The following is a 288358-nucleotide window of genomic DNA, read 5'->3' on the forward strand; positions in this document are numbered from 1 at the left end:
GTGGTTCTAGGTCAGGTACAGCACGCAACACAGCTCCCTCAAAAGCACCCCGACGATGACTCAGCTCCAAATCTCAGATGCTTGCTCAAATATGACCACTTCTAGCTCAATTCTCTTGTGCGAAAGCCTATTTAGTGGCCAATTCATCCAAAATGAGAGGCAAATTATGAGAAATAGGCCCATGCTTGGTAGGAATTGAGTTGAGACATCAATTTTATGAAGGGTGGTTGGTAAATAAAACTTTCAATCCATCACCAGGTGTAAAGCTGATCCTTCGTCATTGTATAAATAAAAGCTCAACATAAAATATCACTAATTTCAGCATCTTCCTGAATAAAAAGTAACAGATTCTGGTCAAGACAAAATAAAGCAAATCCACCTTTTTTTTTAAAACAAACTATGATTATCTATGTTTATAGTAAGACTGATATTTATGTAATTTACCTTTCCTGATACAATATGTTGGTACATTACAATAATGCATCTTCCCTAAAATAGTATAAAGCAGCCCTCCTGGAATTGTTTTTGGTCATAAAGAGTCCTTATATGAAATACAAAGTCTATAATGAATGGCTTTGTCAAAGCAATAGCTGGAGTGAGAGGCCTCTAAAATTTGCACTGTGTATTTCAGTTCCCACTATCAACAGCAGTGCTCCTTTACAGATTTGCCCTCTGCAGCACCACACCCTTGCTCTAACAGATTGAAGCTAGCTAAGATATTCTCAACAGCAACAGCTGAGGAACTCTTCTCAAGATTGAAATCAAATACTGAGGTGCTAAGGGTTAACAGCAGCCTGCTGTCAGCTCATTTGATTGTACGTTTCTTTCTTATTGTCCCTTTTCACTTCATGGTTCTAATTTTGCACCTTTGATGAAGGGAAGTCGTGTTGGAATCTGTTTCTTATACAGTTCATAGTCTTCACCAAAAAACTGGATCAGAGTCATCTCCTCTTCTTCAATACGTTCGCGAAAAAAGCGCCATGAAGCCAATGTGTATCCCACGATGCAGATGGGATTACACAAGATTACCTGAAAAATAAATGACAGTAGCAAGAATTACATCCCTTTACAGTCAGAGAAAATACGAATTATACCATACTTATTCCATTTCAATTGATATCCTTTCTACTGGAATGGAAATGTGTAGAAAGCATAACCTCACCTATATTTTATTATGCCAATCAGTCAAGGAGAAACTGATTATCATTAATCTGGATGATTGTAGTTACAGCTTCCTTTGAATGGGATATGAGAAAACCTCAATATTTACCATTCTTGCTTAGCTTTAATTGTTTATATTTCAGAATCATGTGGGCACCCCACTTGCAATGCATAGCATGTCATCAGCAGGGTTATAGATTTATGCTCCCAACCCTTTACCAAGAAAAAACAATGGTGAACTTACCTGAGTGCCAATGCTCCAGTAAAACCAGCCCACGTAGGATGGATGTCTGGACCAAGAGTAAACTCCAGAGGTGACGAGCCTGTGGGACTCCGCCTTCTCGTTTTGTACAATATGATTAAAATTTGATCCAGCTGTCAACATGGCTGCTTTGCGTAGCGATTCCCCAAACAGGGCCATCAGCAAACCAAGGAAGCTGAGCCACGTGACTTGCTTCATGTCTGCCGGCGAGATGCAAAGAGATTTACTTTTCTCAATTACTGAGAAAATGCTGAGAAAATACTCATATCAGGTTTGCAACCTCTGAAATTAACATTTAATGACAATTAATTTTCATTAGAGCTGTAGATTCCGATTTGAATAAGCACAGAACCATGGAATGTGGTTGGGTAGGGGGAGAAATGATAGATAAAACAGAAACAAAAGTGACAGAGGTGCCTAAGAGAGTAAATGCAAATAAGAGTTAACAGCTTCATTATAAAATACAATTCCCAGTTGTGACCCAAGATCAGGCTCAGATGGTTAAGCTTCCTCTTTACAGACCTAACCTCCCGAATACTTATAGCACTTTTACTTTAATTTTTAAACTCTTCATTATCTTCAGTTTGCCAATTTTATTTGGTAATAACTGGAAAATATCTGCTTTCAGTATGAGGGCATATGAAAAGACAATTCAGTACTGCCATTCCTGACCAATACACAGTAAACCCTACAGAAAATTACGCACAGATTTTATGGGCAAGACATAGCAGTGATCCTCAGCTCTCTCCGTCTTTATCCCTACTGACGGAAAATCCTAGACTACACAAGCAAGATCTCAAAGCATTGTAAAACTCCATTCTCAGAAAAAAAATTAACCATGTCTCTAGAGCAGCAAAATAAGAATTTTGGAAAAAACAACAGGAAATCACACAATTCCAATTGCTACACAAGACTATGTTCTACACAAATTTTCAAAGCAAAGTTACTGTTGAATGCTCTAATCAAGAGAGCATCTCCACGGCCATTTGTTACTTTACATAGAATATTACAGAGATGAGCAAATTGTGTTCAACAGTCTTATTTGAATTTTTAACCTTTTACTCTCCTTCCATCCGATAGGTGCTACAGGAGCCTCCGCTCCCACACCAGCAGGCACAGGAAGAGATTCTTCCCTGAAGCTGAGACCCTACTGAACCTCACATCACAGTGCTAAGCAGTATTGTACTGTCTCAGTACTTTTATATTTGTGTGCTGTAGCACCTACTTTTTATTGCAATTATTTTGTAAATAACACTATTCTTTGCATTTCTGGTTAGATGCTAACTGCATTTCATTGGCTTTGTATCTGTACTCGGCACAATGACAATAAAATTGAATCTAATCTTAATTCAGCCCAAATTCAGAGCAGCCTCGCTCTTTTGAAATGACATTTATTCAACAAAATAATTTCATTACATATGCGAGTGATGATAAACCTGATCCTGATATGGGTCCCTATTGTGGACTGAGAGTGGGAAGGGGGCAGGGAGAGGGGAATCATGGTTGGGAAAAGGGGAAGGGAGTGGGGAACATGTGGGAAGCAGTTTTCCGTAATGATCAATAAACCAATTGCACGGAATTAAATTACCTTGCCTGGTGTCTCAGTTCAGGGTGTATCTGGAGCTCCATCCTGGCACTCCTCTGCCACCTGTCCCACACCCCTTCTGTGGTGCTCCACCCTTGCCATTTGAGCAACGTTCTTTGCTCGTGCCAGCTTTGCAAACTCGTTTTCTGCTCCACATTGACAAATACAGTACTGTGCAAAAGTCTTAGGCACCCTAGTTATATATTTGTGCCTAAGACTTTTGCACAGTACTGTAGTTCCTAAGAAGAGAGTGCAATTGATGGGCTGTATAAACTCCATATTCCTAATCAATTCTCCTCAGTGGAATACACTGCAAGATTCCCATTCTTCAGTATTCAATATTCCTTCGTGAATCTTCTCGGCTAACTAATGGAGAATGAATCCTGAACAGTTTGTATCTCAAACTGACTGAATTTCTTCCTTTGTTGGGACATGAGGACCTGAATAATAGGGAAAGGCTGAATGGGTCCAGACTTTATTTGCTGGAACAGGAGAATGAGGGAGATCTTATAGAGATATACAGACTTGTTCCCCTCAGTCTTAGGCACCCCAGCTATATACATGTTCCTGAGACTTTTGCACAGTACAGTATTCCTTCTCTTTGACATGGGCTTTGCAGTCCCCATTTGTCATTTACTAGAAACAATTGAATCAGCTGCAAAAATATTTTCACCAAAATTGTAGCTTAGAGATCAGACTCATCTGACTCTCCAAATTATTCCTACCATCTACACTGCACGAGTAAGGAATAAAAATTACTGGTGTCTAGTGCCAAACAGGGATGGAACTACTCTGCTCTGTAAGGAAATACAACTGAACTCAGCCACACCTTAAAGGTTTCAGAATAAAACAATATTGTCTCATTTCTTCAAATAAATCTGGAAGCACATTACAAGCCACAACATACATAATGAGGGGCAGGGAAAATTCTTTGTTCTATTTAACAAGTACATCACACATGTCAATTTGGAAGAAGTAGCTACAACTCACCTGGAAAGAGAAGTTTCTCAATGGTAAACTCCACCCAGGAAGACATGGCAGCTAGTTTGTATTCTGCACTATGATTTAACAAGAAAGAGTCCAGAGAGAGGGACTTGGGATTAATAACTGCTGTCACAAAGTATTCTGAATAGTGGAAAAAACTCAGAGAGCACAAATACCTGCGAAAGAACAGATATTTAAAATGTTACTGATATCCATGAATTCTATACCCTACTGTACCATGCAGACTTCACATGAGGCTAGGTCATTATCTGAAGCTATCAGAAGAGAAAAATACAACAGTTACTAGTCATATTTCTAATTTATTATTAATATTCATATTACTAATATATTTCAAAGAACTTGATTTACAGGGTATTAGGAAAGCTCTTGTGATGTCTTAGTACATTGGTACCATTTTTTCAGCATACAAATAGTTCAGTAAAAAAATCTTTGTACGAAGCAGCTATCCTTTCATCACTAATTAATAGAAATATAACTTCAATGATGTTGTTCACCTTTAATACTGATTAATTGCTTTATGTCTAGCGGAAACATTAACGTGCAGGCACATGAGCAGTGACCTTGAAACTGTGAACCAGTGCTTGCATATGAAGCTGTGCTGAGCAAGACTTCTTTTTAATTAATTAAGTCTCTCCCAAGCAGGCCATAAACAATCTAGCAAATTAACATACCATCCAAAGTGTTGCCATGATGATCCTCCAAAGCTCAGTATTAAACCACAACCACAAACAAAACCAAGGAAACAGGCCCGAACAGCAATCTGGAGGCAAAGTTACAAACCAAAAATATTGTTTGAGAAATAATCTGAAGTGATTCAATCAATAGGATAGCAATTTTATGTGGCTGGAATAAAAATATATTTTTAAAAAGGATCTTATCTAATATTTGTCACTCTCCCCTGCCCTCCATTTCATTGCAGACTTGCCCTTTTATTCTCTGCAACAAAGGTTATGTTGTTGCCCCTTCCTGATGAAATGTAAACTGTTTCGTTAGCTGATCCGCTGCTGTTTTTGCTTTATGCAGGTTTCCAAACGTGCATCAGTTTGCTTTTGGACCCCGACGTTCCAACAATCGCAGAGAACAGATGAATCGGCTGCACGCTTCTGAGACCACTTGGCCGTTCAATAAGATCCGGGCTGATCATTTAGTAATTGTGTGGGAAAGTGGACCGCCACTGTCCCACACAATTACCACATCTCAACTGAGGGACTGAGTATCCATTGCCTTCTTCTGTTCAAAATGCCCTGGGTTGGCGGGGGGGGGGAAGGAAAAAAATCTTTTCATGCTTCCTTCAACATAAAAAAACAATTTATCCAAGCTATAATCAGCTTGGACAGCAATCCCTTTATTTTCTTTCACTCACGTTATTTCCCTGTGACATTTTCTCTCTCATATGCCCAGAAACTCTAAAACAGATTCTCCTACACCCACCTACAGAAAGGGGCATTTACAGGAGGCAATTGACCACCATCTCTGGGATGTGGGAATAAAACCGAGTACACCGAGGAAACCCAGTTATAGCATTGTAAACTGCACACAGGAAGCAACAGAGATCAGGATCAAACCTGAGTCACTGGGGCTGTGAAGCAACGACACGCCTGTTGCACGCCAGTACAAACCTCTACTCCTCTCCACTGAGATCAGGCCTGATAAACACTTGCGAACAGCATCAACACAACGTGTCACTATAACATTCATTGGAATTCTTTGAAAAACTTGTGCCTGCTCACTTTTATAGTTTGCATTAAGACAGAAACAGATTGAAACTCACTCCCTATATTCTGTGTCTTTGCAGACTTTCAGCGTCTTCGCGTTAAGTTTTCAACTTTTAATCCAATGGATACTCTGATAGTTAACGCCACCCTCTCTAAACTTGGCGTTAAGAGGGTGGCGCAGGGGAGGAAAGGCGGCAAGACTGAAGGGGCAGTATTTTGAGTAGTGGACAGACATCGGGATAGTGTTGGTAGCCGGGGAGGAATCCCCTGCATCAGGAGACACACAACTATAGGGGAACCCTCACCAGGAGGCGCTCCCTCGTAGCCGGGGTGAAAGCACCGAGCAATTTCACCTCCTCCCCGTCCCCGGGCGCAGAGCGGGAATACCCACCGTCCTCCCCCCTCCGCACCGCGGGTGTTACCTGGTAATGAAGCTCCCGGTACAGCAGCAGCAACAGGACGTTGATGACAGCCAGGTAGGTGGCCAGCAGCGCACAGCTGGTGAAGGCGCACTGGGTGCGGACGAGGGCCGGCACCAGGACCACGGAGACTCCGAGCGCGAAACAACCGGCACTCAGACGGCCCTCGGCGACCAGCCGGCCACCTGCCATCGCCACTGCGGCTCTCGCGAGATCCACGCCAGTCACGGCGGGGCCCGGCCGATCTCGCGGAAGTCCGCGGCAGCCTCGCGCCCGGTCCCCACTGCGCAGCCGCGGGGAGAGGCGGTCGGGTCACGTGACCGCAATGGGTGGACACTGGCCGGGCGGTGAGGGGCCAGTGGACGGGGTGTTGTGTGAAGGCTTCGTTCCCCTCTTTAGGTGGACCCCAACGACAATAGGGCAGCATAGGAGAGGACTAGTAAAGTTGTTCCCAGTATTCTGGCCACTGTTGACCCTAAACCAACGTCACGGGACGGAGATGAAGTGTGTAAATTCCTTGCTGGCATACTTGGTAAACTGTTGAAAAGTGTTCTAGTGCTTTCCCGACCTTCGATTAGAATCCATACCTTTAATGGAGAAGAGTTTATTGGTAAATTGTTGACGCATGTAGCGAGGTGCAGTGAGAAACTTTGCACGCCATCCATACAATATTGCTTCATCACATCAGTTCATCGGGGTGGTGTAAGGGAAAAACAGTAACAATGCAGAATAAAATGTTAGAGAAGTTCAGTGCATGTAGACCATGACAAGGTTAAGAGTCCACTTATTGTGCAAGAAGTCCGTTTAATAACAGGAGCTGTGCTCAAGCCTGGGGGTTTGTGTTTTCAGGCTTCTTCCCCTTAGGATCCTGGCTGTTATGGTGGATTGAGTAAAGGGGGGGGGGGGTGGAATATGAAAATAGGAATGTTTGTTGCTGCTTTACAGGGTTCAGGTAGAAGCCCTACCTGGAATACTACGTACAATTGGTTTCCGTATTTCAGAATCAGGTTTAATATCACCGGCATATGTCGTGAAATTTGTTTCACCTACACTACCTCTGATAACTTCATTTGAAGAATGATTTACTTGTATTAGAGGTAACGTTCACTAGTAGAAATGATTCACTAGTTTGATTCCTGAGTTGAATGGGCTGGTGTAAGAATGGTTGAGCAGTTTGGGCCTATATTCAAAGGATTTGAGGAAAAAAAGAGATGATCTTACTTGAAACATAAAATTATAATGGGGGTTTACAGAATGGATGCTGAGAATATTTCCCCTTCTGGTATTATCTCAAACAAGAAGGTATTTAAAAGGCAGATGACAAAGTATTTCTTCTATCAGAGAATCTTGGCTCTTTCGAATTTTTTTTTGTAGCTCAAAGAGCTATGGAGGTGGAGTAATTGTGGAGTCCAGGCAGAGCTTGACAGATATTTAAACAATGAAGGAGCTGATGGACATGGAGGGAGAGAGGGAAAGTGGTCCAGATATTAACCACGTTCTGTGTAAAGGAAAACCTTGCCCCTCAGATCCTTTTTAAAACTTCTTCCTCTTACCTTAAACCCATGCCCTTTTGTTTTTGATACCATAACCGAGGGGAACAGATTCTGACCATCTATCTTGTCAATGGCTTTTATATACACCTATCAAGTTACCCCTCACTCAGCATCCCTCACTTCATGGAAAACAGGCCCATTCTATCCAATATCTCCCCTTATTAAAACACTCCAATCAAGGAAATATCCTGATGCATCTCCCCAGCACAAGCACATCCTTCTTATAGTGTGGTGACCAGAACTGACAATGTTCAAAATGCATTTCAACCAGTGTCCTGTGATACCCCAACTTTTATTTTCTATGTTCTGAGTTAAAAGCAAGCACACCATATTCCTTCTTGACTGCTTTATCTTCCTTTGTGGCCACTTTTAGGGAAGTGAGAATCTGTACTCCAAGGTCCCTCTGTTCACACTATTCCTTGGTGTTAGTGTGTAGTGGTTAGCACAACACTTTACTGGTGACCTGGGTTCAATTCCTGACACTGCCCTTAAGGAGTCTGTACGTTCCTCTGTGTGGTTTACCTCCGGGTACCCTGGTTCAAAGACCTACCGGTTGGTAGGTTAATTTGTCAATTATAAATTGTCCATGATTACAATTATAAATTGTCCACAATTGTCAACCCATGATTAGGCTGGGATTAAATCAGGGAATTGCTGGGCTGTGTTGTGTGGTTGAGGGGCTGGAAATGCCTATTTAATGCTGTACCTAAAGAAATTTATTGTATAATTATCCTTAATTTTCTGCCTTACTTCCTCAGATAGTAAAGGGAAATATTATTTTTCCTTTGCTATCCCTGTATCACTCGATTCCCTTAATATTCTGAAATCTGTCAATCTGTTTTACAATGAACTCAATGATTCAACCCTCTAGAATAAAGAATTCTGTAGACTGGATGAAGAAATTTCTCTGCATTTTTATCCTAACATTATCTACACCTTCAGTGAAACTGTCCCCTGCTATGGATTCGTCAGGGTAAACTCCCTGAATCCAACATGCTGAGTGAGTCCTGTAATAATTGTAAGAGGTTTGTCATTTTCAATTAGATAAGTTTGCTTTATTAAATTATTTAACCAGCTCATCATCTCCTCAAATGGCAAATTCACCATTCCAATAAAGAGTAAAATATGTCAGCTTAAAACTGTACATAATACTCAGGTAGCCTGTTCAATACCTAATATCCTTAAGTTTTTAATATTGAATTAAATATAGCTGGAATACAAGCTTGTAATCACAATTTCTGGTTTCATAGTATTGAAAAGCTTTATCCTTACAGATATTGCCAGGTTTAATGGGACCGGTGATACAGAGGCAATACTGTATCATGGATAGACCTTAGCAGCTGCACCATGAGAGTGAAGCAGACCTCCTGTGAAAGCTGTCAAATACTCACCCCTAAAATATATAATCCCAATCTAGATTCGATCAGTAGATACAGAAATAAACAGCAGTCCACATAGTAAACCTTCACCCAAGATGGAGGTTTGCTGGCGATTTCCAAAATTTCTCTGCATGAAGATTCCAAGTCATAGCCAAAATATAGACGTCCAACTTTAATCTAAACTCTAGAGAGTCTGGAAATCCTAAAAGAAAAGGAAGTGCTGGAAATATACAACAAATCAACTTGCAGAGTTAACATACGTAACTTAAACATGTTAATATTTCTAGTCAAAAAGTTCTCAACAGATCTTTTCTATTTCTCGCTCAACTGATCCTGCCCGAACGGCTGGAAGTCACAAAAAAAAACCTTGCTTTTCTTGATGGATCCTACTTCAGTGTTATTGATCCGCCAGTGGTGGTTCGAAGAGGACAAGGGTAAGGGTGATTATATTGAAATGTGCTCCAGATTCCAGCATGTGCAGCGTCCTGTGTCTCTAGCGGCAGCCGGAACGAACGCGTGTTTTAGCAAAAACAGAATACTGTAGATTATTATTCTCAGGGCCACGGACCAGATGCGTTCCGGTCGCCGTCTCCATGGTTACCAGATTAATAATTTCAATATGGCGTCGAAGCCGTAGACGCAACGGATGACGAACCGGAACTCCCTCGGTCGCCATTTTGTGATGCCACTAACGCCGAGCGGCGGCTGTGAACCCCCGTTTGTGGCTGGACAGAGCCAAATAACCCACATCTGTCCGCATACGAGAAGCCTCCAAAATGACCGAGGAAAATGATGTGGGGAGGGAAGAAAGAGGATCCCGGCCATAAATTCCTGAGGACTGCATCCCCCAGCATACCCTGCGGCCTGGCACGTGTTTCGGAGGTCAACCGTCCGCGCCTGCCCAGTCTCGATGAAGTTTCTCTTGACAGTTGCTTCAAAATGGTTTAAAAGCGTTTTCTTGCTGCATACAATAATATTGTTCACGTCACATTCATCTTCAGAGGTACAGAAACCACCCCCTTTCAGGTAAAGTGAGTTGCGTAAAAGGCAAAGTGCAGTCTTATTGCTATCGATAAACAGTACTTTGGGATGTATAGGTCATGGAAAAATGTCTTCACACGCTTTCTAAATGTTTTGATACTGATTGCATGTTTGTGTGCTTCTGAAGATTTGCATCTGCAGGATTTCTTGTGTTTATAACCGTACAGATTTTTGTTTTAAGAGGCCCTCTTAAAAAATAAATTAAAACTCCCTAAGTTGCTGAAAACCCAAGTACCAATTAGTTAAAATGTTTATACCTGAAGAACAAGTGACTTATTTACAGTCAATCTGCAACTTTATTTACTTAAAACATCCTTCTTTCCCATGTACATGGCTCAGTTGAGAAAATAGGGTTGTTTCTTCTGGGAAGAGGAAGGCTACAGGTTCTCTGTAATAATGAAACTCTTCCTTTAAAGTAACTATAGTAATTGTTATTTTTATTCAGTTCTTGTTCCTTGCCTTCCTAAACTTGCGCCCCTACATCCATCTGTTATTGTAAACAACTGTCATGTCAGTCCTCATTTAAGACTTTCAGAGTCTTTCTATTCCTGCAGTCTGGAGACTTAATTATTTGCGATTCCCTCCCTGAATTCTTGTTTTCTCCTTTAATACTTTCCCCACAACAAGCTTCTATTGTTGAGCTCCGGAGCTGCATCATCATCGATAACTGCTGAAACATCTTTTAATTTGCCCTACTTAGCTGGTCCTTTTTCTACTTTCTTTTTCCTTTAGAGTTAAAAATAATGAGATTTGCATCTCTAGAATTTTTAAAAAAATTGAAGCAGTTTGGGGGAGAATAGGAGTTCTGTAGTTTCTACAGTTTACCACTCTGAACACATTCAGATAGTGTGTTGTATTCCACTGAACTTAAGAGGTTTGTTGAGACACGAGATGCTGGAGTGTGGAGCTACAAAGAATTTACTGGAGGGTTGAATAGCATCGACAGGAGGAAAGGAGTTGTCGACAAACCCCTGCATCAGGACTGAGAATGGAGAGATGAGGTGCCAAGTATAAACAAAAGGTGATTCATGGAATGAGGAGAGGTGCAGGATGATAGGTAGGTTGTGGCAGATAGGGGAGGGGAGTCGGGATGGAGATGGGAGGCAGACAGAGACAGGGAGAGACAATGTATTGAGAGACAAATGAAGCAAAGTGGAAAGAGGAGTATGAAGATGAGCAGGAAAACAAAGGGCAAGCAGTTCCAGACTCTGATAAATAAAGGGGGTGAGAATGGGAACCATTAGGGGAGAGGTGACTGGCAGTTGAAATCGGACTCACATGGAGTGGTAGGGAAACCTGTGTATATAGTGGGCGGATGGAACTGGCAAGGTATGGGGGATAGTGATGGGGTCTGGGGTGGAGTTGAGGGAAATGGGGCAATAATGGGAAGATTGGAGAGCATTGGAAGGAATTTGGGGGTGTGATAGAGTTCTAAAATATAAAAATAAAATATTAACCCTCTAGCATATTAATCATGTTATTAATGTGTGAATCAAATGAATTTGAAAGAATGATTATCATTTTATATAGGTTCTTTTATGACTTTGTATGTTTTGGTATTCTACACCTAGTATAGAGATTGTTACAAATTTAGATTCATTTAGTTATCACATGTACATTGAAACATACAGTGAAATGTGTCATTTGCATTAAACAATTAACTGTTCCACAGTTGTGGAAGCTATATCACCAAATTTGTTGATTAGTAAAACTAAACTTTATAAAATACCATCCATTCAAACTATCAAGTAATATCTGAGGAGAGCAAAATATATCTAAAGTTTCATGACAGTGGTTTGTTCAGTGGAATATATCTGATGAGGGGTTATTCTCTTAGTACTTCCCATCCAAGGTTGACATAGCCGGAGGTGGTAATGAGGATAAGCTCTCACTACCTATAAAGTGCTTCCACATGGCTTGTGTCTCAAATAGCCTCTGTCAACCAAGTCCAGCTCCCAGCCTTCACGTGGCAGAACTGCTCCTACCAACAGGAGAAGGGGCAAAGGCGGGTCTCTGGCGCCTCAAAACCAGATGCTTCGGGCAGGTGGGACTCGTTAGTCCTGTCGACTGCCCACCTAGGAGAAGGAAAACTCTGATTTTAAAATCTCCGCTGCCTTGCGGCCACACCCAATCATGGGAAAGGCTATGGGAGTAAACCCTAAGAAGAAATCCGGAGCCGGAGTCCCATAGGCGGTCAATAGGGAAGACTTCATCAATCTATTGTCCGGCAACTCCTGCAGCCGAAGAGGCCACCATGTGTAACGATCTTCGTGCCAGTGGGTCCTGACCTCCGAGGCCGAGAGAGTGGGACTGTCTCCGTGCTAAGGCTTTTTCACTATAATATCTTCCACGCACAGGTCCTTGTGTTGTGCATCTTCGTCTTCTTTCTCTCTTCAAAAGTCCTACAGCGATGGGAGAGCAGCGAACCAACAGGTGGAGGTGACCACTGAGTTGCAGTTGCAAACCTGCACGTAGGCGGCCCTTGGACAGATGGTCGTTCTCCTCTGAACCCAGGGCAGTAGGGGAGTCCGGCAGAATCCAGGGTGACTGGGCAGCTCTTTTTAGGACAGCGCTGCCTACCCTGTAATCAGGGAGGGGCCTAGAAAAGGTGGCCTAAACATCGCCTGCCCTAGATCATCTGGCCAGTTAACCATGACTGACGGATCACCCAATCATTGCGGTCGAAATCAAAATCAAAAGAAAAAGATTCTCCGTCTAGGAGCATGGAATGTTTGCACCTTAATGGATAAGGAAAACACTGCAAGACCTGAAAGGAGAACAGCTCTCATTGGTAAAGAACTTGCTCGCTACAACATTGACATCGCAGCACTGAGCGAAACCAGGGTTGCAGATGAGGGATCCATCACTGAGCTTGCCAGCGGCTACAACTTCTTCTGGAGAAGATGGGCACAGAATGAAGACAGGATCCACGGAGTGGGCTTCGCCATAAGGAGTACCCTGATGAAACAGCTCCCCGACCTGCCTGTTGGCATCAGCAAAAGATTGATGAAACTATGTCTGCTCCTCAGCCAACATCAACATGCAACTATTATTAGTGCCTATGCCCCCCACCCTGACCAGCCCTACTGAAACCATAGAGCAGTTTTACACCGACCTTGACTCCATCCTGTGCTCAGTGCCAGCCAATGATAAGCTGATCTTGCTGGGAGATTTTAATGCCCGAGTCGGCCAAGACCATGATCAGTGGAGTGGAGTGCTTGACAGACACGGAGTCGGGAAGATGAACAGCAGTGGCCTTCTGCTTCTCAGCAAATGTGAAGAGTATGACCTCACTATCACGAACACAGTGTTCAGAATGGCCAACAAATTCAAGACAACATGGATGCACCCTAGATCCAAATAATGGCATCTGATCGATTATGTCATTGTCTGTCAACATGACATCCGAGACGTAGTCATCACACGAGCCATGCGAGGAGCAGAGTGTTGGACGGACCACAGGCTCCTCCACACCACCCTCAAGCTACACATCGTTCAATCTCACAAAAAGCGTCTAAAGGCAGTACGGCCATCCTTTAATACCTCCAAACTTCAGCACCCTCTGTGTCTACACGAATTTCAAAATACTCTTAAACAGAAACTATCAACAAACCAGCCACTCATGGGTAACCCAATCCAGAAATGGAGCCACTTCAAAAATGCTATAACTGAAACAGCAAAATCAACCCTAGGCCGCAGAAAGTGCACCCACCAAGATTGGTTCAATGAGAATAGCACCATCATCGATGACCTCCTCACCAAGAAGAACAAGGCATTCAAAGAGTGACAGGATGACTCAAACTCCACCTGCAAAAAGGACAGATTCAAGTCCTATCAGGCACTCGCTCAAAAGGAAATCCATATAATGCGTGACACAGTTCTTCAACGCCATCGTCTGTCTTTGGTCTCTCAAAGTCAAGCATAGCTCCTCTGCTTTCTGCAGATGGATCCTCGCTTATCAAAGACAAAAAGGGCATCAACACCAGGTGGAAGGAACACTTCAGTCAGCTCCTGAACCGCCCCTCCACTGTCGACCAGTCAGTACTCGACCAGATTCCCCAGAGCCCAGTCCAGGAGCACCTCAACAAACCCCCCCTCCCTGACCGAGGTCAGCACAGCCATCAAACAGATGAGCTGTGGCAAAGCACCAGGCAAGGATGGCATTCCCGCAGAACTGTTCAAAGCCCTCAACCAGGAGTCACTCGGAGCATTCCACGGCATCCTGGTCAGTATCTGGGAAGAGGACGTAATGCCACCCGACCTTCGGGATGCTGCAATAGTCGCCCTATACAAAAACAAAGGCCCGCACACAGACTGTGGGAACTACCGGGGCATCTCCCTACTTTCCATCGCCGGCAAAATCCTGGCTCGCATCATCCTCAATAGACTTATTTCAACAGTATCCGAAGGAAACCTCCCAGAATCGCAATGCGGCTTTCGGCCTAAACGCAGTACTGTGGATATGATCTTCACTGTTAGACAAATGCAGGAGAAATGCCTGGAGCAGAGCATGAATTTATACTTTGTCTTCATTGATCTGACTAAAGCGTTTGATACTGTCAACAGAGAAGCCTTGTGGATCATCCTCGGGAAACTTGGCTGCCCTCCAAAGTTCATCAACCTCATACGCCTCTTCCATGACAACATGACTGGAGAGATTCTTTCAGCTGACGAACCCAGCGAGAAATTTGACATCTCCAACGGCGTTAAACAGGGCTGTGTGCTTGCACCAGTACTTTTCAACCTTTTCTTCACTCAAGTACTAATACATGCCGTCAAAGACCTAAACCTGGGCATTTATATCAAATACCACCTGGACGGGTCACTCTTTGACCTACGTCGCCTTGCAGCACACACAAAGACCCTCCGAAAGCTGTTCATTGAGGCGCTCTTTGCAGATAACTGCGCACTCATGGCGCACCAAGAGGACCACCTACAAACAATGGTCAGCAGATTCTCCGCCACATCTAAATTGTTCGGCTTGACAATCAGCCTCGGTAAAACAGAGGTCCTCCTGCAGCCTGCACCTAACAGCACCCCGCCACAGCCATGCATCACCATCGATGACACACAACTACGGAACGTTGACAACTTCAAATACCTGGGGAGTACCATCTCCAGCGATGGTGCCCTTGATAAAGAAATCACGTCAAGGATCCAGAAAACAAGCCAGGCACTCGGAAGGCTCCAGGTCAAAGTTCTGCAGCACAAAGACATTCGCCTCTCCACTGAACTGAAGGTTTACAATGCTGTTGTGGTCTCATCACTTCTATATGGCTGTGAAACCTGGACACTGTGAAACCTGACACAATTCCACAATCGCGCTCTGCAATCAATCATGCAAATCCACTGGCAAGACCGTATCTCCAACCTGACAGTCCTGGACTGAGCCAATTCCACAAGCATTGAAGCCAAGGTTTTGAAGGCTCAGCTCAGATGGATCGGCCATGTGATCCACATGGATCCAACCAGAAGCCATGGATGACCGCAGAGGTGCGCGCGCCGCTGAGGTCCCGCGACTCCGCCTTCAGAGCAGGCGACAAGGCAGCTTTAACAACAGCAAGGGCCAAACTGTCCCGAGCCACCAGAGGGGCAAAGCGTGCACATGCCCAGCTAATCCACAGTTACTTCCAGGACAGCGGCGACACGCGGCGCATGTGGAAGGGTATCCAGGACATCACCAATTACAAGACACCTGACTGTGCAGGTAATGCCTCCCTCCCAAATGCGCTGAATAACTTCTACGCCTGGTTTGAGGCGGAAAATGACGTGATGGCGAGGAAGTCCACCCCTCCTGCGAATGACCAGGTGCTGTGTCTCTCCGTGGCCGATGTGAGAAGAACCTTGTGCAGGGTCAACCCACGGAAGGCTGCTGGACCAGAGAACATCCGTGGTAGAGTGCTCAGAGGATGTTCAGACCAGCTAGCAGATGTTCTCACTGACATCTTCAACATCTCCCTGAGCAGCACCACCATTCCAACGTGCTTCAAGGCTGCCACCATCGTCCCCGTGCTGAAGAAGTCTTCAGTGTCCTGCCTAAATGACTACCGTCCTGTAGCACTTACATCCATCATCATGAAGTGTTTCGAGAGGCTTGTCATGAGGCATATCAAGACCCTGCTTCCCCCCCTCACTGGACCCCCTGCAGTTTGCGTACCATCCCAACCGCTCAACAGATGATGCCATTGCCACCACCCTCCACCTGGCCCTAACCCACCTGGACAAAAAAGACACATACATTAGGATGCTGTTCATAGACTTTAGTTCAGCATTCAACACAATCATCCCTCAGAAACTGATTGGAAAGCTGAGCCTATTGGGCCTGAACACCTCCCTCTGCAGCTGGATCCTAGACTTCCTGACTGGGAGACCTCAGTCAGTCTGGATCGGGAGCAGCATCTCCAACACCATCACACTGAGCACGGGGGCTCCCCAGGGTTGCGTGCTCAGTCCACTGCTGTTCACTCTGCTGACCCACGACTGTGCTGCAATACACAGCTCGAACCATATCATCAAGTTCGCCAATGACACCACCGTGGTGGGTCAGCAAGTACGACGAGTCAGCTTACAGAGAGAAAGTGCAGCGGCTAATGGACTGGTGCAGAGCCAACAACCTGTCTCTTAATGTGAACAAAACAAAAGAGATGGTTGTTGACTTCAGGAGGGCACGGAGCAGCCACTCCCCGCTGAACATCGACGGCTACTCAGTAGAGATCGTAAAGAGCACCAAATTTCTTGGTGTTCACCTGATGGAGAATCTCACCTGGTCCCTCAACACCAGCTCCATAGCAAAGAAAGCCCAGCAGCGTCTCTTTGTGAAGGCTGAGGAAAGTCCATCTCCCACCCCCCCCCCCCCATCCTCATCACATTCTACAGGGGGTGTATTGAAAGCGTCCTGAGCAACTGCATCTCTGCCTGGTTCGGAAATTGCACCATCTCGGATCGCAAGACCCTGCAGCGGATAATGAGGTCAGCTGAGAAGATCATCGGGGTCTCTCTTCCCGCCATCACGGACATTTACACTACATGCTGCATCTGCAAAGGAAACAGCATTATGAAGGACCCCATGCACCCCTCATACAATCTCTTTGCCCTCTTGCCGTCTGGGAAAAGGCTCCGAAGCATTCGGGCTCTTACGACCAGAATATATAACAGTTTCTTCCCCCAAGCTATCAGACTCCTCAATACCTGAAGCCTGGACTGACACCTTGCCCTACTGTCCTGTTTATTGTTTATTGTAATGCCGCACTGTTTTTGTGCACTTTATGCAGTCCAATGTAGATCTGTAGTCTAGTATAGCTTTCTCTGTTTTTTTTAATTACGTAGTTCAGTCTAGTTTTTTGTACTGTGTCATGTAAACCATGGTCCTGAAAAATGTCGACTATGCACTGTACCAGCAGTTATGGTCGAAATGACAATAAAAGTTGACTTGACTTGACTTGGATGAGTCCAGAATGCCGCGTCAGTTGTTCTACGGAGAACAGGAGCAGGGCAACGGTGCCCAAGGTCGCCCAAGGAAGAGGTACAAGGACAACCTCAAGTCAAACCTTAAGTGGGTCAAACTCCAGCCCTGCGATCTCGAACACACTGCTGCTGATCGGTCCAAGTGGCGCAATCTATGCTCCAAGGCAGCAAACAACTTCCAAGCCAACTGGCTTTTTTTGTTTTATTTGTTTTATTTTTTTTTGTTTGGTTTGAGGATGCATGACTGACCGAGACAACAGGGCAAAAATAGTACCATTTGGATTGATTGCAAACAGCACTTCAGTTACACCACATCACACTGTAAATCCAACCTTTTTGCCCACTGGAAATGTCTGGTTTTGTGATTAGGGTCTTGGATTGGAACTTGGTTTTCATGATCTAGGGGTCAAAACATTTATCACTGAATAATAGTTATTGTAGGTATTTTCAAAGAAAGTGATACTTGAAATTGTGAGTTCTATTTAACAGAATTCCATTGGATCAGACTTTTTCCCAGTCCCAGTTGACTAAACACTTTAATGTCCAGTTTCAGTTTCAGTTACAAACGGTCCCAGTGGACCAAACAATAAATATCAAAATCTTCCACTTCATTGCAACCATTGTCCAATTACTGCATGCTAATGTCCGTTACCTTGCCTGGACTTATTACTGAATTGTTACATATACAGACCCCATTTCCAGAAAAGTTGGGATATTTTCCAAAATGCAATAAAAACAAAAATCTATGATGTTAATTCACGTGAACCTTTATTTAACTGACAAAAGTACAAAGAAAAGATTTTCAATAGTTTTGCTGACCAACTTAATTGTATTTTGTAAATATACACAAATTTAGAATTTGATGGCTGCAACACACTCAACATAAGTTGGGACAGAGGCATGTTTACCATTGTGTTATATCACCTTTCCTTTTAATAACACTTTTTAATCGTTTTGGAACTGAGGATACTAATTGTAGTAGATTTGCAATTGGGAATTTTGTCCATTCTTGCTTGATATAAGACTTCAGCTGCTCAACCCTCCGTGGTCTCCGTTGTCTTATTCTCCTCTTCATGATGCGCCATACATTTTCAATAGGAGGTAGATCTGGACTGCCAGCAGGCCAGTCAAGCACACACACTCTGTGTCTACAAAGCCACGCTGTTGTAGCCGGTGAAGAATGTGTTCTGGCATTGTCCTGCTGAAATAAGCATGGACACCCCGGGAAGAGACGTCGCCTTGATGGCAACATGTCTCTAAAATCCTAATATACGCCTCAGAGTCAATGGTACCTTCACATACATGCAACTCACCCATGCCGTGGGCACTGATGCACCCCCATACCATCACAGATGCTGGCTTTTGCACCTTTCGCTGATAACAATCAGGATGGTCGTTTTTATCTTTGGCACGGAGAACTCGACGTCTGTTTTTTCCGAAAACTAGCTGAAATGTGGACTCATCTGACCACAGCACACGGTTCCACAGTCTTTCAGTCCATCTGAGATGAGCTCAGGCCCAGAGAACTTGCCAGCGTTTCTGCATAGAGTTGATGTATGGCTTCCTCCTTGCGCAATACAGTTTCAAGTTGCATTTCTGGATGCAGTGACAGACCGTGTTAAGTGACAATGGTTTTCCGAAGTACTCCGGAGTCCAGGTGGCTATAATTGTCACAGTAGCATGACGGTTTCTTAGGCAGTGCCGCCTGAGGGCTCGAAGATCACGCACATTCAACAGTGGTTTCCGACCTTGCCCTTTACGCACTGAGATGTCTCTGAATTCTCTGAATCTTTTCACAATATTATGTACTCTAGATGTTGAAAGACCTAAATTCTCTGCAATTTTGCATTGGGAATTGTTCCTTTTGAACTGACTAACAATTCTCTCATGAATTTTGGCACAAAGGGGTGAGCCACGACCCATCCTTGCTTGCAAAGACTGAGCCTTTGATGGACGCTACTTTTATACCCAGTCATGATACCTCACCTGCTACCAATTAGCCTGCTTAATGTGGAGTCTTTCAAACCGGTGTTACTTGAATATTCTGTGCACTCTTCAATCTTATTTTAACTCTGTCCCAACTTTTGTTGAGTGTGTTGTAGCCATCAAATTCTAAATTTGTGTATATTTACAAAATACAATTAAGTTGGTCAGTAAAACTATTGAAAATCTTTTCTTTGTACTTTTGTCAGTTAAATAAAGGTTCACGTGAATTAACATATCACAGATTTTTGCTTTTATTGCATTTTGGAAAATATCCCAACTTTTCTGGAAATGGGATTTGTACTTAGTTTTGCTATATTACCCCAAGTTGTACAGTGTGGATGTAAACATTTGCACAATGTGACATTGATATACACTGTCCTTGTTTATAGTCTGTCATAGTTTAGGGTGAATCAATGATTGTGGGGCGCAGAAGTATGTTTACCTGCTATTGTTAGAAATCCTTGCTTTTACATTATATATTCTAATGTTTAAAAATATCTTTTTGTGAAACTGAGGGCTGGTTTTGTAACATTATAAGTAACTATTAAGAAATACAACACTATGAAATCACCTGACTGGCTGTTGGATGGGAGGGGTTGGAAATACTGTAAAAAAGGCTCATTGGCACTTTATGGATATATGTAATCAGGCCATGATAAACTATGTGGAGAACTTTACTCTTTGCTGTACCTGCTTGGGAGTATTTTATCGAACTGAACAGAGTAAGAACAATCTATTTAGTCATTCTCAAATCATAGATGATTGTCTCTCTTTTCCTGTCAGATTCCTCCTTCTTCAGCCCTTTACATTTCCGCCTATCACCTCTCAGCTTCTCACTTCTCCCCTTCCCCATCTGCCTACCTTCCCCCTCACATGGCTTCACCTATCACCACCTAGCTTGTACAGTCGGCCCTCCTTATCTGCGAGGGATTGGTTCCGGGACCCCTGGCGGATACCAAAATTTGCGGATGCTCAAGTTCCTTATTCAACCTGTCTCAATATGGTGAACCTTAGGACCCAGTGGAACCCCAGACCTTATTTAACCTGTCTCAGTGCGGTGTACATTAGGACCCGGCGGTAGAAATCTGAATCTGCAGTGTTTCTGTTCGCAAAAATAATCATGAACACGATTGAAAATAAAGTGGAAGTAATAAAGCGATCGGAAAGAGGTGAAATGCCATCGGTCATTGGAAAAGCGTTAGGCTACGTTGGTCAACGATCGGAACAATTTTAAAGGATAAAGTGAGAAAGGCTGTGCCCTGATGAAAGCTACAATTATTACTAAGCAATGCAGTGGTTTAATTATTGGGTTTTGGGTTTTTGATCCTCCATATCAACCTGGCACGGTGGAGAGTGCACTTGGGAGCGGTCTGTCCCAAGTCCCGAGAACTTCCGTTCCTGAGCCTGGTGCTGAAACATGTTCTTAAGTGGTTTATATGCATAGAAAGGTGAAATATATACTATATACTAAGAAAAACGTTTGACTAACTGACGCTAAATAATACCAGATAGATAGATAGATACTTTATTCATCCCCATGGGGAAATTCAACTTTTTTTCCAATGTCCCATACACTTGTTGTAGCAAAACTAATTACATACAATACTTAACTCAGTAAAAAAAAATATGATATGCATCTAAATCACTATCTCAAAAAGCATTAATAATAGCTTTTAAAAAGTTCTTAAGTCCTGGCGGTAGAATTGTAAAGCCTAATGGCATTGGGGAGTATTGACCTCTTCATCCTGTCTGAGGAGCATTGCATCGATAGTAACCTGTCGCTGAAACTGCTTCTCTGTCTCTGGATGGAACAGATGTACCTGTTCCGACTTACTTAGTAAGTCGCATTAAAAAATTAAAAGTTAAAAGTTGCATAGCATTAAAAAAAAAAGGAAGTATGACAGAGCTAAGGTGAGTGGGAGGACAGATGATTGGGAAGTTTTTAAGGAACAACAGAACTTAACTAAAAAGGCAATACGGGGAGAAAAAATGAGGTATGAACACAAGCTAGCCAGGAATATAAAGGAAGATAGCAAAAGCTTTTTTAGGTATGTGAAGAGAAAGAAGATAGTTAAGAACAATGTTGGGCCCTTGAAGAATGAATTGGGTGAAATTGTTATGGGAAACAGAGAAATGGCAGAAGAATTTAATGAGTACTTTAGATCTGTTTTCACTAAGGAAGACACAAGCAATCTCCCAGATGTATGGATGGGCCAAGGACATAGGGTAACAGAGGAAATGAAACAGATTGACATTAGGAAGGAAACGCTGATGAGTAGACTGATGGGACTGAAGGCTGACAAATCCCCAGGTCCAGATGGTCTGCATCCTAGGGTACTAAAGGAGGTGGCCCTGGAGATTGCGGATGCATTGGTAATCATTTTCCAATGTTCCTTAGATTCAGGATCAGTTCCTGAGGATTGGAGAATGGCTAATGTTATCCCACTTTTTAAGGAAGGAGGGAGGGAGAAAACAGAGAACTATCGACCTGTCAGCCTGACATCGGTGGTGGGGAAGATGCTAGAGTCCATTATTAAGGATGAAATAGTGGCTTATCTAGATAGCAGTGATAGGATTGAGCCGAGCCAGCATGGATTTACCAAGGGTAAATCATGCTTGACTAATCTGTTGGAGTTTTTCGAGGAGGTAACCAGGAAGTTAGATGGGGGAGATCCAGTGGATGTAGTGTACCTCAATTTTCAGAAGGCATTTGATAAGGTCTCACATAGGAGATTGGTTGGTAAAATCAAAGCTCAGGGCATCGGGGAGAAGACATTGACATGGATAGAAAACCGGTTGGCAGATAGAAAGCAAAGGGTAGCGGTGAATAGGTGTTTCTCGGAATGGCAGGTGGTGACTAGTGGGGTGCCACAGGGCTCGGAATTGGGACCACAGCTGTTTACAATTTACGTCAACGATTTAGATGAAGGCATTGAGAATAACATCAGCAAATTTGCTGATGATACTAAGCTGGGTGGCAGTGTGACATGTGATGAGGATGTTAGGAGAATTCAGGGTGACTTGGATAGGCTGGGTGAGTGGGCAGATACTTGGCAGATGACGTTTAATGTGAATAAGTGTGAGGTTATCCACTTTGGGAGTAAGAACAGGAAGGCAAATTATTATCTGAATGGTGTAGAGTTAGGTAAGGGAGAAATACAAAGAGGTCTAGGAGTCCTTGTTCATCAGTCACTGAAGATGAATGAGCAAGTGCAGCAGGCAGTGAAAAGGCTAATGGAATGTTGGCCTTTATTACAAAGGGAATTGAGTACAAGAGCAAGGAAATCCTCTTGCATTTGTACAGAGCCCTGGTGAGACCACACCTGGAGTATTGTGTACAGTTTTGGTCTCCAGGGTTAAGGAAGGACATCCTGGCTGTAGAGGAAGTGCAGCGTAGATTCACGAGGTTAATTCCTGGGATGACTGGACTGTCTTACGCAGAGAAGTTAGAGAGACTGGGCTTGTACATGCTGGAATTAAGGAGATTGAGAGGTGATCTGATTGAAACATATAAGATTATTAAGGGATTGGACAAGATAGAGGCAGGAAATATGTTCCAGATGCTGGGAGAGTCCAATACCAGAGGGCATGGTTTGAGAATAAGGGGTAGGTCATTTAGGACAGAGTTAAGGAAAAACTTCTTCTTCCAGAGAGTTGTGGATGTCTGGAATGCACTGCCTCGGAAGGCAGTGGAGGCCAATTCTCTGGATGCTTTCAAGAAGGAGCTAGATAGGTATCTTATGGATAGGGGAATCAAGGGATATGGGGACAAGGCAGGAATCGGGTATTGATAGTAGATGATCAGCCAGGATCTCAAAATGGCTGAAGGGCCGAATGGTCTACTTCTGCACCTATTGTCTATTGTCTAAGAGAACTTCCGATTTTTTTCGATCCTGATCCACGACAGCCCATGCACATCCTCCTGTCTACTTTAAACCATCTCTAGATTACTTATAATACCTAATACAATGTAAATACTATGTAAAATGGTTGTTTTACTGCATTGTTTAGGGAATAATGACAAGAAAAAAAGTCTGCACATGCTCGAACAACAAGTGCTGGAAGAGCACTTCCGGGTTTTCGCGATTTGCGGTTGGTTGAATTCGCGCATGCGGAATTCGCGGATAAGGAGGGCCGACTGTATTTCTTTCCTCTCCCCCCCCACCCCCATATTCTGGCTTCTTCCTTCTTTTATTCTAGGCCCGACGCCTGAAACATCAACTCTATTCCTTTCTATAGGTGGTGCCTGAGTTCCTCCAGCATTTTGTGTGTAATCATCCGTGAATACACTTTTCCCCAATGCCTTGTAATTATTTTGTGAATTTATACAATTTTTCTCTCTCTTTGTAAGTTCACCATTGAATGCATTAAATTTGTGATCTTTTGATTCTGTCCAATCTGTGCTGTATCTATCCTGGGAATGTGTAATGAAACTGTGTTAAACATGCTTGTAAGAAGGAGGAATAATTCCTTCACTTTTGTTTTCTTTTTAAAGATATGCAAGACCATTTTTCTGAACACAGCAAGAAAATTCTTCATGCTTTGAACAAGCAACGTGAAGATGGTAAATTTTGTGATGTGACTCTGGACCTGGGAGGTTACTGTTTAAATGCACATCGCAGTATCCTGGCATGTTGTAGTAAGTTCTTTCATAATGTCTATGGAGCTGGCACATCTGCTGAAATCAACCTTCCTGAGAGTTGCTCTGGTGTTTTGGGCCTTCTCTTTGACTTTATATACACGGGTGAGCTTCGCTTGACAAAAGCAAATGTCTCCAAGGTGCTAAACGCAGCAGAAGAACTTTCAATCCCCGATGCTATTCAAGCTTGTCGACATTATCAGCAGAAATGCATCGATGATGAGAGGAGTGACGTAACTCTATACAGCCAGCAAACAGATGAATGTGAACCTGTAAAGGCAGCAGTGGACACTACAACACAAACGAGAGAAACTGAAGTTCTGGAGGAACAAAACTCAAATACTAATTTCGGACAATTTGGCAAAAGGAGCACCAGAAGTAATAAGAAACAAGCGCTTGAGCTGCTGACCGAGAAAGAGAATGACAAAGTGCGATCCCTTGCTATTCAGAAAAGATCTAAAACTTCCTTGACATCCCACAGAAGCCCAAATTCTAAACAGCTGAAGGAAGCCAAAGAAGGTGACTTGGGAGACAGCAGTGAGGAGAACGGTCATGAGAGCACCAGTGGCAATAGTGACCCCAGCTTGGACATGGACATAATTAAAATGGAGGATGGTGAGGAAGATACAAACAACAAGGGAGAACTGGACCATGATTACATTCCATCTAGGCACAATTGTAGAAAACGGAGAAAAACTGGTATACTAGATGGCACCATGTTAGTTCTGGGCACGTCTAAGCGGAAAGCCTCAGACGCAGCAAATAGAAAGAATGAGCCCATTGAGTGTCCAACTTGTCATAAGAAGTTCCTCAGCAAATATTACCTCAAGGTCCACAACAGGTAAATTCACAGTTGTCTTGATCCATTTTTGTTTGTTGTGAAGTCAGTGGAGATGTTGTAACACTGTGGAGAATGATATTAATTGTGGGTGTCGAGAGCGATTTAAAGATCAAGAATGAGTTTGTTGACCTGAAATTATTCCCATGTTCTTATTCTGTTTTGTCTCTTGTGGTAGGGGGATCTTTTTATAACATAACCAGAGGCACAGTGGGATAAGAGCAGGGAGCTGGTGTTGGGAGATGTACTGCTGGTGACTGTAAGGAGCTTGTCCGTTCTCCTTGTGACTCTGTGGGTGCGCTCCAGTTCCCTCCCACATTCCAGTGATGTATGGTTAGGGTTAGTGAGGTGTGGGCATGCTATAAGTGTTGTTACACTTAGGGCTGACCAGTACAACCCTCATTGGTTTGATTTGAATTAAAACGATGCATTTCACTGCATTTCTGATGAAACCCAAGCAAACTGTTGGTGAACACAGAACATCACAAATACATTAGCTGAGGGAAGATGGTTGGTAGTAATTAGGTTTCCTTGCCCATATTTGACCTGATGCCATGGATTCTGGAGTCAATGTTGTGGACTCTCAGAGTTACTTCTTCTTGACTGCATTTGATTTTGTCCACCTCTTCCCCCATCTTGATCTGTCTTGCTCAGTGGACAGGTTGTTCCTATGGATTTTCGTGAAGAATGAATCGGAATATTATGTTAGGCTGTTATTAGTTTGTCTGTGGGGACAGCACATGAATTTAAACACCAATCCCCAGATCTTTGTGTGGACAGTTGCTATGCGTAATTTTGGGGCCTAAGTCGGTGCCAGATGTTCAGTTTTATTTTTCTGCTTTGATTGTTTTCTGTGAATGGTTCGGAGGGCTTTTTACAACAATACTACTGTGGGTCTGGAGTCATAAGAATGGATGGCATTCTTCCTTTCCTGAAAAACTTTTAATAGGCCAAATGGGTTTGTATAACAGTTTAAAGTCTCAACAGAAGACTTCATAGTCCTGTACGGACATGAATCGAGTAATAAAACTAGTTTCAAGGCACACTGACTGCACCACAGGTGAATAAGAGTAGTTACTTTCTTTGACTTTTAGATTATTAATTGAATTCCCATGCTGACCATTGAAGGATTTGGAACTCAGCTGGATTGTTAATCCGGGTTTCTTTCCAGTCCCGATGAAGGGTCTCTGTCTGAAACATTGACTGTTTACTCTTTCCCATAGATGCTGCCTGGCCTGCTGAGTTCCTCCAGCATTTTGTGTGTGTTGCTTTGGATTTCCAGCATCTGCAGATTTTCTCTTGTTTGTAAATACGTAATGGGTTCATTGGAAATTGAAGATGAAAAGATATTCAATTAGTGTATGAACTTTTAAAGAAAACCACTTGTCCATGTTTAGATTGCTGACTTGGTATATTCCCTGCTTGTATTCCTAATACTGAGATGGCCTGAATTTAAATTGCGGTAATTGTACAAACTAACAAATTCCTAATGTGTTTTGCCTTTAGAAAACACACAGGAGAGAAACCCTTTAAGTGCATCAAGTGTGGAAAATGCTATTTCAGGAAAGAAAATCTACTTAAACACGAGGCTAGGAACTGCATGACCAGGACGGGTGTGGTATGGAAACTAGGTCTCTATGTAGATTTTTCAATTACCAGGATTAAAAAATTTTTTTTTGGCTGAATTTGTAAATCAAATTAAAATTTTCGCTGACATCATGTTTTAACATTGATGCATTTGTGGCACCAAATAGACCTTGACCAGATTTTGACTATTTTGTCCAGTCTGTTTGCGTTACATGAGTTTGTAAGTTGCTGCATTTAATAGTGAATACTACTGTCTTGTGGGGGGATGAATCCTATATTAGAATGATCTGTTACAATCAGCACTATGAAAATGAAACAAATTGATATGAACGGGCATTAAAGAGAAAGTTGTACTACCCTAATTACAGGTTCTGGACATTCCTGATCACTTCACAGCCAAGAAAGTATTCTTTTAAAATTTAGTCATATGGCTAAGAAATAAATAGCAGCTAGCACAATAGTGTGAGGATTTTTTATAAAGGTGTTTTACATTTGTGGAATAAACATTGATTAGGGCAATAAGAGAAACTACCTGCTATTCTTGAAATTAGTGCAGCTGAATCTTGGAATCTGAGAAAGCAGACGAAACTTACATTTAATGTTTTCTTTTTGGGGTGGGATGTGCAGGGAAGATTTACCAGTCTGGTGTCTGGTGCAAGATCTGTACCAGCCCCCAATCCTCTGGAATCTCCACTTTGAGATGGCCTCTTGAGTAGTACTTGCGTAATAACATTGCTATATCATGATTATCATGACTATATCAAAAATAAATCCCTTTCTTTGGTGCTTTGTAGTCTGGCCCCATTCCCCCAAGCACTGATTTCTTAATCCTGTCCTTTATTTCTGTATTATAATAGTGACAGATTTGGAAGAATTACCTTTTTAGCTCTGAAGTGTTTGGAATGTTCAGATTGTGGATGGGGCTTTATAATGTAAGTTCTGTTTATCGAGAAATCAGTACATGGCCTCAGCCACGTTTCCTAGTTTGTCTAGTCTTCGGCCTGTGGATTCTGTCTTTGTGCATATATTGGTCAGAGAATCTCTACTGTGTTGGTGTTTCTCCTAGATCTATATCCATGCTCCTCACCCCCAAGTTTGATTTACTCTTGTACTTTCCCCATGTTGTTTTAAACCCTCTAAAATGCTTTTTAAAGTGCACATGGGCAAAGTTTTGTTAATAAGTACAAATGCAGCAGGGCAGTGTGTAAACTGGCCTCTTGATTCTTTCTATAATTTTGATGGTAATTTTAAATGTTTCATTCTTCTGCAGATTTATACTTGTCCTGAATGTAACCAAACATTTAAAGGAAGAATTGAGCTAAGGAACCACTTGGTATCTCACACAGGTGAGATGCCCTTCAAGGTAGGTCTGGTGGCCCTCAATATTTGCAGGCTCTCTGATCTGATTTGAGTTAATTGATCTTGGACGAGTTAATATTTGGAGGTAGAATTACATCTGAAATGTCAGGGTTATTAGACAAAGAGGAAGGATGTGTGGAAGTAAGTTTAATTCGAAAGCATTGATGTATGCTACAAAAGGTAAGACGTAGGAGTGAGTTCCTTGAAAGCAAACTGCAGATGATCTTCTGGCCCACGAAATCTAGGTCAACCGTTGCGTTTGTTTATGTGACTGGAGCAAAGGGTAATAGAGCTCGTTACTTTCCCTTGGTTCTTAAAAGCTTTTTTTATCACAGATCAGTGTGCCACATGAAAAATACAAAAAAAACCTGCCAATGCTGGAAAGTGGAAGTAAAAGCAGAACAAGTTAGAAATGCTCAACGGGATGGGTAACATCTCTGAAAAGAGAAAAACGGTTGTCGAAGGTCGAGCGAACTGTGAAAGAGGGAAAACAAATTAAAGTTGCAGGAAAAAGTGTGGGAGGCACCTGTGGGAGAAAATGAATATATCTGTGGTTGTAAGGGCAGACTTCTGCTTTATTTCATGGGATGCGATTAGCAGGCCTGTGGGATGTGCTCAACATGTTAGGTTGTACTAATGGAGAGAGTTTAAAATACTGAGATGGATGACTGGCAGAAAGGATTAACTTTTGATGCAGAAAGAAAGGGCGAGTTGCCTATAGCTGGAAAATTTAAAATTGAGTTTGGAATGTACCCAGTCAATTGCTGAGCCATTCAGCAAGTTTGCATCAATTCTCCTTGTAGTTGTACAGGAAACCAAATTGATCAGAGTAGAAAAGAGTAGTTACTGGAATCTGCTTTGTTGCAGTCTGAAACCAGGTGCTCTGCAAAGCAGTCACCCAATCTGTATTTAGTTTCTCCGCTGTAGAAGGGACAATATTGTGAGCATTTCTGCCTGGATTCCCTTGTATTGAATTGTATACTGTTAAACACTGGCAAAATCTATTATCTTCTTCCAACCATCTATCTTTTCCTCTGCTTTCCAAACATAGTTACTACAACTTTGCTTTTCATTTGCACCTTTAATTCTCTTCTCTTCTGAATCTATGTTAAGGTTCAGTCCCAGTCCCCATTTCAAACAAATTACCCAGTTTCTGGTCTGAAGAGAAAGCCATGTGCAGAAGCCAACTTCAAAATTCATTATCCCTGTTAATTTTAAGTAAACTGACCTGACACTCCTTTCAAAGCTTTGGCATCTTTAAAGTAACCAGAGTCAACCACAATACCACAACAGAAGCCTAACCAGTTTAAAAAATACTGCCATTATTTACTGAAGGGTAGTAAACTCCAAAACAACATACTGAATAATTATAAGTCAATGAATACTTGTTTATGCTTACTGAAGGAACATCACATTCTTGAAGTTCAGATGTGGTAAAAGGATTACTTTACAAATGGCAATTTCTGTGTTGTAAAACAGCAACGTGCACGGTGACCACAATCCCACACTGCCAAACGTGCTTTCGTTACTGGTAATACACCCCTTTGCAATCCTGATGTTCTGTGTATTTTAACCCTTTCAGTGCTCCTCATGTCCTCAGCAGTTCATGCATAAGAAAGATATGCAGAGTCATATGATCAAATCCCATGGAGCACCAAAACCGTTCCCGGTGAGTAATAAATGTAAATTTAATATTATATTCTCTCATTGGTGGGACACCAGAGGGCTCCACATTCTAGTGATAGTAATGCAGGCAGACCTGGAATAGCTTCTTCATTAGATACCCATTTGATGATTGGCCAGCTGAAGGGGTTAGAAGGGACATTCTGTTTAAAGGATGGATAAGATGGTAAGAAAGATGTAAATACTGTAGGGTAGAAATGAGTGGTATTATAACAAAGTTTGCTCTCTCGTTTCCACCTTCAGTCAGGGGTGATTTGGTTCTACTCCAAAGTAGTTGTCTAGTGTATGACGTGTTTGATCTGCCTCCTGCATTTTATTTTCTGCTGCTTGTCCATGTGTACCTTACAAGATTTGCAGTGTTGTCTTAGATGCTCCTTTCCCATAGAGTTAAACAGATTGGAAACGTGCTCTTCTGCCCACTGAGTCCAGGCTGACCATCAATGACCTATACCATTTTATTCTCCTCACTTTTTAAGAAAGGAGGGAGGGAGAAAACAGAGAACTATCGACCTGTCAGCCTGACATCGGTGGTGGGGAAGATGCTAGAGTCCATTATTAAGGATGAAATAGTGGCTTATCTAGATAGCAGTGATAGGATTGAGCCGAGCCAGCATGGATTTACCAAGGGTAAATCATGCTTGACTAATCTGTTGGAGTTTTTCGAGGATGTAACCAGGAAGTTAGACGGGGGAGATCCAGTGGATGTAGTGTACCTCGATTTTCAGAAGGCATTTGATAAGGTCCCACATAGGAGATTGGTGGGTAAAATCAAAGCTCAGGGCATCGGGGGGAAGACATTGACATGGATAGAAAACCGGTTGGCAGATAGAAAGCAAAGGGTAGCGGTGAATGGGTGTTTCTCGGAATGGCAGGTGGTGACTAGTGGGGTGCCACAGGGCTCGGTATTGGGACCACAGCTGTTTACAATTTACGTCAACGATTTAGATAAAGGCATTGAGAATAACATCAGCAAATTTGCTGATGATACTAAGCTGGGTGGCAGTGTGACATGTGATGAGGATGTTTGGAGAATTCAGGGTGACTTGGATAGGCTGGGTGAGTGGGCAGATACTTGGCAGATGACGTTTAATGTGAATAAGTGTGAGGTTATCCACTTTGGGAGTAAGAACAGGAAGGCAGATTATTATCTGAACGGTGTAGAGTTAGGTAAGGGAGAAATACAAAGAGATCTAGGAGTCCTTGTTCATCAGTCACTGAAGGTGAATGAGCAAGTGCAGCAGGCAGTGAAAAGGCTAATGGAATGTTGGCCTTTATTACAAAGGGAATTGAGTACAAGAGCAAGGAAATCCTCTTGCATTTGTACAGAGCTCTGGTGAGACCACACCTGGAGTATTGTGTACAGTTTTGGTCTCCAGGGTTAAGGAAGGACATCCTGGCTGTAGAGGAAGTGCAGCGTAGATTCACGAGGTTAATTCCTGGGATGACCGGACTGTCTTACGCAGAGAAGTTAGAGAGACTGGGCTTGTACATGCTGGAATTAAGGAGATTGAGAGGTGATCTGATTGCAACATATAAGATTATTAAGGGATTGGACAAGATAGAGGCAGGAAATATGTTCCAGATGCTGGGAGAGTCCAGTACCAGAGGGCATGGTTTGAGAATAAGGGGTAGGTCATTTAGGACAGAGTTAAGGAAAAACTTCTTCTCCCAGAGAGTTGTGGGGGTCTGGAATGCACTGCCTCGGAAGGTAGTGGAGGCCAATTCTCTGGATGCTTTCAAGAAGGAGCTAGATAGGTATCTTATGGATAGGGGAATCAAGGGATATGGGGACAAGGCAGGAACCGGGTATTGATAGTAGATGATCAGCCATGATCTCAAAATGGCGGTGCAGGCTTGAAGGGTCGAATGGTCTACTTCTGCACCTATTGTCTATTATCTGTCCCCCAACTCTCCCCAAATTCTGACCCTCAGCTACACACAAGGGGAAGCTTACGATGGCCAATTAATCTACCAAACTGAATGACTGTGGGAGGAAATCAGACCTCTTGGATAAAACCCTACTGCCACGTAGTAAGCACTGGAGCTCCAGACTGAGCATCAGGCAGCAGCTGTAGTAGCTGCCCCACATTGCTTCCCTATTGTGAGCAGTCATGGACTTGGGATTGTCACAGACTGGCAAAAATGACACTTTTTCCCCAAGAACATTTTGGGAACATTTCAGGATTATTTCCTCTTCTGCTACTCTCATCTGTAACATAGATTTGGCTTGAGAGAGGACGCAATTATCTTGTCAGTGAATCTGGATGATTTTTGTGTTGGTGTAATTCTTTGATTTTGGATACCTTCAGTAAGTTATCCATGTCTCTGAAGTGTAGGGAAAGGCAAGGATCATTACCACTTGGTAGTCTAGGAACTTTGTGCCTAGTTTGACCTTTAGCTGCCAGAGAAGAGAGGTTTTGTCTGTCCATTATGGTTGGGTGTCAGTGTTGTGCATTGAAGGCTGATTGATAGACCTTTTTTTTGTTTTTACTTATGTTTAACATGAGGTCCATTTCCCTCTGCTTCATTGAATGAGTCAGTGGCTTGGACCATTGCCTCAGACCATTGCACAAACATTGTTTGTGAACAGCAGCTCAGTAACTGTAATGGGGTGACTTACACAGCTTGAGAACAGATGAGAGTTTACTCAGGACAAAGAGATCGTTGCCTGCTGTTGAAAGCAGCACTTTAAAGTCTTCAACTGAATCTCTGTCTTTTGAGTGTCCTTGGCTCAGTCCCTCAGCATACTATCTAGTTCAGAATTGGTACTACCCCAGACTAACAGAAGTCCATATAATCCTTTGAGAAATACACAAGGACTTGGGAGCAAATGGTATACTGCTGAAATTCCACAATTACTGGAGATAAAATCACAGCCCTTTCCCCCCCAACAATGGTATGTCAGGAACGTTGTAATTATAAACAAGAAAAGTGACAAATCTGTGAGACTACAGAAAAGTCTACCACCGGAGAAATAATTGCAAGATCCTATTCAACTCTTATCTGCTGTTGGTAAATTCTGTCCATGTGGTGGAACATCATCTTAACCATTTGACAGCTCCAAGGAAAAGACAGGGAGCAGATTCAGACACTATACACAGTTTGCTGTTTTGACCTTGCAAAAGCCTTTGGCTGTCAAGTAAAAGGGATTTGCGGAAGTCTTGAGCAATGCACACACAATGCTAGAGGAACTTGGCAAGTCACGTAGCATCAGTGGAGGGGAATAAACAGCTGACGTCTGATGAAGGATCTCAGCCTGAAATGTTGACTGTTTTTTTGCCTTCTCAAATTCATCCTGCTACATATTGGGATTACAGCCATATGTTCTAAAGCAGATCCAGTCTTGGGACAGACTCTGGTCATTACTCTTAGACCTTTATTTATAAATCTCTCTAGATCTTGTATTTTAGCAAAGCTGTTGGAGGACAGCAGTGACTGAAGGCCACATCTTTATTGTCACGATTCATTAAAAAAAATTATGGAGCTGCGAACATTGCTGGGAAAACTAACATTTATTGTTTACTAGGGTGATGAGGGGCTGCCTTGAAGCACTCTCCTCTATGTGCTAAAGATGTTTCTGCACTTGGGTAGGGGCTTCCAGAACTTTGTCCCAATGACCTCAAATGACCAATTCCAAACAGGGTTAACTTGCAGAGAAACCTGGATCCTTTTCACTTGCTGTCCTTGACTTTTAAATCATGGTGGTGGTGTAGAATTTGGGAGGTGCTGATTTGTAAAGTTCTTGTTGCACACTGGAGTTATGGGGAACAGTAGTGGGTTTGGTTTTGGGTTGTGAAATGAAATGGTTTTAAATAGAGGGATCCCCAAAGAGTAAAGACATAAAATAGCTTATAAAGCAGTAGCAGAGAATGTCAAAGGCACAGTTTTAGGCATCACCAGCTAGATTCAATCTTTGGTTTATGTTCATATAGCAAATAGAAACCAAGAGGAATGAGAGAGGCGTTAAAGTTGGTGTTAATACCCCAACTCTTCTGCAAGTGAACATACAGGTTCAGCAGTGAGCAGATTGGGAGAGTTGAAGATGTTTCCATCTGTTTGAAATACATCCTCCCTTGCGTTTGTCAGTTTCTTGGTGGATACGGATCTCTGATCCTGGGTATTCCTTCAGCTTGTACTCGCTGTCTGCGAAACGGTGAGTCACTTCCTGCTTAGTGGAGCACAGCTGGATCGGTAAATAATTAATGTGTAATGTATCTTCAATTTTAGTGTCCTGCTTGTCCCAAGTGTTTCCTCTCCCGCAACGATTTGCATCAGCATGAATTGTCCAAACACCAGGGAGAGAAGCTGTTTGTGTGCGAGGAGTGCGGTCACAGGGCTTCTACGCGCCATGGCTTGCAGATGCATATAAAATCCAAGCACAGGTACAGTGCATAGCTGCCACAATAAAATGAGAGATATACATGCACAAATCTAGAACACCTTTTCATTTGGTAACATCAAATTTTGTGTGTGTGCACCAATGCCATCTAGTTTGTTTTTCCAGTCATGCACTAAAGCCCCACACTTGCTCTTCATCTGTCCACTAACTCTCATGAGTTAGCTGTGAAACTACCAAAGGGAGGAGGTGTGGTCTGCTCCATTACAGCCACATTACCAGCACCTCTGCTGGATGTTTTTGAGAGAATAATGGATAAGGCATCGGAAAAATCATACTAGCATGCTGATTCAAGTGCTCCAAATAAGGTGGAGGGAGGGGAAGGAGCATGAACTGGCAGGTGAGGGGGAAGGTAGGTGGGTGGGGGAGGGAGACAACAGGTGAAAGAGGCAAAGGACTGGAGGAGGAGTCCATTTTCACATGTTTAACAGTATGGAGGAACATTTTTACATGTTTAACGGTAAAATATGCTCTTTTGAAATAATTGGCAAATGCAAGTATTTCTGGTTCCTGTTTGGACAATTGTGGTTATGGTGAAAAAGAATCATAATCAGAAGCTCTGACACAATTAATTCTGAAATTATTAGAATTTCATTGCAATTTCAAAACTTTTTTAATGCATTTTGAATTAAAGGTAAATTTCCAAAGAACCAGAAGGGATACATGCAGTCTTTTAATACAGTGGCTCTGGGATGTACAACCTGAAAGTGATGGAAGCAGTGCCTTTCAAAGGGGATTTGGATGTATGCCTGTTGAGATGAAATTTGCAGAATTGTGAAGAAAGTTGGGGAGTGGCACTAACTGGATAGCTCTTTCAGAGGGAGCAGGTACAGGCACAATGATTCTGAACTGTCACTGGCAGAAATGACGACTGTTGCTCCATTTTTTTTCTAACATTTGTTTCCCACTTTTCCTGTTGTACATCTGTGTCTCATTTGTTGAGGTTAAAAGAGGTAACTGGCTGCTGTTTACAACCTCAAATTGCACAGAGCAATTATTTAAATACCTCTCACCTATGAAAATATAAAAACCAATCTATTCTTAAATCTGGAATATTCTGATGTTTTACAGCCAATGACTGTTCTAAAGTGTGGTCATTGTTATGAGGGACGAGAATGGCAGTCAGAGCGATCTGGTGATAGCCAAGCAATGTTAATATGTTGGTTCCATTTGGAGAGGTATAACATTCACTTTATTTTTTTTTTACCCCTTATAGGAATGAGAGGCCATATATCTGTGAATTCTGTGACCGTGGATTCACCCAGAAGGGCAATTTGAATGTCCATTTGCGGACACACACGGGCGAGAAACCATTCCAATGTCATTTGTGTGGAAAAACTTTCCGGATTCAGGGTGAGTACCACCTGTGGGTCATGTGGAGCCTTACTTAGATGCTGTATGACGGAACCCACACAATTCACTTCCCCTGGTTTGACACACCCAGCGCTCTTGCAGCACTAAGGTACTGCATTGAGAAGGAGTGAGGTGAGCTGGTGCTTCTGCATTCTCAGTTCCCCAGTGATCACTGTTGGAGAATAGACTGATATGCCTGTCGTAGTTGAATAATGGCCAATACCATTTTGAAAATTATCGTAAAGAATGTTGTCCAGCTGGTTACATAACACCCTTTTTGGAGGGAGACCTCCTCCCCTTGTTTCTGTGGCTGGGTTACACAACTCCTGGTCCTGGATCAATGTCTTTAATTATTTTGCTCCCTCATGCTGATTTCAGTAACTCAAGATAAATGTCCACTTTCATCCTGGGGCAGTTGGGGGCAGATAATGCATTTCTTTACCAGTACCATCCTTGTCCCAAACAGGAATAAGAAAATGGTTTTACCACACTTCAGGGTGGATTTACTGTTTTTGTTTTCCACAGAGAAGGGTTTGACCAAGTTTGATAAATTTAATTTTTGAATATTGAAGGAAGACAAGAAGTGGTGTGTGATGTTGAAGAGGCAGCAACTGATTGTAGTTTCTAAATTTCAATCTTCACCCTATTACAGACACATTTTGTAACTTACTAAGATATGGACTTTCTAACAATCTCATTTGCACCAGCGAGCCTGGACAAACACAACAGGACTCACACAGGTGAAAGACCATTTGGTTGTGAGATCTGCAGCCAAAGGTTTACGGAGAGAGGACCTCTCCATCGTCACATGGCCAGCAAGCACCAGGAAGGTCGGCCACATGATTGCAGCATCTGTGGGAAGACTTTTAAAGGTAAAACTGATTGCGCAGTAATGAAGCCTTTACTTTTTGCTCTGAAGGAACACTTGCCTTGTTCTGAGCTTCCACCCTTCTCCTATCCCCATCTACAGGAACAGCTTAAATATAGTGGCTGACATGAACTCCAAACAGGGGAGATACTTTTTCAGGTTTTCCTTTTCCATCCCAACCTAACCATCCTCTACTGTTGCCCATTGGATTCCCATCTGCTATCAGTTCTGAAATTTGTCACAGAGTGGCAGCTTTTTAAACACTGCTCTCTGTTCAGAAAGTAAAGGTCCAGGATAAAAAAGGAAAAGATACATAAAGAATAAGAACTCTTAATCCAGGAATGTTGGAAGAAAAAAGTTACAAAGCCCTTCAATACTTACCCATGAGTGAATAACCTCTTGCATCCAAGCATGACTGGGTACGGAGCATATATAGCATCTATAGAGCACTAACCACCATATCCAGGCACTTCCAAAAAGAAAAAGGAAAAGCATTTTGGGGAATTTTGCTGATGGGAAATTTGGTCTTCCGAAGCAGAGGCAGTAGGTTAGTGTTGACGCTGTTTAATTGATGCCCTGTTCCTTTGTTCCAGCCATTGATCAGTTGCGCGTTCATATTGGAAGACACAAGGGGGTGAGGAAATTCGAGTGCAGTGAATGTGGATATAAATTCACCCGACAGGTGAGCCCTCCACTGCGTTTTACAGCAGTAGAGTTGTTCAAGTAATCCTATTTTGTTGACTCCAGCGGTGTGATCTCATGGTTATGTAGGGAAGAACCAAGCACTGTGAAACTCAATAGGCACATTTAGCAGCCTGAATGGAAGAGAGGTATTCGTTTAATGGGAAGCTAGCTAGTCATGAGGGAGAAAGCAGAAGCTGATAAACAGAAGGATTGGAGAGACTTATGTGGAGCATAAGCCATAGATTGTTTCCTGTCTATTTGATATAGTTAACATATTTACCTCAGAAACTACTTGGATGCTCATCAGGAATTGAGCTCAGCATCAGTAAACAGAGTGCTTGTGTCCCAGAACATCTGAAAGATGTCTGGTCAGAAATCAAAAGCAAAAAATACTCCCATAAAATGGGATGACTTGCAGTCTCAGAAAGGAAGAACTTTTCTCAAAATTCTTGCCGTTTTCCCGTTAGGCTGCTGTACAGGTAGTCATCTTTGGTCCTGGCCCCACATCTCATTCAAAACCAACCAGTTCCTTTCTTTGGTAAATAAAGGAAAGCTGCTGCTGATGGAATTCCAAAATTAAAAAATGCTTAAAATACAGCGGGTCAGACAGCTAACATTTCCATATCGAACTTTTATTGCTCTGTTGAGTGATTCCAACATTTTCTGTTTTTATATCTGATCTTTTTCCTCTCTCTGTCTTGGCTGGCTTTACTTCCGGACTTCCAGTCTTATCTTGGATTTTCTCTGCCCTCGCCTTTCACTACATTTTAAACTGCCACCTAGTTTTTTTTGCACCTACCAACTTAGCTTTTAGTAGTTTGTCCTAATATCTTATGATTTAATTTTGATCTCTGCTTGTAAAGTATCTCAAGACATCTTGCCATAAAGGCACTGTAAATGAGTACCGGTAATTTTTTAAAATTTTGGTTTGCTGCTGAGTGCTGATTTTGCCTGAATGTAGGCTCACTTGAGGAGACACATGGACATACATGGGAGAGTGGAAAACTACAGTCCCCGTCAGCGAAGGCTCCGGAATCTCATCATTCCCAATGAGAGGGAGGGAGATGTCGAGGTAAACATGACTCCACAGGTGACTGGCCTGCTTGAGGTTCCTCCTCCCACAGCTGCAAAAGAGACAACCAGTGAGAACACAGATACCAGAGACCTCTCTGTTCAGCGATTCTTGGACAATGTGATGCCAACGGTCAGCGGAACAGACCCTTGTGTAGAAGAGATTACCATAGTTGAGATATAAGGAACTGTTATTGTAGTAGAAATGATCTAAAAATTGACTTTTTATATAAAGAATGTAAATAAAAGTTGAGTTTTTAAGCATTCGTTGACAACCTTCTTTGCACTTTCATATACTTAATAACACTCTCTTCAGTGAGAAATCTCATTTCAACCAATAATCCAAAACTTGGGCACCACTCCAGTCAAAAGTCAGGGAATTGTTCACTATTGAAGATATATTATTGTTAAAGTGTGAGGTCTCGGTTCATGACATACAATCGTTTCTGAGCACATTATTCAACTTAATAAGGAATATCACAAAAAAATGTAAATTTTAAAATTATTTTTATATTGGTTGTAAAACACTTTAGCATATTTTTTGCTATTTTAAATTGAGAAGTACAATAGTAATTTGGCCAGAATCCCAGACCTGGTTTAGGGATAAATATCACCTAAGCCAAATACCAAAAGTGGATGTGATTATTAAATCAGCACTGAGAAAGATGCTTTAAATCTAATGTACTACTCTTGTAACTTATTATGCCTATGCAGAATAATAGCTGACCAGTCAACTATAATAGCACCGCCCAATCCATTAACACTAGCACCTTGTAGACAGTCTTTGGAATCCCTTCGGAAATTAGGGCTATCTGGCCACCTTTCATCTTGTGACCCTGTCAAAGTGTGTAATGATGAATGTTAAAGGCAAGTTATTGCAGCTACTGCACCTGATGCTTTTTAACTTGACCGAAGTCCTAAATGAATGTTGCTGCCATCTACTTGTCTTGTCTTTGAACTACAAACACCAGGACAGGAAGCAAGCCCGATAAAACAGAAATAATTACCGGTAATCTTTAACTATTAGGAAATAATTAAAGATGGGTTGTAGTTATCTTGTATAAATCTGATGCCAATTACTTAACCAAATTTGGAATTAGCTGTCAGAAGAACCGAACTTTAAGGTAAACATACTGCAAGTGGCAGCAAGTTAAGTGACAAACAACAAAATACTTAAGGTTCACAAAAAGTTGATGACAAATTCTGGATATTTGTCACAGGTGCATTAGATTCATTCACTTAAAGGTTTATTCAAGATAAATTTGAGATTGAAAGGAATAATCAAGACAATTAAGTCTGAAATGTGTAGCAAAATGAATACTGGTAGCATATTCAAGTTTGTATGAATTATTAAATGCAGCTGGGGTTCGTCAGCTGTGGTTGGCAGCTCAACTAGGAGATATGATCTCGAATCTCCATTGCCTTGTGGCTATACCCATGCATGGGGAAGCTTCAGGAGTAAATCCTAAGGAAAAATCCAGAGCTGGAATCCCTAGGACAGTCTTACATTGAGTTCAACACTGACTGGCAACTCCTGTGACACACTAGTGCCAAACTGCAGCAGTCTCTGCTGTTCCTTTGGGTTCAGCAGCTGCATAGAGAGGGGGAATCTGCTGTATGGAAAAAGCTTGACAGCTAAGATACAATATCAATGCAACAGGAGACCTCAGCATTCATTTACTTATCATTTGAACTGAAGAGTATTATTTAATTGGCAATGGTCTTTGGGACTGCTCCATATGTTTCACAATCTTCACCCACCACCATTATAACTCACACTGAGAAGGACAAAGACTCAAAATTTAATGATAACTAAATGCCAAAGTGTAAAACACTGTCAAGTTTGAAGCATAAACATTTTATTTAGTGGAATTTGTATAGTGTAACTTCAATATAAACTGCATGTATATACAACAATTCACTGCACTTCAACAATACACACTGAAAACTCAAGATAAAACCAGGAAATAGTGCTCAAAACTCACAGCAAAGGCCAGAGATTTTGAAAGGCAACTGTATTAAGTTCCTCAAGTGTTCATTTCTCTTCAATATATAAAATAATAATATTGTAATTCAAAGTTTAAAAAAAAATCTTCAAGAAAGTTTCTCCACCTGAGCTGAACTCTGAACCAGCAAAGGCACAGGTTCCACTATCTCACCTCAGCCACCAGGCTGTGGGACTACTCTTGGCTTCAGTACACCAAGCTAAGGAGGAAGGATAAAACAAAACTCTTGATTACAGTTCATAAGGGAGGATATCTCAGTTCCAACTGTGATCAAATGACTTGCTCTATTTTCATGTAAGTATTGGTAAGTTAAGTTGACTGAGAGAAATAATGGATGATTGGAAATTAGGGCCTCAAATCGTAACCCAGAAAGAGGCAGTGCCTTTAGGAATGAGAGACAGATGAGCAAAACTCTTACACATTGACATCCTTCCAAACAAATGGACAGAATACTGCTTCCAGCAAATTTGTTTCACATTGTGTTCATATCACTAAATTATCCACAACATTACTTTTTGCAAACAGCTAGACAAAATGTTTCATTTTGTGATGTATTCCAAACTGAAATATTTAATTGCACTCTCGTTATTTTCACTACTTTATAAATATTAATACAAGTACCCCATCCATTCCACTCAAGAGGAGATAATCTGGAACAAGCCTTTACCAAAAGCAGATTCTGTCCTCAATTTGGGTGGTAAACTGTTGAGGGGATTGAGGACTGTGGGGAAACTGAGGCAAATTAAAAGATACCATATCACCATTTGAGTGAGGGTACAGAATTTAGAATTGGGGAATACAATCTCAAGATTCACTCAGAACTTCATCTAATCAGATTCAACCTTAAAATACAAAAAGACAGTACTTTAAAAGGACTGTTGGTGAAGTCTGCCTGGAGTCCTTTAATTCCTGTTCAATAGCTCGTAGTATCAACGGTTCCCATTTCTGACTGGGTGAGCAATAGTTCATGCTCTTATTGTTGCCATATTAAAAATACCATCACTACTAAAATTCTTCTGATGTTTAGAAAAACATATGTAGCTCAAATCACTTCCCATTTTCACACCTGCATCTGGTGTCACACATTCATCAACAAACTGCAAATGATTAATTGGGTAATTTGTGAAATCTTGTCTGCACAAATCAGTTGCCCAAGTTATTGCCCTGCTTAACAATTCAAAATGTACTAGGTTACTATAAAGTGCTTTTCGTATTTCCTAGGTTATGAAAGGTCTGATACGAATCCAGGTCTTTCAACAGTCAATCACAGAAAGCTGGTGGATCATGAGGGGCATCAGACAGAAGATGGAACTGACACCTTCACAGTTTCCACTGCTCAGGGTCACACAGTGTTGTACTGAATTTAACAAGATCTTTTCAAAAGCCAACAAAACTGACAACACTTTCAAGTAAATATCACTAATCTGTTCACAGTTGCAGTATAAGGCCAAAGCCAAAACCGAATGTACCCAATATTAAGCTGTGTTCTGCCTCTATTCGCCCATCCCCACACAATGTTTGGTTTTAAACTTACAGTAGGACCTCACTGGAACATGCAGCTTCATTGAAGAGTCCAGCACCTGATAGTGTTTTACACCAAGTGACGTTTTTAAATAGCATCTGCAATGCCATGTGACAGATCATCTGTTGTCTTTTGCATTCACAGAATCAAAGTACATTAAGAGGCCAATCATCTCATAATTCTTGTGCCAGAATTAGAGTTCTGTTAAACCAGCATACTAGGGACTTAAGTGGTGCTGAACTGGCAGATTTTTTTGAACTACTGATTAGTATTTCAATTTATATTCCAAGACACTTTTAATTCTCCTTTTACACTTTAGTTATAAAATTTCCAGCAAACACTAAATTTAAAGAGAGCATGGAAATCAGGATTCATGCGTATTTGTAGGAAGCATAGGAATGAGCATCCAGCAACCCAGTTGTTAAACACTGGGATTTCCAAACTATTTAAGTTTTACGGTAGTTGCACTTTCTAATTTATCCTCACAGCCAGCCCAGCAACAGCAGCCCTGGAATTTGATGACAACATTAGCCATTTTAGAAGCTTGGTCTAGAGATCATTGCAAAAGCAAGCCCTCAGTTTTTGACCTACTCAAACTCTGGTATTATGAATGTTGTCTGATTTGTATGACTTAGAATCGATTTCATATTAGAAAAAAAAAGTTATTATGTTCCTTTTCTCAGAGCATTACACAATGATTTCATCTCCCTGATTACTGGTGTTTTCTTCAATGTCCTATCACCCCAATATCTCTCCTTCAAGCATTATCATTAAAATAAATAATTATCCACATTCCTGTTCATGGTTTCTGCTATGCACAGCATGGTTCCTTCATTTTTCAACATTGCTGAACTTCAAAAGTAAATTGATTGCAAGTGAAGCTTTAACTGGATATCATCTGGAGCTATATAAAGCAAATTTTCTTTCTTAACCAATGCTTTATAACAAGTGATAATTGATAAGAAGTCCAGGAAGACAAAACTTGTATCTTCCCATTTTTAGTGAAACCCAAATGACAAATCAAGCCAGCAGTCAATGCTAGAGAACCCAGGGAATATTAGCAAACTAAATTCGGTCAGACCAGTGACTGCTGATGGTGACAACAAGGACAATTTTTAAATGAAATAAGGAAAGACAATCACTAAATTGACACTAAACAGTTCACTATTTGTTGGCAATCTTTTGGAAGTTGGAGGCAGCCAGCTGATTTGAGGATGCCAGAGCAGCTTTCACTGTACATGTCTGAGCCTTCATTCCAATGTGATCAGTGCAAAAGGCGGAGGTTCTCATTGTGAAGATTCCTCCGATACCGGGCCAGATTTAGACTGTTTATTTCATTGTTCTGGTTGTCATTGGCAGTTCCTTCGAAGGAGACCCTGGCAGTGGGCATGAACTGTCGGAAAATGCTGACAGACCCGTGCCAGAAGGTAGGTTGAGGAAGGTGACCCAAAATCGTCCAGGAGCCAGTCTGAAAATCGTAGGCCTCAACTACGTCAGATAATTCAAAGGTGTTATCATAGCCTCCAGAGACAATCAGCTTTCCTCCCAGGGCAGCTACACTTCCCCCAACGTGGACCTGGGGTAAAAGAAAAACCAAGACTCAGCATACTCAATAGTGTAGGGAAATGGAACAGATTTCTCAAAATTGGATGTTCAGAGGATCACTGTAACTAAGCCACTCCATGTCTTGCAAATTCATCCTCATTTTCTAATTTCCTCTATTGTCCTGCCCTGTCTAAGGAGCTCATTCCAGTTGAATCAGTAGCTCCTCTCATTCCCACCCTCTTGGCCTCTCCTATATTTCCATTTTTCCCACTATATTCCCAGACCTCAGATCCAAACTTGACAGATTCTACAGACACCAACCATCACTGCAAACCAGATGAACAAAGATTATTGCTGAACATTCTCCCCTATTCCACTTGTACCTGATTCATGGGTGGGATCTTGTCCCATTCATTCTTGGTTGGGTTATACACATCAACCTCTGCAGAGTCATCCCTGAGGAGAAAGAGGAATAGTTGGTCTTTAATAAAATCAATGAACCATCAGCCGATCCACCACTCAACAAAAGTACAATTTCAAACAGAATATGCATCCTCAAACAGATACCCCAAATTTTTTTTTTTTTAAAAATGGCTCTCAAATATTTCTTTTCCCTCCAGCACTTGGAATTATTTGGCATCTTCCACAACCTCAAGAATACCATTTAATAGAGCTTAATTACTGTCTGTATTTTGCAACAATCAAAGTGGCAGTCAATTGCTCACAGGAAGTTTCCATGAACAAAAATGAGGTAATTAAAGCAGAATTAGTGATACTCGCTGCGGGGTTAATATTAGCAGCTCAGGATCTCAGTCAGACACAGTTCCCTCACGTGATACTCTTGGCTTCCATTATTGTTCACAAACCCAATATCCATTTACTCTATAATAATAAATACTGGTATTAAAGTTGTCAATCAAACTTGCTAATGTTGAACCATTAAGAATATCTTTATATACTTCTATCTATTAGTTTAAGAGGCACCACTTAGGGGGGTTTTACCCTCACGTAGATAATAGATGCAGGATCTGCTCACTTCCAGGCTGTTTAAAACATCTACCGAAGTAGCAACAAATGGTCTCAGTACTGTCATTGAAGCAAGGACAAACACTGGTGTCCTCCTTCAGGCGAGTGTGGATATCAAGCACAGACTTGGAAGTAATCCCACCTCCTTGTTAGCCACCCCTTTTGCGATTTAAAAACCCATCCATACTTCCGTATACTTTAATAGTCAGTAGCCATGCTGAAGCCAAACTGGAGAGTTGGGTGGGGAAGGTGAACTACCAAAAATGTTGATCTAAATCAGAACTCACGCAGTAAGCAACGTTATCATATTCCAGACAGTTGCTGCTTCTGTCTCTCAGACCCACTTGTTTACAGAGTAGTTGTGTGTCAGAAAGAGCTGTGCGTTACTTCAGGGAAACATACTTCTTATTTAATGACAAATAATAATGATCTGGAAGCCACTGACAGTGTGGCAGAAGCAGCGTTTTTTAAAATTTAATCATTTACGGGATGTGGGCGTTGCCAGCTAAGCCAGCATTTATTGCCCATCCCTAGATGCCCTTGTGAAGGTGATGATGAGCTGCCTTCTTGAACCGCTGCAGTCCCTCAGGTGCAGGCACACCCACAGTGCTGTAAGGGAGGGAATTCCAGGATTTCCAATATGTTTCCAAGTCAGGCTGATGACTTGGAGGAGGATTTCCAAGTGGTGGTGTTCCCAGATTTCTGCTGTCCCTTCTACATGGTAGTGGTCATGGGTCTGGAAAGTGCTGCCTTAAGAACTTTGTCATGTTGCTGCAGTGCATCTTGTAGATAGTACACACTGCTGCAACTGTTCGTCGATGGTGGAGGGATTGGATGCTTGTGGAAGAGGTATCAATCAAGTGTGTTGCCTTGTACTGGTGGTGTCAAACTTCTTGAGTGTTGATGGAACTGCACTCATCCAGGTGAGTGGCGAGTATTCCGTTACACTCCTGACCTGAGCCTTGTAGATGGTGGGCAGGCTTTGGGGAGTCAAGAGGTGAGTTACACGCCATAGGATTCCTAGCCTTTGACCTATTCCGGTAGCCATGGTGTTTATATGGCTAGACCAGTTCAGTTTCCTGTCAATGGTAACCCCCAGGATGTTGATAGTAGGGGATTCAGTGATGGTGATGCCACCGAATGTCAAGGGAGGATGGTTAGAGCCTCTCTTGTTGGAGATGGTCATTGCCTGACACGTGGCTGAAATGTTACTTGTCACTTGGATATTGTCCAGGTCCTGTTTCACTATCTGAGGAATCACGAATGGTGCAGAACATTGTGCAGTCATTTGCGAACATCCCCACTTTTGACCTTGTGATGGAAGGAAGGTCATTGATGAAGCAACTAAAGATGGTTGGTCCTAGGACACTTCCCTGAGGAAGTCCTGCAGTGATGTCCTGAGGATGAGATGATTGACCTCCAACCACCACAACCATCTTTCTTTGTGTCAGGTATGATTCCAGTCAGCGGAGGGGCTCCCCCCCAGTTCTCATTGGGCACTTTAGCTTGGGCACTTTGATGCCATACTCGGTCAAATGAAGGCAGCTTCAAGGAGAATTGAATAAACACACTGCAGGACTGAAGTTCAGGGTGAAAATATTTGAATAGCCCTTTCTAAACAAAATCAGCCCATGTGCAATGGCTCTTACTGTGTTGGAAGTTCTCTGAAGCTTGTGATATTAAAAAGAAACCGATAACAGTAATCAAGAGTTGTTTAGTTGTGGATAAAAATTTCATCAGTTGTTGGGGCAAATTACTTGCAGATCCAATGCAGACTGGTCAATGTTATCTTAGTAAACAGTCATTAAGTCACAGGATCCACCTTAGACACTTAAATAGAACAAAACTATTTTCCATCCCCAAGCCATAAGCCTCACAGCTCACCCTTCAATACCCAATTACCAATTATCCTCATGAAAGACAATAAAAATGCAAGTTCTTTCTCCTCACAAAGAAGAACTAATCCCCAGGACAACCCTTCCCCAGCCTCCGGGCTAATTCAACTGAAGTAAATAGAAGGGAATACATAAGCAAATTTCTTGGCTTTGACCGTGGTTGCAGGAAAGGGTCACAGGCTGTAGCTGGGAAACTCTGGGCTCCATTGATGTGGGAAATGGGCTGGTGGTGCTGGTGAAGGGAAAGGAAATCATGGAAGAACTCACAGGAACAATATAAATGATGCAACCCCAGGTGAAACTTCATCACCCACTTCCATGGAGGGATACTGGGAAAGTTGTGTTTACAGTCATGTCACAGTCTGAAAAGTGATTAACCACAATGCTGGTCTTCAAACCCACAAGAAACTTCTCAGACATAGTCATTGGGGCCAAATCACATCATCGCTACCACCCTCAGAACACTGGAGAAGGTGACATCAATTTAGTCCATCATGCCTGTACCTCTTGCTAAAATAAGTAATCTTGAATTTATTTAAGTATATGTATCAATCTGGTCCTTCCCTCCCAATTAGCCCTCCATAATTCCTTCATTCACTAATTTACTAACAATCTCCTTACTCCATACAACACAAGTCATTTCAAACTTACTGGACAAAGTATATTAATCCATTGAGAGTCACCGTCTTTGGCACAAGTAGCCACGGAGGCAATGAGCCACACGTCACCATACTCCACAAGTCAATCTCAGGGTCGTAGCACTGAATTGCCATCGATTCCTCGCCAGTAAGGGTTCCAATGGTGTATAGTTTGCCTCGGCAGGCTGTGCTTGAGCAGTTGTCCATAGGGAATGGCATTGGCTGCAGGGCCTCCCAACTGTCCACAGAGTGATCGTAGCGTTCTAGGCTGTCGTGGGCAAGAATGTATATGTGTCCCTTGAGCACAATGGAACTGTGGTATTCACGGGCTTGCAACATAGGTGAAACTTCGGTCCACTCATTAACACTGGAATTGTATCGCCACACACAATCATATAATGACGTCCCATCAGAACCACCTATTACACAAAAATAAACACAATGAAGTTGTAACAGTCGAAAACTGTCCCTTCCCACCACAGAACCATGAATCATTTCTGCCTCAAGAGAATGCACTCAATGGGAGTCAGATCCTGTTTGCCAAGAAGGCCTAATGCTGATTTTTAAAATTTTCCAGTACAGTACAATATCAAGCTCTTCTGGCCCAACAAGCCTGCGCTGCCCAATTACACACGTCTCCAATTAACCTACTAACCCGTACGTCTTTGGAATGTGGGAGGGGACCACAATGCCAAAGAGGAAACCCAGGCAGTCACAATGAGAATGTACAAGCCCCTACAAACAGTGGCGGAATTGAGTGTACACTAACCGCTATGCTACAGTGTTGCCATTGTGTGGTGCTGATATAATGCTCCAAAGCCACAGGTGCTGGCTTTTGGGTAAGACGTTAAAGCAAAGGTCAATTAATATCTTGGGTAGATATTAAAAATTAAGTCATTATTCTTTGTATCCTAGCAATCACCCAACATGTCTAAGCCTATCACCTCCCTCATGGTTCCGCCTCCTTCTACTAACCATAGTGCTTTCCCCTTACATTCCTTCTTCACCTTTCCTGCCTATCCACCTCCCCCACCCCTTGATCTTTCCCCTTACTGGTTTTTCACCTGACACCCACCAACCTTCTCCTTCCCACCCTCCCCCCACCTTCTTTATAGGGCCCCTGCCCCCTCCCTCTTCAGTCCTGACGAAGGGTCTCAGCCCGAAACGTTGACTGTTTCCACGGATGCTGCCTGACCTGCTGAGTTCCTCCAGCATGTTGTATGTGTTGCTTTGACCCCAGCATCTGCAGAGTATTTTGTGTCCAAGCCCAATATTCTTTTTAGAAAAAAAATCACATTTTTCTGCTTGGGAGTTTGGTGAAAAATTTGCTGCAGAACTCCTGTATAAAGGTGGAAAAAAACCCTCAATTATATGCAAAGCATTTTGAAGAATTACTTTTTCTGCCTTCTTCCACCCACAACAATTTTCTGTGGGCATCACCATGGAAACATCACAGCCAAACTTGATGAATTAATGATGATCTGCAGCACAAAGAGGCCACTCTGTGGAATGGCTTAAAAAAATCTACAGCTTATCTCACTGTTCTATCAAGTTGTGTACTTTTCTCCATTTTAAATGTTTAATCCATTTCCCCTTAAACTTTAAAGATCACTACTTCATGAACAACTCTCCATGTAAAAGGAGGTTCCTCTAAGAGTCTATTTTATAACCTCACCAACCAGGGCAACTGATCCTCACAATTTTAAAACAATCTCAACAGTTGCTCAACATTCTTCTCACAGTGAACAGGACTCCTTCCCTTCCACTCCTTGCTCTCGTTCACTGGGGTCCCTGAACCTCCCTTTGTTCTTCACACCCCCACCCCCGATCATTTCCAAAAACACAAAGGGTAGTTAGTGCCAAGTTCGAATAACCATTAGCAACAGGAAGCTTGGTTGAAATCAGATGTGGCAAGGCACTACAGATCTTCAGTATGGTCAGTCTCAGAGCCCAAGCCCAGAGTCATGAGTTTGGGGTGTAAGTTTAGGTCTGTGCTGCTTTGGCAGACTGTAACTCCAGCACCGCAGTGGTCTCCTACAGTTAACACACAGAAGACGCTGGAGGAACTCAACAGGTCAGGCAGCATCTATGGAGGGGAGTAATCTTTCAATGTTTCAGACTGAGACCCTTCATCAGGGCTGGAAAGGGAGGAAGCGCCCAGAATAAGAAAGTCGGGGAGGGGAAGAAGTGTGTTAAATGATAGATGAAGCCAGGTGGATGGGGGACAGGGGTGAAGTTAGGAGGTGGAAGATGATAGGTGGAAAAGGTAAAGGACTAAAGGAGGAGGAATCTGATAGGAGAGGAGAGTGAACCATGGGAGAAAGGGAAGGAGGAAGGGCACCAGGGGTAGGTGATAGGTAGTTGAGGAGCAGAGAAGTAGTAAGCAGAAAGCCAGAGTGGGAAATAGAAAAAGAGGAAAGGGGGAGGGGAAAAATTACCAGAAGTTAGTGTCCAGCAGGTTGGTGGTTACCCAGATGGAATACAAGGTGTTGCTCCACCAGCCCGAGAGTGGCCTCATCATTGCAGAAGAGAAGGTCATGGTGCAGTATGTGTTTTATCGTTGATTTGATTTCCTTCAAGCACGGTTTGACTCTTAACCCAGACTCATCCCCCCCCCACCAAACCCAGGTGGTCCAAGTTCAAACACCACATACTACACAATGGACCCTCAGCAGATGAGGAGGTGGGAGCAAAAAATTACCCCCACACACTCAGCCAACTATTTCCCAGCACAGCCATGTGAGTATGTGGGGAAAGTAATACATATCTGGGCCGTGAAAAGATAATTTACCATGTCTCATTGCTGGCTACTGATTAAAAATATCCCTGAGTAAAGATAGTCACATGCCCTGACCACAATGGCATGATCTGTATGTGGAGTGAGCACTGAAGCAATGAGGACAGAAATAGCCAGACAGCATTTTCGAACTACCACTCACTTTTTACCCACTGACTGTGACCTTTCCTCCACCTCTTGAGCGTAGGAGAATGAGGGGATATTTGATCAAGTTATAGAAAATTCTGAGGGGGTATAGATGGGGTAAAAGCAAGCAGGCTCTTTCCACTGAAGTTGAGTGAGCCTAAAACTGGGGGTTATGGGTTAGGGATGAAAGGTAAAATACTTAAGGGGAACACGAGGGGAAACATCTTCACTTAGAGGACGGTGCAAGTGCAGAATGAGCTGTCAGCACAAGTGGTAAATGTGGCTATGATTTCAACTTTTAAGATATATTTTAATAAGTACATGGACGGGAGAGGAATGGAGGGCTATGGTCTATGTTCAGGTCAATGGAACTCAACAGAATAATAATTTGACATGGGCTATTTCTATGACTCTATGATTCCTCTTCTTCAAGAAATTACCTAAATTTTGGTTTGAAAGTTACTACTAAATTTGCTTTCATTGCCCTGATACCCTAATCCCAATTTGAAAGCAACACGTTCTGAAGCAGAATATTTAATTACATAATGGAGAAATTCTCATCTTGGTTTCTGGTTCTCCTGTCAATTTTATTAAGTCCATGTCCTTTGGTTTCCTCCCAAGCAGCAGAACAGTTTCTCCTTTCTTACTCTATCAAGCTGGCCGGTGGTGTAGTGGCATCAGCACCGAACTTTGAGGCAAATGGCCCCGAGTTTGAATCTAGCTGGCTACTTGCATGCTTTCCATCTGTGTCACATTGAGCTAGCAACTTGGCCTTGTAATAAACAGTCGAATGCTACAAAAAGGGCAAAAATGCTGCTCAATGTGCCACAAGGTGCAAAAAGGAAAACACAGCTATCAAAACCTTTCCTAAAAAATCTTCAACTTAAATCTCTTTAACTGCTTCTGCTCATAGAACCTTTTCTATTCCCTCCATAAACAAATTTTGCTTACGTGTCAATTAAAGCTCGGCCACTACACCACCGGCCAGCTTGATAGAGTAAGAAAGGAGAAACTGCTCTGCTGCTTGGGAGGAAACCAAAGGACATGGACTTAATAAAATTCAGGGTGAAATAAAGGTAGGGCTTTTCATTCAGCTGATCATGGAAATTTCATTCCTCCGAAATGTTATGAACCCTGGAAACCAACACAATCTGGGATATAGAAGCAAAATTAGGCCATTTGGCCCATTGAGACTTCATTGTTCGATCATGGCCGATTTATTTTCTCTCTCAACCCCATTTTCCTATCTTCTCACTGTAACCTTTGGCATCCGTCTATTGAGACTGTGCCCTCTGGTTCTAGACTCCCCCACTACAGGAAACATCCTCTCTTGTCCTCTCTAGCTAGGCCTTTTAATATTCGATCAGAACATGTCTACAGTTCTCTGAATGGTATGGCACAGGGACAATAATCACCTTCTATGCTCCTAGGTAGTCTGAGATAAGATTTTTATTAGTTGGAGACAAGGGCTACGAGTCAAATGCTGGGATTGCAATGTTAATCAGCTACTAAACATCAGGCTGATACAATCTACAGCCTGAAGCGTGACGTATTGACAAGGAGGTCTGGATATTCTGCTCTGTATGAGCAGTTGAAGGAAGCGGGTCTCTTCTCTTTATTAAAGTGGGAGAAGATCGCTGGGGTGTGTAATCCTCAGACTCTCTGACTGTGGGCAAAGTTAGGGCAGGACCTTTAGCAAGCGGAAGCAGGTCTCTAAACAAACAGCGGGATGGTAGTGTAGTGGATAGCATAACGCTTTATAGTGTCAGCGATCAAAGTTCAATTCCTGCCGCAATCTGTAAGGATTTTGTACGTTCTGTGACTGCATGGGTTTTCTCTGGGAGCTCCGGTTCCCTCCCACATTCCAAAGACATACAAGTTAGGGTTAGTAAGTTCTGGGATGCAATGGTGGCACTGGCAGCATGCCAACAGTTGCAGGCTGCTCTCGGCACATCTAGGACTGTGCTGGATGTTGACACCAACAAGACATTTCACTCACAAGAAAGAGAAAATCTGCAGATGCTGAAAATCCAAGCAACACACGCAACATGCTGGAGGAACTCAACTGGCAGGGCAGCATCTATGGAAAAGAGTACAGTCGATGTTTCGGGCTGAGACCCTTCAGCAGGACTGAAGAACAAAAGTTGAGGAGTAGATTTAAAAGGTGGGGGGAGGGGAGGGAGAAACACAAGGTGATGGGTGAAACTGGGAGGAGGAGGGGTGAAGTAAAGAGCAGGGAAGTTGATTGGTGAAATACAGGGCTGGAGAAGAGGGGATCTAATAGGAGAGGATAGATTCTTTATGCTTTGATGACAAATAAAACTAATCTTTAATCTATAAAGTAGAAGAGGATCTCTGTGGCGGGTAATCCTCAGACTCTCTGATTGTGGTGTTAGCGAGGTGAAGAAGGTCTCTGTACAAACCTGCTTCAGTGCTCGCGTGGATCTTGTACACAGTAGGATTGTGTGCTGTCAGATTAGCACTGGATGCCATCTGAAATTGCCCATGCCCAGTGATCTCAGAACAGGCTACAACTGGGTCAATGGTCACCTGCTCAGAATTAGAAAATACATGGTCCTCCAAGCCCACAAGGTGGGATCCTGACCTAAATGAATAGGCAGCGGGGTTGGGGGGGGGGGGGGGGGAATCAAATGAGCCTACAGGTGTTGCTATGGAGACAGAAATAATGTTCTTTGCTAGCCTTGAGGCCCTCTGGGACAGTGCTGGGCCAAACGTGAATACTTGCCTGTTACATAGATGTCATTGCCAAAGGCAGTGATGCTGTAGCCACCAGCCAGGTGGTCAGGGAACTCAGCGAGGTATCGCCACTGGCCAGTCTGTGGGTTGAAGCAATCCACTGTTACCAGCTCGTCACAGTCCTTGTTGCAGCCGCCCACCACCACCAGTATCTCGGCCAGGCCAGTGGAGGGGCGGGCCCTCATCCTCTCACACGGGTAGTCATGCCGGTCGTACTCGGACGACTGAAAGGCCCGGGCCTGGTGGATGAGCTTGAGACAGAATGGGGAGTAGTAGACGAGCGGGTCGCTCTCTACGTAGGCCAGCAGGTAGAAGCGGCGGATGAAGGGCAGGCGCACATGCTCAAAGAGCTCGGGCCAGAAGCGCAGCCGGCGCTTGGGATCGGCCTTGACCCACCGCAGCGCCAGCTGGTAGGCCACCTCCTCTTTGTCGACATGCAGCCTGTCGTCAGACAGGTACTCGAGCAGCCGACGCTGGGGCAGCGCCTCGAACTCCTTCTCCTCCGACAGCTCGATGATGTGGCGCAGGATGAAGCTCTTGGCACTCTCGGCCAGGCTCCGGCAGGCGTAGGCCTCAGCGAACTCCTGGATCTCCAGGCAGTTGGTCACGTCCAGCTGGCGCTCCAGGTAGGCGCAGCAGGCCTCCTTCACTGAGTGGAACTGAAAGAGGTCGGCGGCCCGGGCCAGAGGCTCCACGTTACTCTGGGTGACGGTCACCTGGCCGGTGTAGGAGAAGTCCAGCAGTAGGCCTAGGATCTCGGCCTTCACCCCATGCAGCTCCACCCGCTCGGCATAGCTCTCCTTCAGCCGGCCGGCAAACATGGCCTTGAAGTAGTGGCTGGCTGCTGCCAGCACAGTGCGGTGACAGGGGAAGTCCTGGCCATCCACCCACAGGGTCATGTCAAAAAACTTGCGTTCTATCCGCAGCTCGTTGATGCCCTGCAGGATGTTAAGGGCGTGGCTGGGGTCGAAGAAGGGCAACACAGAGGCCTGGGTTACTATGCTCGGCCGTTCCATCCTGATGGCTGGGGATCAAATCATCTGTAAAAATCAGAGAGAGCGAGAGGCGATTACAGAGCGCATGGGACCTCAGCAGCTTTATAGCCAACCTCCTCATGTGGTGCTTTATATTTACCAGCAACCACACCAGGTGGGACTCATAAATCACACTGACACTACTTGCGTTCAATGGATTAAAAATTGGCTGACTTAAACTTGTCAGGAACCCAATACTCCCAGCTCAGTCACACAACACAGTCACGGAACAACTTTGTGGCCTTCCAGGCCCCACCTCCTCCTCTGCAATAGCACAAAGTTTGCATGGAACACAAATACAACTGAGGATCCATTGGGGTCAGAGCTGTGAGTTCAATGCAATACCTTCTCTTTATGGCTTAGCTCTATTAACCCAAGCTCCACTTCCTCCCCAAGCAGATGTATTTATCTATTTAGAGATACAGCGCAGACTTGGTCCCTCCAGCCCCTTGAGCCAAGCCACCCCAGCAAGCCTGACAAACCCTAACCTAATCACGAGGCAATTTACAATGACCAATTAACCTACCAGTACGTCTTTGGACTGTGGGAGGAAACCGGAGCACCCGGAGAATACCAACATGGTTCACGGGGAGAACGTACAAACTCCTAGCAGATCTCATTAGAAATGAACTCTGAAACACCCAGAGCAGTAATAGAATCATGCCAGCACCTACACTACTGTGGTCACAGTTATGAATGGGAAATATTACATCTATTCGAGAGGCATGGGTTTAAAGAACAGCAGAACTCCCTGGTTACCTAATATTCAAACCTCAATCAACCTCTCCAAACACAAATTTTATCTGGACTTTAATTAGGTTTGGATCTTTGGGTGAGCAAATTGATGGTTATGTCTCCTAAATCATAACTATATCATAACATTTCAAAAGTTCTCCACTGACTTGAAGCATTTCAGGACGTCCATGGCTCTCTTCCCTCAAAAGTTTATAACTTGGTTTGATGAAGCCTGAACAAAACCAATAATCCCATGCTACGTTTGGGCTCAGTCACACAGGTGTAACCATCCCTCACCTTCATGGAGTTGTTCCCTGACACTGGGATAACTCCAACAGATTTCAAGTTATTCAATCAGTCATGGCAAACACAAGGAAATCTGCAGATGCTGGAAATTCAAGCAACACACACAAAATGCTGGAGGAACGCAGTAGGTCAGGCAGCATCTATAGGGAGAAGCGCTGTCAACGTTTCAGGCCGAGACCCTTACTATCTCTTAGTATCTTTTCTTTCAGTTAGTCCTGACCAAGGATCTCGGCCCAAAACGTCGACAGCACTTCTCCCTATAGATGCTGCCTGACCTGCTGCGTTCCACCAGCATTTTGTGTGTGTTGCAATCTGTCATGGCCTCCATTTAAAAAGCTCTCCCAGAATGCTGGCATTTCCAACAATGGTAACAGTCTGCTGGAGGGACAGTGGGTTGAGCAGCATTTGTGGCAAGATGGGGGGAAAGAGGGGAAGGAATTGTCAACATTTTGGGATGAAACCCCGAATCAGAACTGTCAAAATGTCAGCAATCCATAACCCCCACAGATGCTGCTCGACCTGCCAAGTTTCTCCAGCACATTTGTTTATTGCTCCAGACTCCAGCATCTGCAGTCTCTTGAGAGACCCAGGGTAATATTGGTCAGGAACCTAGTCTGAAGCCTTGAGTATGCCATCTGTGTGCTTCTTGTGCAGAGTAGAGCTTTAATGAGGACCGCTATGTAACTTTAATGGCATTGAACCTTACCACAGAGGAAAATCCATTCAGTCCATCACTCTCCCAGACCCCTTCCACCAAACTCATCTCATTCTCCCTTATACAATGGTTTTTACTGTGTGCAAAACAATATCTTGTCAATTTCTTTCCTCATTCTCTTAAAGCACCAAATTTCATTTATTCCACACTCCTTATTGACTCTAGTCCTTGCAAAAAATTCTGAGCAAACCACCACAGCAAAACTTCAGCAATTAAAATAACAATCTTAATGGTATCTCAATATCACTGGAACTTGCACAAGAACACTACAGGCAAAGGAATGATGAGATTTTGTAAATGGAAGACAGAATATAGTTCTGATAAATTGAAACTGCACTTTGGGAGGACAGGTGAGAGGCGACCATACAAATGAAAGTTGGGATGCAAGGAACTATCAAGGAATAGAAGAACCTTGCCGCACAAGTTCAAGGATTGCTGAAGGTGGCAGCACCTGTAGATGAGGTGGTGAAGGCAGAAAATGGGAAACTTGCTCTTGTTAGCTGGGCAGAGAACATGGGTGCAGGGAGATTGAGTTAGATCACAGCTAGATTTACTGTGTATGGTTCGAGTATTGTGCATTGATCTCATTGGTATTTTACAGGAAGTTGCAGAGGATTCACCAGAATGTCACATGCAGTGTTCAGTTATGATGAGAAATTGATTAGGTTGAACATGTTTTTCTTGAAGTGAAGAAGGCTGAGGGCAACCTGATAGAGATATACAAAACTAGGAGGAGTACTGATGGTAAAGATAATTGGAAGTATTTCCCTCAATCAGAAGCACCTAAAATTAAAGGACATGGATCTCAGGTAAGCAGTAATTGGTTTAGAGAGGAGTGTAAATTTGGACAAGACAGCCTGAGTGGGTGGTAGAGGTAAGAACTCTCAGAATACTTAAAAGTACCGAGATAAATATTTCATTCACCAAAACACTCAGGGCAAGGGATCACATGTAGATAAATGGGATTAGTATGGATAAATACTTATAGTTGGTGTTAGTCACTCTCCACGAATCTCCCTCCTGGCACTTAACCCTGTAATTGGCAGAAGAGCTACACCTTCCCATTAGCCTCCATTCAAGGCACCAAACAGTCCTTCGAGGTGAGACAACACTTCACCTGTGAAACTGTTGGGGCCATTTTCTGTATCTGGTGCTCCCCGTGTGGCCTCCTCTACGTTGGTGAGACCCAACAAAGATTTGGGGGGGGGGGGGGGGGGGGAACTGCTTTGTTGAGCTCCTTCACTCCATCTGCAAAAAGCAGGATTTCCCAGTGGCCAACCATTTAAATCACAATCCCCATTCCATTCTGACATGTCAGTCCATGGATTGCTCTTCTGCCGTGATGAGGCTACTCTCAGGTTGGAGGAACGACACCTTATACTCTGCCTAGGTAACAGAAAACATAGAAAACCTACAGCACGTAACAGGCCCTTCGGCCCACAATGTTGTGCCAACCATGTAACCTACTTTAGAAGCTGCTTAGAATTTCCCTACTGCATAGCCCTCTATTTTTCTAAGAACCTCCATCCTCCATCCTGATGGCATGAACATCAATTCCAGTAATTACCCCATCCCTCTCTTCATTTCCCCTCTTAGCCCCCCCCCCTTACCTCTTCTCCTACCCTGCTTATCACCTCCTCCTCCCCGGTCCACTCTCCTTCTTCTCTAGCCTTTGACCTTTTCCATCTATCACCTCCCATCTTCTTACTTCATCCTCCCCCCGACACACCTGGCCTCACCTATCACCTTCTAGCTTGTACTCCTTCCCCTCCCACCCCCCTCCCCCCAGCTTCTTATTCTGGCATCCTTCCCCTTCCTTTCTAGTTTTGATGTGGGTCTTGGCCCGAAATGTTGGCTGTTTATTCATTTCCATAGGTGCTGCCTGAGCTGCTGAGTTCCTCCTATATTTTGTGTGTTGCAGTGGTTGACAAGGACATGGTGTGCTGGAGGGCCCGAGCCTGTCCTCTGTGACTCATCCCATGACTCCGGAAGCAGTGCCCTTGAATATTTCAGGGCTGAGGTAGATGGATTATTCATAACAGGGTGAAAGGGTACCACAGATGGATCAGAATGCAGAGTTAAGTTTACAATCAGATCAGCTGTCAATTTATAAAGATTGCCCCATGTATATCGAAATATACAACAATGTCATTTACGTCAAGGACCAACACAGTCCGAGGATTGTGCCGTGGTAGCCCGCAAATATCACAATGCTTCCAACGCTAATATAGCTACCCACAACTCATTAACACACTTATTAAGTGACAAAGCATCTTGAAAGGCTGTGTGACCTACTTCTGCACCAAATTCACATTATCGCAGGGAACATCACTTATTGTGCTATGGAGATCTCAGATCTACGGTCCTCTAACTAAGGACATTGTGTAAACTTAACTAATTAAAAAAAGGGGTGAAGATTGACCCTTAAAGTAGGAAAAAAAATCACTATTTTAATGGACACATTTAAAGGTAGCTCCCATTTTACCAGCTCTTCAATCTCAGCTGAGTTGCAGTTCACCACTCAGGAGCTGCAGTGTTGATGGTAATGACATCAGAGGAAACGATGAACCAGAAAATAGGTTGGTTTGTAAAGTGAGCGGTATATTCCTGCCACTGTCTGTAAAAAAGTTTGTACATTCTCCCTGTGACTGCGGGGGTTTCCTCCGGGTGCTCCGGTTTCCTCCTACAGTCCAAAGATGTACCGGTTGGTCGGTTAGTTGGTCATTATAAATTGTCCCGTGATTAGGCTACGGTTAAGTCATTGGTTGCTGGGTGGCGTGGTTCGAAGGGGCAGAAAGGCCTGTTCCGTGCTGTATCTCAATAGACAAATAAATAATACGAATGACCTTGTGATATTTTTAAATCAAAGGGAAATTCCTAAACCAATGAGAAACAATTTTGTTCATTTATTCTATTATCATGAACAAAAGCTCCATTGTACTGTGACTCTGGCATCTCATATGATCCAAGCTTCTCTTGATGGTCTAACTCAAAGAGCTGGCCTAGGTCAAGAAAACAGCAGGCAGAAAGGAAGGCCTTGGTACTCTAGTGTCACAGAGAGTTCATTTAAATTAAAATCAGCTGGGATTGTTGCAGCTGACACACTGAACGGCCATCGTGGTGACAATGGACAAGGGTGAGACTAAACTCACAAGCCACCTAGTCAAATAGTCAATGCCTGTAAATGATAACTGGTAGGTTAGGAACAGCTAAATGTTAGCTAGGTTTATAAATCAGCAGCAGGTAAAGATTTGATACCTACAGAAAGTGGGGGGGGGGGGGGAAAGATATTGTACTTCGAATCTTTCACTAAATTGTTCCCAAATGAATTCACTTAAGAGCTGAATTCACTTGTCCCTTGAAGCTTAGTAAACTTCACACACAGGACTGTGTCAGTCTCACACACAGATGGGCAATATCCAGTCACAGTACACAGACGTCAGCCATGAGTAACTCTAGTTGTCAGCAAGAACACGGGCTAATTAAATGAGCGGAGGTTGTTTTAAAAAACATGTATGCTCAAGGCAAAACAAATTTAACAACTCATCATGGACCCCACTTATTGGGCAACAGCTTTTTATTAATAGCATGCTTTACTGTAAATGTAAATAGGCAAAATTAAACACAGAGCCACATAGTAGATATTAGGCTCTGATGAATAAACCAGACCCTGAAGCAACCCAATATATTAACTCTCTATGGAGGCTGCCTGACTAGATGAATACTCATAGCATTTTTATTTTTTATTATAGTGAAAATAAGTAAGATAGTTTAGTCAAAGAGGAAAGGTTTAAGCAGCATCTTAAAGAAGAACTAGAGTACTTGAGGCAGGAAATTACTTACTTTAAAGTCTGAGCAAACAGGAATGCACAGGAGAACAGGAGCTATGCAGCTTTCAACGTACGGCAGGGAGATTATGGAGAGCGGGGGGGGGGTGCAAAACTGGATCTTTGTTTGTTTACTGGTTTGAAGATTCAAAATATTTGTTTTAGTCACCTGTTTTAAGATTTTCCTTTAACTCCATTTTAACTCTAAATATATTAAAACATGTTGATAACACACACTGGTTTTTGCCTTCATACACATTTTACTCCATATCTGTTCTTTAATCTCCAACTTTATATAAGTCTTTACACTCTATAATCATTGAAGTAACAACCAGGATAGACAAAGGAAAGTCAGTGGATGTTGTGTACTTGGGCTTTCAGAAGGCCTTTGACAAGGTGCCACACATGAAGCTGTTTAACAAGCTAAGGGCCAATGGTATTACAGGAAAGATACTAGCCTGAGTGTAAGATTAGCTTACTGACAGGAGGCAAATAAAGTGAATAAAGGAGATTTGCTGGTTGGCTGACTAGTGGTGTTCCACAGGGTCAGTGTTTGTCTGTTTCGTTCACATTATAGGCTAATAATTTGGATTAAGGAATTAATAGCCTTGTGGCCAAGTTTGTGGAACATAGGTAGAGAGGCAAGCAGTGGCAGGTGGAATACAGTGTAGGGAAGTGACTAGTCATGCACCTCGGTAGAAGGAATAAAGGTGCAGATAATTTTTTAAATGGAGAGATAGTTCAAAAATCCGAGGTGTAAAAGGACTTAAAGAGTCCTTGTGCAGGATTCCCTAAAGGTTAACTTCTGGGTTGAGACAGTAGTAAGGAGGGCAAATGCAATGTTAGCATTCATTTCAAGAGGACTAGAATATAAAAGCAAGGATTTAATGCTGAGGCTTTATAAGGCATTGATCAAACTGCTCTTGGAGTACTGAGAGCATTTTTGGGCCCCTTACCCAAGAAAAGATAGGCTGGTACTGGAGATTGTCCAGAGGAGGCTCATGAGAATTATTCTGAGAATAAAAGGGTTAACATATGAAGAGTGTTTGATGGCTCTGGACTTGTACTCGCTAGAGTTTAGAAGAACGGGGGGTACTCGCTAGAGTTTAGAAGAACGGGGGGGGGGGGCGGATCTCATTGAAACCCACTGAATATTGAGAGGCCTAGATACAGTAGATGGGAAAAGGATGTTTCCTATAGTGATGGAGTTTAGGTCCACAGGGCTCAACCTCAGAATAGAGGGACATCTATTTAGAATAGAGATCTGGAGGAATTTCTTGAGCCAAAGAGCAGAGAATCTGTGATTCTCAGACAGCTGTAGAGACCAAGTCATTGGTTATATTTAAAGCAGAGGTTCTTGATTAGTCAGGGTGTCTAAGGTTAGAGGGAAAAGGCAGGAGAATGGAATTGAGAGGGATTAATAAATAAACCATGATGGAATTGTGGAGTAGACTCTATGGGCTGAATAGCCTAATTCTGCTCCCATGTCTTATATGTATTGCACTAAACTGCCACCATAAAACAAATTTCATGATATATATCGATGACATTAAACCTGATTCAACATTCTCTGGGGTTTAGAGAGAATGGTACGAAAAATAAAGAACATCCAGTGAGTGGCAGTTCTGTGGATGAAAACACTTCGTTAATGAGAGGTCAGAGGAAAATGGGTAGACTGGTTCAAATTGACAGGAAGGCAACAGTAGCACAAAAAATACACATATTACAACAGTGGTGTGTGGCAGAGCATCCCTGATCGCATGACGTGTCGATCTTCAAAATGGTTGGGCTTCAGCAGTAAAAAAACCCCACTCCTATACTTAATAAAGTGGCCATTGAGTTTATCTGCACAAATTGAATTCCTAAGTTGTTTTATGCCATGGGTCAGCAGAACATGTCCTGGGCTGCACCAAACCAAAGCCCCCAGGTAGTAGCCCAATACAGTACGGCATACCAACTGCTCAGGGCCGCCACGAGGGCGAGTGCAGCCCCACCTATTGGCAAAGGACCAGCATTACATCCAAACCAGCATTGCAGCGCCACCTAACAGCAAGTTCATGTCCTGCAGCAATCACAACAGCATCTAATAAGGCAGTGGCGTATGTATGCCAAGTGGCCTCTGGAACCAATCGGCCAATCAATAAATCCACAGCTGACTTGAATATAACTTTAACTTCACACTCCTGTTCATCCCAGTAAACTTTCTTTATAAATTAAAATGATATATTAGTACAGAGAAAATGTTTTTCATGCCCTCGATCAGATCATTCCATCTCATCAGTACATTGAGGTAGTACAAGGGGAATGCAATAACAGGGTACTGAATTCAATAGAACAGAATACATGCGAGATGGTACTGCAGCATGGCAATTCCTTGCAAGCCGCTCTCTGGCAATCTACTCATTACCTTTTGCCCCCTTGTTTATCAAGAATCTTCTACCTCTCCCTTGAAAATATTCAAAGAATTACAAGAACTCCCCCCTCCCAAGAAAGTTCCAAAGATCCATGGTTCACAGAGAAAAAAATGCCTCAGTCTTAAATGGATAACCCCTTGTTTTTGAAACTTCTAGATTATCAAGAGGAAGCACCCTCTCAAGAACCTCTAGGATTAAATACTTAAATCAGGTTAAATAGTCTGTCACCTTCTAAATTCCAGCTGAAACAAGCCTAGCCTTTCTAAGATTTCATGAGGCAACACAAAAATTGGTTAAGATGTGAATTTTTGTTGGGTTTATAAATCAGTTACAAAATAACAACACATTATTTAATCCATTCTGTGCACCCATCCCTCAGTCTCACAACTGGATTTTTGAATTTTGTGAAAACTGACTACTTACAACGTTGAGCTTACTGCCTTAGAGCACTAGATGTGGTGGGCACATTGATGAATGGTTATAGAAATAAATACAAGTACTTATCAATAATCACAATGCTTTCAATGTGTGTGCGCGCTATACCCCAATTTCATTCAAATGTTTTATCATAGAATGTCATCACCTTGCCTTTCAACAGTTTGTCCTATTGTCATATTGAAAGCTCAAATTTATTATCAAAGTACATATATCCTATACAACCTTGAGATTCATCTTCTTGCAGGCACTCACAAAGAAACACAACAGAATTCACTATAGAACACACACAAGACCACCTCATGTCCAATTTGCAAAAGGGGACAAATTGCACAAATAGTAAAAATAAGTAAACAAAAGCATGGAATATGAACTGCAGAGTCCCTGAAAGTGAGCCCATAGCTGCAGAGCCCGTTCAGTGCTAAGGCGAGTGAAACCCATCCAGGAGCCTGATGGCTGCAGACCAATATCTGCCTATTTCACCTCTGCTGCACCATTTTTCAGTTTGGTGAGGTGAACTTCCCTTTTAAATCAAGTCCTTTTCCTGTCTGTAGAAGAAGCACCAAGATCCTACAAAGACTGCAGAGAACTCCCCTTTGAGAGCAACACCCAGCAGTGACAGATCTTTCAGAAAGAGAAACAGAATTAAAAAGAACAAAGAAACTGCCTAAATTGTATACAAGGTACAGTAATTCTGTGAGCTGTTTCATGGATTCCAGCTTTCCAAGTTCCAAACCAATACTCAGGAGGGTAAAATGAGTAACATTATAGGTTATTCTCAAGTAGGCTCAATGCAAGTTATAACCTTTAAGTTTGACAGGCTTCAGATAACAGCAAGATCTCCAAAGACTGAACACAGCCTGACAATTCTGAAACAGACAGTTCTCCTTTTTCCATTGTGATCTCCACCCACCTACAACACCCACAAACATTCCACGATTTTTAAAAAAGACACAATTCACTCTCAGTGTGCAAGTTTTGAGTGAGCTATTTATTGCCTGGCCCGATTTTGTCTGAAAGACTTGAAAAAGTTTGGAATTGCCATTTCAGATTCATCCATGTTTTTTTTTTTTGCCTTAGCAAGGAAGACACTCGCCAGGTGAGATTTTGCATCAATCTGACACCTTCACGGAATTTCTACCAATACCATAGTTTTATTTGGAGTTGGTATTGGTTTATTATTGTTACATCTACTGAGATACAGTGCAAATCTTGCCCTGCATATTGTTCATACAGATCCGCTCATTACACAGTGCATTGAGGTAGTACAAAGTAAGACAATAACAGAATAAAAAACGAAGTGTAACAGCCACAGAGAAAGCACAGTACAGGTAGACAATGAGGTGCAAGATCATTCTGAGGTAGATTGTGAGGTCAAGTCTATCTTATCATACCAGCGAACCATTCAATTGTCTTATAATAGTAGGTAAGAGGCTGTCCTTGAGACTAGTGGTATGTGCTTCCAAACTTCTGTATCTTCTGCTCAATGGGAAGGAGGAAAGAGAAAATGTCCACGGTAGATGGGGTCCTTGGTTATAATTGTTGCTTTTCTGAGGCAGCAAGAAGACAGAGTCCATGGAGAGGTAGATAGTTTCCGTGATGTGCTGAGCTGTCTCCACAAATCAGTGCAGTTACGTGTAGAGCAGTTGCCATACCAAGATATTATACATCCAGATTGGATGTTTCTATGGAGCATCAACTAAAGTTGGTGAGGGTCAAATGGAATATGCCAGATTTCTCTCGCCTCCTGAGGAAATAGAGGCACAGGTGAGCATTCTTGGCTGTGGCATCTTCATGGTTGGACAGGACCAGATATTGGTGATGTTCATTCCTAGGAATTTGAAGCTCTCCACCTCAACACTATTGATGTAGACAGCAGCATGTGCATTGCCTGCTTTCTAAAGTCAATGAAGAGCTTGTTAAGCTGATATTTAGGGTGGGATTGTTGTCATGTTACTAAGCTCCTTCCTACATTTTGAGTCCTTGTAAATTTGAGCCCACTGTGGTGGTATTATCTGCAAACTCACAGAAGGAGTTTTAAGCAGAATCTGGCCACGTAGTCATGAGTGTAGAGACAGTAGAGTAGGGATCTGACAACATAACCTTGTGGAACACCAATGTTCAGAATAATCATGGTGCAAATGTTACTGCCTATCCTTACTGAATGTGGTCTGTTGGTCAGGTTTCTAAGTCTTAGTTTTTTTTATACGCTTTTGAAAGGTTTTGAAATTTTTCTACAGCCTGGATCAATGTGAATGACCAGTTCAAGACTCTTTATCACTAATCCAATAAAAATATTTTACCATCACACTGTTCCAAGTCCTCTGTTAAGCACTGTACATACAACAGAAAGCACGCAAATTAAAACCACATTCCCATTCCATCTATTTTCAAACAATTAGTTATAATACAATGGTACAATGAAGTTGTAAAGAGCAAAGAGCAAATATAACAGGAAGGGTTCCAAAGCTGAAATACTCTGATTATGTGCAGTTCAATCAGACTAAAGGGATGTTTGTTTTGCAACAAGGCCACTTTACAAGGGGCGGAAAGGACTACAGGCAGGACTCCAAATATACAACCAGTCTTTCATCAATGCAGAGCCTACAGCCTTTCAGCTCTCTGTAGTTTGATGTTTAATGTCCTCAGTGCTGAACGCGCTTCTTTATTTGTGCAATTTGATCGATGCACTCAGCACGGAACTGAATCTCCGGCTGTGGCCTGAAGCCATCAACACAGTGTTGAATTGAGTGATTTGATGGCTGTGACTGTGGCCATCAGCTCCTGGACAGGCCTCCCTTGCCTCAGGGACTCGTGGCTGTGGACTCACTTTTGGGGACTCGGTGGTTTGAGTTTAATGTTCTGTGTTATTTGTTCGCTTTTTACTGTTAGCGCAATTTGCTCTTTTTTCCCCCTTGCAAGTTTGATGGTCTTGTTGTGTGGGGGCTTTCTTTAAACAGGTTCTATGGTGGTTCTTCATTTTTGTTGCTGCCTGCAGGAAGACAAATCTCGAGGTTGTACACATATTTTGATAACAGGTACTTTGAACTTTAATAAACACTGTGGATGTACTTTTACTAGAATGAGTGCAGTAGCTCAAAGTGATGGCTCACTACCATTTTGCCAGGATAATCAGGGACGAGTAATAGATGCTAGCCTTACTAGATGCATCCAGATCCCCCCAAAAAATTAAGAAATGTACAATGCACAGAATACACATCAGTGTGAAACTACATTCAAGATTCTGCACAGATTTGTCCATTTAAGGTCAAATTAAACTCTGATTCAGGCCAATCTGCAACAGAAGTGGACCTGGATCTGGCTTCAATTCACTGCAAATAAAGGCACTTTAACAGGAGAATGGGTGTCCATACTCTTTAAGAATCTGGGCAGAGGTATGAACACCACCCAAGCTTACCATTTTAATCAGAGTTTGTGGACTGGGTATTGCTTTGGAAATAGTCTACTTTCATAACCTTCCTCTTGACTACGGTTTTTTTTTCTTTCTTTTTTTTTCTTCTTTTCGGTCCCTTGCTTTCAGCTCCCTTTTTCTTTTTTTTCTGGTAGTAGGCATTATTATCCTCTGTTACTAAGTGTATTCACAGTCTGGGAGTTTGACTGTCCTGACTTATACTCTCTATATTGTGTGGTGGTTGGTCTGGAGTTGTTGTTGTTTTTTTCTTGTGTTGTGGGGATTGGGGAGGACACTAAGCTCACTTGTCTTTAATTTAGGTGCTTTTTTGTTAAATTCTCTTCGTTTGTAGCATTTTGTTATTGTATGCTTAATCTTGCACTGTATTAATGCTCCCCACTGGGATTTGGGGCTTTTAATTTTGTAAAATGTTTTGAAAAACTAATTAAAAAATTTATTTATTAAAAAAAAAGAAGAAATAGTCTAAAGGTCCTGTGTCCTGGATACTCTGCTGTAAATTGTTTTATGTTGTAACAAGTGCGCAAAATTCTGCAGTCTTTTGCAAGAATTTCATTCCGCTCAGATCCTGTTATCTTGATAGTAAAACCATGCAAAACCTTTAATCCGGAAGTACTGTTGCTAGAGTTGCAGTGGGCTGTAACTTGACAGCAGGAAGATGGCAGTCTTTGATAAGCATACTGTGACTGAGATTATACAAATGTCATTTCAACTCAGAGTAAAAGGTGCTGAAAACAATTATTCATGCTAACCCTTCAAATCATAAAATAGCAAAGATCATCTCCCCATGTTATTCTGATAACTATTAACTACAAACTTCCAGAAGTTTTAAATTGGAGCACTAAACCCAGACCTCTGAGAGGAAATAGCCCATATTAGGAGTTGACCTACAATCCAGACAGAGAATACACAAAGTTCAAATTCGTTATCCAAGTACGTATGAGATTCATTTTCTTGCAGGCATATGCAGTAGAACAGAAAAATAGAATAGAATCAATGAAAAACTACACACAAAACAAAGATTAACAATTAACAAATCTGCAAATAAAGGCAAACTGTGGAAGGAATAATTAAATCAACTAACTAAATAAGTAAAGCGTACATTAAAAGCATGCATACTGATAACGTGTGTTGTAGAGTCCTTGAAAGTGAGTCCATATTGTGGAATCAGTTCAGAGAGGAGGTGAGTGAAGTTATCCACACAGTTTCAGTAGCCTGATGGCTGAGGGGTAATAAATGTTCCTGAACCATTGACACACGTAAGTAAACCTTGACTTTTCCTCACATCTTGCAACTGTGCCTATCTTACACATACTTCCTTCCTCCTTCCCCACATCCTTGCTGTTTTGAAATCAGATCACCTCAGAGCCTCTTCCACCCCGTTTTGGAGTCTTTGTAAATACTGAGATCTCTAATTCCCTGAACTACCCATGGGCCAGAGAAATGAAACTTGCCCTGACCCATGACCAATAATAAAATAGGTTTAATAGCAACATAGCTTTTGATTTGCCATGCAAGTTACTCCAGGTATCCACAACATAGATTTCAGATATCTCCAGTATTACAAACAGGGAACAACTTGGAATCAGAATGTGTGGAGCAACACACAAAGTGTTGGAAGAACTCAGCAAGGAAAGTTTCTCCTGTTGAACACCTGAAAGCAGTTGTAAAGATAAACAATACAAAAGAAAAAGAAAACACACCAATCTGCAAAAGTAATCCAAGCATATATATTTTCCCATGCAGGCAAAGTGCAACAATCCTTGACATCCAGCATTGGTAACCAAATCCCATTTTACCATTACCCTGCTGAAAGCCGATTTTGTAAAATGCACACTAAAAATATAGATAGCTGCAAATCAGACAAACAGCAAGCACAAATTCCTCATTCCTTCAGCTTGCATGCAAGAGTTTGTCAGAGACACAGCTGTTTCAGGGAGTAACTTAGACTCATTAGGAATGCCTTCGTCTGCACTGAGCTGGCTGAACAGTGCAAGAGACAAGGCTGTAAGCCCTCCAGTCAGGGAGGAGTAAGCCAGACAAGTTTCCTGCACAGGACACAGAAACCCTTGCGGGGGCGGGGGGGGGGGTGTATATATATATACACACCCTCTCAAGGCTACAACCTTTCCACATCTTACAGTACTGGGGAAAAGTCTTGGCCAGATATATACAGCTCGGGTGCCTAAAACTTCTGCACAATACTGTAGTAATTTTATTTATTGCACTGTACAGCTGCTGCAAAGAAAAACCAAATTTCATGACATATGTGAATAATGATAAACCTGTTATGGGTCTCTATTGTGGACTAAGAGTGAGAAGGGGACAGGAAAAGGGGAATCATCGTTGGGAAAAGTGGAAGGGAGAGGGGAGGGAGCAAGAAGCACTGCAGAGACATTCAGTAATGATCAATAAATCAATTATATCAATTATATGGAATTAAGTTACCTTGCCTGGTGTTTCAGGGCAGGGTGTGTCTGTACGCATGCCATCCCTCCCGCCCTGGCACCCCTTCTCTGCCACCTGTCCCACACCCCTCCCAGTGCTCCACCCTCACCATTCCCAACATCCTTTGTTCCCATCAGATTTACAAACTCGCTCACTGCTCCACAGTTGACAAATACTGCAGTGTGCTGAAGTCTTATATATGTGCCTAAGACTTTTGCACAATACTGTATATGGATAGGGTGATCGAGTGAGGTCTTTTCTCTTTGGAACAGAGAAGGATGACAGGTGACTTAGTAAGGGTGTATATGATTATAAAAGGTGTAGATAGAGTGAACACCTTTTTCCCAGTGCAGCAAGTGCAGAGGACATTCTTTTAAGGTGAGTGAGGAGAGTAGTCAAGTATAGATTTGATGTCAGAGACAGTTTTTTTTAAAAACAGAGTGTTGGGTGCCTGCTGTACGCTGCTGGGGGTGGTGGTTGAGACAGATGCATTAGGGTAATTTAGACAACTTTTAGATAGGTACATAGATGAAAGATAAATGTACAGTATTTGGCTGTGTAGGAGGGAGGATTTAGGTTGATCATGGGGTTGGTTTACATAGGTCTGCTAACAGACTGTGACATAAAAGTGAATCCCAAAACACTTAATACAGCAGCACTCTCAACTCCTGATTGAGCATCATATCTCATTCAATGTTACACATCAGGTCAAGACTGCTGTTCAAAGTTCAAAATAAACTTATCAAAGTACACATACAATCACCATATACAACCCTGAGATTCATTTTCTTGTGAAAACAAGAAACACAGTAGAATCAATGTAAGACCGCACACAATAGGACAATCAAACAGTGTGCAAACGACAAGAAACTGTGCAAATACAGAAAGTTAAAAAAGGGAAAAGAATAAATAAATAAATAAGCAAGCAATAGATATTGAGAACGTGAGATAAAGAGTCCTTAAAAGTGAGCCCATTGGTTGAGGGAACATTTCAGAGTTGGGGTGGGTGAAGTTATCCCCTCTAGTTCAAGAAAGTGATGGCTGAGGGGTAATAACTGTTCCTGTACCTGGTGGTATGGGTCCTGAGGCTCATGTGACTACTTCCTGATGGCAGTAGCGAGAAGACAGCATGGCCTGGATGGTGGAGGTCCTTGATGATGGATGTTTTCCTGACAGCGCTCTGTGTAGATGTGCTCAATGGTGGCGAGAGCTTTGTCTGTGATGGACTGGGCTGTATCCACTACTTTTTATAGGCTTTTCCATTGAAAAGCATTGGTGTTCCATACAAGGCCATGATGCAACCAGTCAATACACTCTCCACCACACATCTATAGAAGTTTGTCAAGGTTTGGGAAGACATGCCGAATCTTCACAAACTTCTAAGAAAGTAGAGGCGCTCCTGTGCTTTCTTCATAATGACACTTGTGTTCTGGACCCAGGACAGATCCTCTGAAATAATAACACGAAGGAATTGAAAATTGCTGACCCTCTGCACCTCCGATCCCCCAATGAGGGCTGGCTCCTGGATCTCTGGTTTCCTCCTCTTGAAGTCAATAATCAGTTCCTTGGTCTTGCTGACAGAGAGCGAGAGGTTTTGTTGTGGCACTACTCAGCCAGATTTTTAATCTCCCTCCTATATGCTGATTCAGCACCTCCTTTGATTCAGCCAACAACAGTGGTGTCATCAGCAAACTTAAATATGGCATTGGAGCTGTCCTTAGCCTCACAGTCACAAGTGGAAAACGAGTCTAGCAGGGGGCTGAGCACACAGCCTTGTAGTGCACCTGCACTGATGGAGATTGTGAAGGAGATATTACTAATCTGAACTGACTGGGGTCTACAAGTGAGGAAATCAAGGGTCTGGTTGCACAAAGAGGTATTGAGGCCAAGGTCTTGAAGCTTATTGATTTGTTTAGAGGGCACGATAGTATTGATAAGAGCATCCAAATGTTTGCATCTTCATTGTCCAGATGTTTCAGGGATGAATGAAGAATCAATGAAATGGCATGTGCTGTGGACCTGTTGTGACAGTAGGCAAACTGGAAAAGGACCCAAGTAGCTTCTCAGACAGGAGTTGACTTGTTTCATCACCAACTTCTCAAAGCACATCATCACATTGGATCTGTTACTGGACGATCGTCATTGAGGCAGGTTATCACGTTCTTCTTGGGCACCAGTATAATTGAAGTGGCTTCCTCATTCTGCCGAAGTGACAGGTTAAAGATATTGGTGATGCAATATGCAGGTATTTTTTGCCTCACACTCAAGTTTCCAAGGGACTTCGATACTTCCAGTGCCATGAGTGGTTATTCTGAACAACAGGGTCTGGACAACAAGATTTTAATCTCTTCACCATTGAAGTCTTTACCGTCAGTTGATATAGGCTTCTTTGCAATTTCTCCCACTTTATAAACCCACGCCATGTTGACTGAACTTTGTTACTAAATTTTGTTTGTTCACTACTCCATGAACATTCACGAGATGTTTAGTTATTTTAAAGGTGTCTGACAGCATTAAGCTTTACACTCATACCTCAATCCTATCGGCAACCAATGCCCACTAGTGCAGTGCATCTTGGAAAATCATTCAGCACCTACTTCAAGCAAGGGTACAGCTAATTATCACTTCTACTCTTAGAATGAAGACAATGAGCCCCAATCTAGACAACCTAATGCAGCACAGACTGCCAAACCTGAAATTTCCAGCTCATTTAAAAAATTAACTTTGCAGACATGGATACTGCAGACAAGGCCAGTTGTATCTGTTTGTGGTTGTTCACAGAAGTGGTAATGGGGTTTCATGAGCTGCTAATGTCTCCACTCCAAGTGCCCAATGTACATTTACCCGTCCTGCCACCAATAAAATTACAAGCTTATACATTTCATTAAGCCATCAACGGTGAAACCCAGCAACCCGAGGAAAAGTCATCAAAAAAATTAATTGGCTGGACAGAGAGCTGGACAGACTGGACAGAGAGCTTATTTATAAAACAGCATTCTTTTCATAGATTTCCACAAAAAACACCATCTGTGCTGTTCCACCTCTGGAGAGAGAGAACAATGAAAACTAATGTTTACACGCCTCATCCTTAACAAGAATAAGCTTCTTTACTTGGAGTTTGTATAATTCTTTTAAATAAAGTTTCTTCTCCTCCACCCCCCAACTTGTGCCAATAGATGGACTGCACTCAGAAACCACACTACAATGTGGGGAGATCCGTTAGTGGTTTATAAGATCACTTGTTGATTCAAGTTGAAAGGTTCCTTTATTTATTATAATTTGTACTTCTTTGAACTGGAGGATCTTAAGGAATCACCCATAGGTAGAGAACATCTGCAAATTTTAGCTTCTTAATAAATAATTAACAATCCAAAGTGCCAGAGAAAGAAAGAAAGAAAATTGTTTGAGGGAAATACTGTCTAACTGTAAATCAGCAGTATTTTAAGTTTAACAATTTATAAACATGTTAAATGTAAGTACAAATATTTTGGCTGTTGTTGGTGTCTCACATTCCAGAAATCTGTTTATAATTGCTTTTAATGTTGACTATGCTGAAATTTGACTTACGCATAAAAAGGCTATCTTAAGTGCATACATGCAATGTTTTAAATTAAATAATTAATTATTAATTATAAATAATTATTAATTAAATTATACTACACAAAGTTTGCCTACTTAAAACAAAGTGTGAAGTACTGCTCATCTTCACAATGAATCTCCCATGCCATGAATAAACCCATCAAAAGCACAAATTACAGAAAGTTACTGACTAAATAAATAAATATTTAAAGCAGAACCGAGAGATACAATCACAGAGAGCAGGCGTTCCCAACCTTTTTTACCATTGGCTGAGAGGCCTGTGGACCCCAGGTTGGGAACGCTGGCCGAGAGGGAAAACAGCAAGTCCAGTAGATTCAACAAGTGAGAAATCAAGGATGAAATTAAAGCTTTAATTAACACAAGTGTCTATGAAATTAATGTAATTAATGAGATACGATTGTACGATGAGCAGGATCGGCAACTTTATATCCCAGAGTATCAGTGAGATGGTGGGGGGGTGGGGGGAAGAGAAAAAGGAAAGATGGTAGTGCACTGTTCATCAAATATTGCATTACTTCAGTAGTGTTCTAGAAAGCTCTTCAAATGAGGCCATACATAAGTGGTAAGTTAGAAACAAAAAAACAATGTCACTTTGCTGGGTCTGTATTACAAAGCTCCCAACAGTTCACAGGAGGGAGAGGAACAAAGACGTTGGACGTTATAATCATACTGGGCGATTTCACTGGGATTGCCTTTTTGTTAAAGGTTCTGAAGGGGAAAAATCTTTTGAGCACAGTAAGGGGGTAAACTCTGAATGAAGCTTTATCTTGCAGAATCTATCTAGTCAAGTGGAAGGAGGGTTATTGGGGAACATAACTCCAATGAGGTGCAGGTACTCAGATTTATTTGTCTTTTTAAATGGTTATGGTAAAGCATAGGGTTGGACCAATAACAAGGATTGTAAAATTGGAAGACTAATTTCGTTAACATAAGGGAGGACTTGGCAAGGGTACATTGGGAGCATCTACTTGCAGGTCTACATCTACACAGCGGGTATCATTCCAAGGGGAAAGAGCACGATTTCAAGGCAAACATGTTTCTGTAGGGGTCATGAGTGGTCACCAGGTAAATCTGAAGACTTTCTACAGTACAGTAAGAGCAAAAGAGTAACCAGAGAAGTGGTTCCATTAAGGGCAATGGAAGCCATCTGTGCATAGAGCCAGAAGGTAGAGGGAAGGTCCTAAATAGTTTTTTTTTTAAAAAAAGTATTCATATAAATTACAGCCTTTGTAGTTGAAAAAGGAAAATGGCAAAAGTCTAGTACAGATCTCCATAAAGATTGGTTACTCAAAGCATTGGAGGTGGATGAGTCTCCAAGTCCAGGTGGGATTTACTGCAGGATACTACAGGGAGCAAGGAAGACACTGCTGGGATTTTTAAATCTTTGCTGGACACAAGTGACTGGAGGATAGCAAATGTGGCAGGAAAAAGACTGGTAAAGATAAACCTCTGAGCTTAACATTGGTGGTACAGAAGATACTGGAAAACATTTTGTAGGAAAGGATTAACACTGGAAAGGCAGGGAAAGCCAACATGGCTTGGCAATAGGAATCAGAAGGTGAGAGTTGTTATTATGATCGAATATCATGGATATCCCCAACAAAGCAACAAAACCCATGCAGTTTGTCATGTATTAGAATTACTTGGATGTGGGAGGAAAAATTCACAGATGACAGATTGGCAGAATTGTTGACAGTGTGGAAGGCAAAGGCTGAAGAGATACTGATGGGTGGAATGGGTTGAAAAACAAACGGCAGATGGAGTTTAATCCAGACATATCTGCAGTGATGCATTTTGGGGCACTAAAGAAACTAGGTTAGGCACAATAAATGGAAGGGCTTTAGGGACTACAGAGAAACAGAGGCACAAGCCCATGGATCCTTTCAAGTGTCAATGATGTGATAGTGTTGAGAGAGGGCACAGAGGAAATTCACCAGGATGTTGCCTGGGATGGAGTAACTTAGTCACGAGAAAAAGCTGTAGGAAGTAGATTTATTCTCCTTGGACTGGAGGAGGTTAAGACGGGGAATGACTGAGGTACAGTGGATTCTGGTTAATTGGGGCACATGGCACCAGTACATTTTGGTCCAATTAAGCATCTGTCTCAATTATCCGAAGTTTAATGGAAACAAGTTAAAAAGTTATAAAAAAGGCAAACTACTGTTTAACTGAGTTAAAAAAATGTATTTAAATGAAATACAAAAGAAATTAGAATACTACCAATATTACTACAGCACTATAAAACTGTGTATTAGTTTTTAATGGTTACTAACAGAGGAATTCATTGAGCATATGCTGGTGTGTTCTTTTGATTGACTATACACAAACACCTAGTGCAACTAATGGACTGCCTTCAATGCTTTAGTGCATGAAGTGATGTCATAATTCAACAATACATTTCCTGGCATCTTGTGCAGTCACTAGCTCAGGTTCAACTCTGCGACACTCATCACTTTCCTCATCTTCATATTCCCCACCTTGGTGTTTTGATACAATGCTTTCGACGATTGCATCCCCCCCCCCCCCAATCTTCATTTCAACGGTTTCAAAAGGTACATTTAATATCAGAGAAATGTATACAATATACATCCTGAAATTCTTTTTCTTCGTAATTCTTTTTTTCATAGTAAAATTCAAGATGATTATTAATACCTTCAAATTCTGCAAAGTTCCTAACTCATTGTAGTAGTGAAATCATTTTGTTTTCACTCCTGGCCATTTTGGGCATCTCCAAGCTTTAATGCTTGAAACCACAGTGAGCAAAACACTAATGAATTGTCTTGTTGTTTATTTCTCATCATCCACAAACTGTAAAAGTTGAACCCTTATACTCATTTCCTCGGCTGGTGAAGTAGATGTCAGTCCTTCATTTGCTTTGAGAATGTGGTTCACCAACTTTCTGTGATACAACGCCTTTAGATTTTTTGATTGCCATATCCATTGGTTGTACCAAGGATGTTGTATTGGCAGGCAGAAATTCCAGCTGGATGTTTCTCCAACATTCTACATTAGGGTATGCTGTACAATTGTCCACAAGCAGAAGAATTTTGCTTAATTTCCACTGTAGCTCCATATCCCAAATTATCAGCCATTTCTTAAAAAATTCAAAAGTCATTCACACATTTTATAAACTTGATTGATAAACTATTCTTCTTAGCCTTAAAACATCAAGGTTTAACACTTTTCCAACTAACCAACTATTTGTTTTTAGCAGTTCTTTACATATTTGCACAACACAACAGTTCCATAATCCATGGGTTTCTTTGAACTTGATAATACTGCATGTTTGCAGCACAGAGAACCATTCAGTGTGGCATGATTAAAAAAAAGGCCTGCTTCATCGACATTGTAGGTATCATCTGCACAAAATTTTTGAAGAAAGTCGGGGAGTTTTGTAGATTTCCATGTTTCTGCACCACCTTTCTTGCCGTGAATTTTCTTGATTTTAATGTGTACCTATATTTCCATTTAGACAACCAACCATCTGTTGCTTTAAAGTCTTTGTGACCCAGCTTCTTAGTTAGCTCCTCTGACCTGCTTTTTAACACTGGTCCACTGTCAAGCACACCTTGTCCAGTTTCAATGGCGTCTTCAACATCTGGATCCTTAACTTCACACTTTCATTTTTATTGAGAGACACACAGCATGGAGTAGGCTCTTCTGCCCCAGCAACCCCTGATTCAACACTAACCTAATCACGGGACAATTTACAATGACTAATTACCTTACCAACTGGTCCGCCTCTGGACTGTGGAAGGAAATCGGAGCGCACAGAGAAAACCCATGCATTCCACGGGGAGGATGTACATTCTCCTTGCAGGTGACATCAGAATTGAACTCTGAACTCCAACACTGAGTCATAATAGCTTTGTGCTAACCACTGCGCTACTGTGGTGCCATACTGTTTTTGGGATGTTTCCTGTTGTCCCTTGGGTAATGCCCATTTTTCTCACAGTTTATTCTTGCTGATGCATCAAGCATGAAATTGTAGATTTCTGCACTCCAGTTACCTCTGCCAGCTGATGAAGAGCGGTGTTAGGCTTTTAATTTGGTCCAGTAAGGTAATTTTTTCAGCTAAGGTAAAAGGCTTTCATGGCATCTTCGCAAGGATCAAAATAAAAAATATTATCAAAAATCATTGCTTTTTGAATTCGCTTCCATCGACCCAAATGGGTAACATAACGTAAGCACACCGCAGCTAACACAACTGTTTGCTCTCACAGTCTAACGGCCACACGAGTACATGTGACTGACCTTCTCCTGACCAGTTAAGCGGCATAATGTCTCAAGTAAATGCAGGGAATCTTGGCTATCTTCCTGATTTGTTTCTTTTTCTTTAAGAGTTGTCCTAAATAAGTAACTGCCCAATTAACCGGAATCCACTGTATATGAGGTATATGTAGATTGAAGAAAGCATTTACCCCATAGCAGAAGTAGATAAAACGAGAGGATATTACCTTAGAGTGAGGGGGAAGAGAGGTGGAGGGGATATCAGGGAGACCTTCACCCAGAGAGTGGCAAGACCTGGAATGCACTGCCTGAGAGAGTGGTTAAACTGATTCACTGTTGGCATTTAGAAGTGTTTACACAGCACTTGAATCACTTAATCATAGAAGACAGCAGACCATGTGTGCTGTGCAATGGGATTCATTCAGAAGGCTGCCTACTGATCAGCGTTGATGATTTGGGCTGAATGAACTGTTTCCATGCAAAACAAAAGATCACAGTACCATTCCTGGCTCAGCTGCATAGGGACAGAAGAGGAGTGTCAACTGAACAATACATATTGGAGCTTTATAACCTTCAAGGGAAATACACTGATGTGCGTAAATCATGGAGTAATGATAATGTGTGATTTCAATTCAAATTTATATTGGGATAGCAATAACCATATGTAAAGAGGGTTGTAGTTTCTGGAATGTGTTCAGGAGTATGTTCTTGATTGGTATAGTTCTGTCCCAAGGAGGAAGATAATGGAGGAACATCTAGGATGAGTGACCATGATTTTCTAAAGCTTCAAATATATACAATTACGAGTTAAAATGATCAGTCGGAGAAAGGACAACTTCAATGATTTGGGAACCAATATAGCATAAGTAAATGGAATCAAGCTTGCAAAGAAAATTATAACTGAAAATCAAAATATTACAGATACTGAAATGTTTAAATACAAGACTTATAGACTTTGCTTTCACACTTTCCAAAAAAAAATCACAAAACCTAATCAACAGTTTCACATTATATTGCAGTGCAAGATCTTTGTGAACTTTCTTAACCTATCTGTGGCATCCTGACAACTTACTTGCTAACCTATAAGCAAATTCAACAACCAAACCTCTGATGCCTTCACTCAAGTCGTTCATAGAAATGAGAAAAGTCCACACTCCAGCACCGATACATTTTGCAAACCAGAAAAGGAATGTATCCTTTCTTGTCGATCGTAAGTAACCTCTACACAATGAATTTTTTTTTCAGTAATAATCTTTGAATTTGAATTGAATTTATTTAAATCTTACATCCATCCCACAACGTGAGGGAGTAAAAATCTTTGCTTTATGACTCCATCACAATGTACCAACATGAGAATTTATAAGTCTAATGGCTTGTAAATTGATGTGATTCAGAGAGTGACAGATCAAAAACAGGCTCTTTGGCCCACTGAGTCTGTGCTAGCCATCAAGCACCTATTTACACTAATCCAAGATTACTCCTAGTTTCCCCCCAGATTCCTCTCAACTCCCCCATATTCTACCACTTACCTACACTTCAGGGCAATTTACAGGGGCCAATTAACCTACCAACCCGCACATCTTTGGAAGAATCGGGAGCACCTAGAAGAAACCTATGCAGTCACAGTGAGAGCATGCAAACTCCAAACATCAAAGATCAGGACTGAACCCCAGTTGTGGAACCATAAGCAGCTCTTTATAACTCCGCCACTGTACCTGGAGGGTGCCCACAATTTCCCTTTCACAGGCCTATTTTGACTTTGCATAATTACATTGAATTTTTCAAACTGCCCTGTTACACCTTTAACAATAGCTTCCAATATTTTCCCGACGACAGAATCAAAGTTCAAAGTAAATTTATTATCAAGGTATGTATATGTCACCACATACAACCCTGAGATTTATTTTATTATCTCTGCACAACTACATACACAGTACATATAAAGAAACACAATAAAGTCAATGAAAAACAAAGAAAGACAATGCACACAAAAAATAAACTGTGAAAATACAAAAAGAAAAACAAATAATAATAATAAATAAATCTGAGAACATGAGCTGTACAGTCCTTGAAAGTAAGTCCACAGGTTGTAGAATCAGTTCAGTGCTGAAGGGAGTGAAGTTATCCACGCTGGTTCAGGAGCCTAATGGTTGAAGGGTAATAACAGTTCCTGAACCCGGTGGTGTGGCTCCTGTACCTCCACTCCAATGCAAGCAGTGAGAAGACAGCATGGCCTAGATGGTGTGGGGCCTTGATGATGGATGCTGTTGACTTGTGTCAAGCTAACAGGCTGTAGTTTACCGCGTTTCATCTCCCTCCTCTTTTGAGTTAAAGATATTACAATGGGTTCCAAGGAAACAGGTTGGTAGACTGTTGATAGGTGATAGATTAAATTTAATGCTGTCAATGTTACAAGTTACAGGAAGAATGAGAGGCAATGTAAACAAGGTGGCACAGTTCTAAAAACGGTACTGTTCAAGAACCAAAATCTGTGGATACATATACATAGTTTGTTGAGACAACTCCGGATCAAGAAAATGATTTTAAAAAATGGCCTTTATAAATGGTGGCGAGAGGGCGTACAGGAGTGAGATATGCCAACTAGTGGAATGGTGTTGCAGCAACAACCTGGCACTCAACGTCCGTAAGACGAAAGAGCTGACTGTGGACTTCAGGAAGGGTAAGACGAAGGAACACATACCAATCCTCAAAGAGATTAGAAGTGGAGAGAGTGAGCAGTTTCAAGTTCCTGGGTGTAAAAGATCCCAGAGGACCTAACCTGGTCCCAGCATATCGATGCAGTTATAAAAAAGGCAAGACAGCGGCTATACTTTATTACGAGTTTGAAGAGATTTAGTATGTCAACAAATACACTCAAAAACTTCTATAGATGTACAGTACCGTGGAGAACATTCTGAAAGGCTGCATCACTGACTGGTATTGGGGGGAGGGGGGTGGTGCTACTGCACAAGACCAAAAGAAATTGCAGAGGGTTATATATTTAGTTAGCTCCATCTTGGGTACTAGCCTATAAAGTACCCAGGACATCTTCAAGGAGCAGAAAGGCAGCTTCCTTTATTAAAGACCTCCAGCACTCAGGGCATGCCTTTTTCTCTCTGTTACCATCAGGTAGGAGGTACAGAAGCCTAAAGGCACACACTCAACGATTCAGAAACAGCTTCTTCCCCTCTGCCATCAGATTCCTAAATGGATATTGAACCCTTGAACACTACCTCACTTTAATATATATTATTTATGTTTTTGCACTATTTTTAACCTATTCAATATACATATAAGGTAACTGATTTACTTATTTATTACTATTTTTTTCTTCTATATTATGTATTGCAATGAACAGCTGCTGCTAAGTTAACAAATTTCAGGACACATGCCAGTGATAATAAACCTGATTCTGATGACGGATGCAGTGAGCAAGTCCATACAGCTACATTGTCTTAACAGAAGTTTGTGAACAGTACCGTATTCATTTCCAGCCACACTTCAATAAAGATTAAAGTGCATTGGAAAGGGTGCATAAGAGATCTGGTAAAAGTATTTCAGGGATGAGGGACCTTGGTGATGTACAAGGACTGATGCTGGGACTTGCTTCTCGGAACACTAACTCTGACCGGAAATCGGATAGAGGTATTTAAAATCTTGAAGCATACCGTTGCAGAAGGGTTCCAGACTGCGGAGGGAGGGAGAGTGGGGCAAAGAATGAAGATGATTGTGACAAAGGAAACAATGTAGCAAGCGAATAAAATCTGGATGCATCTCAAGTCAAATTCAGAATCAATTGCAGTCATCAAAAAGGAGTCGGAAAAGTATCTAAAAATATTTGCAGTGCTAAGACTGTATTTGCAGAGAGCAGCTGGATCGAGCCTCTGCAGCTTCGACGGGCCGATGGCCTTCATCAGCGCTTAACTGTCTTGTGGTAGGTTTGAAGTGAAAATATTCCACACTCGGAAACCAGCCACGCAAAGACCCGCCACTCATTCCTTCCCTTACTCCAGAATCATCTGACTCCCATCCCCCATGAAATCTCAGGCCTTTAAGTCATTCTCCGGTATTCTATATTTAACCCCCCAACATCTCAACTGAATTGGAATAACAGGCAGCTTAATGATGAAAAACGAAATCACTACGATATTAATTTGTAAACAAATTCCCGAATTAATAAATAAACCTGGCGGAACTATAACAATCAGCTATTTTTATAAGAATCTGGGTAAATTAAAGCCAAAAATAGCCCACACGTACGAACAAGGGAGAGTGAATGAGAGACTCGGAATCTCAGAAGGGCACACGTCACCAGAAATACCCTGTCGCTGTCTCCCCAACACGTGGATATCCCAAATCCACAAGATACTGGAATCTCGATACAACCTCATCATTAAGAGCAATGATTAGCAATACAAAGCAAAAAAAAAATCCCTATTCTTTAGAAAAAAAGAAATACACAATTTAAAACTATTCCTGCGTATTGAACGACAGCAAAATAAAAATAACAGTAAGGTATAAATTTTCCCGGTTAACCCTCGACTACCTGGAGGTGCAGGCTATATTGCTGGAGGGAGGACATGGGAGACTGAAGAGACGACGAAACTGACGGGCTCTGTTCCTGGCGCGTCTGGGATTTCTCTGCTCTGCCCCATTCCCCGCCCCTGCAACAAGAGCGGGGAGGCAGTCCCGAGAAACGACGTAGAAAACGGAGAGTAAAATCAATTGCACTTACCGGAAATCTTAACTCGATAGCCTCACGACCAACTAACCTCGTCAACCCCCTTTCTATACTTTAGAAATAAATTTGGAGATAAGGGTGGGGGAAAAAAAACTTATTGCAAATTCCAGTTTGCAACTATTTCTGGGGGTTGGTCGGGTCACAAACATAAACCAAAGAAAGGAGGGGGTAAAGGTGAAGGAGAGACCCCTTGTTTAACCTGAAACTATGAGTTCACAGTAAACAAAATAACATAGATAAGTCTAATTCGAAACATAGTTAATAGATATGTATGAATCCAATTGTTTTAGTTAATGTTTTAAGAAGATGAATGGACGCTTCCTACACCCCTCCCCCCCGGACTGGGAATAGAATGGTTGGGGCTTCATTTGCATGGAGATTAAGGGTTGACATCAGGATTTTGTTACATTGTATCATTCGGACCGGAGAAAGGTATCTATTTATTTTTAATTATAATTTTCTTCCTTCGATAGCGATTAAATTTTGCAAGGATACCGTTAGAGCCTCGAATGTGGGAAATCTTTTTATTCAGAAATGACAAACCGCACCGCCAGGGGATCTTTCCAAGCTGGGCTCCAGATCCTGGAATTTTCCCCCCTTTCTAAATGCTATGGTCAAAGGATTCAAAACTAACTTTATCCCTTATATAGAAGCTTTCTTTTGGGAGATCGCCGGCAAAAAAAATAAACCACCGTCGTCAATATTATGTGGGGATTTTCTTTAATTGGAGGCGGTATCAACGTTTATCTCGTATTCATTTATCGGAGAAAGAGAGGGAAATGGCAGCATCGATTCGAAGTATCAGTAGCGACTTTTTAAAAATATATTTTAGTTGTGTGCAGACACTTTCCTGTGTTTAAATCGGGAGGCTTCTAGTATAGGATCCTCCCCAGCACTCCACACCAATCTGGGCTCGTTGCTTTAACTGTAAACCGGCTTTCGAAAAGCTTCCAACGCGATTAAATTCCAGTTTAATATCAGACTTAATATGTGCAGGAATAAAATGAAAGAAAAGGGTTAGGGAAATTCGGGTAACTTTTAAATTTGACCTGCCGCCGCCGCCTCCTCTTCCTCCTCCATGGCGATTCTCTCTCTCCCCCCCCCCCCCCCCCCCAACCCTGAACTCGTTTGGTTCGTGGCAGGATTATGCTTCTCTCGCTCAAATCTCTTCAGTAGAGGAAAAATCTATGATTATTGTATCTTCTTATAATTATAGAGATGGATTCTGAATCGCCTTCAACTTTCGACTCGGAGGTAAGATCTGATTTAAACAGCATTGAGGTTGGGGGTGGGGCGGTTGAAGATTATGGGATCTCCTTGTGTTTGATTTTTGTGTATATATAAAATCAAGAAATTCCACTTCTAAGATGAAAATTTCCGTCGATTTCTGTCGGCAGGCGATTCGATTTCAGACCCTAAGGTTTCGGAGTATAGTACAGCGCCTTGCGCCATCTTGTTGATTTGCATATATATTTAAACCCCTTATTAATCGGAGAGATAGGTTGGCGATAACGTGTCGCCCACCGCCCTTCATTGCTGCCTGTCTGAAGTTGGGGATTTGTTGAGGGGGGGAATGTTTCCATTTTAGACCGGTTTTTAATGTCCTCCCTTCATATGTCTGCTGCCTGTCTGTCCCTCGGAGATCGCCAATCCCTGTGTGTTTTTTTAAAAATAATGAATATTCGCCATCTTGCCTCTGACCCTTCCCTTTTTCTGTCTTCCCCCTTTTTGAAAATAATAATCTCATTTTCCTAGTTCGTGGATCTACTGTCCTCCGCTCTTCTCCCCCTCAGCCCCGAACTCCTACAACACCCCACCCGTCACTATCTTGAGTAATTTCACCAATGCTTGAATGTCCCTACTTCCATGTATTTTTCAAAAAATCCTTTCGGCGGTACTCTGGGTGGCAACCTAATTCAGTCAAATATAAAGATTTACTACTAATAAATTGTATTAAAATATACAAGACTAAATCGGCCCCTTTGTTTGTATAGTCACTCGGAGCTGTTGTATAAGATGGACCCCCTTGGATTTGTTAATTCCCACCGTATAAAATGTGCACGTTTGTGTGCAACCGAGCAGATCAGCCCCGGGGAAGTATTAAAAGTGAGATTTGATGGAAACGGATGCTTGCCAGGGTAGCTCAGCTTTAAATCTGTAGTGCCGTATATACAATGTTTAGACCGAGAAGTTACGATGTAGGTGGCATTTTACAACTGGGGAAATGAGCGTTTATCTCCAGTTGAAGTCGGCACTCTCTGCGCTAAGCTAAATTACGCACAGGCTGATAAAACACAGTGCTGTTAAAGTCTTGAGTGCCAGGATTGTGGACACTGGCTTGATGTTCAATGGTTTCTGATGTCATCAGTTCCCCTTCTCCACATTTCACTGACAAAATCAGAGTTCAGTTTACAGTTTTTCTCCACACAGTTGGGAGTTGCACAGATTTCCAGTGGTAGCTTAGTTTACTTGATGCATTTAATATCATTTTACAAACGCCTAATCGTATTTTTGGGACAAACTCGTTGAGCTAGCAATGTTAAGCAACACACAGGATGCTAGAGGAGTTCAGCGGGTGAGGTAGTATCTTTGGACAGTTGCCCAGATTTCTGCAAAATTTAGAGCATCAAAAAAAAAAGTGCGGGAGGAACTCAGCTGGTCAGGCAGCACTTGTCGGGGGACTGACATAATCGTCTGCAAAATTTCGGCCAGACAGAAGAAAAGTCCTGCAATGAATTCAGCTGACAATTGACAGAAATCAGTTTGAAAACTTCATTCACTGTGGCACAATAATGGCTGACACAAAGCAATAATCTGCTTCGCCCACACCATCCCTGTAAAACACTATAGTTTAAAATGGTTAATAGCAGAAACTGTACCTCATTGATTAGAGAAAGTAATGTTTGGAATATTAATGAGGTAGGGAAAAAGGCAGTGAAGAGGACTCAAAATACATTTTAAGACTCCTGACTACCAATACACATCCAGGGTGCCACTGATCTAGTGTTGAATAAATACATTGCTAACCTTCTTTGTCTCTCTGAATCTTCCCAGGATTACTCCCCATCTGATAAGAGGAGCAGAACAGTGGAAGACTTTAACAAATTCTGCACTTTTGTGTTGGTTTATGCTGGGTATATCCCTTGTCCTCAGGAAGTGAGTTTTGGTTATTCTTACTACAACTTATGTACAGCTTGATGAGACCACATTTCTAATAGTGTACAAATTTTGGTAATGCTGCCTGTTAAGAAATATACACTCAGTGGCCACTTTATTAGATGCAGGAGGGGAACCTGGAGTGGTCTTCTGCTGCTGTAGCCCATCCACTTCAAGGTTCGAAGTAATGTATGTTCAGATTTGCTCTTCTGCACACCACTGTTGTAACATGTAGTTACTTGAGTTACTGTCATGTTGCTGTCAACTTGAACCAATCTGGCGATTCTCCTCTGACCTCTCTCATTAACAAGGCGTTTTATTCATCCACAGAACTGCCACTGGCTCGATGTTTGTTTATTGAACCATTCTCTATAAGCTCTAGAGACGGTTTGCATGAAAGTCCCCTGAGATATTCATTCCACAGTCAAAGTCACTGAGGTCACACTTCTTCCCCATTCTGATGTCTGGTCCGAACAACAACTGAACCTTTTGACCATGTCTGCATGCTTTTATACATTAAGTTGCTGTCACATGATTGACTGATTAGATATCTGCATGAATGAGCCGGTGTATCTAATAAAGTGAGTGCCACTGAGTGTAAACACCTGCTATGAAGATTTGTCAGGCTGGTTCCTGGGACAGTGAGTCACATCTGAGAAACTTGAGCCTTCCAGGTCTCTGGAGTTTAAAAGAATAAGAGATAACTTAATTGAATCAAAATTCCTTAAGGCAGTTGATATGGCAGCAAAATTAAGCCATTTAGCTCATCGAGTGTGGCTACTGTTCATTCATGGCTGATTTTTTTTAAAAAACTCCATTCTCCTGTTTTCTCCCCAAATCTTGGAGATTGTGTACCCTTGAGAGCTATAAAAATTCAAATGCTGATTTCATACAGAATCCGCGATTTATAGATTTCTGACTATGAGAGAAATTGATGGAGATGAGGAAGGAAAATGTTGAGGTGAATCAGCCTTGACCTCGCTCATTTATGCCCACCTCTTCAGTCCCTCTGACAACCAACTACCCATCCTCACTTAACTCCATTCTCAACTCCTCATCCTCTCCCTTCTTTCTCTTCAATACCTCTCACCCTTTCCCTGCCCCCTCCTGCTCCCCCCCTCCTCATTTAGTCTTCCCTTTATCTCTTGGCCAGCTCATTTCACTTCCCACTCACTGACTATATCTTTCTTTCTCCATGCTGCCCCCCCCCCCCCCAAACCATGGTCAAAACAAATTTTAACCAGATTCTGCAAAAATCATGCAAGTAACAGGCTGTACCAAAATGATCCATTTTCATTGATAGAAATGTTACTGTCTCAGGTCATGGATTCAAAAGTAATTGTGTAAGGGCTAAAGAAAATTGATGCATACCCCAAGTAGCCCGCTCCCATTCTCCACTCAGCTCAAGACTGTCAGCCCAGATTGTGTGCTCACGATTTTTAAGTTGGACTTGATCTCACATCTTTCTGAGTGTTAGATGAGAGTTCTTTCTATTGAACAATGCTGGACTCCTGTTTATTCTTTGACCTGATAAGATGTGTTGCCTTTTTATCTTTTCAGGATTTGCCTCTACGGACCAGCTCCAGTCCTCCTAACAGCACAGGCAGTACAGCGGATAGTGAGCCCTGGGATCTTCGCTACAATGATCTTCCGTTGTCTGTTCCTTCCAAGTCTAAACGCAGGAAAACTCTAACAAGCTTCAAGCGAGCCAAACCTTATTCATTTCTTAAGCATCACAAATCTGGAGGCTTCCTGCTGCCTGCCTTCAATCGTAGGAAGTCTGACAAGATGAAGAGGAAGCACAAGGTGAGGACAAAAGAGGAAAGCCCGAGGATAGAAGAACAGCACATCGAGGAACCTGTCAAGCAGGAATCACCCAACCTGGATCCAGTGATCAAACAAGAACTCACTGACCATGCTGCAGTGGACACAGCACCAGTTCCTATTAACACAGTATCTCTTGCCCCTGAGCCCCTCACAGACTTCCCAAGCGAAGGCCAGGACAGTTCTTTTGTGCCAGTTACTGCAACAGAAACAATAAATGAGACGGTAAAAAGTGAAAAAGTGGAACGACACAGAACTGTTTTCCGTCAGGGAAAGCAGGTTGTGTTCAGGGATGTGGATACAACAGGCAATGACGAGGATATCATGGTGGATTCTGGTGAGTGCCATATACTGATGGCTGTTACTGATGGTCATACTTGGGTGTATGTATCTGTGTCACAGACTCAATGTGTGTCTTCTGCTTTGGCTGGTACATCTGTTCAAACCTGAGATTGGGTTGTGTGGACAAGTAATGTCCCCTGGCATGACCGGGTTAACTGAGGTGATACATGTCTGTCCATAGTGATGTGTAATCATCAATGGAGTAACATACCGTGACAAATATACAAATAGGTGGTTTATTTTCAAACTATTAACACCAAAACTAACAGCAGATTATATGATTTACAAATTCATAACAATTAAGCATTCACCCTTAAGGATCGTGACAAAGTCCAGCTTCTGATTGCCAGACCCATGTAATGAATGGTACCTCAATTCTTGGGATATATTTGTAATCTCTAGGACTGGCAAGGATCAGGACATGATTTTTGTGTTTGGATTAAATATGTCATAAACATGCAAATAACTAGTGACAGCCCTCGTTTTATTGCATGGAGCCTGGTCATTATTATCTTTGGTTCGTGTGTTTGGCAACTACTTATGCATCACAAATGCAAATAGACTGAAAGGTTCACTTATTAAGCCCTGTCATTTAGTGTACATCATGTAGTAAATTCTGGAGTTAAATTTACAAAAACTAAATGGCATGCTCTCTTCATGAGCAATCATGTCCAAAACTCTATCTCTAGAACGTTGATTGGGTTTGATTCTATTGCTGTTTGGAGCATACCAGCTCCTCCTTCCCTTTAGTACCTTTTTCTTTAGTATATAAATTAAGCCACTTGGAATTTAAACTTGTGGGGAAATCACATCCAATCTTTTTTAGATGGCAATTACAATTGTACAGGCATCTTCCAGCAGAGGGCACATGAGCGATCTCTTTGTACCTCAATTAATAACAAGACTACGGTAGTTTTAACTTGCTTTGAGCCATTCTTCAGATCAACAAACTCTGTGACAACTTGAGATCTTCTTCGTTAGTAAGACTTTATGTATTTACACACTAAGCCAATTCTTCACTTGATGGTTATTGGGCAGAGTTGATTCCCTTTTTGCTCTGATGTTAAAAGTAATTATAATCATTCAGATTATGTATGATCTATTCAGAGTATGTAAGATAATAAAATGTTTGATCTGATAGAAAGAATTTAAATAGAAATTGTTTATTTTAGTGATGAGCAGGAGTTCTCAATTTGGGATCCATGGACCCTTTGGTTAATGGTAAGGGTCCATGGCTTAAAAATGTTTGGGAACCCCTGGTCTGGAGCAAAAGGGAACAACTTTGACATTAGAATTTGGCTGTTAAGGATAATCTGGAAGCAAATCACAAGGGTATAGAAAGTCTATAGAAAACTGTAATGAATTATTTCAATTAATCTTTAAGATCAGGATATTGAAAGTTACATTTCAAAGCATATCAATAGGTCAGCCATGATCTATCTAAACTGTGGAACTCTTAGTCATTCTCATTCGCTCTCACACCTTTTTTTTGATATGACAGCTGTTACCCCAACCTATTTCCACAGATGTAGTAATTATCAGAAAAGCTGAAGTTTGGTCAAACAGTCAAAGTAGAGGTGGTTCTGCTCAACTTAGGACTGAGAAATATTGTTGTCCATGGCCATTGATTAATGTAAATAAAGTAAGTCTTCTGCCTGCCCTTTCATGCTTCACTTCAGTGACTATACCAGACCCAATACAGTGCAAGGATAACATTTGCCTCAAGGTCAAGGCACACTCCATGCACTTGAACTAAAGATCTAGGCTTACACTTGCAGTGACAATACTGGGAAAGTGCAACATTGTTGTGAGTGTGGCATTTAAATTGAGATGGCAGACTGAGGCTTCATTTGCCTTCTAAGTTGGGTGTAAAAATAAAAAATTCCTAACCACTATACTCGTCAATATTTATCTCTTAACTGTCACTGGTTAACCTGTTTATTGTCACTTTGTTATATATGAAAACAGTTATGCACAAAGGAATATGTAGTTTTCTCATTCATAATAACAAATACAATCCAAATCAACTGTCAAGGAGTTCCTCACCTTGTGAAAACTGATGTGGATATTTGCAAGATGTTATTACCTGATGTGAGATAATTAACTTTTGAAAGTTCTCCCCTGAACAGATGATGATTCTTGGGATCTGGTGACGTGTTACTGCATGAAGCCATTTGCTGGACGTCCAATGATAGAGTGTAATGAGTGTGGTACCTGGATCCACCTGTCCTGTGCCAAAATCCGCAAGTCCAATGTCCCGGAGGTGTATGTCTGTCAAAGGTGCCGAGACTCCAAATGTGATATTCGACGATCAAACCGGTCCCGGACCGGCTGCAGAAAGCACTTCCTTGACTGAGGTGTCAGAAGCTTTTTCTTGATTTGTTTTATACCTGGGAAAGAGAAAAGAGAATCTTGAAATGATAATGAGGCAAAAAACAAGCCTGTTTTTAAGACAAAAGATCCTGATGGACTTGCTTGGAGACTTCCACCCATTCATGCAAGAATTGCCTGCTTTTTTGACTTTCTTTCTGCACACCCTCATGGTTCCCATTTCAGAACCTACAAGACTACTATATCAATGATAGTCTTGGCTAGTCCATCATGGAATGGAATTTGGGCATTGGGGGTGGGGTGGTGTGGGAGGTGGGGGCAAACATGCCAACTACAAACAACATTTCCTTTACCCTTCTGAGCCTTCTGTTGGTTATCACCCTGACTCCACCACCCTCTGAGTACAAAATAAGAAAATCCACAAGAGAAAGTAAGGATGGCAATAATCTTAGTTCATCGTTCTCATCTTCCTTCCTCTGCACTCATTTGTTATAAGAGTCTCAAGCAAACAAAAGGGGCCCAGTGCAATAGACAAAGCCTTAAAACACTCTAATTTGAGAAAGGGGGAAAAAGAATAAGTAATACATTTAACTAGTAGCCTGGCATTTAACAGTGCAATAAAACCTAATAATGCTGTAAGTACACTGCAACTCTTTCATATTCAGTCAGTAAAGGTGGGTTAAAGTATCCTAATTTCCAGCCAGGATACACATTTGATACTATAGCATCTCTCTTCACAAGTGATGTTTGCCTTTTTATTTCATATTTCCTGGATTTTACTGTTGTATCAAGAGAAAACAATGCCCTTTTTGGTACCGACAATATAATTTGCCCACCTGCATTAAAAAAAAAATCAATTACAATTGATCCAGAACTAAATATTCTTTCTGGAAAGGTAGATAATTGTGTTAGAACATTTGGTGGGTGGGTTCTTTTTTTTTGTAGTGTGACACATTACTAGAAGGGTTTGGAATGGGGAAAACAACTTGGAATTCTTTTTTTAAGGTTATTTCTTTTTATTTTTCAGAAGACTTTACACAGTTTCTGATGCCTAACATTTGGTACTAAAAAACAAACTCCTACAGTGAGAAGGAGAAAATAAGATCTTTAGGAGCTAGTTTTTAAATGGTCATTGAATTAATTTCCATCTTTATGTTGTTTACAGACTGCTGGTTGAAAGTTAGCTGTTTAAAAAGTCTGTTTACAATTAAGTTCAGATGTGCTGTATTTTTTAAATCGTATCTGTTGATGGTACATTAGATCTGTTATGGCAACATACTGGAAATAATTCAGAATAGCAAGTCAAGTTAAAAGTTTATGTGAGTAGGAGATCACCATCTATTGAAGTGTCCCCATAACATTCATCTGTTTTTTTTTTAATGTGGTCTTCTAGCTACGTGAAGGGGATTGTCTTTCTTGTGCAATGTTCCTTCTCTATACACTGCAAAATGTATATTGCCATAAAATATTGTACCTGCATTTTTATTTTCTGTTTTATCCTACGGATATTTGCCAATTTGGATCTTCTCAATCCTGACATTAGTAAACTCACTTACGCGAAACAGCTCCCAAACTTTTGCCTATGGATAAAGTAAATGAAATGAGAATCCTCCCCTTAATCTACATCTCACCTGCTTGCCCATCTTTGTTTTCTGTGTCTTACCACTATAACCAATGATCTAGGCTAGCTAGATGTAACTATGGGGATAAAAGATATAGTGGGTACTAAAAGATGTCTGACAATCAATCCCCTTTGCACTAATGCACACAAGATTAATTTGCCTCCTCAGTCACTCATTCAAATAATAAAAAATTTCATCTGCCAGAATATTCTCTTTTCTCCCACTCCACCCCATATTTTGCCACTACAAGAAAAGTGTGAACTGGTCATCTCCCTTGTCAATAAAACTACCTCCTCAAACTTACTGGGATGTGAGGAAACAATCATTTTATGAGGGGAAAAGCCTATGTTCATTTCCCATTGAAAATCAGATAAGATTCTGAACCTTTAGTACCACACACAAAATGCTGGAGGAACTCAGCAGGTTAGGCAGCATCTATGGAGAGGAATAAAGAATCAACATTTCAGGCTGAGATGCTTCATCAGGACTGGTCCATAGATTCTGCCTGACCTGCTGAGTTCCTTCAGCATTTTGTATGTATTACTCTGGATTTCCAACATCTGTGGAATCTCTTGTCCCTTTAGTCCTTCCTAGTTGTGACTGCTGGTGTTTGCATTGTTGGACAATGAGCAAGGACAGAGATGAGGTCAGGTGTGTTAATCAGAGAGAATTAATTCACACACACACACATGCACTCACTAAAGGCTTGAGATGTAAATAATAGCTGGAATGGCCAGCAGATGGAAGGTGACTGATCCCTGTAAAACTGTTGAAAGAAAGTCAACTTTATCAGGAGATAAAACCCATATCTGACACATATACAATTTAATTCATAAGGATCCCAGAAATCTATCGTAGTAAATCATAGTTGTAAAATGTTCCTTGGTATGTGATCAAAACTCATTTTATCACACTCTTCCAGAGGAAAACTTATCCTAGCCGCAACCCCATTTTAGTTACTTTAATGAGGGTGACTTTTATAAAGCAGCTTTGCAACTTTACAAGGACTGGTGGGTGCTTTTGCTCCCAATGGGAATATCTGCAGTACTTTGTCATGCAAGACTAACAAGTCTCTGATTTAGGGACACTTTGCAGTGATGTTGCAAGGAATGTTGAAATGTCTCCATGGAAGGTTTATCAAAGCGGAACAAAGAAAACCTTGTTTCTGTGAAACTTTGTACGTGTATATCGGAAGTTATTTTGTAAATAAAGATTTAACTATTGGTATTTTAATTGATGAACCTGTTATGACTCTTTTTCCCTTTCTCACACCATATTAAAGGAAATCAAACCCAAAGGAACAAGTGCACAAGGGACTGATCCTGAGTAAAATTCTCACTATATTTCTCAAGACCCTAGATCAGGTAGGGAACTATTAGATGTAGAATGATACACTTTGCACCTAACCTCAATGGTTCCCCTTAATAAGTATTCTTACATTTTCACTCTTGACATATATTCAGATTAACACGTGAGCATTGGTGAGGGAAAAAGTATTGGTTGAAAATACCTTTATTCATGTTGGTCGATGCATATATGCAAATAGTGTAGAATAATTGCTCGTGGTGGAAAGTCTTACCACAGTGTTATTTGTCACCCAGCAAGTACAGGGTCATTTATAGAATTACCATAGAGTTCTACAGAAAAAGAAAAATTAAATATCTAGTAGATGCAGCAATTAGTGGATGCATCTGATGGCTCAAGGTGTTATTTTGACTTGACACAATGGTAGGGGGTACAGCAAAATAAGGAGGTGAGATGCAGAACAAATAAGGTTGCTCCCCTGAAAGTGAAAGTTTGCATACATCCAATGAGAAGTAACACAATGCAGATTGGAGTTGGATTATTATTGTCATGTGTACCAAGGTACTGTGAAAAGCTTGTCTTGCATACTGTTCATACAGATCAAATAATTGCACATTATGCTGAGGTAGAACAAAATAAAACCTTAATGGAATGCTGGTAACAAATAAGGTAAGGATAGATTGTGAGGTCAAGAGTCCATCTGATCATATTAAGGAACCATTTTATAGATTTATAACAGTAGAATAGAAGCTGTCCTCAAGCCTGTTTGTACTTGCTTTCAGACTTGTATCTTCTGCCCAGTGGAAGAAGGGAGAAGAGTTAATATCCAGGGTGGGTGGGGTCTTGGCTGCTTTACAGAGGCAGTGAAACATGTATACTGAGTCCACAGAGGTGAGGTTGGTTGTCGTGATGTGCCGAGCTGTGATCAAAACTCTCTGCAGTTTCTTTTGGCCACGTGCAGAGCAGTTGTCATACCAAGCCATTATAAATCCAGATCGGATACTTTCTCTGGTACATCAATAGAAATAGTTAAGAGTCAGTGGAAACATGCTAAATTTATTTGGCCTCCTGAGGAAGTTTAGGCTCTGGTGATCTTTCTTGGTTGTGGCATTGACGTAGTTCAACAGGGACAGGCTATTGGTGATGTTCACTCCTAGGAACTTACAACTCTCAACCTCAACACTGTTGATATATAGACAGTGACAGGACTTGGTAATATAGCAATGGTTGAAAATAATATTAGAAGTTGTTAGTTTGGCTTTATTTGACTTGATTAAAAAAGGTAAAGAAGCAAATTTTGCAACATGATCATGGCAGGCACTGGAGGTATGATTTGTAGGAAATTCTGTCTTTTTGAGTGAGAGATTAAATTAAGGATATATCTATTGTTACGAGTTCCCATGGCAAATTACAAAGACAAATAAGTGGTCAGAATCACAATCAAGTTTATCATCACTGAAATATGCTGTGAAATCTGTTATTTTGCGGCAGCTGTCTGTGCAAGACTTATGAATTATCATAAGCTATGAAATCTAACTATCCTATATGGAACCATTTGGTTAACCAATTGGCCAACAATATTCCCTGCATATCAAAAAAATCACTACTGAGAGATCTTCCTTTAACACCGTCAGCTTTGTATTCCCCATTCTGGCTCAGCCACTTTTACCTTCTCCATAAGCAGGACTGTTCAGGCAGACACATTGTTTTCTGTATGCTGTTGCTCTATTAAACTTATTTCTTCCTAATTTGATCTTGCTTTTTCTCTGTCTATGACATCTCGGATGCCCTCAATTACTTTGACAATTTCCTTTTTCCTAACAGGCTCATCTTCATCATGCACATACAGTTCCTCTGCACATCCACCCCAGATGTGGTGGTCTGAGGACCTTTCACTTCTTCCTTGAACAGAAGCCAAATATTTATTCACCCAGATGAAATCAGTGGCACATTGAATGACATCTTCATCCCCATTCACTTTTTTCCAGATTAAAAATGGAGCTATAGGAACTTGTGTAATCTGAAGCTTTGCCCAAACCTTTGTGGAATAGGTTGGATCAGTTTGTTTCATCTGGCACAGGTTCCATCTCTCAATTCATTTTGTGTTTCAGTACTGAGGCAGCTTCCTGCATTCATCCAGAACTTGGAAATGTCATTACACTTGCTGCTGATTTCTACCTTGTTCTCACAAGTACTTGATTTACATACTCTCCGTCTCCATCTTAGTGGGGTAGCTAAGCTAATATCTAATACAGGTACAGTTAACTATATTTCCTCCCACACTGCTTTCTATAAGAACTCCATTCTATTTTTCTCAAACCTTCCACCTCTGCAGTAACTGCTTTGATAGATACTTTATTCATCCCCATGGGGAAATTCAACATTTTTTCCAATGTCCCATACACTTATTGTAGCAAAACTAATTACATACAATACTTAACTCAGTATAAATATGATATGCATCTAAACTCACCCTCTCAAAAAGCATTAATAAATAGCTTTTAAAAAGTTCTTAAATAGTTTACTAAAATACATTGAATGGTAACTTAAGCTCAGTCCTAACCCCGGCACTTTAACATATCTTACCCCTGGCGGTTGAATTGTAAAGCCGAATGGCATTGGGGAGTAATGATCTCTTCATCCTGTCTGAGGAGCATTGCATCGATAGCAACCTGCCGCTGAAGCTGCTTCTCTGTCTCTGGATGGTGCTATGCAGAGGATGTTCAGGGTTTTCCATGATTGACCGTAGCCTACTCAGCGCCCTTCGCTCTGCTACCGATGTCATACTCTCCAGTTCTGTGCCAACGACAGAGCCCGCCTTCCTTACCAGCTTATTAAGACGTGAGGCATCCCTCTTCTTAATGCTGCCTCCCCAACACGCCACCACAAAGAAGAGGGCGCTCTCCACAACTGACTGATAGAACATCTTCAGCATCTCACTACAAACATTGAATGACGCCAACCTTCTAAGGGAAGTACATTTTCCACACAGATGCCTTTGCCTTATTTTTCCTCATTTACCAGTTACATTTCACCTATTTCCTACAACTTTCTCCAGGCATGGTTAGGATCCCACCAGTGTCTTTTCTCCATAAAACCATAAGACATAGCAGAATTGGGCCACTCAGTCCCTCAGGTCTCCTCCATCATTTGATCGTGGCTGATCTATTTTCCCTCTCTACGCCATTTCCTCAATGACCACCTTTCATAAGTTCCACCACCTTCAAAACCAAATCCACTGGCAGACACATCTCCTTTTTGGCTTTCTGAAGGGATTGTTCCTTTTGTGACTCCCTGGTACACCTCAGTCATGGCACTTTTCCACACAACCATAGGAGATACAACATCTGTTCTTTTACTTTCACTGTTCCCACCATCCAGGAACCTAACATACCTTCCAGGTGAAGCAGTAATACATCTGTATTTTTTTTTTTACACAATCTAATGTGCTCATGACATTGGACAAGCCATAAACATAACAGATGGCCAATTTACAAAGCACTTCCATTCCATCTGGTCAGAGATGTCTAGGATGGAGTGTGAGCGGGATAAAAGAAATTAAACTGTCAGGCCTGAGCTTCTAGCTTTTCCTTAGCCCACTCACATACCATCCTAAACATCTCTGACCTCCTGCACTGTGTTCAACCAGATCTACATAAGCACTCTTCATTCTAGCAACATACAACTTATGAATATTAAGATCAAACTTAGCCATTTCAGGTAACACAACACTTCTGTTTGTGTCAGAACTGGCCAGTCCTGTTGTAAGATGATCCATTTTATATTAACTTGGCTATTTCTCTTTCCATGGACATTGCTGTGCATTTTCAGCATTCCTGGTTTCCTATTACTCACCAATGATGGCCTGCATTTCATGATTTTACATATTCTTTTGTTTGTTTCTTCTCTCTCTGTCCTCTGTTCTCTTAATCAGCCAATTCTATAACTATTGGAATCAGCTTGGCAATCATTCAATCAGATGTACAGTGGATTTGGTTAATTGGGATACACCAGGACTCACCAGGAGTGGCTGCTCCAATTAGCCGAAGTCAAGGAAATAATTAAAAAGGTACAAAAAAGGACAAACTACTGTTGGAGTGACAAATTAGAATACTCTTAATACTACTACAGTACTATAAAATTGTGTATTAGTTCCTCAGTTCAGTGTACGCTGCCATGTTTTTGTTTGACTGTAACTGAACAAAATCAGCAAAGACATCTAGTGTAGCTAATGGACTGCCTTCATACAATGCTTTCGACGATTGCATCCTCCAAATCTTCATCTTCATTGTAACATCCAAGATGATAGTTGATAACTTCAAATTCTTTGTACTTCCTAACTTGTTGAAGTAGTGAAATAGTTTTATTTTCACTCCTGGCAATGTGCTTGAAACTGCAGTAAGCAGAGCAGCTTCCTTTTGAACACTCACAGAGCTGAAGATATTTAAAAACTGGTCGATTTAAGCACAGCCAAATGAGTGCACACAACTGATGTTAGTTGGAAACTGTTCAGCAACAGTCTCCTGATCCAATTAAGCAGAATAGTGTCCCAAATAAAAGAAGAGAATCCGGCTATTTTCTTGATGAGCTTTTCTTCTTTAAGAGTTGTCCCAAATAAGCAGCTGCCCCAATTAACCTATGGCCCAACTAACTGGAATCCACTGTATTCCCCTCATCGTAGCCATAGTTTCCTCACCCTCTCTGCAACAGAAAACTGACTCATTTTCTCACTTTCCCAGTTTTGATGAAGAGTCTGCACTTGAAAAGTTGCCTTTATTTCTCTTTACAAAGATGCTGCCCAATCTTTTATTACTTTCACTTATAACCATATAACAATTACAGCACGGAAACAGGCCATTCTAGTCCGTGCCGAACGCTTACTCTCACCTAGTCCCACCGACCTGCACTCAGCCCATAACCCTCCATTCCTTTTCCTGTCCATATACTTATCCAATCCCATATACTTGAACGTTTCAGCATTTTTTGGTTTTATTTCATCGGGACTAATGTGATAAAGTGTGAAAGGTGTATTTTTAAATACACTTTTTAGGAGCCATGGTACTACAGTTCGGGTTGTCGGAGTTTGGAGTTCAATTCCAGTGCCGTCTGTAAGGAATTTGTATGCTCTCCCTGTGAGTTTCCTCCAGGTGCTCTAGTTTCCTTCCACTGTCCAAAAATGTACCAATTGGACGGCTAATTGTCCTGTGATTAGGCTAGTGTTAAATAGGTGGGTTGGTGGTGTTGCAGCTCATTGGACGGGAAGGGCTTGTTCTGTGCTGCATCACTAAATCAAATAAATAAAAATTCAGATCCAAAATGTAAAGAATTGAAATGGCAAAGGAAAGCTTTTAAACTAGTTGAAGGAAGGAAGGAAGGATGTGTTAAATTCGGGGAGACATTTAAAGAAGAAACTTTTAAAATGCATTGAAAGCAGTTCAGGGATTAGTCTATTAACTGACACAGGCAGGTTGTCTTGTGAGGAAAATTTGGAGAGGGTACAATTGTATCTAATGGAGTTTAGAAGAGTGGGAAGAGACTTGACTGAAATGTACAAGCTACTGAGCGCTCTTGATAGAACAGATTTGGGAAGGTTTTACTTTCCCTTTGGAGAATCTGGAATGAAGGATTACTTTTTAAAAATAAATCAACCACAAAGAGTTTTGAGTCAATTTTTTTTCCAGAGTTTGCACTCTTCCTCAAAGTATGATAAAATAAAAGTCTTAATAAGGCAAAGGTGGATAGATGTTTGACGAACAGGAGTGAAAGATTATGCGGGTTGGTGGTTGAGATTAGTTAGCTGAACTGTGATCTTACTAAATGACAGACCAGTTTTGAGGGTCTTAATGGGGTACTTGTTGCTCCTTAATCAGGTGTTCATAAATTTAAAGAGCAAAAAGAAGCCTGTGGAGGCCTGGGCAAATCGAAGTACCTGAAAGCAGTCAGCACTGTCAGTTAAAATGAATCGAAATTTGTGGAATTTCAAAATATTTACAGCCAGGTGAGAAACAATTTAAAAAACTGTAGAAAACAGGCGTGATTACATCTAAAATTATTAAATTCAACGTTTACTATTGTACAGCACAGCTGTAAGATGTTATACATTGAGCTCTCACTTCATTAGAATAAGTTGAAGTGTGGCAGTGGCAATGAAGTGCACATTTCAAAAAGGAAGAGTTCAGAAGCCATTTGGTTCAGTAAATCTGCCTCTGTTCTCCCTAGTGTGAGGATACCACACTGAGGAGGAAAGGCAGCAAACAGAACCCAGCCGTGGTAATTGCCTGAGGGAAACTGGGCACATGAACCGTGCTGTCACTGATAGACGCAACACACACTTGAGGCCCTTCGGTCTACTTCCACATTACTGTAGCCCCTGGACACGTCTGATAATTCAGAGACTTTTAAGCTGCATAAATCAAAACTTCACAACAGAATTTGCGCCAAAATCCAAATCACTTCTACCTGAAGGCCGTCCTCAACGTCATCACGCATGACGTAAAATGCGTCATTGAGCGGATTCCACCCCCACCGAAAAAAAATCCGAGCTGATTTTGAGGCAAAGGGATTCGGACCTTTTCGATATGCAGTTGTATCCTCCACAGTAAATTAAGTTCGGAGAGGCTCGACTTGACATTTATCGTTCTTGTCAGTTTTCCTGCGGGTTGATGGGCGGTGAGCGGCCGAGCGGTGGCGCCATTTTGTGGTGAGGGGTGCGGCGAGGCGGGTGTTGCCGGCAGGCCGCCATTATTGTGGGGGGCAAGAGCGGGGCCGCGGCTGGGACATGCCCAAGTCGTGCGCTGCCTTCAACTGTACCAACAGGTACAGCAGCAAGAACAAGGAGCTCACCTTCCACAGGTAAAACAAGCGGAGGCTTATCAAAGTCGCAGCATTTTAATCAGCCTACAGTGTTAGATGATTGAAATAATGTTGCAATGTGCTGTTATAACTACCTACAGCTCATCATAGAGCTTATCTGCTACAGGTAAATCTGTCAGAGATCCAACGTATTCATAATCGGTGTGGATGTGTACAGAGAAATCACTTTTAATGAACGAATATGCAGAAATACTGTACGATTGTCACAGCATTTCGGGTACCAGTAGTTCACCCAACAGAGATAAGTAAATCTGTCAGGGATTCATAAAATTAATATTCTTTATGTCAATGACGAGTGATAATTTAAAAATGTAAAAATGTTAAAATTGCTGTACAATTATAATAGCACACCAGAGACAAGTAGATTCACTGTCACAGGTAACCTGTAGAAAGTAGCATCCTTCATAGGGGTAAGGAGAGTTGGCATAAACAATTCAGGTAGCTGCCTGTAAGGCAGCGTTTTCCCCATGACCGCGTGGATTTCCTCTGGGTGCTCTGGTTTCCTCCCACAGTCCAAAGACGGACATGTTGGTAGGTTAATTGGTCATAGTGAATTGTCCTGTGATTAGGCTAGGTTTAAATCCAGGGTTGCTAAGCGGCATGGCTCAAAGGGCCTACTCTGCATTGTATCTCAATAAGAAAAAAGTATTTAATTTAATAAAGTAATCATTATTACGTGCCGAGTCGTATGACAAAGGCGATCCTGGTCTCCACAACTGTGGTTATTCTTGGCAAATTTTTCTACAGAAGTGGTTTGCCATTGCCTTCTTCTGGACAGTGTCTTTACAAGAGGGATGACCCCAGCCACTACTAATCCTCTGCAGAGACTGTTTGCCTGGCATCAGTGGTTGCATAACCAGGACTTGAGATATGCACCAGCTGCTCGTACGACCACTCACCATCTATTCCCATGGCTTCACATGACCCCGATTCAGGGGATGAGCATGTGCCACACCCTGCCCAAGGGTGACCTGCAGGCTAGCCGAGGGAAGGGGCACCTTACACCTCCTTTGTAGAGACTTATCTCCACCTCGCCGCCCAAAATAAAATAAGGCAGTTGTATTAGCTAGTGTCCTGGAATAGGGAGGAAGGTGGTAACAGGATTAGGCAGGGCTTATGGTGGGAAGAGAGGGGATAACAATGGTCCAAGTTTCGGAAGGTAGAGGGTGTTATTTCTGTGTCCTGTAAAGACTGAGATGGATGTAGATGGTGTAAGGGGGAGGGTAAGATGTACCACTGAAAGGGCAAACTGTTTCATTTGTAGGTGCTCTTCCCCAATTATTCAGGTTTCCATTCAGCAAGCCAGACCTACTGATAGAGTGGATGAACAATGTCGGAAGAGCTGAATTCAAACCCAACCAGCACACAGTTATTTGCTCAGACCACTTCAAACCAGAATGTTTCAACACTTGGGGGAACCGAAAAAATCTGAAGCATAATGCCGTGCCCACGGTCTTCCACTACCCAGATAACATGAAGGTACAGTGCTCGTCCTATCCTCTCTACTTGGGCATCCTGAATTTTAACTGCTTCAAAATTTGCAGCCATGCCTTGTTGTGCATCACCTAACCTACGGAATTTCTCCCTTAACCCTTTCCTCCTTCAAGATACTATTTAAGATCTGACTTGCAACTTGCCCCTCGTATCTCTGGCTTGTTCCAAAATTTTATTTACAATTATGAATCAGTTTGAGAACCTTTATCCTTCCTGCCCCCATTCTAAAGTGATGGTCCATTGTTTGACCTTGCTTGTTTCCCAGCAGAGACATCGTGCAAGGAAAAAGCTGAAAGTTATCAGTGAAGTAACAAAGACTGACGTAGCTGAAGAGAAGCCTGAAATGGTGGGTATTTGGACAAGTCGGAACTCATGAAATCTTGAGTATTTCAGAATTTGGGTGGGGGTGTGGGAATTAGAATGTTCGCTTCACTGGGGAACATTAGAATTTACCCACAGTGCATATCTCTCCCATTTGAATCGAAGGACATTGCTGTTCAGGCTGACTTGCTAATGCAGTACTGCAGGGATACTGTTCTGTTGGCAGTGCCATTTTCTTTTTGGGTGAAACGCTACACCCTTGCGTATGAAGATATGCATTTGCTGGTTTATATTTGTTGTTGTATTCAAATTCTTTTGAACCAAGTGCAGACTGGTGAGCAAGAACAACAAGGTTTGGGCTCCAAAACACTAACAATTTCTTTCCTCTCACTGATGCTCCTCGATCTGTTGAGTTCTTACAGCAGGGTGTGTGTTGCTCAAGAGCAACAGTTCTAGCTGAATTCAATAGGCCTATTAAGCCAGCAGTCTGGAAAACTTCGAAATTGGTGCTGATACAAATACTAAATGGTTAATCAACACACCCTGTTGGTTGTAAGCAATTGCTAATCTCCCTAGCATAGGGAAATAAGGGAAGATTTGATAGACGTACAAAATTATGAGGGGTATGGAAAGGGTTAATACAGGCTTTTTCCACTGAGATTGGGCGAATCTAGAAATGGAAGTCATAGGTTAAGGGTGAAAGGTGAAATATTTAAGGGAACCTGAGGGGGGAGCTTCTTCACTCAGAGGGTGATGTGAGTGTGGAATGAGCTGCTGAGGGAGTGGCGGATGTGGGTTTGATTTCAACATTTGAAAGTAGTTTGAATAAGTACATGAATGGGATGGCTATGGCCCAAGTTGGGTTGAAGGGACGAGGCACAGTAACATTTCAGCATTGACTAGATGGGCAGAAGGTCTTGTTGCTCTATGACTCTATTTTAAATGTACTTACTCAAAGTGATAGAGATGGTATGTTGAAACAGTAGGCATAATTATAAAGTTGATGAGTGTTAAGCTTCTAAGGAAAACAGAGAGTTAGGTATGTTCATAAAATCTGAATCCTGGAGAGACAGAGAGTCCTGTTTGGTGGAGGGGGTATCTCATGATATATGAAGTATTTGCACATGTACATTTCATCTGTCTGCAGGTGAGTAGGTGATCATGGATGTGTTTGTCTTGGTCATTTGTGTTTGCAGAAGAGTTTAGTTACACAAGTCTCCCTTTGACCTGTGCTTGCCCTGTTGACTGCATCACTGTCGAGTCACTATGGCTTTCTATTTTCAGGTGCCTGAGCTGGTTCTGGGTGGAGAAGAGGAGAAACTGCCTCTGGCGCCTGCCGCTGAAGATGGTTCCACTAAAGGCAGTGCCGATCATACTTACGCTGCCACCAATCTCAGCATGATGAAGAGGAGACTGTTCGCTGCCCTGGAAAAGAATGAGAAGTTGCGGAAGCGGCTGAAGGTGAAGCAGGAGGAGATGAGGAGGATGGTGAAAAAGTGGCAAGCAGTCAAGGATGAACTGGAGACCCTGAGAGCGAAGAGCCTGTCGACCCCCAGCGAGGTGACCCTCACAGACATAGCTCACCTGCAGGACTGTATAAATTAAACCACATGTGCGTGGAGAGCAAAGACTGGAGTGAATAGGGACTTCCCACAGTCTCTGCGAGGTGAAGCTTGCTGGTGCAAACAAATCACATTGTAATGCTGGAACAATTTAAAAGAAGGATAGACTTATCGTAATCTGGAAATTATATTTGTGCGGGAGATTGAGCTGGTCACAATTCAGCATGGTTAAAACATGTCACGCTGTCTTACAAGTCCACATAAACATCTCTGAAGCTGAGTCATAAAGAATTCTGGCAATTGGGTTGTCAGAGACTGAACTTGTCAGAATTGTGCTCTGTTGGTAGCCAGTTTAGGATTACAAGCCTGACTTGCAACCTGTCCTGTCCTTTCATGCCTGAGTTAGTTTTACTGTCTTAGTTATAAGATGCCTTGATTGCAAACTGTGAACTCCTTTGTTATTTTCAGTATGTGCTCAAGGCCTTCTCTGAGCTCTTAGACTATTTATTTATCACAGCAATCCCTCAGATAATCAAATGTAAGCAGTGGGGAAGCATAGACTTGTTGTCAGATCATGGATTCTGGGCAGTACTGTTGACCCAATTGTATCATTGGTGGTTATCTGCTGTGTTGCAACATAATTTTGATGCAGTTCGGGTCAAGCCTTACACATCACGCAGCTAACCCAACAGCAGGTCCCTCAGCCTGCAGACTGTAAAATTCTTGCTGCCCCTCTCAAGGAGGAATTTACAAAACTGCTCCTAACAACCTGAGCTGACACTTTTACTGAACAGGATACAAAGCAGTCCATAGTGTAAAACATCATACCAGCACGTTTGGGGCAGTGCATGGAGAATTTTAATCTTCACTGAATTTATGATGTACTAAAACCCTGGAGCATTTGATGCCGACAATGGATGTACAAAATGAAAAGCCTTTTCATAAAGTATCTCTCATTTGAACATCAAAAATCAACCCCTTTTTTAAAAAAAAAATTTGCTTCAGGGAATATATGCAGGTTGACCCCGAGTTATAAATGCCCAATTTATGGACACACCAACATATGAAAGAGCTCCTTTGATATTAAATTCAAAAGTTTGACATACTTGTATCCATTCATTCCATAAAAAGTAAAACTAATTTACTTTGCGCTTATAGTAATTGTTCTTTCTTATCAGTTTTATATGATTTTGATGCCATTCATTGCAGTGTGTGGTGGTATGGTTACCATATCAAGTGATTTTTGTGAATCTTTCAACTTGCGGACAGATACACTTTACAGACATTGAGAAAAGGGAACTCATTTGTTCCCCAAGGACAGCCTTTATAAAGTTTATGTGGCGTCCGTCTTGGTAGACTCTCATTTCCCAATCTACGCTTCTTTAATCTCAGCCTTAGACAGCAGTTGGAGCTACATGTGGTCACAGTAAACCATCATGATTAAGGAGAAGTGAAATTCCTGCTCTATTAATTTCTAGAAACTCTTATGAACAATGAGTCTGTGCTTGCTGTGAATGAGCAGATGTAAGCGTTTCATTGCTGGGGCTGGTCATTCCCAACTCAAATTGTCGTCATTGGGAGCAGTAGGGAGAGAACATTAGTCAAGGAGATAAACTGATCAATTAGAACGTGAATTTGAGATTCATGCCATAATTGAATTATTTGGTTGTGGTTTCAGCTTGCAGTTGTATCTGTCTTCCATAGGAATGTACATTGGGGGGAAATGAGAATAGGCTGTTGTTACTGCCTATAGATCTAGAAGTTTCATCATAATGCACCCACCTTTGTCAGTACCCCATTTCCACCACATCTATCCACCTGCCCCCAGGGGACCCTTCTGCACCTTGATACCTGCCAGTGGTTTGCCTAACATGTCTGGGACACTGAAAACAGCTGTAACAGTGATAGTCCGGAGGTTGGATTTTCTGTTTGAAAATTACTAATGAATCTACATCCTTTAAAGTAACACATTTTGGACATCTTCCTAATTATTTTAAATCTGTCCCCAGTGGTTTGACCCTCTGACCATTGGAAACTGTTTCTTGTTATTTATTCAATTGAACTGTTTTTAATTTTAAACATAATTAAATCATCCCTCAATCACCTTTGTATGAAGAAGAATACTCCCAATTTTTCTATTACCTCAGCAAATCTGAAGTCCCTCATTTCTCATTGCATTTTAGTAAATCTCCTCTGCACTCTCTCCAAATATGTATGCAGCATAGTACAGTGTGTAGTTATAACTGTAATCTGTGCCCAGTTTGTTGATCTTGGTTGTGGCTCCAGTTGGGTTTGCAAAAAGATGATCTTCACTGAACTTGCAAAAAAAAATCAACTGGCAATACCACTTCTTCACCGGATGATCATTAAAACGGCATGGGTGGCGATCAGGAAAGAGAAAAGCCAAGTTATGCTACGATTTACTCAATGTGCGGACAGACTGGATAACCACAGAGCATATTCAACTTTGTGGGTATCCACTTTCCAACAGCTGGAATATTTGGAGGGGAACAATTGTCATTGAGGGTTGGCATGGAATTATTGCCTTTTTGGTGGTGCACAGATCTGTGATTTATTTACTGATGTCATTAAAGCTTTAGTCCCTGCTGTTTCTATCCAGTGAACGTGGAACATGTACGTCCAAATGTAAGTGTATCTTTTTCTGTTAAAACGTTCTACTTAAACACAGATCAAAGACTTGTGAACATTTGAGGATTAAACTTGGCTTGGGCTTTACTGTACTGGAGATTGATCTTGTTGCAAATGTAAACTATATATTAAATGGTGCCAGATTCCTGTTTAATATCATTTTCTTGTAGGGAGCCCATTGCTTATCACTGGATCTAATATTTTGGTCTAAATCAGAGCAGGGAATTTGAGTGTTACTCAAACTGACACTACTCCAAATGTACAATAGAGCACAAATATGAAGTGAAAGTACAAAATGTCCAGCAGATGTGCTGGCACCAGAAAGATAGCAAAGAATAGTAGACACCTGCTTTAAATATATAGGATGGATTGAAAGTAGAACGTTTCAAACAGCTTGTTCAAAAAAGGAAGGAATGCTGCAGTTGTTTAATTATTCTGAAGTGAAGACAATTTAGGAATAAATTCAAGCATCACAAATAATGTTCATACTAAGATCCCACAAAAAAAGACTGAGGCCAATGTGCTTTTTTAATTGTTGACTGAAATAGGATGTTGGGTTGAAGAATTTCCTTTTCCTTTAAGCACTGCTCTGAGATAATTTTAGAGCTAACAGCAACAGAAGTATTTTACCAATTGTTAAGTGCTTTGGAAGGTCATGTAAGGTTTTATGAAAATGCAAGTCTTTCTTGCACTGTAACTGGACAGAAAGACAGGTTTAGATCATGAAAAATGGTTAAAAATACATTTTAAATTTCTTCTCATTCTGAGAGTTAGAAGCACGAATCATGCTGATTATTGTTTAATGTCCCTATTCCACTGAAACTAGGATTAGCTCATGCAGTACAGTAAAGCTGATGTTAAAGCTTCTGAATTTATGAGCTATATGGTGGAGAAGTGTTCAGAATTGTAACTTTTGAGATTGTGCATGAAGATCGTAACCTTACAGATCCTGAACTTCTTTTTGTGGTGTAAAAGTTGTCTGTGTACTTTTTTAACCAGCTTTCATGAGGACTTCATAAAGCAAGATCTTGATTCGGAAAGAATAAGGTCTGAGTTGAGGGACAAACCTGTAAAATAAGCACCACGTTCATGAGATGGGCTTTGCCATCAAGAATGAACCCGGCCGCCATTTCAGCAACTCACTTTGCAGAATTATTGAGAGTCTCAGGACCTTTGGGCTCAATCCCATCAAAGGACCAACCCTTGAAACTTCAAATGAATTGGGGATTAACGTTTCCACTCTCAAAAAGAAAAACGTCTGATCTGCATCCCAAAGGGAAACAGATCAATCCTCCTGAGTGACTTCAGTGGCAGCATGGAAAAGGATGTACCCCATTGGCAAGGTATGTTAAGCAAGGAATAGGGAAGACTAATTCCGGTAGGGTGCTTGGAGTGCAGCTTTGTCATAATTAACTTCATGTTTCATCAGAGGGACAAGCAGAATATCTGGTACAACTGGAACCTGTGGAATTAAATCATTGCCTAAGTGTGTGAAACAGCAAAGATAATTGGATCTGCACACCATAGATACCAATGACTTGATTGACCATCATCTAATCTGAAGCAACACATACAAAATGCTGGAGGAATTGAGCAAGTCAGGCAGCATCTATGGAAATGAATAAGCAGTTGACGTTTTGGGCATAGATCCTTCTTCAGAACTGAAAAGGAGAAAGTCACCAGTATAAAAAGGTTGGAGGAGAGGAAGGAGGCCGGCTAGAAGGTGATGTGTGAAGCCAGGTTGGAAAGATAGAGCTGGAGAAGAAAGGATCTGGTCGGAGAGGAGAGTGGATCAAAGGAGGAAGGGACCCAGGGGTAGGTGCTAGGCAGGTGAGAGAGGTAGGCCAGAGTGGGGATAGAAGAAGAGGGGAGGGGAAAGGGATTTTTTTTTACCAGAAGGAGAAATCGATATTCATGCCATCAGGCTGAAGGCTACCCAGATGGAATATAAGGTGTTGCTCCTCCACCATCTTTCCCCTTCCTTTTCAGTCCTGAAGAAAGGTCTTGGCTTGAAACACGGACTGTTTATTCATTTCTGTAGATGCTGAGCTGCTGAGTTCCTCCAGCATTTTGTGTGTGTTGCTCTGGAATTCCAGTATCTGCAGAAGTTCTTGTGTTTGTCATCTAATCTGCACTCTTTCTCCAAAACTTTGCCCCAAAATATTAGTGTCAATAGGAGTATTGCCACAAGAAGTTCATTTTCAATGCTCTCAAGTTTCCTCCAGAACTGGCTCTTCTTGCACAGCTCCTCAACAATCTATCAACTCCCAGATCTCTGGACCCACTAAGTGACTAGAGCTTATGGACTGCCCTGTGCACCATAATTGACAATTGTGAAGAAATTCTTGGCTTCGCTAACAGAAAGAACCAGGACTGGTTTGATAAGAATCAAGGACCTAATTCACAGGAAATGTAAGGCATTCTGGATAAGACACTTAACTTTTGTTTTGGGGGATCAAACAGGCACCTGAAGGTGGAGTCAGAGGAAAGACAGAAGATGCAGCAATTCCCCCACAGCCATGAGATGTTCCAGTTCTTCAGCTATCATCTGTGGCCTAACACCTAAGTCAGGAATGGGCTAAAAGAGTCGGTGCCTCTAAATCCATTATATCAGTGACCTAAATGATGTACGGTAATCTTGAGTATAGTAAAACTGATGTTCAGTATAATATAACTTTGATTTTAAATTATATGCCAGTAGTGATAACCTTTAGTGTCTGCCTTTTTGTTAATCTTTAATGCAAAATTTAGTGATGGGTATAGTCTCCTTGTTCCTCATAGCTTGTGCTTTAAATGAAATAAGTGACCTTGCTATCCTTCAAGCCAATATTGCCCTATTTCACATTTACGTTGAACCTTCATTTGCCAATTCCTCATTCTGAAAGTGTTTTTGATGCACTCCTGTAGGTTAACGAGAAACGTATTAGGACAAGCTGAATAATAATATGACGACAAGGGCTTGTTATCCTGGGGGAATTGATTCACCTTGTTAATCCTCAAAACCTTTACCCCATCATCAAAGCATGGCAGAGGTGTGATGGATTGTCTCCTCTTTCCCAAATAAAAAGCACCAACAACAGCCTAATGGCATCTAGGCCACTTGCCTGGCAGCCTATCCATTACCTTGTGTATAATTTCCTTTCATCATCTGTAGTGCGCACCACCTATATGATGTGTTGTACCAGTTCAGTAAAAATTAATTGGCAGCGTCCCTCAAACCCAAAACTACTGTAATTTGGAATGGCAAGGGGCTGTTTGAATATCACCAGTACTTTCTTTCTCATTAAGGAGTTTGAGACTCTGCTTTCAATATTTCATCAACCAACAAGTGGAGAAAGTGAATGGTCACATGACAACTAATACAATGTTAGAATGTTTAACATTGGGGGAAAATACTCCCAATTACACAAGTGACTCCAACACACAGAAGTCAATGGATAATTATTGGTCATGGTTCTTAGGGGGTTCTGGATTTGTCCTACTGTATGCTATTTCCTTTGGTGAATCTTCTGTCTATAGACCTCAAACTAGATCTCAATTCCAATAATTTTAAGCAAGTCTCAGGTTTTCTCCAAAGCCATGATTCTCTATATGTGGACCTAGGCACTGTTAATATCGTTAGATATCATAACCCAGCTTGACCAGTCATAAAGGACTTTTTTTTTTACCTGCTGCCTAATTTTAATGTTTTAATATCACTCAAATTTGGCATAAGTTGCTTTGAATGATGATGCAGATTCGTAACAGATGAGACCTGTTGAAATGCTAACATTATAAAGTGAGGAGCAAAATGATTACCGTCACTAAATTTCTTTTTCTTTAGTTTTGGCTCTTCAAGTAATCCTTGATATTACACATTCACTAGTTGTCATAATATTTTAATACACATAAAATGCTGGAGGAACTCATCAGACTAGGCAGCATCTTCGGAAGAGAGAAAACAATTGACATTTTGGGCCAAAACGCTTCATCAGGATCTTGGCCCGAAACGTTGACTGTACTCTTTTCCATAGATGTTGCCTGGCCTGCTGAGTTCCTGCAGCATTTTGTGATTTCCAGCATCTGCAGATTATCTCTTGTTTGTCATATTTTGTTTGTTTTATTCAAAAGAGGGTGGCTCGTTATTGTCATAGAACACTACAGTAAAGAAAGAAGCCCTTCAGCCCATCTATACTGCCAAACATTAACCTGCCTGGCCAGATAGGCCTGCACCCAGACCATAAACCTCTATCCATTTACCTATCCAAATTTTTCTTAAATGTTGAAATCGAACCCAAATTCACCAATTGTGCTGGCTGCTCGCTCTAAACACTCACCATCCTCTGAGTGAAGAAGTTCCCCCTCATGTTCCTCATAAACATTTCATCTTTTGTCATTAACCCATGACATCTAGTTACAGTCTCATCTGATCTCAGTAGAAAAAGCCTGCTTGCATTTACCCGATCTATACCCCTCATAATTTTGTATATCTCTATCAAATCTCCCTTCAGTCTTCTAAATTCTAGGGAATAAATTCTTAACCTATTCAACCTTTCCCAATAATTAAGCTCAGGTGCTCAAGTCCCAGAAACATCCTTGTAAATTTTCTCTGCACTCTTTCTTTCCAATATTTTTATTAGTTTCTACATAGAAGAGTACAGAGTACAAGAAAGTGTATATAAAAGGTCAGAAAAGATAAAAAAAACGACCAATTACTTTATATCTGTCCATAATAACAATCTCATTACCTAAAGGCCAAAATATGTAAATCAAATGCCTTCAGCTTAATATCTTGTCCTGCAACAATACCTAATAGGGCCGTCAGAGGGTTAGGCTTAAAATTGACTTTAAAAAGTAAGGAAAAAATTTGAAAAACTTCCAATATCTTTCAAGATTTGGACAAGTCAAAAACATGAATTAATGAAGTTTCTCCATTATTACATCTGTCACAGTAGGGAGATATATTCAAATAAAAACAAGGTAGCTTATCTTTAATCATATGAGCTCTATGTACCACCTTAAATTGTATGAGGGAATGACGAGCACATAGCGATGAAGTATTAACCAGTTTAAGAATTTCATTACAAGTTTTCTCAGATATTGATGTCTGTAAATCTTATTCCCTGAGATTCTTAAATTTTGTCTAAAGGAACATTCCTCATCTCCAGTAATATACCATAAATATTAGATATTGAACCATTATGAAAAGGTGTCAAACTAAAAATTACATCTAAAAATTGCACTCTTTTAATCTTATTTACATTTACCTTTTAGATAGATGAACCAAAAATGCACACAATTCTTCAGATTAGGTCTCACCAACATCTTATTCAATTTCAACATAACATCCCAACTGTAATCAGTACATTGATCTGTGAAGGTCAGTGTGCCAAAAACTTTCTTTACAACCCTTTCTGCTTGCAACACCACTTTCAAGGAATTATGGATTTCCAGATTCCTCTGTTCTACCACACTGTTCAGTGCCCTACCACTCACCGTGTAAAATCTACCCTGGTTGGTAATACCGCACAATTGCCTGTATTAAATTCCACCTGCCATTTTTCCAGCTGATCCCGATCCTGCTGCAAGTTTTGATGGTCTTCCTTGCTGTCCACTACACTCCCAATCTTGGTGTCAACCACAAATTTTACTAATCCAGTTAACTACATTATCATCCAGATCATTGATACAGATGACAAACAACATCTGACCCAGTTCCAATCCCTGCAGCCCACCACTACGTCATAGATCTCCAATCAGAGAAGCAATCATCTACAACTACACTGGCTTCTTCTGCAAAGCCGATGTCCAAACCAGTTTACTGCCTCATCTTGAATGCCAAGTGACTGAATTGCTTGACCAGCCTCCCATGCAGGGCCTTGTCAAATACCTTGCTGAAGTCCACATAGACAACATCCACTGCCTGGCCTCCATGAACTTCCCCGGTAACTTTGTCAAAAAGCTCTATAAGATTAGTTAGACTCTGCCTACCATGCACAAAGCCATGTGACTATCCCTAATTAGCACCTTTCCTTTCATTCCAAACACTTACACCAATAACTTTTCCATCACTGAAGTCAAACTCACTTGACACATAATTTCCTGGTTTATTCTTGGAGCCTTTCTAAAACGTCAGAACAACATTAGCTATCCTCCAATCTCCTGGCACCTCACCAGTGGCTGTTTTAAAAATGTTTTAAATATCTCTGCTGGAGCCCTTGCAATTTCCGCACGAGCTCCCACAGGGTTTGAGGGAGCACATTGTCAGGCCCTGGGGATTTATCCACACTAATTTGCCTCAAGACAACAAAACTTTCTTCTCTATATATGGTCCATGACTTTGCTGCTAAATTGCTTCATATCTATAGACTGTTTGTAAATACAAATGCAAAAAAGTCCATTTAAGATCTTCCCCATCTCTTTAGGCTCCACGCATAGATTACCTCTCCTTTTGCTCTTAATATATCCGTAGAATCCCCTAGGATTCCTTTACCTTGTCTGCTAGAGTAACCTCATGTCTTCTTTTAGCCCTCCTGATTTTCTTCTTGAGTTCTCTTACATTTCTTTCACTCCTTGAGTACCCCATTTATTCCTGCCTGCCTACACCTGCTATGCACCTCTTCTTAACCAGAGTCTCAATATTTCTCGAAAACCAAGGTTCCATTAATCTATTTCTGACAGGAACATACAAATAATGTATTCTCAAAATTTTACTTTCGAAGGTATTATGGTCACCAGATGCAAAGAGTTCCCTACACAAACTTCTGTTAATTGCCCTGTCTCATTCCTTAATAGGAGAGTGAGTATCACACTCCCTCTAGTTTGGACTTCTATGTACTGATTAAGGAAACTTACCTGAACAAATCTGATAAACACTTTCCCATCCAGCTCTTGTACAGAATGGGAGTTCTAGTCAATATGTGGAAAGTTAGCATCACTTACTATCACAACCTTGTATTTGCCAGTCTGCAACCTCTCCACAAATTTGCTCCTTTAATTCCCAAGGAGTTTTGGGTACTGTATAATATAATCCCATTAATATGGTCATACCTTTCTTATTTCTCAGTTACAGTGCTTATAAAAAGTATTCACCTCCCCTTGGAAGTTTTCATGTTTTATTGTTTTACAACATTGAATCACAGTGGATTTAATTTGGCTTTTTTAACACTGATCAACAGAAAAAAAACTATTTCATGTCAAAGTGAAAACAGCTCTCTACAAAGTGATCTAAATTAATTACAAATAAAAAAATACAAAATAATTGATTGCATGAGTATTCACCACCTTTAATACAAGTCCAAATCATCACTGGTGCAGCCAGTTGGTTTTAGAAGTCACATAATTAGTTAATGGAGATCACCTGTGTGCAGTCAAGGTGTTTCAATTAATTGTAGTAAAAATGCACCTGTATCTGGAAGGTCCAACATCTGATGAGTCAATATCCTGGCAAAAACTACACCATGAAGACAAAAGAACACACCAAACAACTCCACGAAAAGGTTATTGAAAAGCACAAGTCAGGAGATGAAAACAAGAAAATTTCCAAATCACTGAATATCCCTTGGAGTACAGTCATCAATCATCAAGAAATGTAAAGAATATGACACAGCTGTAAATCTGCCTAGAGCGGGCTGTCCTCAAAAACTGAGTGACTGTGCAAGGAGACCAGTGAGAGATGCTTCATTGCAGCAGACCCTGGAAGGTTTGAGGGTTAAATGAATGCAGGAAAATACAGAGAAATCCTGGAGGAACATCTGATGAAGTCTCCAAGAGAACTGACTTGGGAGAAGATTGTTTTCCAGCAAGACAAAGACCCCAAGCATAAACCCAAAGCTATCAAGGAATGGCTTATAAACAACAAAGTTAATGCTATGGGGTGGCCAAGTCAGAGTACAGATTTTGATCCAATTGAGAATTTGAGGCTGGACTTGAAAAAGATTGTTCACTCAGAATTCCTGACAGAGCTTGAGCAGTTTTGTAAAGAAGAATGGGGAAACTTGTAGTGTGCAGATGTGCAAAGCTGATAAGACTCAAGGCTTTAATTGCTGCCAAAGGTGCATCTGCTAAATACTGACTTGAAGGGGTGAGGCAATCAACTATTTTGTGCTTAATAATTGTAATAAATTGAGACCAATTTGTTGAAATTTGCTTTCACTTTGACACAAAAGTCTTTTCTATTGATCAGTGTCAAAAAAGCCAAAGTAAATCTACTGTGATTCAATGTTGTAAAACAATAAAAAATGAAAACTTTGGGGGGGGGGGGGGGGTTGAACACTTTTTATAGGCACTGTCTATCCAGAAAGCCACACTAGGTGAACTCTTCAGTCTGTCCTGAGTGAGCACTGCTGTGACATTTTCCCCGATTAGTAATACCACCCCTAACCCTTTAATCCCTCCTGCTCTGTCACATCTAGAACAGAACACCAGAACATTGAGCTAACAGACCTGCCCCGTCTTGCAATTCAGTTTCACTGACGGTTACACTGTAATAATTCCATGTGCTGATCCATACCCTAATCTCATCCACCTTTCCTACAATACTAATAGCATTGAAATACACACAACTCAGAAAATTTGTCCCACTATGCTCAACTTTTTGATTCCTAACCTTGTATGTAGACTTAACAATATCTTTCTCCACTATCTGTTCTGGCACTTTGGTTCCCATCCCCCTGTAAATCTAGTTTTAACCCCCCCACCCCCATGCAGCACGAGCAAACCTTCCCACAAGGATATTAGTCTTCCTCCGGTTCAGAATCAAACTGTCCCTTCTGTACAGGTCCTACTTTCCCTGGAAGAGAGCTCAATGATCCAAAAATCTGAAGACCCCCCCACCGCACCAACTCTTTAGCCACAAGTTAAATTGTATCATTTTCCTATTTGTGGTCTCACTCGCACATGGCACAGGTAGCAATCCTGAGATCACAGCTCTGGAGTTCCTGTCATTTAACTTGGCACCTAAACCCCCCGCCCCCCGAACTCATTTTGCAGCATCTCGTCACCCTGCCTACCTATGTCAGTGGTACTGCCGTGGACCACAATCTCTATAGATGCTCACCCTCCCATTTAAGAATCCAAGATGTTACAGATCCTGGCGCCTGGGAGGCAGCAGATCATCGGGAATCTTACTCTCGCCCACAGAATCTCCTTTCTGTTTCTTCACCAACAAATCCCCCTATCACTACAGCTCAGCCCTTCCCTTCTGAGCCATAGAGCTAGACTCAGTGCCAGAGACCTGACTGCTATGGCTATCCTCTACTAAGTCAACCCCCCCCCCGCCCCCCACACAGTATCCAATGTTCCCATCCCACTGCAATTCTAGTTTAACACTCCTCCCCACTGTTGTGCAGCACTAGCAAACCTTCCCACTGGGATATTAGTCACCCTCTAGTTTAGGTGCAAACAGTCTCTTCTGTACAGCTCTACCACCCCCCACAGTATCCAACCTTTTGTTGAGGGGAACGGCCGCTAAGCAGGTACTCAACACTGGCTGCCTATCCCCTTTTTCCCTTCTTGACAGTCACCCACTTACCCGTGTCCTGTACCTTGGGTATAACTATCTCCCTGTATGTCCTGTCCATTAGCCTCCTGAAGGGAGATTGATTGAGAAAATTGATTCCTGGGATGGCAGGACTTTCATATGAAGAAAGACTGGATCGACTAGGCTTATTCTCACTGGAATTTAGAAGATTGAGGGGGGATCTTATTGAAACATATAAAATTCTAAAGGGATTGGACAGGATAGATGCAGGAAGATTGTTTCTGATGTTGGGAAAGTCCAGAACGACGGGTCACAGTTTAAGGATAAAGGGGAAGCCTTTTAGGAACGAGATGAGGAAAAACTTCTTCACACAGAGAGTGGTGAATCTGGAATTCTCTGCCACAGGAAACAGTTGAGGCCGGTTCATTGGCTATATTTAAGAGGAAGTTATATATGGCCCTAGTGGCTAAAGGGATCGGGGGTATGGAGAGAAAGCAGGTACAGGGTTCTGAGCTGGATGATCAGCCATGATCATACTTAATGGCAGGGCAGGCTTGAAGGGCCGAATGGCCTACTCCTGCACCTATTTTCTATGTTTCTAAGATTTGGCATTCATCCAGTTCCAGCTCCATGATGAACTACTGAACATGGTCTGTTAGATGCTGCAGCTACTGTGTGGGATTTCCTCTTTCAATCTATATTCTATTGATCTTGCAAATAGTATGATCAACATTCCTACATTGAGAACAGATACATTTGCTCCATCATTTGAAACTATTGAAGGGATACATTGTGCTTTGGTTCCACTGTGCAAAATAATTATTTGTCTTGCATCTCACACTATGTAAAGACCAGGTGTAATGTTTTGGTCTATAAAAAAATTTATAATACCTCATTTGTGAAAAGTGATACTTCAATCTCATTGTAGAGTACAAGTATAACCTTTTTTTTTGTGTTCGAGAATGATGATTTATGAACTTGGTGTACAAAATATTTGGAGATTAAAGGTGGTTATCTTCTCCCAGAAAATTTGGAGGCACAAAATAAAAAGATACAATGCTTATTAAATTATCTATATGGCTCGTCTTAGGTCGAACTTGATTGATTGCAATATCAGCATTTTTGGTGACCTTCTGACTTGACAAACACTAATTCACAAAGACAAGCAACTTTCACTTTCATGATATCTTCATTCTGTCGCTACCTGAGCCCGAAACGTGCCTTCATTTCCTATAGACTCAGTTTCAATGTTCTCCTGACTGACAATATCTTCCAGTTATCACTAACTCAGACTCCTTCCATTCTGCTGCCTTTGTCCTAACTCACAATTAACAATCGTCCTGGTTCCTTGCTAAATTACTTGGGCCTGGCAATGTGTCAGGTTTCAAATACTCCTTTAAAAAAACCCTATTGTCTCAGCTGACTTTACACATTCCTGAGAACTTTACAAAAACTTGTAACTCAAACTTTTCACAGATCTGAATTTCCATTTCCTCATAAGCAGCAGCTATGCTATTAGGCTTTAAGATTTTACATGCCGTCTTAAAACCTCTCCAAATCTCACTGCTCTTTTAAAACCCTGCCAAAGGTATACTGGAAACAAACTTCAGACACCCAACCCAATGTCACCTTCTCTTGTGTAAAGATGAATTGTTATCTGATTTCAGAATCTGATTACCATTGTTCTTTGTATGTGGATTTCAGCAAGGCATTTGACAAGGTACCCCATGCAAGGCTTATTGAGAAAGTAAGGAGGCATGGGATCCAAGAGGAAATTGCTTTGTGGATCCAGAAGCAAAAGGCAAAGAGTGGTTGTAGATGGGTCATATTCTGCATGGTGGTCGGTCACCAGTGAAGTGCCTCAGGGATCTGTTCTGGGACCCTTACTCTTCGTGATTTTTATAAATGACCTGAATGAAGAAGTGGAGGGATGAGTTAGTAAATTGGCTGATGAGACAAAGGTTGGGGTGTTGTGGATAGAGTGGAGGGCTGTCAGAGATTACAGCAGGACATTGATAGGATGCAAAAATGGGCTGAGAAGTGGCAGATGGAGTTCAACCTGGATAAGCAGGAGTTGTTTCATTTTGGTAGGTCAAATATGATGACAGAATATAGTATTAATGGTAATGGTTGGCAGTGTGGAGGATCAGAGGGATCTTGGGGTCCGAGTCAATCAAGGCTGCTGCGCTGGTTGACTCTCTGGTTAAGAAAGCATTTGGTGCATTGGCCTTCATCAATCATGAGATTGAGTTTAGGAGCCGAGAGGTAATGTTGTAGCTGTATAGGACCCTGGTCAGACCCCACTTGGAGTACTGTGCTCAGTTCTGGTCGCCTCACTATAGGAAGGATGTGGAAATCATAGAAAGGGTGCAGAGGAGATTTACAACGATGTTGTTTGGATAGGGGAGCATGCCTTATGAGAATAGGTTGAGAGAACTCAGTCTTTTTTCCTTGGAGCGACGGAGGATGACCTGATAGAGGTGTATAAGAGGTATTGATTGTGTGGATTGTCCGAGGCTTTTTCCCAGGGCTGAAATGGCTAGCATGAGAGGGCAGAGTTTTAAGGTGCTTGGAAGTAGGTACAGAGGAGTTATCAGGGGTAATGCAGAGAGTGGCGAGTGTGTGGAATGAGCTGCCAGCGATGGTGGTAGAGCCGGATATGATACGGTCTTTTAAGAGACTCCTGGACAGGTATATGGAACTCAGAAAAATAGAGGGCTATGGGTAACCCTAGGTAATTTCTCAGGTAAGGACATGTTCGACACAGCTTTGTGGGCCTAACGGCCTGTATTGTGCTGCAGATTTTCTGTTTCTATGATTATGCCCGTACATATCTCTCTTTTAAAGACGGTTTAGAAATGCAAGCAATTTTTGTTCATGCTTAACACCTTGTTAGCCATTTTTTGACATTGGTCTTTGCCAGATTTCCAGATCCCAGAGCAGCTGAAGCAAGTAATATCCAGCAAAACTCTTGACTACCCAAGAAGAGAATCCAACTGGATCATAATTTAATGAGTCTTGTTATAGTTAGCCATTGATCATAACAATGTAAAATTTGTCTCCCAGGAAATCATTTTAAAATTAGGTTTTCTGAAAAATTACTGCACATCCTTTTAAAAGGATATTAAAGATGCATACTTTTAGAACAAGGCTCTTTCTCGTCTGATATTGAAGACATGATGATCTTCCTTCACATAACGCTGAAATAACCTGCCTAGATTTGCAGATGGAGAATGGAAACTAAATAAAAGTAAGTTTTATTATGGCAATAGTATCTGGGTTTATTTTTTAATTTCTTTGTACATCAAATAGACTTAAAACAATCTTTATTTTCCAGAGCACAGGAATCGCTACACAAGGTCTGAAATACTTCAGACTGTTACAGCATCCAGTGACAAAAATGACATGGAAAATCCATGACCAAATGTTTTAGTGATCTGTAAAAGCATTTTTAAATCTTCTATACACAGAAAAAGAACAAAAAAAACTCTACATACATAAAAATAATCATATGTGCATTCTCTCTTTAATTTATGGTATATGGAGATGTATAGCAGCTGATCTCTGTTCAGGTCCAACCCCATATCGTAGCACATCTCCTCCTCAGCGATCCGTGTCGACCCTGTGCGCTGTAAAGGGAATCAGAGGAAGCAGTTACAAACCACACAATTACTTGCAGAGATTATTTTAAAAATATTGATGAGAAAATAATATCCTTTATTAAGTAGTGTGCCAGATTGAAATACAAATCAGATACAAATTTAGAAATCTCAAGCTACAAATATCCACCATTCCCTTTGCTTCCCTATAAAGGATAACTGCCAAAGCAAACAGTGGCAATGCTCGGGGGGGGGGGGGGGGGGGGGGAGACTTGAGCTGCTGAACAGGACTGCAGAAATTCAGAGAAACATGCACAAAATGCTGGAGGAACTCAGCAGGTCAGGCAGCGTCCACGGAAATGAACAGTCAATATCTCAGGCTGAGGTCGTTCATCAGGACTGGAAGGGAAGTGGGGCAATGCAGAATAAGAAGGTGAGAGAGGGGAAGGAGTAGGTGGTGATAGGTGAAACCAGTTGGGTGCAGGAGGCAGAATGAAGTAAAAAGTAGAGATATAATAGGTGGAAAAAGTAAAATGACAGAGAAGGAATCTGATAGGAGAGGAGAGTGGACCATGTGAGAAAGGAAAGGAGGGGCACCAGGGGGAGCTGATAGGCAGGTGAAGAGAAGAGCTCGGAGGGGAACCAGAGTGGGGAATGAAAGAAGAGGGAAAGGGGAGGAGAAAATTACCATTAGAGAAATTGATCTTCATGCTATCAGTTGGAGGCCTTCCATATGGAATATAAAGTGTGTTCATCCAACCTCACATTGTGGAAGTAAAGGAGGCCATGGACCGACATGTTGGGATGGGGATTGGAATTGAAATGGTTGGTCAGTGGGAAATCCTTTTTTGTGGATGGAGCAAAGCTGCTCAACGAAGTGGTCTCTTAATCTACGTTGGGTCTCACCAATGTAGAAGAGGCCTCACTGGGAGCAGTGGGTACAATGGAGGACCCCCAGCAGATCTGCAAGTAAAGTGTTGTCTCAGCTGGAAGAACTGTTTGGGACCCTGAATGGAATCATGTCCCACACAGTTCGTCCAGGTGAGAGGACGTGGTGAATGGGCACTGTAGCACTTCTTCTGCTTGCAGGGATAAGTACCGAGAGGGAGATTGAAGGGGGGTGGCAGAGACAAATAGACAAGGGGATTACAGCGGGAGCGATCCCTGCAGCAAGCGGGGAGGAGGGAAGTAAAGAAGTATTTAGTGGTAAGATCCTGTTGAAGATGGCGGAAGTTGCGGAGCATCATGTGCTGGATGGGGAGGCTCATGGGGTGCTGAGACAGGACAAGAGGAACTCTGGTTAACAGGGAAATTATTTTCCCTGTGGAGCTAAGACACAAAAAGTGGTGGATAACACTCAACAATCTTCCATTTCCCATTTTAAACCCACTGGAAATAACTTTGTTATTTTATCTTAGTTAAGACCATACGATATAATTAAATTAGACCATTCAGCCCATCAGGTCTTCTCCTTCATTCAATCATGGCTGATTATTTTTCTTAACCGCCATTTTTCCATCTTCTCCCTGTAACCCTTAACCTTGAATGCTAACATTTATTTTCTAATGCCTAGTCCCACAAGCTTTTTCTTACAATGCACCAATAAACCATCTTAGTTGCAGCTGTTCAAGATGGCTCATCACATCCTTCTCAACGGTTGAAGCAATAAATTCTGGCCTCTCCAGGAGCATCAGAATACCAGAATCATCAGTGATCCTCTGTTTATAATAATGTCACAGTTGGAACTGCTTAAGTGTGTAGCTGTGTGCTGTTTCTTAGGTAATAATTTGCTCTATATTTGCATGCAGTAAGATCAGGACAGCAGTGCGACAAAGGTTTAACATACAGGTACCAAGCATTTATCCCCAAAGAGCCAAACCATTTTCCATTACCACTTTACCAACTGCCTCCGCCGTCTTTGCTTCATTGGCAACTCATCCACCAAGATTTCATGCATCAAGCCTGATCTCCGCAATGTACTGTAATACTCATCACACAGTGCTGAAAAAGGCAGCTGCTGAAGTAAAAGTGTGTCTTCATTTAAAATAACCACAAAATACTGGGAATTTGTACCTCGTGTTGTACTTAAAATTCTGAATTTGGTACTTTGCACATTATTACGGGTATATATTAACTCAGCATTTTTGCAATGGTTGAAATAGAGTTCACTTTGAACATACATTGCTTTGGTATCCTGAGGGATTCGCTGTCCGCTGCCATGACCTGATGCAGAACTCCTCGGAACAGGTAAATCACCTTTAGGCTCTTTTCCTCCCCGACGCACGGGTCATAGAATCCTGGCACGCCAACCTGTAAAAGAAGTCAGATGTGCAAATCACTGCAAACGGAATGCGAGCAGGAAGAAAGTTGGCAAGGACACAGTGGGGTCCCTGTGGCCCCGTGTGCTACAACAAAGAGGGAGGTGGGGTAGCAAAAGGTCATGCAGATTAGAACATCCTCAGCTTTATTCACTTTTCAGCAGCAATTGAGAAGCTGCTTCGGTGACAAGCTTGGGTGGAAAGGGGAATGAAGATAAATCTTCCCAAGTTTTACTTTTGATCATGGCAGAGGGAACTCTTTTGATGAGCACACACTTATTGATGCAATAAGAAAAATTATGCTTAGCTGTGATACTGTTCATGGTCCAATATCACAGCAATAATCCTACTTCAATTCACAGAAAGTGGGATCTATGGAATATCATTTTATGAAGATATTAATAAAATTTAGACAACAAATCATTTTAGTTACAAACATGTTGCTAGAACATGACTCTTGCTCTCTAGCTATTGGGCTTAGTTGATAGCACTCTGCTCTCTGACATAAATCACAAGTTTGAGTCCTCCACAACACTGTATGAGCACTTACTGTAGACATGATAATGCTGATGGTGGGTTCAAGTGGTGAATTAAAGCTCCAGTTACGAGGTGGGAAATTACCTCAAAACGAGAGTCACGATGAAACCCATCAAATCAGATTAACTGTGCTTTCATTTCACTGTTGCAGCATTTCCCTGTATAACAATTGTACTTTGGCAGTGAAATGTTCCAGGACATCCTGCAGCAGTGAAAGGCACTGTATATCTGCAAGGTCTTTTCTTTTATAATGACAGCACACTGTACATCACTTCACTGTACATTATTAAAACTAACAAAATTATACAATGGGATCCTAAGCCAGAGGCAATGATGAAGCTTGCAGTAGATCATACGATGATCAGGATTTCCTTCAACCAGAGAGTGAATTATTTTTATTTATTTATTGAGATACAGCACAGAATAGGCCATTCCAGCCCCACTATTCAGAATCCCCAATTTAACCCTAACCTAATCACAGGACAATTTACAATGATCAATTAACCTACCAACCAGCACGTCTTTGAATTGTGGGAGGAAACCAGAACACCTGGAGAAAACCTACGTGGTCTCGGGGAGAAAGTACAAATTCCTACAGATAAGCCAGGAGCAGATAACAGATAACCCGGGTCACTGGTACTGTAAAGCGCTTTCCTAACCATTATGCCACAGACAGCTGTGGAGACCAAATGATTGGGCATATTTAAAGTAGAGGTTGCTAGGTTCTTGATTAGTCAGGGTATCAAAGGTTGCAAGGTAAAGGCAGGATAATGGGGTTGAGAGAGATAATAAATCAGCCATGGTAGAATGGAGGAGCATACTCGATGGGCTGAATGGCTTAATTCTGCTCCTATGTCTTTTGGTCTTATATGGAGGTTTTAAAAGCTGTATATTGCATTCTAGTCTCTTGTATCATCTGAAAGATCAAATCACCCACATCATAATCAGGGGTAATCTCACTAAAACCTACCAAATGTTGAAAGGTCTTGATAGAGTGAATGCGGAAAGGATGTTTCCTATGGTAAAGGAGTCGAAGACCAGAGGACACAACCTCCAAATAGAGGGGTGTTCTTTTAGAACAGTGATGAGGAGGAATTTCTTCAGCCAGAGAGTGGTTATCTTTGCCACAGGTGGATGTGGTGGCCAAGGGAGAGGTTGATAGACTCTTGATTAGTCAGGGCATGAAGGGATATGGGGAGAAGGCAGGAGATTGGGGCTGAGAGGGAAAATGGATCAGCCATGATGAAATGATGGCGCAGACTAGATGGGCCAAATGGCCTAATTCTGCTCCTATATCTTATGGTCTTATAACGCCAGTGTTAACGACATCATCAGTGAATAGCAAACAAGCCAAAGTTTAAACATCACTGTAGATGTGAAGGCAAAATATCTCAAGTTCTGTACTGGGGGTAAGTTGCTCATGGACTGCCTAAAGGCAGGTTGGGAAAGTCAACATTGTAGATATAAAAATTAGCCTTACCTTGCATGCCTCAGTGAGGATGAGTTTTGACTCTTTCACCAGACATTGAAGAGGAATAGTCACATCAATAACCTTTGCCTTCTCATTCTTACCACTGCTGTCAGTCACAAACTTCCCATACCAGGCATTGGTGATGATTAAACCTGGGAGAAGACAGGTAGACACATGTGCCTTTCTGCAACACTGCTTACAGTCCCAATAAATTGCACAAGCTAATGAGAACACAGAACAGAAGATCTGAAAACAAGGTACTAGGGATGAAGGAAAGGAGCAGAGGTAGAAACAGGAAGGATCTACAATAAATTCAAATAGATCAAATATAAAAACATAGAGGCATAGGAAAGAATAAATTAGGGCAGTCAAAGGAATTTTAAAAAAGATGTGTAAAAAGGCAGCTAACCATCTTACAAGTTAAACTGTCAAGACAGCAATACACAATACCTAAAATAAAATGGCAACTAGAGACAATCATGTTTTGGAAAGAAGACATTGCAGGGTTGACTGGAAAATGACTTCAATAAAGAAAAAAAAGATCAAATGGGATTTAAAGTCTGCAAAGTATGATATTTATTAAGAAAAGTGATAAAAAGTAGAATATTTTATATTATCGCAAAAGGAATAAAATAACACACATGTAGTGAAAAGAAAAACAAAATACCGTGGAACAAGATTAGAACCAGCAAAGGATCAATCACGCCATCTGCAGGATGATATATTACAGAGTGGATTGCTAACTGGGTTCAGGATAGAAAGCCTTTACTGGGAGTAAAAGGTAGCCATTTGCAGTAGGCGGCCGTTTCACAAAGATTAATGGCGGGACCATTGCTGTGCACATCCGACACTAATGATCTAGACTTTGGAATAAAAACACAACTTCCAAATATGCTGACGCAATGGGCAAGATTCACTTCTGAGGAGAGCAGCAATAAATTATATTGTTAATATACGTGTAGAATGGGGGGCAATAATTGACAAAGTTCAAGACAGATAAAAGGAGGTTATTTTGGGAGGAAGACTAGAGAGGTCATTTATTGTTTGGAAATTAAAGCTTATGGACACAGGCCATACAAAAATAAATCAGGTTTATGTTTCCAGGGAGGAAACTGAACTCATGGAAAGTTACGTATCGAGTGCTGGTCAGACCATTAAAAGCATCACACACAGATTGAGAAGCCCATATTAGCTCCTTCAATGGCCTTGCTTTCATCATAAGGTTAAGTGTGAGGATATTCGCTGTGAATAGCACAATACTCAATTTCAATCGCAACGTCTCTACAAAAGAAGCAGTCTATTCCTGTCAGCAGTATGACCAGGAAACATTTACGCATGGGCTGATATGTAGCAAATAAAATCCACACTACAAATGATTATCTTCAAGTAGAATCTAACCACTTACCCTTGCCAGTCAATTCCCTTAGCATTGCAGAGTCCCTCACTATCAATTAACTTTAGGGTCAAGATGAATCAGTAACCCAACTGGATGAACTCCATAAATACTGCGGCTAGAAGAGAAATTCAGAGGCTGGGAATCCTCCTGACACCCCAAGCTCTTTTCACAATGCAGAAGACATAAATCAGGAGCATGTTGGAGTACTTTCAAATTGCTTGGGTAAGTGCAATGCCAATATATCTCAACAAACTCAATACTTGATGCCACCCAATCAATTACCATATGTAACACGAGTGAATCTGCAGATGCTGAAAATAAATAAAAACACAAAATGCTGGCAGAACTCAGCAGGCCAGACAGCACCTATGGGAGGAGGCAGAGACGATGTTTCAGGCCCTGTGTTTTCAATTACGATATGTGTTCATTCTCTTCAACATCAGCACACTGTGGCTTCAGTGTGTGTTTTCCAGGAACACCCAGACGACTTTAGAAACATTTCCTAAAGATGTGAGCTCTATCATCAAAAAGGACAAGGGAAGCATGCACATAGGAATATGACTACCTGTGGGTTTCCCCTCCAAGTTCACATCATTCTGACTTGGAAACATCACTGCTGGGTCTAAATCTTGGAAATTACTGCCCATCACCACTGTAGGAGCACTTTTAACAGAGTGGCTAATAACAAACCACCACCTGCTCAAGGACATTTAAGGATGGCCAATTAACGGGAACATAGCAATGGCAAGATCCCAAAAAAGAGATGCAAAAAGAAATTACAAATAGATTATAGAAGCATGAGAAAGTGCAGAACAAATTTATTTCTGTTCCATGCAAAATAGGTGCTGGGGACAATTATGACCTGCAGTCCTCCGCTTTGGACTAAAGATAGTCACTCAGCACAAAAGTTTAATCACTAGTGTATAATTTATTCCCTCTGCTACAAAGCACTCTCCTTTTATGGAGTTAAAACATTTAAGTAATCAATTTTTCCATGCACTGAAGTTCATTTTTAAAAAAAATACTTTCCAACATCAGTCACTGTGCTTAGATTGTTCAGGTCAAAAGCAATTCACAAATTGTATCTGGGCTAATGGGATAGAAATAAAATGAGTAACACACACTACACAATCAGCAACAACACACTCTTACCCATTTTAGACTCCTCTGTTTCTATTATTCTCTTCACAGACTCTTGCATCAACCGAACCTAAAACAAGAATTGTTAAAGGATTATCAGTCCACACGTACTCCAAGGTGCAGATTATATCAAAATGCTGGAATTGTTGACCATCAACTCAATAGGAAGTTCAGGATAAATTTGTGATTAGCAAGGAATTTCTTTAATTATATGCATTTAGAGAAAAATAATAAACCAGTATAAATGTTATAAAACTGTTTTGTTCTAAGCATTCTCTTCTATAGAAATTGAAATGGTATGCACCCCAAGTTGAAATCTAAACACTTGGCAGGATTGTGGAAAAACTAAAAGGCAGGGTAGTTTGGTTGTCTTCATAACTCATTAAGGCCACCAGTCTCCATCTAGTCTCTCCATTCCGAACCTTTAAACTGGAGCACATCCAATATCTAGCTATCATGAAATCCCATTCACCCAGCAATAACTTTTTCTGGTTCAACAATGCCTTACTTTTCAAAAATATCCTGCTGATCAGCCTCCTACACAAAAACTGGTCAGTGCGGGAACAAAGCTCTCTGGTGCCACACAATGGAAGAAATCTTGTACTACAACACAAGACTGGAAAGGGACAACTGGAACTGTGTTTGATTTTGTTTTAGAATTTAGTTGTTCACAGAACATGGATGTTGATCACAATGCCAGCATTTACTGGCTATCCTTATTTGCCCTGAAAACTAAGGAGGCAGCTGGAAATCAACCATATTGACAAGACACAAGCCTTATACAAGCCAAAATGGACAAGGAGGGCAAAATTTCTTTGTTGAAAGACAACTAAACATTTCAGCAGCTTCATGTTAACAGAATTAAAAATTCTACTTTATTAGAGGATGACTCCACAACTGCATAGCTTTCTAAGGCATCAAGCAATACCCAGCTAAGCTACTGCATAGGGACTTAAAATAACAGACTTCTCACTGGAATTACAAACCTCCTTAAAAGGTGCTCAATCCTTGTGAAAGTACTGTCTCACAGTTTCTCTTAGTTTCTTTCTTTGTTTAAACAGTCATTCTAAATGTGAGGGGTGAGCGAGTCTCAGTTAGATCCCTGACCACAGCCAAGCTTCGTTTAATTGAGGCAAAGCAAGTCTGGTCCATTTACAACACACACAAAATGCTGGTGGAACGCAGCAGGTCAGGCAGCATCTATAGGGAGAAGAGCTGTCAATGTTTTGGGCCAAGACCTTTGTCAGGACTAACTGAAAGGAAAGATAGTAAGAGATTTGAAAGTAGGAGGGGGAGGGGAAAATGTGAAATGATAGGGGAAGACCAGAGGGGGTGAGATGAAGCTGAGAGCTGGAAAGGTGATTGGCGAAAGTGATACAGAGCTAGAGAAGGGAAAGGATCATGGGACAGGAGGCCAAGGGAGAAAGAAAGGGGGTAGGGAGCACCAGAGGGAGATGGAGCATAGGCAACCTGAGTGTGGCTTCATCTTGACAGTAGAGGAGGCCATGGATAGACATATCAGAATGGGAATGGGACGTGGAATTAATATGTGTGGCCACTGGGAGATCCTGCTATCTCTGGCGGACAGAGCATAGGTGTTCAGTGAAATGGTCTCCCAGTCTGCGTCAGGTCTCACCAATATATAAAAGGCTACACTGGGAGCACCGGACGCAGTATACCACACCAGCCAACTCACAGGTGAAGTGTCGACTCACCTGGAAGGACTGTCTAGGGCCCTGAACGGTGGTCTATCCATGGCCTCTTCTACTGTCAAGATGAAGCCACACTCAGGTTGGAGGAACAACAGCTTATATACCGGCTGGGTAGCCTCCAACCTGATGGCATGAACATTGACTTCTCTAACTTCTGTTAATGTCCCTCCTCCCCTTCTTACCCCATCCCTGATATATTTAGCTTTTCCCCCCCTCCTTTTTTTTTCTCTTTCTGCCCATCACTCTGCCTGTTCTCCATCTCCCTCTGGTGCTCCCCTCCCCCCTTCTTTCTCCCTAGGCCTCCCGTCCCATGATCCTTTCCCTTCTCCAGCTCTGTATCCCTTTTGCCAATCACCTTTCCAGCTCTCAGCTTCACCCCACCCCCTTTGGTCTTCTCCTATCATTTCACATTTTCCCCTCCCCCTCCTACTTTCAAATCTCTTACTATCTTTCCTTTCAGTTAGTCCTGACGAAGGGTCTCGGCCCGAAACGTCAACAGTGCTTCTCCCTATAGATGCTGCCTGACCTGCTGCGTTCCACCAGCATTTTGTGTGTGTTGCTTGAATCTCCAGCATCTGCAGATTTCCTCATGTTTGCCTGGTCCATTTACACCTGTGCAGTTCATTATTTAGAAAGTTTACATTGGCCTTGGAAGGAATATTCTCAGATATGCCAGTATGTATCCAGAGTTTCAATGGTTAGATAACAAACCAAGCTATATTTTTGGAATACAGAAGGTTAAGGGTGATTTGGTTGTGCTTGTTAGGGTTTTCAAAGGAATTGATCAATTATTTCTGTTGATCAATGAATACAGCACAATAAGACTGCTACTCTTTTTTCCTTAGTTAAGAATTTAAAAGGGGATGGAGGCACATCTGGATGAAATTATTATATTGTGGTTAACACACGTCAATGAATTGTGGAACACAACTGAGCTTAAATGGTTTTCTTTTGTTCCTAGCTTCCAACACACTAGTGCTGCTTTTAGTGGGGTATCAGAACACAATAACTAATTTACTGGGCTAAAAACACACAACTTTGTATCACAAAATGGCAGAAAAATTTATATTTAAATCTGCAATTAAAAATCATCTTAGTAACAGCAACTGTGAAGCTACCATGAAGATGAAGTTGTGGTAACTGCTTTTCAGGAGAGAAATTATGCTATATAAGAACTTTGACCAGAACCCAATCTGTATATTGAAAGACTTCAATCTGGTCCACTACTCGAGTACAAAAGGCAGCAGAGGGTTGCTACAACAAAAAGCAGCTTTGACCAGCAGCCAATTGGCATTTGAGATTGATTAGCAAAAGCAAATTAAAGGAAGGCAGTGGTAGGCACAGCAGCCGTCGTCTGAGTGGTGAGCTTGAGGCTACAGCTCTTCGAGGCTTCAGTCAGAGAAAGCAAAGGAAAGAAAAGCTCTAGGATGATTTTTTCCCCCTTCCCTTGTTTCTATCAACTCAGCTAGGACAGTAGATATGCCAGGCAGGATGGTTGAATGCTCCTCTTGTGGGATGTGGAAGGCAGGAAGACCTTCAATGTCCCTGACGACTACATCTGTGAGAAGTGCATCCAGCCGCAGCTTCTAACAACCTGTGTAAAGGACTCCAGATCATTCAGGAGGCTGAGGGGGTGGTAGATGAGACATATACAGAGGTAGTTACACCCAAGATGCAGGACACAGGAAATTGAGTGACAGTCAGGAAGGGGAGAGGGTTAAGGAGCCAGTGCAGAGTACCCCTGTGGCACAGAGCCTGCTTCTGTGACTCAGTATGGAATGGAGAAGAGCCTCACTGTGGTGATAGGGAATTCAATACTTAGGGGAATGGACAGGAGGTTTTGGGGGCAAGAACAAAATTCCCAGATGGTATATTGCCTCCTGGGTGCCGGGGTCTGGGATATCTCAGGTCAAGCCCTCAGTACTCTTAAGTGGGAAGGTGAACAGCCAGAGGCTGTGGTCCATGTAGGTACCAATGACATGGGTAGGACGAGCGATGAGGTTCTACATGGGAGTTCATGGAGATAGGTGCTAAAGGGCAGGACCTCTAAGGTTATGATCTCAGGACTGCTACCCGTGCCACGTGCTATTGAGGCCAGAACTAGGAAGATTGTACAGTTCAATTTAGGGCTAAGGAGTTGGTGTAGGGAGGGCAGGCATAAGATTTTTGGATCACTGGGCTCTCTTCCAAGAAGGTGGGACCTGTACAAAAGGGATGGTTTGCACCTGAACTGGAGGGGGACTAATATCCTAGCGGGAAGGTTTGTTGATGCTGCACAGTGGAGTTTAAAAGAGTTGGAGGATGGGAACCAGAGCACCAGGACAGTAAGTGGAGAAGTTGTGGAGGCAGATGTTGGTAAGACCTCATTCAAAGTTATTAATCAAAAGGTTATTAGGCACAGTGTGACTAGTGCCCTGAGCTGCATATACTTCAATGCAAGAAGTACTGTAAGAAAGGCGGATAATGTGAAAGATGAGGTAGCTGGTTAACAGAGGAAATGTGTACTGAGGCGGCGCTGTTGATGGGGCAAAATTGCAATCAACAGGATGAGTTGCAACGTAAAAGGTGAACAAATCAAAATGGGTGAATACAGGACTGAAAGGTGTGGTATTTGAATGTGTGTATATAGAATCAGGTAGATGAACTTGCAGACTGGCAGGTATCATGTTGTAGGCATCACTGAGCCATGGCTGAAAGAAGATTATAGCTGGGAGCTTAATGTCCAAGGATACACATTGTATTGAAAGGACAGGCAAGAAGGCAGAGGGAACGGTGTGGCTCAGTTGGCAAAAATGTAATGAAATGATTAGAAGGAGGTGACATAGGGTCAGAGGGTGTTGAATCATTGTGGACAGAGCAAGGAACTGCAAGGGTAAAAAGACCCTGATGAGAGTTGTCTACAAAGCCCCAAACAGTAGCAAGGATGTGGCCTACAAATTACAATGGTAAATAGAAAATGCTTGTCAAAAGGGTAATATTACAATAGTCATGGGGACTTCAATATGCATATAGACTGGGAAAATCAGGTTGCTGCTGGATTCCAAGAAGGGGAATCTCTAGAGAGAGAGTTTTTTTAGAGCAGCTCATGGTTGAGCCCCTGAGAGGATCAGTTATTCTGGACTGGGTGTTGTGCAATGTACCAGAACTGATTAGAGAGCTTAAGGTAAAAGAACTCTTTAGGGTAGGTGATAATGGTGTGATCAAACTCATCCTGAAATTAGAGATGGAAAAGCTAAAGTCAAATGTATTAGTATTACAGTGGGGTAATGGGAATTACAGAGGCATGAGAGAGGAGTTGGCCAGAACTGATTGGGAAAGAACACTGGCAAGGATGATGGCAGAGCAGCAATGGCTGGAATTTCTGGAAACAATTTGGAAGACACAGGATATGTACATCCCAAAGAGGAAGAGGTATCCTAAAGGAAATATGACATAACCGTGGCTAACAAGAGAAGTCAAAGCCAACATAAAAGCCAAAGAGAGGACAGATAATAAAGCAAAAATTAGGAGCAAGTTACAGGATTGGAAACTTTAAAAAACCAGCCGAAGGCAACTAAAGAAGTCATTAAGATAGAGATGGAATATGAAGGCAAGCTAGCCAATAATGTTAAAGAGAACACCAAAAGTTTCTTCCGGTACATAAAGTGTAAAAGGGAGGTGAGAGAGGATATCAGATCACTGGAAAATGATGCTGGAGAGGTAGTAATAGGGGATAATGAAATGGCAGATGAACTAAATAAGTATTTTGCTTTCGTCTTCACTGTGGAAGACACTAGCAGTGTGGTGGAAGTTCCAGGTGTTGCGGGCATGAAGTATGTGAAGTTACCATAACTAGAGAGAAGGTTTTTGGGAGGTCTGACAGTAGATAAGTCACCTGGATCAGATGGTGCACACCCCAGAGTTTTGAAATAAGTGAATGAAGAGATTGTGGAGGTATTAGTAATGATCTTTCAAGAATCACTAGATTCTGGAATGGTTCCCAAAGACTGGAAAATTGCAAGTGTCACCCCACTCTTCAAGAAGGGAGAGAGGCAGAAGAAAGGAAACTATAGGCCAGTTAGTCTGACCTCTGGTTGGGAAGATGTTGGAGTTGCTCATTAAGGATGAGGTCTCAGGGTTCTTGAAGGATAAAATAGGCTGTAGTCAGCATGGTTTCTTCAAGGGAAGATCTTGCCTGACAAACCTGTTGGAATTCTTTGAAGAAATAACAAGCAGGAACTTTTTATAATGGCACAATTGAGAGCATCCTGACTGGCTTCACCACTGCCTGGTATGGGAACTGTACTTCCCTCAGTTGCAGGACTCAGCATAAAAGTCAGGACCAACAGGCTCTGGGAGAACTTCTTCCACCAGGCCACAGACTGCTTAATTCATGTTGACACATCTGTATTTCTATGTTACATTGCCTATCCTGCAGTACATACTATTTATTATAAATGACTATAAATTGCACATTTAGACAGAGACGTAACAAAGATTTTTACTCCTCATGTATATGAAGGATGTAAGTAATTAAGTCAATTCAATTCAAAGGAGAATTGGTTGATATTGTGTACTTGGATTTTCAGAAGGCCTTTGACAAGGTGCCACACGAGGCTGCTTAACAAGCTATGTGCCCATGGTATTACAGGAAAAACTTTAACGTGGATAAAGCAGTGGCTGATTCGCAGGAGGTAAAGAGCGGGAATAAAGGGAGCCTTTTCTGGGTGGCTGCCAGTGACTCACAGTGTTCCACAGGGATCCAATTCTTTTTATGTTATATGTCAATGATTTAGATTAGTGGTCACCAACCAAGTGCTCTCGGCACTTAGCTTCTGTCTCGCGCTGCTCACAAAACTCAATGCGTTTGCTTTTAAGTGCGGGGTGCATGGACTCAAGGTACCGAACCACTTTTGAAGGCTTCATTGCCTCGGACAGCCTCCCGCCCTGCCCACCGCCAGACGCCCTGGCCAGGTGCGGTTGGTCGTGGGTTGGGTGAGAGGACAAGGTCAGGGCTGGAGGTCCCCGTACCGGGGGGTGGCGGTTGCAGTCCGAAGAGAGCGATCGAGGAGTGTAACAGGGAGCAGGCCCGCCCACCCCCCCTCCCTTCGTAGGATCTATCAGCCGACAAAAGTTTGTTTCAGTAGATTGCAGCACGGTAGTTGCTCTGATACTTATGAAACGCTGAGCCCGAATGAGGCCATTTGCGAATATTTTAGCACCAGTTTCCCCACGAACATTCGGTGTGCTAAACAGGCAGCGCTCCAGGCCAGTAGTGACGGCACTTCCTGCCTGCCACCCAAGGCCAACCAGTGATCCCCGGCGTGAGGGTATCACTGCATTTAGGCGACTGATGGCGTTCAAGTTCAACAGTGGGCTGACAGGGAATGAGGAAAGGTGCAACTGACTCATATTGTTTCCTCCTGGCCCGGTGGTTGGGGACCACTGAATTACACAGTGTAGTGCGGGGGGGGGGGGGGGGGGGGAGAGAGCTACACGCATGCGCACTGGGCAGAAAGAACGGAACTAAACCCCCACAACTCGGAAACAATCTCTCAACAGTATTTGTGTATTTATTTTTCATTTTTTTCGGGATCTACTGGGGAAGTCTCAAAGATCAACTAGTCGATTGTGATCGACGGGTTGGCGACCACTAATTTAGATGATGGAATTGGTGGTTTTGTTGCAAAGTTTGCAGACAATAGTGGAGGGGCAGGTAATTTTGAGGAAGTAGAGGCTACAGGAGAACTTAGATTAAGAGAATGGTCGAATAAAGGGCAGGTGGAATACAGTGTCAGGAAGTGTATGGTCATGCACTTTGGCAGTAGAAATGAAAGGGTTAACTATTTTCTAAATGGAGAGAATGTACACAAATCTGAGATGCAAAGGGACCTGGGAGTCCTTGTGCAGGATTCCCTAGCGGTTAATTTGCAGGTTGAGTCTGTGGTGAGCAAGGCAAGTGCAATGTTAACGTTCATTTCAAGAGGACTGGAATATAAAAGCAAGGATGTAATGTTGAGACTTAATAAAGCACTGGTGAGGCCTCATTTGGAGTACTGTGAGCAGTTTTGGGTCCCTTATCTTAGAAAGGATGTGCTAAAACTGGAGCAGGTTCAAAGGAGGTTCACAAAAATTATTCCAGGATTGAATGGCATGTCATATGAAGAGCATTTGATTGCTCTGGGCCTGTATTCACTGGAATTCAGAAGAATGAAGGGTGATCTCATTGAAACCTATAAATGGTGGAAGGCTTGATTGAGTGGAGAGGATGTTTCCTATGGCGGGAGACTCTAAGACCACAGGGCACAGACTCAGAATAGAGGGCCGTCCTTTTAGAACGGAGATGAGGAGGAACTTCTTTAGCCAGAGAGTGGTGAATCTGTAAAATTCTTTTCTGCCACTTGCTGCTGTGGAAGCCAAGTCTTTATGTATATATAAAGCAGAGGTTGACAGATTCCTGATTGGTCAGGGCCAGAAGGGATACAGGGAAAAGGCAGGAGATTGGGGCTGAAAGGAAAGTTAGATTCAGCCATGATGAAAGGACAGAGCAGACTCGATAGGCCAAATGGCCTAATTCTGCTCCTATATCTTATGGTCTTATACAAAGCTGGACTGTGAAATTCTAGACCGTCAGTGTGGTTGACTTTTAACCTCCACAGTTTTGGGCATTTTTCGATGGACTGCTCTGAACGACTGAATTATACTCTTGGTTGTATGCGCTTCTAGATGAACAATGAAATCAAGAATGGTCAATAAATGAGGGCATTGGAAATGACTCAATATACTATGAGCAAATAAAACCTCCCCACTGTCACTCCTGGAAGACAGTGGGAAACGTCACATCACTTCATGTTTCAGCTGCAGCATGCATTTTTCTTGTAACTGATAAATGATTTTACATTACATCTCTTACCGCTGCCTCAGCTTCTTGCTTTTTCAATGCTACTGTACTTGATGAATTCGCTCTGTGTTTCTCCAGTTCCCTAGCGGATAACACACACAAAGCAAAATGTTATCTCACTATGTGAACAAACTATTTTTAAATAAGAGGCTTCGCAGCCTTAATAAGATAAAATAGGTTCTAGACAGAGAATGAACCAGTAGGTAATTTATGGCTTGAATTCAATTGTGACGTCAATACGATATTTATAAATTCTCAGTGATGTTGCTGATAAGCATTTGATGAATATGGGTTTCCCTTCATCAGTAAGATTGCAGCGAAATTTGGAAAGATATCAGAAAAGTTGCTCCACGGAGCCATTACATGGCCAGAGCCTGTAATTACACTGTATCTGTCAACATTAAACAGGAAATGTAGCAAAGAAATTTACAATGGAAATGACTGACAAAATATTTGCTCTAATATGGAAAATTGGAAACAAGGTTTGTGTCCAAGAGTACTTCATTTTATCTTAAAATAATGCGTGGAAAATGGAGGAATTTATAAGGTGCAATTTATTTGGTTGTTAGGAATGCTGAAGCAGGTAAATGACAGTAATTTGAAGGGTTATTATTAGACTGGAGTCCAGTAGGAGGGTTTGGAAGCGTGTTCCAGACTGATTTCAAACTAAGAGCACTGGATATATTTTTGGAAATAGACAGCCTAAGACCAATGTGACTGAGAAAAGCTCTTGAAAAATTTGTGTGTCATATGGACGACTTGCAAAACTTACATGATTTTTGGGACTGTTTTCATACTTAGCAACCACAGTAATATCAAGTGCAGAAAGATTTCAGTACAATTACTCGCAGAATACTTTTTATCTACATTTTTTCTTTTGTGTATTTTCTCTTCTGAAGGCAGTACTCTTTGGAATACAGTAATGAAGAGACTGGTCATTAGCCAGAAATGTGTCTGGAGTGGGCGGGTGTACAGGATTCTGATCTTAATGGCTTGGCTCTATACTCAGTTGCATACACACCTAAATGTATAATTAGATTAACTACAATTGTAGGATTAAAAGCAGGGAAAACTAAGACTAAAGAACAAGATAGACTGGCACCTGCCAAAGAAACACTCACTTCTCTTTTTGTGCCAAGAGGTAGGGTTTGATAATGAGTCGATGCATGGCAAAATAGATGACCAGAGGTCCAACCGTAGCATAGAAAATGGCACTGGGAAGGAGTTGGTCTGTCAGATGAATAGGGAAGAAATAAGTCTGGCTGGCTCGATTTAATCTGGAACAAATGGAAATTAAAATCAAAACTCAGAAAGAAAAAAATGGTACTCACAAATGCTTAACCTGCAGTATGAGCTTGAGACAGGATGAATATCAGCATTTCTTCAAAGTAACTGCTCAACAGTCAGAAAGCTAGGGCACCTAATCTATATGCATGACATCGAGCAGAATATTACATCAAGTTCTGATAGCACCAATCTTCCATTGGAATGATTCTAATTCTGTAAAAATCTGGGAATTGAGTCTGGACCTTTTGACCTGCACAGCTCTCCAGTACCCTGAGCAGCAGATTTGCTATTAAATTGAGGGATGGAGAAAAGCCAACTGTTTGTCCTCAATAAGGAGAACACAACCTGCTGCACACCAAAGTATGCTGTCATGCCAGTCACAAGCAGAGTATCATTTTACTCCATGACGTCGGCTACCGCATTTGGAGAAACACTGAGGAGACGCCACGTGAAGAACTATTTCCCAAGATTAAACATTAAATGCTTCTGTAGAGAAATCCACTGTATTGTAATGAGGCAACTCAAGTCACACAGTGACTCAGTTAGATCATGGCTACTCCATCTATCTGAAATGATCTTTAAATACCTTTACATGGTGTAACATTGGGCAAAATGAGTCTACAATAGGACCTGTCATATACCAGGTCTGGAAATAGCACATACTTTTTTTTCTCCTTGGTATTTATTCTTTCTAGGAACCTACCTTTATCTTTTCTGTACAATTAAGCTGTAAAGGCAATTAAAAGAATCTATCCTTAAAACTCTACTAAACATTTCTTAAAGCACGAGGATAAGTATTGGTGAAGTCATCATATCTCATTATGGAATGGAAAGGAATTGAACCCACATCTTTTTGCTCAATAGCTCAGCAACTGCACAATTCCAGGGAACAAATATCCTGAAATGGAAAACTTCCAACAACACCTTCAAATCAACACATTATTTGGTTTCTTAAAACAAAATACGGTCATCTAAAGAATTTTTAAAAACATGTAACAACGCATTCTTTCTCAGTACATACTTAATTTTGAGAGACACTCCCTGAGGTATTCCAATGCTAACAGTTGCACCTAAGACGCTGTGTCTGGATATCTTCCTTTCAGCGCCGTATTCGACCAAAGTGCCAAAGAATCCTGTCCTGCAGAGAGAACCACACAAGGTTCTGTGAAATAGAGTAATTTCAGTGTAGATTTCTTTCCTGGCTATGCATCTTTGAATTCTGTCACATTAAAACATTCTAGATCTATTAGCTGATATTTTACCATCAAAAGTTTTGATTAGATTCTTGCCTGTAGCCATAACTCTCCATTGGTCAATACACAAGTTACACTAATCCTTGTCTTAAATTGTTTTAAATTTGGTGAACTATTTCTGTTCCAGAAATAGTTGGCCAAAGGCATATTCTTTTTTAAAATTTAATAACCATTCCCATTTACTGATGTCAGGTATCTGCATTTTATGTTATTGCAGTTGTGTGCTAGTATGCTTTACTTTTTATATAGTGAATGTTGCAACCTTTATAGTGGGGCGGCATAGAAGTATAGTGGCTTGTGTAATGCTTTACAACACCAGTAACTGGGGTTCAACTCCGCTATCTCTAAGGAGTTTGTACTTTTTTTTCCTGTGAATGCATAGGATTCCTCTGGATGGTCTGGTTTCTTTCCACATTCCAAACACGTACAGGTAAGCAAGGGTAAGCTGTGGGCCTGCTACGTTGGTGTCGAAAGCCTAGTGACATTTGTATGCTGCTCCCAGAAAGCACATCCTTGGACTGTGTTGATCGTTGACGCAAACAACGCACTTCACTGTATGTTTTGATGCACATGTAACAAATAAAGCTAATCTTTTAAGATCTTAATCTCCTATGTAAATAAAAACCACAAAAAATAACTTACTTGATTGTCCCCTTTACCCTAGTTTGATCTTCATCCTGGAACTTGTATTGATAACTCAGTAACATAAAAGAATGAGGAATTCCAAGCTGTAAGATAAATATACGTATTTTGTTTACTCAAAATACTTTTAATAATGAGGTAGAAACTGGTGGCAAAGTGGGTCAGGCACTCATTTCACTTCATGGATATTGGTTCAATCTTAAGCCATATTGATAGAATAATAGTCCTTTTAACCACAGGCTTAAATATCCAAAGTAAAATGGATTTGAAATCAACCCACAAAAAAAATCACCTCTTCTTGGACAAGTTGACAATTCCAGTCTGTCAAAACTGAGTATTTCTGAAATTAGAAAAATGCGATAGACATTATAGTTAAGTGTTCTGACGTTGGGATGGTCCAGGGGAACTTTACATCTCAGGTGCAACTGCCTTGGGAATGTTGACACCAGATAACTGAGAGGGGAAACAGTTTGAAACCTCAGTATCAATTCATAAGATGGTCACAAGCAGTAAGGAGCGACAGGTGAGTGGGAAAAGGAATGAATCAAAGTGAACAATAGAAAATGTTTTTGGTATGTTACCAAGATCATAAAAAATCTGTACATATATTTTAAAACATATAAATTTAATCTTACCTGTAGTGCTATTGTTATATGGCTGGTTTTGGTGTCCCGCACTATACTGGTATTCATTGCGGACTGTGTGCCCCAGCGCCACTGCAGGTAACCCATCGTATTCTTATCTAGGTTTCGTGCAAGAACTGTCGTCAGCCCAGGGCGGATTCCACGAGATGAAAACTGTAATGCGCAGTGAGTGGTAATAAAACTGTGTGGGACCAGGAAAATGAAGAGAATATTTGTAGCCAAAGACAGTTGTGTGTTAAAATAAAAATCTCATATCTTGCTTGACTTTTCTATTCCTTTAAATTACTAACCATTCATCAGGAGTAATCAACGACAATTCACACCGGTCAGCCTAACCCAAATGGAAAATCTGCCAGTCCGACATCACCAAAATCCTGATCATCCAGATTACCAGAGTTTTACTGTAATGATTTCATTCACTGATTTAAGTTTCTTTCAGGTTAATTTTCAATTTAATTCCTCTTCTCTTCTGCAGCTTTAGTTTTGGACAAATGTAAAGATAGCGGGTCATAGAGTATATTTTCTAGTCTCTTCAGAATCCTAAAGGCAGTGATCATTTGCCTGTCAACCCTCAAGAAGGACAGAATAATTTTGGAAGAGGTGAATCATCAATTCTCCATTGAGGCTTAAAAAAAAACAATTTATGAAAGAATAAGTTAGATAAGCCCAGTTTAAATTTAGGAAATTGAAGGCTGGTTGGGATATTTAAAGCAATTAAGTGATTTAATGGAGTAGATACTGTCAAAATGGGTTTCTCAGACGGAAACAAATGGAGCAACACAAACATGAACAGGCACTTTGGCCCACAATGTCTGTGTTAAACCTGAGGCCAATGCAAACCACACACACTCCTTCATATTCTTCCAATCCTCCATTCCTTGTTCACACCTCTTAAACATTGCTATAATACCTGCTTCCACCACTTCCCCTGACAGAGCATGCCAGGTGTCAGCCACATAAAAAAAAAATGCTTCACACATCATCTTTAACCATTCTCCCCATACCTTAAACCTATGTCCTTTAGTACTGGACACTTCTCAGATGTCTGGATTAAACTCAGTCTGTCATTTCTAATTGGTTTACATCTTGCTGAATCCTTCAACAAACTTCCCCACTATACACAACTCCCATGATTTTTATATCATCTGCAAGCTTTATCATATCCAAAACAACAAGGCAAAAATCTTAACCAGAAAGCATCTTTTCACGAAAAGAACAATGGAAATCTAAATCTTTCCATTGTCAAAAAACATCTGCCCATTCTTCCAACACAGAATAAAATAGCAGTGACAACATGGCTGTTATGAAATATAACCATGTGACCTGTTTACATCATTTACCTTTGTGAAGTGAGGTTTCGAAATATTTTCATCCCAAGTAAAGGTCCTTGAACATCTCCAGCTCCAAATTCCAGCTATTGAACACAAAATGCAGGCATCTGAGCTACAATAAAACATTATAGACCCTGCAATAATTTATGTGCCCACTTCAACAAGAGTTCAATCAGTCTCATTTTGAACACCCATTGTGAGTTAGAGGCACTCACCTTTAAGTTAGCAATGATGGGCTTGCATTCAACTCCAGGACTTAAATACACACACTTATTAGGTATGCTTGTTCAGTAATACAAATATCTAACCAGCTATACACGTAGCAGCAACTCAATGTGTAAAAGCATGCAGACATGGTCAAGAGGTTCAGTTGTTGGTCAAACCAAACATTAGAATGGGAAGAAATGTAATCAAAGTGACTTCCACCATGGAATGATTTCTGATGCCAAACGGTGTGGTTTGAGTATGTCAGGAACTGTTGATCTGCTGGGATTTTCATGCACAGGCACAGCAGTCTCTAGAATTTACAGAGAATGGTGTGAAAAACAAAAAGAAAATCCAGTAACCAGCAGTTCTGTGGGCAAAAATGCCTTGTTAATGAGAGAGGTCGGAAAAGAATGGCCAGAATGGTGCAAGTTGGCAAGAAGGCAACAATAACTCAAATAACCATGCATTACAACAGTGGTGTGCAGAAGAACATCTCTGAATGCACAAGTCAAACCCTGAAATGGATGGGCTACAGCAGAAGATCACCTTGGGTTACACTCCTGTGACCACTTTATTAGGTACACTCCTGTACTTAATTAGTGGCCACTGAGTGTATAGGCTCAGGCTGAAAGGTGTCTGAGAGGTTCTGCTGAATTAGACAAACATAAACGATCCTAGGATGTTATGTGAAATGCACCAGGGAGTCCTCCTGGACAACAATAGACATTCAGTGTGAGAAGTTTCCCTGTGAATTCATGTCATTTTTCATTGTACGCACGACTGGCACGATGAGTTGCACCTCCCCCTCCCCACCCAAAAACTTCATTGCGATTTCACCTACACAGCTATCAGTTGAGTGTCAGAAAGTACATATCTCCAACCCTAAATGTTTTACTTCTAAAATCCATTCCAGTTATTAAAAAGCAGGGCAACTTTCCGTGAGTTAGTGGGCATGATAGCATGTAACCTTTAAAAACAAGACATTGCTCTTGTTCAAAAAATTGACCTTGTACCACAACCAATGTGACACTACCAGATGAAGTACACAATAAGGTAGCTAACAGCTATAGGATATTTGGAGAATATTGCACAACAGTCAAAAGGAAGCAAAATATTGTGTTGGTTGGATAAATACGAATGGTTCCACAAAAAAAAATCAATTGATATCAGTACACTGTAGTGGAATTAGTTATAATCTCTAGTGACCTGAAACTTGCATAACCAAATTACTAATCAAGGGTCACAGAAAAGCTTGAGCAAGGCAAGTATTTTCACTTATGTAAACAGAATTTTGAAAGCCTGTCATTTGTATGTCAACTGCCAAATTCCCTTGGAATCACCCAAGCATTCTTCCACAACTTCTAGGCATTTACTGCCTTTCAGTAAAAGTTAGAACACAATGTGCCAATCAAATAAATTGTCTTCCAATAGAACAAGGACTTCTGCATAGCATGATACATGGATTAAATGTTTCTAATTGAATAACACTTCTGTAATTTTCCACTTGTGTGATGGAATGAACTAAAGAGCATCATTTACTGCTGGCCAGCTAACACATATTTTCTACATCTAAGCATAATGCAAATTCAAAGTCAACACTTTTTTGAGAACAGTAATTGTAAAGAAATTCCAATAAACTGCACAATATTGCAGTTTATTGCAAAATATCAAGATTCAGTCCTTACCTCGCCCCACCCTTTTGCAGAGGTTACCCGCCTTAAGGCAACATTGATTGAGCCACCACCATTGCCATTCTGCGTTGAGAGGCTCCCAGCCAAAACAGCTGTATCCGTTGTAGTTAGTGGAGCCTTGGTGGAAAAACATGAGGTCAAGTTAGAATATCTTTAACTTCCCTTTCTTTCCTAATTGTTCCTTCTGAAGATGCAAACCCATTGCAGATCCAAGCTTCCAAGCTCTCATGCACCATTTTCAAGTGGGAATTTATTGACTGTGAATGGCAATGCATCCAAACACAAAATTTCCCATAAATGTAAAACCTACACACACAATCCTTCCCCTACAGGTAGCGATAAATAGGACAATAAAACCAGCAACCTTTGCCTTCCCAAAGGCAAATTCAATTATGGTCCATTCCCAAAACCCACTCCAAATAAAAGATTAATTGAGCAGAGACCAGAGTACAATCCTAGTGTGTACTTCAGTGCCAAAACGGTTCCTGCATCTACTAACCTGTGTAGAATCCAATCCCTGTAACTTCATAACAGAATTTGATGTATGCAAACATTGATAATTACAAACGCAAAAAATTCAATTTCACCAAAAGCATTGTAGAAAGCAAACAGATTTCTAATGCACAAAATAGATAGCATGTCCTAAAGGAGCAGACAGATGAAGTGCCCAAGAAAGGATATTTGAATCTCTTGGCTACCAATGATTCACTGTACAAAGGCTACAGCTTAACCATCTTCCTAGCCAAGATAGATGTATTTGGCACATACTAGAGCTGGACCTTGACTTTTCATGGTCTGTGAAGCTTATTACTGCATTATGCATTTAATTACTGAACTATCATGGCTTGGTTCTTCAAAACCAGTCAGGATATGGCAGTTTGCACACATCTCAAATATTTCCTGGAGAATTTTGGATGGTGAAAGGAGAACCTGCAATAAGGAGAGTTCACTGCTGGCCACAGCTCTCATATTCATATTGGCACAATAGACTATGAGGACAGTGTTACCAGTAAGTTCCAAAACAATTTTTATCACAAATTTTCATAAGAAATCTAAAACAAAATTCTCAAACATATAGTAATACAAGGAGGACCCATGGTGTGAGGGACACCTGTGCTTTCTGTGGCTTCGTACCTCGATGGATTGCGAAATGTGCATTTTATTTATCTCTATCTGAGGAAATCCACTGCCTGATTGTTCAAATTCTTCATCATAGCGGTCAAACAGATCTGTGGCATCAACACCAACACTTATCGTACCCTGCAAGAAAATAAAGAACAGGAACTTTCAAGTGAATATTACTTGATATTTCAAACCACCGATGATGAATGCAGTCCTTCAAATCAAAAATATTATGGGCTTAAATTTATATGTGTACTAGTCCTTCTCCTGTGATATACAATAAGGAGTCAAGACAGAGTCTGAAAGAAAAGGCAGGGTTCAAGGAAAAATGATCATTAGCCTGGAGAGCATATTAGTAATTCAGTCCTGTTTCCAAGCCTCACATCATGTTCTAATTTAAAATGCTATTATTATAAATTTCTTTATGCATACTTATGCAGAACACTAAGTGAACCTGGCATACTGGCACATAGAAAATCACATGGAAAGCAATGCACTTTAAAAGCCAAAGGCTTGTTTGGTCATTAAATGGCGATACTGTCACTGGGATTGTGATTGATAACATGTTATGAATAAGAGTGAGTTTTCATAAATATCCAAAGCTACAGACAAGGCTCAAATAATTACACTCTAACAAAATCAGGGAAAATTCAATCACAAATCTTGGTCAGGGACTACAATCAAATGCTTTGTGTCTCGAGCAATTAGGACACAATTCCATTCATGTTCACGGATTTGTTTTGTGTTCCCCTCCTGCAGAGTTCATCCTTTTGGAATTTACTACTTCAAAAAGTCAGAGGGTGCCCTGTCTTTAATACTCCAGGCTAAGCATGTTGGACACTCAACACCAAACAAATTAAAGATTTAAGAATCGGATGTCTGTTTGGGCATAAAGTTTAAACATGCCCTGCATCCAACCTGACAATAGCCAAACAAAATCAAGGCAGAGAACTTATTCTTTTATCCACATCCAACAGCTCTCATATTTGCCAGGAGGAGGGCACATCCAGGGACAGTGAAAGAATGAATAGATGGAGCATGCAGAAATAGAGACCTCTCATTTCTCTACCATCCTGTCTTTACTCACCTTGGGGTTTGTCCTTTGTTGTAGTCGCCTCTCTTCCCTTTCTCGTTGCAGTCTCTCAAACTCCTCTCGAATTTCAGCTGCTGCTTTCTTCCTTTCCACTATCTGTAATAATAACATAAAACATATAACCAGTTACTTGCATTCAACAAGTCTTAATTTTCAGTTTTCTTCATTTCTCAGTGAAATGATTTCTAATTAACTCCCACACTGAATCTGCGAACAGCATTCCCTGGTTGATGCAGTGAGAAAATATCTCAGCCAGCCAAGGAAGTTCTCAAAATCCTGCACTCTTGTGGCTGATCTCAGCTGGGTTGGGTTGGATTTACAAAAGGACAAAGGCAAAAATGCTTCGATAATACCATCCTAAGTTAGGATAAATATCATATTCCTTCAGTATTCCTCATTCACTCTCCTGAAATACCCAAACCAATACCATTATGCAGCAGCAACAGCACAAAGGCAACAGCACTTGAATGAGGTGGCCCACCACAAGGGCACTTAAAGGTTACTCATAGTCATAATAATATTTTTAAAAGGGCAGCATCCTGTTTCAGATCAGTTTCCAGTTACAGAGTTACAAATAGACTGAGGTAGTAAACAGGTGAAAGGAAGGGGTGAAAAATCAAGGAATTAGATATGAAGTCAATAAATGAGACCCTATGTTGTTCAATTCACCTGCACAAGAATCACAGAGATCAAGGGACATCCCTTCTGCAAATTCAGTCAGATATCTTCCAAAGCAGGAAAAAACATTTGAAGATCTTTATTTATTTCCCTAGCTTTGATTCCTTGAATGCCAGGGTGCTTGATGACTTACAGGACAGAATATACAAATGAATATAATCCTGAGCATTATCTTATACACAAATTTCAATTAATCAGCTCACAATCAAACTTCAAACACTTGCACCATGCATTTGAAAATAAATGATACTGTCACCAACGAAACAGAATAATTAAATAAATGCTGATTTACAAGTCTCACACTGACTTGGAACTAGATTACTATGACTCAAACCACTTTCACGCATCCTTAAAACCAGTACAGAAAGGTAATGTAACTTTCTGATAATGTTCTGATGAAAGGTCTCAGCATTGAATTTCGACCGCTTATTCCTTTCCACAGATGCTGCCTGAGCTGCTGAGTTCCTGCAGCATTCTGCATGTGTTAGTGTCACTTTAGTCGATTTGAGGGAGAAGCTCTGGCATTGGAAATGGTGCCTTACCTCCCATCCTTCCATTTCCAGGCCCTTTTTACCATAGATGTCATAGATGGCTCGGCTCTGAGGATCACTAAGTACTGCCAAGAGAAATAGAGGGAGAAAGTAAACATTCAGAAAAGGAAGTGTTTAAGAACTAGTAAAGACATAATGTAAGAAACACAGGATGCTATAATTTGCACATGGAGTTGCTATCTAAATTGTGGCATGACTTTAGTGGAGAGAGCGTGAGAAAGTCAGTCGGAAAGATAGGAATAGGCCAGAGAGAAAGAGTAAATATGAAAAAATGGAATCTGAAATGTTATCACAACTTAGTAAACAGAAGACTAAGAACAAAAAGGCACCAATTTAAAAAAAAGGGACTTTCAAACTGAGTCTCTGCCTTCAGAGCAGATAATCTGTGATTTGGCCATCTAATGATAAAGGGTAGTGTGTGCTTTACTAGCCAACGAACTGGTTCACAACACTCTGCTCTTAGGAAAAACTATATGAATAATGTGATTATTACATGTTATACGCTGAGCAAGCCGAACTGAGAAAAAGGGCAAAGGAAAAAGGAGCTAATGTAAAGTGCCTCAGTATGTTCCTCTAATGCCAAAAGGTACTTGCCTTCATATGCCTGATGCACAAGGTTAAAGAGAGTCTCTGCTTGTTGTTTCAGTTCAGGGTCTCGATGTTTGTCTGGATGATAGAACATACATAGCCTGCGATAAGCAGCCTTCAATTCTTCTTGTGTGGCCTGCAATCAAAAGATTAATCACGCATCATTAAAAATAAAAGAGTAAAGTTAATTCCTATTGACCTGGGATATTATCAACACATCACTCAATTGTCTGATCCAATTTACTGTGGCCCGAACAAACAATTTTGGAATGGGTCATTGATTCTGATTGTATCAGAGAGCAGGAGCAGCCATTCAGCCTTTCGATCCTGCTCTATCACTCAATACCACCACAGCTGATCACCTATTTCAATACAGCATTCCTACTCTTTCCCCAAATCCCTCGATATCAAACACGGAAATAAATTGATCTAGCAACTTTAACTTTACTTGGTGTCTTGTCTTCTACATCCCTCCATGGTAGCGAATTCCATGGGCTCGCCAGCTGAGGAAAAAAATTTCTCCTTCAACTCAGTTCTAAATCTCTTGAGACTGAGACTTGTAATCTCTTGTAACCTGAGACTGAGCAAGGATCAACGGATTGGGAAGGTGACAGGTGAAAACAGAACTGGAACTACTTATACCAATGGAAACATTGGATTCAATCTTCTAGCTTTCAGATGCCCGCCAAAAAGATTTTGCAACCTAGTACTGCAACAGCCTCATTGGAAAAGAAATTAAAGAGGACTTTCAGCTGATGGAAGTAGAGCTCTGTGGTGGAAGCACTGGAAGCAGCAAAGCAAAGAAAGCCCTCTCGGGTTGGAAGTTCAAAGTTGATTACCTGCACAGATACACAGAGATCACACAGATTCTACGTGAACCAACACCACATTCTTAACGTCAAAAGCTGCTGGAATTATCAGCAATCCTTAGATCCTGGCAAACAATGCCACGGTTCCCTGGGTCAATGCAACTAAGTATATGGCATTATGACACAGACCAGGGCTACACTAGGTACCATCTAGGGAAACACTCTTGAATGGCACAAGGATAGTAATTTTCATGTTTCAAAGAGAATTTTCACTGGGATTTAGGAGGAAGCTTAGGGGAAAATTAAAATTAATATCAGATGCTACCTTCTCATACCTTTCTGCCTGCCAATTTTATCTCCATTCTTTTTCCATTCTTAACATTTGTAGGATGACAGGTCCAAAGGGAGAAAAATATTCTTTTTTTAATCTTAATTTTAGTTCAGTCCTTACAATTGGGCACAGAGCTTTAGCAGGTCTTCTTCTTTCATAAGACTTAGGTGCAGAAACTGGCACAGTTTTAATTTCAAGACTCTTAATTCGTTCCGAGTCCTGCTCAATATTAAATGCAGCTCCGAGATGTTGCCCAGGGACTTGCGTTGGGCAGGATGTGAGAATGTATTTCATGATTTGATGAGGTTATTTCATGATTTGATGAGGTTTTCTCAAGTTACCTGTCACTGAGGCATCAGATGGTTACACTGGCCATGATTCAAGATTGTTTATTGTCATTCTTCAGTACACAAGTGTAAAGGAGAACGAAATGGATCCAATGCGGCATAAAGAAAACACAATAAGCATAAAGAACACAAAAACAAAACACAAGAAATATAAAAGCAATCCAATAAAACACAATGTCCTGATGAAGAGCCTCAACCTGAAACATCAGAAGAGAATGGCCAAACTGGTTCAAGCTAACAGGAACTAAAGTAACCACAAATTACAACAGTGCTGTGCAGAAGAGCATCTCTGAATGCATCGAACACATTGAACTTCGAAGTGGAATGAGCTACAGCAGTAGATCACAATGGTTCCACTCCCGTAATCTAAGGAAGTAGCCGCTGAGTATAAACGTCCTTGATGGTGGTGCATTGGGCAGTTTTAATTACAGTACCCCCCCCATCCGCTGCAGTGCAGTTTCTGCATCACACAGTAATGCAACAAGTTAGGATGTTCTCAACTGCCTATCTGTAGATCAGTCTTTGTCCTCTTTACAGTTTTCAAATGCAGTTTGAAGCTGAGTTGCTATGTTGGATACCAGGTGTCTGTTTTCAACCCAAGCTTTCCCATAGATTGCTTAGAACTATGGAGTAGGAGACATGTAGGGAGTTATTTATTCTGATGACCCGAGGCTCTGACACGAACACTATATTGCTGGATGAATACACCATTCTGTGGCCTAGCTTGTTAAACCAGTTCCTGAATTCACGACGAATGTCTTCAAAATGATGACTGCAGATCTATCACTGGCCTCCTGGTTAAAGGAAGGAAACTCAAGATCAATGGGATCATGATTCAAAAACTCATCTGCTACAACTTCGACTATGCTGATATCTACGCAAGTTGTTGTTGATTAATCACTGCAATCACTTGATATCAACTGACCGATACCAGAATCAGGCAAAGACCTGCAGAATGGAGGAGCTTTGGGAACCATCGTGCCAATGTCATCCATTGCAGCAGAGCATGGTCGTGCATCAGTAAACATACCACTTCACAGAGCCTGCTGTAAGATCGGGATTCAATCTCCACTGCTGTATGCAAGGAATTTGCATTTTTTCTCCACGATCATGTGGGTTTCCTCACACATTCCAAAAACATGCGAGCCAGGGCCAGTACGTTGCTATGTTGGTGCTGGAAGCATGGCAACACTTGCAGGCTGCCCCCAGCACATCTTGGACTGCGCTGGTCATTAACACAAACAATACGTTTTACTATGTTTCAATGTAGATGTGACAAATGAAGCTAATATATCTATTCTTTCCCAACAAGCTACAATTATGTTGACCCAAACTAGTTCAAACATATCACCAGAAAACCTCTCTGAGAAACAACTGATATGCATTTCTATGAACCAATAGGAATTGCTTCCACTGACCACATATTCCATTGATATAACTCATGTTTAATTAAAAATACCACAACTCCGTATATACTCCATCCTGTCTAATAGAAGAGACAATATTTGAAAGGATTGGTAATTACCAAATTGGAGTCAATTCAAAACCCCATAGATGAATGGTCCAAGACCCTAAACATGAACTAACTCTCTCTTCACAGATAAAAGACTCTCTCTTTCATGGGCTGAGTATTTCCAGCATTTTCTGTTTTCATTTTAGCACAGTGATAAAACTTGGAATTTGGCTGGCTTCGACACAATTAAACACCCACAGAAAACATGTTGTCTCAAAAGGAATCAATAAGTTTAAAAGCAATTCTGATTTAAAAAAACTTGCTACATTCTGTAATTAACTTTTTTTTGTAGTCATTGATATATTTGACTTAGCGATTTGTTTGCCACAATTTCCCCTCTCCCCCAACATTTTGGAAGTTTACTGTTGGTAGATGTAGTACTTCAAAACTCAGAAACTCAAGAGGTTAACTTGTCTTCTACCATTTTATCTAGGAGGAGTGTATCAGTAAAGTCACAGTAACTAGCCAGACAATACTTTCTTAATCCTCCACAGCAGTTAGTATAAAAGTGTAAGTATGATTTTTGTCTAGAATTCCAACCCCACATCTCCCTCTACCACCACTTCATCCTTTCCCTGAAGATTTTATTGGGTCACAGATCCAAGAGGCATCATTAATTTCATCCAGGGATAGTTCTTCACAGGTGGGCCTTAGTGAAAACAGAACATTTTAGAAAATTTGTAAAAGTGCAGATTAGGCAATATCTGTAGACAGACAGAGTTAATATTTCAAGCTGATAATTATTCATCTAGAAAAATTAGAGTGAAACAAGGAGAGAAATGAGAGATGGAAAGAGCAAGAATTAAACTGAAATAAGAGTAGAAATGAAGAGCAACTGAATGAGACAAGTGATGGTGATGTCAACTGGTCGACAGGAGTGAAGTCGAGTAAGTAATTAATGGTATGCCAAGGGCAATGTAAAAAGATTAATGATATTTGAAATTACTCAAAGTGGAGAGGGGAATAAAGACTGAATGATGGATCTGTGGAAATACAAATCTGGAATGGCAGATTATCTGAAATCATTAATTCAAACGTGGACTCAAATATAATGTGCTGAGTCAAAAATGGGACTTAATTCCTCAAACTTATTTTGAACTTTGTTGGAAGAGTACTCTGGCAGAGACAGAGGTCAGAGTTGAAGGAAATAGTGCAAGTAATACTAAATTCAAAAGGATCAGATAATAAGCTACAGCACATCCAATTTAAAATATTCAATTCTTAAAACATCTCAGAATCAGGTTTTTTATCACCGGCATGCGTCATGAAATTAGTTTAATGCAGCAGCAGCAGCAGCACAATGCAATACATAATAAGGAAGGAAAAAATAAGTACACCAATTACTGTAAATATATATATATATATATGTATATTGTTAGATCACAAATAGTGCAGAACAGAAATAATGTAAAAAAAAGTGAGCTAATGTTCATGGGATTGATGTCCATTTAAGAATCGAATGGCAGAGGGGAAGAAAGTGTACCTCAATTGCTGAATGTGTGCCCTCAGGTTTCTGTACCTTCTCCCTGATCCTAACAATAAGAAGAGGGAATGCTCTGGGTGATGGGGGTCCTTATTAATGGACACCACCTTTCTAAGGCACTGCTCCTTAAAGATGTCTTGGATACTGCAGAGGTCAGTACCCAAGATGGATCTGACTAATTTTACAACTTTCTGTAGCTTCTTTTGGTCCTGTGCAGTAGCCTCCCCCCGACCCCATAAATTCAGATTTCATTTACTTCCTCTCTTCTTTCCTCCCTCTAGACAACTTTAGTGACCAGTCTTTACCACCCTCTTTCAGCTAACACTACCAGTTGTGTCATTTAATATGTCCTCATTCAGAGCCAAGCTCCTCCTCTTCCTCTGCAAGTTAAAATGTGTTTACATTCTAATTTCTCTACATCTTGATGAACGATCCTCAAGCTGAAGTGTTTGCCGATAGTCTCCATATAGAAGCTGCCTAAACTGCTCAGCACATTGAGCACTTGGTTTTCAATTCAGATTTCCTGTGCAGTATCATACTTTTTGAGTCTGAGAGAACCTCAGTCGTAACCAATTGTCTCTTCATCATTATGGGTTCAGTGAGCAAGCACACTGGGTTATCAAGAAAAACTGACCCAAGAGTTTATTCAAGAATCACTTAGAAGCCAAAGATTAATCTGTGACCTCTACTGGCTTCTATCTGCAACATGTAAGTCCCTGCAGCTCTACACTCCATCCATTTGTTGTGAAGATTCAGTGTTTGTTTTAAATTTTGTTTTTTGAGAAAACACCTGTGAAGTCGGTAGACTCTGGATCCAAGCCTTGGTTAAGATATTCGGAGTAAATGGAGACTAATGTCAGAGTTATTCCGTGCCACTGGGTGCAGAAGGAGGAATGGTGAGTAAATGGGTAGCCCTCCCCCCCCATTCAGAAACAAGAGAAAAATCTGCAAATGCTGGAAATCAGAAGACTTTTGAAATCAAAGTCCTCTGTCAGGTCACTTTAGTCTTGGGAAATGAAGATATGATGATGCGATAAGGGTGGCATGGTAGCGTAGTGGTTAGCACAATGCTTTACAGTACCAACGACCAGGTTCAATTCCCGCCAGTGCCCGTAAGGAGTTTGTAGGTTTTCCCTGTGATTGTGTAAGTTTCTTCCGGATGCTCTGGTTTTCTCCCACAGTCCAAAAATGTATCAGTACGTAGGTTAATTGGTTATTGTAATTTGTGCCATGATTAGCCTTTGATTAAAAACAAAAATCGGGGGAATGCTGGGCAGCATGGCTCGAAGAGCTTGTTTCACACCATATCTAAATAAATAATTAAATAACCCACAAGTCTTGAGCAAAACAAATTGACATTATTTTAGCTTTTAAAAAAAGCACATACATACATACTCCATAAGGAGAACAAAAATCTCTGATTATTTTTAAATGATCTGGAGCTGGAATTCAACAGTGAGTATTTTAGTAAACAATTCTCCAACTGTATTCTGTACAAAATGATTTTGGGCAAGCTGTTAACACTGCCAATTTCCCAGTTTGGAAAATGGCAACTTTTTGCACAAAACAATAAAATTTAACATTGGTCAGAGTGCTGTTGTAAATTTTCAGTTTGCTGCTTTGAGCATAGGCTTTTTCAGTTAGCATGAAGTGCACACTTCCAAAATATTAACCCACTTAACTGACACTGAGTAACCTACAGTTATTTTTTTGGAAAGGTAATACATTACTTGAGAGGATATTTCTTCTCTTTATCATTCACAACCTCCCTTGAATCCAAGCAGCAGTCCCAGACAATGATGCATGATTAGCAGTTGAAGCTGCGCAATCAATCACATCACAGCCTGGACCTGGGTGAAAACCTTCAATTAACTCTTCGACGTCACATCCAACCTCTTCACCTACTTTGTCAAACAGGCTGACTCAGAGACTCAGCACTTGCCTTTAAAGCCACGTCACAGAATATGGTAACACCATGGGCAAACCTTAACAAAGGCCATTGAGATTGAAGTTAAGATTAAATCCCATAATGAAAACAACTCTGAACAGCACAGAAATGCTTTTCATTTCATTTGCACTCCTCAGAAGTATGAGAGGACTAATCCCACAAAGAATGCAGAAGTTTTTGTTCAGGAGAACAAAAGACAAAACATATTACTTGAACCTTTAATGCAGACAACGTTATTGCACATTTATTAAGATAAAACTGAATTAGAAGTGAAGCTCTCTTAATAGTCCCTTCACAAATGACCTTCTGTCTCCAGTTATCTGACAAATTGTTTAATAATAGATCGATTATGTGGTATAAGTGAACAGTTTCATTTTTTGTGAATATTGAATTCATTGAGGCAACTGATGGAATCGTCCATCACTGTTGATTCCTTAAGGTCAGGTATTCAATATTTGATGAATGATGTCTGAAGTGGTTACAAAATGCAACGTACTACAACCATCTAACTCAGCAGACAGATGTATCAGTCAATTCACTACTGTCAGTAAGATTCTGAGAAAATATCACAGTGGGTACATGATATTTTCTTCAGTCCCCTTCCTCCTCTTTCAGTCAAGTTGCATTCCGCTGGCAATATTGATCCATAGAGGACAATGCAGTCAAGTCCTGCATTCTTCATAATGCGGAGGTGGGGTAAGTCACAAACAGTGACTGGGAACAGAAATCTCGTCGATTTGCTCCTCACAATCCTGCAGGAACTTAGCACATCAACAAAGACCAAGAACTTGCCTGACCCCACGGGTTACTACAAAGTCAAGTCTATTGTTTTTTAACTATATACATGTGTATAATGTATATAGAAATGAGACATTTCTCCGAACCATAGTGTAAAAGCACGGTAGTATACATAACACACAATACCTTATGAAAGTAAGGATAAAATCTACAGATGAATCTCGCATAAATAACAAACTAAAAACTATAAGATATGGAGCAGATTAACCAGTGACACTTTGAATATGATGCAACAAGGAGTTCAGAAGCCTGATGGCCTGAGGGGAAGAAACTGTTTCCCATTCTGACCGTTCTTGTTTTTATGCATCGGAGTCTCCTGCCTGATGGTAGAAAGTCAAAGAGGATGCTGGATGGAAGGGTGGGATCCTTAAAGGCCCTGCATACGCAACGCTCCTAGTGACCGAGCAAATGTCAAGAGTTAAATGCCGACCAGATACCAATCAGCGGAGCAGGAGAGTGGGTAGCCAAGATTAAGTCAGCTTAAATGGAGGGTGCACTCAGGACGTAAAACAGGAACTCAATGTTTTATGTAGCTTTAATCAATTCAAAATGTCTACCCATTTCTCTCACCACAAGATGTTGCCTGACCTGCTAAGTGATTTCAGTATTTTCTATTTTTAATCTTCACAGTTGTTTTCCAAGGTGCTTTTCACATTTGAAGCAGCACCTTCACACCAAGGCAAGGAAGGGCACATTCTACGCAGAGTGGTATTTTCCTGTGCAGTTATGAGAAAGGATGTGGCTCTCAGAGAGTCACAGCCACTCAACATGGCAGCATGTGAGAACTTGCTGCAAGGATGCCAGACAGATTAGGTAACATTCTCCTTATTCTCTTGAATAATACACCAGTAGCACAAACAACATGCCCTGGAAGTTCACAAACATTCACATTTGCAAATTTACTAACCTCTTGGACTTGAAATGAATGGAAGTCAAAACCTTCTAAAAGATCCAGGTGCATGAAATTACTATTGCCACAGGTATGAAATAGGGACATACAGTGCAATGGATTTCAGAGTCCATAAATTTCAAAAATATAAACACAAACCAGCCCTTTTCCTTACTCCAGAGAATCCACTTCTTCCACTCAGTTGAGTTTTGTGGTAGTTTTTAAATTATTAAGTTTCTTCATTATTTGGTCAGCAACAAATCAAATCAAGTCTTGAATCTGTAGGGCAAAACACTTCTTTAAATTTGGCAAACTGCATAACTCTAGGAGCAAGAAGATAATAAGGGAGAGGGTGGGACCACTCAAGGATAAAGGAAGGGGGAAACATTTGCTTGGATGCAGAGGATGTGAGTGAGGTCCTTAATGAGTACTTTACATCAGTATTTACCAAGAAGAAGGACTTAGAGGATAGGGAGAGCAGTACTAATATGCTATGGCATTTTGACATAAAGGAGAAGGTAGAGTTAGGTCTCTTAAAGAGCATTAAGGTGGACAAGCCCCCAGGGCCTGATGGGATATATCCCAGATTATTGAGAGAGGCAAGTGAAGACCAATATCTTTGTATCCTACCTAGCTAAAGGCGAGGTCCCAGATCACTGGCATGTAGCTGATGTTGTTCCATTGTTCAAGAAGGGAAGCAGGAATAAACCTGGAAACTATAAACCAGTGAGTCTCATGTCAGTGGTAGTTACTGGACAGAATTCTCAGGAATAGTATTGATGAGCATTTGGAAAACCGTGGCCTAATTAGGGAGAGTCAGCGCGGCTTTGTGTGGGACAAGTCGCGTCTTACTAACTTGATTTGAGTTTTTTTTGATGAGGTTATGCTGGTGATTGATGAAGGTAGAGCTGTGGATGTTGTCTACATGGAGTTTCATAAGGAATTTGACAAGATCCCACATGGAGGCTCATCCAGAAGATTAAGATGCATGGGATCCACTGTTAGAACGTGCCTGCCCACAGAAAACAGAAGGTAGTGGTGAAAGGGGCCACTGAAGGCCTGTAATCAGGGATCTGAACTGGGACCTCTACTGTCTGTGATGTACATGGATTACCTGAATGAAACTGTATAGTAGATGGCTGGGTTAGTAAATTTGCAGATGATACGAAGATTGGTGTTGCTGTAGGTAGTGTAGATGACTGGCAAAGAATACAGTGGGATATAGACCAGCTGCAGATATGGGCGGAGAAATGGCCGACGGAATTTAACCTGGCCAAATGTGAGGTGTTGCACCTTGGTAGAACAAATGTAGAAACAGTACACTGTTAGGAGCAAGTCCCTTTTCAGTGTTGAGGACCAGAAGGATCTTGGGGTCCAAGTTCATAGCTCTCTGAAAGTGCCTACACAAGTTGAAAGAGTGGTTAAGAAGGCATATGTATGGCATGCTTGCCTTTATGAGTTGAGCCTCTGAGTTCAAAAATCAGGAAGTTGTGTTGCAACTTTATAGAAACTCTAGTTAGGCTGCATCTGGAGTACTGCACACAGTTCTGGTCACCCCATTATAGGAAGGGTGCAGAAGACATTTACCAGGATGCTGCCTGAATTAGAGGGCATGTGCTATAATGAGAGGTTGGACAAACTTGATCTGTTTTCTCTGCAGCGGCGGAGATGCATAGATGAATAGAGATCCAAAAGAGGTTTCTAAGATGATGAGAAGCATAGACAGAGTGCACAGATAGTACCTTTCTCCCCCAGGGATGAAATGCTGAAAAAGCAGAGGGCATGCTTTTAAAGTGAGAGGGAATAATTTCAAAGGAGGTGTGAAAGACAAGTTTTCTTTTTAAATAGAGAGTGGAAGAAGCCTGGAATGTGCAACCTGGGGTGTTGGTAGAGGAAGGTACATTAGGGACTTCTGAGAGACATTCAGATAAGCACATGGATGTAAAGAAAATGGAAGGATATGGCAACTGTGAAGGCACAGGCGATTAGTTTATTTGGCCATTTGGTTACTAATTTATTTGGTTCAGCACAACATTGTGAGCCAAAGGGCCAGTTCCTGTGCTGTACTGTTCTATGTTCTAAAGACTGTCACATAATTTATGTTCAATAAAACCACTACAAGGCAGCAGCTTAAATCTTAAATGATTCCATTTATATCATTGTCAGTAACAAAATGGAAGTGTCAATTTCATGGAAATAAGATACAATGAATTGCTCTTTCTCCAACCAGATCCAATGGATTCACACCCATTTAAACCTTGGTTCATTTGTAACAGATTAGAAAAACTAGAGGGTCAACCTGGAGGCTGGTTAAACTCAAACTCTCTTATATAAAAAAAATTAAAACCATTTGTGACTAAGAGACCCTAGTATTAATTATTCAAATCATTACAAGAAAAACAAATACCCTGAAAATATGCATCCAAGTTAGAAATTCAACAATAACCTACATGATAAATGGCTCCAATGCACATCACAGATTATCAATACCACAAGACATGGACTCAAGTCAAGGAGGAGTTTTAAGATGAAACTTAAAAGTTACACTATTTTAGGCGGTGTGTTCCTAACTGTGGATATGGTCTTCCAGGCAGATGGGGTTCGTCAGCCGTGGTTGGCAGCTCATTTAGAAAAAGAAAAAACGATCTTAACCTTCGCTGCCTTGCAGCTATACCCACTTGTGGGGAAGGCTTCGAGAGTAAACCCCAAGAAAAAACCCAGAGCCAGCGTTTCTAAAGCAGTCCTGCATTGAGTTCAACGTTGACTGGCAACTCCTGTGACATCGCTGGTGTCAAACTGTATTGGTCTCTGCCATTTCTTTCGATTCTTCAGCTATGTGGAGAGGGGGAGCTTGCTGCATGGGCCTCAGCTTGCTCTCCATATCGTACCGCCCTGGCTTACATATACATAGAGAGCTAGGATGCAACATCCATGGTCAACACCAACCAATGGAGGGCTTCATGGATATAGTCAACATAAAATATGGCTTTTAACAACAAAAGGATTAAAATCATCTAAGTCAAAAAAAAAATAAGATTTTCAGAAACCTCTAAAGACAGAGGGGGAAGGTCATGGAGGATTTTGAATGCAAACATAAGAATCGTAATATCAAGGCATTTAAATATTGTAAAACATTTTGGGTCAGCATGAAGAAAGAGCATGAGTGAATGGATTGGTAAAAATTAAGGTAGAGACAGCAGAATTTGAGAGAGCTTAAAATTAGAGGTAATTGTATAGCTAGCCACATTGGAACAATTTAATTTTCCACTAACAATGGTATAGATCAGGGTATTTGCAGCAGAGTGGGTTGGTGAAAGGAGTTGTTCCTGCGTTAAGTAACGTACTACTGTAGATACTTGGTCAATAATTTATATCAAATTTAAAACAATGCCCTAGCCGTGAATGGTCCAGTTCACTCTAACGCAGTAGGCAACGAGAGATGGAGTCAGTAGATAGTGGAAAGAAGTCACTCCAACGTTGAGCTCACTCTCCCAAAGTCTAGGCAGACTTTGTACATGTACATTTGTACAAGTGTCGTTGTACATGTGTGCAATGTTCACGATTATGAACAGATAAACTTTCCTACACTCGCCGCCAGACAACTGCAACACTTTAACCCTGCCTGTCTGCCATGAGGGAATCCGTAGGATTGAACGGAATGGATTTTGGACAGTTAATCAGAATCCGCTTTCACGATAAAAAGCGGTAACTGACCAGCGGTATGTGTGGAGTGCCCGCCCCCCTCGCACAATGACTGAGCCGCGGTCAATAGTGTCACCAGTAGCAGCAAATAAAGACGTTTCCTTTTCCACCTCGCACTCGCCTGACCTTGACTAAAACGACTACACGGTAACCAGAGCGAGCTCACAGCACCCCCCTCACCTCCCTCCTGACGTTCAAAAGCGCGTAAAAGTCATCGTTGTTAATCTCCTCGTCCACCAAGGCCGCCGCCATTGTCACCTTTCACCCCGCTGCGGGGCACACCTCCCGCTGGCCGACGCCGCCAACGAGGAAGGCCAAGAGTCGCCGTCGCCCTTGCTCGCTTCCTGCCGCCGCCTGCTGGCTGGAAAAGGCAGGAGGACTACGTGCGCGCAAGTGCTGAGATCTGTGTTGACGTGGGTCTGGTATCATAGAGGCGTGACCATTTAAAACACAGATTTAGTTCAGTGAAGGACCTTACTCAGCCAGATGGAACTAATTACCCTGAATACTCTTAAGTGCATTTTAAGTAATATTTTCAGAGAATCATGTAATCTGTTTACATTTTAAAGTAATCGATTTCATGCAATTTAACCTCCTTTTCTGTATGGCACCCCATTGGTATTATCAAGAAACAGTCAAACAAAACCACAGGGAATATTTATACATTGGATGAGGTTTTAAGCTATTGGATAAGAGTGGAAATCTGGTTTAAAAGAGATGATGGGTTAATGTTGCAAAATGAAAATGAGTGGTCATGGCAAAAATAAGTCAATTGAGATCAAAAGGTCGGGTGAGGTCTGCTTGGGTGAGAGTAACCAGGAGATTCTGAGCAAATAAGTTGTAAATGCAAGGCATTCTTTGATTGGAAACAAATTAGGACAAAAAAAATTTAGAAGGCAATGAAAGGAAAGATATCAAGGTCATCAGGAAATGGCCACTCATCACAATATATGTGGATTTTTTTGGCAAATGCTGACCAAATGCTCTAGAGCAGTGGTCCCCAACAACCGGGCCGCGGACCACAGCTCTAGAGTGCACCCTACTCATAACAAAGAATGCAGGAGAGTACAAGTGGGGTAACAAGACACTGAAAATCTCCTCACCCAGGACCCCGCTTTTGACTGGCGTGCCCTTGGCTCTATTTTCATCCATTAGTTTTTCAGCAACCCCCTCCCCCCCACAACCCCAGCATGAGACTGTAAAGGCCATCAAAAAACTAGGCTTCTGAAACACACAAAATCCCCAATAAAATCTTTCTGTGAATTCATGACTTCTCAGTTTTTATTGTGTGGTGAAAAGCTCTTCCCAATTTGCAATGCAGATCTGTCAGTCAAGGCACTCGATAGATAACCACTGCATACCAAATAAAAAAAAAATATAGGGTCCACCATCAATGTCGACATTATTGTCTTTTTGACCTTACAAGGTTTTGATACCATCAACTGAGAGGGTTTAAGACTGTTCTCAAAAATTCATTACCATTCTCTATCTTGACTACTATGGTACGGAAGCTGTGATACTCAGCAATGGATTTACCACAGATACATTTCTAGTGTAGGTGAACATTAAGCAATGTGATGTTATGACTTCAACTGCCTTTGCACTTACCCTTTGCGTACGATTATGTGCTCCACAACGGAGTCTAATCAATCTACAGAACAAGTGGGAAATTGTTGACTCCTCTTCCAAAAATCACCACAGCTTTGGTCATTAAATTAGAGTGGTCTTGCAGTATGTGCACAGCCAGAGGTTGAGTTCCAAGCTATCATTGATTTTTTTTCCACTATTCTTCTCCAACCTGCCTCTGCTGTACCCCTTCCCACTCACACCAAACTCTCAACCAACAATCAAAATCCACAAGACAATACTTTCCATGTCTGAGCCACCTCTCAGTGAAGGCTGATATTAATGATGAAATATATAGAACATAGAATAGTAACAGCACATTACAGGCCCTTCGGCCCACAATGTTGTGCCGACCCTCAAAACCTTCCTCCCATATAACCCCCCACCTTAAATTCCTCCATATACCTGTCTAGTAGTCTCTTAAACTTCACTAGAGTATCTACCACAGTACATCACAGCTTCTTGTCCAATGAAACCCCAAGGGAAAGTTCAAGTTTCGAATCCAAATTAAATTTATTATCAAGGTACAGAAATGTCACCATATACCATCCTGAGATTCATTTTCTTGTGGGCATTCACAGCAAATACAAGGAAAAACGATAGAATAAATGACAAAGACGGACAAACAACTAATGTGCAAAAGATAACAAACTGTGCAAATACAAAAAAAAAGATAGATAGATAAATACATACATACATAAATAAATACATAAACCATAACACAAGCTGTAGAAACCTTAAAAAGTGAGTCCATAGATTGTGGAATCAGTTCAGTGTTGGGGCGAGTGAAGTTATCTCCTCTGGTTCAAGAGTCTTATGGTTGAGGAGTAATAACTGTCCCTGAACCTGCTGGTGTAGGGCATGAGGCTCTTGTGCCTCCTCCCTGATGGCAGCAGCAAGAAGAGAGCATAGCCTGGATGGTTGTGGTCCTTGATGATGAATGCTGCTTTCCTGCAACACTGCTCCTTGTAGACATGCTCAAAAAGGTGGGGAGGGTTTTACCTGTGATGGACTGGGCCGTACCCGTTACCTGTTGTAGGATTTTCTGTTCAAGGGACTTGGTGTTCCCATACCAGGCCGTGATGCAATGTGTCAGTACTCTCCCCACCACACACCTAGTGAAGTTATTCAAAGTTTGTGATGATGTACCACATCTGTGCAAACGTCTAAGAAAGTCGAGGTGCTGTCATGCCTTCTTTGTTACATGCTAGACCCAACAGATTCTCTGAAGTGATAACGCTGAGGAATTTAAAGCCGAACATCTCCAACTCTGATTCCCTGATAAGAACTGGCTCATGGACCTCTGGGTTCTTCCAACTGTAGTCAATAATCAGCTCTTTTGTTCTGCTGACATTGAGCGAGAGGTTGTTGTGGCACCACTCAACCAGATTTTCAGTCTGCCTCTGACATGCTGATTCATCACCATCTTTGTCAGCAAACTTAAATATGGCATTGGAGACAGTGCTTAGCATCACGGTCATAAGTGCAAAGCAAGTAGAGCAGGGAGCAAAGCACATAGCTTTATGGTGTACCTGTGCTGATGGAGAGCGCAGAGGAGACTTTGTTGCCAATCTGAACTGACTGGGCTCGGCAAGTGAGGAAATCGAGGATCCAGTTGCACAAGGAGGCGTTGAAGCCCAGGTTTTGTAGGTTATTGATTAATTTTGAAGGGATGATAGTGTTGAATGCTGAGCTATAGTCGATGAACAGCATCCAGATGTAAACATCTTCACTGTCCAGATGTTCCAGAGTTGAATGAAGAGGCAATGAAATGGCATCTGCTGTGGACCGGATCCAAATCGCTCCTCAGGTAGGAGTTGATGTGCTTCATCACCAACCTCCCAAAGCACTTCATCACAATGGATGATAGTCATTGAGGCAAGTTACCATGTTTTTCGAAGGCACTGATATGATTGAAGCCTCCTTGTAGCAGTTGGGTACCTCAGACTGCTGAAGTGAGAGGTTAAAGATATCAGTGAACCTTCCAGCCAGTTGATCAGCTCAGATCTTCAGTACTCGGCCAGGGACCCTGTCTGGGCTGGATGCTTTATGTGTGTGATGGATGCTCTCACGTCAGCCTCAGAGGCTGAAATCACAGGGCCTTCAGGGCCTGTAAAAGTGCCTCCATTTTCTGTCAGTCAAAGCATGCATAAAAGGCATTGAGAGGACCTTGGTATTGGAGACCTTGTCTCGCCAGGTGATCTTCATCAGAGAACGTAGGTGACACTGCTGCGGTTGGTCAAGCTGGTGTAAATGACTCTGATATGGGCACCACATCTCACATCCATATAGCAAGACTGATTTGACAACGGCCTTGTATACCTTGAACTTGGTGGCCAACCTGATGTTCTGTGACCAAACTTGATCTTTCAGCTGACCAAAGGCAAAGCAGGCTCTTCTGGTTCTTGACTCAATCTCTACATCCAGACAAACTGAGGATGTTATTATGCTGCCTAAGTAGCAAAACTTGTTGACAGCACTGAGACGAGTGTCATCGATGAGGACAATTGGTTCTTCGTAGCTTGAGCCAGGAGCTGGTTGGCTCCAATCCCAAGGTCCTCTCTCGAGCCGGAATGCCATCAATTTCAACTTTGGTGATGTCAGCCCAACTGTGCTGGGCAGGACATGTTGTCAGAATGCCTGACGGAAGACTGCCCAAGGTCATCTTGTACAGCCACTGTACAGTGGTACCCGAAAACGAGGAGGCCACCGACTACAGCACAAGGATGTTCTGCACAGGAGCCTCAAGAAAGCTGACATTGCCCCATCAACATGGGAGGATCTGGCTCAAGATCGCTCACAGTGGAGGGACGCCATCAGAAAAGGTGTGGACGCTGCTGAGAACAAGCTCAACGAGGCGACAGAGGAAAGGCTATGTGGCAAGCAGTGCCTGTCAAGGATCGGCCTGTACAGCCACTCCAGGCTGCACATATCAAACCCCACTAACTGACTGAAAGGAACCATCATCATCCTGTGGGGGGGGGGGGGGGGGAGGGAGAGGGAGAGGGAGAGGGAGAGGGAGAGGGAGAGGGAGAGGGAGAGGGAGAGGGAGAGGGAGAGAGAGAGAGAGAGAGAGAGCAGTGAGCTAATCTGGGAGTGAAACCTGGTTGTCACAAGTGGTGTGAAAATTAAGACCTCAAATCAGCTCATGGTTATGATTGAATATTTAAGAATGTTATATTATTGGTGTTATTGATTTGAGTGGGTGTTGCTGAATCTATAATAAGGTACAGTTTTTCTCTCGCTCACAAACATTTCAATAATCCTCCAAGATTTTTGTTCTCATGTAATTCTTGCCTCTTGCATCTTCCCAAAAATTTATGATCCCCTCTTTAAACCTCATCCCCTTTCTCTCTGCTTTTCAACTCGCCTTAAAACAACCTTTTCGAACAAGCAATTGACCACCAGTCTTTATACCACTTGATATGGCTCAATATTTTTTTATCAATAGTGCTCCTCTAAATTGCCCTGAAATGTTTTATGGTTTTGAAGATGCTGCATAAATGCAAGTTGTTTATTTATGTTGGTGTCTTATATGTAGCTCTCATTGCTTAAGGTTTTGTAAAGGAATCATCTGATGCTGTTATTTAAAATGAGCTTGCATTGAACTATCATGTTATATAAAAAGTTGTACGTGGAAAATGACAAGCAGTAAAAGAATGGTGTATTATGATCTCTCAGAAGAGACATGGAGTTTAATGTCATTCAGCAGCCCTGGAATCTCATGATCTTTTATAACAAAGTCATCACTTTTTAATGACTGACTGGAGGTTGGTGGGGCTGGATTAATGCAAGTCATGTCACTCTTCTATAAATTACATTCGTCAGCAGGTCCCAGACTAACAACTTGCAAAAAAAAAATGCTTTGGCTTGTGTCCCTAGAAACTTAGCATTCTGAGAGGAAACCATCACATAAAATGAATAACGACAAGTGCTATGATCTGTTGGAAAAAAAAGTAATTATTTTTAGCTTTCTTCCACTTTGTGAATATTGTACTCATCAAGGTAAAAGAAAGATACCCGTGGTTAGGAATGGTGCACTTTCATTTGGAGCCTTAGCACCTCGGTGAAAAATCAGGAGAAGAACAGACATAGACTTAGACTAGAGCATTGTGCCCTAGCCTTCATTATCTGCCACCTTGTAAAATCAATCTCATGACATGGCACTGTTTCTAAATTGCATCATCTATAGATCTGATTTTCAGAGGAAGATGGATGCTGTTGGATATGCCCTGGCTGGATGTCAAGGCCTTTTGGCACAATGCCTCACTAACAGAACATTTGAGCAAGTGACTGCACCTGGCTTGGCAGGTGGTGAGAAGGACCCTTCCTGTCATAGGTGACCAGAGGGTTATTACCACCAGGCTCTGCCCGAGCCTTGGCTGTGCTCGGGGTGAGATTGTCAACCGTGTATTTCTGGAATGTGGTTTTCTCTAAGCCCTGGAAAGGGGCACAGTGTATGTTTGGGTTTGTCTCCAGTAGCTGGATAATACAATACTGCATTCAGTCCATGATAACAGATGAGAGAATCTCGTTTAGCTCAACTGCCGGTTTTATTGCGGCAAGAACAAAAACAGACCAGGCACTGAGACCTAGGGAGAGGACCCACTCAGTCACATACAGATCGGGGAGGTGTTGACCACACACCCCGGTTACAGTCAGGGTGACCCACAAACACAAACACACACTGTATAACCCAAGCTAAAATGTAACCATAAATGAACTTGAACATTCCACCATAATCCCACAAACGCATTTTACAACAAGAACAATAAATAGCGCTGGCCACTGGGAATGCTGGGGCAGGCTGTTGACCATTCCCCATCCCCCCGGAGTGCTACAATACTCTATGATCATAGACTATAGCCAGAGGTACATACTGAGTCAAGTATCAGCTGGTACTAAAAGGCCATAACTCAGTGAAAGGCATCTTGTTGAAAGGCCACTGGCTTTCCAGCAGAAGGTGATGCTCGTCACTGAACGTGCAGACCAGCAGACTCTGTACTCTAGAACTACATCTGAGGGACACATAGAAGTCTGACTTAGCAGCCACACCGATTCCCTGGTGAGGCACTCACAGTTCTCAGCCATTGCTTACTGTTGGGCTGGAGCATGCTTGTGATCCTGCGGACTGTCTGCTTGACGAATATATGTAAAATAAATTGTTGTCATGGTGGTGTAATATAAATGGAATGATATGGCTTGGATTGAAATTGGGAACTTCAATGATCTATCTTCATTTGCAGATTTTATTAATAATGTTTTAAAATTAAGAAATCCCAGTGATAACTCACTTCCACCCATCAACGCACCACAGCCCGACTCTAAGAACACACTTTTCATTTCTGATCCAAGGGTTCAACAACTCCTTACCCCCATAGCAGCACAACCTGCCCAGTTCCTCCCCCAGTTTGTTCTTTTACCTAGATTCTGGCATCTGCAATCTCTTTTCTCTCTCATTCTATTACTCTGTTCCTTTTTCTTGAGTCAGGTTTTTGCTTTAGTGACAACTAATGTTAAATTTAAGTGATCTTTATGCTTACTTCTGTATGATTCATAATATGCGTATAAAGGTTGATTTTACTATCTCTAGTTGCTACGACCTTACAGCCAATGAATTACATCTGCAATATAATCTCTCTCATTATGTAGGCATGTTTGGAGGAGCAATATCAACAGAAGTAGTGATGAAGGGCCAGATAATCTACTTTGATGCTGCTTGTTGAAGTGTGATTTGGGCCAATTCTGTGCTCTGGACATGTTCACTGAAATTGCTCAGCTATTCTGCTCAACCAGAGTTTCTTTCACCAACGGGTATTCCCTTGATCTGGATTTGAATCCTGATCCCAACATTGAAAGGTCAAAGTCTAATGCTATTCTACTGCTCTATCTAAGAACTATACAGGACAGGTGAGACATAAAAAAATATTTAGCAGAGGGTTTATACATTTCTTCAGGAAAACTTGTCAGACTGGTCAATTGGTAAATTGGTTTATAACTGTTACGTGTACCAAGGTAGAGTGAAAACCTTGTCTAGCACACTGTTTATACAGATCAATTCATCACAACAGTACTTTGAGTTAGTACAAAGTAAAACAATAACAGAGTGCAGAATAAAGTGTCACTATTCTGATTTTGATCAAAGTCACTGGAGAGACATGGAAGCTGGTGATAAAGACTTCTTTATTTAGCACAACAAGCAGGTATCATTCTGGAAACACTAGATAGAGGATTACAAACCCTAAGGTACATCACATTTTCATACTCATAAAATCAGCAGTAATAGTAGGTGATTCAATAACATTTCAATAGTTACAATGACATTAGTTATTTCAGTATTTTGGGTTGACAAATGGTTCTTTTGAGATACATAGTGGAAGCACATTTTTAATTGATAAGACAGCTCTGAAGATCCAAAACACCTTTGGGAGAAACTAATTAACATAAGTATTGTAAAACCTTTTGACAACAGAGAGCCAGGCAGAGGAGCAACATCTTATATTCCATCTGGGTAGCCTCCAAGCTGGTGGCATGAATATTGATTTCTCCTTCCAGTTAAAAAAATTCCTTCTTCTTCTGTTCCTCACTCTGGCCTCTTACCTCTTCTCACCTGCCTATTACCTCCCCCGGGTCTCCTCCTTCTTCCCTTTCTCCTATGGTCCACTCTCCTCTCCTATCAAATTCCTTCCTCTCCATCCCTTTCTTTCTCTTTCCTACCCACCTAGCCTCACCTATTTCCTTCTAGCTAGCCTCCTTCCCCTCCCTCCACCTTTTTATTCCGGCACTTTTCCCCTTCCTTACCAGTCCTGAAGAAGGGTCTTGGCCTTAAACATCGATTGTTTATTCATTTCCATAGATGCTGTCTGACCTGCTGAGTTACTCCAGCATTTTGTGTGCGTTACACAAAATTAATGTTCTCAGGGCTGTCTCTGAGTACAAAACTATGATAATTACACAAAACCATTGATTGCCTATACCTGTGACCATGCTTGATATGCTAAGTGACAACATCCATCTGGTCTGCCAGCTTTCACTCAAGTCACAACGGTGCAAATAATTTAGCCATATTGCCTGGCTTGATGCAAGCCAATTAACACAACCCCATTATCTTAATGTTTGGCTCTTGCATATGCAATTTCTTAGTCCATGGAGCAGTCTGTGCTTTTAACTTTAATTTACTGCTTGCAATTTGCAAAAAAAAAAACCAAAGGCTAATTGCAAGCTTCCTGAACTCATTTATATTTACAACAAAAATTGAAGCCTGGTTCTTGTTTGAATTAATATCTGATATATTCACAATACTCCCTAAAATTACAGTTAGAAGGGCAGTGCAGGTAGACAATGAGGTGCAAGGTCATAATGAGATAGATTGTGAGGTCAAGAGTCCAAACATTTTTGGGCGTTAGCACATATAGTAAATAACTTCAGCAACTGACTTCAACCACCAACCTTCAGATTCAAATTGAACCGTGGATTAAATCTAAAATGCAACTCTGAGCAATGGGTTCTGAAGACATTGAACCACAGCTAATTGGAAGACCAGACAATGCTGATTAAATTCATTGTTTGGGTGTCATTTAGGTATCTGTTGAGTGGGTGCAAAGAGGAAAGCTCAAAGGAAGCATTGTAAGTATAGAATTGCCCTTAGATCTTTAGCATATAAAATGTCATGTAGTGTTGGTCAGGCAGATCTTTTTCCTCTGAAAGGGTCTCCATCTGATGCCTGCTGTGTCTCATTTTGTCAAATACAGAGACTGCTTCATATCTACTAGGACTTCTGTCCGGCGACTTTGTTCATGCGACAACATTAGCAGGGAACCATTTAATAGGTTTATAACTAGAGGTTAGAAGGGGTCAGTGTGGACATGGTGGAGGATTACAAATACCAGGGGATACGAATTGACAATAAACTGGACTGGTCAAAGAACGCTGAGGCTGTCTACAAGAAGGGTCAGAGCCGTCTCTATTTCCTGAGGAGACTGAGGTCATTTAACATCTGCCGGACAATGCTGAGGATGTTCTACGAGTCTGTGGTGGCCAGTGCTATCATGTTTGCTGTTGTGTGCTGGGGCAGCAGGCTGAGGGTAGCAGACACCAACAGAATCAACAAACTCATTTGTAAGGCCAGTGATGTTGTGGGGGTGGAACTGGACTCTCTGATGGTGGTGTCTGAAGAGAGGATGCTGTCCAAGTTGTATGCCATCTTGGACAATGTCTCCCATCCACTCCATAATGTACTGGTTAGGCACAGGAGTACGTTCAGCCAGACTCATTCCACCGAGATGCAACACTGAGCATCAGGGGAAGTCATTCCTGCCTGCGGCCATCAAACTTTACAACTCCTCCCTCTGAGTGTCAGACATCCTGAGCCAATAGGCTGGTCCTGGACTTATTTCCACTTGGAATAATTTACTTATTATTATTATTTAATTATTTATGGTTTTATATTGCTATATTTCTACACTATTCTTGGTTGGTGCGACTGTAACGAAACCCAATTTCCCTCGGGATCAATAAAGTATGTCTGTCTGCCTGTCCTTAACCCAGGTGGTACGTTTTCAGGCCTTTGTGTCTTACGTCCGATGGAAGGGGTGGAGGGAAGTAGAGTGAATGTTTGGGATGTGTGGGGTATTTGATTAAATTGATTGCTTTACTAAAGCTGCAAGAAGTGTAAACAAAGTCTATGGAGTGGAGGTTGGTTTCTGTGATATGTTATGCTGTTTCCACAACACTCTGCAGTTTCTTGTGATCATGGCAGAGCAGTTGCACACCAGCAGTTTCTTGTGATCCTGACAGAGGTGTTACTGCCCATCTTTACGGTCTGTTGGTCAGGTAGTCAAGGATCCAGTTGCAAAGGGAGGTTTTGAATTCCAGGTCTTGGATTAAGGAGATGAGTTTGCTTGGAATTATAGTACTGAAGGCAGAGTTGTAGTCAATAAACCAGAGTCTAACATAGCTGTCCTTTCTGTGCAGGTGAATGTAGAACCAGGGTGATGGATCTGTTTCGGTGCTCAGTGAATTGTAATGGGCCAAGGTTGATTTTGTATATTGAAAAGGGTTAATCTTTGTGCTTGTCCGATGTCTCACCACCACTGTGGCCTTGAGCGTAACGGAATTTTGATTACTGCTATGGGAATACGCACATGGGAATGCAATACTGCTGTGGAACAACCATGGGAACATGAAATTAGTTGAACACAGGATTGGGACTCATGAAGAGTGGTGATTGGTTCTGATTTAATGGTTTGAGATGGTGCTATGTATTGGTCCACTTACTGCAGCATTTCATATGAATGGAAAGGGTATAAAAGTAGAGTGGTCAGGGGTCTTGGGGGATTGTTCTTGTTTGGGCTGGTCATAGACAGTGCTGTGGATCAAGTGGGAGGTGTACTGCCGTGAGAGGGGCAATGCATACTTGTATAAGTATTTTAATGCTTGCTCTGTTTTCCTGATTAAAGTAGTTTTAAGTAGAATTTGTGTCTTTCTGCCTATCTGAGCTGGATCTGAGAACCTGTTGGTGTAACTAAACACTGGGAGGCTGAGGTTAATGCGTGCCACGACCAACCTCTTAAAGCACTTCATGAGACAGATATCAGAAACACTGGGCTGTGGTCATTAAGGGAGATTACCTTGTTTTTCTCAGGTACCCAGAGGATAGTGGTCTTCTTAAAGCAGGTGGGAACCTCAGACTGAAGCAGGGGGAGGTTAAAAATGTTTGCCAACACCCACACCAGGATCTCAGAACAAGGCCAGAGACACCATCTGTGCCAGATGCTTTCTGAGGGCTTACTCTCTGGAAGACTGAGCTTGCATCCGCAATGGTGACTGAGGGTTCAGGTGCACTGGAGGCTGTTCTAGTGGGGTGGGTGGTTACATTCCAATCCACTTCTGTTCACTAAGTGCATAGAATGCATTAGCGCGTTGGGAAGGAGCATGCGGTTGTCAGTGATACTGCCTGACTTCATTTTGGAGCCTTTTACAGCATGTAAGCCCTGCCACAACTGACAGCTGGCCTGGGACTCTTGTTTTGGACTGTTATTGTCTCTTGGGATTCCTGATAGCTTTATGGAGGCTGTATCTATCTTGACTTCTTGTGAAGGTCAGGATCACCTGATTCGAACACCATCGCCTTTGACTTTTGTATAATGGTATTCCTCCATGGTTTCTGGTTTGGAAACACTGGATTGTCCTCAAAACACTTGCCTCTGATGGGTGCAGACATACTTACCTAGACTGGCTGCTGAGTCTTTGAATACGGACCAGTCTACCAACTCAAAGCAGTCATGTAGAAGGTCATCAGCTCAGTACAAAATGACTTTATGTACTGGATCCTCATCTTTCTGCTTCTGTTTGTCTGCAGGAGAAGGAGCACAGCCTGGTGTTTGGTGATTTATCGAAGTGTGGCTGCTCTTTTTTTTCTGCATCTGTAGTTTTTCTCTCTCTTGCTTTTTATTCCGAGGGGTATGTATTTACTAATGTTGGTGATAATGTGGCTAGGTGCAGTGAAAACTAATTTCAGGTTGAGATAATTGTTGTTCTTTCTCTCATCAGTTATCATTAGTCACGCTTTAAAATTTCCCTGCATAATATTCTCCTTTCACTCCCAGAACACAAACTTGCTTTTGAGTTTGGTTTCATTAGTGTCAACAGACCTCCAATAGCAATTTCAAGATCCAATTCTTTATGAATGTAGGCAATATGGACTGTAAGTTGATTTGAAGACAAGCTGAACTGATTGTGCATTCACCAATTTTCAGTGATAGTTGCTAGATTGTAATCTGGCACGGAATCGCTGGCAAATTTTATGTTTCCCTGACTTGGCAGCTAACTCTAACTGAAACTAGGTACAGCACAGACCCATAAACCAATCTGGAGCCTTGCTGATCTCTGTGGCTCAGTTCCACTTCACAATGCATTTTTGCCGTAGATGTAAAACAGACTTTTTTTCAAATAAATTAACTTTCATATTGCTGCGTAGCTTAAAGCTTCTATTCTTGTATGTGTTGCTGCTGATGTATGTTGAAAATCGATTACACACTTAACAGAAGTTTGCTGTGTTGACATCTCCTTGGCAATCAGCCCAGTTGCATAGTTATTCCAATCTGAAGTGATTCCAGAGTTGTTTCAGCTATGCTGTAAGATTGTGGCTGGTAAACCCTGCACTGGAAATCTCACTTTTGAATAGTATCCAGAGTGTTAACCTTTCTCTCACAGGTGGTCTGGTAAGTTTAGAATCTGTCAAAACCATTTAATCAAGATCTGACCTGCCTTAATCAGCTGGCTACAGGAAACAACACCAAATAACTTACAGGCAGAGGGTTTCTGAATCTTGAAAGGTTGAGCAATGCAAGTTGAATTTTCAGATGAATATTCAACATTTTCTAACTCTTGAACTTCCCTGATTTTTTTTTTAAATTAGTGTTTATTTCCTTTAGCTGTCTACCCCACCTGCCAATTCAAGCCTCTCTTAACTCTCCTTTAATGATCCTTGTTGTAACCTACCCTTTGTCCAGCTATGTGATCACCTATCCTGAGATCTTTTCATCTGGTATATTTTTACCTGGTTATACACTCAGTGGCCACTCTACTAGGTACACCTGTATGTTAATACAAATATCTCATCAGCCAATCATGTGGCAGCAACTCAGTGCGTAAAAGCATGTAGGCACGGTCAAGAGGTTCAGTTGTTCAGACCAAACATCAGAATTGGGGAAGAATTGTGATCCAAGTGACTTTGACTGTAAAATGATTGTTGGTGCCAGACAGGGTGGTTTGAGTATCTTAGAAACTGCTGAACTCTTGGGATTATCATGCACAACAGTCTCTAGAATTTACAGTGAGTATTGGGAAAAACAAAAAAGTCCGGTGAATGGGAGTTCTGCGGCTTTCTTAATGAGAGAGGTCAATGGCTAGATTGGTTCAAGCCATCAAGATGGCAACAGTAACTCAAATAACAATGCACTACAGCAGTTCTATACAGAAGAAATCTTTAAGCACATAACACATTGAACATTAAAGTTGACCACAACAGCAGAAGACCATGAATGTACACTCAGTGGCCACTTTATAAAATGGCCACTGAGTATATTTTAATAGACCTGCTCTTCTTCATTTGATACCCTTGGACATCTATCTAAATTTGATATCCTCAATATATATCTGAATTAATCAAATTTTACATCTTGCCAATAACACTGGTGACTGTCAGTTCTCCCTTGGTGCTTTGGCAGCTAACATCATAGGCTCATATCCCTAAAAGGGAATTGAACCCGTACAGAAGTAGGTGTTTTACCAGTAAGTCAAACATACAAGATAATGACCAGAAATGGATAAAGACATCTTGGAACCATGATCAGCAGGATCATTTAGGTCTTCACTGCAGTTCCTGTAATGTTGTATTCATATTTATATATCCGACTCTGCTTCTCCCACTTATCGCAGTGTTTCTGAAGCTAGAATAAGCACCATTTTGTATCATTGTTAAGGATTCAAAGAAAATTAGTCTGGGCTTGTGCAAGGGGACATGGCATCAAACTGTTCAGAATGAACAAACCAAGGCCCCATCTTGTACATGAAAGAATGCAGGTAATTCCTGCAAGAAGGGGAATTATCATAAGACCAAAGACTTAAGCTTACATTCCTCCCATTGGCCACAGCATTAGTAAATCATTTTGCCCCCTTCCCTTGACCTATATTTCTGCTGCTTAGTCCATAAGGTGGAACTTTCCCCTCCTCTTTTACTTTTCTTCTTTAAATACCCCTTTAAACCAATGTTCTATTGCCAAACCCTTAATCACTGTGCTACTGGCTTCCCAAATTCCTTGGTGTTAAATATTGCATGATAACAATGCTGCAAAGAAACTTGGGATCTTTCACTACAGGTACCACATAAATGCAAGTTTTTTTGTTTCTGTTTGTCATGTTTACCAAAGCTAATTACCCATTTCAGTGCTCTCTGTTGGACCTTGTGAATAGCATGCCAGGTTTGCCTACATTATTTCAAAATGAGTCCTGGTGATGAGGATGCCCAATGAATGGTGTCAGACTCCTTAGAGTCACAGAGCACTACAGGACAGAAACAGGTTCTTCGGCCCATCTAGTTTGTGCTGAACTGTTGTTTTGCCTAGTTAAATTGACCCACACCTAGACTATACCTCTCCATAGCCCTCCCATTCACGTACATATACAAAATTCTCTTAAAAGTTCTTTCTAAATCTGCCATCAGGTTGTTGTGGATGTAGTTGACCATCACATCATTGCACTCTAAGGGAAGGGGGCAAAATTATTTCCAATATAATAGCTGTGGTGACCAAAAAGAGCTTGATGCCACTGGGCCACAAGAGTTTCTGCAGATGCTGCAAATCTTGCGCAACACACCTAAAAGGCTGGAGGAACTCAGCAGGTTGGGCACATGGTTGTTCCATTTCCTTGCAAAGATGCTGCCTGCCCAGCTGAAATCTTCCAGCATTTTGTGTGTAATATCACCAGCAGCCAGGAATGAAAGAATTGTTTGTTCACATCCTATTGATAAGCACATGTTAAAGAGAAAATTTGCTCCTTAAACTAAGCGCCAAGTGAATCCCTGGGGGAAAAGAGATGTGCTGCACTGAAAGTGTTGAAAAACCGAGCATGACAGGATGTCTAGGTTTTGTAGAAAACGTGCAGAGAGCTAAAGAACATCCCCACTAACAGCAGGTTTACTAAATAAATGTGTTAAATTAGAGACTACAAGAGAATGTGTTGTTCTAGGCTTCCTCAGGTGGGTAGTTCCCACAGAAATTATTTCCCAAGTTCTTAGATTCCCTCCTGAATTTTCCCAGGGGGAATTACAGAGCTGCCAGTGTTTGAGAATCTGCCCTTGTCTAACACATACAGCAGTTGGAACCCAAATCCCTTTGGAATCTGCAGAATGAAACAGTTCACTTCCAACTTGAATATGTAGGAATGTTTCACATGACTGGTGATTGAAAAGGATAAGTAAGTGTTACATATTTATGCTACATATTTTATTGTTGCTATAATATATGCAGAAGAAACCTTATTCTGTTCTCCGTTCTCATTGTACTAAGATTACAATATTGGTACTTGTTTAGCTATTGCATAAGAGGGAATTATATCCTCCTCTCTTGAAGGTGCTGACTCAGGCTAGGGTGCTGCTCCATGCACATTGGTTGTCCTCTGTGAACATCACCAGGATATTCAACTCAAAGATTCAAAGTAGATTTATTATCAAAGAACATATAAATTACACAACCTTGAGGTTTGTTTGCTTACAGGCAGCCTCAAGGCAAGAAACCCCAAAGAACCCAATTAAAAAAAAATAAAGACCAACCCCCAATGTGCACAGAGAAAGAGAAAAAAACACAAATCATGTAAACAACAGAAGAGAGCAACAAAAGAGTTCTGAACCAAATTGAGTCCTGAGATCCAAATCCCCAGAGTGGCTTGGAGTAGGCCCAAAGCCTCAGTATTCAGTTCATCATATTGGTGGGGCAAATCGCTGCAAAGTTCGCAGGCACAAAGCACAGCAGCCAGGGGCAGTCTCACAGCCTTAGTGTCATGCAGAGAGGAACCCCCAGGCTATCCGGGCCGGTGTTTAAATTGTCCGAACTGTGGACTGTACATTGCATTAGGACCCAGGCTCCGCCATGGCAAACCGCTCGGGCTCTAGAATGTGCCGCCCAGCGATTTGCTTCGGGCCAAGATTTTGCTGCCGAAGAAACTGTTCTCGACCTCTCCAAATCAGCTTGGCGCCGGTAAGAGGCTATCACTAAATATGTAGTTTTGATGTTTGCAAATATACACAGTCCAGTAGGACGACAAAACCTTGATTTGTGTCCCTCAGAGAATAAGTGTAAATCCTTGAACAGCAGCCTGCCTGAGATCAACTAAATTAAATTAAATCTGAGTTCAAAACTGATTTCAAGTCAAAATGGTTGTACAATGATTATGAACACATCTGTACCCACTATCTTCTATTGCAACTATTCGCTTTTTTTGATCAGACTAATGGATCTACATTGTTATTGCTCCTGGTAGGTTGCACGATACATTGTTTTAATAGGACCATGTAATTCTCAGTGAAATATTCTAATATTAAGATCGTTGAGTTCCTTCAAGGCAACACCAGATGAGACTATAATGCAATTACTCATTGATCAACAGCCTATAATGCTAATTTTCCATCTGCTTTTAATAGGTGACTGCTGAGGTCACACTGAGCTTGTGGATAATGCAAGCCCTGGAGCTGCTGGTTTGCTTAGTTGTGTGTCAGAATTACAAGCTTGAATATGTACTCGGGATGACATGTCGGGATACCTCATGTCTGTCAGAGGTGAGGTCTCAAGTTTCATAGCAGACGGAATGATCATCACAGCATTGAAGTAACAGTCCAGATCATAAGCTCAGGTCTCTGGAATGGGTCTTCAATCATCGCAATTTGATTCAGAGTCAAAAGTGCTTCCACTCAGCCAAAGATGATACTTGTGCAGTACGGAAGCTGCCAGGCTTCTGACCAAAAGACCCTACAGAAGATAGTAAAATCTGTCAAGATAGTCAGTGGGGTCTCCCTTCCCCCATTTGTGACATTTACCAGAAACATTGTCAAAGAGAGGCCCAAAACATTGTTGAGGATCCCTACGACCTATCCTGTAATCTCTTTGACCCACTATCATCAAGAAGGAGGTACAGGAGCATCAGGACTAAGACTGCCAGACTGGGCAACAGCTTCTTCCCTCAGGCTGTGAGACTAATGAATACCCTGCCACCACCAAGGTCTCGTCACTGGGACAGCAAGCTGCTTACTGCTTATCTGCGCTGTGCACTACATGCATTTTGAATGATATTTTATTAAATTATTTCTGGTAATATTTTGTTTTGTGCTATCTCTATTTTGTGGGTGCTCTATGGTCTGGAGGAACATTGTTTTGTTTGGTTTTATATTTGTACAGTTAGATGACTGAAGAACTTAAAACAATTTTACAGTACAGTCAGAAGTGCTATGTGTTATCTATGTCTGAGGCCTACCTTGGTCAGAGTTGACTATGGATATTGCGTCCTAGCTGTCTAGAATCACAAGCTTGGGCAGTATGATATGGAGAGCAAGCTGTTGCCCATCAGCAAGCTCCCCCTCTCCATGCATCAGATGAACCCAAAGGAACAGCAGAGACCGATACAGTTTGGTACCAGCAGCATCGCAGAGTTGCCTGTCAACATTGAACTCAATGTAGGACTCCAGCTCTGGACTTTTCCTTCGGGGTTTACTACTAAAGCCTTCCCCGTGATTGGGTATAGCATCAAGGCAGTGGAGTTTGAGATCAGTTTTCCTCCTCCAAGATGAGTCCCATCTGCCCAACGTGACTGGCTTTAAGGCGCCAGTACCCTCCTTTGCCCCTTCTGTCAATAGAAAGGGTTCCGCCAGGCTTAGTAGCTAAGTCACACATAAGGCCCGGAGCTGGACTTGGTTGTCAGAGGCTATTTGAGGTGCACACAATTGGGAGCATTTAATAGGTAGTGGGAACTTGTCCCCACTACCACCCCCAGCTATAACAACCTTAAGGAACCATATGTTCTATAGAAGTTATTAATATTAATTTTTACTTGTAAGTTAAAATAACAAATAATAACAACAAATGTAACTGGGACACTGCTGAGTTTCCCCACTAGATGGAGCAGATAGCTCTACTTTTATGTGCTGAGCTGATGATCAATGAAGATGGCAGGATGGGTATGAGTTTCTTTTGATCATCAAGAAATCAGAACTGAACAAGCTTAAAGTAATTTGATCAGGGTGTTTCAAATTGTCATAGGATTGAATAGAGTAAACAAAATGAAACTATTTCCTATGGGAGCAGATTTAGGATGATTAGTAGAAGTATCAGAAATGACAGATAGAAAACCTTTTCTGTCAATGACATAAACATTTGGAATACATCACCTGATATGATGCTGGGTACTAGAAGTACACTCAGTGGCCATTTTATTAGGTGCAGGAGAGGAACCCAGTGTGATCTTCTGCTGCCGTAGACCATCCACTTCAAGATTTGACATGTTGTTTATTCAGAGATGCTCTTCTGCTCACCACTTTGTAATGGTAGTTATTTGAGTTACTGTTACCTACCTGTCAGCCTGGCCATTCTCCTCTCACCTCTCACATTAACAAAGCGTTTTCACCCACAAAACTGCTGCTCACTGGATGACTTGTTTTTTTTTTGCTTTTCGCACCATTCTGTGTTCACCTGGGAAAAAGCCTCTGACTATCCACACAATCAATGCCTCTCATCATCTTATACATCTCTATCAGGTCACCTCTCATCTTCTGGTGCTCCAAGGAGTTAAGGCCAAGTTCACTCAATCTATTCTAATAAGGCATGTTCCCCAATCCAGGCATCATCCTTGTAAATCTCCTCTGCACCCTTTCTATAGTTTCCATATCCTTCCTGTAGTGAGGTGACCAAAACTGAGCACAGTACTCCAAGTGGGGCCTGACCAGGGTCCTATATAGCTGTAACATTACCTCTCGGCTCTTAAACTCAATCCTACGGTTGATGAAGGCCAATGCACCAGACGCCTTCTTAATCACACAGTCAACCTGCGCAGCAGCTTTGAGCGTCCTATGGACTCAGACCCGAAGATCCCTCTGACCCTCCACACTGCCAAGAGTCTTACCATTAATAGTATATTCTACCACCATACTTGACCTACCAAAATGAATCACATCACACTTATCTGGGTTGAACTCCATCTGCCACTTCTCAGATCAGTTTTGCATCCTATCGATATCCCACTGTAACCTCTGACAGCCTTCCACACTATCCACAACACCCCCAACCTTTATGTCATCAGCAAATTTACTAACCCATCCTTCCACTTACTCATCCAGGTCATTTATAAAAATCACGAAGAGAAGGGGTCCCAGAACAGATCTCTGAGGCACACCACTGGTCATCGATCTCCATGCAGAATATGACCCGTCTACAACCACTCTAGTGAATTAGTGAATAAGAAGTTAGAAACAAAATTGTGAATGATGGAGACAACAAAAAGGAGATCCATTATAGGGTGAAAGTGCAGAGTTTGTGTGTCATAAGTAACATTTTGGGCTGTACGAAAGAGGATGGTAAAAATTAGTGAATAAAAAGGCATAGCTCGAGGAGAGGTGACAAGAAGAATTTGAAATACCTGAAAAACCCAGACATAAAGGGTGATGGAGGAACTCAGCAAGTCAGGTAGCGTCTATGGAGGGGAATAAATAGTCAATGCTTTGGGCCAAGACTCCTCATAAGGACAAAGGGATTAACTTTTTGTGTTCTGTGAGTCTATGGTTTTATAAAGGTAAGCCTCAACATTTCCCAAGCACAACAATGAAATGTATATTGCAGAAATGCTGAGTTATCTTTGTATGATATCATGGACAATAATATATTCCTATTAATATGCCTACCTTCATGTCCTGCCTCCATTATATCCTATGTTTTTACAACCCCACTTTGAGCAACACTGCAGAACAGAAACAGAGCACCATATGAATGCTCAATCTACAGACTTGTTAAAAATGTCACCTTCAAGCTACAACCACCAACTGGAAGTTTTACATCTTTTGGCACCAATTTTCTCCCTCTTTTCTCCTCAGCTGTTGGTATCAAATAACTGGAAAGGCAAAATCAGCCCTTGACATCTTGCTGAATAGTCCAACATCAAATATGAACAATGTTGTGCAAGTTATTCAACCACATGTGTCTTAAGGCAAATTCTAAGTACATTGTAAAGAAATAGGCATAGGATAAAGAATGTAAGTAAGAATCCTCAGATTTCCTTCCACCTCTTCCATTTGCTGAGGGATAATGGGACCAGCTGCAGTAATTTGGCATTATGGGGAACAAGAGAGGAGGGGTGATGGGAATAAAATTGAAGCCAAAGACACATATTTTTCACTTCTTGGAATCATGTCCACTACCAGGCTTAGTTTAGCTAATCCAGCACAAACTGGGATTAATCTCTGGGATTTTGTGGTCTTTATGTTTCTGTTACAATTGACAAACTACTTGAAAGGTTTCCAATGATGACGGGCACATTGTGAGTAAAACATGTGGAGTGAAGATTTCATGTCTGGGAGATCTGCAAAATGACAATGACTGCAACAACTTGCAAGAGAAGTCATTGCTTTCCCCTCATTAGAGTGTGTTAATTTAATACTGATAACACTTCAAAATGTACTATTACTGTAACAATAAAAAACATTTCCAAGTATGGCACCAGGGATGAAGAACTTCACATAACATGAAATGACAGAAGAAACTGGAATTCTTTCCCCTTTGAATAGAGAAGGTTAAGAGATGATTTGTGTTTTATCACAAGAAGGTAAGTGCATGCCAAATCTATCCACATACTTTGTACTTACATAGAAAGGAAAATATTGTGCAAGCTGTAAATTCGAAATAATAAACAATAAAAGGTGTAAACACTCAGCATGTCAGGCAATTCTGGGAAGAGAGAAATAAATGCTTCAGACTGCAAACCTCTCATATGAACTTCAAGTTTGTGATATAGAGGTTTGTATAAAGTTGTGGTCTGAAACCAAGGGAGCATTGGTTAGGATCTGAAATTCTTCAGCTCAGTGTTGAGTGAGGAGTGATTTTTATCATTACACTTAAATACAATTATGAACTCATGAATGAGTACACTGCCCCTTGCGTCCACACTGGTATTCGATCTTGCCTTATCTGACTGGAACTCTTCAATTTCATGTTCCCATTGATACCCCTAGTAACCTTTCATTTCATTGCTTATCAAGAATACATCTATCCCTTCCCCTCCCCCATCTCTTTATTCTGGCACCTGCCCCTTCCTTTCCAGTCCTGAAGAAGGGTCTCGGTCTGAAACGTTGACTGTTATTCACTTCCATAGATGCTTCCTGACCTGCTGAGTTTCTCCAGCATTTTGTGTTTGTAGCTTTGGATTTCCAGCATCTGCAGACTTTGTTGTGTTTATACATATAACCGGGTCCTAAAGATATCCAAATACTCTGCTTCTATCAAAAAAGAGTTCCAAAGATGAACAATATCATCTCATCTCCTTGAAAGGATGAGATGTGATCCCTGAACTTCATTATACCATTGCAGAAGGTCAGTGAAGCCAATATGTCAATATCTCTTTCAGATACTGGGCAATAGTTGGCGATTCAAATTAAGTAAAGAGTCTTATTAAACAAAAATCTCACAAAGAGAGAAACCATATTTCTCCATTGTGTGCCTACTGCCACACACGCAAATTGTTTCAAGCCTGTTCCTTTCATAAGGATCTGCAGGTCAATGCAACAATCTTTTGAGTATAGACTCAATGTTAAATAAATCATATAGATTGCATCCTGCCTTAAACAATGAAATAACAAGGTACAAGCATCCATATAACCTTTCAACTTTGGCATACTTTACTCTGATATTAAGTCTTCCTGACACAATACCATGCAAAAGTCTTGGACACATATGTATAGCAGGGTTGCCTAAGACTTTTGCACTGCACTGTATTTGCCAATAAGCAAGTTTGTAAATCTGGTGGGAGCAAAGGATGGCAAGGGTGGAGCCCCATGGGAAGGGCGTGGGACAGGTGGCAGAGTAAGAGTGCGGGGGCATAGGTTGTTATGGGTGCAGACACACCCAGCCCCGAGGCACCAGGCATGGTCATTTGATTCCAAACAACTGTTTTACTGATCATTACAGAATATCTCTCCAGTGCTTCCCACATCCTGCCCTCTCTCCCTTTTTCCAACCATGATTCCCCTCTCCCTGCCCCCTTCCCACTCTCAATCCACGATAGAGACCCATATCAGAATCAGGTTTATCATCTCTCAAACATGTCATGAAATTTGTTTTTTTTTGCAGCAGCAGTACAGTGCAATACATAAAATTACTACAGTACTGTGCAAAAGTCTTAGGCACCCTATCTATATATATGTATGTGTGTGTGTATATATACATATGATATAATGAATAAAAATGCATCGAAGACTTTTGCACAGTTCTGTAGGTCAATGGACTCTCCTTCCAGATTTGATCCTACCTGGTTGTTCTCCCTGGGCCTGATATCATGATGTCGTGTTCTCATTCATCAGGGTCGGTGGCACATCTTCAGGTATCATGCGTTTATTTTTGTCAAGCAAGTCTCTTTGGTGGTATCGTTTCTGTTATTCTTCTGTTGTGAAACTCCATGGTGACAAGTGATCCTATGTATGCTGTGTTGCGAATCACCACTGCCATCTGCTGTATCTGTTTTGATTGGATATGGGCTTTATTTTCATTTTATCTCTAACTCTTGTTTGACACCTCTGTTGCAATATTATGACTGACTCCTTTTGGTTCCTGCATTCTAATGAGGATCCTTTGCATCCTCTTTGGTTTTCTCTGGAGTAATTATCTCGGTGGCATGTGATTAGTGTGTATATAGATGGTTCTCCTGTATGTGCTTGCTGAAGCTTGTTCAGACCAAAGATCACAGCATGGAATCCTTCTCAATATGCACATGGCATGTCACTGCATCAGTCAGAGCTCTGCTTTTGTGTGCTATCAGCTGTCTCTCTTTCAAGATAATTGCTCTAAGTCCTTTACTGAGTTGTCCGACTGTAGTGTCAACATTTTGTTATCATCAAAGTATTGTGGCACAGGCTCTGCTGTGATGGTCTCCTAAATTCAGGAGATTGCTTGCACACAGGTGTCTTCATCCTTCTTACTCATCCCAGTGACTCGCAGATCTCGAATAAGATTGGGCACAAATATACTCAAGATATTCAATGGACCCAGAAAGCATTGTATTCCTGTAACATTTATTGGGCTTGGCAACTCTGCTGCAGTCTTGTCTTTTACTGAATCTTCCTTCAGTTCTGGTGATCAAGCCATCCATAAAGGAGGCTTCCTTTGTTTTAATTCAACCTTTGCTTGTTCATCACGTACTTCTCCCCGAATCTGCTTATTAGGGAGCTAATTCTGGAGATGTGGACAAAGTGAAATATTCATATCTCATCTTGGGTGATCTTAGTCTCACTGAGGCTTTCAGGTGCAGCATTCAGGCTTTGCTGGAATTTCTCTGGTGTTGTGATGATTCCAAATGTCATTATCCCCCAGTGGTATCTACCAAATGATGTGTTGAAAAAGTTTAAGTACTATGTGTATGTATGAAAATGCATTCTTTTCATCCAGGGTAATGACATTTTGTTTTGCCATAGCCAAGTTTGGAAAAAGATTTTAATACATCTTCATAGGGCAGTGGATCCTCTATGAAGTTCTACTGAGATCTCAGCTTGATGTTTTGATTTTTTTCAATGAACACTAAGATGGATATCCAAAAGTAGGCTTATCTACTGGACCTTCTCTCTCTTCAATGTAACCTCTCCAAGAGAGACACATAAACACAGCTTGGTGTGTGTACTACCAATGGTTCCATCGCTTTAGGTTCCCTATTCAATGACCTAGGCGCCCCAGCACTCCTCTGCCAGCAGCGAAATGAACCAATGGACTTGGGTGCAGATCTAGAGATCCACCTAGCTGTAGGTTGCAGGGAACAGTCTCATGCCTTACACTTCCAGAGGAAGAGGCCAACAAGCCTACGGATGCAAAATTGGTAAATTTTAGTAAATGAGCCAGAATCCTAGGAAACTGAGAGCTGGTTTCCCACCAGATCAGTTTGGAGGCTCTAAGGGTCAGAGTGTGATTCCTAGTAAACCCTCTTGACCTAGAACGCAGAACTGGACCAGCAGAAAAGCCATGGTCATTGGGTTGTGGAGAATGACTTATGGCAGAAGATCCAGTAGCTCAAAGGTACAGAACTAGCCTCTCAGTAGCAGTGCCCACTGGTATGGATGAGTAACTTTCTTATCTACTATAGTAAAATATGCATAGTAGTTTTGGTTCACTTCCTCCAGAAAGGACCATCCAGATGGCTTCGATGTCATCTTGCTGAGCACTGATGGTACTTTATTCATTGCTTTTAAGTGTATTGCCTTGAAACAGAAGCTTAGTTTGGGGAGACTTTACACATTGACTTCAGGTCCAGTTAAAACATCACTGATTATTCCAGCACACACATCTTGGTATGGATGCCACTTACTAGGTATTCCTTACACACATATGATCTGATACGGCACCAGATATATTGCATTCAGCTAGTATTTTGCAACCATCCTCCCTCTGTTTTTTTCTCTCTGCACAGCTCATTTCAGCCATTGTCTGAATGTTTAATGCCTCTCATTTATGCATTGTTGGTAGAATGGATTTTCCAAGGTACACATGGGGCACACTTACTTTCACAGCCACATGTTGTTGCTACAATACTTGCACCTTAGCTGCACTTCCTGTGTTCTGCTTTGTTCCACTAGTCATGGCTTTACATGTCTTTATGCATTTTATTGGCGGGAACCCTGTTCCATGTTGTCGTAGTTCCTCAGAATGGACTCTACAAATAATTCACTTTCAATGAGCAAATCTTTCCAAACTGTGAATCTGCAATTATCTGCTAACACTGAGGAATTTATTAAGAAAACATCAGCAGAATATCCCTGCTCAGGATTATAAGTATATCAATGGTAATGCTAACTGTCTGAGGTCTTTATGGTATGGTACAATTCTCTTATCCACCATAGGTAACTCCGTATGCAGTGTAGAGATTTCCATTCCATGGACTGATTATCTGCCTGGAAATCCAGCAGCTCCTTCACTTGAATCATTGTTTCACAATGCTGGCCCCTTGTGTTTCAGGCTCGGCGAGCAACTTTCATTATTTCATTAACCAGCACTTCCAACAGCATATCTCAGTAGCTCTCCCTAAGATACTGCAAAGTAGTGGTGATTTGAAGAATATCATTATTAAACAAAGGAATTTAGCAAAGAAAGAGAGAGAGGGGCTGCATTTCTTTACAGTGTGCCTGGTGCCACATAAGTAATTTGGTTTAGCCAGATATTTCCTTGAAAACAGTGGACACATATATCATGGTTTTTAAAGGAGTACACACCTAATGTTACATAAACCACACAAAAAAAAACTACAGGCTGAGTAGAAGAGGGTGGAGAATTAATATAGAAGGTTAATTGAAGGTTCAGTGTCTACCTGGAAACTTGATGGTCAACTTTATGAAGCTATCCTTCATGATGTGGAAAGGGGGAGTAATTTCAAGTTCCTAGATGTCAGCTTCTATGAGGATTGATCCTGGGCACAACATAACGATGAATTTACCATGAAGGCACAGCAGCAGCTATATTTCATTAGGAGTTTGAGCACATTTGGTACGTCACCAAAGACACTCGTAAAGTTCTACAGATGAACCATAGAGAGCATTCTAACTGGGTGCATCACCATCTGGTACGGGAGGGCCATTGGACAGGATTGAAATAAGCTGCAGAAAGTTGTGAACTCAGTTCTATCATGGACACTAGCCTCCCCAGCACCCAGTCCATCTTCAAGGAGAGATGCCTCAAAAAGGCAGCGTCCACCATTAAGGACTCCCACCACCCAGGACCTGCAATCTTCTGATTGCTACCATCAGGAAGGAGGTATAGAAGCCCAAAGGCACACACTCAATGATTCAGGAACAACTTCTTCCCCTCTGCCATCAGATTTCTGAATGGTCATTGAACCCATGAACAGCACCTTACTTCTTAAATATAACTTTAAAAGATATATATATATATATATATATATATATATATACTGCAATTTACAATTATTTTGTATTTCAATGTACTGCTGCCGCAGAACGACAAATTTCACAACATATGCCTGTGATATTAGACCTGATTCTGAGCTATCCTGCAATGTTTGGTCTGCACAGGGTGAAATTTGCATCATATGCAGAAAAACCAGTTTAGTATATTAAAAGAAGTAAATCAGTATTTCACTGGTATGGCGCACTGACAATAGGAAGGGATTAGGGATCAGGTGTATTTACCACATTTGTAGAGCAAGGTTCCATGAGGAAGGGTGATCATGGTATCTGAGGTGCAGAATAAAGGTATAGAGGGTGATCGAAGAATAGTACAGTACTATTCATTGTCTTGAACTGGGCATCAGGGATTTGCACTTAGTGCCTATTCCCAATTTCCAGCTTGGCAGCATTTTTTGAAAGTCACGATCATACTGGTGAGGTCACTTTAAATATATTTCATTATTGGGGAGTGATTCAGAGGAAACAAAATAGTATGCTGCTTGGGAAGGGAACCTGCAGGAGACAGCTTCCTTGTTGCTGGCTGACGTCACAGATTTGGGAAGCCACTGAGTAGGCTTGGTGCTGGAAGTGGGGGGAAAAAATGAGTGTTTAGGGTGGTTGGTGGGTTACCAATCACAGGGTAATACTTGTCATGTGGTGCTCCCTGCTCAGTGCTTCACTCATCAAAGGAAACAGTGAGTATTCATCATTCATCTGCTCCATCCCTTCTTCCCATGCTCCACAGCTCTCATATTGGATTCTTTCTTCTTCACCCTTTAACACGTCCCACCTTCTCACTTCACCCCTTCCCCTTTCACTTGGCTTTACCAATCACCTCCAGCTCCTTCTTCTCCCCTCACCTCATGTTCTAGCTTCTGCCCCCTTCCTTTCCAGTCCTAATGAAGGGTCTTGGACTTAAACATCGACCCCCACCCCCCCAAACTCCACAGATGCTGCCTGATCAGCTGAGTTCCTCCAGCATTTTGCGTGCCATTTTCTGGATTTCCAGCAGAATTTCTTGCGTATATCCCTTCCTTCTCCCTATACTGGCTACAACCCCTTGATAATCTCAGACCTGACGGAGGGGCTTGACTCAAAACTCCACTCATGCTCTATCCCTTTGCTTCCACAGGTGTCGCTTAGCCCAGTGACTTCGTCCAGATTCCAGCGTTCATTTTCTTTTGTCTCTCCATGTTCCTGACTGGTGCCTTGTACAAAGGCTCTGAGGTGTCAGGACCGGAGTCAGTCACCACAAGATATCCAGTCTCTGACTAGCTCTTGTAGCCACAGTACTTTTGTGCTGGTTCAAGTGACCTCCAAGATGTCGATAATAGGGGAATTCAGCGATAGTAGAGATGATCTCACGATTACTGTACATGATTTTCCAAGAGTTACGGCGCTGATTAGGGAGAACCAACCCATGCTGATATTTACGGCCCACCTTGTTCGTATTCGTCCTTACTAGTTCAGTCATGGGAACTGGGAGTGAAATCCCCAAATCTCACGAGATTTACTCTTGGCCACGCGAGCGCGAGTAGAATTTTCTTTCCCCCCAGAGGCGCGCGCGCGCGCGCGGACACACGCACGCAAGGAACGCGTACGACTTTCTGGGCGGTCACAACCTAACCCGATAACCGGAAGTTCCAGGTCGATGATGGACCTACGTCCCAACCAATAGCACATCGATCCGACGAGCGAAGAGGCGGGAGGGTGGGGCGGTCGGCCCAATGATCTGGTCGCCATTGGAAGGGAGCGAAGAGGGGGGCGGGGTGGGTTCTGTGCCCGGTGCTCAAGGTTGGTTGAGCGGCGGTTTCTCCGGCGGTCGGGTTTAGGGATGTAAGTGGGGGACTGAAATGGCTGCCGAAAAGAAGCCGGAAGGTAAGGGTCTAAGGAGGAGGGGTTGGGAGAAAAATGTAAGTGTGTGTAAAATATCACTGGTATTTAATATTTATTTATGATGACAACCTGCTGGACGACGAAAAAAAGCTGAATCTGACAGAACAAGGGGGTGTGAAGCGCTGCAAATGGAGCAAAAACGGTTTATCGTAAATATAGAAAACCGCTATGTGTGGAGTATAGAGAAGGGCAAACTATTTCCTTACAGAAATAGAGTCAATGTCCGAATTAATTTTCGTGTTCAGCAAACTGTCACTTTCTAGAGAGAGAAAAAATAATTAATATTTTAAAAATCAAATATACAAGGTTGTTTGGTATTTGCTGGCGGTAAACTCCACAAGAGGGCGGTAACAGATTGTTTATCTGGTGTGAAAGTGATTTAACTCCTCTCGCACTGTCAAATACTGGAATACTTGAAGTAATGTACTCCAGAATAACTCGCAAAATCACTGTCGACAAGTGGATATTGCATATAAAGTGCCACCTCCGATATATATTTGTTTTGACTTTAGTTAAAGCATAGTTGTAGAAGACTGAAACGTTGGCGGTTAGATATACAAAATTTTAAGTATTAATGGAAGATCACCGTCAGAAGTTTTATTTTGCTTGATTAATCTTTTTTTCATGGAGACCAGTAGATTCGAGTTTTAGACAAAAGATCACGTTTTCAATTTATTTACTTTGAGAAAAGTTTGTTCGTTTTTAAATATGTACAACTCGATTCCTTTTCAAGTGCAGCGTGTTAAAAGACATTTTCATATTGAATTTTCTTCCCTTTTACTATTTTAATGAAAATAGTAATGGTACAGTATAACTAACACATTTTCAGACACTGATGTTTTGAAGCTATAAGTATGAAAATACAATGAACTTTTGTATGTTGATTGTTCTATAGACCGAACAGTTTGCAATTTTCTTGTACATACAAGAATTTGTGCAAGTAAGAAAGCATTGGACGATATGGTAATTCCAAGTAAATTCAAAATACTATGAAGTATTATTTATTCCATTAACATAAAATAATGGGTAAGCTGGTTTACTTGAAAGATTTATAGAATATGAACATAGCGTATACATTACAGAGAAAAAAACTAAAGAAGTAAACTGTATTAAATTACATGCAGATTTGTCAGTTTATTATTGGACGAAATTTGCAGGAAAATAGGGCCAAATTACCCTTTTTAAAGCAAATACTGTATAATACTTTAAAAATAAAATCACTTAATACTGAAGAGCATGCTAGTCAATTTTAATATGTCTGGGTATATCAGTGATTTTTAATTTGGGCTGAAATGAAGATTTTCTTATACCTATCCAATAATAGAAATTATTCACTATATTGTGTGCCTGTTTTTAATGGAGTATTTGTAAAGGTTTTTAAAAAAAGTCTCATATTAATTGTCAATGTTGTTCAAGAATACACATTCCTGGAATTTTTAAAGGAATTGGGAAGGAGACAGCCTTAACCCTTTGTTTCACAGCTGCTGTTTGACATGCAAAGCATGATGCTCTTCTAAGTAATACATGAGGTGGATGCAAATGAAGCTTAGTTTAGTATTCAGAAGAGCCTGTCTTTATTTGTACCCATATAATGTAAAGTATTGTATCATTTATGGAAATACAGTCTTTTTGCACCCCTTTAGATGTTTCTTCTAAACATTTAGATTCCTGTCAGAAATAATTCAACCAGTATCAATTCTAATGGTTATCATTACATTGTCTGTTTTGTTCTTTACCAGTTGTTTTTGATTCTAATTATAAAAAATATGTATTTCTTTCAACAGGCAGACCATATGTCACACTTGGAGTGACTCTACTCGTTCTATGTATCTTTCTTTCTCCCCCTACAGGTATTTGAACAGCTTATGGTATTCCTGTCAGACAACAATGCCAACGAATCAAATTGTGTGGACTGTATTATCACTGTCAAGTTGTTAACACATAGATACCTTAGGTAGTTTTATTCACTCTGTCATAACATAGTATTGTGTTACTGGTATTTACAGGGAAATATGGACGTCAAAGGAATATCTATTAAGAAGCTCGCATTGAATGTACTTTTATTTCATGTAGTGATAGCAATAATGGAAAGTACACAAATCTAGAATTCTTTCTTATAGCAGATCAGAAAATAAAACCTACATTTTCTTGTTCCTTCCAGGTTGCAAATGTTCCAATTTATGACCTCTTCCTTGGACATTAAAATTGTGAAACTTCTCACCTTCTCAAGCATTCTCTTAATTGTTAGTGTATATGCTTTTAAAACCAAAGTTTTGTGAGATCTAATCACTATTTGATTGATCAGCTCAACTTGTCCTTGCTGTCCTGCATGATGGACTTTTGCCAACACAAGTTTCTCAAAATAAAAGAGAAAAGGAAATAATTCACTGTAGTCAGTCTAATTTAGCCAAGATAAGCTGATATTACTTTACGGTATGTTCAGAATCTGTAAATTTTATATGTTTTAAGGTGCTCAATGAAATCATTGGAATTTTGCTAGTAATGTAATCTTCCACTTACAATGAAGTGAAATCATTTTAGCTTTCAAAAGTGGAGAAGCAGTGGTTGGTGGTAGCCATTTCACTTAACGTACTATTTCATCACGAGTTACTGCAAGTTAATCAAGATTTCTCTCTTCCTCCTACAGTTATCCTGTTATTATCATCTGCATTCCAGCCATTCTAAAAGTTCTGTGTTGACAGTGTTGAGGTATTGCTCTTTGAATGCTGACTACTTTTGTTATCTCATTGAAACATCTTTTATGCATGACCTAGGTAGAATGATTGCAGGCTGTCACGTAATAGGAACATCACGGTCATAAACTTATAACGGATACTATAAATGTTTTTTGCTCCCCACCACTACTACATTTGTTATTTCTTTCTACAGCTTTGTGCTGAAGAGACAGAATAAGATGAAGATTATTTACAGAATTTAGTTTTCATGTAGTATTAATAATATATTAAATTTTAACTGTGGAATTATAATAGAAAGGAGTTATTATTAAAAATTGAGTTTGAGTCCCCAGAAATGGCTTCTGCAACAATAATCCTTTTTGTACACAAGTATTCTTACAATTCTTCACTAAATATGGCATTAACCAAAAATGCTAATAAGATGGTGGCATGGTTTTGTTATTGCTCGTTTGTTGCCAAAGTCAGCATTGGGATGTGGGTAGGGACAAGGAATGTTTTGCCAAAGGGAAATTTAGAAATCAAGGAGGTCTGAGGTGATAAATGTGATTCCAATGAGACCAAAGTAAAGAATAGGATAAAGGCAGTAGAGAGAAAGGGTGATCAGATCCGTGGAGTTAAGCACAAAAAGGACCAAAAAATGTTGGTCGAGCTCTACATAGGTCTCCAAACATCATTACTGATGTAGGGCATAGTATAAACCAGGAATTTAGAGGCATATGTTACAATGATTTTGTAATAATTATAGCTGACTAATTTACATATACAGTATACTGGACTAGTCAGATTTAATACGGAAGATGCATTTTGGAGCGCCGATGCAATAGCTTTCAAGATCTGTGTGTTGAGTAATTGGTGAGGAAATGGAGCTTTTCAGGTATGTTACTCTGCAGTACCAAAGAACTAATTGATAACATGGAAGGTAAGGGGCCTTTGGGGAAGAGTGATCATAATATGATAATATTTGTATTGAAGATGATTTGGTTCCATCTGATACCTGGATCTTAAATTTAAGTTGGGAATTTACATAGAAAAAGTATGACTGCAAATGAGAAATTTCTAACAATTGAATATTGTTGCATAATCTTTTTAATAGCACTTTTTAAGTTGTTAAAAACTGATTACTGTATATGGTTCAGTTATGTCTAGTGTTACGTATTCAGGCAACAATAAATATAGATGAATTAGGCAAGGGTTTTTATAACAAATAACACGTTTATTAAACACTGAAAACAGACCCCCTCAAAAGTAAACAAACTCAAACGTAACCGGAACTCAGCTGCTGTACGGCAGATTCACAGTTCTTAATAGCGTTGCATGTTCAAACAGTTCTTAAAGCGGTATTGAAAAAAAACAGTTCTTTAAAGCGGTATGCCGAAAGTAAACAGTTCTTTAAAGCGGTATGCCGAAAGTTCAAAAACTCACAGTCCTTTTAAAAGGAGAGACTTTTTAAGGCGATTTAAATTCTCTTCCACGTCGTTGTCCTTCGATTCCCCGGCGTCGAACTTTCCCACGAAGAATTTTATAAAATATAACGGTTTAAAGGAACTGACCTTCTTTCCACACTATTCTCAATCCTTTCTGGTCAAACCCAGGGATTAACAGCGAGAATAGTCAACGAAATCCTTCCGAATGAGGATCAAATAAGGTCGAGACCAATCCACCGTCGAAAATCGATTCTCCTCGATTTCTATCTTCCAAATTCTTATCTTCACTCTCCACCAGCAAAGAAACCGCTGGCAATGACCTTTTAAACTTTAGGCATTATATAAAACTTCATTTTTCAACTAAACTGCGTCATCACATTAAATCATGCAGTGGCATGAAGTCAGCTTGGCAAATCCCACCACAAACTGCCCCACCTGACAGGGTGGGTCTTCCTTTTATACCCTGTAAAAAAAAAAAACCTGTCACATGACCTCTACTGGCGGGAAAATGACATCACTCCACCATCACAAGACCATTACCTCATGTCCAGTATAACTTCAACCCCAGTCACGTGACAAGGGTACCACTGTCACGTGTCACGGGTACGTAACACTAGTGACTAGTTTGAGATGGTATTAACTCAAAGGAAGGGGTGATTGCTTAAAGTAACAATGAGCCTGATAACTGGGAAAACATTAGAACAAGAAATTAATACCAGAACATTGTAAAGGAATGCAGAAATAGAATAAAAATAATATTGAAAATAATATAAATGCTTTTATATGCAAGCTGTGTAAAAACTTTGATTTTATAATTGCATTAAAAGTAAAAAATGGGTAAATGCTAATGCAGATCCCTTACTTATTGTGACACATGAAGTTAAAATGAGAAGTCAGGAAATTTCCTGGAAATAAATGGAGATCAACAAGTCTTGAGTGATGGGATGAAAGAGATTTGCATTTTTATTTGAGAAAATTAAAATTCCAAGGTTTTCAGAGATGCAGATGGTAAATATTTAAAAATGTTGCCAGCCAAAATTCCCTTGATTCTGAAATAGTTTCTTCAAACTGTAAGGATAATGGGGATCTTCAGATGTTCCCTCGAGGCAGAGACTCCTGTAGATACTGCAGATGGTAGAAGAGGATGTGTATTGTCTGGACAGCCGCTCTTGCATTCCTCTGCATTTGAATTGCTCTACCATACCATGACTCAGGATAGTTAATCTCTCTCTTCGGCTGTTTATCGATTCCAATGTTGACTGAGGCCTGGGCAAGGTTGTATGGAAGACCGGCAGTTGCTCATGCTGCAAGTCCCCCCTCTCCACGCCACCAACGTTGTCCAAGGGAAGGACACTAGGCCGATACAGCTTGGCACTGGTATCGTCGCAGAGCAATGTGTGGTTAAGTGCCTGGCTCAAGGACACAACACACTGCCTCAGCTGAGGCTCAAATTAGCGACCTTCAGGTCACTAGACCAGTGCCTTAGTCACTTGGCCACGTGCCAACACAGGATGGTTAATATGTTGGTTAATAAGTTTCAGTGGTACATCTGTAGAATTTGCAAGAGGAGTCAGTGACAACCTGAACCTCCTTAAGTAAAGATGTTGCCATGCCTTCCTTGTGATTGCATCTATCTGCTGGGCCCAGGATTGGTCATCTGATATTTTAATATCCAGGAATTTAAAGCTACTGACCTTCTCCAGCATCAATTTCTCTTAATGTAAACTGGTATATGTTCACGCTGCTTCCCCTTTCTTCTTCCTAACTGCAGCCAATAGACGGCCAACTTGTATATAGTCCATACATATGAATGCACTGTTGTGAGTCCAGCAAAATGGATTTGCTAGATGCTGCAGGGCTGCAGTTTTCTTCTCCATTTGGGGTCTTGATTTGTGGCCACATTTCCGATTTTACAGGAACAGAATATTTTTGAAACTTGGGGAAGACCTGTAACTTAGCCATTCAAGGACTAGTTAATGGAAAGAAACTGTAGGAACAGATGCCTTTTTTGAGTTTGAGAGGCTGGGACTAGTGTTAGAGGGGCTTGTGGTGGTGTGCTAGCTGTTCATAATTTAGAATCAGTGTTTGGATGAGGAAACCAACCTAACTAACTAACCCAATTTTGCTGTTAACTTAAAGCGGAGTTAAGTGAATTTCAAGGAAGATGTGCAGTGATGGGTAGCATGAACATTGCAGCAGGGTAAGTATACAGCTAAGGACATGATGGTTTGACTATATAAAGGGAAAATATGTAAGGGCATTCACTTTGAAAGAAACAGAAAACAATCCTGTTGTAAAGCAGAAGAGATTGAATGGTGTTAATATCTTTGTACATGAATACTTAGTCTAATCATATGTTAGCTTTTAATGCAAGTTAATTTGAATCAAGGGAAAATATGACATGCTCTAAATGAAGAAAAATGCCAAAAATCATGTACTGTTCTGGTCTCCCTATCCAAAGGAAAATATACTTTCAATAGAGGAAGTGCAAGGAAGGCTCATTGGGATGAAGATGGAATTGCCCAAGATAGATTAAGCTGTCTAAAACTATGCCTTCAGAAGGATGAGAGGTAATCAAACAGAATTCTTGCCGTGATGACTAGATAGATGCTTGTCCTAGCAAGGGTATTGAGAACTGGGACTCAAGTCTTAAAATAAGGGTTGGTAACCAGGACAGATGAGATTTCTTCAACTCTGAAGATAGCAAATCTTGTAGATACTCTTCCACAGAGTACAGTGCCTTCTCAGTAAGTGAGAGTATGCAAGACTGATATTGATGTGTTTTTGGATATTAAGGGAGCAAGGGATTTTGGATTTGTGCAGGAGGATGGTGTTGAGGTAAAGATAGCCAAGATCTTATTGAATAGCCAACATGCCAACACACACAAAATGCTGGAGGAACTCAGCATCTATGGTCTAAAGTATAGAAAATGTTTTGGGCCAAAACCCTTAAGCACAACTGGAGAAAAAAAGCTGAAGAGTAAATTTAAAAGGTGGGGAGAGATAAACACCAGGTGATAGGTGAAACCTGGAGCGGGAAGGATGAAGTAAAGAGCTGGGAAGTTGATTGGTGAAAGAGAGCATGGAAGAAAGAAAAAGGGATGAGTACCAGAGGGAGGTGATGGGTGAGCAAGGAGATAAGGTGAGAGAAGGAAAAGGGGATGGGAAATGGTGAAGGGAGAGAAGTGGGTGCGTTACTGGAAGTTTGAGAAATCGATGTTCATGCTATCAGGTTGGAGGCTACCCAAAATGAATATAAGATGTTGCTCCTCTAATCTAAGTGTGGTCTCATCATGACAGTGGGGAAAGCCTTGGTTGGATATATTGAAATGGGAATGGGAAGTGGAATTAAAATGGGTGGCCACTGGTGGACGGAGCGTAGATGTTTGGCAAAACATTCTTCCAATCTATGTTGGGTCTCACTGATATACAGGAGGCCACACCGGGAGCACAAAGCAGAGTATAAGACCCCAACAGACTCACAGTTGAAGTGTTGCCTCACCTGGAAGGACTGTTTAGGTAGTGAGGGAGTAAGTGTAGAGGCAGGTGTAGCACTTGTTCCGTTTTCAAGGATAAGTGCCAGGAGGGAGATCACTGCAAAGGGACGAATGGACAAGGGAGTCGCGTAGGGAGTGATCCCTGCAGAAAGTGGGGGGGGGGGGGTGCGGGGAGACGTACTTGGTGGTGGAATCCCATTCAAGGTGGCATAAGTTTCTGAGAATTATGTGCAGGACACGGAAGCTGGTGGGGTGGTAGGTGAGGGCAAGAGGAACCTTATTCCTGGTAGGGTGGTGGGAGGATGGGGTAAGAGCAGATATGTGTGAAATGGAAGAGATGCAGTTGGAGCAGCGTTGATGGTGGAGGATGGGAAGCCCCTTTCTTTGAAAAAGGAGGGCATCTCCTTTGTGCTAGAATGAAAAATCTCATCCTGAGAGCAGTTGCCATGGAGATGGAGGAATTGGGAAAAGGGGATAATGTTTTTACAAGTAGCAGGGTGGGATGAGGTGTAGTCAAGATAGCTGTGAGAGTCCGTGGGTTGGTAATAGACATCGGTGGATAAGCTGTCTCTGGAGACAGAGACTGAGAAAGGGAAGGGAATAGTCAGAAATGGACCAGGTGAATTTGAGGGCAAGGTGGAAGTTGGAGGCAAAGTGAATTAAGTCAACGAATTTAGATTGGTTACAGAAAGCAGCACCAATGCAGTCGTCGAGGTATCACAGGAAAAGTGCGGGATGGTCACCATTGTAGGCTTGGAACATAGACTGTTCCATGTAGCCGATGAACAGGCAGGCATAGCTGGGACCCATGCGAGTGCCCATGGCTACTTTTGTTTGAAGGAAGTGGGAGGAGCCAAAGGAGAAATTATTTAGAGCGAGGACAAGTTCCACTAGGTGGAGGAGAGTGGTGATGGAGGGGAACTGGTTAGGTCTGGTGTCCAGACAAAAAGCAGAGAGCTTTGAGGCTTTCCTGGTGGGGAATGGAGGTATATAAGGACTGGACATCCATAGTAAAAACAAGATGATGGGGGCCAGGGAACATGAAATCCTTGAAAAGATCAGGAGTGTGTGAGGTGTCATGGATGTAGGTAGGAAGGGACTGAACTAGGAAGGATAAAACAGTCGAGGTATGCCAATATGAGTTCAGAGGGGCAAGAAACGGCTGAAACAATGGGTCCAGCTGGACAAGTGGGCCACACTTGGGTTGGAGGAACAACACCTTGTATTCTGTTTGGGTAGCCTCCAGCCTGATGGCATGAACATTGATTTCTCAAACTTCTGGTAATGCCCCCATTCCTCCTCCGCACCATTTCCCATCCCCTTTTCCCTCTCATCTCCTTGCCTGCCCATTGTCTCCCTCTGCCACTCCTCCCCCTTTTTCTTTATTCCATGGCCTTCTGCCTCTTTCACCAATCACCTTCCCAGCTCTTTACTTCATCCCTCCCCCCTCCAGCTTTTACCTATCACCTGGTACTTCTCTCTCCCCTCCTCCCACCTTTTAAATTTAGTCCTCAGCTTTTTTCCTCCAGTCCTGCCAAAGGGTTTCGGCTAGAAACATCAACTTTTTTCCCATAGGTTCTGCCTGGTCTGCTGAATTCCTGTAGCATTTTGTGTGTGTTTCTTGGATTTCCAGCATCTGCAGATTTTCTCCTGTTTGTAATCCAACAGACCACAAGGAATTGATTTGGCTACTTATATTTCTTATGATTTTTTAGTGACAGGAAATACCAGTCTTGCAGATGTGGTCGACATGTTTATTCGGCCATTATGGGAATTTCTATCAAACTATTCGGATGTCTAGTGTTTTTTTTCTGGATTAGTAATTTTATGAATTAGTTTATTCACTGTTTCAAAAGAAGGAAAACAAAACTAGTGGAAAATGATGTAAAGTTATTTTTAGTTGAGAATATTTTTATTGATAATGTGTTAAAACTTAATTTGTTTAGAGTGCTTAGTGCTGGTCCAGGTTGAGTTTGGTTAAAATAATCGATTTTTGCCATTTCTCCATTTGGGACTGCTGTTTGGATTATGAGGTTTAGTATGTTGCAGCGTTTACATTTGCCTTTCTCAACACAGGGTTAGGGAACTAAAGTCTTGAAAGCCATTTCACTGTTTTTAAACTGCAAATCACCCATGTGCAATATTATAAGTTATAATATTGAATACAAATAGTAGCAGTATACTATAGGCTACAGTGCACTCAAGGGAATTAAACTAGAGTGTTTGTTTAGCCTTGCTAGCTCTTAACAGTCTTTTATATATTTGTAAAAATATACTGTTTAAAATGTTTTGTTTAAATCATTGAAGTTCTTACTTTTATGTTACAGCAGTTAGTTATCCTTGCTGACAACCATTAATTGCAGTTTTATATCTTCTGGAAGAAGCTTTTCTTTCTTATTGCAGCAGGTTGTATAGTGCTGTGGAATAGTGGTGTGCCAGCTCTGTTCTCCTGGTTCTAACCAACTGAATATCTATCATTTTCAATTAACTATATCAAAATTCATTTCTCTTGAGCCATAGAAGGAATGAAATTCCTAGTTTCTGTTACCTACAATATTTGATCTGAGTTTACTGATAGTAAACCAGGCTGCTTTTTGAAAAATGTTTAAATGTGGGTATACGGGAGGCAGACAAGATAAATTTGAAATATGATGGGAATCTTTTTTTAAGTGAAAAAATATCTTGGATGACTCATCTAGGAGAAAATTAGTAAAAGGAATTAAGCATTTATGAAAATTTGGATATGGCAGACAAAGTGCAAAGGATGGGAGCTTGGTTTTTCTGTAGGATGTAATTCTGTGGTAGAGCTATCTACCTATGCATTCAATACATGGAATGCAAGAATAAACCCCTATCTGGGTATAATTTTGTCAGTTTACCATGGGTGGTATAACCTTACTGGTATTCTTTCACAAACATAACTTCTAGCCATGACAATGTAGCTTTAGTCATTACTCTTACAAAATCATGCCTTTAGCTGCTTAAAATGCTTTAGATAAAGAAACAAGTTCAATCAAAGGAGGAGATAGTTGAAAGAATTACCAAGTATTTGGGTTTTAATTTGGGTATAAAGGCAAGGAGAGCAGTGGAGTCAAATTTGGGGTTTTTGAGTACATTCTGCTAATTTTTGACCCAGATATTGTTGAATGTGCAGTTATGTCATAGTTGTTCAACAATAATTTTCCTAGGACTAATGAACACATAGGAATATTTCCCTCCACACCTCTGCAGCTTTGTGACTAGCTTTGATGAAGTGAAATAAGTGACTGTGCTTGACATGTGGCATTATGGAAGCTGAAAGGTATTGCAGACAATGAAAGTGAAGAGAAAATCTTTACTGGAATAATTCTTCACACACTAAAATCTGTTTTTGATTGCTCAGATTTTCATCAATGACCTTTCTCCCAACACAAAGTCAAAAGTGGGGAAGTTTACTGATTATATTCATGCTGCTTAGATAATGAAGTAGCCCAAACCTGTATGGAGCATGATCTTAATCACATCCAGGCATGGTATGATTATTGTCAATTAATATTCATATTGCACGAGTGCCACATAATGACTATTTCCAGCATGAGATTCTAATTATCTCTCCTTGATATTCAAAAAAAGAGCCATTAATGTCAGCTTCCTTGGTTTTCCAATAATCTGAAACTGAACTGGACCATATATCTGCTGGCTGTAAGAACAGGTCCAAGGCTGGATATCTTACAACAATTCACACACCCTTGAACTTCACAAGATAGTTAGGAATGTGATAGAATGCTCTCCATATCCTTGGATGAGTGTGGCTCCCGTAACACTTGAGGTTCACCATTTGGGAAGAAAGAGCTTTGTTAATTGGACCCCATTCACCACCTGATCACTTGCCTCTTCAATCACTGGTTTGTTGACGACAACTGGTATGTTAGCAGGAGAACTAGTTGTCATCATTTCATAGTGAATTGATTTTATAAACTCCTTTAATTGAAATTGCCCCAAAATGCTTCAACAGGCATGTTATAATTTTAAAAAAATACTGCAACACAGGAAATTTGATGGGTGAATGACCAAAAACCTAGCTAAAATTTTATGGTTTGAGAATCATAGAGTGAGAGTAAAATGATATTTTCGAAGGATAATTCCAAAGTTTTTAAGGGTTTGGTAGCTAAGGACAATAATCAAGGAGCTTTTAAATTCTGGGATGATCAAGGGACCAGATATAGGAATGTGAGTATCTTTGAGATCTGTGCTGGAGAAAATTATGGAGGTGAGCAAGCCCTTGAAGAGATTTGAAAATAAGAAAGGATATTTCAAAATTGTTATGTTATTTAACTTGTGATCTCATGATAGTTCAGCAAGATGACCTAAGTTAGAGAAAGAGCAATAGAGTTTTAGATACATTTTTTTTGGAAGGTTGAAAATTTCTTGTCTGCAGATGATAACAATATGTAGAAACATACTGGGCCAAAGTGAATTCTTGAAGTGATGAGGAAACTGTGAAGAGAATATAATGTGAAAATGTACTGGCACCAAGGGTCTCGGCCCGAAATGTCGACTGTACTACTTCTTATAGATGCTGCCTGGCCTGCTGCATTCCACCAGCATTTTGTGTGTGTTGCTTGAATTTCCAGCATCTGCAGATTTCCTCGTGCTGGCACCAATCAAGTAGTTTGGGGAACTGAGTAAGAGTAGCCCCAGGAAGTCGGATGGTGAAGAAGAAGCATTTAATTGGCCATGAATATAGTTAAGTGTTTTGTACGGTAAAGAGAATAGACAGATAATGCATGATTATTCACTGCACCTAGTTGAACTATATAGTCAACTGATTTGGCTTTTCAAAGGAGAATTTAGTTTGAAAGGTCCAATTTAGCAATTTAAAATATGTGAATTTCTTCAACCAAAGATTTTCCATTGATGGCAAACATAGTTGGAAAAATTTGTGTTGTCGTTATTACTAATTAGATCATTGATGTTTGTTAGCTTATTAGTCCACTGATGAAGGCAAAGTTAGTGCTTACAAATGCAGTCACATGAAAATCACTACCAACAAGTGGCATGTTCCTGAAAAACAAAAACTATAGAAGCCTGATGGCTAATAAGTATTGTTTTGAAATATCTTGGACAATTAATGCAGGTTGTATTCCATTTTTGGGAACATTAACATATTGCATATCATTGTGGCTTGTAAAGTATTGTTTTCATTCACATACAGTTCAGTCCTTCAGGAGAGGTGACGGCTGCATACGTTTTAAAAGTGGTTGTTAGCTGTAGATTATTGTCATTGTGGATTAAACATAGATTATATAACTCTGTTCCAACCAATTGTGGCACCAGAGGTATCGTTATCAAATTTCCCTGGTGTGAAATTAATACTGTCTAATGGTATACTGCTTGAAGAATATTAGATGCACAAAAATGAAGTTCCAGTTTGTTTTCTGGTCTTGGCTACATAATATCATAAGTTTAAATTGGCTGTTAGCTTCAGCAAAAACAAAATTGGGTTGGCATTTCTGTTGCTAATAACAGTTCAGGTCTGTTTGGGTACACTAGTACAGCTAGGGCTATGCATGATGTCATCTGTATGCAAATAACTTCAACTGAAGGCCCACATCTAACAAATGCCCATTTAATCAATGTGTTATCAGCAGATGCTATTTTGAAAACATACCTCCAAAATTAGCTTCATTTTGGTCGGATAGAAAAACAGGTATTAAGGATTTGGAGTGATAGAGTGGGCTATTTGATCTGTTCTCAGCTTGGCCCAATATTTGGCTAGTGAGATATATCTTTCATACGTTAAACTTCTGGATATGTACATGTTCCTTTTGAACTTATTTGATAGCTTTTTCAAAGTTTGTATGGCGTTGGAACTTTTCATGGTTGTTATTTAAGATGCTATTGAAATTTAATAAGTGTATGCAGTATACATATGAGACAAAGGCTGATGTAAGCTTCATGTACTTGTTCTGTAGTATTAAGTACATTATGTAGCTCTGTAATTAGTTGTATAGGACAGCTAGTTTCTTTGGCTTTGAGGCCTTATTTCCTTATGACATTAAACCTTCAAGTTTCAGTTACAGTTGCAGCATGTTTTTGGGCAGTGATGCTTGCTGAGAATAAAAGAGAGTGGAACCTGCAGTTAGACAAATGTTAAAGAAGTGGAAGAGTAACTTGGGAATGATTTTAATGATCAACTTGAATTTTGGATAATCTGAATTTTTATATCTTTTTCCTCATCCCCTCTATTTAGATTTAAATTGAAGAAATACGTTAATGGGGTGTTAATGATCAGAATGCTGTTCTTATTTGTACGGGGGCTGGGTTTGATGTTTTTTTTCCCTGAATGACTTTCCTGTCTCTTTTTTTGTTTCGTGGCTACCTGAAGAAATACAAATTCAGAGTTGTATAGGATACATGCTTTGATAATAAATAAACCACAAGTCAATTAAATTGTAAAGATATTCTGAAAAAATAAACATGAATATTTCACATCATTGGAATGTTGACAAGTGCTTCAATTTTCACTGTTTCATTTCTTATCTACTTGCACTGATTATTAAAACGATAGAAACACATCCCTTTGGAAAAAATTGCCAAGTAGTTTCCTTTGCGTTGCCTTGTCAATCATCAGGTCGTTATTGCATACTCAACTGTAAACTCCTGCAACTTTTTCATGTTTATTTTTCCATTCAATAATATTTTTATTTCAATGATTCCAGTGTTGAAATGTATTAAATTAAGTAAATATTTTGCTTCTCAGTATTGACCCATGTTTGTCTTGTAGTTTCTTCAATAGGAAGTATTTGAGAACCAAAACTGATTGGCATTGCTGTCATTTGACTTAATAAAATCACTTGTTTTATTTCCTTTTTCCTTGATCCAGAAAGTGTGTGCATCATGCCAGACTTTTCATTATATATAGTTGCAATGCCAAAAAATAATGAAGACATGTTTGTATTAATACGATGAAACCATTACTTATGTAACTGCAGACAAGTCTCTTTCCAGATTTAAATTTTGGTTTATTATGCCATCTAATATACAATTTGCTGTTTGTAATAATTAACTAAGAATGTAGCTAATATTAATGTATCAAATTTTGATAATTGTTTCCTACCATTATACATTATAACTCCACCCTGGGTAAAATGATTCCTTTGTACCATTACATTGTATTGTATACAGTTATGCAACACAGCAACCAAAGTTATTAATTTGCTAATGGTTTGTTCAAGAAAATATATAATACAAACTGTATCCATAGATCCCTTTTCTTGGTTGAACTTTAAAGTTGTGTTTGGTTACCTAAATTTTAAATTGTATTCCTGCAAGGTTTTTGAATCAAAATGTTCTATCAGTGGTTCGTAGTGTGCCATTCAGTAAATATTTAATTATTTATAATTATTTTTGTATAGCTTAGAGGTTGATTAAAACATACTTCGACTGGTGATCTTGTTTGTTTCTGTGAATGACTATTACATGAGCAAAGCAATGTGTGATGTATTCTCATTAATTAGATGTAGATATTTCTGAATGTATTGGTCCTCTTGCCTTTTGCAATGCTCTTTGGACATGAAGGTGGATTCATTGATCAGTACAGGTGTCCCCTGCTTTACGAAAGTTTGCTTTAACGAAAGACCTACATTAGTACCTGCTTTTGCTAATTGAAAGAAATCCGAAGAGGATTTTCGCTTTTACGAAAAAAGGCGCTGGCTTTTAACTTGTGTTTTCCCAGAGAAAGACTACCATGACCATGAAGCCTTGCATGGGCAGGTGTGTGCACGTGAGGGTACGTGCCGATTTTTTTTTCCTCTACAAATTGGTTTTGGCTAAATCTTCCCGATTCTGATAAGTGAAACTATACTGTACATACATTATTTCTACTTTATATAGGCTGTGTATTTATCATATCATTCCTGCTTTTACTATATGTTTGTGTTATTTTAGGTTTTATGTGGTATTTGGTAGGTTATTTTTTCGGTCTGGGAATGCTCAAATTTTTCCCAGATAAATTAACGGTAATTGCTTCTTCACTTTACGCCTTTTTGGCTTATGAAAGGTTTCATAGGAACGCTCTACTTTCGGATAGCGGGGGAAACCTGTATTACAATATGTTTACTTATGTTAAATTCATTCCTTTCACTAGAAGTAAAGGAAAACAGTTATGATCCATTTATCTAGTATTGTATAAACTTAGCAGTTGTATGTCACAGGAACGGAAGCAACAGTAATGATGGCAATCAATCTCTAATTATTCTGTCCACAACTAATTCAGATACGAGGCGCAAAAAAGGCCACAGTGATGGAGATCTTTAGGTTCTACAGTTGCCTGTTCTCCCAGGGAAGCTGTACTTGCTACTTGCCTTGTATCAAGTTACTCTTACTTGGAATAGGAAGTAAACTAAACAGCTTAAGTCACTCCCTAGTGTTCTCTTTCTGTTTCCGTGCATCTCCAAATGATCAACTGAAACCAATAATAAGCAAAGGACCAGAAATTAAACTGTAATAAAAAGCTGGAACTTTTGCCCAGCTTTTTAAATGCATCATTGCTGAAAGGTAGGATTCCCAAAATGCTGGACATGTATTTCTGTGCCACACTGCTGATATTGCAGAGTAGGTGGCTACTTTGTGGTCCCCTGAATTGTTGATATGCATGTTGAGATCTCAGTGATTCAGCTGAGATCTTTAAAGCTGAGCTTCACCAGGAATGATAGAACTGCCTCTCAATACCATACTATGAAGTGCTTTGAATTTTTTCCCAGCCAGCAATAACATCCGAAAAGCAGATTGCAGATGCAGGAAATCAGAAAAAAATGAAAATGCGAGTAACATTCAGCAGTTCATTACAAGTCCACAGACAAGTCTTGACTATAATACTCTTTCCTAATGTCCTGTAAAAACTTAGTTACATTCTCTTGGCCCCTCTGGTTCTGTCATATGTTTCAAGAACAATACTTTACAGAACAGTTCTGAAAGAACTTCCATTTTACGTTAATAGCTTCAACTCCACTCTGATCAACATGTTTTTCAAATCTATCTGTTCCACTTCTTGTGTTTCTATTCTTGCCCCCAATCTCCTGCCCTGGGTAAGGATAGGCTTGCCTCTATCCTCACCTTCCACCCAACTTGCCTCCAATTTCACTATGTAGTGCTTTCACCAGAAGCATCTTTACTTCCTCACTTTTTAGCATTTCAAAGGAATTGTTATCATCACTCCTTGATTTGCTCTTCTGATAACACTCCAATATGCATTCCCCTCTTCATATACAACCAGAGGGAGATCTGACATCTGCCATTTTTACCTCTTCCCTTTCTATTCCTCAGGGACCAAAATGCTCCTAACAGATCAAGTAGCAATTCATTTCTACACCATAACAGTTTAATACATTGCATTTAGTGTTCATAATGTGATCTCCTGTTGAATAGGTACACTAAATATAGACTAAGTGGCCACTTCATTTGTTTAGCCTGCAAGAATCTCCAACAAGTTCCCATTCTCACCTCTGTTTGGCTTCTACTATTTAAGAAAGCCAATTATATGCTCAACGGACAGCATCATATCTAATGACAAAAGACTTTGCAACTCACATTATATTGAACTCAACAATTTCAATTGGTTATTTGCGATCAAAGGTAATCTATGTGTAATATTAACACAGTTTCCCCTTACCAAGATGCTCTCTGACCTGCTGTATATTTTAAGCCTTCTCATCTATTTTGAATTTCCAACAACCATTTTTTAAACCTTACAGTTCCTGCAATTTTTTTTGGCTATCTCCTCATCCTCCAGACAATCAGCTGTGATTTAATAAGCCTTCAGCAACAATGTTGTGTCATTTAGTCACTGTTTTCCCTATACAGACATTCCTTTTGTTTAGTCACCAACTGTCCTTCTGACTCATTCCACATTTAGTTTTCAATAAATTCACTTTGTACTTCAGCCCTTCCTCTGTAATTTGGTTTTAATTCTAACATTTCCTGCTTCTGATGGAAAAGTCCTCAACCTGATCTTTTTTAAAAAAAAATGTTTCTCTGTTCATACCTGCTTTCAGTTTTACTGAAAACAATATGAGTATATAAGAAAGGTAAACAAGAGAAAATCTGCAGATGCTGGAAATCCGAGCAACACACACAAAATGCTTTTTTACTCCAGTCCTGCCGCAGGGTTTCTGCCTGAAACATTCACTGTACTTGTTTTCCATAGATTCTGCCTGGCCTGCTGAGTTCCTCCAGCATTTTGTTGTGTTGATAGGAAAAGGGTATGTATTCTCCACCAGATCTGCATTTATATAACTGAAGTTATGCTGCTTCAGAATTGATGAACTCAGTATTATACTGCATTTATTTAACACTTTTAGGAAATAACCCATTGCTTAAACAAGTGACATCTCTCTGAAGTTTTGTTACTGAATATTTTAATAAATTTTCAACTATTGGAGAGCCCCAAGTAAATGAGCCTTTTTAAAAAAAACATGCCTGTTTTAAAGAGTGTTGTTAACTTGGCAATAACTCAAAGCTAAATATATTTGGTCAAATTAATTTTTAATAGTAAAATAGAGGATTGTATTATTTGTGCAATTGTAACTGGAATAATTTTAGCTTGATCTTTCAATCATGATGTAGAGTAGGCAGTTATTTGATTTTTAACTTGGAGAATAAAAAGGTCCAGGATCAATAAGATTTCAGTTTAAATTAAAAAGCTGACTGAAGTCACCGAAAAGGTTTTACAGGTGATCAGCAAAATTAATTTATTATTGAATAATACTAATAGTGTTGAATAACTTTTGTCATTGGCACAAGATAAGATGAAGACTAGTAGGGACACCAGAACAATTGGAAGGTTCTGTAACGGGTTTGAGAATTTCTATTACAAACATTTTTATAAACAATCAGATGCAAAATTCCCAGTTTCACAGGGTCATTTTTGCAAAAGGAATAGAAGTAGTGTTTGTAGACCGTCTGGAAATCTGATGGCAGAGGGGAAGAAGCTGGTCCTAAAACCTGTTCCATTTTTCACGCTGTTGTACCATTTCCCTGATGGTAGTAATGAGAAGAGGGCATGTCACAGATGGTGAGGGTGGCATGAACTCAGACCAAAACAGTCCACAACTTGTCAATTCACTATAAATTGATGTGATATATTTCTGCTAAGAGGCTACAAGCAGAGTAAATTTAAGAAATAAACATAATAGGAATGCTCTTTTAAACCTTAAGTGTAAGAATTTTGCTGTAATAGAGCAGTGATTGTTTCCTGTGCTTTTCACTGGCAAAGTTTGATACTGATTTTGTAAAAAAATGGTAATGCTTCCAGTATTTGGTCTACCTTATCCCACGGAGAGTGAAAACACAAGGATTTAATATACACTGCCTATGAAAAATATTCACACCCTTTGACAATATTAAGTCACAGTGGATTTAATATGGATTTTTTGACACTGATCAACAGAAAATGCTTTCATGTCAAAGTGAAAACAGCTTTCGGCAAATTGATTTAAATTTATTACAGTTATTAAACAAAACAATTGATTGCATAATTACTCACCCCCTTCAAGTTGTATTTAGTAGATGCACCTTTGGCAGTAATTACAGCCATGAGTCTGTGTGGATTGGTCTCTGTCAGCTTTATACATCTGGACACTGCTCACAAAACTGCTCAAGCTCTGTCAGATTGCACGGGGATCTTGAGGGAATAGCCCATTAAGACCAGCCACAAATTCTCAATTGGATTGAGGTCTGGACTCTGACTTGGCCACTCCAGGACATTAACTTTGTCTTTAAGCCATTCCTGCGTAGCTGTGGCTTGAGGTCATTGCTTTGCTGGAAAACAGATCTTCTCCCAAGTCACAGTTCTCTTGCAGACTGCATCAGGTTTTCCTCTGGTATTTTGTTTTATTCATTTTACTCTCTACCTTCGTAAGCTTTCTAAGGCCTCTTCAGTAAAGCACCCCTGCAGCATGATGCAGCCACCATTATATTTTATGGTAGGGATGGTGTGTTTTTGATGTTTGGTATTTGGCTTATGCCAAACATTGCATTTAGTCTGATGGCCAAAAAGCTCATTTTTGGTTTCATTAGACCATAGAACCTTCTTCCAGCTGACTTCAGAGTCTCCTATATGCTTTCTGGTAAACTCTCGCCAAGATTCCATGTGATTTCCCAACCCCAAACAGTAGCTTTCTCTTTACCACTCTCCCATAAAGCTGCAACTGGTGAAGTAACCAGGCAACAGTTGTATGCATTGTCTCTCCCATCTTGGCCACTGAAGCTTGTAACTTCCTCAGTTCTGTCATTGGTGTCTTGGTGGCCCTCATGAGTTCCCTTCTTACACAATCACTCAGTTTTTGATGACAACCTGCACTCAGCAGAGATACAGCTGTACCATATTCTTTCCATTTCTTGATGATTGACTTGACTGTACTCTGAGTGATATTCAGTAACTTGGAAATTTTCTTGTATTTATCTGTTTGATAACCTTTTTCACAGAGTTGCTTGGAGTGTTCTTTTGTCTTCATGGTATGGTTTTTGTCAGGATACTGACTCACCAGTAGTTGGACCTTCCAGAGAAAAGTGTATTTTTACTACAATCAATTGAAGCACCTTAACTGCACACAGGTGATTTCCATTTAACTAATTATATGAATTCCAAAACCAATTGGCTGCATTGGTGATGATTTGGTGTGTCATTTTAAAGAGGGTGAATACTTTACAATCAATTATTTTGTGTTTTATATTTGTAATTAATTTAGATCACTTTGTAGAGACCTGTTTTCACTTTGACACAAAAATCTTTTTCTATTGATCAGTGTCAAAAAAAAGCCAAATTAAATCCATTGTCATTCAATGCTTAAAACATAAAAACTTCCGGGGTGGGGGGTGAATACTTTTTATAGGCACTGTGCTGCTGAATCACCAATGTGGAGATGAAGATGTGCACTTTCTTCAAGGAATATCCCAATTTGTGCTTCCCTGACATTGACAACTGGAAAATAAATTAACTCATTTAAATAATTTTTAGGTAAGTTCTATTTAAAAATAATTTATTAGTCGTCTTTGCGTTTGTCATGTGACCTGAACTTGCTCTTCCTTCTAATATAGGACCATAGAACACTACAGCATGGAAAACAGGCTATTCAGCCCTTCTAGTCTGTGCCAGAACTTTATTCCGCTAGTTTTATTGACCTGCAACCAGCCCATAACCCTCCAGACCTCTCCCATCCATGTATCTATCCAATTTATTAAAATTTAAGAGTGAGCCCCCATTTACCACATCAGATGGCAGCTCGTTCCACACTCCCACCACTCTGAGTGAAGAAGTTCCCCCTAATGTTTTTAAGTTCCCCCTTTCACCCTAAAGCCTTGTCTTCTCGTATTTATCTCTCCTAATCTAAGTGGAAAGAGCCTACTCGCATTTACTCTTTATACCCCTCATAATTTTGTAAACCTCTATCAAATCCCCCCTCATTCTTCTACGCTTCAAGGAATAAAGTCCTAACCTGCTTAATCTTTCCCTGTAACTCAACTCCCGAAGACCTGGCAACATCCTAGTGAATCTTCTCTGCACTCTTTCAATCTTACTGATATCCTTCCTATAGTTAGGTGACCAGAACTGTACACAATACTCCAAATTTGGCCTTACCAATGTCTTACACAACCTCACCATAACATCCCAACTCCTATACTTAATACTTTGATTTATGAATGCTAGGATGCCAAAAGCCTTCTTTACAACCCCATCTACCTGTGATGCCACTTTCAGGGAATTATGTATCTGAACTCCCAGATCCCTTTGTTCCTCCACACTCCTCAGTGTCCTACCATCTGTGTATGTCCTACCTTGATTTGTCCTTCCAAAATGCAACACCTCACACTTGTTTGAATTAAATTCCGTCTGCCATTTTCTAGCCCATTTTTCCAGTTGGTCCAGATCCCTCTGCAAGCTTTGAAAGCCTTCCTTGCTATCCACAATGCCTCCAATGTTAGTGTCATCAGCAAACTTGCTGATCCAATTTACCACATTATCATCTGGATCATTGATATAGACAACAAACAGCAATGGTCCCAGCACAGATCCCTGAGGCACACCACTAGTCACAGGCCTCCAGTCTGAGAAGCAATTATCGGCTACCACTCTCTGTCTTCGCCCACACAGCCATTTTGAATCCAGTTTACAACCTCTCCATGGATACCTAGTGTCTGAACCTTCTGAACTAACCTTCCATATGGGATCTTGTCAAAGGCCTTATTAAAGTCCATGTAGACAACATCCACAGCCTTTCCTTCATCTACTTTCTTGGTAACCTCCTCAAAAAACTCTGCAAGATTTGTTAAACACAATCTACCACGCACAGAGCCATGATGACTATCCTTAATCAGCCCTTGGCTGTTCAAATACTTGTATATCAGAACACCTTCCAATAATTTACCTACTACTGATGTCAGGCTCACTGGCCTGTAAGTACCTGGTTTACTTTTGGAGCCTTTTTTAAACAATGGAACAACATGAGCTACCCTCCAATCCTCCGGCACTGCATCCGTGGCTAAGGACATTTTAAATATTTCTGCCAGGGCCCTTGCAATTTCTACACTAGTCTCTCTCAAGGTCTGAGGAAATATCATGTCAGGCCCGGGGGATTTATCTACCTTTATTCGCTGTAAGGCAGCAAGCACCTCCTCCTCCTCTTTAATCTCTGTATGTTCCATGACACTACTGCTTGTTTCCATTCCTTCCATTTCTGCTATGCCAGTTTCCTGAGTAAACACTAATGCAAAGTAACTGTTTAAGATCTCCCCCATCTTGTGAGCCTCCACACACATCTTGTGAACCACTCTGATCTTCTAGAGGACCAATTTTGTCCTTTACTATCCTTTTACCCTTAATATACTTGTAGAAACCCTTTGGGTTTACCTTCACATTATCTGCCAAAGCAACTTCATGTCTTTTTGCCTTCCTGATTTCCTTCTTTAGTATTTTCTTACATTTTCTATACTCTTCAGGAACATGCAAACTCTGCACTCTCAAAATTTTGCCTTTGAAGGCCTTCCACTTACTGAAAACATCCTTGCCAGAAAACAACTTATCGCAATCCACTCTTCCTAGATCCTTTCTCATTTCCACAAAATTGGCCCTTCTCCAATTTTGAACCTGAACTCGAGGACTAGACCTATCCTTATCCATAATTAACTTGAAACTAATGACATTATGGTCACTGGACCCAAAATGTTCGCCTACACATACTTCTGTCACCTGACCTGTCTGGTTCCCTAATAGGAGATCAAGTATTGCATCCTCTCTTGTAGGTACCTCTATATATTGATTTAGAAAACTTTCCTGAACACATTTGACAAACTCCAAGCCATCTAGCCCTTTCACAGTGTGGGAGTCCCAGTCAATATGTGGAAAGTTAAAATCCCCTACTATTGCAGCTTTTTGTTTCTTACATCAGTCTGCTATCTCTCTACAGATTTGCTCCTCCAATTCTCTCTGACTATTGGGTGGTCTATAATACAACCCAATTAGTGTGGTCACACCTTTCCCATTCCTCAGCTCCACCCATATGACCTCTGAAGACAAGCCCTTCGGGCTGTCCTGTCTACGCACAGCTGTGATATTTTCCCTGACTAATAATGCCACTCCTCCCCCTTTCATCCCTCCCCCTCTATCACATCTGAAACACCGGAACCCCAGAACATTAAGCTGCCAGCCCTGTTCCTCCTGCAACCAAGTCTCACTAATAGCAATAATGTCGTAATCCCATGTGCCAGTCCACGCCCTAAACTCATCTGCCTTACCTACAGTACTTCTTGCATCGAAATAGATGCACCTGAGGACATTTCTATCACATACAAACCTTTGATTTCTGTCTATACATGCAGCCCTTGCATGACCTTTATCCTCCTCCACCTCACTATCTGCTCTAACACTCTGGTTCCTCTCCCCCTGCAAATCTAGTTTAAACCCCCCGGAGCAGCACTAGCAAATCTACCCACAAAATGTTAGTCCCCCTCCAGTTCAGGTGCAAACCGTCCCGTCAGAACAGGTCCCACCTTCCCTGGAACAGAGCCCAATTGTCCAGAAACATGAAGCCCTCCCTCCTGCACCATCTCCCTAGCCACGTATTTAGCTGCATTATCTTCCTATTTCTAGCCTCACTAGCACGTGGCATGGGTAACAATCCTCAGATTGCAACCCTGGAGGTCCTGTTCTTCAACTTTGCACCTAACTCCCTAAACTCTCTTTACAGGACCACCTCCTCCTCCCTATCCATGTCATTGGTCCCTACATGGACCACGACATCTGGCTGCTCACCCTCCCTTCTGAGAATATCTAAAACTCGATCCGAGATATCGCGGACCCTGGCACCAGGGAGGCAGCAGACCATCCGGGGTTCTCGATCTCTCCCACAGAACCTCTTATCTGTCCCCCTAACTATCGAATCCCCAATCACTACTGCTCTCCTCTTTTCCCTCCTTCCTTTCTAAGCTGAGGGTCCAGTCTCGATGCCAGAGACGCGACCACTACAACTTGTCCCAGGTAGGTCGTCCCCACCAACAGTATCCAAAATGGTATACTTGTGGTTGATGGGAATGGCCACAGGGGTGCTCTGCTCTTTCTGTCTATTCCCTTCCCTCTCCTGACAGTCACCCAGCTACCTTCCTCCTGACTTTTAGGGGTGACTGTCTCCTTGAAACTCCTGTCTGTTTCTGCCTTTGCCTCACGAATGATCCGAAGTTCCTCCAGCTCCAGTTCCCTAACTTGGTTTGTCAGGAGCTGCAGCTGGATGCACCTTTTACAGGTGTAGTCATCAGGGACAATTGTGCTGTCCCTGACTTCCCACATACTGCATACGGAGCACTTGACTCTGCCCTAACTGCTGCCTCCATTACCTACTTCTAAGTTAATTAATTAAAGGAACTTACTCGGCCTTACTTCTGGATAAATATTACTATGGGTGTAGTAAGTATGCTCTCTTAATGTTTGGGGCAGAATCTGAAGCAACATTGAATTAAGCATCTAATGTTAAGAGAGAAATGGGTAATAATTGTTGATTTTCTAGTATTGTTAGAAACGATGGAAAATAACTCATACCTTGGGTTCTTTTGAAGACTTTAATCCTAGATTTGAAATGAGCTAATCTCACATAAAACATTACTGCTTAATTAAATTGTCTTTAATTATTGATAAAATGTATATTAACTTTAAGTGTTCTTAGTTGGTTATTATTGCTTTTCACTGAATATCCCATACTGTGAAACTATTAATAAAGCTTGTTCCTGTTCATGAGCTCATTCCCATAAACTTTGTGGCAACTTTATTAGGTACACCTGTACATCTCATTAAAGCAAATACCTAATCAGCCAGTCATCCAGTAATAACTCAATGCATAAAGCATGCAGACACGGTCAAGAGATTCATTTGTTGTTCAAAATTGACAGAAATGTGATTTGAGTGACCTTGACTGTGGAATGACTGTAGGTGCCAGACAGGGTGGTTTGAGTATATCAGAAACTGCTTATCTCCTGGGATTTTCACATACAACAGTCATGAGAATTTACAGAGAATGGTGCAGAAAATAAAAACAAAAAAAAATCCATTGAGCAGCAGTTCTGTGGGCAAATATTTCTTGTTAATGAGAGAAGACAGAGGAGAATGACCAGACTGGTTCAAGCTAACAGCAGTGGTATGCAGAAGAGCATCTCTGAACACACAGCATGTTGAACCTTGGTGGATGGGCTACAGCAGCAGAAGACCATGAACGTACAGCAATATACTCATATACATGCATAAAGCTTTAATTGATACAAACCACTTTGGTAAATTACCACTAATTGTTATAAATCATTATTGTAGATACCTCAAGTTATCAGAGTTTTTGAATGTAAAGGGGGAGAAATTGTTTGCAATTCTTGTTCCTCTTTATTAATCATAGGTCCTGAAGCACTGAATGAAATTGAGATCAAACTGGCTTGTGACAATCAAAGAAATAACTTGTATTTCAATTCAGCATTTCAGTTTACATGTATGGTGATTATTTGGTGTCATTACAGTGGCTGACAGTTGCTTGTACCTCAACTGTGCTTTCTGGAAAATATTAAAATCTTGTTCATCTCAGCCAATTAAATATATTTTGTTCATTATGGTTTTGGAATAAATATTTTTGTTATTGTCCTTCACTTTTTTAGGCTGTAAGCCCAGTGATTAATTTGGCAGAGATGAATTGTGCTCATGAAGTATTTTCCAAACAGAAGCAGGATATGTACATTCTGCCCTTTCAAATAAGCTGAGATATTAATCCTGATGAAGGGTCTCGGCTCGAAATGTCGACAGCGCTTCTCCCTATCGATGCTGCCTGGCCTGCTGTGTTCTACCAGCATTTTGTGTGTTGTTGTTTGAGATATTACTTTCAATGTTGTCCTCCTTGTCTGATTGTCCTAATTCATGCAGGGTGATGGTCTTAACTTCATTGTCTTCAGCAGCCTTACTGAACAAGACTGTGCAAGTTCTGAGAGTGTGTCAGTATTGGCACCAAATTTTAATGCTAAGTTTACCCATCTTTGGGAGCTTACCTTGGTATTGTCAGAATGATGTTTGTAGGGTGTGTGCAGAATGGCTCCCTTGTTTCCTACACTTCAAGATTTATTATTTTTAAAGTAGTTTAGGATATTCTTTTGTTATGAAAAATGTTATAGAAATGCAACCCCTTTGGTTACTTCTATTTGTATTTTGTTTTAGAGGGTTGTTTTCCTTCATTGATTCAATATTCTGACAATGTATGCAGCTTTCTAAAACCTGCTCGAATAATCTCATTCAGTATAGAGTTGGGAGCTAACCTGTTCGGTTTGCTTTTTAGTACCATGCCAGTTAAGATACTGAAGCACAGTTACTCTTTTGCAATTTCAATACGTTTTGGTACAGAAGTTATAATGAAAAATCAGAGCCAAAGACAATGTGCAGTGTAAAATAATATTTATAGGCCCAGGTTCAGTTTCTCCACTTTCTATTTCTGGTTATATGAACAATATATTTGGTTTAATCTTTTGTGTATGTACTTTTGAAGTTTGATATGCATGCATAGAATGTCTTTTATATTGTGTTGTTTTGTCATGCTATGATATTTCAGTTATAAATCCCTTCATTAAAGTTTAAAATGGGAAATGCATGTGTCACTCAACATTTCTTCAATTATAACTTTTGCCATGGTGCTGATGCACATATGATAGCCTGCCTCCCTTTTTTGTTGTTTGCATTTTTTTTTATTTATGTCAGTGAAATGCATGGTTAATTCCAATATTTATTCCCCTTGCTGAAAATATGCAAGCATGCATTCAATATATACATGTATTCTTTAATCAGAATTAATCTGAGTGATGGCAATAAGTTTTAATCAATTTATGGTTAGCCTCTTTATTCCAAATGCACACTTGTGCTTCATTATCATACTCCAGAATTACCTCTGAAGAAACTTTTACAACTCCTGTATAAGAATTATAATTTAGTCTAGCATCTATTTTATTTCTGTAAGAAATTTTAGGGCTTTTTGTTCATTAAATAGAAGTTGTTCTTGCTGATAGCAGGTTTTACATAGCAGGTTTCATAATGTTACTTGTGAAACATTTGCAGATTCATAGTGGAGTGAAGATAGCAGTGCTTTATTTTGATAGCTCAACTGTAAGCAGCTGAGCCAAGTGGCAGGAAGCACCCAGTTTTGATGTTATTTAGTTTTAAAACGGCTGGCTTTCCTGGAGAGAATGATGGAGCATTCAATTTGGGCTTCATAACCTGAGCATGGAATGGAGAAAAATCAGCTGTTTTGCTGCCTTCTGAAAGCCAGTGATCCCTTTTTGGAGGTTTGCCTGGACATTGTTTGAAGGCTCGATCAGGCTTGCTAGGGATTTTCCCCGGACTGTTGAACTGTAATTGAGCTGTTTGCCAGTGCTCACTGGCTAATTTCACACAAGAACTCCCACTAGTTAGAGCTGCTAGAATATGTATAGAATAGTTAGGCCCCAATGGACCTTTTTTAGCAAGATCATCTGCTTTTCTGTTTAACTTTTACATCTCTTCACTTCTGTGAAATTCCAGATTAGAAGGATTCCTTGATTAAATTGGGTGAAGGGTGACAGGAAGATTGTAAACTAGACCATGGCTTTGTTAGACCAGATGGCCTATTATTGTGCTATTAATACATATATGTAGTAGATTTGCATATAGAACAGCTTATCAGTAGTTTAAATGGGTACTTATTGAATCTTATTCCCCTTCATAATTGATTGAAATATACATTAAGTGTTTGCAAGTAATATTTCCAAAGCTGAGCTTTCCTGAACACCTTCTAACAGTTTTGCTTGGAGTTCATTTTACACTATTAAGTCTTATGATTTGAGATTCAGTGATTTAATCCAGAGTCGTTTCTGCTTCTATATGTCTTCTGAAATAAAATTATGTAGCTAATTTGTTTCACTTTGGCAGTGATTTGATTCAGGATTTATCAAAGTTGGCAAGCAGCAGAAGTAGAGAGTTGATTCTGGTTGCTTTCACCACCCTCAAAACAACTGACAGGTTCATTTTATGAAGCCATAAAAGATATTAGGGACCTACATTAATCTTCTGCTTTCAATAAAATATTACACACCAAAAGGAAGGTACCATTAAAACACTAGAGATGGAATTTTCAGCAGTTTGATGTCATCTTTGAGCAAAAACCTGAGGTAATTGTTCTGAAGCTAGGTCAAAGCTCTGATTTTCTTTGTGTGTTGCCTGACCTGTTGAAGAATTTACAGGATGAACATTACTTTTTCCACAACAATCTCTGCAGTTCCACAGGGAAAATAGAAATTAAGGCATTTTAAGTTTTTTTCAGGGGCTCTTTCTGAATAGGCCATTTTTGGTAAGGTAGCGAAGGAAATAAAACTCAAATTCCTATTTGTGCTTAGCATGAATTGTTGGGTTTACATTGTGGACATCAGGTACAGCCAGGATTGGGCTAAGCTGTGATACTGCTTGCTTTTGAATTGCCTGTTTAGGCTCAAGTGTCAGCAATAGCTAATTAGGATAAAGTATCAAAGTCATTTTGCTAACTTTCTTTTAGGATCTAAGCATTGTTAGCTGAAGTATAATTTTATTTTCATTATTTTCAAGTTCTTAAATTTAAATTTTAATTGGGTAAACAACACATTTTAAGGTCAAATAGAAAATTAACAACTTCACAGTGATCAATGTGTAAAAATTCACTTAAACCTCTTATATTTAAGTACAAAATTATCAGAATATTTAACAGTGGATTTTACTGGTTTGTAAACATTGAATTAATGCTGGTTCAAGTTATCTCAGCTGTGGTAGAGAAAGTATCCATGGAAGGCCATTCTGGAAAAAAATCAGTTTTAACAGAGTAATGATGACATATCTTGGTAATTTCACTTTCACTGCTGCAAAATTTGAACCAATGTACACTTTTGTAATTCTTCCTTTTTTAACATTGAATTAGATGGTGCTACATTGTTTTGACATCAGTGTGGATGAAATGTATTTCATTTTAATTATATTAGATTTTAAAAATGGAGTGCCAAGCTTAATACTGAGCACATACTGTACATATTTGTGAATTTTGTATTTCTGATTTTATTAGATGTATAACTATCATTTATCTTCTTGAAGTAGCGAGTGAGAGAGTGACATCTTGCAGGGTGGGAGCCATTTGAAAGCTGCAAATCTTGTTGGGAATGAGTCACTCTTTGAGCCAATAAAAAGAAAGGAGGTGCAAGCAGAGTAGCCATTATTTGAGTGGGGTACTCTTACAGTGGTCCAGTTATGGCCCAACAGGCTTGGACAAGCACAGACACAACCTCAAAGTAAGTTCCCATAAGTTTTTTTTTCCCTGTTAGTGTGCTGAGAATAGGTCCAGAAAGAGTGGAATGTTCCTTGTGTGAGATGTGGGAACTTTGGGAGACCGCCAATCTCCCTGATACACATCTGTACCAAGTGCATAGAGCTACGGCACCTTAGAGACTGTAACGGAACTGGAGTTGTAGCTCGATGAACTTCGGGTCATATGAGAGAATGAGGAGGTTGATAGATGGGAGCTACAGGGAGGAAGTCATCCATAAGTTGCTGGAGGCAGGTAGCTGGGTGACTGTTAGAAAAGGAAAGGAAGTAGCTAGTGCAGAGTACTCCTGAGGCCATTCCCCTCAATAGTAAGTATACTGCTTTGGACACTGTGGGGGGTGGGGGACACCCTACCACAATGAGAGCTGCAGCCACAGAGGCTCAGGTCTCTGGCATTGAGTCTGGCTCTGTGGCTCAGAATGGAAGGTGGGGGTGATGGGAAAGAAGAGGTGAGCTGAAATGATAGAGGATTTGTTGGTTAGAGGAATAGAAAGTAGGTTTTGTGGATGAAATTGAGATTCCCGGATGGCTTGTTGCCTCCTGGATCAGAGAAATCTTAAATAAAATTCAGAGCATCCTTAAATTGGGAGGATGAGCAGCCAGAGATCGTGGTCCACGTTAGTACCAATGACATGAGTAGAATGGGTGACAAGGTCCTACAAAGTGAGTTCAGGGTGTTAGGTGCTAAGTTAAAGGAGAGATCCTCAGGTTTCTGATCTCAGGATTACTACCTTTTCCACGTACAAGTAAGGCTAGAAATAGGAAGATTATACAGTTTAACATATTGCTAAGGAGCTAGTGCAGAAGGGAGGGCTTCAGATTTTTTGGATCATTGGGCTTTCTTCCAGGAAAGGTGGGACCTGTACAGAAGAGACCATTTGAATCTGAATGGATGGGGGACTGATATCCTTGTGGGAAGGATTGCTAGTGCTCCATGGGGGTGGGGTGTTAAATGAGAGTTGCTGGAGGATGGGAACCAGAATGCCAAAACAGATAGTGGAGAAAGGTTATGTTCAGCCCACATACAAGGATCAGAAATCAAAAGGTTGAGAATTGTGGGACTAATGTTCTGAGTTGTGTGTATTTCAGTGTAAGGAGTATTGTGAATGAGATTAGGGAATGGATCAGCACGTGGAATTATGACATTGTAACCATTAGTGAAACTAGGTTGCAGGAGGGGCAGGATTGGCAGCTCAGTGTTCTGGAGTTCCATTGTTTTAGACATGATAGAGCAGAAGATATTAAAGGGGGAGGGGTGGCTTTATTAGTCAGGGAAAATGCTCACTCAGGACAGACTGAAGAGCTTGTCTAGTGACGCTTTATGGGTAGAACTGAGGAGTAAGAAAAGTATGAGCATGTTAATGGGATTATATTATAGACCACCCAACAGTCTGCTGGATTTAGAGGAGCAAATTTGCAGAGAGGCCGCAGACTTTTGCAAGAAGAATAACATAATAGGTGATTTTAACTTTCCACATGTTGTCTGGGGCGCACGTAATGTAAAAGGGCTGGATGGAAAAGCTTTTGTCAAGTGTGTTCTAGAAAGTTTTCTTAATCAGTCCATAAAAGTCCCAGCTAGAGAGAATGCAATATGATATCTCTTTTTAGGGAATGAGACAGGGCAGGTGACAGAAATTTGTGTAGGGGAAACGCTTTGTATCTCATAATCATAATGCCATTAGTTGCAAGTTTTGGAAAAGGATGGTTCTAGTCCTTGGGTTGGATTCTAAATTGGAGAAAGGCCAGTTTTGATGGTATCAGAAAGGATCTGGCAAGTGTGGATTGAGGCGGGTTGTATTCTGGCAAAAGTGTACTTGATAAGTGGGAGGCCTTCAAAAGTGAAATTTTGAGAGTACAAAGTTTGTATGTTCCTGTCAGAGTAAAAGGCAAGGATAACAGATTTATGGAACTTTAGCTTTCAAGCAATTTCGAAGCCCTGGTTAAGAAAAAGAGGTGCATAAGCAGGTACAGTAGGCCCTCCTTATCTGCGGGTCCTGCATGCGCGGATTCAATCAACCGCAGATTGGGAAAACCCGGAGGTTCTCTCTCCAGCACTTGTCGTTTGAGCATGTACAGATTTTTTTTTTCTTAGTCATTATTCCCTAAACAATACAGTATAACAACTATTTACATAGCATTTACATTGTATTAGGTATTATACATAATCTAAAGATGATTTAAAGTACAGGCAGTCCCCAGTTACAAATGAGTTCCGTTCCTAAGTCTGTCTTTAAGTCGGATTTGTATGCAAGTTGAACAGGTACATCTGGTATTATTTAGCGTCAGTTAGTCAAATGTTTGTCTTAGTACATAGTATATATTTTACCTTTCTATGCATATAAAACACTTAAGAAATGTATCTACAAACCCCATTTCCAGAAAAGTTGGGATATTTTCCAAAATGCAATAAAAACAAAAATCTGTGATATGTTAATTCACATGAGCCTTTATTTAACTGATAAAAGTACAAAGAAAAGATTTTTCAATAGTTTTACTGACCAACTTAATTGTATTTTGTAAATATACACAAATTTAGAATTTGATGGCTGCAACACACTCAACGAAAGTTGGGACAGAGGCATGTTTACCATTGTGTTACATCATCTTTCCTTTTAATAATACTTTTTAATCGTTTTGGAACTGAGGATACTAATTGTAGTAGATTTGCAATTGGAAATTTTGTCCATTCTTGCTTGATATAAGACTTCAACTGCTCAACAGTCCGTGGTCTCCGTTGTCTGATTCTCCTCTTCATGATGCGCCATACATTTTCAATAGGAGATAGATCTGGACTGGCAGCAGGCCAGTCAAGCACACACACTCTGTGTCTACAAAGCCACACCGTTGTAGCCGGTGAAGAATGTGGTCTGGCATTGTCCTGCTGAAATAAGCATGGACATCCTGGGAAGAAACGTTGCCTTGATGGCAACATATGTCTCTCTAAAATCCTAATATACGCCTCAGAGTCAATGGTACCTTCACACACATGCAACTCACCCATGCTGTGGGCACTGATGCACCCCATACCATCACAGATGCTGGCTTTTGCACCTTTCGCTGATAACAATCAGGATGGTGGTTTTCATCTTTGGCACGGAGAACTTGACGCCCATTTTTTCCAAAAACTAGCTGAAATGTGGACTCATCTGACCACAGCACACGGTTCCACAGTCTTTTGGTCCATCTGAGATGAGCTCAGGCCCAGAGAACTTGCCGGCGTTTCTGCATAGAGTTGATGTATGGCTTCCTCCTTGTGTAATACAGTAGCATGACGGTTTCTTAGGCAGTGCTGCCTGAGGGCTCGAAGATCACGCGCATTCAACAGTGGTTTCCGACCTTGCCCTTTACGCACTGAGATGTCTCTGAGTTCTCTGAATCTTTTCACAATATTATGTACTGTAGATGTTGAAAGACCTAAATTCTCTGCAATCTTGCATTGGGAAATGTTCCTTTTGAACTGACTAACAATTCTCTCACGAATTTTGGCACAAAGGGGTGAGCCACGACCCATCCTTGCTTGCAAAGACTGAGCCTTTGATTTTGATGGACGCTGCTTTTATACCCAGTCATGATACCTCACCTGCTACCAATTAGCCTGCTTAATGTGGTGTCTTCCAAACTTACTTGAATATTCTGTGCATTTTTCAATCTTATTTTAACTCTGTCCCAACTTTTGTTGAGTGTGTTGCAACCATCAAATTCTAAATTTGTGTATATTTACAAAATACAATTAAGTTGGTCAGTAAAACTATTGAAAATCTTTTCTTTGTACTTTTGTCAGTTAAATAAAGGTTCATGTGAATTAACATATCACAGATTTTTGTTTTTATTGCATTTTGGAAAATATCCCAACTTTTCTGGAAATGGGGTTTGTATTTCAATAATTAAACCACTGCGATGCTTAGTAATAATTGTAGCTTTCATCAGGGCAGAGCCTTTCACATGCTTCATTATTCTCACTTTATCCTTTTAAATTGTTCTGATCGTTGACCGACTGTAACCTAATGCTTTTCCAGTGACTGATGGCATTTCACCTCTTCCCAATCGCTTTATTATTTCCACTTTATTTTAAATCATCTTTTTCCATCAATGGAACAGAAACACTGTGGATTCAGCAGCAGCTGCGGGCTGTAGGTTCTGAGCTCCCCTGAGTCCTGAAGTCCACCTGCACTGAGACAGGTTAAATAAGGGACTTGAGCATCCGCATTTTTTGGTATCCATGGGGGGGTCCCAGAACCAATCCCCCGCAGATAAGGAGGGCAAACTATATAGGCAGGCAAGAACAAATGAGGTACTTTTGAGGAGTGTAAGAAATGCGAGAGACCATTTCAGTAGGAAATCAGGAGGCTTAAGAGAAGATATGTTGCTCTAGCAGACAGGATGAAGGGGAATCCTAAGGGCTTCTACTGATTATATTAAGAGCAAAGGGATAGCAAGTGACTAAATTGGTCCTCTGGAAGATCAGAGTGATCTATGCATGGAGCCGAAAGAGAGGGGAAGATCTTAAATGGACTTTTAAAAATCTTTATTTACTCAGGAGACGGACGCAGAATTCATGGATGTGAGGAAATGCAGCAAGCTTAGTCATGGACCCTATACAGATTACAGAGGAGGTGGTATTGCTGTCTTGAGTCAAATTAGGGTGGATATATCATCAGGGCCTGACAAAATGTTTCCTCAGATGCTGAGAGGCTAATGTTGTTCTGTTGTTTAACAAAGGCTGTAAGTATAAGCCAGGAAAGTACTGTACAGCAGTTTCGATTTCAATGTGATCCTTGAGCTTGATAGTTTTAGCAAAAGTTGACATATTCGGTTCAAGTTGTGACAGCAAACGCCTTAAGTCCCACATGTAGCAATGTCCAAGTAGTTTCTGATTTTTGGGTATGTGGTTCACTGCACTGAGCCTCTTTCAACAAGGTAGGAGGATGGAAATGCAATGAAGAACAGTTTGGCTCTTCTCCAAAGACCATGAAACTTCATATGACAGTGTAGCCACATGCCACAAAAGCTGACATTTTGAAAAGCATTTTTGCTGCTTCATCATTGTGAATTTTCATAATTTCTTAGAAACATAGAAAACCTACAGCACAATACAGGCCCTTCGGCCCACAAAGTTGTGCCGAACATGTCCCTACCTTAGAAATTACTAGGCTTACCTATAACCTTCTATTTTACTAAGCTCCATGTACCCATCTAAAAGCCTTTTAAAAGACCCTATCATATCCGCCTCCACCACTGTTGCTGGCAGCCCATTGCACGCACTCACCACTCTTTGAGTAAAAAACTTATCCCTGACATCTCCTCTGTACCTACTCCCCGGCACCTTAAACCTGTGTCCTCTTGTGGCAACCAGGGAAAAAGCCTCTGACTATTCACACGATCAGCACCTCATCATCTTGTACACCTCTATCAGGTCAACTCTCATCCTCCTTTGCTTCAAAGAAAAAAGGCCGAGTTCACTCAATCTGTTCTCATAAGGCACGCTCCCCAATCCAGGCAACATCCTTGTAAATCTCCTCTGCACCCTTTCTATGGCTTCCACATCCTTCCTGTAGTGAGGTGACCAGAACTGAGCACAATACTCCAAGTGGGGTCTGACCAGGGTCCTATATAGCTGCAAGCTCTTTCTTCTTCAGCTCTCTTTTTGTTCTTCTACCTTGCAAGGAAATTAATTAATTACAGTCTAGCATTACTAGATCATTCAAGTCCTTGAATTGATTCTGAAAATCCTCCTTCAGAGACTGCAGGTGTAAGCAGTACTCTTGCAAATCACCATCTGTGAAAGAGAGTGCCATACTTTACATTCAGGGAACCTGTAAGAACATTGTTTTCCCAATGTTTTGCTTATATATTTCCAATTTTCTGATAAAAGTGGACACTCCACTTTTTGTCTGGATTAAATTGAAATTCTCACCCTGCAGTTTCATGTTTAGGATGTTCATTTTGTCATATAGATCGGCAAGGTATGCCACAACTCTAAGTAGAGGTTCAATCTTGTTTCTCAAGCTCTTGTCATTTTTGTGCAAAAATTCAACCACAGTATCAAAAAGAGCAAAGGAATGTTTTAAACAGCAGCCTTTTGACAGCCAATGCACTTCACTGTGAAGAAGCAAGCATTCGAACTCTTTATCGTTACCTTGGCATAACTGGCAAAATATTCTGCGATTTAATGGATGAGCTTTAATTTTGTTGATAGTAGATACAAAAGTCTTGCTTAAGAAGAGTCGCTGGCTGAGGTTTTTGGTTACAAGATGTTGACAATGAATTGCACAATGGATTGCAAGCAGTCCTGAAATGTCTTTTTTCATAAATGCCACTAAACCAGCATGGTGTCCTGTCATTAATGGTGCTCTACCTGTTGCACAAGAAATCAGGTTCCTAACTGGAATATTTTTATCCTCAATACATTTTGAGCTCATTGTAGATTGATTCTTTGTTGATACTTGATGTCATCAATATGATGAGCTACAGTTATTACTCTCAAGAATTGATATTAAAATACTGATACCCATTTTGAGAATAGTGGTGAGCAGTTCTGATGCAGCAGGTATTATTAATCTTTCACCAATTGTATGAGATTTTCCACACTTTGCTATCATTTTGGAAATGTTATAAGATTAAAACAGTACTATCAAGATAATTTTTAGCTTTCTTGGCAAATGACTCGAGTGTGCAACACTTTTCAATTGCTCCTTTCATCTTCTGGAACTGAGTAATACTATAAGTAGCCTTTTCAGGTTGTCTTTTATGGAAGTGTTCCTGCAATCTTGATGATTTGAGATAGTATAGTATTACAAATAAGATACTGATCTGATGGTATCACTGATCTGATGGGAAAGGAATAAAACTATACTCCAGGTATGGAGCATTGTATTAATGCACTTTCTATAGTTTCTATATTTTTTAGCAGGATTGGAATTTAAGGCTTCACTGCCTTCAGACTCATAAAGATCACACATTTATTCATCATTAACTTTGCTAAATTAAAATAAAAAAACTAACACAAACTGAGATTGCTTATTGGATGTTGAAGACTTTATATTATTCCAGTTACCGCAATTGACCAATCATGTAAGGTCTCATGATCCCCAAAGATGGTTCTTGACTGCACATATGATGCTGAAGTCTCTTTGAACACCGCAAGAAGAATCTGCTGAGTCAGCAGGTTCACAGATTGACTTTATTTCACCACTTGATTCTGGCCAGTGCTATATTGTTGTATGATCTGTTTTCCGTAGATCTGTAGAGAAAGTTGAGAGGATGTACTTGACTTACCAACTGTTAATTCCATGAACACATTCCGTGCTGTGAGTTGAGGGGAACTGTTGGGCACCCTGATTGCTGATGTATGCATCTCCAGTTAGGTCTGTTTGGTTGGTAAGGTCAGATGAGTTTCCTGCGTTTCAGACACATTGTGACCATGAATGCTTACTGCCTGTAGATCTATATTTGTTAATGTGTTCCAGTGCCTCGTCCTTTTGTTTTTGCAAGTGCCTGCTCTGCTGATGGACCTGTCAGGTCTTGTGACTCAATTTTGGGTACTCTCAACAACCCCCCCCCACCCCTGCCAAGAATATTGATTGCCTCCGGACAACTGCTCTTTCCCCCATTGCCCCCTGTTGGAAATCACTAGTTTAGACATTGACTTTACAGTAAGTGCCAAAGAGTAGTTGTAGATAATTGACTTTCTGACTGGAGGCCTGTGGCTGGTGGGGTGCTGCAGGGATTGGTGCTGGTTCCATTGTTGCTTACCATCCAGATTGTTGATAGAGATGACAATGTGGTAAACTGGATCAGGAAGTTTGCAGATGACACCAAGATTGGAGACATTGTGGATAGCGAGGAAAACAGTCAGAGCTTGCAGCGGGATCTGGACCAGTTGGAAAAACAGGCTGAAAAATGGCAGATGGAATTTAATGCAGACAGTGTGAGGTATTGTACTTTGGGAGGACTAACTAGAGTAGATCTTACACAATGAGAGGCAGGGCTCTGAGGAGTGTGGTAGAACAAAGTGATCTGGGAATAAAGATCCATAATTCCTTGAAGGTGGGACATAAAGAAAGCTTTTGGCATATTGCCCTTCAAATATTAATGTACTGTGTACAGGAATTGGGACATTATTTTGAAATTGTATAAGGTGTTGGTGAGGTCGAATTTGGAGTATTGTGTGCAGTGTGGTCACCTAGCTACAAGAAAGATGTAACTAAGATTGAAAGAGGATGGAGAAAATTTGCAAGGATGCTGCCAGGACTGAGTTACAGTATAGGAAAAGGTTGAATAGGTTAGGACTTTATTCCCCAGAATGTAGAAGACTGAGGGGAGATTCGATAGAGGTACACAAAATTATGAAGGGTATAGATAGGGTAAATGCAAACATAAGAAACGTTGTAGATGCTGGAAATACAAAGCAAAATGATGGATACAAAATTCTAGAAGATCTCTGCAGGTCAGATGGGAAAACCCCCCCTCAGTACTGTTCATTTCCATGGATGCTGCTTGACCTGCTGAGTACCCAGGGTAAATGCAAGCGGTTTATTTCCACTGAGGTTGGGCAAGACTGCAACTAGAGGTCATGGGTTAAGGGTGAAAGGTGAAATGTTTAAGAGGGCAAATGAAGAACTACTTCATTCAGAGGGTGTCAATGTGAGAGGTGGATGTGGCTTCAATTTTAACATTTAAGAGAAATTTGGATAGGTATATGGATGAGAGGGGTATAGAGATCTAAATTCTGGGTGCAGGTCAATGGAATTAGGTGGGTTAATAATTTGGCTCAGACTAGATGGACTGAAGGGCCTGTTTCTGTGCTGTAGTGCTCTATGACTCTTTGACTCTGTTTTGTATTCTGAAGAAGGTGCAGCTTGAGTCAATGTGTTTAAGATTTGGAATGACAGTTCAATGGTGATCCTTTTTCACCAAAGACAATGAAAATATCCATGGTTCCCTAAAAGCAGTTGATGAAACAATAGGTATTTGAGAATAATAAAATAAGAGTATGAAAAGAAATTAAAAGCTTTCATGAAGAAGGTTTAGCAGGACTAGAACAAACTCTAATGTGATATTAATACAAACAACTTGGGAAAGGCTATGTTGTCAGTCATGCAATGATAATGGATCTACTCAAAGATCTAAATGAATATACAGTTGATTTTGTTTAGTTGGCCATCAGTTAATTAGGGCAGCTTAATTGCAAGAGGAGACTGTTGCTGAACAGTTTCTAACTAGTGTCAGTCATGTACAGTTGGTTGGCTGTTAGACACTACACTGTGTTTAGAGTGAACAGTTTTAAAATGGTGTCAGTTGTGTGTGCTTGTGTTCAAAAATCATTGATATAAGCAGTAAGACAATTCAGAACTGTTTTGCTCACTGCATTTTCATTAAGGCTTGGAGTTGCCAAAAATAGCTTGGAGTGAAAATGAAACAATTTCACTACTTTAATAAGTTAGGAACAGTTTGTAACTCCAAAACATTAAAAACTAGTTGAAAGGAAAACAAGGAGAGTCCATTATGCACCTCTAACTGTTTTTTTATTTTCAGCAAGGCATGGCATATCATGTGATGACAATTGATGCCAAAGTGAATTATATAAACAACAAAGGATGCTTAAACAATATATTTACAATATTACTCAAGTATTACAGATAAATTAAATACTACAATGCTCTTTCCTGCTTAACTCAATAGAGAATGCATCTCAACTTGCATACAGTACATATGCTACATATTCAGTATACTGTATAATGCAACTACTACATAGATATCCACAGCACAGTAAATTTTAAATTGTCCTATTCAGGCTTAAAGATTTAATTGCTGCAGAGGTGTTCTTGCTCTTCTGGGAAAATGTCTTTCCTAACAAGGGAGGTCACTCTGGTTGGTAGGAGAGACTTGTGGCTGTGAAAACAAGCCTCATCCGTGATGGGTGTAAGAGTTGACTCTGAAACTGCAGGAATTGGTTCTGATGGCTCTGGACACCTTTTTTTCTCCTTTACTTGGCTTTTCTCTCTGGATCTACTTCAATCCTTGCTTCTCTCCTCATCCTGGCTACTTGCTCTTGCTTCATCCCGTTCTCAATCCCTTTCTTCATCTTGCTGCCTTTTCTTATCCTTGGTTCTCTCATGATCCCTATCACTGTCTCGCTCACACTCCTGTTCCCCTTCATGCTCTCATTCCTGTTTGCTCTTCTTTCTAGGATGTGCATCTTGATCTTGAAGGTGCATTTAGTTCACTGGAGTATTCTCTTGTTAATTCTTCTATTGCTGCCTTTTACAATCTGATATCTCCTTTTGGTTCCCTTATCCACAACAACATCTGACAAATCCTCTGTTTTTGTATCTTCATTGACTCCTTTCTCTTTGGCCTTCCATTCATCCAGATGGACTTTGGTCTTGCATCTACCTTTATAAGTAGGTTTTGTCTCCCACTTGAAGTTTCTACAATAACCTTAGTGCGTGCAGAGTAGGTTCTGGTTCTTTATACTCACAAAGGCCAAATGCTTACAACTTTCCTGAAGCTCCTTGACTTCTTTTCTAGTTTAAAACTAAGCTACATTTTTGATTAACATGTCAGTAGCTTTCTCAGATATGTTGGCTACAAATATTGTTGTACTTGGACTACTGCTTTTGTCACTTTCACAATTTCTCTGAGCAGAATGGTCCAAATATGCTTTCCAACCAGAGGCACAGAGGTTGGCTCCAATAGCTGTTTGCCCTCTGTTGGGCAAAAGTCCATGGTGTACAGAATGGAGATGGTTATAGCATCATCTAGCACCTTAATTTGCTTTCAGTGACTATTATAGCAGATGTGCTATTAACTGGCATATGGAGCTCCAATAAACTTGTAGTTGTCTTAACCACTCATCCCCACAATACTGGCTCTTCTGTTTTTACCCCATACAAGCCTATTATGGCTTGTTGATTGTTGTATTTCACTGTTGCAAGTGTCATTCCCACAGGAATTGTATCTGTTTCAGTTTAGTATCTTTTAAATACAATTCAAACTGAATTTGTGAAATGACTGAAACAGCCAAATCAGTATCCAATTCCCTTTTAATTAATTTGCTGTTCACTTCTGATGTAAGCTATATTGTTTGTCTATTGTTAGTTTTCACATTGTAAATATTAGGCTACCCAGTCCTGCATCACTTGTGAATGGCATGTAGATGAATGCTCTTTCTGAAACTGCAACCTGGCTTTTAAAATACTTTTTCGCTACTCTGTGCAATCCATTCATTTTTGTCTGCCTGACATGCTCTCTGTCCTACTTTGTGGCATATTATGAAAGTTTCACCTTCAAATCTACATTGGCCTGCTGTATGTGAGCTCCTGCCACAATGGTAACACAATTTGTTCAGCCAGACAACTTGTTAGATGCTGCAATTTTGTTCATGCTCACCTTCATTCCCGATTGCAACACAATTGTGTTTCTTTCTGCTGTTTCCATTGATACAGCTATGTCAACTGCTCTTTTCATGTAAGTTTTTATTCACAAAGCCATTTTTTTGAAGATTTCACAAACTAACCAATCTCTCAGTGCAGTAGTAAGCCCATTACCAAATTGACAAAGCTCAAGACATTCTCTTCAATTCAGCTACGTGTGCTGAAATGGCCTCCCCTTTCTTTTGATTCCACTAATGAAACCCCAGTCATTCTGCAATCAACCATGGTTTCAGTACCAAATGTTCCTGCATTACTTTAGTGATATCAGCAAAGCTCAATTCAGCTGGTTTGGTTGGAACAGTTTAATTTCTAAGTAAACTATTTGCCTTTAAACTTAGCAAACTGTACTTGTTTCTCATTGGCTATTCCATTTGCTTTAGGATATTGCTCAATTAGTTCAGTATACATATTCCATTTAACTCTTGTGCAATCAAACTTGTCTGTCTTTCTGATATAGCCAGCCATTTCTGTTTTATTTGTGATTATTATCCAGTGTTTATGAAACAGTGAATTCTTCCATTTTTTGCCTTTTTAAAAAAAACTGCCTCTGTCAATTCCTGAAGAAGCATGTGCTGTGCTGTTTTTTTTCTTACCTGACCATTTCTCACTGAGCTTTTTTAGAACTCGAACGTCTCGCTGTGCTTGAACATGTAGGTAGTTGTCTCGGGTTCGGTTAAAACTTCTTCATAGCTACTGTTATGTTTAGTAACTCCAAATCATAAAAACCATAAAAACTGATTGAAAGGAAAACAAAATCCATAATGTGTGTCTAACTTTGTTTTATTATTTTAAGTGAGGCGTGTGCATGTCACGTGGCGGCACGATGATATATGCTATTCATTCACTTTGCTAAGATAACCGTACTGAATTATTTAAACTGCAAAGAATGCTTAATTAAACAAAATATTTACAATATTACTGAAATGTTAAGTGAGGTTTGACAGGATTAGAATCCGAATCAAACAGAGAAATACTATATTTTAAAGTGAGGTGGAATCCAAGGATTCAACGTCCATTTAGGAATCAGATGGCAGAGGGGAAGAAGCTGTTTCTGAATTGCTGAGTGTGTGCCTTCAGGCTTCTGTACCTCCTACCTGATGGTAACAGTGAGAAAAAGGCATGCCCTAGGTGCCCTGAGGATCTAACCTGGTCCCAACATATCGATGCAATTATAAAGAAGGCAAGACAAGGACTATACTTCATTAGGAGTTTGAAGAGATTTGGTATGTCAACAAATGCACTTAAAAACTTCTATAGATGTACCATGAAGAGCATCCTGAAAGGCTGAATCACTATCTGGTATTGGGGGGGGGGGGGGGCGGGGGGTAATACGCAGGACCGAAAGAAGCTGCAGAAGGTTGTAAATTTAGTCGGCTCCATCTTGGGTGCCAGCCTACAAAGTACCCAGGACATCTTCAAAGAGCGGTGTCTCAGAAAGGCAGCATCCATTTTTAAGAACCGCCAAACTACATACGTGTATATTATATATATAATGTGTATATGGAAACAAGACAATGCTTTGAACCAGGGTGTGAAGCACAGTAGTACACATAACACAAAATAACTTATGAAGGCAAGGATAAAATCTACAGATAAATTGCACATAAATAATAAGCTAAAGTGTGTTAATACTAAATATTGTAAGGTACGGAACCGATTAACCAGTGACTCTTCGAATACGATGCGGGTGGGATGTCAGAAGCTGAATAGCCTGAGTTTCTATGGAAGAAACGGTTTCTCATCATGGCAGTTCTTGTTTTTATGCATTGTAGTCTTCTGCCTGATGATAGAAAGTCAGAGGATGCTGGATGGATGGGTGTGACCCTTAATAACACTAAGGGCCTTGCATATGCTGTGCTTTTGATAAATGTCCCTGATGGATGGTAGGGAGATCCCTATGATCTGCTCAGCTGTTCTCACAGTCCTTTGTGGGACTTCTGGTCTGATGCTCGACTGCTTCCGTAACAGATTGAAATGCAACTTGTCAGCATATGCTTAATGGTGCTTCTGTAAAATGCAGTTAAGATGGGGGGGATATTGGCGCTTTACTTGCCTCAATATTCTGAGGAAGTGGAGGTGCTGCTGTTCCTTTTTGTTCAGGGAGGTGATATTAAGGGACCAGGTGAGGTCATCTGTAATGTGAACTCCCAGGAACTTGGTGCACTTAACTCACTCTACAGAGGAGCCACATATTCCGAAAGGGAGATGGTTTGTCTGACTCTTTCTGAAATCCACAATCATTTCCTTTGTCTTATCCACATTCAGGTTCAGTTTGTTCTTCTCACACCAATCCACCAGCCACTCCTCTTCCTCTCTATATTCCATCTCATCATCATTCTTGATAAGAATTAATCATTCTGTTTAATATTACAGATATATTAAATACACAACAGGAACAATGAAGAATTTGAAAGTAATGATTATCATATTGAATGTTACAATGAAAATGAAGATTCTGAGGATGTAATTTTTGAAAGAATTGTATGAAGGCAGTGCATTATCTAAATTGTGTGCTGATTTTTACAGTCAACCAAAGAACATGACCTCATGCACGGGTTTAATTCTTTTGCCAAAAACTATTACAAATTAATACACAGTTTTATGGTACTGCAGTAGAGTTGTAGGAATGTACAACTCACCAACAGGCCCTTTGGCCCATCTAGTCCATGCTGAGGTATTTAAACTGTCTATTCCTATTAACTTGCGTCAGAATCATAGCCCTCCACATCCTTACAATCCATGCATCTATCCAAACTACTCTTAAAAGTTGAAATTGAGCTCGCATGCACCAATTGTGCTAACAGCTCGTTCCATGTTTTCACAACCCTTTGAGTGAAGAATTTCCCCTTCGTGTTCCTTTTATTCCTTTAACTATTCAGTCTTTCCATATAACTCAGGTCCTCCAGACCTGGCAACTTCCCTTGTAAATTTTCTCTGTACACTTTCAACCTTAGTTACATCTTTCCTGTAGGTAGCTGATCAAAACCGCACTCAATACTCCAAATTAAGCCTCATCAACATCCTGTACAACTTCAACGTAATATCCCATCTCCTGTACTCAATACCTTGATTTATGAAGGCCAGTGTTTCAAAAGCTTTCTTTACAATCCTATCAATCTGTGCCACCAGTTTCAATGAATTATGGCCCTGTGTTCCTAGATCCCTTTGTTCTCCCACACTCCTCAGCGCCCTATTTTGTAAGACCTACCCTGGTTGTTCCTACCAATGTGCAACATTTTGCTCTTGTCTGTATTAAATTCTGACTGCCATTTTTTCCAGCTGGTCCAGATCCCGCTGCAAGCCTCGATAGTCTTTCTCACTCTCCACTACACCCCCAATCTTGGTTTCATCCGCAAATTTGCTGATCCAGTTAGCCATGTTATCATCCAGATTATTGATGTAGATGTCAAACAACAATGGACCCAGCACTGGATTTTTTTTTTGAGGCACTCCACGAGTCAACAGGCCTCCAGTCAAAGAGGCAACCATCTACTACCAGTCTCTGGCTTCTCCTACAAAGCCAATTTCTAATCCAATTTACTACCTCATCTTGAATGCTGAGGAACTGAACTTTCTTGACCAATCTCCCATAGAGGATCATGTCTGATGCCTTGCTAAAAACCATGTAGACAGCATCCACTGCCTTGCCTTCATCAACTTTCCTGGTAAATTCCTCGATTGGTTATGTTGGTTGGACATGACCTACCATTAATGAAGCCGTGCTGACTATTCTTAATCTGTCCATGTCTATCCAAATACTTGCATATCCAGTCCCTTCAAATACTTTCCAATAACTTTCCCACAACTGATGTCAGACTCACCAGCCTATAATTTCCTGGCTTATGTTCTGAGCCTTTCTTAAACAGTGGAATAACATTGGCTATCCTCCAATCATTTGGTACCCCACCTGTAGTAAAGAATGATTTAAATATCTGGGCTAGAGCCCCTGCAACTTCTGCACTTGCCTTCCAAAGGGTCCAAGAGAACACCTTGTCAGGCCCTGGGAAATTTTCCACCCTAGTTTACCTCAAGACAGCAAGCAGTTCCTCCTCTGGAATCTGTATAGTGTATGGAGTCCATGAAAAATGATGCCGTTTTGCCTTACTTCTATATACCTTGTCCTTCTCCTGAGTAAATGCAGATGCAAAAAATGCATTTAAGAACCCCCCCAATCTCTTTTGACTCCACGCATGGATTACCATTCTGATCTTCCAGGGGACCCATTTTGTCCCTTGCAATCCTTTTGCTCTTAACATACCTGTAGAATCCCTTCACCTTGTCTGCTAAGGCAACCTCATGCCGTCTTTTAGCCCTCCTAATTTATTTCTTAAACATTCTTTTGTATTTCTTATTCTCCATAAGCCACCTCGTGTGTTCCTATCTGCCTTACCTGCAATGTGCCTCCTTTTATTTCTTAACCAGGACCTCAATATCTCTTGAAAACTAAGGTTCTACACACCTGTTATCTTTACCTTGTATTTTGACAGGCACTCTGTACTCTCAAAATTTCACTTTTGAAGGCCTCCCACTTACCAAGAACACTTTTGCTAGAAAACAGCCTGTTCCAATCCACATTTGCCAGATCCTTTCTGATGCCAACAAAATTGACCTTTCTCCAATTTAGAATCTCAACTTGCGACGAAATATATATTTTTTGTATATCTACTTTGAAACTAATGGCATTGTGATCACTAGATGCAAAGTATTCACCTACACAAACTTCTGTCACCTGCTCTGTCTCATTTCCTAATAGCAGATTAAGTATTGCATATTCTCTCAGTGAGACTTCTATCTACTAATTAAGAAAACATTCCTGAGTACATTTGACTAACTCTAACCCATCTAGTCCTTTTACAGTATGGGAGTCCCAGTCAATATCTGGAAAGTTAAAATCACCTACTATTAGAATCGTCTGTTTCTTGCAACAGCCTGTGATCTCTCTACAAATTTGTTCCTCTGAATCCTTCTGACTGTTGGGTAGTCTGTAATATAGCCCCATTAATGTGATCATACCTTTCTTATTCCACACATAATAACTCACTAGATTGGTTCTCTAGTCTGTTTTAACTGAGCACTGCTGTGACTTTTTCCTTGACTAGTAATGTCACCCCTTCTCCTTTAATCCTTCCTGCTCTATTGCATCTAAAACAATGGAACTGGAATATTGAGCTGCCAATCCTGCCCCTCCTGCAACCAAGTCCCTAAATGGCTATATCATAATTCCAGTGTTAATCCATGCCTTGAGCTTATCTGCTTTTCTCTCAATACTTTTTGTATCTGTCTCCACAAACTCTCCACTATCTGTTCTGGCAATTCCTTTTCACAATTCCTCTGTCTCCGCCGCACCTGCTCTCAGGATGACGCTTTTCATTCCAGGAAGAAGGAGATGACTTCCTTTTTTAAACAAAAGGGCTTCCCTTCTTCCACTATCAACTCTGCTCTCAAACGCATCTCTCCTATTATTTATTATATCCCATTATCACATCTGCCCTCACCCCATCCTCCCGCCAACCCACTCGGGATAGGGTTCCCCTTGTCCTCACCTACCACCCACCTGCCTTCGCGTCCTACATATAATTCTCCGTAACTTCCGCCACCTCTAACGGGATCCCACTACCAAGCACATCTTCCCCCTCCCTTTCTGCTTTCCGCAAGGATCGCTCCCTACGCGACTCCCTTGTCCATTCGTTCCCCCCATCCCTTCCCACTGATCTCCCTCCTGGCACTTATTCTTGTAAAGGGAACAAGTGCTACACCTGCCCTTACACTTCCTCCCTCACCACCATTCAGGGCCCCAGACAGTCCTTCCAGGTGAGGCGATACTTCACCTGTGAGTCAGCTGGTATGGTATACTGCGTGTGGTGCTCCCAGTGCGGCCTTTTATATATTGTGGAGACCCGACGCAGACTGAGAGACCATTTCACTGAACACCTACGCTCTGTCTGCCAGAGAAAGCAGGATCTCCCAGTGGCCACACATTTTAATTCCACGTCCCATTCCCATTCTGATATGTCTATCCATGGCCTCCTCTACTGTCAAGATGAAGCCACACTCAGGTTGGAGGAACAACACCTTATATACCGGCTGGGTAGCCTCCAACCTGATGTCATGAACATTGACTTCTCTAACTTCTGTTAATGCCCCTCCTCCCCTTCTTATCCCATCCCTGATTTGTTTATTTCCCCCTCCCTTTTTGTTCTCTCTCTGCCTGTTCTCCATCTCCCGTGGGTGCTCCCCTCCCCCTTTCTCCCTAGGCCTCCCGTCCCATGATCCTTTCCCTTCTCCAGCTCTGTATCCCTTTTGCCAACCACCTTTCCAACTCTTAGCTTCACCCCACCCCCTCCAGTCTTCTATCTTTTCGTATTTCCCCCTCCCCCTCCTACTTTCAAATCTCTTACTATCTTTTCTTTCAGTTAGTCCTGACGAAGGGTCTCAGCCCGAAACGTCAACAGTGCTTCTTCCTATAGATGCTGCCTGGCCTGCTGTGTTCCACCAGCATTTTGTGTGTGTTGCTTGAATTTCCAGCATCTGCAGATTTCCTCGTATCTGTTCTGGCAGTTTGGTTCCCATCCCTCTGCAACTCTTGTTTAACCGCCCCCCCCCCCCCCCCATGCAAACCTTTCCACTTGGATTTTAAACCCCTTCCAGTTCAGGTGCAAACAGTCTCCTCTGTACAGGTCCCACTTTTCCTGGAAAAGAGCCCATTGATCCAAATATCTTATGCCCTCCCTGCTGCACCAACTCCTTAGCCAGTGTTAAACTGTATAATCTTTCTCTTTTTGGTCTCACTAGCACGTGGCACAGGTAGCAATCCTGAGATCTCAACCATAGATGTTCTGCCCTTTGACTTAGCACCTAACTCACAGATCTCACTTTGCAGAACCTTGTCATTCTTCTTACCGATGTCATTAGTACCTACATGGCAATATTGATAGCATTCTAATTTTTTCTGTTTTTCATTTTAAGGCATAATTTGTTAGCCAGTTAAATGGTAATTTGGCTTTTTTGTACTTTTTAAACTATTTCCATGATACTTTGGCTAATTGGGGCAGGTGCTTAATTGGGCCAAATTTTTCTGATCCTGATGTGACCCAATTACTAGAGTTCACTGTATCTTGAAACTGAAAATATAAATTGAAGGGCAGCCAATAGAGTTTTGGAAAGAAAAGCTGAACCAACTTTTACAGAACAGCACAAATAAAATGTTGGATGAATTCAGCAGGTCAGGCCTATACAGAATTCTTTTGAGGTAGTACTTCAAAGCTTAGATAAAGACAATCTAATAGTTGAGGCATTTAAGATTTCCTAAATAGAGCATATTATGATAGTGCTACAGTCAGCCAAAAGTGGACATTTGGCTGATTCTTGTTATGGATCGTAACCATATTGTGGTGGCTGAGATTGACTTTATGCAGATAACATGGATATAACTATCCACTACACATTGCAATTTTCTGGGGAAATATTTGATTCATTTGCAAGAAGTTGATGTAGTTTCTACTTCCTCTTCTCTTTTAATTACTGTAGTTTTGTTCACTGGGTGAATTGACATGGTTAGATTGTTAGATGTTAGTATTGCTATGCTATGTCAATGAATGGCAGGTAGAACATACAGTAAACTTACTACCGAAGTCAGAGAATAGGATATTTATCAGAATTGTTTTAAGATTTGAGATATTTTAGCAACAAAAGAAACTGGGTTTGTTCTCCTTGGAGTAACGATGGTTGAGGGGAGAATACATTATTGTTGCCGATTAACTGACTCTGAAAGCTCTCACTCATTCCTCAATCATTCTTTATTTTACTTGTGTACAAGGGGAACAGCATGGACCCTGTCACCACACTATTCTGAAGTCTGAACAGAGAAATGCCATTTTTATGCAGAATTCACTAGCAGTTCAGGATATTGACCAGTTGATAACCTTGTGTATGTTCAAAGTCCTTAATTTGCAAGATCAATCTCCACTCAATGCAGGTGTAAAAAAAAGTCAGTAGAAACTACAACCTAACACTGAGGGTACTTTGAAGCTAGTTGAATAATTGTTGGTGTATGTTCCTTGAATCATTCCATTACATTCTTATCTTTTCTTTGTATGCCAAATGGCTCCAGTCCCCTGCTGTACAAAGGGAAGCTATGCTATTGGAAGACCTTTCTTAGGAGATCTTTTTTGCCTGAGCTGACTGCATACCATTTGCAGCCTATCCCTGCCTGGATACTGTGTTAACTCTTGACTTGCCACATCTTCCACAGCATTCCAGAATAAAAGATTGTGATAAGTTAGACAATAAAAAGTTAGTATTAACTGATGGCACTAAGACTAGGAGTGTAACACATTAAATAACCAGTAAGGACAGATCAGAGCTAATTCAATGCTTGTGTCGGGGATTAAACTGGTGTTCACAATTTTTGACTTTAAAACTACAGTAGCTAATATTTCAAACTTTATGTTGGTTTGTTCAAAGAAAAATGTGTAAATCCTCCAATGCTTACCTATCGACTAGTGCTGTTGCTATACTTCAAGTTAGTTTAATTTTTTTTCATAAAACCATCCAGCAGTGTTAATTAATTTTGAGAAATTTATATGATAACCAGTAGATAATGAATTATTTTTTGCTCTTCCCTTTTAAATCTACCATGCAAAAGGTATGAAAGTATGATCAGTCTTGTCAATGTAAAGCACCTATGTACACAAGCTTTATCAATTCTAACACTGAGTTGTATAGTGTAGGATTGCTGACATTTTGCAGTATATAAGCATTCATTACACAGAATATGAACTAAAGATGACTGGTAAAGAAAATTAAAAGTTCAGTTTTAACAAAGAGAAATTAATGTAGTCTGTTCTGTCATTGCTCTGAGAATACATAATAGGCCATTGCAGAAAATATTTTACCCCATGCTGACCTGTGATGCCGTTTATTAGAACTGTGTAAATCTGATATTGGGACCCTCAAATGGATAGTGTTATACCATCAGAGGACTGTTCAAATTTTTTGAGGGAAAATGTAAAACTAAAAATATGAAGATTTCTGAGTATCTCAGGGCTCACGTTATTGTTTCAAGTAAAATTTTCAGGAAATAATTTATTTTGCTGCCCTCTTAGAAAGTTGGTTATTAAACAACATGCTAATATTTAAAAAATCATCACATAAATTTTAAGAAGGTGTAATTTTAAATGGCTGAAACTATAATAATTAATACTAAAGCACCAGTGGTGGAGACTAAGAAAGTATGGTCAAGGGAGATTGAAGAGCTCTTACAGGACTGCTTTGAGTCGATGGACTGGACAATATTCATTGATTCATCTTTGAGTATGAATGAATGTGCCACATTTGTCACAGACTTCATCAAGATCTGTGTGGATGAATGTGTGACTTTGAGAACATACCAGAAATACTCAAATCAAAATCTGTGGATGAACAAGGAGATTTGTTGTATGCTGAAGGCTACATGTGTGGCATTCAAGACAGGTGATCTAGATCTATACAAGAAGTCATGTACAACCTTTAGAAGGCTATTTTAAGAGCAAAATAACAACTCCAATTCAGGTTAAAGAGGGAATCAGATGCATGACAGCTCTGGCAGGGTTTGCAGGCCCTTACTTCCTCCGAAGCATGAATGGCTTTGATGCTTCACTCCCAGATGAGCTCAACACTTTTTCTGCCTGCTTTGAAAGGGAGAATAAAACTATATCTGTGTGAATTCCTGCAGCCTCTGGTGACCCTCTGATCTCTGTTGCAGAGGCTGATATGAGAACATCTTTCAAGAGGATGAAGTCCTGCAAGGCATCAAGCCCTGATAGTGAACCTGGTTGGGCTTTGAAAACCTGTGCCAACAAACTAGTGGACGTGTTCAAGGACATCTTCAATCTCTCGCTGCTGTAGTTGGAGTTTCAAAAGGGTGGCAATCATACCGGTGTCCAAGATGAGCAGGGTGGGCTGCTTCAAGGACTATCACCCAGTGGCACTCTATTTATTGTTTGATTGATTGAGATATAGCATGGAATAGGCCCTTTGAGCCATGCCATCCAGCAATCTCCCCATTTAATCCTAGCCTAATCATGGGACAATTTACATTGAACATTTAACCTACCAACTGGTAGGTCTTGGGACTATGGGAGGAAACTGGAGCACCCAGGAAACTCATGCAGTCATGGGGAGAATGTATAAACTCCTTACGGGCAGCGGTGGGAGTTGAACCCAGGTCATCTGTCCTGTAAAGTGCTGTGCTAACCACTACGCTATTGTGCCCTACTGTGATAAAGTGCTCTGAGAGGTTGGTCATGGTTAGAATCAACTGCTGCCTAAGAAAGGAGTTGGACTTCTTGCAATTTGCCTTTCACCACAATAGCTCTACAGCAGATGCAATCTCACTGGCTCTCCACTTGGCCTTGGATCACCTGGTCAGTAGTAATACTGTACTTAAGTCAGGCCACACACACAAAATGCTGCAGGAACTCAGTAGGCCAGGCAACATCTGTGGAAAAGAGTAGTCAGTAGATGTTTCGGTCCAAGACCGGACTTGGCCTGAAACGTTGACTGTTTATTCTTTTCTATAGATGCTGCCTGGCCCGCTGAGTTCCTCCAGCATTTTGTGTGTGTGGCTTGGATTTCCAACAACTGCAGATTTTCTCATGTTTGTGCTACTTAAATCAGGTTGCTGTTTATTGACCACAGCTCACCATTCAACTCCTGGGCCTCCCACTGCAGCTGGAACCTTGACTTCCTCACCGGGAGACCACAGTCTGTGTGGATCGGAAATATCATTTCCTCTTTGTTGACAATCAGCACTGGCGTACCTTAGGGATGCGTGCTTAGCCCACTGCTCTAATCTCTCGACACCCTAGACTGTATGGCAATGCACAGCTCAAATACTATCTACTGTATACATTTGCTGACAGCACAACTGTTGTCAGATGGTGATCAGGAGGCATACTGAATTGAAATAGATCAGCTGGTTGAGTGGTGTCACAGCAACAACCTTACACTCAATGTCAGTAAGACCAGGAAATTGATTGTGGACTTCAGGGAAGGTAAGTAGAGGGAACACACACCAATCCTCATTGAGGGATCAGAAGCGGAAAGGATGAGGATTTTCAAGTTCCTGGGTGTCAATATCTGAGGATCTATCCTGGGTCCGACATATTGATACAAAGAAGGCACAACAGTGGATATATTTCTTGAGAAGTTTGAAGGAAATTAGTATATCATCAAAAACAATCTCAGATTTCTACAGATGTACCATGGAGAACACTGTAACTGGCTGCATCACCTTCTGGTCTGGAGGGTCACTGCACAGGATCAGTAAACCTCTAGAATGTTGTAAACTCAGCCAGTTCTATCATGGGCACTTGTCTCTCCAGCACCCAGGACACCTTCAAAAGGTGATGCCTCAAAAAGGCAGCATCCATCATCAAGGACACCAATCATCCAGGACATGCCCTTTCTCACACCTTATACCTCTTCCTCAATGGTAGAAACAAGAGTCGGAATACACACACTCAATGTTTCAGGTACAGCATCTTCCTCTCTGCCATCAGATTTCTAACTGGACAATGAAGACATGAACACTTCCTTAGTATCTTTCCCCCCCTCTCTTTTTGTAGTACTTATCCAATTTATTTTTATATATACTTTTTGTAATTTATAGTTTTTATTATTGTATTGCAATGTACTGCAAATGCAAAGCAACAGATTTCATGACATATACCGGTGATATTAAATCTGATTCTGATTAATTCAAAAGATGTTGAAATCTTTTGGGTAAGGGGAATACGGTAATAGATGGCTAGTTTGACTTCTGGTGACATAATGAACCACAAGAGCTTTAAATTTGCTGAGAACTACTTATTGTTCTTTATAATATATGGTCTGCTGAGAAGTTTTTTTCATTTAACCCTGATACAGTGGAAATGCTGAGCATGGTAGAGGTGTAGTAATTCAGAGGAAAAGATACACATTTATCATATGATACTGTAGACTTTCAGGTTCTTTGCAGTTTTGTAATATAAAAACAATTTTAATACATTGCCAGGAAATATTTGTCACAGGATAATCAATATCTTAGAGTGGATTACAGGGCAGGCATTTAAGGGATACATTCAGTAATTATTTGTAAGTATAATCTGCACTGCATCAGAATTCACTGAATGGCATATGTGGTAAAACCATCATATAACAGACCAAGGGTCCCTTGTTTAATTCATAGCCTCATTGAGTTTGCTGAGTCAGCTGTAGCATAACTTGGTGTGCTAAAATCCATCTCTGAGCCCCAACCTTGGGGCTGAGAAGTCTGCAATTATTTAAATTCTAGCTCTTGTGTCTGCTAATGAGCTAATGTAAAGAATGGTGCAGATGAAATTGGGCTGACTGTGCTACCTATCGTTGTGTAGTGTTAATATTTGTCATCTAGACTTGAGTATAAAGAATGGCCTTTTCCTCTTGTATCTGTGGGTTTCTGTCATGGTAATGAGATTGTAATTTAACAAGGGAAGGAAAGTCGTTTCTTTTATTCCATTGAAAGAACTACCCAGTGTCATTAAACATTATAATATTTGCCAAATGACTGAGGTTTTTAATATTATCAAAAAGTTTTTAAGGCAGCTGTTGCTCTTTGTTATGAAGTATGACATGTTTCCTGATGAGGGATCAAGTTTCTAGTAATGCCATTGAAATCACGTTTATATTTTTAATTATTGGAAAACTAGGAATAATATTTGGTTTGCAATGAGATAACAAATTAACGGACCAAAGCTCAAATGTGCAGAAAGCCATTAAAGTCCTGCAATTCTAGAACACTTGCGCATCCTTGAACGATTGTTGTCTATGTTGGTACTTACCTAGAGGTACAGGATCACCTGTACTCCTTCACAGCAGCTTTTGTGGAGAACTTAATTTTGTCCAAGTGCTTTTGTTTGTGACTGGGAATTTCTCTAAAGGAGCAAGGTTAGTCAGCTGGTAAGTTGAATGTTGATTATAATGCTGGGAATTGAGAATGCCATTAACTTACATTTGATTGTTCCTATAATTTATTTAAAAATATCCCTAGCTGTTTCATAGAACTTTTCAAACTAAGCCATGATGTAAAATCACAAAGAAATAATGGACAAATGTTGACAACTGTAGTCAGTAAGATAGATTTCAAGCTATCTGTCTTTTAGCGAGCTGGAGAGATTTTGGGAGGCCTTGGCAGCTGCAAGGCACTGTTCAGATTCTGATTGATTTATCACATGTGCATTGAAATATATAGTGAAATGCACTGGAAACATGAGGAAAAACTTCTTCACACAGAGAGTGGTGAATCTGTGGAATTCTCTGCCACAGGAAACAGTTGAGGCCAGTTCATTGGCTATATTTAAGAGGAAGTTAGGTATGGCCCTTGTGGCTAAAGGGATCAGGGGGTATGGAGAGAAAGCAGGTACAGGGTTCTGAGTTGGATGATCAGCCATGATCATACTGAATGGTGGTGCAGGCTCGAAGGGCTGAATGGCCTACTCCTGCACCTATTTTCTATGTTTCTATGTTTCTATTATTTGTGTAAACAACAGCACACCCAAGGATCTGCTGGGGGCAAACTACAAGTGGTACAACACATTTTGGTGCCAATATAGCATGCCCACCATGTTCAGCAGAATAACACGAACAGCAGCAACAAACAGGAAAAAAAAACAACAGCAAAACAAGCCCCTTTACCAAACTCCCAACATGCATGTACACATGCACATACATGCAGGCCTTCAAACTCAGGACAGGTTGACTCTGGGCCTCCATTCTTCCTCCTAGACTCTTAAGACTTGCAGACATTGAGAATTCAGGCTCCAGTCCTTGGCCCAGACTCTCAGAAATTGGGTTCTCAACCTCTGGACAAGCTGACTCATGGGCTTTGATCTTTGGACTTGTATCTCTGGATTCATAGACTTTTGGCCTTCGACATGTGAGTATCAAAACCATGACTTACAGGTTTGACCTTTGGATCTCCAATCTGGTGGGGGAGAGCCACAAGCCCATTTGACTTCCACCCATATGGACCTCCAGCTCGAGACTTGCCAACCTAGGGATTGCTGGTTCATCTCAGTGCCTACCACCTAACCTCTGGGATCACTGACATTTGAGAGTGCTCTGACCTGGATGGAATCTTAATACCACCTCTTCCCCCTGACTTTTCACTTACTGCCCCTCTCCGGCATCCCTGTCTCTAAACACTTAGCTGATCTCTAACTCACTGCGCTGTCCCCAAAACAATTCCAATGAACCTTAAAAAAAAAAGTAAGTCTGAGCGATGCAGGTTAGTGTAATAAGTTGCAGAAAGCTCAAATGTTGTTTTGATAACAGAAAAAAAGCACAGAAATGCAAACTGGATATTTTCTAAACACCAATGCAATCAATTTTAAAAATTGCATTTGTCTATTAAATCCATAAATTTCTACTGTAACATTGCAGTTAATTAGTGTTTTACATACTCTTTAGCAAGTATCATTTTGGTTTTGTAATTTATAATGTTGCAATTACTTGTTTATAGTTAAAGTGCTATTTTAAATTTATTTCATATCTGTAAAGGAATATGATTCAAGTTTATTCATTGAATCAAGTGTATTCATTATAGTATCACCTATTAAGTTAATGTGGTTTGTTTTGTCTTGATTTGATAATATAACAGTTGTCAAGGTGCTTCAAAGTTCAAAGTAAATATATTATCAAAGTACATGTGTCACCATCTACTACTCCAAAATTAATTTTCATGTGGGCATTCACGTTAAATACAAAGAATTTGTAAGTGAGTCCATGGGTTCTGTAACCAGTTAAGAGTTGCTGTGAGTGAAGTTTTCCCCCTGGTTCAAGAGCCTGATGGTTGAGGGGAAATAACTGTACCTGAACTTGGTGGTGTGGGATCAGAGGCCTCTGTACCTCTTTTCTGATGGTGGCAGCAGCAGAAAGAGAGCATGACCTGGATGATGGGTGCTGCTGGTCTTTGACAGCACTCCTTGTAGGTGTGCTCAGTGGTGGGGAGGACTGTATCCACTACGTTTTGTAGGCTTTTCCATTCAAGAGCATTGATGCTTCTGTACCAGGCCTTGAAACAACCATTCAGCATACTCTCCACCACAGTTCTTTAGAAGTTTATCAAAGTTTTTGTGACACACCGAATCTTTACAAACTTCTAAGAAAGGGGCATTGCTATGCATCCTTTGTAATGACAGTTACATGCTGGGCTCAGGACAGATCCTCTGAAATCATAATAACATTTCTTAATTTGCAACTTCATTTGACCTCCATGACCATAAAATTTAATTATCAAGTAAAGATGTCCACAGTTATAAGTATTATCCGGATCTCTGTTACTAATGTGTTGAGGGATGTCATTAGAGGTCAGGATCGGGATTGTCTGTGATGACTCCAATATTTAAGTTGCTGCTGAGATTCTCATTTATGACTTGCTGTCTACTTAAATTAGTTTGGGAAAGCAGTCTGACAACTACAGAAGTATACTATGTTGATGTTGAACAGAAGGCGCAAAAGAAATTTGAATTTTCTTACAGAGCATTTTATTTCTTATTTACTAATTGTATTTGAATATAATGAGTCCATAAGTGTGCTGGAGGACATGGTGAAGGGATGGCAATACATTTCCATTACAATTACGTGGGTCTTGGGTGTTAACTTGCATCTCTTTTCCAACCTTAGTTGGAAAATGACTTAATTTAAACAATGGAAAATTTTTATGACCACTATATAATACAGGGAACGTAACACAAGTATGTGCAACAGTACACTTTTATTGTCATTATATTTTTAATATAAAATATGTAACATAATTTTCAGTATTTTTAGATTGAAAAATAAAACTGGGCACTGTGACTAAAATGGATAGTAAATTTACTTGTTTGAAATTTATTTTCTTTGCTTTAACTGTGGATTGTATTTATTGTGGTAAAGTGCCATTAAACAGCTTTTAAAGTAAATGTAGAAGTATAGTATAGCTTCAGGATGGAGTTACAATATAACACATGAAATTAGAATCTCTTCACTACTCACTTTTTTGTTCTTGTTAATTATAACTATTTTTCTGAACTTAAATTGATAATCAATATGAACTTGCCAAAAACGTATACAGAGTAATAAACTGGTAGAAGAGCTCAGGAAGACAAGCCGAGCAGTATGTTTTTTTTTACTCCAGATTCTTGGACTCTTGTGTCTCTATTATACATTTTCTTCAATAAGATAAACAATTGAATGCATTCAGTTTCAGTGGGGAGGTGGTATGATGACAATATTTTCAGCTAAGTGTGGCTTGCAAGTCAATATCCATCAGCTTTATTTGGGGTTGTGACCCACACTTCAGGGAGCCTTTTTCTAGTTAATTACAGGTAATAAGTTCATGTTCTTGCAGCAGTCATGGCAAGTTACTCTTGTATTTTGTAGCTGGTGTGTAGTGCAGTCACAGTGCACTGGTGATGGAGGGAGTGAATGTTCCATTGAATCATCCATAATGTCATTCAAGATGGAGCATATTCCCAGGTTGGACTGGCCCTCCCCTGCTCTTTATGTGACTTAAGTTTCTTGATTGGTCAGTAATTTGTATGATTTTGCTAATTTCAGATGATCATGGAAACAGCAATGGCAGTCATGTGAAAATATTCTTGCCCAAGAAATTACTAGAATGTCTACCGAAATGTTCTGCTTTACCAAAGGAAAGACACCGCTGGAACACAAATGAGGTAATGTGTTTGTTTCTACTGACTCCACTAGATTATAAGTAGCCTTTTAATGTTTCATCTGTCCATTTCGCTGAAGGTTTTGTATTGGGTTGTGTGGTTATTTGCTATAGAAGGAATGGGTGGCAAATGGAAGGAGAGCTATAAAATTTCATGGATAGCTCTCACTAAAAAGCAGAAAACTGCTTTTGAACAGAGAAGTTCACTGGTTTTACCTCCTGACCAATACAATGATTCCAACTGGAATCGAGTAATCAACATTTGAACTTGTAGGAATACAATTAAGCCTGCAAGCACAGGTAATTGTGCAATAGTGCTCCTATATGGTGGTTTGTTTACCCTTGGCCCATTTCTTCTTTCTATTCTTTTAGTGACTTGATTGAAACAGTTCAGTGAAAATTGCTTCTTTGGGTTTATGATAACTTGCCACAGTGTGTTTGTATGCTTAAATTCTTATTTTTGCATTGCTAATTACAGTCATCTTAACAGCTTCGTAAGAGAGATTTTCTAAATGCATTGTCCAATTCCTTACATTAACATGATCTTATGGCATTTCAGTCTAGGCTATTCTGGGATTGATTTTTAAACCTATTACTTTACCAACAAGCCTGCTCGTACATAGCTGTTGATTATAAAATACAGGCGATGACTATTCAAGTGGTAGACCTTCAGTTTCTCATGTATAGTCTGTGATAACCAAACTTAATGTAAACACAATAGCCTTTGCTACATTGTTCATGATGTAGTTTGAAATGCTTGGTGTCAGTTATGAGATTTCTTGCAAATGTAGCTTCATTTTTTAAATTCACCCTGTTGGTCAAAGAGGGTCTTTTCTCATATGATTTATCTGCTTGAAGATTTTTGTCTTATTTATGTTGAAAATCTGAATCAAATGTGGAAAACAGTGTTAAATTAATTCATTGAAACTTTCCAATGGAAGTGATCTCAATTATCACAAGGAATTAAATTGCATTCTTAAGTGTGAAGTAATAGCCTTCAAAGATAATCTGGTTTTATTGATGAGTGTCCATTTATTAATGCATTTTATGGCCGAGAATGCAGAGTAGATAGTTGAATCTTGCTTTTGATTATATTAATAGACAGTGATGAGTTCATACTGTTTCTATAAGAAGGTGTCAAATTAACATAGCAGTTATATTTGCTGTACCTGTTATCAAGATGACAATTTGTTTCATTATAAAAGCACCTTGTCATTTTCACTGATTGCTGAAGCTTTTACTGGTGGGGTTAGTTGTCTTTTTTGTATAATGTAACTTATATAGTGGGATGGTTGATTATACAGGCAGTCCCCAGGTTTCATAAGGGTCTGTTCCTGACAACTGTCTGTAAGCCAATTTCTCTGAGAATGTTGGTTTTCTATAGTAACCCAGATTGTATTACTTTGCTATAATTCTTTCATTTTATTGATTAATCATCCTTACAATACTTATAGTCAAACTAATGGAATATTAGGCCCTCCATCAGTTGGGTCAACCACAGATGTTGCATCCCAGCCATTTGTAAGTATGCAAGCCAGGGATGTATGACATAGAGAGCAAGCTGTTATCCATGCAATAGACTGCTCATCACCATGCAGCCAATGAATTCAAAGGAATGGCAGCAAGTGATACAGTTTGGCACCAGCGACATTGCAGGAGTTGCCAGTCAGCATTCAACTCAGAGTCTCCAGCTCTGGATTTTTCCCCAGACTTTACTCCTGAAGCCTTCCCAATAACTGGGTATAGCCACAAGCAGTGGAAGTTTGAGATCAGAGTTTTCCTTCTAGATGAGCTGCCAGTCATGGATAATGAGCTCCACCTGCCCAGAACATCCGGTTTTTAAGGCTTCAGTAGTTCACCTTTGTCCCTTCTCCTGTCAGTAGAAACAGTTTTGCTGGGCTTAGTCACTCAGTTGGACTTGTTTGTCAGAGGCTATTTGAGACACATGGCATTAGAAGCTTCTAATAGGTAGAAGGAGCTTATCTCCACTAACACTGCCTCCCACCCACCCCTGCCAGGCTATGACAACCTTAAGGAACCAAATGGAATATATTGATTAATGAATACCATGAAAATGCCATTATATGGGAGAATTTACATAAAGTTACATTTCAGTAAGTTAGGAATTTACAATTTGCGGTGTCTCTGTATTTTAAATTTCTTGATTTAATATGTATGCTCAGTGGTTGTGATTTGAAATTGAAGCTGACGACTAAAAGAAATTTCACTCTGTTCAAGTAAGATGGTGACAAGACATCAACTACCATGTAAAGAAATCTGAATAAAATTTTGTGAAGTTACTGATTTTTCTCCCTTAAATTTATTTGGATTTTTATCTATTTGGGTTACTTTCTGTATTACTTTTTGTTCATACTGTCATATTCATATTTTCATAATACACTGATTCAAGTGCAAACTGTGGAATAAGAGAATATATTCAGCTTCAGTACATAAATGTGCCAATTAGCACAATTAAGCAGGGTTACAGGTATAGATGTAAATGTAGCCAATGCCAGTTATCTGACTGCCAGCCAGAACTCTTATGACAAAGTGTGGCTGTGTTAAAGAGCTAATTTCAAACTTTCAGCAAGGAATAGAAGTAATAACAGCTTAGTTTAAAGAGTGTTTTAGTTAGTTTAAAATATCCCAAGCAATTTCGCAATGGCACAGTAAGACATTTGTTCTCAATGGTCCAAAAGGTTAGATTTGAAGTTCGGAAATGAAGGAAGATGTTTTGGGAGGGATTTCCAGAGTATGGCTGTCAGCAGTGGATTAAGGAAATTGGGGACAGCAAGAGGCCATGTTTGGCTACACTTAAAGTTTGTAGATGGTTGTGTTGCAGAGGAAGAGGCCAAAGCTACAAAGGGATTTAAACAAGATTAAAACAAATTAAAAATGTATACTTTAATCAGAAATGATCATCAGCTTAGTGCAATGAAGAGTTTCAAGAGCAATAGAGAACAAGGAAACTCTAATAATCATTCATGAAATTACTTGAATCCATTTGCTTATTTGACTAATTTTAAGGGGAGGAGTGCACAAATTAGGGATGCACTAAGTTTTTGGTCTTTTCCTTGTCTCAACACTTTCTTTATGATAACAAAATGGCAACTTGGGAATCTGGGAAAAGACTCAGGAAGTTCAGTGTTAACTGATCCATGTGACAAGGTCTTATTCTGGAAATATACTTTCCAGATTTACTTGATTTGATGTGTTGGGGAGGTCATGTAGCCAAAGCAGGTTGAGAAATGCATCAATATTTTGTTAATTTTTTTTTTGGGTGATTTCTGACTAGTTATATTATCCTTGTTTTAGCCATCCACATAGTGTTCCCATGGTTTGTACCAATAAGCATAAAATTGAACAAGTTTTAAACATTTTTCATTTTCTTAACTCAAAGAATAGGTGCATGTGTTTTCTAGAAAGTCAAACAGTAAAGGAGTAGAAAATATGGATATGATCTGAAAACTCTCATTAATTTCAGCCTATTTATTATACTGTAAGCATGTAACCCATTTTTTTTTTCATTCAAGTCACAAGGAATGTAGTAAAAATTGAGCTCCATGCAAAACTACTCAAAATTATGGACGGGAAATACTTAATAGAAATCAATAGTTTGAATTGTTTGTTCAGGCACTGTATCCTTTGTCTTCTGAATCACCTGCTATACAACAGTATTGTTGTGTCTGATTGACAACAAAATTGTTTTATTCGGGCTCACATTTGATACTGAATAGGAATGCTTTGTCTCTTGGACTTGTTCATAAATTTGGCATTTGGATTTTACAAGGATGTCGAATAAAAGGTACAAATCAGTTTGAATTCCCTTGATCACTGATAGAGTATAATTGATTTTCTGTATGCATTGCCGATTTAGCTTTGGTTGAAAGCTCTTAACAGCAATGTGTAAAACAATGTTTCAGAGAACCATATTTCTCTGAATGTCTGGTTATGGGTCATCTTGTTTGATTTCAATGTTAAAATCAAAGAAAGCTGTGAAAGTCGATAAGTATATTTACAAAAATGTACACTCAGTGGCCACTTTATTAGGTTCAGGAGTGGAACCTGCTGTGGTCCTCTTCTTCTGTAGCTCATTCATTTCAAGATTCAATGTGTTGTGCATTCAGAGGTGCTTTTCTTTTGTAACGTATGATTATTTGAGTTACTGTTGCCTTCCTGTCAGCTTGAACCAGACTTGTCATTCTCCTCTGATCTCTCTTATAAACAAGGCGATTTTGCTCACAGAATTGCCACTTACTGGATGTATTTTATTTTCTCAATGTTCTCTGTAAACTCCCATGAAAATCCCAAGAGATGAGCAGTTTCTTGGAAACTCAAACCACCCTGTCTGGCACCAGTATCATTCCGTTGTCAAAGTCACTTGGATAACATTTCTTTCCCCATTCTGATGTTTGGTCTGAACACAAATGAACCTCTTGACCATGTTTGCATGCTTTTATGCATTGAGTTGATTGGCTGATTTGATACTTACATTAATGAACAAGTATACCTAATAAAGTTGCCACCAAGTGTGCTGGATAGATGGGGACTATATGAAAGATTACTTGTGAAAGTAAAGACAAAATCACTGTCAGAACCTGCAGATTGTGATTACAATAAGCATTAGCTGTATAATGCAGCATCTAAATATGTGTGTTGTAGTTATTGAAATAACTTCATGTTGCAACATGCCACTTTTTGTGATTTACAGAGTTTTTACATGGTTAATAAGTTCCACACCTTTTGAAAGTAATTTGGGTAAAAAAGGGAGAGGAGATTTTTTATAAAATTGTTTTATTTTCAAATAGAAGATTCATAGGCTCCAATAATGCATCACCTTTTACATTAAAAGTGGAAAATGTTCTTGAAATAAGAGAATGCTGTTAAGCCAACAAGTGGAAAGAAGTGGATTGTTTGATTTCATATTGGAATATACAAACATTTGTTCTGATAAGGTGTCTGGATGTATTATTGTCTTGTGATATAACAAAATCTAGTTGGATATTCCAATAAATATGCATACATTTTAAATTCCTATTCTTGCTTGCATATAACATTCTGATTTAAGACTTAGCTGTGGTAAAATCAATGTTTTTCAAACGACAGCATTAAAGAAATATTAGAGTAGGTAGAAATGTTTTCCAGGTTTGAAAGACAGAATGCCAGATGGATTCAATCTGGCAGTTTGGGAGATGAGGAATATTAAAAACAAGAGCTGCACATAGTCTGCAGGTTAATGTGAATGTCAACATCGAGTGAATCAAAATGCATGACCTACCAGTTGGGAGTGGCGATATCTCTGCTGTCCATATGTATAGTCTCAATTTGAGATATCCTAGAGAGCAGTGAATTTTCAAGAATAGGATTGAAGGACAAGTGAATAGTTCATTGTACTTGTTATCTTTGCAAGTTCTATTCAAATCCAGCCAAAGAGTGTTGCCGCCTATGAGTTCTCTGCAATGTACCATTCCACAAATCTCCGTTGACAATGAATTAGTAATTAACAATTCCTATCCTTAAAAGGATCGAATCATCCAGGGAATTATGGACATGTCAGTTTAAAGTTCTAAGTTCAAGATAAATTCACTTTCTTGTGGCAACAAAGAAATATGATCAAATCAATGTAAAAAGAATACACAAAGACAGGCAAACAACCAATGTGCAACAAAGATGAACTGTGCAAATATAAAAGATCAAATCCGCCAGAGAAAGCAGGATATCCCAGTGGCCACACATTTTAATTTCACGTCCCATTCCCATTCTGATATGTCTATCCAAGGCCTCTTCTACTGTCAAGATGAAGCCACACTCAGGTTGGAGGAACAACACCTTATATACCGGCTGGGTAGCCTCCAACCTGATGACTTGAACATTGACTTCTCTAACTTCTGTTAATGCCCCTCCTCCCCTTCTTACCCCATCCCTGATTTATTTATTTTTTCCCTCTCCCCCTTTTTTTCTTTCTCTGCCCATCACTCTGCCTGTTCTCCATCTCCCTCTGGGGCTCCCCTCCCCCTTTATTTCTCCCTAGGCCTCCCGTCCCATGATCCTTTCCCTTCTCCGGCTCTGTATCCCTTTTGCCAATCACCTTTCCAACTTTTAGCTTCACCTCACCCCCTGCAGTCTTCTCCTATCATTTCGCATTTCCCCCCCTTCCTACTTTCAAATCTCTTACTATCTTTTCTTTCAGTTAGTCCTGACGAAGGGTCTCAGCCTGAAACGTCGACAGTGCTTCTCCCTATAGATGCTGCCTGGCCTGCTGCGTTCCACCAGCATTTTGTGTGTGATACTGAGAACATGTTGCAGAGTCCATTGAACATTGGTAATAGGAAGTAATAATGGAATTCCAACTAAAAGAATGAACAGAATAACATGTAGAAAGCAAAAAAATAATAATAAACTGTCAGGATGAATTTCAAAATAGAAAACCTTAACTAAATGTTACAAAAATTTGAATTGACTATGATAAAACTTTGGATATAATTTGTGTAGATTTCAAAAGGCTTTAGATAAGGTACATCATTGTAGACCAATGAGTAAAGTTAGAGAATGGGAAGTCAATGGACAGTAGTATAATGGATTACCTACTGGCTTCAAGTTGGAAAGCAGAGGGTTTGAATAAAATATTCACTGTTAAAGTGGGACCTCTTTGGTTTACAATTTAACAATTTACACTTTTAGTGGTGGGCATGATATGTTGGCACCAGAAGCATGGTAATATTCGAGGGCTGCTCCCAACACATCTTCGGACTGTGTTGGTTGTTTACACAAGCAGTGCATTTCACTGCATGCTTTGATGTGATAAGTAAAAGTAATCTTTAATCTTTGTTTAATCACTGATAGGCCATATTTTTTCCTGATGCAGGCTTTTGATCCAAGATGCCGATACTACTTTTCCTCCCACAGATGCTGCTTAATCTGTCTGTTGAGTTCTTCCAGCAGGCTGTCATTTATTTTTCCTTTTGGTTTTTGTGTTTTGCAGGAATATATTTTCTGCAAATTATTCATAATTTATTTAAGTGCTAGCCCTTGTTGAATCACCTTCATATCTTTCAGGGTATTTTCTTAATCAATAATAGCTAACTTTTCTCTTGCACCTTCATAACTGCCTTTGTTTAGAATCTAAAGCCCCTAGTTTTGGTTTGAAGCGCATTATTTTCAAACACAATATTGTCTATTATGCTCTCCCTATTCGTCCCTTGAGTCCTTTATCAGGAATGTTACCAATTAACATGTTCTTATTGCCACTACATTTTTCCGAGTTGATTCTTCAATATGTCAGTCTAAACACCATCTTGTATACATTCCATAAATTTGTCTTCCATCTTGTTACAACTAATTTGATTTGTCTAATACACACACACACACACACACACACACACACACACACACACACACACACACACACACACACACACACACACACACACACACACACACACACACACACACACACACACACACACACACGGTACTTCATGATTTCTGCATTATCTAGATTGCATGGACATCTAATTTACAGATATGTTTTGCGGAATATTGCAACTATTTCTTAGTCTATGGATAACTCTTGCCAATGTTTTCAGCCCATTACTGATTCTTAGTTAGACCCAAACCTACTCTAATTCTACATTTAGACCCAAACCTACTCTAATTCTACATTTAGACCCAAACCTACTCTAATTCTACATTCATCTGCTAGGCCAAGATAATTTCTCACTACTTAAACTATCTTACACTTATTAATAATGCCACACAACCTCTTCCAAACAAGCTGTGCCAGTGTCAAAGATAGGTCACTAATTCAGAAAGTTCAAGTTAACTAAAGTTGTAAAATTCAGCCTTAAATCCTGTAAGCTGTAGTGTATCCAGACAGAAGATGAAGTATTGTTCTTCAAGCTTGTGTAGGGCCTCATTGTACCCATGCAGGAGGCATACTGGTATGTTAGAGTGGGATGGAAATTCAAGCAACAGGAAACATGTCATTGCTCCTTCAGAGTGAACACAGGATTTCTGCAAAGCGTGTGGTTCTGCCAGTATAGAGACCACATTTTGAATACAGCACATTACACTTAGTTGGAAGAAGCTGCTTCACATGGAAAGAATATTTGGGTCCCTAGATGTTGGGAAGGGAAGAAGTGAATAGTTAGGTTCATGGCTTGCAGTTGCAAGAGGATATTAGCTCTGTTTCTCTTCTCACAAATGTGGTGTAATGTGCTGAATATTTTCAACACTTGTTTTTGGTTTAAGTTTTCAGCATCTGCAGCTTTTATTTGATTTTTAGTGCATTCTGACATTGAGTGTTGTTTGGAGTTTTCACATTTTCCTTGTGACCACATGGGTTTTCTTGGTGCTCTGGTTTCTTCCTACATCCTATATGTGGGTTTGTATGTTAATTAGGAGCTACAAACTGCCAGTGTGTACAGGTGATTTGGTAAAATCTGTGGGTAACTGATGGGGATGGGGGGGGGAGAGAATTAGAAAAAAATGGGGTTAGTACTTAAGTAAGTTAGTTAAGTTAGTAAGTACTTGAGAACCAGTACTGAGTTGGTGAAAGTAATACAAATCAAATTTAATGAATGGAAACATATTCCAGAGTAGAATTTCCTCATGTGTTTATGTTAATGCTTTGTGCTGAAATCAAGGCTGAGTTTCAGAGCCTAAGGAATGATTGAATAGATGGACTTTGCACATTTGTCCTGGTCCTGTAATCAGGTATCTGTCACATAAAATGGTTCATTTAATCAAGGGTGTAGTGTTTAGCTCCCAAGAAGTTGACTAGAATCCCTTAACTTACTCAAGTGCAAGGGTTGAGCCTTGACTGACAAACAGAGGTGGGTGATTAGACTAGTAGGGGCGTATTTGAAATTTCCCCTGTAGTTGTATTATTTTCTTCTACTTTCCCAAGTATCTTTTTATCACTCTTAAAAACTTCTTCGTGTTTCACTTGTAGGTAAACAGTGGTGGACCTCATTTTTAACAGATTACAGGTTATATATGCGTAGAGTTATGTAAATAGATTTTGACATGATATGGAGGTATCTTCGATTTTTTTTCCTAATAGCTCCTTATCTTAAGTAAGAGGAAAATGGCTAGATGACTGATCAGTTACCTGAGTTGTTCAAGATAAACTAGCAAAGATACTATCACACTTTATTGTTTTAACAGAAGTATTCTTTCATTGCATTTTATTTATTGATGTGCAAACTTATTTTTGTTTTGTTTGGTGCTCGATGTGAACTTACTTTTGCTTTGGTTGATGTATGACATGAGACGTTTAATGCTTGGTGCAATGTGAGAACTGGTTGGTTCTGAGAAGAATTTTCTGGTAGAAATAGAAGCAAGTTAAAAGGAATTTGGACAGAGAATTCAATTGCAGAGGAACCAGTAGAGGAGACCTCTGCCATTATGACCATTCAGGCTGTGGAAATTTGCAAATTCCCTACCCAGAAATTTGAGATACAGAATAACATTCACTCTCACAGATTTCTCCATCCCCTTCTCACTTCATCATTTTCTCCACTCTGGCCTCTTACCTCTTCTCACCGCCCCATCTCCTCCCCCTGGTGCCCCTCCTCCTTTCCTTTCTCTCATGATCCACCCTTCACTCCTATTAGATTCCTTCTCTGGCCCTTTGTCACATCACCTCCGACTCACCTGGCTTCACCTATAACCTTCTGGCTTGTCCTCCTCATCCTCCCACCAACTTTTTATTCTGGCTTCTTCCCCCTTCCTTTCCAGTCCTGATGAAAATTCTCAACTTGGCTGAAGGATGGATGCCATTGGGAGCTGAACACCCAAGGATATACAGTGTATCGGAAAGATAGGTTAGTAGGTAGAGGGGGTGGTGTGACCCTGTGTATAAGAAGTAATATTAAATCATTAGAAAGGGATGACATAGGATCAGAAGGTGTAGAGTCTCTATGGATTGAATTAAGAAATGGTAAGGGTAAAAAAACCCTTGTATACAGTTGTATACAGGCCTCCAAACAGCAGCCAGGATTACCAATCACAGCAAGAGATAGAAAAAGCATGTCAGAAAGGCAATGTCATGATAATTGTTGGGGATTTTAACATGAAAGTGAATTGGGAAAACCAGGGCAGTACTGGACCTTGAGAGAGAATTTGTAGAATGTCTAAGGGATGACTTTTTAGAATAGCTTGCTTATGAGCCTACTAGAGGATTGGCTGTGCTGGACTGGGTATTGTGCAATGATCTGGAGGTGATAAGAGAGTTTAAGATTAAGGAACCCTCAGGGAACAGTGATCACAATATGATTGAGTTCTCTTTGAAATCTGAGAAGGAGAAACTAAATTCCAATGTGTCAGTATTTAGGGGTCACAGTTTAAGGATAAAGGGGAAGCCTTTTAGGACTGAGATGAGGAAAAACTTCTTCACACAGAGTGGTGAATCTGTGGAATTCTCTGCCACAGGAAACAGTTGAGGCTGGTTCATTGGCTATATTTAAGAGGAAGTTAGATATGGCCCTTGTGGCTAAAGGGATCGGGGGTATGGAGAGAAAGCAGGTACAGGGTTCTGAGTTGGATGATCAGCCATGATCATACTGAATGGCGGTGCAGGCTCAAAGGGCCAAATGGCCTACTCCTGCACCTATTTTCTATGTTTCTATGTTTCAGTGAAATAAAGGAAATTACAATGGCATGAGAGGGGAAATGGCCAAGGATGACTGGAAAGAGACACTGGCAGGAAACAATGGCTGGAGTTTCTGCAAAAAAGGAGGAAAGTGCAAGGCAGGTATATTCCAAATAAGAAGAAATTTTCCAATGGAAGAAAGGCACTACTGTGGCTGACAAGTGAAGTCAGAGCCAAAGTAAAAGCGAAAGAGGGCATACAAGGAAGCCAAAGCTAGTGGGAAGATAGAGGATTGGGAAGCTTTTAAAAACTTGCAGAAGGAAACTAAGAAGGTCATTATGAAGGAAAGATGAATTATGAAAGGAAGCTGGTGACTAGTATCAAAGAAGATATAAAAGCTTTTTAAAGTATATAGACAGATAAAAGAGAGTAGATATAGGGCCAGAAAATGACACTGGAGATATTGTAATGAGAGACATAGAGATATCAGAGGAACTAAATGTGTATTTTAGAAGACATCTGTAGTATATGGGATATTTAGGAGTGTCAGGGAGGGAAAGTATGTTTAGTGAAAATTACGACTGGGAAGGTGCTTAGGAAGCTTAATGGTCTGAGGGTGGATAAATCTCCTGGACCTGATGGAATGCACCTTCAGATTTTGAAGGAAGTAGCTGGAGAGATAGCGGAGGCATTAGCAATGATCTTTCAAGAATTGATAGATTCTGGCATTGTACCGCATGACTGGAAAATTGCAAATGTTACTCAGTTATTCAAGAAGGGTGGGAGGCAGCAGAAAGGAAACTATAGACCTGTTAGCCTGACATCAGTGGTTGGGAATTTGTTGGAATCAATTGTCATGGATGAGATTATGGAGTACCTGGAGCACATGACAAGATAGGTCAAAGCCGGCATGGTTTCCTGAAAGAAAAATCCTGCCTGTCTAACCTACTGCAAATTTTTGAGAAAATTACAAGCAGGGTAGACAAAGGAGATACAGTAAATGTGGTGTACTCAGATCTTCAGAAGGCCCTTGATAAGGTGTCGCACGTGAGGCTGCTTAGCAAGATAAGAGCCCATGTATTTATAGGGAAGTTACTAGCATGGGTGGAGCATTAGATGATCGGCAGAAAACAGAGAGTAGGAATAAAGAGATCCTATTCAGGTTGCCTGCTGGTTACCAGTTGAGTTCCACTGTGTTTTACGATGTATGTCAATGATTTGGACTATGGGATTATTGGATTTGTGCCTCAATTTACTAATGATACAAAGATAGGTGGAGGAGCAAGTAGTGTTGAGGAAACAGAGATTCTGCAGAGAGACTTGGATAGTTTAGGGGAATGAAATGCAATTTTGTAAAGTGTATGGTCATGCACTTTGGTGGAAGAAATAAATAGGCAGACTATTAGTTAGCTAGGGAGATAATTCAAAATGCAAAAATGCAAAGGAGTCCTTGTGTAGGATACCCTAAAGGTTAACTTCCAGGATGAGTCGATAGTGAAGAAGGCAAATGCAATGATGGCATTCATTTCTAGAGGTATAGAATAAAAGAACAAGGATGTGATGTTGAGGCTGTGTAAGGCACTCATGAGACCACACTTGGAGTATTGTGTGCAGATTTGGGCTCCTGATTTAAGAAAGGAGATACTGAAATTGGAGAGGGTTCAAAGAAGATTCATGAAAATGATTCCGGGAACGAAAAGGTTACCGTATGAGGAATGTCTGGCTGCTCTTGGGCTGTATTCCCTGGAGTTCAGGAGAATGAGGGGAGATCTCATAGAAACATTCCGAATATTAAAAGGCCTGAACAGAACAGATATGGCAAAGTTATTTCTCATGGTAGGTGAGTCTAGGACAAGAAGGCATGACTTCAGGATTGAAGGATGCCCATTTAGAACAGAGATGTGGAGAAATTACTTTAGTCAGAGGGTGGTAAATTTGTTACCACGAGTGGCTGTGGAGACTAAGTCATTGGGTGTATTTAAGGGAGAGATAGATCGGTTCTTGATTAGCCAGGGCATCAAAGGGTATGGAAAGAAGGCAGGGGAGTGGGGATGACTGGAAGAATTGGATCAGCCCATGATTGAATGGGCAAACAGACTCGATGGGACAAATGGCCTACTTCTGCTCCTATGTATTATGGTCTTATGGTCAGCCCAAAATGTTGATTGTTTATTTTTTTCCATAGATTCTGTCTGACCTGCTGAGTTCAGTCAGCATTTTTATGTGCCGTTCTCAGAAATGTGTTTCTTGGGAGGTGGACAGGGAAAGTAAATAAATCAACACAATTTGATTTTTCCAGACTTTATGCATGCGCAGATTATGTAGCTAGTTTTCTAGGAGCACAAAGCCTCCACCCATAATGTCGGGTTTGCCTGCAGAGGAATGGGTATGGAGACTTTGGAGGTAAGTGGGAAGGTTGCATGACTATTACTAAGCCAGGAATTTGGATGTCATTTTATTGGAGGGGCATTTAGGTCATAAAGAGCAGCAGGAGTAGATCAGGTAGGTCTGTGGGATAGAAAGTGAGAGGAGGACTGGCAGGAATTGCATATTCTATTGTCAAAATTGGGTAAAATAAGAAATATTTGCTTGATCATACACTGATGCAAATATATTAATCAGAATGTAATATTAAGTTCCATGACTGTAAGATATTTCAAGTCAAATACAGATCTTATCAAAAAGGAGAATCAGTATTCTGCATTCTGCATGTGGTTGAAGTATCAAAAAGGCATGTTACTCACTGTTTACTTGGAGACATTCTCTTATTTTGTGTCAGAATGTTTGTTTAGATCCCACACCACAGACTTGAGGACAGAAATGCAGCTTCACATTCCAGTGCAAAACCAATGATATGTGGAGCTTCAATTTTTTGGATGAGGCAGTATATTTGGATGACCCAGTATATTCACGTGGGTGCACATTGTGAAAGATCATGTGATATTCTTCAGGGGAAAGCAAGCAAGTAGTTTCTGTCTGATAGCTGACATTTATCCCTCAGCCAACTCTGGTAAAATAGAAAGTCTGATTATGGTCTTGTCGATGGAGCTTGCATTGTGCAAATTGGGAGTTGCGTGTTCTACATTACAAAGATACTTTTGTTTTGGTGTTGCAAGTTATAGGTATACTCTGGGAATTCTGAATTTCTGGAGACATCAGCATCATGAAAAGAAAAACTGTTAACTTTTCAGGCTTTAGGCCCTTCATTGGAACTGGAAAAGTGAGAAAACAAGTTAGCTGCAAGAGGGTTGAGTAAGGGATGGATGGAACAAGAAGATTGTTTCTGATTAAATGAAGCCAGGATTGCTGTAGAGATAAGTTGTTGATGAAACTGTGTTGCTGTGTTAGTAAGAGTGAGAAGTGTGGGGATGTGGGAGAGAAAAGAGAGGTATAATAGCTAGGCACCATAGATCAGAGCTGTAGGAAATACCTAGTGGATAAGGCAGTGTTCCTGGAGAATGTAGAAACTGGGTTTAATATTTAAAAAAAAGCGTTTCAGGATGTATATTGTATACATTTCTCTACATATTAAATGAACCTTTGAACCTAATGGAGTCCTTCACTAGCCTTCACTAATCAGAAATAGCCAGTTCTGATATAAATTGAGAAATTTGTATAATGTTTCTTCAGTGTAGAGAGAAGAACAAACAAATTATGAGTACCTAACAGAGTACAGTCGGCCCTCTTTATCCGCGGATTTCGCATGCGCGATCAGGAAAACATGGAAGTTCTCTCTTCAGCACTCATTGTTTGAGTATGTATGGACTACGTTTTCTTGTCATTGTTCCCTAAACAATACGGTATAACAACTATTTACATAGCATTTACATTGTACAGGCAGTCCCCGGGTTACGTATGAGTTCCGTTCCTGAGTCCGTCTTTTAGTCAGATTTGTACGTAAGTCGGAACAAGTACATCCGGTATTATTTAGTGTCAGTTAGTCAAACATTTGTCTTAGTATATAGTATATATTTTACCTTTCTATACATATAAAACACTTAAGAAATGTATGTATTCTAATAATTAAACCATTGCGTTGCTTAGTAATAATTGTAGCTTTCATTGGGCAGGGCCTTTCACCAAGCTCCATTATTCTCACTTTATGCGTTATCCTTTAAAATTGTTCTGATCGTTGACCGACTGTAGCCTAACGCTTTTCCAATGACCGATGGTGTTTCACCTCTTTCCAAATGCTTTATTATTTCCACTTTATTTTCAATCGCGATCGCTTCCTGTCAACGGAACAGAAACACTGTGGGCGGCAGGTCCCAAGCTCTGCCGGGTCCTAAGGACCACCGCACTAAATTCCCCGGGTCCTAAACTTCACCACACTGAGACAGGTTAAATGGGACAAGTGGGAGCTGTGCTGGGTTTGGGTATTTGATCCTCCATGATATTCTGTGTTGGAATTTAAACTGGAGGTGGCAGTGTTTTTTTTTACGAGGTTGAGTTGCGAGCTTGACATCAACCCGGCACGGATGGTACGGGAGTCACTGGATCCACATCAACCCGGCCCGGGAGCGGTCTGTCGCTAAATTGAACTCGGGAACCTCCGTTCTCCAGCCTGGTGCTGATCTCATTGCGCCACCAGCCGAGCGGGGGGGGTGGGGGGGGGAGCGGTCAGGGTGAATCTTACTAAGAAAAATTTAAGCCAAATACAAAGTTAAACACTCAACACAGTGTCAACGGCAACGACTTAAAATAGCGGATGGCATCGCGATCTGACTTAAAATGGCGGACGGCGTTCTCCTTCCTCGGTCTGTAAGTACGTGTCGTCTGTAAGTCGAACGTTCGTAACTCGGGGACTACCTGTATTAGGTATTATAAGTAATCTAGAGATGATTTAAAAGTACAGGCAGTCCCCGGGTTGTGAACGAGTACCATTCCTGAGTCCGTCTTTAAATTGGATTTGAAGTCGGAACAGTACATCCGGTATTATTTAGCGTCAGTTAGTCAAAAGTTTATCTTTGTATATAGTATATATTTTATCTTTCTATGAAATAAAACAATTAAGAAACATAGGTATTTCAATAATTAAACCATTGCGTTGCTTAGTAATACTTGTAGCTTTCATCAGGGCAGGGCCTTTCAAATGCTCCATTAAAATTGTTCCAATTGTTGACCGACTGTAGCCTAATGCTTTTCCAGTGACCGATAGCGTTTCACCTCTTTCCGATCACTTTATTACTTGCATTTTATTTTCAATCGTGATTGTGATTATTTTCGTGAACAGAAACACTGCGGATTCAAAGCTGCGCCAGGTCCTAATGTCCACCGCACTGAGACAGGTTAAATAAGGGACTTGAGCATCTGCGATTTTTGGTATCCGCGAGGGGTCCTGGAACCAGTCGCCCGCGGATAAGGAGGGCCAACTGTACAGTCAAGTTGGAAGTGCAAGTAAACTCTTGCCTCACCTGGGGAGGGATAGCTTGAGTCCCTGGATAATAGGAAGGGGAAAGGTAAAGGCAAAGTGCTGTATCACAAAGTTTTAGTGTCTTAATCATAAATGCTGTTCTTGTGGTTAAAAATGTATAGTTGTGAGCATGACCCTGTCTATTCAAACTGGAAAGGGGGGAATACAGTGCCTACATGAAGCCAATTATTACTGTCTGTAAAGAGTTTGTCCATCCACTCCATGCCCACTTGGGTTTCCTCAGAGTGCTCCATTTTCTTCCCACATTCCTAAGACATGTAGTAGATTAATTAGTCACATGTGTAATTGAACAGTGCGGGTTCATTGTGCCAGAAGGAGCTGTTATCATGCTGTATTTCTAAATAAAATAAACATAAAATCTGGAAATAATGAAAATGATAATGTACCTCACCTAATAAATACCATGTCTTCTTGTACACTACTCTTTATAAGGTACCTTACTGAAAGCAATGCACAAAAAATGTTGGAGGAACTCAGAAGGTCAGGCAGCACCTATAGAAATGAATGAACAATTGACATTTTGGGCCAAGATCCTCCTTCAGGATCTTACTAAAAGCATTCAGGAATTATAAATATACTATGTCAATGGGTTTCCTCCTGACTCTGTTTGAGGACCTGTTATTTGTTATTCTCACCCAAATAAATTAGGCACTATTATTCCACTACTCAGCACTGCACTGATTAGCAACCCCCCCTTTTTAAAAAATTTCTTTTGGCCTTTTCTTCTGGCACATTGAATAACCTAGAGTATAGAATTTCTAGTTCCTGATCATGTTTCCCTAATAGCTGCAAAATCAAATTAATTATTTCTATTTGTGCATTATTTCTATTATAATGCAGACAAAATTCTTGATACTAGAAGATTAAAAATGCAACTCTAAACAGTATTGCAAATTTTACTGGAACTTCTGTTGCACCCTTCACCACTTCAGCTTGGGTGCATGGATTTCTAAAATCCCCATTTAGTTATTAACTCATCTAACCCAAATGAACTTATTTGCATGAACCAATTTGTGAAGATTTTGTCATTCAAAACTCTGTTTAAGTATCATCAAAATCTAAAATTAGTCATTTGAAGAAAATATCTTCAGTATGTTTTATAGACAATTTTGTTTATTGATGCTATCCTTTCTTGCTGAACTGTATTTTGCCCTGTTTTATAATTTATGATTTGTTATTATGAATAATGAATTAACTTGTTAAAAAGTATATATTCCTTAAGCTCTGGATGCTTGAGGTGGAGATTAAAAAAATGATTGATATTCTTGAGCAGTCAAGTTTGCACTGATTTTTGGTTGACCTGTTGACAAGGATATGAATTGCCTTCACTTCTGTTTTGCAGGGTAGGACACATAACAATGTCTGTCGTAGTTTAGGTAAAATTGCTTTTTTAATGAAGTGTTCCCTACTGATATAATCTTTTACAGAGGAATGAATCTATAGGCCAATGGGAATAGAATGTTCAAATTATACCAACCTGTTAACTCGTCATGTTTTCAGCTAGCAATTTGCTGACATGATGTGTTTCCAGTGACCGAACTCAATGCCAATATACGGAAAAAAATAATAAAACATTATACACGGAAGCCTTTCGTTGAATCTATCATTTCTTTTACAGCGTATACTCTTTTGAAAGATCCTTTTAAATTTCTTCTCACTGTTTTCCTCAGATAACCATAATATTACAGTTCAAAGCCTGTCATATGCAGAATTGTCCCTTTATGCCAATTCATTTCAGTGATGGTTAGTAATATTTTAATTAAGTATTCCATTTGGAGCAGCAATAATGAGTTGGCAAGCTGTACAGTTGCAGAAACAGAATGAATTGGTGCCCTTGGTTAGGGCACCAGCATGCTTATATTCTATTGATTACAATTCAAGCAGAGCAATGACAACTGTTAATCAATGCAAGGGTATTAGATTCGTATCTTTAAGTAGAAGTGTCAAAGAATGCTGCAAAACTTTATTAACCTTACAAGCAAACAAAGTTCAAGTCAATTTAGGTGAAAAGCAATCAATTGGAATTTGTTCTAAGTGCTACTTATTTTACTTTTTCTGGGTTGCTGTTTTTGATTTGAGTAGTTGACTAGATTTCACAACTAAACATGGGCTTCTGATTTTCAGTCTTTGGTCTATCAATATATTACACAGTGATATATGTTTTACTGGCAAAAAAATCATCTATATATATTAATAAAATGAAGTTATTGGAAACAAATATAAACTACATTTTAAATTTCTCAAACTTTAATCAAGTCTTTGATTCTTTATTCATCTCATGAACAAACTTGACTATACTGCTCTCCATTTTTTTTCTGTCCACTTCATTAATATTAATTGTAAATAGTTGAGGGCTCTGAAGAAATCCCTGTGGTACTCTATTAGTAACAATCCACCTGCCTAAAAAGACTTGCTTCAATACATTCTACTTAATGCCATTTAATTAGCCTTCTTTCTATGCTAACCCTTTGAAGTCTATTTTGTGTAATAACCTTTGGCAAAATAAAATGTTTTACTTATTGGGATTCCCCTTTATTCAATCTGATCGCCGCATCTTTAAAACACTCTGATTTGCCAGATATTTTCTGTTGATAAATCTATGTTGACTCTACCTAATCATGTTTTGATTTTCTAAATTTATTACAACATCTTGTTGACAACTAATGTAGGCTATTTGTTATATTATTCCCAATGTTCTCTTGCTTCTTAATTGAATAGTTATGGAAGAATTAGTGCATCCCATTCTGTTAGGACAATTCTAGAATCCCATGTATTTGTGAAATTCATCACTAATTCATCAATCCCTGCAACCACCTCTTAAAACAATTGGCAAAGGCTATATCATATCTAGGAGTATTGTCTGTTTATAATCCTCTAAATTTTTTAGTAATTTCCTTTGCCAATATGTATGATTTACATTCCTATCAACGAACCCTTGGTTTTGCACCTATTTTTGATCCATTTATGTGTCATCTACAGTGAACACAAGTACAAAATATTTATTTGATGACTTAGGCCTTTGTACTTCTCATTTTCTGCTGCATTTCTCTCTGTGGTGTTCAGATTTATATTTGTGGTCTACCAAGCTTTTGACAGTCCCTCTGTATACAGTATGTGACAACAATAAACCAATTTCAATTCCATTTTTTAGCTAGCTGTATAAACTAGTAGTTTTTCCTTGCTGATTTAAATTTAGTTTTCTCAGTCTTCATTTTTTTTGTCATTTGTTCTTGCTTTTTATAATTCTCTATGGAAACATAAGCCTTTAAAATAATATCCAAATCCTCGTATCCATCTTCATTTTGAGGTATAGATCAACTTTATTCGTCAGTTTTATTTCTCAAATATAATATTTTTATAAAGTCTAAAATGTTTCTTAAAATTTTGCTATTGTTTATCTACTGGCAAAATCTTCTGTTCTAATTTCTCACTTACATTTGCCAGTCATTTCTATGAGCAGCAAAAAATCTGCTTGAAAAAAAACCAATGGGTCATGCTGCATCTGTAGTGGTGAGTGTGCAAGCAATTCTTAATGTTTTAGGTTGAAGTCCTGCATCATGGAGGAAGGGTGAATGTTCATGGGCAAATGGAGCCAGGTAGAAGGAGAGAGAGGTGTGAAGTTGCCTCCACCTATCATCCTCTTGTGTCCATCTTCCAATCTTGCAACTCCACTCCTCCACCCCCCACCTCACCCAAAATCTGACTATATCTGCCCATCACACTTCATTCCTCCTTAGTCTATCAATCAGTTACTGGTTTTTGTCTCATATATCTCACTCCCCCCTCCCCCCCTCTCCCCCCTATCTCCCCCACTCCCCTCCTCCTCTACCCCTATCTCCCCCACTCCCCTCCTCCTCTACCCTCCTCTCTCCTCCACCCCTCCCCTCCCCACCCCTCTCTCTCTACACCCCTCTCTCCCCTACCCCTCCTCCCTCCTCTCTCTACCCCCTCTACCCCCTCTCTCTACCCCTCTCTCTACCCCTCTCTCTACCCCCTCTCTCTCCCACCCCCCCGCCCTCCTTTCTCACTATACTAGCTATCTTCCTTCTCTAATCGGTCCTGATGCAGGGGTTTGACCTGAAAAGTCACTCGTTCCTTTCCCCCTACATATGTTGCTCAACCCACGGAGTTCCTCAGCAGATTATTTGTTGCTCCAGATTCTAACATTGTAATCTCTAATGTCACCAATCATTAATGTTGACTTGAATATTGAGACTTTGGTTTCTAACTGAACTATCTCATTTTTGTACTCCATACAAAACTATTCCTTTGTACTTGCTTTCCTCTGGAGGATCATGTACGAGGAGAAGTGTGAACAGGAGCCTTTAATTACTCAAGATAGTGGTTTAAAGTAGCCTTTTTTCCAGTTAGTTGCATAAGGCATTGCTCCAGGAAACTGTTGAGAAAGGATTCTATGAATTTTGAAGTACTTTTGTCAATATAATTTACTCAGTTGTATGAAGTTTATAGGTTATTGTATCACTATTGCTGCAAGCTCCTTTTATTTATTGATCAATGCATTTTCCAACAAATTTGATAATTATTCAATTTCCTTCTTGGCTAAGATATTTCTCACTTTTGTCATGTTACTTTAGATTCATCCTCATTCCATTACTATTGTGACTGCCTTTCTATTTTAGCAATTATTATACCCTGGAATAGTCAATTTGCAAATTTGGTCAATGTGCAAACAAATCTCTGATGGCTGTTGTTATCCATCCACCTATTTTCTCTCTTCATGTGCTATTAGGCCTTTTTTTTTCTCTGCGTAATTTATGATGTACATCAATATTTTAACTTTTTTTTTTCCAGAACTTCAGTCAGTTGGCCTTTGAATGGCAGTTCCAAATGTCTCAAAATGAGATAGTTGTTTCTTTACAAGCATTATTAGCATACAATGTAGTTTAAACATATATTTTAATAAACATTTTGTTAAAGTTTACCCTGGCAGTAATTAAAATTATGTCATTTTCATTGATGGCATTATTGTGCTATAACATTGGATGGTGCATTACTTGAATATTTTTGGATAAATAATGAGTAATATTAAATAATAAGTATTGGTCAGTGAATGATAAATGGTAGTGTTTAATTTTGTATAAAGGAAGTATTTTCCATGGTTTGATATCTGATGGGATCTGAGAACAATTTTACTGGCCCTTTAAGGAGTCTAAAAGTAAGTTGGTAAAGAAAAATGGAGAACATTGCTTTTAAGTTGCATTTGTGTTTGAAAACTTCTATCTATATTAATGTTTACTTGATTGGTCTAACATTCAAACCTCTATTATGGCATAATGAACCTATCCTTTATGTGAATATAATGTTTCAAAGAAAATGCTCCATTCTAAGATTTCATAATGATATTGGAAGTTTGAGGTTATTGATGGGCAAGATCTGCCTTGATGATCTTTAATCTTTGAGTGAATGTCGACATACAAAATCCATATAGTCCATAAATTGGTGATAGAGTTAAAGTCATTACAAAGATACTGTTCCATTTATGATATTGAAAATTGCTGTACCCTCACAATATATTCTGGAAGAATATATGTAGGAATCACTTAAAACAATTTTTATGATACTTTGTACCCAAGATTAGGTTAAGATCTGTGATATGTGTTTTAGTTATAACATTATTTTCTCAGTTATGCATACTGGTTGCTTAAATGCTGTTAATATTTAGTTAATGTGACATTTGAAAACTTTGGCTTCTTCACCACTGCCGCAATTACATTTAAATACTTACAACACATGACGATATCAGCTACACATTTTCTGTTTTAACGTGGTTATCCTTTTTTGTATAATGCTGTCAGAATTGCATTTCTGTAAACACTTCGAAGGAGGTGGGAATTGTGTGATTCATTTATCTCACATTAATTTATAGGACAAGATTATTGTGTCCTGCAGCATTGTGGTTAACTTTCTGGACCAGCAGCCAAAGTGTTGGACTATTGATCAAGAGACATTAGTTTAGAATACTACCATGGCAGCTGAATTGCCCTTTTAAATTACATCTTTATTTAATGTCGTCTTAATATTTTAACCACAAAAAAAGATTTAAAATAAAAGTGGGTTGATTTGCTAATGGCCTTGAAGGAAATTCTTTGTTAGTTATTGTGACCATTATATGTGGCTGACTTTTTAAAACTGATTTCTTGGAGAATAATTGACAGCATTACCAGTTGTACTCACAACTCATGAGCACATTCAAACTGATTGATTTGGACAGCTTTTGCTATTTTTTTTTTATCATTGTTGACTCATTTCTTGAAATTCCAGATGTGATATCATCTGGAATTGAGGAGTTGTCATTAGCACATAGGATACGTTATTGTTTAAACCCAGACATATTTAAAAATAAATAATAATTAAAACTAATATTAACTGTCTTGGCTTTCACAGCAAGAATGGCTAAGTGGATGAGCTACAGGACCTGCAGAGTAATATTTAAGCAACAGTGAAGTTGGCTGTGAATATTGCTGTAAATAACTTGATCCTCTGCTTGAGCATTAGAACACCTTAAGAGTATGTTATACATTTCAGTTTGAATCTTGAGATTGAACTTAGTTAGCCCCTTTTTTGTAATATATGTTAACTGTTGTAATGTGAGTATTATTAAAAGTAAGTTAATACTAATCGGGAAGCTGTTGGTAGCAAGAGGCGGGATCCAGGGTTGGCGGGGTCTTCCGCTCTTTTTACTCCTAGCATGCATTGTATATAGTTCCTCCACCCATGCCGCACGAGGTACCTGGAAGCCTCTGTATTGTAAATATCATTTGCCGTCCCAGATAAAGATGCTCTTTTGGCCATCAAGTTGTCAAGTGGTCTTTTTGTAAAGTAGAAGTTTTGTTAACGATCTTTTTATCTGTTACCTTTATTAACCAATGCTGCTTCGATTGCCTTGGATTATTTAACAATAGAAATCACAATCCAGAATATTTTGGATTTTAAGAACTGTATAAATAATATTTTTCTGGAGATGAAGGAAGGTTTATTGGATGTAAATGTAAAAGCATAGTTTGGATTTGCTGTATAATTATCAGTTTAAAAATTATCATTTTTGTAACATTTTTAGTAGTTTATCCTAAATCATGATACTGGGGTTGCTGACTGCAAAGTTCTAAACTCAAAGAAAGACCACAGGTACTTTTATTAAAGAGATGTTATATTGTAACGGCACAATTTTCAAACACTAGTTTACATCCCTGTTTATTCTCCATGATGAGTTTAGCTGCCAATACTCTCTGTTGGAGTGGTGGATTTCCTGACCCTATCAAGAAGGTACTTCTACCTAACAAAGTAGTATAAAAGATAGTTTGTTTATCTTTAGTGATATACGCTTAAATCTAGACAATAAACTTAAAACATTTAAAACTTAGAGGATTTCCATCTTAAACATTTCCAAATTACAAGCTATTTTTAAAACACAAATCATTTTCAAATCATAAAGCCCAAAGGATTTCCAAAGCACAGCTACAATTTCTGTAAACTAAAAACATGCTAGCGAACAGGTTGTCCATCACAGAAATTGAAACCAGATTCTAGTTCACATCGTGTTTCTTCCATAACTTCTTGATGTTCCTTGCCCCATTCCTAGTAAGCCTGAACTGCTCTCTATATTTATATCCATTTTCTTCAGAGGGTGATCTACAGAGGGTGATCTCTGTCTCTCTCAATCCTCAGATACCCTTTTCATTATGGCTATCCCTCAAGGTCAAGGATGATGGTCTTCATTCCGTTGATCTATTTATGGGCTCTCAAGTGGCTTATGAGTCCAATCTTAGCTTTGAAAGTTCTTCCGCATTCAGGACAGGTAGTTCCATATGGCAGATCGGGCTTTGGTTGTTGCTGCCTCTCTTTCTGTTTTCTTCTCTTTTCTTCTAATTCTGCACATCTGGTGGCTTCAAAAGTTGCTGTTCCTTCTCGGATGATGGTTTGCCAGAGTTTCCTGTCCTTGGCATTGGTTTCCCAATTGCTGATGTCGATGTTACATTTCTTCATGTTGGCTTTTAAGACGTCTTTGAATCTCTTCTGTTGTCTGCCTCTTTTACATTTGCCTTCTTTAAGCTGGGAGTAGAAGATTTGTTTCAGCAAACGTTCGTCTTTCATCCAAACAACATGACCTCTCCATCTTAGTTGGTTCTTGATGATGTAGGCTTCAATGCTTGTTGTTTTTGCTTCATTTAGCACGCTGATGTTGGTTTTTCTATCTTCCCAGCTGATATTTAAGATATTTCGAAGACAGCGTTGATGGAACTGTTGAAGTGCCTTCAGATGTCGTTTGTATGTTGTCCAGGCTTCTGATGCATACAGGAGTGTTGGGATCACCATTGCTTTGTACATTACCATTTTGGTGTCTGTTCAAATGTCATGATCATGAAAGACATTCATCCACATCATCAAGGACGACCAACCCCCAGGAATCAAAATTGTCTACAGAACAGATGACAGACTTGTCAATCTTGCCTGTCTCAAGTCCAAAAACAAGACATCTACGAGTTCCCTCATCGAGTTCCAATGTGCAGATGACAACAGTGTTGCAGCTCTCAGAAAACCACCTGCAACAGATTTTAACTGCCTTCAACCATGCATACACAAAACTTGGACTTACCATCAATTCCAGGAAGACTCGGATAATCTATCAACCATCACCAACTGAGACAAATTGGATAGAACCATCAATTCAACTTGGCGAAACAATCCTGGAAAACGTGGACCACTTTTCGTATCTTGGAAGTCACCTCTCCTCCAATGTCGACCTTAATGATGAGATCCAACATTGTCTTAAATACACTGGAACTGCTTTTGGATGTCTCCGAACAAGAGATACCCTTTTATCACAAGGTTTAAAAGCATCTTGGAGACACAGATCTCAACTAATGTGTCAAGCTAACTTCTTTAATACATAAACTTTTCAACATTAATAGGTCAGCATTTTGGTATGCTAGATATCAGTATTTTGATTATCTATCAGCTCTGCAAGCTTCCTTGGAATAAACAACTTAGCATGTCTGATTTAACCATATAACCATATAACAATCACAGCACGGAAACAGGCCATTCCGGCCCTCCTAGTCCGTGCCGAACTCTTAATCTCACCTAGTCCCACCTACTCGCACTCAGCCCATAACCCTCCACTCCTTTCCTGTCCATATACCTATCCAATTTTACCTTAAATGACACAACTGAACTGGCCTCTACTACTTCTACAGGAAGCTCATTCCACACAGCTATCACTCTCTGAGTAAAGAAATACCCCCTCGTGTTTCCCTTAAACTTTTGCCCCCTAACTCTCAAATCATGTCCTCTCGTTTGAATCTCCCCTACTCTCAATGGAAACAGCCTATTCACGTCAACTCTATCTATCCCTCTCAACATTTTAAATACCTCGATCAAATCCCCCCTCAACCTTCTACGCTCCAATGAATAGAGACCTAACTTGTTCAACCTTTCTCTGTAACTTAAGTGCTGAAACCCAGGTAACATCCTAGTAAATCGTCTCTGCACTCTCTCTAATTTATTGATATCTTTCCTATAATTTGGTGACCAGAACTGTACACAATATTCCAAATTTGGCCTTACCAATGCCTTGTACAATTTTAACATTACATCCCAACTTCTGTACTCAATGCTCTGATTTATAAAGGCCAGCGTTCCAAAAGCCTTCTTCACCACCCTATCTACATGAGACTCCACCTTCAGGGAACTATGCACTGTTATTCCTAGATCTCTCTGTTCCACTGCATTCCTCAATGCCCTACCATTTACCCTGTATGTTCTATTTGGATTATTCCTGCCAAAATGTAGAACCTCACACTTCTCAGCATTAAACTCCATCTGCCAACGTTCAGCCCATTCTTCTAACCGGCATAAATCTCCCTGCAAGCTTTGAAAACCCACCTCATTATCCACAACACCTCCTACCTTAGTATCATCAGCATACTTACTAATCCAATTTACCACCCCATCATCCAGATCATTTATGTATATTACAAACAACATTGGGCCCAAAACAGATCCCTGAGGCACCCCGCTAGTCACCGGCCTCCATCCCGATAAACAATTATCCACCACTACTCTCTGGCATCTCCCATCTAGCCACTGTTGAATCCATTTTATTACTCCAGCATTAATACCTAACGACTGAACCTTCTTAACTAACCTTCCATGTGGAACTTTGTCAAAGGCCTTGCTGAAGTCCATATAGACTACATCCACTGCCTTACCCTCGTCAACATTCCTCGTAACTACTTCAAAAAATTCAATAAGGTTTGTCAAACATGACCTTCCACGCACAAATCCATGCTGGCTACTCCTAATCAGATCCTGTCTATCCAGATAATTATAAATACTATCTCTAAGAATACTTTCCATTAATTTACCCACCACTGATGTCAAACTGACAGGTCTATAATTGCCAGGCTTACTTCTAGAACCCTTTTTAAACAATGGAACCACATGAGCAATACGCCAATCCTCCGGCACAATCCCTGTTTCTAATGACATCTGAAAGATCTCCGTCAGAGCTCCTGCTATCTCTACACAAACTTCCCTCAAGGTCCTGGGGAATATCCGGTCAGGACCCGGAGATTTATCCACTTTTAAATTTCTTAAAAGCGCCAGTACTTCCACCTCTTTAATTGTCATAGGTTCCATAACTTCCTTACTTGTTTCCCACACCTTACACCATTCAATATCCTTCTCCTTAGTGAATACCGAAGAGAAGAAATCGTTCAAAATCTCTCCCATCTCCCTCGGCTCCACACATAGCTGACCACCCTGATTCTCTAAGGGACCAATTTTATCCCTCACTATCCTCTTGCTTTTAATATAACTGTAGAAGCCTTTCGGATTTACTTCCACCTTATTTGCCAAACCAAACTCGTAACTTCTTTTAGCTTTTCTAATCTCTTTCTTAAGTTTCCTTTTACATTCTTTATATTCCTCGAGCAATTCCTTTACTCCATGCTGCCTATATCTATTGTAGACATCCCTCTTTTTTCGAACCAAGTTTCTAATATCCCTTGAAAACCATGGCGCTTTCAAACCTTTAACCTTTCCTTTCAACCTAACAGGAACATAAAGATTCTGTACCCTCATAATTTCACCCTTAAATGACCTCCATTTCTCTATTACATCCTTCCCATAAAACAACTTGACCCAATCCACTCTCTCTAAATCCCTGTGCATCTCCTCAAAGTTAGCCTTTCTCCAATCAAAAATCTCAACTCTAGGTCCAGTCCTGTCCTTCTCCATAATTATATTGAAGCTAATGCTATTGTGATCACTGGACCCGAAGTGCTCCCCAACACATACATCTGTCAGCTGACCTATCGCATTCCCTAACAGGAGTCCAACACTGCCCCAGCTCTAGTCGGTACTTCTATGTATTGTTGCAAAAAACTATCCTGCACACATTTCACAAACTCTAAACCATCCAGCCCTTTTACAGAATGAGCTTCCCAATCTATGTGTGGAAAATTAAAATCTCCCACAATCACCACCTTGTGTTTACTACAAATATCTGCTATCTCCTTACACATTTGCTCTTCCAACTCATGCTCCCCATTAGGTGGCCTATAATACACTCCTATCAGTGTTCCTACACCTTTCCCATTCCTCAATTCCACTCAAATAGCCTCCCTAGAGGAGCTCTGTAATCTATCCTTCCAAAGCACCGCCATAAGATTTTCTCGGACAAGCAATGCAACACCTCCTCCTCTGGCCCCTCCTACTCTATCACACCTGAAGCAACTAAATCCAGGAATATTTAGTTGCCAATCACACCCTTCCTGCAACCATGTTTCACTAATAGCTACAACATCATAATTCCAGGTATCAATCCACACTTTAAGCTCATCCACCTTTCTTACAATGCTCCTAGCATTAAAATAGATACATTTAAGATACTCTCCACTTCCTCCTCTCTTTTCATCCCTAGCAATGCATTCAAATTTATTATCCTTTTCTTTCTTCTCCCCTACAACTTTGGGCTGAGCGCATCCCTTCTCCATCACCTGCCTTTCCTCCCTCACACACTGTCTACTTACTTGCTCTACTGGTGAACTAACCTCCTCTCCCATAGTTTCCTCAAATTGATTTCCACCCCCCCATCTTACTAGTTTAAAGTCTGCCCCGTAGCCCTAGCAAACCTCCCCGCTAGGATATTGGTCCCCCCAGGATTCAAGTGTAACCCGTCCTTCTTGAACAGGTCACGTCTGCTCCAGAAGAGGTCCCAATGATCCAGAAACTTGAATCCCTGCCCCCTGCTCCAATCCCTCAACCACGCATTCATCCTCCACCTAATTCCATTCCTACTCTCACTGTCGCGTGGCACAGGCAGTAATTCCGAGATTACTACCTTTGCGGTCCTTCTTCTTAACTGCCTTCCTAACTCCCTATACTCTCGTTTCAGGACCTCTTCCCCTTTCCTACCTATGTCATTGGTACCTACATGAACCACGACCTCTGGCTCCTCACCCTCCCACTTCAGGCTATCTTGGACGCGATCAGAAACGTCCCAGACCCTGGCACCAGGGAGGCAAACTACCATCCGGGACTCCCAATCACCTCCACAGAACCGCCTGTTTGAACCCCTGACTATCGAGTCCCCTATTACTATGGTCCTCTTTCTTCTATCCCTACCCTTCTGAGCTACAGGGCCGTCCTCTGTGCCGGAGGCCCGGCCACTGTCACTTCCTCCAGGTAGGCTGTCCCCCCCAACAGTACTCAAACATGAGTACTTATTGTCAAGGGGTACAGCCACTGGGGTACTCTCTAGTACCTGCCCCTTCCCCTTCCTGACCGTGACCCACCTATCTGCCTCCCGTGGCCCCGGAGTGACCCCCTGCCTGTAACTCCTCTCTATCACCTCCTCACTCTCCCTGACCAGGCGAAGGTCATCGAGCTGCAGCTCCAGTTCCCTAACTCGGTCCCTCAGGAGCTGCAGTTCGACACACCTGGCGCAAATGTGGACGTCCGGGAGGCTCGGAGACTCCAGGATCTCCCACATCCGACACCGAGAACAACAAGCTGCCCTCACACTCATACTTCCCGAATAACTGAAAATAACAAGAACTAAAAGATAAGCCTACTGTGCCCTCTTCCGCCTAAGCCCTCTGAGCCCAAGCCCTACACTCTGCTCCCGGCTCACTCCGCTGCCCGCAAACGAAGCTGCCCGCTGCTTAAGGCTGCGTTCTTTTTATATCTTCCCTCCTTCCCAGGCCTCCTTCACGCGCCTGCGCAGTCCCGCCTCTCAGAACTCCGATCTGAGAAGCAATTTGAAAATGGCCGCCGCCGCACTTCTTCTCAAAGCCTCGCTGTCCTCTTCCAAAAGAGAACTACCTCACTCCTTCTCTCCTTTTTATATCTTCCCTCCTTCCCAGGCCTCCTTCACGCGCCTGCGCAGTCCCGCCTCTCAGAACTCTGATCTGAGAAGCAATTTGAAAATGGCCTCCGCCGCACTTCTTCTCAAAGCCTCGCTGTCCTCTTCCAGAAGGGCACATTTGAAAGAAACAAAATTAAATAACCCGTTGTCTTATACTGCATCACCGATCAGCAATAAACCAGTTGTAGTGAGATACATCTTGCTTTTCATAGATGGGGTGTCTGCAAAATATAGAGCCTGTTTGCAAAACTGTTTTTATAACTTCAAGCTGATTACTGCTTCCCATTTACATCTTAAAAGCTATGGACCTCTTAAACTTTCTACTATGCTTTCAATTTTTACTGCTAGATTTATATATCATGCTTGAAATTAAATGGAATTTAATTAAACCAATTAATCTGATACCCATTTAATACATCCCAAAGAAGCCTTTGACATTTTCATCGCTGATTCTAAGATAACTGAGTCCAGAACACACTAACTCTTTGCCTCAAACATACTTTATTTACTTGTGCACAAGGAGAGCAATATGGTCCCTGTCACCACACTATTCTGGAGCTGGGGCAGAAAACATAATTGGCATATCAGTTAAGGATATTGATCATTTGGTGAATTGTATATGTTTGAATTCCTTATTTGTGAGATCAATTGCCATTCACAATAGAGATGTTAAAAGTCAATAGACAACATAAACTGACAACTGATGACACTATGAAGTTAGTAAAGCAATTGTCCCTTAGTTGTTGGGTGTATTCTGTAATTCTTATCTCATCTGTCCCTGGCATTCCCTATTGTGTAAAGGGAAGTTATGTTCTTCTAGGTTGATCACACACTACCACAGTCATTCTGACCTATCTCCTATCTAGTAAATAAGGTCATTTATGGCAGTCTCACTTCAAAGGCCTTGCTTGGCTACAATTACCCCAGGCTATCCTTCCCTGGATATTGTCTGTAACCCTTGCCTTACTGGAACTTCCACAACATCAAGTGAGCGTGGTTCTTTTATTAAAATATTGATCCTATCACTCCAGTAAGGAAAGGGAAGGGCAGTTTACTTTTTATACATATTCTATCCTCATGGTAAAATGCAGATATCAGTATATCATTTTTAGAACATATTGATTAAATATATAATAAGATTAAGTACTCTTGCTATTATTCTAAATGTGCACATTGCTAACAATCAGGTGAGAAATAAAGTTTTTCTATGTCTCAATCAGATTTCTGTGCCTGTACGTACTTAGTGGGCTGATGGACCTTTTTCTGTGCAATATGTCTTTCTGAAGATGCCATGTTGATGCACGTTCAGTGTCACTGAATCAAGTTAGACAAAGCATTCGGGCTCTCACGACCAGACTATGTAACAGTTTCTTCCCCCAAGCTATCAGACTCCTCAATACACGAAGCCTGGACTGACACCTTGCCCTACTGTCCTGTTTATTATTTATTGTAAATGCCTGCACTTTTTTTGTGCACTTTATGCAGTCCTGTGTAGGTCTGTAGTCTAGTGTAGTTTTCTCTGTGTTGTTTTTTTATTACGTAGTTCAGTCTAGTTTTTTGTTCTGTGTCATGTAACATGGTCCTGAAAAACGTTGTCTCATTTTTACTATGCACTGTACCAGCAGTTATGGTCGAAATGACAATAAAAGTGACTTGACTTGAGATATTTAGAGAGTCCACTTCTGTTTTGATGCATTGTTTTGGTTGCAGCATATGCAAAGTTATTTAGAATGTAATATCTCTAAGATTTGGACTACAAGTTTATTGACTTCAGGATATTATGTACTGATTTTAAATTCAGAAAGTCAGGTCTTCAAATTGTAACTTTATGCCTTCTTATTGGGTAACTCCAATACTGCAGTATACTATTGACAACAGTGATGTCTAGGTGTCTACAGATGAGAATAGATCAGGAAGGAATTGTTTTCCTCTAAGTGGAGTAAAGTCAGAAAAGAAATATTTTTAAACTTTAGAAGAGCTGATATTAGATGGAATGTTAGTAACATCTGAGTGGTGAGATGCCTCTGCTGTCATTGATAGCTGTCAATGCAAAAGATAGGAATATGTCAAAACAATTGTACCCAGCTCTTCCTTTCTTCTTTAGGCTTCACTAAAAAGCTGAGATCTCATTTTCCATTTCAAACACACTGGCTATACTTGGCTGCATTTACAGATTTAGGCAAATGAAGTGACCATGTATATCTGTGCTATTGTATTTTTGGTGAACCCTTGTAAATCCTGAAAGTATTCTACTAAGAGAGAGATTTATTTTTTGAGTCAGAAAGACTCCTAATTCAAGTCGAATGAGTGTTTTACCATGGGACAGCCATTGCAAGTCAGCATGTAAAAGTCGCTGATGATTGATAGCACTTCTTCACACTTCGGCAAATATGCAAGAATTGAGCATTTGCTTTTTCAAAATTCACTATTCTAACTATTATATTTTTGTTTAGAAACTTTATAAAGTTTTCACCTATTCTAATTGGGACCTGTATTTGGCAATGTGCTAAGGCCTGAAGATGTGCTTTTAATGTGCCCTCATTTGTTATAACTGCAGTACAAAGGAGTTTCATCTTGCTTTAATTGTTTTGAAGTATACACCTTTATGTTCAGGTGTTTGATTTCAAAGTGGCAAATCATTTTGGAAGTTTTCATAGCATTGTTGGTCAAAATCACACTCGACACAACATGCTGATGTTTAAGACATTCCTCTTCATGCTTGGAATAAATTTGTGTGGCATATTTTCTGTTGAAAGCCATATGTTTCCTTATTCAACTTCTCACCAAATGTCTCATATCTGTTGCATTTTTCTGAACTTTTGCTTGTTCCATTAAAAGAATCAGAATTAGGTTTATTATCACCAGCATGTGTCATGAAATTTGTTAACTTAGCAGCAGCAGGTTAATGTAATATTGTGGCGACCCACTTTCTGCGCAGGCGAACCGGCTCACAAATAGCCAGCGTGCGGGGGGAGACTTTGGTAATGCACCTCTGACGTCATTTCCGCCCGGAGAGGGCGGGCGCTAGGGATTAAATGCCAGCGCTGTGAAGTTTGAATAAACTAGTCTCGAAATGACTTACCGACTGTGTGTCGTTATTTCAGCGCTGTGTGTAGCACACTGCTACAATACATAATATAGAAAAAAAGCAAAACAAAATAATAATAAATAAATAAATCAATCAATTGCAGTATATGTATATGGAATAGATTTAATATCGTGCAAAAACCAGAAATAATATATATTAAAAAGTGAGGTAGTGTCCAAGGATTCAATGTCCATTTAGGAATCAGATGGCAGAGGGGAAGAAGCTGTCCCGATTCGCTGAGTGTGTGCCTTCAGACTTCTGTACCTCCTACCTGATGATAACAGCAAGAAAAGGACATTCCCTGGGTGCTGGAGGTCCTTAATAATGGACGCTGTCTTTCTGAGATGCCACTCCCTGAAGATGTCCTGGATAATTTGTAGACTAGCACCCAAGATGGTGCTGACTAAATTTACAACCTTCTGCAGCTTCTTTTGTTCCTGTGCAGTAGCCTTCCCATACCAGACAGTGATGCAGCCTGTCAGAATGCTCTTCATAGTACATCTATAGAAGTTTTTGAGTGTATTTATTGACATATTAAATCTCTTCAAACTCCTAATGAAGAATAATCGCTGTTTTGCCTTCTTTATAACTGCATCAATATGTTGGGACCAGGTTAGATCCTAGGGCATGCCCTTTTCTCACTGTTACCATCAGGCAGGAGATCTTGACACCCAGAAATTTGAAAGTACTTACTCTCTCCACTTCTGATCCCTCTGAGGATTGGTATGTGTTCCTTCGCCTTACCCTTCCTGAAGTCCACAATCAGCTCTTTTGTCTTACTGACGTTGAGTGCCAGATTGTTGCTGTGACATTACTCCACTAGTTGGCATTTCTCACTCCTGTATGCCCTCTCGTCACCATCTGAGATTCTACCAATAATGGTTGTATCATCAGCAAATTTATAGTTGGTATTTGAGCTATGCCTAGCCACTCAGTCATATATAAATAGAGAACAGAGCAGTGAACTAAGCACACACCCCTGAGGTGCACCAGTGTTGATCACCAGTCCACACAGTTGTGGTCTTCTGGTTAGGAAGTCAAGGATCCATTTGCAGAGAGAGGTACAGAGGCCCAGGTTCTGCAGCTTCTCAATCAAGATTGTGGGAATGATGGTATTAAATGCTGAGGTATATTTGATGAACAGCATCCTGATGTAGGTGTTTGTGTTGCCCAAATGGTCTAAAGCCGTGTGAAGAGCCATTGAGATTGCGTCTGCCGTTGACCAACTGTGGTGATAGGCAATTTGCAGTTGAGCTCTTTGGGATTAAGTGGAATCCTGCTTATTCAGAAATTTTGTCTGTCGACTTTGTTTTATTCTTCACTTTTCGTGTATATATTTTGATCTAACCTTTATCCACAGAGATGCTTCTGTGTGGACTGGTTATTACGAAACATTTTTAGTCCACGAGTAAGGGAAAGAGATGGTGTATTAGTGTAAAATGGATTGAGATGTAACAATGAATAAATATTTATTAAAAAAAGGTGAACATAGGACATCAGAGTCATCATGGTTATTTCAGCTTCTTCAAATCATTCAAGTACATTTTTGAAACTCTTGTATTCCTGCTCTGTTTTTCAAGACTGGTAGATGTGGGATCAGGCAATCCTAGAATAAGGCTTGTTAGCGATGTTCTCTTAAATGGAAGATTTTTGTATTTGAACAAAAATAAGATGAGTATTTATCATTGATTACTTCTTCAGGTCTTGAAACAGCCTTTCCATGTGAGGCAGTTTGCATGTGAATACATCTGTGTCATTTGTTGCAATGGATGCTGCCGGTGCAGTCTCCTTCACAACGGTGAGACTAGACACAGATGGGGGTGTGGGGGTGGGGTGGGGGTGGGGGAGGTGTTTGCTTCATTGAGTGCCTTCATTCTGTCTGCTGTAATGGACAGGATCTCCTGGTCGCCAGCCATTTTTATTCCACTTCTCATTCCCATGGCCTCCCTTACTGTCAGGTTGAGACTAGATTCACAGGAACAATTAAACAACTTATTTTGTCTTAATAGTCTCCAACCTTTCAGCATCAAAATCTTTTTCTCTAACTTCCACTGTACACTCCCCTCTGTGCCCCTTGCCCTTTTCTCCTCCCGCATCCTCATGACCTTCCAATCACCCACATCTTCCTCCCTCTGATTTCCCACTAACTTCTCCTTTTTCCATGGTCTATTGTCCTCTGCTGTCAAATTCCATCTTGTTCAGCCCTGTTGACTTTTCATTTCCTGATGAGTTCTTCCAGCATTTGTCTGTGCTGCTCTTGAGTTATCATCATCTTGTGTCTCCATCCTAGGTGCCATAGTGTTCAGTAATTTGCTACAAACCTCCCTATATTCTGAAGTTGTTTCATTTGCATGCTGATTTTAGATTTTACATTTGATCTGTAAGGCTGGAGGTGTGGCACTCACGCTGGTTAGTTAGTTTAACAACTTGTCAACTGTCTTGTCTGTTGGTTTGGCTTGAGTCAGTGGAGTATTTATCAGCAGATAGAAAAAGAATGGATAATATTTTCATTATTTTGCAATGGAAATGTGTTCCATTCTTTGCACATATTAATACTATTGAAGTACCATTTGTGGCCATCTTGCACAATGCATTGACATAATTGACTTAAGCATAAAATAAACTGAATCCCTAAGTCCAGCCATATCTCAGTAAGCTGTGCTGTTCCAGATGAAAAAAAACTCAAATGGTAAACAACAATTTCTACTGTAAACATACCAATTAATTTCTATAGAACGTGTCACCTACCATTCTATGCCCAGACCACATTTTGGGAAATCTGATCACTTGGCTGTCCTTCTCTTACCTGCGTACAGGCAGAGACTAAACATCAAGGCTCCAGAGATTAGGGCACTAAAGAGGTGGTCGCAGTAGGCAAAGGAGTGGTACAGGATTGCTTTAAGTTGGTGGACTGTGTTCAAGAACTCGTGGATTTGAATAAATACACCTCGGTTGTCACAGACTTAATAAAAGAAGTCATGATGAGTGTGTCCCCCATAAAATAATTCGGAATCTTCCCCAACCAAAAGCCCTGTTTAAACCATGAGATCAGCAATATCAGAGGCATTCAAGTTTGATACAATCTCTGAAATGCCATACCACAGATGAAATAGCGATTCCAGTCAAAAATTGAAACGATGAAGGATGCTTGATGTCTGTGGCATGACTTGAATGTTATCACCTCTTACAAATCAAGTGACACATGTAACAACAGAGATTCACTTCCAGCTGATCTCAAAGCCTTCTATGCTTGCTTTGACCATCAAAACATCTCAAATTCCACAGCCCCCGATGACCGTGTGATTTCAGCCTTTGAGGCTGATTTGAGAGCATCCTTCAGGAGGGTAAACTCATGGAAAACATCCAGCCCAGATGAGGTACCTGGCTAACTAATGAAGACTTGTGCTGATCAACTGGGTGGAATGTTCACTTTAACCTTTCACTTCAGGCATTCAAGGTAGCCAACTGTTTTAAGCAGGGTTCAAATATACAAGTGCCTAAGAAGAATGTGGTAACCTGTCTCAAGGGGTATCGTCCAGTAGCACTTATATCCACAGAGATTAAGTGTTTTAAGAGGTTGTTGATGAAACATAAACTCCTGCCTGAGAAGTGACTTGGATCCACTCCAATTTGCCTATTTGTACATCTGGTCCACAACAGATGCAATTTCATTGGCTCTTCACTTACCCTGGAACACCTGGACAATGATGATGCATACATCAGGATGCTCTTTATTGACTGCAGATTGGCATTTAATGCTATCATTCCTTCAAAACTAATCAATAAGCTTCAAGACCTCGGTCTCAGTGCTTCTTCGTGCAATTGGATTCTCAATTTCCTCACTTACAGACCCCAGTCAGTTTGGATTAGTAAAGTTTCCATCACAATCTCCATTAGCACAGATGCACTACAAGGCTGTCTGCTTAGCCCCCTGCTCTACTCGCTTTACACTTAAGACTGCATGACTAAGTTCAGCTCCAATGCCATATTTAAGTTTGCTGACAACACCACTGTTGTAAGTTGAATCGAAGGTGGTGACAAATCTGCATATTGGAGGGAGAATGAAAATGTGGCTGAGTGGCACCTCTCCACCAACAACCTCTTACTCAGTGTCAGCAAGATCAAGGAGCTGATTATTGACTTCACAAGGAGGAAACTGGAGGTCTATTAGCCAGTCCTCATCGGGGGATCAGAGGTTGAGAGGATCATCAACTTTAAATTCCTTGGTGTTATCATTTCAGAGGACCGTTCCTGGGTCTAGCACATTAGTGGAATTATGAAGCAAGCACAGCAGTGCAAGTACTTCCTTAGAAGTTTATGAAGATTTGGCGTGACATCTAAAACTTTGACAAACTTGTCTAGATATGTGGTGGAGTGAATATTGATTGGCTGCATCACTGACTGGTATGGAAACACCCGTGCCCAGTGCCCTTGAATGGAAAATCTTACAAAAAGTAGTGAATATGGCCCAGTTCATCATGGGTAAAGCTCTCCCCACCATTGAACACATCTATATACAATGCTATCGCAGGAAAGCAGCATCCATTGTCATTGACCTCCACCACTCATGTCATGTTCTCCTCTCGCTGCTACCATAAGTAAGAAGGTACAAGAGCCTCAGTACTCACACCACTAGCCTCAGGAACAGTTATTACCCTCAACCATCAGGCTCTTGAACCAAAGGGGTATTTTCACTCTTCTTCACTTGCCCCATCTCTGGACTCACTTTTAAGGACTCTTCATCTCATGTTTTTGGTATTTATTGTTTATTTATTATTGTTATTTTTTCTTTTTCTTTCTATTTGTATTTGCACAGTTTGTTGTCTTTTGCAAAGTAGTTCTCTGCACTATTGGTGCAGTCTTTCATTGATTCTATTATGGTTATTGGATTTATTGAGTATACCTACAAGAAAATGAATCTGTGTTGTATATGGTGACATATATGTACTTTGATAATAAACTTATATTGCACTTTGAATTTTTAAAGGTGAAAAAAATGGCTAGCACGAGAAGACACAGTTTTAAGGTGCTTGGAAGTAGGTACAGAAGAGATGTCCATGGGAATGGTACTGGAGGATTGGAGGGAGGCAAATGTTGTCCCTTTGTTCAAAAAAGGTAGTAGGGATAGTCCGGGTAATTATAGACCATATGTCTGTGGTGGGAAAGCTGTTGGAAAGGATTCTTAAAGAAAGGATCTATGGGCATTTCGAGAATCATGGTCTGATCAGGGGCAGTCAGCATGGCTTTGTGAAGGGCAGATCGTGTCTAACAAGCCTGTTAGAGTTCTTTGAGGAGGTGACCAGGCATATAGATGAGGATAGTGCAGGGGATGTGATCTACATGGATTTTAGTAAGGCATTTGACAAATTTCCACATGGTAGGCTTATTCAGAAAGTTAGAAGGCATGGGATCCAGGGAAGCTTGGCCAGGTGGATTCAGAATTGGCTTGCCTGCAAAAAGCAGAGGGTCGTGGTTGAGGGAGTACATTCAGATTGGAGGGTTGTGACTAGTGTCCCACAAGGATAAGTTCTGTGACCTCTACTTTTCGTGATTTTTATTAAAGACCTGGATGTGGGGGTAGAAGGGTGGGTTGGCAAGTTTGCAGATGACACAAAGGTTGGCGGTGTTGTGGATAGTGTAGAGGATTGTCAAAGATTGCAGAGAGACATTGATAGGATGCAGAAGTGGGCTGAGAAGTGGCAGATGGAGTTCGACCCAGAGAAGTGTGAGGTGGTACACTTTGGAAAGACAAACTCCAAGGCAGAGTACAAAGTAAATGGCAGGATACTTGGTAGTGTGGAGGAGCAGAGGGATCGGGGGGGGTACATGTCCCCAGATCCCTGAAAATTGCCTCACAGGTAGATAGGGTAGTTAAGAAAGCTTATGGAGTGTTAGCTTTCATGTTGAGGGATAGCGTTTAAGAGTCGTGAGGTAATGATGCAGCTCTATAAAACTCTGGTTAGGCCACACTTGGAGTACTGTGTCCAGTTCTGGTCACCTCACTATAGGAAGGATGTGGAAGCATTGGAAAGGGTACAGAGGAGATTTACCAGGATGCTGCCTGGTTTAGAGAATATGCATATGATCAGAGATTAAGGGAGCTAGGGCTTTACTCTTTGGAGAGGAGGATGAGAGGAGACATGATAGAGGTATACAAGATATTAAGAGGAATAGATAGAGTGGACAGCCAGCGCCTCTTCCCCAGGGCACCACTGCTCATTACAAGAGGACAAGGCTTTAAGGTAAAGGGTGGGAAATTCAAGGGGGATATTAGAGGAAGGTTTTTTACTCAGAGAGTGGTTGGTGCATGGAATGCACTGTCTGAGTCTGTGGTGGAGGCAGATACACTAGTGAAATTTAAGAGAATACCAGACAGGTATATGGAGGAATTTAAGGTGGGGGGATATATGGGAGGCAGGGTTTAAGGGTTGGCACAACATTGTGGGCTGAAGGGCCTGTACTGTGCTGTACTGTTCTATGTTTTATTAAGTTTTTTACTCTGAGAGTGGTGAGTGCGTGGAATGGGCTGCCGGCGACGGTGGTGGAGGTGGATAGGATAGGATCTTTTAAGAGACTCCTGGATAGGTACATGGAGCTTAGAAAAATAGAAGACTATGGTAACCCTAGGTAATTTCTAAGGTAAGGACATGTTCAACACAGCTTTGTGGGCTGAATGGTCTGTCTTGTGCTGTAGGATTTCTAGTTCAGGAGTTAAAACATTGTGAAGCTATTTTATATTTCATCATCAACCACTAGAGGGAGTTCAATAAAAGATTCACAGTGTTTTTAAAGGAATGTTAAATATTAATTTTGAATTAGACATTGGTCTTTCACTTCAGGAATCCTGGTACTTATCCAATTTAAACTGTCAGGATTGTCTTAATTGCCAAGGTGCCAAATTCTGTGAGTTTCAATCCAGTTCCAACGGAGCAAGTGTCAATCAATACAAAAGCAACTCTTACTCGGAGGATGGTACTCTTAAGTACTATATGAACTTTTCTGCAACCCTCTCTCTCTGCAACACGCACAACACGCTGGAGGAACTCAGCAGGTCGGGCAACATCCGTGGAAACGAACAGACAACATTTCAGGCCGAGACCCTTCGTCAGGAGTCTGACTAGCTTCCTGTCCACTTACTGGACTCTTTTTTTCCCCTCCCCCTTGTGTAATCTTCTCTCCAATATGCAAATTCTTGCTTTGCTATCTTAATTCCTATTTTCCCCTAGCCCACTATTTTAATTCTCTCTAGACCTCATGATTCACTCCTGAATATTGGGAGATTTTGGAGGGAGCTGTACCATGTCTGAAATCTTGTTCCACCACCTTAAACCTATCACCCCTACTGGGGCATAGGCCGCCAACAGCAGCTTGGCAGAGTCATCTGTCCTGAGCTGAAGGTTTTTTGGCCCTGTGGTTTCTGCTTTCACCACTTAACTTCACACTTCATCGAGATGAAGCTCCTTTCTATCCCAGGGATGAGATCTTTGGAGCTCCTGTTAGTGTTTCTTTTGCACTAAGTTTTTATGATATTCCTAGTCCCATGCCCAACCTGCCTCATTTTGCAGCTGGACTTGGGACTGTCCATGACTGAGTTCTTGATCCTTGAATGTTTTAAAATAATCAAATGTGGAAAAGTGAGCAAGCTAGGGGCCCATCAGTTGGGTGACTGTTGCAAAGTGCAAAGATCACATTCAGTGTAGAGGCTGAAGGTGTGTAATTTTAAGGGTAAACATAGCTACGGGAGTTGGGATTGATGAAGATTTTAATAGAAGATGTAAATTGACTAAAGAGGACCCGGGGCTGACATGAAGTTGTGATTTGGTGACAAGCACTGCGATGACTGTGTTTGAATTCAGTTTTTTTTAAATGAACAAAATAACTGGATTGTGATTTCAGCAGTGTGTAATCTTGCAACGGCATCATTGGTTTTCCATTGCTTTTTATAGCATTAACGTGATTGGGATATCAATATCTTATTAAAATATTAAGAGATGAAACTAAAAATAAATTCTCTTTAGTTTGCTATAGAGCTGTATAATGAGGATGGTTGTCTTTGGAGTTTGTACATTGTTGGTTACGTTTGTAATGAAAAATAATGTTGCTGGAATTCCTCTGACTCAAATAATTATCAGTTTTGTTAACAGTTCAATTTGCTCAGATATAGAATACTAGTTGAAACATTTTCTATCAAGAATATGCTGCTTCAAAAAAAATTGCCAATGAATGAATGTGCTTAAATGATACCTCTAAACTTCAGAGTCTAAAGTCTGTGCTGTGACATGTTAAATCATCCATATGGCTATATTAGTTTTATAAACTGGTTTTGGCCGATATGATATGTATTGACATCAACTGAACAAAAAGTAAGTATTGGTTTGGTCTATTTCATTGTTTGAAAGTACCCTTCCAATGAACTCATAAATGATATTGACTGAGGTTAATCAGAAGGAGTAAAAGTCAAAGTAAAATTTATTATCAAAGTACATGTATGTCACCATATACCACCCTGAGATTCATTTTCTTGTGGGCATTCACAATACTGACAAACACCAAATGTGCAAAAAGATGACAAACTATGCAAATACAGAAAAGATATAAAAAGTAATAATATAAAATAAGCAATAAATTGAGAACTTTAGTTGCAGAGTCCTTAAAAGTGAGTCCATAGGGTTGTGGAATCAGTTCAGCATTGGGGTGAGTGTAATTCTCACGTTCAAGAGCCTGATAGTTGAGGTAATTGCATATACCTGCCTTTTTTTAAATAACATTCCTTATGCCTTGGATTATCAAAAATCGTATCACTTTCTGATTTAAAATCAGCAATTGATCAAGCATCAACCATTGTTTGTAGAAACACTCCAAATTTTTAAACAACTTGCTTTCAGCCTAGAAAGGCATGTCTCTAATTTAACAGGCTCTGTCTCCCTAGATCTCTACTTCCTAGTTAACAAGAGTTTCAGAAACACAAGAGGTACTGCAGATGCTGGAAACCTAGAGCAATACACAATGTCCTGGAGGAGCTCAGCAGGTTGGGCAGTATCTATGGACGGGAATAAACAGTCGACATTTTGGGTTGAGACCCCTCATCATGACTGGATCAAATTGTCTTAACCTTCTAAATTTTATCAAGAGATCAGTTAGAAGCTACAATCTCTCCTTGTAATTTAACCTGTGGTTCAATGTATCATGGTCAATAGTCACTGTTGCACTCTCTTGTAGGTTTTTTGAGTTGGATCCAAAATGTCCATGACCTAAGATTTGGTGACATTGCAATCAATTTGCCATAGTTTGCACATTTTCTTAAAGATGGTAATATATTTCTGTAATTTAATGTTAACATCAACACTTTAAATGTCAACTAACTTTGCATCAAGTTTTCTGTCACATCTTCAGTCTTTATAAATATTGCAAATAGTTGTAATTGCCACTAGTTATATTGAGAAATTTAAGTACCTGCCTGTTATTAATAAACTCTGGCATCTTCCACTAACCAATATTTTAGATGGATCAATAATTTGCCTTCAAGTTCATCAACTTCAACTTTAGGTAACAGTTTCTTCTGATGAACTTTATCAAATGCTTTTGAGACTCCATCTGAAGAAAATTCAGGCACCATGCCTTATCCACTATTTAAGTTATTTCTTTAGAAAGGCAATTGGGTTGTCAGGTATGGCTTAACTTTTGCAAATGTTTACTTACTCTTTTTGATCAGCAAAATTTTCAGTGTTCTGTCATTCAAACCTTAATTATAAGCTTGAGTGGTTTAGCTTTAAAAGATATTAGACTAAACTGCTTAGCAGGTCCTTAGATTCCCTCTCTCATCTTTCTTAAGTAATAGAATGATGTATAGTTAAGAGGAATGCCTCCTGAATTAAGACTCTGCAGTTCTTGCTTCAAACATTACATTGGCTATTAGATAAGGATTTATGGTATAGATAACCAAATAAATTCACTAAAATGGAATTTCGGTAGACAAAATATGTAATACCCATGTATATGGTAACACTTCCTGCAGATCATTTCTTCCAATCAGCTAGGCATCTGTTGCAGGCATTGGGTTCTGCTATATTCCCTAATCTGCCCTGCACACCAGGGCTTTACTAAATACTCAAAGTGAACTTAGGTAGTGGAATCTTGTCATTACATGCAGGGAACTCTTGTTGATGAGTGGTACCAGAGTAAATCAAGCCATGTTATAATCTTCCACGAAACTCAACCACATTGTAATATAATCTTGTACTTTTGTAGGAAAGGCATTAACTTTTTTTGATTGGATAGTTTCTTTTATTCTGCCTATCAGAAACTCAATTATTAGGAAGAAGAATCTTGATGAAAAAAAGTAAGTCACACATTTCACAGGCTTGTGACTTCAGAATTAACATTCCATATCATGTTGTTATTCTCTGTCCTTGCCCAATCTCTTTTAATTCATCCAGGAAATCATCAGTTTCCTTCTCCCACAGTGTGCATAGCATTTGGCTTCCATTCTCTGCTTTCACTCTGCACTTTTAAGGCATTTGCTATTTTTTTCCCCTGTATATGAGGCTTGGAGCCTTTATGTTGCCAACAAAATACTTGAAATATATGGAACAGGTTGTGGACTGGGCTTGTTCTGGAATTGGCTATCATTGCAAGAAAAATTCAGTTAATTTGGAACTTAGCAAGTTGGTAGTGCTTAGCAATAACCACAAAATCCAGTGTAAATTTTGATCCTGGTAGGCTGGGTGCCCATGTTTAGAAAATTATGTAGAAAAATGATTATTGTATTCATACACTGTGGTGGTATTTGGAGTATTCCACCCAGGTAATTCTTTCTCCAACCCTCTCTCAAGCCAAACTTGACTCATCCTTGATGCTAATACTCCTCTCCATCAATCCCCACCTTACATTCTGTATCTCCAGCCAGCTACTCCCTTCTCTCTGTATGATCACTCCTTCCAGTAAGAACTGAAGGTGGTTTTTAAAGAAATTGCAGATTTGAAAGAGGCCAGAATTGGAGCATTGTAGAAATGTATGAAGGAAGTGATTGCTCAAGAAAAGACTCCATATACTGATTTGAACACAATGTGGATTGTAACTTGTATCAACATTTTTTTCTTGGGATCATTTAGTCAAAAGCATTTTCCCATTTGTGAAGCGTTGGTATTCTATTGTTGTGTAATTGTGTTTTAAAGCTATGAATAATAAAAAGAACTTTTAAAGTTGCTGAACAGTTTTTGACATTGAAATTGGAGGACCAAAGTGCTGATATCATGCAAAAAGTATAAATTGAGAATGCTAGAATCAGAATCCGGTTTATTATCACCGGCATGTGACGTGAAATTTGTTAACTTAACAGCAGCAGATCAATGCAATACATAATCTAGCAGAGAAAATAAAAATAATAATAAATAAAGAAGTAAATCAATTACAGTACTGTATACGTATTTTGAATAGATTAAAAAATGTGCAAAAACAGAAATACTGAATATTTTTAAAGAAGTGAGGTAGTGTCCAAAGATTCAATGTCCATTTAGGAATGGGATGGCAGAGGGGAAGAAGCTGTTCCTGAATTGCTGAGTGTGTGCCTTCAGGCGTCTGTACTTCCTACCTGATGGGAGGAGGTACAGAAGCCTGAAAGGGCATGCCCCTGGGTGCTGGAGGTCCTTAATAAAGGACTCTACCTTTCTGAGACACTGCTCCCGGAAGATGTCCTGGGCACTTTGTAGGCTAGTACCCAAGATGAAGCTGACTAGATTTACAATATTTTGCAGCTTCTTTTGGTCCTGTGCAGTAGCCCCCACCCCCCCCACCCCCCCATACTAGACATTGATGCAGCCTCTCAGAATGCTCTCCACGGTACACGGTATAGAAGTTTTTGAGTGTATTTGTTGACATACCAAATCTCTCCAAACTCCTAATGAAGTATAGCCGCTGTCTTGCCTTCTTTATAACTACATCGACATGTTGGGACCAGATTAGATCCTCAGAGATCTTGACCCCCATGAACTTGAAACTGCTCACTTTCTCTACTTCTGATCCCTCTATGAGGATTGGTATGTGTTCCTTCATCTTGCCCTTCTTGAAGTCCACAATCAGCTCTTTCGTCTTACTGACATCGAGTGCCAGGTTGTTGCTGTGGCACCACTCCACTGGTTGGCATATCTCACTCCTGTATACCCTCTAGTCACCATCTGAGATTCTACTAACAATGGTTGTATTGTCAGCAAATTTATAGATGGTATTTGAGCTATGCCTAGCCCCACAGTCATGTGTATACAGAGAGTAGAACAGTGGGCTAAGCACACACCTCTGAAGTGCACCAGTGTTGATCGTCAGTGAGGAGGATATGTTATCAACAATCCGCACAGATTGTGGTCTTGCAGTTAGGAAGTCGAGGATCCAGTTTCAGAGGCCCAGGTTCTGCAACTTCTCAATTAGGATTGTGGGAATGATGGTATTAAATGCTGAGCTATAGTTGATGAATAGCATCCTGACATAGGTGTTTGTGTTGTCCAAGTGGTCTAAAGCCGTGTGGAGAGCCATTGAGATAGAGTCTGCCGTTCCCCTATTGTGGCGAAAGGCAAATTGCAACGGGTCCAGGTCCTTGCTGAGGCAGGAGTTCAGTCTAGTCGTGACCAACCTCTCAAAACATTTCATCACTGTAGATGTGAGTGCTACCAGGTGATAGTCATTAAGGCAGCCCACATTATTCTTCTGAGGCACTGGAATAACTGTTGCCTTTTTGAGGCAAGTGGGAACTTCTGCCCGGAGCAGTGAAAGGTTGAAAATGTCCTTGAATACTCCCACTAGTTGGTTGGCACAGGTTTTCAGATCCTTAAAGAAGTTTGATCATTATTTAAAAAAGTAAGAAGCAATTCCCCATTTTAGGTGACTACTTTTAGTTTGAATGTACCAAAAGGCTAAATGTTTGGTATCTTAATGTTATGCATATCCACTCACAGAATATTGAAATAGTTGTAGTTTTTAATGTGGACTAATGAGATTTCTTTTTAAAATCCTCACCCTAAATAATAAGTTAATATATCTGCAAAAAGTGACTATACATGTTTGATTTGGAAAGGATTGAGCTATATTAAAAGGGATGCAATACCAACAATTTAAGGTTTTATAATTCAGGACTTCTAATTTTGGTTGTGGAAAAATAATGCTCAAATATGTAACTTTTGAAAAATCAAAATCATTAACCATGCTTTACTGAGTGTTTTTAATGTTCTTTTCCTCCAACAGTGTCATGCTGTTTTACTAATGGAACAACACGGGAGAGAAATGGCCTTCAATTCAATTTAAAATCACAGCACTAATCCACACACTGTGCATGTTCTCTGTGATCAATTGCATTTGTACACAAGTTAAAATTCTTTCCTTTTCTTATCAAAAATGATTAATGCTGCAGCTGTGTGTAGTTTCATTTAGTAAATGGGATGGAAGAGGTCTCAAATGTTCACAAAAGAAATGAATTCTTGAGCGTATGTGCTTGTTTCAAAATGAAAATATCTATTTGTACAAACTTAAGACATTTTGTTGGTAACTTAAGCAGAAATATTGAAATCCACCACTGTATGCTAACTGGTTCAGAAGTCTAACCTTGAAAAAAGAACCAAAAACAAAATACTTGAAATTCACAAGAATTGTCTGTATCAGACCAATGTGGCCTTCTTGAGATATTGGAAATAATTGTAGTCTTCTTCCTCAGATACTGATTGACTTGTAATTTTCAATTTTTTGTTGAGAGTCTCAAATATATGGGTTTCTGAAACTTTCAATATTGATTACTTATATTTATTATTTAATTGCCAACAGCATTTTCAGTTTCGAGTAATTAATTCAATTAAATCTAGAAAGAAATGAACGTAGAATTGTAAAGCCATGGAAGTTTGTAGCACAAGTGACCACTATCAGAATTGTTGTCAGGTTTATTATCACTGACATACGCCATGAAATTTGTTGTTTGGCTGCAGCAGAACAGTGCTCTACATAAAATGTAATATTGTATGTACTCTATATATAAATAATCAAATTCAGTTAAAAGAGATCAAAAATAGCGAGGTAGTGTTCATGGGCTTATTGTCCATTCAGAAATCTGATGGCGGTAGGGAAAAAGCTGTTTCTAAAACATTTACCTCATCTCAATCCAACCATGCTAATCCTCTGCTTGAACAAATCCAACTGCCCTATACATAATTGTGCTTTATTGTGTTGTAAATATTTATTCATTTTTAAAATTCAATGTTTTCTGCATACTATAATTCCCAGTTAAGTTTACCACAGTTCAAGACCCCATGTGTATTTAAATTTCTATTTTATTTGTCAATTTCATTAAAATTCTCCATCTGAGGAAATCTACTGTCATATAATTTGATTACTTTTTAAACTGAGGATTTTAAGGTAATGCAACTGCTTTCTTGTTAGAGAGTTCAAAAGAACTTTTAAATCTGGGTGTGCAGGTATCATACAGATATTACATAGATATTTGATTCATGGAAAGTGCGCTTTATAAATGTGGCATCATGAGTAAAAATCTATGGATGATTTCCCTCAGTGTATGTTTCTAACCAAGTGATGTTGTAAGTTTAATCAAAAAGGAAGGTTGAGAAAGCTGACATCAGGTAAGGTCCATGAGGAATATACAGGAAAGAAACGGGGTATCAGGAGGTCTAAAAGGGTCCATGAAATGTCCTTGGCATGCAGGATTAAGGAAAATCACAAGGCATTTATACATACATTTAAAAATAAAAGAGTAGTTAGGACAAATAATAGAATTTTTACCTGGTCAGAGGAAGCTGAAGTACTAAATGCATGGCATTCATCAAGGAGAAGGATATGAATTATATTGAGATAAG

General features: G+C 40.6%; 7 protein-coding genes and 1 long non-coding RNA gene across 25 annotated transcripts in view; 4 read left to right on the forward strand and 4 right to left on the reverse strand.

Annotated features, from left to right (window-relative positions):
* Nucleotides 1-412: 412 nt before the first annotated feature.
* icmt (isoprenylcysteine carboxyl methyltransferase) lies at nt 413-9667 on the reverse strand. 4 transcript variants are annotated; one of them, XM_073032088.1, is made up of 6 exons: nt 9092-9667; nt 6151-6734; nt 4685-4773; nt 3999-4066; nt 1406-1623; nt 413-1029 (listed from the first exon to the last, which is right to left on the reverse strand). In XM_073032088.1, exons 2-6 carry the CDS (start codon nt 6337-6339, stop codon nt 847-849), a joined length of 747 nt encoding a protein of 248 aa, XP_072888189.1. In that variant the 5' UTR covers nt 6340-6734; nt 9092-9667; the 3' UTR covers nt 413-846. The 4 variants fall into 4 exon arrangements, with proteins under 4 accessions (XP_072888189.1, XP_072888190.1, XP_072888188.1 ...); XM_073032089.1 differs by lacking the exon at nt 6151-6734 and adding an exon at nt 6735-6821 and having other exon boundaries at nt 3999-4168; nt 9092-9666; XM_073032087.1 differs by lacking the exons at nt 6151-6734; nt 9092-9667 and adding an exon at nt 6735-8210 and having other exon boundaries at nt 3999-4168.
* Nucleotides 9668-9773: 106 nt separating this feature from the next.
* LOC140718390 (telomere zinc finger-associated protein-like) lies at nt 9774-38312 on the forward strand. 2 transcript variants are annotated; one of them, XM_073032076.1, is made up of 10 exons: nt 9774-10105; nt 24066-25050; nt 26554-26665; nt 27905-27997; nt 29576-29662; nt 33904-34058; nt 35289-35425; nt 36133-36297; nt 36887-36975; nt 37939-38312. In XM_073032076.1, exons 2-10 carry the CDS (start codon nt 24068-24070, stop codon nt 38230-38232), a joined length of 2115 nt encoding a protein of 704 aa, XP_072888177.1. In that variant the 5' UTR covers nt 9774-10105; nt 24066-24067; the 3' UTR covers nt 38233-38312. The 2 variants fall into 2 exon arrangements, with proteins under 2 accessions (XP_072888177.1, XP_072888178.1); XM_073032077.1 differs by lacking the exon at nt 36887-36975 and having other exon boundaries at nt 37939-38176.
* A 1578-nt stretch (nt 38313-39890) lies between these two features.
* klhl21 (kelch-like family member 21) lies at nt 39891-80381 on the reverse strand. 3 transcript variants are annotated; one of them, XM_073032084.1, is made up of 5 exons: nt 80270-80381; nt 52350-53400; nt 46694-47099; nt 43505-43577; nt 39891-43152 (listed from the first exon to the last, which is right to left on the reverse strand). In XM_073032084.1, the coding sequence occupies exons 2-5, from the start codon at nt 53374-53376 to the stop codon at nt 42841-42843; spliced, it is 1818 nt and encodes a 605-aa protein (XP_072888185.1). In that variant the 5' UTR covers nt 53377-53400; nt 80270-80381; the 3' UTR covers nt 39891-42840. The 3 variants fall into 3 exon arrangements, with proteins under 3 accessions (XP_072888185.1, XP_072888183.1, XP_072888184.1); XM_073032082.1 differs by lacking the exon at nt 80270-80381 and adding an exon at nt 80081-80193; XM_073032083.1 differs by lacking the exon at nt 80270-80381 and having other exon boundaries at nt 52350-53456.
* Nucleotides 80382-80600: 219 nt separating this feature from the next.
* phf13 (PHD finger protein 13) lies at nt 80601-90783 on the forward strand. The gene is made up of 5 exons (XM_073032085.1): nt 80601-80707; nt 81492-81529; nt 83330-83431; nt 84992-85592; nt 87727-90783. The coding sequence occupies exons 2-5, from the start codon at nt 81494-81496 to the stop codon at nt 87951-87953; spliced, it is 966 nt and encodes a 321-aa protein (XP_072888186.1). The 5' UTR covers nt 80601-80707; nt 81492-81493; the 3' UTR covers nt 87954-90783.
* LOC140718398 (uncharacterized) lies at nt 85818-97424 on the reverse strand. Its single transcript, XR_012096679.1, has 2 exons — nt 97315-97424; nt 85818-87987 (listed from the first exon to the last, which is right to left on the reverse strand). It is a non-coding gene; the product is annotated as an uncharacterized lncRNA (long non-coding RNA).
* Nucleotides 90827-103841, forward strand: thap3 (THAP domain containing, apoptosis associated protein 3). Of its 3 annotated transcripts, none has more exons than XM_073032092.1 (4): nt 90827-90914; nt 99015-99207; nt 99488-99568; nt 100828-103841. In XM_073032092.1, the coding sequence occupies exons 2-4, from the start codon at nt 99052-99054 to the stop codon at nt 101146-101148; spliced, it is 558 nt and encodes a 185-aa protein (XP_072888193.1). In that variant the 5' UTR covers nt 90827-90914; nt 99015-99051; the 3' UTR covers nt 101149-103841. The 3 variants fall into 3 exon arrangements, with proteins under 3 accessions (XP_072888193.1, XP_072888191.1, XP_072888192.1); XM_073032090.1 differs by lacking the exon at nt 90827-90914 and adding an exon at nt 97531-97707; XM_073032091.1 differs by lacking the exon at nt 90827-90914 and adding an exon at nt 97531-97707 and having other exon boundaries at nt 99491-99568.
* A 12682-nt stretch (nt 103842-116523) lies between these two features.
* On the reverse strand, nt 116524-155473 carry LOC140718388 (dnaJ homolog subfamily C member 11). 2 transcript variants are annotated; one of them, XM_073032062.1, is made up of 16 exons: nt 155355-155473; nt 143361-143490; nt 142758-142831; nt 141532-141633; nt 140457-140582; nt 139317-139439; nt 137434-137507; nt 136085-136274; nt 135450-135535; nt 134576-134692; nt 133389-133544; nt 132280-132349; nt 123688-123745; nt 121149-121291; nt 118994-119123; nt 116524-116843 (listed from the first exon to the last, which is right to left on the reverse strand). In XM_073032062.1, exons 1-16 carry the CDS (start codon nt 155424-155426, stop codon nt 116818-116820), a joined length of 1677 nt encoding a protein of 558 aa, XP_072888163.1. In that variant the 5' UTR covers nt 155427-155473; the 3' UTR covers nt 116524-116817. The 2 variants fall into 2 exon arrangements, with proteins under 2 accessions (XP_072888163.1, XP_072888164.1); XM_073032063.1 differs by lacking the exons at nt 142758-142831; nt 155355-155473 and having other exon boundaries at nt 143361-143481.
* Nucleotides 155474-183251: 27778 nt separating this feature from the next.
* The window catches only part of camta1a (calmodulin binding transcription activator 1a), a 1224644-nt gene continuing 1119537 nt past the window's right edge, over nt 183252-288358 (forward strand). For all 9 annotated transcript variants that reach the window (XM_073032065.1, XM_073032068.1, XM_073032066.1 and 6 more), the window contains exons 1-2: nt 183252-183366; nt 240895-241013. In XM_073032065.1, the coding sequence (XP_072888166.1) occupies nt 183342-183366; nt 240895-241013 (144 nt within the window). In that variant the 5' untranslated portion in view covers nt 183252-183341. The remainder of the gene's footprint in view (nt 183367-240894; nt 241014-288358) is intronic.

The sequence above is a fragment of the Hemitrygon akajei genome, chromosome 29 (assembly GCF_048418815.1).
Source record: "Hemitrygon akajei chromosome 29, sHemAka1.3, whole genome shotgun sequence".
NCBI lineage: Eukaryota > Metazoa > Chordata > Chondrichthyes > Myliobatiformes > Dasyatidae > Hemitrygon > Hemitrygon akajei.

Excerpts from the sequence above, each read along its gene's own strand:
- LOC140718388 (XM_073032062.1), bottom strand. The coding sequence starts at position 155,426 with ATGGCGGCGGCCTTGGTGGACGAGGAGATTAACAACGATGACTTTTAC. Across the intron at positions 136,275-137,433 it reads CGAAACCTCACTTCACAAAG|TTTTATTACCACTCACTGCG; the intron begins GTAAATGATGTA and ends GGTCCCACACAG. Across the intron at positions 133,545-134,575 it reads GGAGTGTCTCTCAAAATTAA|ATTAAATCGAGCCAGCCAGA; the intron begins GTATGTACTGAG and ends CATTTGTTCCAG.
- thap3 (XM_073032090.1), top strand. The coding sequence starts at position 97,634 with ATGCCCAAGTCGTGCGCTGCCTTCAACTGTACCAACAGGTACAGCAGC. Across the intron at positions 99,208-99,487 it reads ACTACCCAGATAACATGAAG|CAGAGACATCGTGCAAGGAA; the intron begins GTACAGTGCTCG and ends CTTGTTTCCCAG. Across the intron at positions 99,569-100,827 it reads CTGAAGAGAAGCCTGAAATG|GTGCCTGAGCTGGTTCTGGG; the intron begins GTGGGTATTTGG and ends TTCTATTTTCAG.
- klhl21 (XM_073032084.1), bottom strand. The coding sequence starts at position 53,376 with ATGGAACGGCCGAGCATAGTAACCCAGGCCTCTGTGTTGCCCTTCTTC. Across the intron at positions 47,100-52,349 it reads CAATGACATCTATGTAACAG|GTGGTTCTGATGGGACGTCA; the intron begins GCAAGTATTCAC and ends TTTGTGTAATAG. Across the intron at positions 43,153-43,504 it reads AGATCCCACCCATGAATCAG|GTCCACGTTGGGGGAAGTGT; the intron begins GTACAAGTGGAA and ends CTTTTACCCCAG.
- icmt (XM_073032086.1), bottom strand. The coding sequence starts at position 6,339 with ATGGCAGGTGGCCGGCTGGTCGCCGAGGGCCGTCTGAGTGCCGGTTGT. Across the intron at positions 4,774-6,150 it reads ACCGGGAGCTTCATTACCAG|ATTGCTGTTCGGGCCTGTTT; the intron begins GTAACACCCGCG and ends CTTTGCCTCCAG. Across the intron at positions 4,169-4,684 it reads TCATGGCAACACTTTGGATG|GTATTTGTGCTCTCTGAGTT; the intron begins GTATGTTAATTT and ends GTTCTTTCGCAG.
- phf13 (XM_073032085.1), top strand. The coding sequence starts at position 81,494 with ATGGATTCTGAATCGCCTTCAACTTTCGACTCGGAG. Across the intron at positions 81,530-83,329 it reads CTTCAACTTTCGACTCGGAG|GATTACTCCCCATCTGATAA; the intron begins GTAAGATCTGAT and ends GAATCTTCCCAG. Across the intron at positions 85,593-87,726 it reads GGATATCATGGTGGATTCTG|ATGATGATTCTTGGGATCTG; the intron begins GTGAGTGCCATA and ends TCCCCTGAACAG.
- LOC140718390 (XM_073032076.1), top strand. The coding sequence starts at position 24,068 with ATGCAAGACCATTTTTCTGAACACAGCAAGAAAATTCTTCATGCTTTG. Across the intron at positions 26,666-27,904 it reads GCATGACCAGGACGGGTGTG|ATTTATACTTGTCCTGAATG; the intron begins GTATGGAAACTA and ends ATTCTTCTGCAG. Across the intron at positions 29,663-33,903 it reads GAGCACCAAAACCGTTCCCG|TGTCCTGCTTGTCCCAAGTG; the intron begins GTGAGTAATAAA and ends CTTCAATTTTAG.